The sequence below is a fragment of the Hoplias malabaricus genome, chromosome 9, assembly GCF_029633855.1.
Source record: "Hoplias malabaricus isolate fHopMal1 chromosome 9, fHopMal1.hap1, whole genome shotgun sequence".
Classification (NCBI taxonomy): domain Eukaryota; kingdom Metazoa; phylum Chordata; class Actinopteri; order Characiformes; family Erythrinidae; genus Hoplias; species Hoplias malabaricus.
In genome coordinates this window covers 42,813,833-43,075,266 of record NC_089808.1, presented here as the reverse complement: position 1 = coordinate 43,075,266, position 261,434 = coordinate 42,813,833, and the positions used below count along the sequence as shown (strand labels likewise).

The following is a 261,434-nucleotide window of genomic DNA, read 5'->3' as shown; positions in this document are numbered from 1 at the left end:
CCGTCCACTGTCCTCACTTTCTGTGAGGGGCTTTTAGAGGAGGACGTCTGCTTCCATTCATCTCTACTGTCCACTGTCCCCCACCGTCCACTGTCTTCACTTTCTGTGAGGGGCTTTTAGAGGAGGACGTCTGCTTCCATTCATCTCCACTGTCCACTGTCCCCCACCGTCCACTGTCCTCACTTTCTGTGAGGGGCTTTTAGAGGAGGACGTCTGCTTCCATTCATCTCCACTGTCCACTGTCCCCCACCGTCTACTGTCCTCACTTTCTGTGAGGGGCTTTTAGAGGAGGACGTCTGGCTCCATTCATCTCCACTGTCCACTGTTGTGTATGAACTCTTAGTGACTCTCTTCACATCAGAATCCCTCCCTCTAGCAAAGAATTTGGAAAATTGGTGGAGCTGCCCTTAGTTTAACATCTGTTAATGCAAGATATTCCCAGAAATTCCGACGCTGACACAACGTAAAGGAGAAGCTGACATCACTGAGGGGTGTAGAGACAGAAAAACAAGAAAGACATGAAGTCAGGTTCTGCTTGAGCCCAGAGCGGAACCAGCCAGGAGGGAACGGGCCGTGGCCCTGGGTTTATTTTTACAGGCAAGTGCACGGGGCCCCGTCCCGATCCCAGCCATAAAACACTAGACTTCCTGTTGGTGTGTGTGGAAGTTAATTAGGGTTTGATTAGGCGCGGCCGGCCGCTTCTCTGACTCACTTCAGCACCACAGTTGCCAAGTCCACTTCAATCCCTCTCTCTCTCTCTCTCTCTCTCTCTCTCTCTCTCTCTCACCAAGCCCCAGATAACATTCACTCAACAACAGCTCAATCACACTCAACACACGCCTTTACTGCGCACTGAACTGGGCCAAAATCACAGCGCTCCCCAGCCCACTCCAGAGCCACGCAGCTCATTATGAGAGATAAGACAGAACACACATAATACCAGTGCTCCTCATATCGCTAACCAACTTCCTAATGCTTGTTTTCACCCCCCAATAAGCAGGAAATGAAGGGAGCCGCGAGCAAGCCTCCAAAACAATGGCCATTAAAACAATCTCAAGGAGCGCACAGTTACTCACTTCACAAAGCAAACTGACTCAGGGTCCAGAGACATCACTATCAACCTTTTACTACATCCACATCACCTTAAATACACACTCCAGGGGCAGTTACAGCTGCAACGTCCCAAAATACACCTCAAAGTTCTCCATGCTGTGACACATGGGGGCGGTAGTGATCTGTACTCTGTCAGTGACAAAAACATAATTAAAGTACAAGAATCTTTCTGTAGTGTCATGGTGTGTTGTTGGGTGTGGTGTGACGTTGTGTGTGAGGAGTAATAGTGTGTGGTGTCACTGTGTGTGAGTTGTGGTGTGACAGTGTGTGTGGTGTGACCGTGTGTATGGTGGTGTGTGTGGTGTGACTGTGTGTGTGGGGTTGTTGTGTGTGGTGTGACGGTGTGTGTGGTGTTGTGACCGTGTGTGTGGTGTTGTTGTGTGTGGTGTGACCGTGTGTATGGTGTTGTGTGTGTGTGGTGTTTTTGTGTGTGGTGTGACCGTGTGTGTGGTGTTGTTGTGTGTGGTGTGACGGTGTGTATGGTGTGACAGTGTTTGTGGTGTGACGGTGTGTGTGGTGTGATAGTGTGTATGGTGTTGTGTGTTTGGTGTTGTTGTGTGTTGTATGATCGTGTGTATGGTGTTGTGTGTGTGTAGTGTTTTTGTGTGTGGTGTTGTTGTGTGTGGTGTGATAGTGTGTATGGTGTTGTGTGTGTGTGTGGTGTTTTTGTGTGACTGGTGTGACCGTGTGACTGGTGTGACCGTGTGTATGGTGTTGTGTGTGGTGTGACTGTGTGTGGTGTGACCGTGTGTGTGGTGTTGTTGTGTCTGGTGTGATAGTGTGTGTGGTGTTGTGTTTTTGTGTGTGGTGTGACCGTGTGTGTGGTGTTGTTGTGTGTGGTATGATCGTGTGTGTGGTGTTGTTGTGTGTGGTGTTGTTGTGTCATGTGACATTGTGTATGGTGTGATGGTGTGTGTGGTGTGATAGTGTGTATGGTGTTGTGTGTTTGGTGTTGTTGTGTGCGGTGTAAGAGTGTGTATGGTGTTGTGTGTGTGTGGTGTGACCGTCTGTGGTGTGACCGTGTGTGTGGTGTTGTTGTTTGTGGTGTGATAGTGTGTATGGTGTTGTGTGTGTAGTGTTTTTGTGTGTGGTGTGACTGTCTGTGGTGTGATTGTGTGTGTGGTGTTTTTGTGTGTGGTGTGACTGTCTGTGGTGTGACCGTGTGTGTGGTGTTGTTGTGTGTGGTGTGACAGTGTGTGTCGTGTTGTTGTGTGTAGTGTGACAGTGTGTATGGTGTGACGGTGTTTGTGGTGTGACGGTGTGATAGTGTGTATGGTGTGATAGTGTGTGTGGTGTTGTTGTGTGGTGTGACAGTGTGTGTGGTGTTGTTGTGTGGTGTGACAGTGTGTGTGGTGTTGTTGTGTCGTGTGACAGTGTATGTGTGTGGTGTGACCGTGTGTGTGTATTGTTGTGTGTTGTGTGACCATTTGTATGGTGTTGTTGTGTGTGGTGTGATGGTGTGTGTGGTGTGATAGTGTGTATGGTGTGACCGTGTATGTGGTGTGACTGTGTTTGTGGTGTGACGGTGTGTGTGGTGTTGTTGTGTCGTGTGAATATGTGTATGGTGTTGTTGTGTCGTGTGAAAGTGTGTATGGTGTGACCGTGTGTGTGGTATTGTTGTGTGACCGTGTGTATGGTCTTGTTGTGTGTGGTTGGACCGTGTGTGTGGTGTTGTTGTGTGTTGTGTGACCGTGTGTATGGTGTTGTGTGATGATGTGTGTGTTGTGTCATTGTGTATGGTGTGATAGTGTGTATGGTGTGATTGTGTGTGTGGTGTTGTGTGGTGTAACCGTGTGTGTGGTGTGACTGTGTGTATGGTGTGACGGTGTGTGTGGTGTGACTGTGTGTATGGTGTTGTTGTGTGATTATGTGTTTGGTGTGACGGTGTGTATGGTGTGATAGTGTGTATGGTGTGATTGTGTGTGTGTGATGTTGTTGTGTGGTGTGACCATGTGTATGGTGTGACGTGTGTGTGGTGTGACCGTGTGTATGGTGTTGCTGTGTGTGGTGTGACCGTGTGTGTGGTGTGACTGTGTGTATGGTGTGATAGTGTGTATGGTGTGATTGTGTGTGTGTGGTGTTGTTGTGTGGTGTGACCATGTGTATGGTGTGACGTGTGTGTGGTGTGACTGTGTGTATGGTGTGATAGTGTGTATGGTGTGATTGTGTGTGTGTGATGTTGTTGTGTGGTGTGACCATGTGTATGGTGTGACGTGTGTGTGGTGTGACCGTGTGTATGGTGTTGCTGTGTATGGTGTGACGTGTGTGTGGTGTGACTGTGTGTATGGTGTGATTGTGTGTGTGTGGTGTTGTTGTGTGGTGTGACCGTGTGTATGGTGTTGCTGTGTGTGGTGTGATCGTATGTGTGGTGTTGTTGTGTGACCGTGTGTTTGGTGTTGTTGTGTGACGATGTGTGTGGTGTGACGGTGTGTATGGTGTGATAGTGTGTATGCTGTGATTGTGTGTGTGGTGTTGTTGTGTGGTATGACCATGTGTGTGGTGTGACTGTGTGTATGGTGTGACGGTGTGTGTGGCGTGACGGAGTGTGTGGTGTTGTTGTGTGTTGTGTGACCGTGTGTATGGTGTTGTTGTGTGTTGTGTGACCGTGTGTATGATGTTGTTGTGTGTGGTGTGGTGGTGTGTGTGGTGTGACGGTGTGTATGGTGTTGTTGTGTGTGGTGTGACGTTGTATATGGTGTTGTGTGTGTGGTGTGACCGTGTGTATGGTGTTGTGTGTGGTGTGCTTTAGTGTTGTTTGTTGTGGTGTAGTGTAGTGTTGTGTGTTGTTTTAGTGTAGTGTTGTGTAATGTTATGTGTTGTGGTGTAGTGTTGTGTAATGTTATGTGTTGTGGTGTAATGTTATGTGTTGTGGTGTAGTGTTATGTGTTGTTGTGTAGTGTTATGTGTTGTTTTAGTGTAGTGTTGTGTGTTGTTGTGGTGTAGTGTTGTGTGTTGTTTTAGTGTTGTGTTGTTGTGGTGTAGTGTTGTGTGCTGTTTTAGTGTAGTGTAATTGTATGTGTTGATGTGGTGTAGTGTTGTGTGTTGTAGTGTAGTGTTGTGTGTTGTTTTAATGTAGTGTTGTGTTATGTGTTGATGTGGTGTAGTGCTGTGTAGTGTTATGTGTTGTTGTGGTGTAGTGTTGTGTGTTGATGTGGTGTAGTGTTGTGTGTTGTTTTAGTGTAGTGTTGTGTAATGTTGTGTTGATGTGGTGTAGTGTTGTGTAATGTTGTGTTGTGGTGTAGTGGTATGTGTTGTTTTAGTGTAGTGTTGTGTAATGCTGTGTTGTGGTGTAGTGTTATGTGTTGTTGTGGTGTAGTGTTGTTTGTTGATGTGGTGTAGTGTTGTGTGTTGTTTTAGTGTAGTGTTATGTGTTGTGGTGTAATGTTATGTGTTGTTTTAGTGTAGTGTTGTGTGTTGTTGTGGTGTAGTATTGTGTGTTGTTTTAGTGTAGTGTTGTGTAATGTTATGTGTTGTGGTGTAGTGTTGTGTAATGTTGTGTTGTGGTGTAGTGTTATGTGTTGTTGTGGTGTAGTGTTGTTTGTTGATGTGGTGTAGTGTTGTGTGTTGTTTTAGTGTAGTGTTATGTGTTGTGGTGTAGTGTTATGTGTTGTTTTAGTGTAGTGTTGTGTGTTGTTGTGGTGTAGTATTGTGTGTTGTTTTAGTGTAGTGTTTTGTAATGTTATGTGTTGTGGTGTAGTGTTGTGTTTTGTTTTGATTTAGTGTTGTGTAATGTTTTGTGTTGTTGTGGTGTAGTATTGTGTGTTGTTTTAGTGTAGTGTTGTGTAGTGTTATGTGTTGATGTGGTGTAGTGTTGTGTATTGTTTTAGTGTAGTGTTGTGTGTTGTTTTATGTGTTGTTGTGATGTAGTGTTGAGTAGTGTTATGTGTTGATGTGGTGTAGTGTTGTGTTGTTTTAGTGTAGTGTTGTGTAGTGTTATGTGTTGTTGTGGTGTAGTATTGTGTGTTGTTTTAGTGTAGTGTTATGTGTTGATGTGGTGTAGTGTTGTGTAGTGTTATGTGCTGTTTTAGTGTAGTGTTATGTGTTGTTTTATGTGTTGTTTTAGTGTAGTGTTATGTGTTGTTGTGGTGTAGTGTTATGTTTTGTTTTAGTGTAGTGTTATGTGTTGTTGTGATGTAGTGTTGAGTAGTGTTATGTGTTGATGTGATGTAGTGTTGTGTTGTTTTAGTGTTGTGTAGTGTTATGTGTTGTTGTGGTGTAGTATTGTGTGTTGTTTTAGTGTAGTGTTATGTGTTGATGTGGTGTAGTGTTGTGTAGTGTTATGTGTTGTTTTAGTGTAGTGTTATGTGTTGTTTTAGTGTAGTGTTATGTGTTGTTGTGGTGTAGTGTTATGTGTTGTTGTGGTGTAGTGTTGAGTAGTGTTATGTGTTGATGTGGTGTAGTGTTGTGTTGTTTTAGTGTAGTGTTGTGTAGTGTTATGTGTTGTTGTGGTGTAGTATTGTGTGTTGTTTTAGTGTAGTGTTATGTGTTGATGTGGTGTAGTGTTATGTGTTGTTTAGTGTAGTGTTATGTGATGTAGTGTTGTGTAGTGTTATGTGTTGTTTTAGTGTAGTATTGTGTGTTGTTTTAGTGTAGTGTTATGTGTTGATGTGGTGTAGTGTTGTGTAGTGTTATGTGTTGTTTTAGTGTAGTGTTATGTGTTGATGTGGTGTAGTGTTATGTGTTGATGTGGTGTAGTGTTGTGTAGTGTTATGTGTTGTTTTAGTGTAGTGTTATGTGTTGATGTGGTGTAGTGTTGTGTGTTGTTTTAGTGTAGTGTTATGTGTTGTTTTAGTGTAGTGTTATGTGTTGTTGTGGTGTAGTGTTGTGTAGTGTTATGTGTTGATGTGGTGTAGTGTTGTGTGTTGTTTTAGTGTAGTGTTATGTGTTGTTTTAGTGTAGTGTTATGTGTTGTTGTGGTGTAGTGTTGTGTAGTGTTATGTGTTGATGTGGTGTAGTGTTATGTGTTGTTGTGGTGTAGTGTTGTGTGTTGTTTTAGTGTAGTGTTATGTGTTGTTTTAGTGTAGTGTTATGTGTTGTTGTGGTGTAGTGTTGTGTAGTGTTATGTGTTGTTGTGGTGTAGTATTGTGTGTTGTTTTAGTGTAGTGTTATGTGTTGATGTGGTGTAGTGTTGTGTAGTGTTATGTGTTGTTTTAGTGTAGTGTTATGTGTTGTGTAGTGTTATGTGTTGATGTGGTGTAGTGTTATGTGTTGATGTGGTGTAGTGTTGTGTAGTGTTATGTGTTGTTTTAGTGTAGTGTTATGTGTTGTTTTAGTGTAGTGTTATGTGTTGATGTGGTGTAGTGTTGTGTAGTGTTATGTGTTGTTTTAGTGTAGTGTTATGTGTTGATGTGGTGTAGTGTTATGTGTTGATGTGGTGTAGTGTTGTGTAGTGTTATGTGTTGTTTTAGTGTAGTGTTATGTGTTGTTTTAGTGTAGTGTTATGTGTTGTTGTGGTGTAGTGTTGTGTGTTGTTTTAGTGTAGTGTTATGTGTTGTTGTGGTGTAGTGTTGTGTAGTGTTATGTGTTGATGTGGTGTAGTGTTGTGTGTTGTTTTAGTGTAGTGTTATGTGTTGTTTTAGTGTAGTGTTATGTGTTGTTGTGGTGTAGTGTTGTGTAGTGTTATGTGTTGATGTGGTGTAGTGTTGTGTGTTGTTTTAGTGTAGTGTTATGTGTTGTTGTGGTGTAGTGTTATGTGTTGTTTTAGTGTAGTGTTATGTGTTGATGTGGTGTAGTGTTGTGTAGTGTTATGTGTTGTTTTAGTGTAGTGTTATGTGTTGTTGTGATGTAGTGTTGAGTAGTGTTATGTGTTGATGTGGTGTAGTGTTGTGTAGTGTTATGTGTTGTTTTAGTGTAGTGTTATGTGTTGTTGTGGTGTAGTGTTATGTGTTGTTTTAGTGTAGTGTTATGTGTTGTTGTGATGTAGTGTTGAGTAGTGTTATGTGTTGATGTGGTGTAGTGTTGTGTAGTGTTATGTGTTGATGTGGTGTAGTGTTGTGTAGTGTTATGTGTTGATGTGGTGTAGTGTTGTGTGTTGTTTTAGTGTAGTGTTATGTGTTGTTTTAGTGTAGTGTTATGTGTTGTTGTGGTGTAGTGTTGTGTAGTGTTATGTGTTGATGTGGTGTAGTGTTGTGTGTTGTTTTAGTGTAGTGTTATGTGTTGTTGTGGTGTAGTGTTATGTGTTGTTTTAGTGTAGTGTTATGTGTTGATGTGGTGTAGTGTTGTGTAGTGTTATGTGTTGTTTTAGTGTAGTGTTATGTGTTGTTGTGATGTAGTGTTGAGTAGTGTTATGTGTTGATGTGGTGTAGTGTTGTGTAGTGTTATGTGTTGTTTTAGTGTAGTGTTATGTGTTGTGTAGTGTCATGTGTTGTTTTAGTGTAGTGTTATGTGTTGATGTGGTGTAGTGTTATGTGTTGATGTGGTGTAGTGTTGTGTAGTGTTATGTGTTGTTTTAGTGTAGTGTTATGTGTTGTTTTAGTGTAGTGTTATGTGTTGATGTGGTGTAGTGTTGTGTAGTGTTATGTGTTGTTTTAGTGTAGTGTTATGTGTTGATGTGGTGTAGTGTTATGTGTTGATGTGGTGTAGTGTTGTGTAGTGTTATGTGTTGTTTTAGTGTAGTGTTATGTGTTGTTTTAGTGTAGTGTTATGTGTTGTTGTGGTGTAGTGTTGTGTGTTGTTTTAGTGTAGTGTTATGTGTTGTTGTGGTGTAGTGTTGTGTAGTGTTATGTGTTGATGTGGTGTAGTGTTGTGTGTTGTTTTAGTGTAGTGTTATGTGTTGTTTTAGTGTAGTGTTATGTGTTGTTGTGGTGTAGTGTTGTGTAGTGTTATGTGTTGATGTGGTGTAGTGTTGTGTGTTGTTTTAGTGTAGTGTTATGTGTTGTTGTGGTGTAGTGTTATGTGTTGTTTTAGTGTAGTGTTATGTGTTGATGTGGTGTAGTGTTGTGTAGTGTTATGTGTTGTTTTAGTGTAGTGTTATGTGTTGTTGTGATGTAGTGTTGAGTAGTGTTATGTGTTGATGTGGTGTAGTGTTGTGTAGTGTTATGTGTTGTTTTAGTGTAGTGTTATGTGTTGTTGTGGTGTAGTATTGTGTGTTGTTTTAGTGTAGTGTTATGTGTTGATGTGGTGTAGTGTTGTGTAGTGTTATGTGTTGTTTTAGTGTAGTGTTATGTGTTGTTGTGATGTAGTGTTGTGTAGTGTTATGTGTTGATGTGGTGTAGTGTTGTGTGTTGTTTTAGTGTAGTGTTATGTGTTGTTGTGGTGTAGTGTTATGTGTTGTTTTAGTGTAGTGTTATGTGTTGATGTGGTGTAGTGTTGTGTAGTGTTATGTGTTGTTTTAGTGTAGTGTTATGTGTTGTTGTGATGTAGTGTTGAGTAGTGTTATGTGTTGATGTGGTGTAGTGTTGTGTAGTGTTATGTGTTGTTTTAGTGTAGTGTTATGTGTTGTTGTGGTGTAGTATTGTGTGTTGTTTTAGTGTAGTGTTATGTGTTGATGTGGTGTAGTGTTGTGTAGTGTTATGTGTTGTTTTAGTGTAGTGTTATGTGTTGATGTGGTGTAGTGTTGTGTAGTGTTATGTGTTGTTGTGGTGTAGTGTTGTGTGTTGTTTTAGTGTAGTGTTATGTGTTGTTGTGGTGTAGTGTTGTGTAGTGTTATGTGTTGATGTGGTGTAGTGTTGTGTGTTGTTTTAGTGTAGTGTTATGTGTTGTTGTGGTGTAGTGTTATGTGTTGTTGTGGTGTAGTGTTGTGTAGTGTTATGTGTTGTTTTAGTGTAGTGTTATGTGTTGATGTGGTGTAGTGTTATGTGTTGATGTGGTGTAGTGTTGTGTAGTGTTATGTGTTGTTTTAGTGTAGTGTTATGTGTTGTTTTAGTGTAGTGTTATGTGTTGATGTGGTGTAGTGTTGTGTAGTGTTATGTGTTGTTGTGGTGTAGTGTTGTGTGTTGTTTTAGTGTAGTGTTATGTGTTGTTGTGGTGTAGTGTTGTGTAGTGTTATGTGTTGATGTGGTGTAGTGTTGTGTGTTGTTTTAGTGTAGTGTTATGTGTTGTTGTGGTGTAGTGTTATGTGTTGTTGTGGTGTAGTGTTGTGTGTTGTTGTGGTGTTTTGTGTTGATGTTTTACAGCTATTTGAAGGGTCAGCAGCCCTCAGGGGACCACTCCTCCAGCCGGCCCCCAACGACCCCTCACACCTCCCGATAACATCAGATCCCTCCAGATAAGATCTCCCCCTGTTCTCTGCCCGTGCTCCCCCCTGTCCCCCGTCCACAGCCTCATCTGTCCACATACAGACCCCTGTCCCACACCTTTTGCTGAAGTCACAGCTCGTAACCAGGCGCCACTGCCCACCCCCCACCCCTCGAACACCTGCAACTGAGAGGGTCCCAACACCTGAGGAAACACTGGGCAGTGGCCAGGACAGGAACAGCGCTCCAGCCTCCAACACCGCTTTAATAACACTGCTCAGAGAGGGTCCAGCATTACAGCATGCTCACACACACACACTTACAGAAACACACACACATATTTCAGAAACAACACACAACATACTACAGAGACCTCACACACACACACCACAAAACTCCAACTGCACAACAACACACAAAAACAGCGCTCCAGCGTCCGACACCGCTCTAATAACACTGCACAGAGAGGGTCCGACACTACAGTGTCCTCACACACACACACACACCTAAGAAACAACACACACGCCACACAACACTAATCCTTGCTCTGAGGGGGTCAGTCATTCCCATCCTTACAGCAGTGTTTGTCCTTGATTCTCTTAGCCACGCCCTGCACCTCTGATGTGTCAGAGTCATGTGACTGAGCGCGCAGGTGCACCCCATCATGTCTCACTCAGTCACCGTCTAAGAGGTGTGGGGCACAGTTTGTAGTCACTTCAGTTGTTGTGTTTACTGTTGTTGATTAAGTGTTTATCAAGTTCAAGGTTCTCTGGTCTTGTCCCTGTCTGTGTTTACGTCATTTCCTCACCTCAGCAAACCCTTCCACCACTCACTCACCCACACATGACACACAACCACACACCACTGAGAAACAACACACCAGCCAGAAGACAACACACCGGACAGAAGACAACAAATCGGCCAAAAGACCACACACTGGCCTGAAGACAATACACCAGGCAGAAGACAACACACCAGCCAGAAGACAACACACCGGACAGAAGACAACACACCAAACAGAAGACAACACGCCGGACAGAAGACAACACACCAAACAGAAGACAACACACCGGACAGAAGACAACACACCGGACAGAAGACAATACACCAGGCTGAAGACAACACACCAAACAGAAGACAACACACAAGACAGAAGACAACACACTGGCCAGAAGACAACACACCAAACAGAAGACAACACACTGGCCAGAAGACAACACACCAGGCTGAAGACAACACACCAAACAGAAGACAACACACCGGACAGAAGACAACACACCAGGCAGAAGACAACACACCAAACAGAAGACAACATACCTGACAGAAGACAACATACTGGCCACACAAAAATATGTCCATGATTAGCCAAAACTGGGCCACAATCAGACAAAACAAATCAATGTTTAGACATAACCAGACCATGACAGGTCAAACCAGGTCTATGTTTGTAAAGAAAAGTGTCCCCATTTGGACAACACCGGTTTGGAGACAGACAAAGCAGGTACATGTTTGGACACAACAGAATGGACAAACAAAGCCTGTCCGTAGTCAGACAACACAATCAGACAAAGCCTGTCCATAGACAACACTACAGACAGCACAATCAGACAAAACCTGTCCATAGACAACACTACAGACAGCACAATCAGACAAAACATGTCCATAGTCAGACAACACTACAGACAACACAATCAGACAAAGCCTCTCCATAGTCAGACAACACTACAGACAATATGATCAGACAAAGCCTGTCCATAGACAACACTACAGACAGCACAATCAGACAAAACATGTCCATAGTCAGACAACACTACAGACAACACAATCAGACAAAGCCTGTCCATAGACAACACTACAGACAGCACAATCAGACAAAACATGTCCATAGTCAGACAACACTACAGACAACACAATCAGACAAAGCCTGTCCATAGTCAGACAACACTACAGACAACACAATCAGACAAAACCTCTCCATAGACAACACTACAGACAACACAATCAGACAAAGCCTCTCCATAGTCAGACAACGCTACAGACAACACAATCAGACAAAACCTGTCCATAGACAACACTACAGACAACACAATCAGACAAAACCTGTCCATAGTCAGGCAACACTACAGACAACACAATCAGACAAAACATGTCCATAGTCAGGCAACACTACAGACAACACAATCAGACAAAACCTGTCCATAGACAACACAATCAGACAAAACCTGTCCATAGACAACACTACAGACAACACAATCAGACAAAACCTGTCCATAGACAACACTACAGACAGCACAATCAGACAAAACATGTCCATAGTCAGGCAACACTACAGACAACACAATCAGACAAAACCTGCCCATAATCAGACAACACTACAGACAACACAATCAGACAAAACCTGTCCATAGACAACACTACAGACAGCACAATCAGACAAAACATGTCCATAGTCAGGCAACACTACAGACAACACAATCAGACAAAGCCTCTCCATAGTCAGACAACACAATCAGACAAAACCTGTCCATAGACAACACTACAGACAACACAATCAGACAAAACCTGTCCATAGTCAGACAACACTACAGACAACACAATCAGACAAAACCTGCCCATAATCAGACAACACTACAGACAACACAATCAGACAAAACCTGCCCATAATCAGACAACACAATCAGACAAAACCTGTCCATAGACAACACTACAGACAACACAATCAGACAAAACCTGCCCATAATCAGACAACACAATCAGACAAAACCTGTCCATAGACAACACTACAGACAACACAATCAGACAAAGCCTCTCCATAGTCAGACAACACTACAGACAACACAATCAGACAAAACCTGTCCATAGACAACACTACAGACAGCACAATCAGACAAAACCTGTCCATAGTCAGACAACACTACAGACAACACAATCAGACAAAACCTGTCCATAGACAACACTACAGACAGCACAATCAGACAAAACATGTCCATAGTCAGGCAACACTACAGACAACACAATCAGACAAAGCCTCTCCATAGTCAGACAACACAATCAGACAAAACCTGTCCATAGACAACACTACAGACAACACAATCAGACAAAACCTGTCCATAGTCAGACAACACTACAGACAACACAATCAGACAAAACCTGCCCATAATCAGACAACACTACAGACAACACAATCAGACAAAACCTGCCCATAATCAGACAACACAATCAGACAAAACCTGTCCATAGACAACACTACAGACAACACAATCAGACAAAACCTGCCCATAATCAGACAACACAATCAGACAAAACCTGTCCATAGACAACACTACAGACAACACAATCAGACAAAGCCTCTCCATAGTCAGACAACACTACAGACAACACAATCAGACAAAACCTGTCCATAGACAACACTACAGACAGCACAATCAGACAAAACCTGTCCATAGTCAGACAACACTACAGACAACACAATCAGACAAAACCTGCCCATAATCAGACAACACAATCAGACAAAACCTGTCCATAGACAACACTACAGACAACACAATCAGACAAAGCCTCTCCATAGTCAGACAACACTACAGACAACACAATCAGACAAAACCTGTCCATAGACAACACTACAGACAACACAATCAGACAAAACCTGCCCATAATCAGACAACACAATCAGACAAAACCTGTCCATAGACAACACTACAGACAACACAATCAGACAAAACCTGTCCATAGACAACACTACAGACAACACAATCAGACAAAGCCTCTCCATAGTCAGACAACACTACAGACAACACAATCAGACAAAACCTGCCCATAATCAGACAACACAATCAGACAAAACCTGTCCATAGACAACACTACAGACAACACAATCAGACAAAACCTGCCCATAATCAGACAACACAATCAGACAAAACCTGTCCATAGACAACACTACAGACAACACAATCAGACAAAACCTGCCCATAATCAGACAACACAATCAGACAAAACCTGTCCATAGACAACACTACAGACAACACAATCAGACAAAGCCTCTCCATAGTCAGACAACACTACAGACAAAACAATCAGACAAAACCTGTCCATAGACAACACTACAGACAGCACAATCAGACAAAACCTGTCCATAGTCAGACAACACTACAGACAACACAATCAGACAAAACCTGCCCATAATCAGACAACACAATCAGACAAAACCTGTCCATAGACAACACTACAGACAACACAATCAGACAAAGCCTCTCCATAGTCAGACAACACTACAGACAACACAATCAGACAAAACCTGCCCATAATCAGACAACACAATCAGACAAAACCTGTCCATAGACAACACTACAGACAACACAATCAGACAAAACCTGTCCATAGACAGACAACACTACAGACAACACAATTGGACAAAACTAGCACAGGGTCAGACAAAAAAAACTAAAACTAAATTAAAACAAACAGTCAGAAATGTTACTGAAATTTTTCCACATTTTGTTGTCGTTGTCATGTGCAGCATGACGTTTACATTGTGCTTTGTTTGTGTGGTGTTGTCCAGTGTGAGGGTCCTGCTCAGATGTGTGCGGTGGACAGTTTGAACGAACACAGTGTTAAAGCTGAGTCTGAAGAAATCAAAAACATGACAAAGGAGGACGTACAGCGTCATAACAACAATGAAACAGCCGCGGTTCCTCAGAGAACACGCGCTAACGGTTCTGCAGACGGTCACAGAACCTGCCTGGTTCTTTGGGGAACCCCTTAAAGTGTGGATTTCACAAGGGTGTGTACCTTCAATCTGCCATTCATCCAGAACTGCACACACACACACACACACACACATTAACCAGCCGGTCCTACACTGTCACCACACGCCACAGAACCATTAATCTGTCGCTAGAACCTGTTCCGCAGAGTGTCTAGAGCCTGGAGCAGATGAGTAGTTCTCATGTGAAAGTTGCAGAGCTCAAACTCCAGCTGTGGGAGGGGGGTTCTGTTAAAACAGGGGGAAATGTGGACCATTCAGCTCCAGATGTGAATAAACCGCAGGACCCAGCCGCAGACCGAACGCGAGAGGAACACGGGAACAGAAACAGGGGAGCGGGGGAACGGCAGTCTGAGGACGCTCTCCGATCAAAGCGCTGTGTTCTTACAAAGTTGACTTAAACTCCCTTTCGGCTGAGTTCTAGATTGCGAACACATCTTACAAGCGCGTTCTAGACTAGGCTTCCTCTCGGTGGACCCAAAGAACCAGGAGAACACGCCCGTTCTAAATCAGAGGGTTCTAAAAACACAAGCAGCGCTGATCCAAGCAAAGCGACAGCGCCGCAAAACACACACACAGCGCAAAACACACACACTTCTACCGCGGAGTCCGTCCCCTACCGGACCTGAGTGAGAGCAAGGAGAGCACGTACCCGAAGTAAGCTGATGTGCGCGCGAGCAGACAGAAGAGGACGAGTAACAGAGTGACCGGTATCCATCTCACAGCTCTGTGTCCATCCAGCATCTTCAACAAGTCCAGACCAGATCATCTCTCCCCAATGGAGAACTGCAGAGAGTGAGGGAGAGAGGGAGAGAGACAGGGACTTATACAGGAGGAGGGGGGAGAGAGAGAGGGAGAGAGAGAGTTAAACGGGAGGAGGAGAATGTGTGTGCGAGAGAAAAGCTTTACATAAGGAGGAGAGAGAGAGAGAGAGAGAGAGAGAGGGAGAGAGAGAGTTACAGATGGAAGAGGGGAAACAACAGGCTTCATCAGGATAAAGTTATTACTGTCAGGCATTCAGGAGCGCCACCTTCAGTCGTTACTTTCAGTGGGTTAGACACTAATTTGACAGAAAAAAGTTCTAGTTTAAGCTGTTGCAGCGCAATTAAATACTGACATACAACTCTTTAATCCTGCATAGAGTTACAGCACTGAAGTACTGACACACACCAGCTACAGCCGTTTACTCCTACATACAGTTACAGCACCGAAGTACTGACACACACCAGCTACAGCCGTTTACTCCTACATACAGTTACAGCACCGAAATACTGACACACACCAGCTACAGCTGTTTACTCCTACATACAGTTACAGCACCGAAATACTGACACACACCAGCTACAGCCATTTACTCCTATGTAGAGTTACAGCACAGAAATACTGACACACACCAGCTACAGTCGTTTACTTCTACATACAGTTACAGCACCGAAATACTGACACACACCAGCTACAGCCGTTTACTCCTACATACAGTTACAGCACCGAAATACTGACACACCCGAGTTCAGCCATTTTCTCCAACATACAGTTACAGCACTGAAATACTGACACACACCAGCTACAGCTGTTTACTTCTACATACAGTTACAGCACCGAAATACTGACACACACCAGCTACAACCATTTACTCCTACTTACAGTTACAACACCGAAATACTGACACACACTAGCTACAGCCGTTTACTCCAACATACAGTTACAGCACCGAAATACTGACACACACCAGCTACAGCCATTTACTCCTACATACAGTTACAGCACCGAAATACTGACACACACCAGCTACAGCCGTTTACTCCTACATACAGTTACAGCACCGAAATACTGACACACACCAGCTACAGCCGTTTACTCCTACATATAGTTACAACACCGAAATACAGACACACACCAGCTACAGCTGTTTACTCCTACATACAGTTACAGCAGTGAAATACTGACACACACCAGCTACAGCTGTTTACTTCTACATACAGTTACAGCACCAAAATACTGACACACACGAGCTACAGCCGTTTACTCCTACATACAGTTACAGCACCGAAATACTGACACACACCAGCTACAACCATTTACTCCTACTTACAGTTACAACACCGAAATAATGACACACACTAGCTACAGCCGTTTACTCCAACATACAGTTACAGCACCGAAATACTGACACACACCAGCTACAGCCATTTACTCCTACATACAGTTACAGCACCGAAATACTGACACACACCAGCTACAGCCGTTTACTCCTACATACAGTTACAGCACCGAAATACTGACACACACCAGCTACAGCCGTTTACTCCTACATATAGTTACAACACCGAAATACAGACACACACCAGCTACAGCTGTTTACTCCTACATACAGTTACAGCAGTGAAATACTGACACACCAGCTACAGCCATTTACTCCAACATACAGTTACAGCACCGAAATATTGACACACACCAGCTACAGCCGTTTACTCCAACATACAGTTACAGCACCGAAATACTGACACACACCAGCTACAGCCGTTTACTCCTACATACAGTTACAGCACTGAAATACTGACACACACCAGCTACAGCCGTTTACTCCTACATACAGTTACAGCACAGAAATACTGACACACACCAGCTACAGCCGTTTACTCCTACATACAGTTACAGCACCGAAATACTGACACACACCAGCTACAGCCGTTTACTCCTACATACAGTTACAGCACTGAAATACTGACACACACCAGCTACAGCCGTTTACTCCTACATACAGTTAAAACACCGAAATACTGACACACACCAGCTACAGCCGTTTACTCCTACATACAGTTACAGCACCGAAATACTGACACACACCAGCTACAGCCATTTACTCCAACATACAGTTACAGCACCGAAATACTGACACACACCAGCTACAGCCATTTACTCCAACATACAGTTACAACACCGAAATACTGACACACACCAGCTACAGCCATTTATTTCTACTTAGAGTTACACACTGAAGTAATCATAAACCATAGATGACCACTACACCTTGAAGGTTAGCTGCTCCCCCTGGAGGATGGATTTGGTAGTGACTGAAAACTGTTCTTCAGTAAAGAATTTTGGATTCAGTTGAGTTATATGGATACAGAAAAATTATAAAAATGCAGTAAAGGGTGTTACTAAACTCAATGCCCTGTTGATCAGTTCTGATGATTTTACTCACCTAAACCCTTCACTTCGAGCCCTTCCACAAAATTTCTCCTGGATTAAGTTCATTTGATTGATTCAGGTTTGAATACATAAGGTCATTGTACTGCTGTAAAATCCACATTTACGTCACCCACAGACATTTTCCTTGATATTTCACTGGTAAAATCTAATACTAATTGTTCCGTTAATGATGGCTAGCGGTATGGACCCAGATGCAGCAAAACCAGGCACAAACCCTGACATCTTCACCACTGTTCACAGATGTGTTAAAGTCAATGTCTATGATTGTGGGAAAATGAAGTTCTCTCTTGATTTGTTTACGTTTAGAAGCTTTACGTCTTTTAATGTGGTACAGTATGAGGAGAAAAACAACTGTTGTTTTTATGAGGCTGATGTGTAACTTGTCTGTGAGTTTATAAGTTCTCATTGTCACTATATGTGTATTGTGGAACGTGTAGTATGGAGCATTAGAGTATATAATGTGATGTGTAAAAGTATGCAGTGTGTACTGTACGGCGTATTGTGGAGGGTGTTTTAGCAGGTTCTCAGTACGAATGGCATGGTCTCTCTGATCTCCAGGTTTGATGTTTGTGGCTCTGATGTGTTTCTCTGATAATTCCATGCTCAGGAAATGAATTTCGCTAATTATTAATTTCTGATGAAATGGGCCAACCTCGTTAATATTCTGAGATCCGTGTTCAGGGAAGTGTTGGTATAGTCCTCTGCATGAACTTCCGGAAGCACTTCACTCTTGCACGGTTCTGAGCAGTCGTGTGTTTTACAGACACCAGAGGCAGGAGTTTACCGCTGTGTGAACAAGTTCTGCTCTAATGTACACAGCTGGTTGCTATGGTTTCCCAGATGGCTGCTAGGGTGTTTCCAGGTGGTGGCTATGGTATCGCAGTTATTGCTGTGGTGTTTGCTATGATATTCCAGTAGGTGTTTCTGCTATCCCAGGTGGTTGCCTAGGTGTTTCCAAATGCCACAGGTTGCTGTGTATTCCAAGTGGATGCTTGGGTGTTACCAGTCAGTTGCTGTGGTGTTTCAGGTGGTTTCTAGGGTGTTACAAGGCAGTTGCTGTGGGGTTGCAGGTGATTTCTAGGGTGTTACCAGAGAGTGGCTGTGGTGTTCCAAGTGGTTGCAAGGGCATTACCAGGCAGTTGCTCTGGCGTTCCATGTGGTTTCTAGGGTGTTACCAGGCAGTTGCTTTGGTGTTCCAGGTGGTTGCTAGGGTGTTACCAGGAATTTGCTGTGGTGTTCCAGGTGATTGCTAGGGTGTTACCAGGAATTTGCTGTGCCGTTCCCGGTGGTTGTTGTTGTACATGGTGCAGCTGCTCTGCTGTTGATAGGTGATTTATATTTGGTACATTCCTGGCTGTTCCTTTGTTGAGTAGGTATTAGGTATTTTTTAAACTTTTCAGCATGTAAATGATTTAAATAATCTCACCCCCTCTCTGTCGCCTTTTCTCGGAGCCCCAGCATCCGTCCATGAAGCAGTGAGGTCAGACGTGTAAAAGGTAAACGCGCGACCCGAAAGGACCTCAGGTTTGGATGCGTGTCAGGACATTTATGGCGAGGTTTAACTCCGGGTTTGAGCTGCAGAACAAAGCTGTTAGGCTCATGTTCATGCAGCGTGTCCATATTTCCCATTACTCATATTCATCTTAGTTACACATTGTCCAGCAAAGTCCAAACACAGCCTCCTGACCGCTCTCAGACTGCCTGAACCTGCCCTCCCCCCTTTCCTTTTCTCTTTGTCTTTATTAGCATTAGTTATAATTCTCAGAAATGCACACACACACACACACACACACACACACTCACATGTTCAGTTTTTCTAGAGGGGAATGATTCAGCGAGAGATGAAACGTTTTAATCAGTGATCAGAAAAACTTATTGGAAGTCGTAAATCTCAGCCAGGAGTTTGCTTTGGCAAGGAACAAGCGCTGTGTCTGTTCATGTCCTGACGTTTCATTAACACACACACACACACACACACACAAAAGCCAATCCCTCCACCCTTTTTTATGACACTCAATTATACGCCACAGTTTAAAAGATAAGTTGCACTGCGCCAAAGAAGGAAATGACAACAGAACCATTTTTGCCTAAATGCTGTTCACTGAACGAACCAATCACAAAAGGCTTTACCACAGATTCAGACACACCCCCAGGACCACGCATCCCCATCACACCATGACACAGGGTGGGGGCACAAACGTCGGTGAGACCACTGTCCTTGTACACAGAACAACCCCACAAACACACCCAGAGGCTGACTGTGAGGAGCGTGTTGGTGTGTAGTGCTCTGACGAGAGTGTGTTTCTGCTTTCCATGAATCACAGGAGATGATTCTCGTGTTGAAGGCCTGGTCCGAACTCACAGCCCTTGATGTCCAGTGCCAGGTTTCTGTTTGCAGAGCGTCCAGTTCTGCCGGATTGTGGCTCAATTATCTCTAATGCAACTCTTTCTGCTTTACTAAGATCCTGTAATGGCTCCAGTAATCTTTCCAGCTTCTGCACCAGCTCAGGAGTCGAAAGAATCTGGGCTAATGGGCAGTTTCTATCCAAGAAGCGGGGGACAGGAGCGCTGACTCATTTACCGCTGTGTCTCCTGAGACGAGACGTAATCCCTTCTATTGCAGTGGCATCAATTTAAACGTTCCCAACATCTCAGGAAGATTTCACAACAGTTTCACACTGGACAGAACTTCTACCGGCAGAAAGCTCTTAGTATCTGCTCTAAAGCCTGCTATTAAATGTTTAGACACACACATGCGCGCACACACACACACACACACACACACACATCCCAAAAAAACAGTGGGATGACTATATAAATCTATTTTTAATTTATTTCACTATCTCTACGTTAATGTGTATAATATGTTCTTCATTATGTTCCTCAGACGGTTCCTGAACAGTTTTTATGGTGTGGCGCTGAGAGAGGACACTGCTGTTAGGGACCACCACTGCCGTGAAGGATGGGCTCAATCTGCAGGGTTTAGGGAGGGGGTCCGGATCAGAGGAACATCCACACGAACTCCAGAACCCAAGGTTCTCCAGGTGAACATCACCCAGAGTGCCACACTACCTCCACCACCTCATCTTCTTCTCACAGTGCACCTGGGTTTGTCTCTTTCCTGGACCCAGCCCCTTCGTCCACATGAGGGCCCGTCAGACCAGGCCCCTCCCGCCCCTGCTCCATGGTCCCATTATGAACCTCCCGTTCACACCTGGCTGAGATCTCCTGGCAGAGACAGGGCTGTTCCCGCAGAAGGACAAGAGACAGCTGCACCTGTACAACACGCTGTGATTTGGAGTTTGACTTTGTTCTGCTTGAGGGACAAGTGTTGTGGACATGCTCCGTCTCAAATGAAGAATAGAGAGGGAAGAGTGTGGTCAGTCCTATCAGGGAGCGTCCAGCAGGAACGTCAACACACCCGGATCTCTCTGGAATGTGGGATTCTTCTACATCACCTGGATCCAGTGGGAATCCACTCTGTGTCTCACTCAGGAGTCCACACAGAACTCCAACCAAAACTTAACCCCAGCTCGAACTCAGCTCCAACCAAAACTTAACCCCAACTCGAAATCAGCTCCAACCAGAACTCCATCCAAAACTTAAACCCAACTCCAATTCAGCTCCAACCAGAACTCCAACCAAAACTTAACCCCAGCTCGAACTCAGCTCCAACCAAACCTTAACCCCAACTCGAAATCAGCTCCAACCAAAACTTAACTCCAACTCAAAATCAGCTCCAACCAGAACTCCATCCAAAACTTAAACCCAACTCCAATTCAGCTCCAACCAGAACTCCAACCAAAACTTAACCCCAGCTCGAACTCAGCTCCAACCAAAACTTAACCCCAACTCGAAATCAGCTCCAACCAGAACTCCAACCAAAACTTAACCCCAACTCGAATTCAGCTCCAACCAAACCTTAACCCCAACTCAAACTCAGCTCCAATCAGAACTCCATCCAAAACGTAACTCCAACTCAAACTTAGCCCCAACCAGAACTCCAACCAAAACTTAACCCAGCTCGAACTCAGCTCCAACCAAACCTTAACCCCAACTCAAACTCAGCTCCAATCAGAACTCCATCCAAAACGTAACTCCAACTCAAACTTAGCCCCAACCAGAACTCCAACCAAAACTTAACCCAGCTCGAACTCAGCTCCCGCCAAAACTTAACCCCAACTCGAACTCAGCTCCAACCAAACCTTATCCCCAACTCAAACTCAGCTCCAATCAGAACTCCATCCAAAACGTAACTCCAACTCAAACTCAGCCCCAACCAGAACTCTATCCAAAACTTAACCCCAACTCGAATTCAGCTTCAACCAAAACTTAACCCCAACTCGAACTCAGCTCCAACCAAACCTTATCCCCAACTCAAACTCAGCTCCAATCAGAACTCCAACCAAAACTTAACCCCAACTCAAACTCAGCCCCAACCAGAACTCTATCCAAAACTTAACCCCAACTTGAATTCAGCTCCAACCTAAACTTAAACTCAACTCCAACCAGAACTCAACCCCAACCCAAACTTAAGTGTAACCGGAACTCAACCCCAACCCAAACTCAGTTCCAGCAAGAACTCCAACCTAAACCTAACCCCAAACAGAACCTAACTCCCACAAAAACTCAATTCCAACCAAAACTCAACACCACCCTAAACTCACCTCCAACTCGAACTCAACACCAACTATAACTCAACCCCAAACAGAACCTAACCGCAAACAAAACTCCATCTTAAACAGAATCCAGTTCATAGCTCAACCCCATATGTAACTCACCCCCAACCAAAACTCTGTTCTTAACACAATCAAATTCTGATCATAACCCAACCCCAAACACTACCCGACTCCACCCAAACCTGTTCACACCATCCCTCATCTCCTGCCACAGCCCAACTCCTAACCGTTTACACAACTCCATTATAAGACCAGCCTGACACTGATCCAGCCCTGAATCCAACCCCAAATTAACCATAATCCAACACCACTTTGAGCTCAGCCCAAAAACGTCTGCTCTCAAATCCAAGGTGACAAACCTAAAATCCCTGACCCAGATTTCACCGCACCCAGCTCTAATCCTACGCCTACTTCATCAGGAGGAAACTTTAATATCAGTCCCTCAACATCCCCAGAGTTCTTCAGCAGGAAGACTCTACTCTGCAGGGGCAGGAATCAGATTCCCTCACTCCCTGCCTCTTTCCACCACAGCCGTGATCAGAATAATCCAACTGCATTAGCCTAGCTAGCGACTGCGGCTACGCTCTTTTGCAAGTACAATAAGGCATCGCTGGGCTCAGAGCTGCTGGAGCGAGCTGGACACTGCTGACCGAGAACCTTTGGATTAAAATCAAAGTGTAGCCTTTCAGACGAAGAGCAGGGCTTTCACAGCTACAGCTGAAATCACCAGAAACAGGAGAGAGGCAGTGAGTCTGAAACTGGAAACTATCAAGTGTGCACCAGATACTATCACGTGGTAACCTGATACTCTAAGTGAGCACAAGTGTCTAAAACATCAGAGGCTATCAGGTGAGGACCAGATACCACTGAGTTAATGAGTGAGGACCATGTGGGCTCCTGCTGATATTGGGTCAGAAGAAGATACTTTTGCCCTGTGGTGTGCAGACGATTATAGGTTCTGCTTCCTCTGTGGCACCAGGGGAGCACATAGCAGTATGTAGTGTTCACCAGTTGCGATGACCTAATCCCGGTGCCCTGTTCCTCCTGATGCTGGGTGAGCAGGTTCTCATGCTCTCCTCGTGTGACGTGGGCCATGAGCAGAGCTCCAGGGGGAACGGCTACTGAGACAGAAGAATGTAAAATATTCATTTTAAGCCTCATTTACCCCACTGACAGATATGGCCCAGGAGACACACACACACACACACACTCGGTGGCCCCCAGGTCAGTGTACCTGTGGAATGTCCTCTCAGAAGGAAGGAGTTCAGCTTTAAAGGGATAGTTCACATTTCTCATTTACACACTCTTCCCGCACATTTACACTGGAGCTGCGAGGCTAATCTAGCTAACAAAGAACAGATGCTGACACCCCAGCTACAAACCCAGAAACCCAAGGCCGTAAATCAGCCCGCTCCGGGCTGTGGAGCGCTGGAACTGTGTTCTCTGGACTGATGGAGCTCCAGAACTCTGGGACAAATTGGAGTGTGTTTTATGAACAAAGCTAATGATCCAACACTATCACCTGACTTCACTGATGTTTATGTGAAGGCTGAATGCCATCAGATCTTCACAGCAGTGTTCCAACATCCAGTGTAAAGTCTTCCCTGAAATTTAGAGACCTTGAGCTGTGGACACCGTGCTGGACAGTGGACCCAGGGGTGTCCTGTCCTCACTTTCTCACTTTCTGTGAGGGGCTTTTAGAGGAGGACGTCTGCTTCCATTCACCTCCACTGTCCCCCACCGTCTACTGTCCTCACTTTCTGTGAGGGGCTTTTAGAGGAGGACGTCTGCTTCCATTCACCTCCACTGTCCACTGTCTCTGACTCCCACTGAGGCAATGTCCATCTCTGTGTCGGAGGGAGGTGGATGAACTGTGGAGTAAACTCAGAGATGGAACACAATATATTCAATAAAGTTAGGATTACTGATAGTTTTAAGGTGTGTGTGTGTGTGTGTGTGTGTTTGGCCGGAGGAGGTGCTATGCTGAGTGGAGCTAAATTCTTTGACTAATACTCTGCAGCGTGTAGGAACGTGTCGGAACCCCCGGGCCTGGGGGCTTTGTTTTTCCGTAGTCACTCTGTCCTGATAATGCCACTCGGGAATTTTCACAGCTGAAGGGTTACGGGGCAAAAAGGTGAGATTCCAACACGTCCAGGACCTGAAGGAACTTCACAAGCCAATAGTTTAATCTGTGACTTGTGATATGAGAGGTTCTAGACTTTAATTTGAGTGGAATCCTCAAAAGGAACCATCTTCAGAACAGAACTGTACCATCCTCCAGTAAGAGTCCAGTTACTGAGAGTGAAACACTGACTGAGTGACCTGTGGTCAGTGGGATGTCCTCAGAACATCCAGCGTTTCTCAGGAAGATTTCAACTGGAACATTGATGTGAGGATTGGATGGCATCCAGCCCACACAAAAACCACTGTGAGGTCAGATGCTGGTGTTGATGATTAGATGTTTTTTTCAAAACCGCTCGCTGTTCACCCCGACCCCCACAGCAGTGTTCTCCCCCTGTGTAAACAGCCCCTGTTCAGAACGCCCGCTTTCAGCACCTGTTCCTTTAAATGATAATGAGCCGCTCGCTGTTCACCCCGACCCCGAGCGCACAGCAGTGAGGAGCGAGGAGCAGAAGCTCTGGTTTTTAGCCGTTTTCACTCTGTTCTCTTTCTTCTCCGTTTTTACTCAGTGCTCAGTGCTCTGTTTTGCTGAGTTTAACCTCGTCTTTGTGCTCTCACATAAACACGGGTCCAGCGCTGTGATTGGACAGACTCAGACGAGGGGGCGGGGCCATTCTAAAGTCTCTGCACTTGACGTCAGAAGCAGAGCAGAATCAGAACGTCTCGTTTTATCCCGTGTTTCAGACTCAGGCAGCGCACAGTAAACTGACTGGGGTCTTGTTTCACAGTGTGTGTGTTGGTGGACTCCAGATCCACACTTTAATGTGAACATGCAGCGTTAGTTAGCATTTAAAACTTAAAATATTTGTTTTATTACTGAACTTAAATGAAGTGCAGAATGAAGTCCTTGGACCTGAGAAACCGATTCCCACTGATGTATGATTCCAGAACAAAATCATATCTTGTTTCCTCATATGTTCCAGCAGACAGCGACATTCCTCTCTGTTCCAGGCAACTTCAGCCTCTCCTGAGAGGACCTCCTCCACAGCTGAACAGAGGCAGCGTCTCAGCCCTGGCACAGTCGAGCACAATGTCTCTCTTCACGTTGACCCCATCATCGGGAGATCATCGGCAGGTTCAAATCCAGGTGATGCCTCAGCCGTCCAAGGCCAGGAGCCCTAGAGAGTCAAACAGGACTCCTTCTCTGGAGGTAGGACCCTCCCCATTCCCCACCATCCCCCAGACTCCCCCCAAGCATCTCAGGGTAAATGTGTGTTGATTATATAAACCATAACCCACACTGGGATTTAACAGGTGACGTATTACAGGCCGACACACACCGATGGGATTATAATATTAATCCTCTGTAAGCGTTTAATCCTGATCAGGGTCACAGTGGGTCCCACCTGGAATCACTGAGCACAACACAGGAACCCACCCGTTAGGGGTCGGCGATGTGGCCCGAAAATAATATCGCAATATTTCAGGGTGTTTTTGCGACAGCGATATTCTCCGCGATTTGACAAACAGTGTTTATTCATTTAAAGAAGATAATTTTGCATCTAAATAAACGCTTGAATTATACTTAAGTAAAAATGTAATCCATGGAAACATCCAAATAAAGTCTTTAAACGTCTGTTTGTTTTGTAAACAGTGGTAAGTTATAAGTAAGATTCTGATTTTGTGTAAAATATTGGAATCAATAAATCGACCACAGAACTAAAGCACAGAGAATGTAGTGCGTGCAGAAAACAGAAAAGAGAAACAATTAAGTGAAAATTACCCTGAAAACAGTAAATAAACAAATACATAACAGACGATAGTCTAGAGTCAGTGTGGTCTCTCTGCTTTGGGTTAGAGCCAACACTGAGTTCTCCTCGCTGCATTTTTGACTTTCCTCGTATTCACCTGGACGCTTCGGCCGGAGGCGGAGACTCAGATCAGTTTGGTTTTTACAGACTTCTTACATATGACTCTTTTTTGTACATCTTTTGTATCCAAACTCTCTCCTCTTCCTCTTTATTGGAACAAACTCTTCCACCACAGAGACACTTTCCACCAAACGGCTGCTGTGCCCAAATGACTCACTTGAACATGCGCCATATTCTGTGTAACTGCACAATGTCATCACACGCAAACATCCCAGTGTCTCTATCACTGCATTCTTTAATGATACGGCACAGCGCTGCCACCCAGGACAGAGCAGGTCTTCACACACTCACCAGAGGAACATCAGACCCAGGACAGAGCAGGTCTTCACACACTCACCAGAGGAACATCAGACCCAGGACAGAGCAGGTCTTCTCACACTCACCAGAGGAACATCAGACCCAGTACAGAGCAGGTCTTCACACACTCACCAGAGGAACATCAGACCCAGGACAGAGCAGGTCTTCACACACTCACCAGAGGAACATCAGACCCAGGACAGAGCAGGTCTTCACACACTCACCAGAGGAACATCAGACCCAGGACAGAGCAGGTCTTCACACACTCACCAGAGGAACATCAGACCCAGGACAGAGCAGGTCTTCACACACTCACCAGAGGAACATCAGACCCAGGACAGAGCAGGTCTTCACACACTCACCAGAGGAACAGCAGACCCAGGACAGAACAGGTCTTCACACACTCACCAGAGGAACATCAGACCCAGGACGAGGTCTTCTCACACTCACCAGAGGAACATCAGACCCAGGACAGAGCAGGTCTTCACACACTCACCAGAGGAACATCAGACCCAGGACAGAGCAGGTCTTCACACACTCACCAGAGGAACAGCAGACCCAGGACAGAACAGGTCTTCACACACTCACCAGAGGAACATCAGACCCAGGACGAGGTCTTCTCACACTCACCAGAGGAACATCAGACCCAGGACGAGGTCTTCTCACACTCACCAGAGGAACATCAGACCCAGGACGAGGTCTTCTCACACTCACCAGAGGAACATCAGACCCAGGACAAGGTCTTCTCACACTCACCAGAGGAACATCAGACCCAGGACGAGGTCTTCTCACACTCACCAGAGGAAAATCAGACCCAGGACAGAGCAGGTCTTCACACACTCACCAGAGGAACATCAGACCCAGGACAGAGCAGGTCTTCACACACTCACCCGAGGAACATCAGACCCAGGACGAGGTCTTCTCACACTCACCAGAGGAACATCAGACCCAGGACAGAGCAGGTCTTCACACACTCACCAGAGGAACATCAGACCCAGGACAGAGCAGGTCTTCACACACTCACCAGAGGAACATCAGACCCAGGACAGAGCAGGTCTTCACACACTCACCAGAGGAACATCAGACCCAGGACAAGGTCTTCACACACTCACCAGCGGAACATCAGACCCAGGACAAGGTCTTCACACACTCACCAGAGGAACATCAGACCCAGGACGAAGTCTTCACACACTCACCAGAGGAACATCAGACCCAGGACAGAGCAGGTCTTCACACACTCACCAGAGGAACATCAGACCCAGGACAGAGCAGGTCTTCACACACTCACCAGAGGAACATCAGACCCAGGACAAGGTCTTCACACACTCACCAGCGGAACATCAGACCCAGGACGAGGTCTTCACACACTCACCAGAGGAACATCAGACCCAGGACGAAGTCTTCACACACTCACCAGAGGAACATCAGACCCAGGACGAGGTCTTCACTGCCTTCGTCTATTGAGTTAGTTTGATAGTGACACAGGGATTCAGCCACTAGGGGTCACTGTGGAGGGGGTCTCCAACGCTCAGACAAACGCTCCACTCCTGCCCTCAGCTGTGTTACAGAGTTCTCACGTGAGTTTGACATCAGTGAGAGGACCACGTCCTGATCTGCTCGCTCCAAACCCGTGTTGAACGCTCTGGAAGAGTTTTAGTGACGTTTTACAGAGATGTGCTTGTTAACACACCCACCTTCTCCCTCGACCCTTTAAAAACACCCTAAAACTCTCTCACACCGCCCCCTAGTGGGCGACGGATGAAATACACCTAACATAAAAGTGACGTACAAGGCCAGAACCCTGTGTGGGTTTGTACATGGACGTCAAGTTGGACAGAAATGGGCTGCCGGTGTTTGATAAACAAAGGGTCTGGTGGGTTTAATGTTCTGTCCCAAACCACACCGACAGCACTTTACCTTCGACACTACTGAGTGCCCTTCTGATGATGATGCAGTGGTTGTTACTCCCTGTGTAGAGTGCGGTTTGGGACAGAGCCCAAGTAACACACTGGGATTTTATTTTTTTATTCTTGTTTAATAAAATAACACAACACAGAACCCAGGACGGTGTGTGTGTGTGTGTGTTAGAGAGATAGGAGAGGGGGCTTGTATATTTCATTCTCTCGTGAACAACTCTGAACCTTAAATCACACAGAACTGAGATTTATTTGCGCTCCATGCGCCGAAGGTCTTGGAGCCCTGTTGTTTTTGTTGTTTTTCCTTCTTCTTTTTCTCTGATGAAACGCAGTGTACATCCCAAACCGTCAGCCCTACAGACTTCATACTTGATCAACAGGCAGTAAACGCTCCTGCTGCAGCAGCCTGATGGTGGCGCTATAGCGAAGTGAAACACACTGAGGTCTGTATCTCTGATCTCGTGTGACGTAGAGACGAATTTCTTTTTTCTCCCGATTCCTCGGGTCAGAGCCTACAAATCACCCTCATCAGCCCATAAGCTCCGCCTACTTCGATTTTGAGCTCATTTGCATAATATTTATTGAGCGTGAACTAGTCCCTAGTTTTTATTTCTTTCCATCCCCCACCTGGGTCCAGTCTCTTTGGGTCAGAACCGCAGTCTGAAGACCCAGATCAAACACAGTGTGTGGAAACATCCTCAGACTCAGATTCAGACTCGGCCTTGACTCAGACTGTGTTTTGGACTCAGTCTGGCTCTGATTGGACAGCTGCCTGAAGCTCTGGAGAGTTGTAAACTCTTTAATTCTTTACTAAATCTCTTAATTCAGTATTAATACGTTTTATTTATATTATTATTCACTAGAAATCTGTTTACAGAGCAGTGTGTGACGCTCTGATTCTTCACTGTGAATCATCTCACTGTTTTTCCCATGAAACCAACTGATCGCTTTACCATTCACACACACACACACACACACACACACGCGAGCGTGAGTCAGACTCTGTGGTCAGATCCGTCTGCTGCCTCTTCCTCGCCCCGCCGCAGTTTATGAGGAAAATCCCCTGAGAAGGCCGCAGCCGAGCGGTAAATAATCTACTGTAAACACGGACAATAAAAAAAAAACCACTCGGAAGCAGAGCCGGAATTATTCAGATGTTCCGCAGAGTAAGTGGAACACACAAACAAACACGGATCTGCAGCTTCCTCTCACACAGCCACAGCAAACCACCGTCCAGCCACACGCTGACCTCTCGGCACCGAGGCGCGTTCGGCCTGGTCGCTGCTGCTGCACACCGCTCCGTGTTCACAACACCGATAAACACCGGGGTCTCGGGTCTGTGGGGAGTTCCCGGTGTGCAGTGGTCAGGACTGACCCAAAGTGGACAGAGGAAGGACGAGCGGTGAGTGCAGACGGGGTCTTGGAGCAGTGCAAGAAGGCGTCTGGAGTTCTGTGGATGATGTTTGGACCTGGACCCCCTTCCCAAAACCTGCGGACCGAGCCCACCGTCCCTTACTGCAGTGTCCACTCTCAGCGCCACACCGCAAGCTCTGTCCAGGAACCGTGAGGAACAGAACCGAGTTCCAGGTGTCGACTCGGCTCCAGATCCCTCAGATCTTAGTCCGGTCTGGAGTCTGTGGGATGAGCTGGAGGAGCATGCCTGATCCACAGAGGCTTGTAATCCACACCTTAGGAGTTACTGCTAATGTCCACAGGACACCTTCAGGAGTCTACGCCTCCACGGGTCAGTGCTGTTCCAGAGACACGAGGGAGACCTACGTAAGACCAGGCAGGTGGTTGTAATGTTGTGGCTGATAGGTGTGTAATGGCCTTATATATTCAGTATTTATATTAAAGTGGATTTCTTTATCTCTGTTTCTTTCCATTTATCTTTCTCCCTCCATCACTCACTCGCTCCTGAATTTGTCTGTTTCCTCACTCTCTTTATCTCTGCTGCCCTTGTCCTTGTTCCTCTCGCCTCACTGTCTCACATTTCTGTCTCACTCTCTCACCATCTTTCTCTTTTACCTTCTCTGTATTCATCTCACCTCATCTTGTCTTTTTTCTGTTTCTCTTCTCTTTATCTTTCACTGTCTCTGTATTTCTGCTCATTTACCTCTCTCTCTTTCTATCTCTCTCTGTCTCCCTCTTCCTGTCTCTCTTTCTCTCATTCTCTCTTGCGTCTCATGCTCACTCTCTCTCTCTCTCTCTCCCTCTTCCTGTCTCTCTCTCTCTCTCATTCTCTCTTGCTGCCTCATGCTCTCTCTCTCTCTCAGGAACAGATGGTGAGTAGATGTTGACCCACTCTGAAGAATAAAGAGATCCTGGAAAAAACTGACGTCTGTTTGAGTTTATTTTACAGTCGACCTGCGAACAAACAACATCAGAACAATAAACACAGCGTCACAAGTTTACAGCATCTGGCAACGTTCACATACAGAGCAGAGCACACACGACTGTCACATGGCACTTTTCCACTGCAGTGTCCCTTCTCTACTTTACTCCTCTGTTTCTCCTCCTCCACCAGGTGAATCAGGTCCTGGTTCTGGAAGCGGGTTCTTGTTTAGTGGCTGTTCTCTCGTGGTTCAGAGCAAGTCGAGTAGGGACTAAACCGTGGCGTGTAAACCTTGCAGAGCGCTGATCGTCCAGAGAGAGTCGTCACTCTACGCCACGCAACGCAGACGACCAGCACCAACTCTCCATCTGTAAAATCTCCAGCTGCAGCAGAGATCACGTTTGTTTTTATCCGACTCACGACGGCAGCTCGTAAAATGACGCCATGGTCTTTTGAAGAGGTTCGAACGCTCCTTGGATCGGTGGCCGACGAAAGAATCCAGCGAGAGCTGGACGCTGCAACAAGGAAGGAACAAACTCTACTGATCTGTCTGAACTGATGACGGAGCTGTGTTCAGTCCCAAACAACAACAACACGCCGATACACCATGAGTAAACACCGCGCAACGTTACCGCCGGCGTTGTTGTGGTTTCCAAAGACCACTGTTCCCCTTAGAGACGGGGTTAGAGACGACACCTGATACATTTCAGGGGGGGAGCTGTGGGAAACCAGCAGGGACCAGTCAGAGAATAGAGTCCAGTAATAATTAATATAATAATATTATGCGACTTTTTAGTACTAGGTGGAGTAGTGTAGGCACCATGCAGTGGAAAAGGGCCAACACACAAGGAGCGGGGCTGGGTCTGAAGAGCGCCAGAGTGTTTTATCAAGATGCACTTAATTTACAACAGCAATAAATCTCCCTTTTTTTCTGTGGAATATACATTTCGCTCAGTAGGGGGCGCTGTGGGAGCCATGCATGTTCTTGAGCAGGAAGAGTAGTGTCCGAGCTGGAGTGTGAGGAGAAGAGATGGAGACTCTACATGAACCTGCAGCGAAAATAAAATAAATTAAATGAAATAAATAGAATAAAAACACCAGCTTGTTAGATCTCAACATTTTAATGACAAAATTACACTTATTTTTGTGTTCATTAAACACACACACACACACACACACACACACACACTCAGTTTAAAGCTGTAACTATCACAAACAGTGACTAGTGCTCCTCTAGTGGGATGCAAAGGAATTACAGGGGACACAGGTAAATATTGGCAATATATATAAATGACTTTTCTTTATTTTCCATTAAATCAGTGACAGTGTTTTATTTTATAATAAAGAGTCATCATCAGCTGAGAAATGTAGCACCATGGAGTTTAGGGGCTGACGGACCCCAGAGTGAGGAGAGGAAACACCCCCAGAGCAGGAGTGTGTGTTGGTTCAGTACTTTTGCCGTAGCAGTGGAACAGTGTGTGTATTACATTAACGCGTTGCTATGACGTCAAGACTGTTTATCTTACCGTTGCTATGGTAGCAGGCTGGTGTGTGTTACAGCAGTTTCCTCATCCTGCGAGTGTGTTTGTCGATGCTCATTGTGGCGCGTTCGCTGGACGAAGCCAGAACATCCAGAGCTTCGTCCTGTCTCTCCAACTCCGTCTCAGCCTCCAGAGCCAGAGACTTCAACTGTAGCAGCATCTACACACACACACAGACGGTCAACAAGAGCAGTACACACTGATATACACACAAGCACAAGTGTGTAAACAGATGGGACTAAAATCACCAGAGGAGAGCTGAGTTTGGTGACAAACACAGAGGTGTGTGTCAGGACGGGACTAAAATCACCAGAGTAGAGCTGAGTTTGGTGATAAACACAGAGGCGTGTTTCAGGACGAGACTAAAATCACCAGAGTAGAGCTGAGTTTGGTGACAAACACAGAGGCGTGTTTCAGGACGAGACTAAAATCACCAGAGGAGAGCTGAGTTTGGTGACAAACACAGAGGTGTGTGTCAGGACGGGACTAAAATCACCAGAGTAGAGCTGAGTTGGGTGATAAACACAGAGGCGTGTGTCAGGACGAGACTAAAATCACCAGAGTAGAGCTGAGTTTGGTGATAAACACAGAGGCATGTGTCAGGACGAGACTAAAATCACCAGAGTAGAGCTGAGTTTGGTGATAAACACAGAGGTGTGTGTCAGGACGAGACTAAAATCACCAGAGTAGAGCTGAGTTTGGTGATAAACACAGAGGCATGTGTCAGGACGAGACTAAAATCACCAGAGTAGAGCTGAGTTTGGTGATAAACACAAAGGCATGTGTCAGGACGAGACTAAAATCACCAGAGGAGAGCTGAGTTTGGTGATAAACACAGAGGCATGTGTCAGGACGAGACTAAAATCACCAGAGTAGAGCTGAGTTTGGTGATAAACACAGAGGTGTGTGTCAGGACGGGACTAAAATCACCAGAGGAGAGCTGAGTTTGGTGATAAACACAGAGGTGTGTGTGTCAGGACGGGACTAAAATCACCAGAGGAGAGCTGAGTTTGGTGATAAACACAGAGGTGTGTGTCAGGACGGGACTAAAATCACCAGAGTAGAGTTGAGTTTGGTGATAAACACAGAGGTGTGTGTCAGGACGGGACTAAAATCACCAGAGTAGAGCTGAGTTTGGTGATAAACACAGAGGTGTGTGTCAGGACGGGACTAAAATCACCAGAGGAGAGCTGAGTTTGGTGATAAACACAGAGGTGTGTGTCAGGATGAGACTAAAATCACCAGAAACATGGAGATCATTCATGTAAGTGTCTCAGCAGAAGAAGGAAAGACAATCAGTAACTCCTGTAAAAGTGTAAGGTATTTCTTTCTAAATACAGGTTTAGAGCTGTAAATATTTTCTAAATTTATATGGACATTATTCAGGGATTCTGACCATGTCTCAGCCTGTGGGACGTCAGGACGGGTGCTGTCTGTTTTTATAAAAATCCGAGCCGATCCGGACCTGCTGTGGCGTGTGAGGCGTGATTAGAAACACCGTGCGCTGATGTGCCAGAGAGCCGAGAGTTTCCAGAACTGATAGGAGCAAAAAGGACGATATGAAACACAAAAGCCCTCATTAATCAGCCCGGAGAGACCGAAAGGAGACGCTTTGAACTTCCCCGCGTCCTGCGGCGCTAGGTGAGGCGCTGATAAGGAACAATAAGGATTTACTTTAGCTAATGGCTTGTTGATAATAAATTTCCCACAGCAGAGACAAAGAGAAACGGATCTGCGCCCTGCGGAATCTGCTGGAGAGCCGCAGAAGAATGAGCCACTCAACACCACTTCACCAGCCCAGAGCCTCGGGGAAACAGGAGATTCATCAGTGAAACACAGCGCTGGCCCTTTAAATACCACCGGCACACCGGGGTCATCACTCTGCACGCTGGAGACCCCAGAGGAAACCGACCACTCGTCTTCTGGACATTCATACACTCACCGTCCGTTTCATCAACTCCTGGAGCACCTCTGGTGACTGCAGTCCATCTGTTGCTCTGCATAATTCTAAAGCCCCTTCACCCTCCCTGTACTTCAATGGTCAGGACACCCCCCCCCCCCCCATAGAAAACCGACTCTGACCTGTTTGAGCTCCTGGGCCTCGGCGTCCGTCACCGTGGGCTGGAGAACATGGAGCTGAACCTGAGTCAGTTCTCCAACAGGAACCGCCACAGGAACCTCCGTGTCTGCTCCATGAGCTCCTTCACACACACACACACACAAAATTAATGAATACAATTTTTGTGCAAAGTCCCAAGAGAATTGGTACCACTTCAAAATAAGACTCTTATTAAGATTAATACAGTGTTATAAATCTGTTTATTAAATAGTTAATAATTATGCTGTTAATACTTTAAAAGTCATTAAAGCTCAGATCTCACCGGATACTGACATCAGCCGACATTAACCCTGTCAGCTCCAGCACATATTTGTTATAAACAAGTTAACAACCACGTTTAATTTATTAACCACCGGCAGAGTGTTTATAGACATTAATAACAACGTGGCGTGGACTTTAACGTGTGAAACCACTAAACTCACGTTCTCCACTCGGAGCTTATTCTTTACCTCCACATTTTCAGTGAGTTCTGACGCTTTCAGTTTCAGACAAAATAAAGGCCACTGTTTTCCTTCACATCTCTGTTACAAATGATTATTAATGAACTTTAAATTCACTCTTATTTTTAAGCGGTACTGAAGAATTAAACTGCTTTTTGGTCTCTGAGAGAAGCAGATAATGCTCCACAGAGTGGGTCCCCACACCGGGACCTCCATGTTTAAAGACCTCGTCTACTTCCATTCACCTCCACTGTCCACTGTCCTCACTTTCTGTGAGGGGCTTTTAGAGGAGGACGTCTGGTTCCATTCACCTCCACTGTCCACTGTCCCCCACCATCTACTGTCCTCACTTTCTGTGAGGGGCTTTTAGAGGAGGACGTCTGGTTCCATTCACCTCCACTGTCCACTGTCCCCCACCATCTACTGTCCTCACTTTCTGTGAGGGGCTTTTAGAGGAGGACGTCTGGTTCCATTCACCTCCACTGTCCACTGTCCCCCACCATCTACTGTCCTCACTTTCTGTGAGGGGCTTTTAGAGGAGGACGTCTGGTTCCATTCACCTCCACTGTCCACTGTCCCCCACCATCTACTGTCCTCACTTTCTGTGAGGGGCTTTTAGAGGAGGACGTCTGGTTCCATTCACCTCCACTGTCCACTGTCTCCCACCGTCTACTGTCCTCACTTTCTGTGAGGGGCTTTTAGAGGAGGACGTCTGGTTCCATTCACCTCCACTGTCCACTGTCCCCACCGTCCACTGTCCTCACTTTCTGTGAGGGGCTTTTAGAGGAGGACGTCTGGTTCCATTCACCTCCACTGTCCACTGTCCCCCACCGTCTACTGTCCTCACTTTCTGTGAGGGGCTTTTAGAGGAGGACGTCTGGTTCCATTCACCTCCACTGTCCACTGTCCCCCACCGTCCACTGTCCTCACTTTCTGTGAGGGGCTTTTAGAGGAGGACGTCTGGTTCCATTCACCTCCACTGTCCACTGTCCCCACCGTCCACTGTCCTCACTTTCTGCGAGGGGCTTTTAGAGGAGGACGTCTGGTTCCATTCAGCTCCACTGTCCCCCACCGTCCACTGTCCTCACATTCTGTGAGGCGTTTTTAGAGGAGGACGTCTGGTTCCATTCACCACCACTGTCCACTGTCCCCCACCGTCTACTGTCCTCACTTTCTGTGAGGGGCTTTTAGAGGAGGATGTCTGGTTCCATTCACCTCCACTGTCCACTGTCCCCCACCGTCTACTGTCCTCACTTTCTGCGAGGGGCTTTTAGAGGAGGACGTCTGGTTCCATTCAGCTCCACTGTCCCCCACCGTCCACTGTCCTCACTTTCTGTGAGGGGCTTTTAGAGGAGGACGTCTGGTTCCATTCACCTCCACTGTCCCCCACCGTCTACTGTCCTCACTTTCTGTGAGGGGCTTTTAAAGGAGGACGTCTGGTTCCATTCACCTTCACTGCTCTGTCAGAACCAGACCATGCCCTGTCATGTTTACAGCTCCACATTTTTATTTGTGGAGAGACTTTTAGATGAAAAATAAAACTGTAAACCTGGTCAGAGATGTTTCTTTTCAGCTCGGGCCGGAGCCAGAGTGCCGGAGGAAAGTGAGTCTAAAGCCTCGAGGGCGGAGGACTGTAATCTCAGAGCGCAGAGTGAGTGATGAGCTGGTAAATTAACTCTGAAAAACAAAACACAGACCCGCGGAGGCTGAAATGACCCGTGCTCCGCCATCATTTTCATACACTTTCTCTCAGATAGAGCTCTGTCGCCACCCTGTGGACAAACTGCACCTTTCAGTCTCACATTAATGAGGACACTGAAAACAGTCTGCTTCAGCAGACACACCCTTCTCAAATCCAGTCAACATGTAAACCCGGTTCTGTCAGCACTGTGTTCTGTTAGCAGTGTGTGTTCTGACCCGGTTCTGTCAGCAGTGTGTTCTGACTTGGTTCAGTAGCGTCCAGTAGATTCCAGTAGCATTCATTAGAGTCAAGCAGAGACCAGTAGTGCTCAGTAGAATCCAGTAGAAACAGTAAAGTCCAATAGTGTCCAGTGGAGACCAGCAGTGTCTTGTAGTGTCCAGTAAAGTCCAGTAGAGTTCGACAGTGTCCAGTAAAGTCCAGTAGAGTTCAGTAGTGTCCAGTAAAGTCCAGTAGTGTTCAATAGTATCCATTAAAGTCCAGTAGAGTCCAGCAGTGTCCAACAGGGTCCAGTAGTGTTCAGTAGGGATCAGTGGAGTCCACTAGAGTCCAGTAGTGTCCAGGAGTGTCCAGTAGGGACCAGTAGAGTCCACTAGAATGCAGTAGTGTCCAGTAGTGTTCAGGAGTGTCCAGTAGGGACCAGTAGAGTCCACTAGAGTGCAGTAGTGTTCAGTAGAGTCCAGTAGTGTCCATTAGGATCCAGTAGGGACCAGTAGAGTCCACTAGAGTCCAGTAGTGTCCAGTAGAGTCCAGCAGTGTCCATTAGGATCCAGTAGTGTTCAGTAGGGACCAGTAGTGTCCAGTAGAGTCCAGCAGTGACCATTAGGATCCAGTAGTGTTCAGTAGGGACCAGTAGAGTCCACTAGTGTCCAGTAGTGTTCAGTAGAGTCCAGTAGTGTCCACTAGAGTCCACTAGAGTCCAGTAGTGTTCAGTAGGGACCAGTAGGGACCACTAGAGTCCACTAGAGTCCAGTAGTGTTCAGGAGTGTTCAGTAGGGTCCAGTAGTGTTCAGTAGAGTCCAGTAGTGTTCAGGAGTGTCCAGTAGTGTCCAGTAGAGTCCACTAGAGTCCAGTAGTGTCCAGTAGAGTCCAGTAGAGTCCAGTAGTGTCCAGTAGAGTCCAGTAGGGTCCAGTAGTGTTCAGTAGAGTCCAGTAGTGTTCAGGAGTGTCCAGTAGAGTCCAGTAGTGTTCAGTAGAGTCCAGTAGTGTTCAGGAGAGTCCAGTAGAGTCCAGTAGAGTCCAGTAGAGTCTAGTAGTGTTCAGTAGGGTCCAGTAGTGTTCAGTAGAGCCCATGTAGGGGAATACCCCATTGGTCTCAGCTCTGGCTCCTGTGTCAGGTGCTTTTAGTTTAGGGTTAGTACAGAACATGTTAACACCACGCCTCTACCCCGCTGTCTGTGGTCTGGTTCCTATACATTACAGTTCATTTAAAGTTATGGTATTGTTACTCCTACCTGTGCTCCATATGTCTGCGCTGCACTCCGCTGTGCTGGGCGAGATGCGGTGCGCCCCCTGGTGGAAGGAGATGTAATCACTGGTGAACTCCACCTTCTTCCTGTACTGCAGCTGGAGGATGGAGAGGGCTTGGCTCATGCGAGCGGACAGCAGGCGGAAGCAGATGTCGGGTTTCCCGATGAAGCGCTGCCGCACGCTGAGCTCGTAGGGGCTGTGGACCCTCACCTCGTCCACCTCGTCCCTCTCGAAGCGGTGGATCATCCTCTCGCTGGCGTCCCTCAGCTCCAGGGCCGAGGCCAAGAGGGTGAGAGATCCTGGCCTTCGCTCGCCCGCCGGCTCCCCGCCTCGCCACACCACTGCGGGAATGCTGCAAATCGCCTTCTCCACTTTCCCCCCGCCTCGAGGGGGTGGGGCCTTAGCCCCTGACTCCGCCTTCTCCTCCTGCTGACTCCGCCAGGGCAGTTTACCAAATGGCCACCAGGGGGGAGACTCCAGCTCGGACAGCAACCTGACCACACACACACACACACACACACACACACACACACAAATTCATAGCAGATACGGAATAATACATAGAGATTAATGAATAATTAATAACGAACATGGAATAATTCATAGTGGACATTGAATGTCTCGAATAGAATCTCAGTAATTCATAGTAGATACATCATAATTAATAGTGAATACTGAATAATACATAATAGATACTGAATTATTCATAGTGGCTACTAAATAACTTGGAACAGAAACTCAGTAATTAATAACTGAATACAGAATATTCACACTAGATACTGTATAATTCTTATTAGACCCTGAATAATACACTGTAAGTACTGAATAACTCATAGTGAAAACTGAAAAATTCACACTAGATACTGAATAATTCATAGTAGATACTGAACAATTCACTGTAGGTACTGAATAATTCATAATGGATACTGAATAATTCACTGAAGTACTGAATAATTCATAGTAGATACTGAACAATTCAATGTAGGTACTGAATAATTCATAATGGATACTGAATAATGCATAGTGGACACTGAATATTTCACTGTAGGTACTGAATAATGCATAGTGGATACTGAATATTTCACTGTAGGTACTGAATAATTCATAGTGGACACTGAATATTTCACTGTAGGTACTGAATAATTCATAGTGGACACTGAATATTTCACTGTAGGTACTGAATAATTCATAGTGGACACTGAATATTTCACTGTAGGTACTGAATAATTCATAGTGGATACTGAATATTTCACTGTAGGTACTGAATAATTCATAGTGGATACTGAATAATTCACTGAAGTACTGAATAATTCATAGTAGACACTGAATATATAGTGCAGACCTATTGCAGTCACATCAGAACATAAACAGGAGGTTGTTTACTTGTCAGCCACGCTGAGCTCAGACTCCATCTTGTCCAGGCCCTGCATCATGTTGTCGAACTGCTCCCCCTGGTGGTTCAGCACTTTCCCTGTGTCTGCGAGTCTGCGCTGAGCTCCCGACACCAGGCTGATGAGCTCCTGGCCTTTACTGAGAGGGGCCTGAGTCTGGAAGATAACACAGACACTGACTCTCTCCAATTTAACATTTCCACAATCTGCAGTGCCCCATACACGGAGCGTCCTGGACTCGAACGATACCTCTAAAATAGGATAACTTTTAAAAATACATGATTCAAACTAGGCTCGTTTTTATTGTATTTACCGGAACAAAAAACTAGTAGCAGAGGACAGAGAGAAAGAGAGAGAGAGAGAGAGAGAGAGAGAGAGAGAGAGAGAGACACTCTCTCTTCATAAAACTCAACATATTCTCACCTCGGAGCTGGGCGAGAGCAGCGTTTCTCTCCAGAAGTGCTCCAGGACGTGAAAGACGGCGGCTCTGCAGGGCCGGAGAGAACCGAACCAGTGCTTGACGCCTCCCTGCTCCAGCAATGTGAGGGCGCTGAAGATGAAGCTGGACGACTCCATCTTGATCTGGGAGATGTGGGAAAGAGGGAAGCTGGCGAGGGTCTCCTGGGTTTGAGATGTGAAGCGGAGGGTGGTCCGGCTCAGAGACAGCTCTCCGTTCACCCAGCGTTTCTCGCTGTTTACGTAGTAGGAGCCGGGCCAGCTGTGGATGGAGCTTTCTCTGCTCATTCTGACGGAGATAAGAGCTCCTGAGACTGGACACGTCCTCACCTGAGGGACACACACAGGCATGAACACACTCTTATTAGGACACCGAGTGGGTGACACGTTGATTTGCAGTGTTCTCAATTCTCCACCAGGGGGCAGTGTAAGGCCTTTTGACACAGGTTCCTCTGGAGTTTCTTCAGAACTCACAGCTGTTAAAGTTACACTTGGTAAGGTTTGGTAATTTGATACTGAGCTCCCCCTATAGGCACTAAGTATAATTCTTTTTTACCGCACTGTCCTGAAATCATGGGAGGGAGAAGTGAGGGTGGTTTACTACCCTCCTCCAGAAGATACATAGTGCAGTTTCTGGCATGGTAAATCTGGTGTATCATCGACACATGCTCTGTTTTCCATGTTACAGCTTAGTGGAGCATAGCAATAATTTTGAAGCTGTAATTTTAATGTAAAAATACAACCTATTGCTGCTTTAAACCGGAAGTGTGTTCCTCTTTGCTGCAGCAACTGCTTCTATTCTTTTGGAAATGCTTCACAATTCATACTGGAATATTTCTGTGAGGATTTGATTGCGGTCAGCAATAAGACAGACAGTGAGATCAGGTAGTTCTGGCACTCCAGATCGTCCCAGCTGTACAGAGTGGAGAATAACACTAAAGGGGAACACAGTTCTACTGTTCCACGGACCAGTGCTGGAGAGTGATACACCCCTCTGACTGACTCCTGGCATTGAGCATGGTCCCCTAAATAATATATGATTCAGAATCATTCTAACAGCTCAGCAGAGACGCTGATGTATGAGGCTTAATTATTCACCAGTTTCTTATCAGAGCTCTCCATTCCACCTTAAATCCTGCAGCAGCTACAGTCACTGATACGGCATTTAAGGTGCAACCAAAGTTTGATTAAAAAAGCACATTTGTAGTATTAAATATATATTAAAAATAAGGGTATTTTAAAACATCCTCCTAAAGTTACAGATACAGTTTTTCTGAAGCTCCTCCCACCTTCAAGACGTCATCAGAAGGCACTTGCATTTTTAAAGTGGAAAATCTCACTGTAGAGACACAGTAGGAGGTTATACACGTGTAGGGGGTGTTTACAGCACATGTAGCAATGATTACATGATTTTTCGTTTTCACATTATATGCCCCTTTAACTTTAAACCGTGCAGTTGTCACAGAGACTGTCCAAACTCTACAACAATGAGAGTCAGAGTATGTTCAATTACAGAACCCAGAATCATATTCACACCCCAGCAGAGACGCCGATATTCGTTAGAATTCTCTGTTCCACCTTAAATGGTGCGGCGGATTCAGGCAGTGATTCGGGCATTTAAGGTGGACCGGAGAGTTGTCAATATTAAACGCAGTGTTTACCTTTTAGAGCCCAAAACAGACCTCCATTTGCCCTCGGAGAGAAAGCTACCCCTTCCTGCCCTCTCACACCCGCGCAGGGCTCAGAAACACCGCTCCCCGCACAAACCGGAGAGAAATTAATATCTATTTCTTAATATTTATACCACCTCACCGTAGCTGTGGGCCGCAATGTTTACAGTCCGATGTGGACACAGCAAGGGAGCGGCCCACAGACAAACGTTCCGCTTACATTAAATATATATAACTCACTACGAAAAATAGATTTTCTGATTATTACTTTCCCTTCGCTTTTACCGTCGCTTTCTGTGAGTTTAAAGAAAGAAGATTCGGTAAATAAGGCTCTCCCTGTGAAGAAGTGTTGTTATCAGTGTAGCAGTGAAGTCCGCCCCCCGTGGACACCTGAGCAGAGCAGCCATGATTCTAATAATAACGACACACGCTGTGATTTTCGCTCTAAAGCTTTAAAATCGACATAAATCAGGAGGGTTTGGCTGTGACAGTCATTTATATTTACTAAGGGTGTCATAACCACGCGAACATTGTAAACAGCCCACGCTTAAAGCAAGAAATCTGATAGAAACACTGTAAAAGGCTGCAGTGAATGAGTGAGTGGAGGGGAACTACTGGGTGGTCCACACTTCAGCTTCTGTGCTGAGAGGTGCTGGATCTTCTGAAAAGTTCACACTGACCACAGCTCACTGTCTCAAGGCTGTAGAAGCTTTCTGAGCCTGATTCTTTTGTACTTTGTACCAGTAAGTTGTGTTTTGGGAAGGTATTGCTACTTGGTCTGGACTCATTGCTGTTAAACATGTACCGGTACTAGTGGTGTGTACTTAAGGATAGATCTAGGACAATCTTATTATGGATAAAGAAACATTTAGTAACAGTTGTTATTATGGATATAGAGAAGTTTAATACCTGTTGTTATTATGGATAAAGAGATGTTCCACATCTGCTGTAATTATGGATAGAGAGATGTTTAATAACTGCTGTAGCCTGGTGAAGATGCCCAGACAGTGCTGGCTGCATTATCAGCCCTCACACTTTGTGGATTACATGGAGAGAGCTACAACCTACGGCAAATTCTTTAAAAACTACCTGCTCCCAAACCTGCCCTGCATTTTCTCCAAGAAATTCACAGAGGACTGGAGCTGCCGGAGGCACTGGGTGACAGAGGATGGCAAACCCAACTTCCAGAAGCTCCTGCAGGAGTTTGGTGAGTAGGGACATATACGTATTTAGAGAAGAAATAAACTAAGAAATATATTCCAGCTTATACAGCCATGTGGGACCCAGCAAGTTTTACGCATGGTTTAAATATTAGCCCCACCTATGGAGGCCCTCCAGGGTCCTAGACTGTTCTAATTTATTCCAGGTGGTTGCAGGAAATGAAAGGGACCATCCAGAATTTGGTGTGGGTTGGTGGAGGTGTGCATCAGTGATCCCATGACCTGCCGATGTGTATAGGTACAACATGGAGGTGTATTTTGGATTTTAGAGAGACACTTGCTGCCTTCAGTGTGACGTCTTTTTCGGGAAGTCCGTGGTTGTTTCGGCAGGACGGTGCCAGGCCTCGTTCTGCGTGTTTTCGTAGACACAGAGTACGTGAGCGTGAGTGGCCTGTGTCCAAATTTGTCTCCTGTGATCGTCATGAAGACGAGAATCAGACGGTGGTGACCACGGACTGTGGAACAGCTGGAGTCTCGTATCGAGAGAGAACTCCACTCACAAACACAGAGTCAGTAAAGGAAAGGTGGTGGAGCTCAGCAGGAAACAGACAGCACTGTTGTTTCTTGCTGTTGTTCAAAAACATTGTGTCTTTTCTTTCAGATTTTTGTCATTAAATAAACCTCCAAGAGAAAAGTCTCAGTGTTTGTGATATATATTTTATTGTCACATCACTGCAGTTCACCAACACAGTCAGAGTGATCACTGTTCTTTATTCAGATGTTCTTACAGATATCATGAATGGAACTGAGTGTAGTGTTACACCCTGGTTACAGAGGGGTGTGTTTTGATGTTGATGTGTTTTGTAGAGGATGCTCCGGTTCCTGTGGCCAACTGCAACGCTAAAGAATACAACGCTAACCCCAAACAGATAATGGCCTTCAGAGAGTTCATCCAGTACTGGAGAGAGTACATCCAGAACGGACACTCCTCTCCGAAAGGCTGCCTGTATCTCAAAGACTGGCACATGCAGAGGTAGCAACACACACACATACACACACACACACACACACACATACAAATACACACATTTACTACATACGCACACTCATTCCTCTCCGAAAGGCTGCCTGTATCTCAAAGACTGGAGCAAGCAGTGCTAACAACACACACACACACAAAGGGTTAACTGTATTGTGTATTTCAGGATGTTTCCGGAGCATAACGCCTACAAGACTCCAGTGTACTTCTCCTCGGACTGGCTGAACGAATACTGGGACACCATGGAAGTGGACGACTATCGCTTTGTTTACATGGGGCCCAAAGGTTCCTGGTAGGAACACAGTCGTTATTATTCATTTACTATCTTTTTATTTCACTGCAGTTCCTGCCCTTGAACGGTCTGATTAACCATTTATTTATATTTGGGGCAAAAATGAGTGGGGTCTCTCACTTTAAATAGTGCCAGAATAAATCAACTCAAATACAAATAAAAAAAAATAACTCAAACACATCAGAGTAAAATACTGAAGCCCAAACTACAAATGAATCCAAACTCACCACAGACACAAACTAACACTGTGATGGTCATTAATAAAACAGGAAGTGTAGTTTGATACAGCTTTATCATGAACATCACTCAGAAACACTGTATTTGAACAAGAGGAATAAAGTCGTGGATATTCTCTGAACGTCTGTAACAATGATACTTAAATTATAATTAAATATTGTTATTTTTGAGCTCCTCAGTGGCGCCATCTACAGGAGTTCACCAGCCATGCCACAGCTATAATCAGGGTCCAAAGCGCTATTAAGAAAGTTCAAGTTCAAAGTTCAAAGAGTTTATTGTCATTTGCACAGTAAGGAACAGGTTCCGTGTTCAATGAAATTCTTTCTTTTGCTCCTCACCAAGAAAATATCAACTAATAATTAGATAACTAATAGTGTAAAGTTCACTGAGATATAAACATAGGTGAATGGTAAAGTGAGCAGTCAAGGTTTATCTTTTACCTGTGGACACGTGGTGAAGTAATTATTCCCGGAGTATCTCAGTGGTTTAAATCAGGTCTGAATTGTTAATTTCAATAATTTCCAGAGTGTGCTCCTGTTTCAGAAAACAGTCTTTTACCCATTGAAAAAGGAGCAGTAAGAATAACCCCTGTGGTAAAATCACGCAACGCTAGTCAATGTGGGGTATCTGGCATAAATAAATGACAGTGAACAGAGGTTAGTGTTCTCCTCCGAGCGTGTTGAGTCTGATGAACAGAGGTTAGTGTTCTCCTCCGAGCGTGTTGAGTCTGATGAACAGAGGTTAGTGTTCTCCTCTGAGCGTGTTGAGTCTGATGAACAGAGGTTAGTGTTCTCCTCCGAGCGTGTTGAGTCTGATGAACAGAGGTTAGTGTTCTCCTCCGAGCGTGTTGAGTCTGATGAACAGAGGTTAGTGTTCTCCTCTGAGCATGTTGAGTCTGATGAACAGAGGTTAGTGTTCTCCTCCGAGCGTGTTGGGAAGCTGTGGTGAAAGGTTGCAGTGGAGTTTTCTGTGTCTGAGAGGAAGCTTTTCCTAGTCTGTAGATGAGAATTCAATGGCCAGCTCTATCTTCACACCCTTTCTGTTGGGTCTTATCTCCAGGACTCCCTTCCATGCAGATGTATTCCGCTCCTACAGCTGGTCCGCCAACATCTGCGGACGCAAGAAATGGCTGCTGTATCCACCGGGTCAGGAGGAGTTTTTGAGGGATTGCCATGGCAACCTGGCGTATGATGTCACAGCAGCAGTGTTGAAGGACAAAGGCCAGTATCCACACTTCGAGGACGCCTGCGAGCCACTGGAGATCATCCAGGAGGCAGGGGAGATCATCTTCATCCCCAGCGGCTGGCACCACCAGGTCTACAATCTGGTGAGGATAAGCAAAAAGGCTAAAGGCTAAACACCAAACACTGAAGTATGAACACTGAACTTCAATGGCTAAAGTCTAAACACTAAATATTAAACACTACATGCTAATGGCTAACTTTAATAAGTGAAGATTGCATGCTAATGGTTAACAATATTGACAAAAAAACTTATGGTAATGGCTAATACTAAAGATTAAAGACTGCATGCTTATGGCTAACATTAAAGGGCAATGACTGCATGCTAATTGCTAATACTAATGTGTAAAGACCACATGCTACTGGCAACCACTAATGTGTAAAGACTGCACGCTAATGGCTAATACTAATGTGTAAAGACCGCATGCTATTGGCTAATACTAATGTGTAAAGACAGCATGCTAATGGATAACAATAATGAGTAAACAATGAATGCAGATTGCTAAAGGCTAAGGCTAAATGCTAAAGTGCAGTGTGCAGGGGCGTGTGGGATGAATGTTGGGCCAGTTATTCCTAGCTGTGGTGATAATCTTCTTGCGTTCAGAAGATTTAAAAGTGTTTAGATATAATTCCTCGGTATTCCCCCGGGGGGGACGAGCAGAGTCCTGGACACAGTGTGGTAGTGTCTGGCGGGTTCTCTTTATCTCTGTAATTTCGGGAAGACACAGAGTAAGACTCGGGGGTAGGGGGACAGCAGTGAAAATGTCCCTGTGTCTCTCAGGAGGACACTATCTCCATAAACCACAACTGGCTGAACGGCTGCAACATAGACGTGATGTGGCAGTTCCTACAGGAGGAGCTGCGCTCCGTTCAGAAGGAGATCGAAGAGTGGAGGGACACCATGGACACCTGGCACCAGCACTGTCAGGTAAACACACACCTCCGTCCACACACACACACTAACACTGTCCATACACACACTGTAAACCCCTCTCAGGCTGGTGTTAGGCTAAGCTTAGGGTGGGTTTAGTCTGAATTTCGTTGGGTTTAAGGTTAGACTTGGTTTAGTGAATGGGGTTAGGCTTGGTTTAAACTTGTTTAAGGCTGGGTTTAGATTTTGTTTAGGCTGGGTTTAGTCTACATGTAGTCTGGGTTTAGGTTTAGTTTACTCTTGTTTAGGCTTGGTTTAGTTTGGATTTGAATGTGTTTAGTTATGGTTTAGGGTGGGTTTAAACCTGTTGTATGTTGGGTTAGCACTAGGTTGAGACTGTGTTGAGGTTTGGCTTATGCTGTGTGTTTGTGTGTGTGTGTGTGTGTTTGTGTTTGTGTGTTCCTCAGGTGATAATGAAGTCCTGTACAGGGATCGATTACGTGGAGTTCATCTCCTTCCTCAGGACCGTGGCCAGTAACCGGATCTCCTTCCTGAGCTCCTGTCCAGGGGGAGGCGGAGGGTCCGGGTCCTGTGTGAGTGTCCTCTCCGAGACCCTTGGTGTCCTGGGACCCCACCACGCCGCCTTCGACCTGCAGAGGGTGCTGCACACGCTGGAGGACATCCTCAACAACGAGGACTTCAAACTCCTTCAGACCCCTGCGCTGGACTTCAACCCTGAGGACCTTCTGCAGGAGATTAGAGAGACAGTCCACTCCGTCCACTAGAGCCCCCCGCAACATCTGGATTATCTCCAATACTGCCCCCCTACAACATCTGGATTATCTCCACTAGAGCCCCCCCACAACATCTGGATTATCTCCAATACTGCCCCCCTACAACATCTGGATTATCTCCAGTAGAGCCCCCCCACAACATCTGTATTATCTCCACTAGAGACCCCCACAACATCTGTATTATCTCCACTAGAGCTCCCCTCAACATCTGGATTATTTCGAATAGAGCCCCATGCAACATCTGGGTTATCTTCCCTAAATCCTCCACAGCCTTTTACATTTCCTAAACATCTGAACAATCATTGCCTCTAAAGCCTCCAGTCCTTTACAACTTCTCAACATCTGGAATAGTGTCTTTATCAAGAACCTCCAAAGCCTTTCAAACACCCACAGCTCCTCAACATCTGGATTAACTTCTCTATTAGAGCCTCCAGTGCCTTTCACGTTTCCACAGCTCCTCAACATCTGATTTAGACCCCGCTGGCGAACCCTTGGCATTGGGCGTGGTGAATTTAAGACTCATGTGCCGCTGCTCCAGCGTGTCCCACCTCATTTCATGCTTTGGTTTGGAGATTACACCCAACCGAGTGCCCTTTATCTCTCATCGATGGTCAGTTTTCGACCTCAAGGTCTCTATCGTTCCAGTGTTCTCGTGGTGCTTGACCGTTCTCAAGTGTTTTTAATAAAGTGGCATGTGAAGAATCACAGAACAGGGGGTGTTTCAGATAAAGTGGCCAGTGAATGGACGTGTGAATATACACCTGGGCCTTGGAGCTGTGTGATAGGTGTTTCTAATAAAATGGCCAGGTGGATGAGCTGGTGTCCTAAGACGGGACTAAGCCTAGACTTGGACTAAACTGGAAGTCTGCCACTGTCCCCTTTAAAGACTGGGCTTCGGCTGTGTGTAGGTTTGGGAAAACAATAATTTATCAGGAACAGGAGAACCCCACAGATCTGAGGTTCTAGATTTGTGTTTTTGCTGCTTGTATGTTTACAGCATTTCAGTGCAAATAAATATCTATAAACAAAGAACTGACCTCCTCTGTTTCCCCCTCCTCAGGTTAAAGTTATCTAGAACTGTCCTGTGAGATGTTCTACATAGTGTGTTCCACTAAAGTTGTGCCATGTCAATTAAACACACTTAGCTCTCTAAATAACACACACACAGTCATTTATTATTAGTCTGTATCTGTGGCTCTGCATACTTTGTTACCCCCCTTTCCCCATCATGACCCCCACAGAGCAGGTGTGATGTGGTGGTGGATCATTCTCAGCGCTGCAGTGACACTGACGTGGTGGTGGTGTGTTAGTGTGTGTTGTGCTGGTGTAGAGTGGATCAGACACAGCAGTGCTGCTGGAGTTAAGGTGGGACACAGTGTTTATTCACTCCTCCAACCCCAATAGTGTTAGCTTCTGACTCCACCCATCAGTGACACTCCCCCATCCCTGTCAGCAGTGGGACTTTAAACACACACCCAGCGCCTCATTTTGAGAACACACACCGAGGCAGTGACAGTGTATTAAAATGTGCAGGAAGGTGTTCTCTGTGATGAACCTCTATAAACCAAGATAATAAACACAAGATAATAAACACGTATAAAATAAAATCCCACTCTGTAAGGAGCAGAGAATCCTCTTTATTTATTATTCACTGAATTTTTAATGTTTTAATACTTTCAAACAATATTTTATGGCTGTAATATTTATTACAATTTATTAGATATCCGAACAATATCGGGTCAGGATTCAAAGTTCATTTACATATAAGTGTATGTATTTAAACCTAAATATTATTAAAATATTATATATAAACAATAAAATTTTAAAGATTGTCCAACTCTGAAAACATTTCACTAATGAAGGTAACGCTTGTTTCAGCAGTGACTCGACCCTGAGGAGCAGCAACCAGCGCTTCAGCTTCTGTTCAGTAACATGTCCTTTGGTTTAGGAGCTTTCCTTCACGTCATTCATCAGTCATTTTACTGACACCTAGTGGCCAGAAAGCGTCAGGGATTCTGTAATAAGTCTGTCTGTTGCAGAACTGGGACGGCACGGTGGAGCAGCAGGTAGTGTCTCTGTCACAGCTCCAGGGTCCAGGAGGTTGTGGGTTCGAGTCCCACTCCGGGTGACTGTCTGTGAGGAGTGTGGTGTGTTCTCTCTGTGTCTGCGTGGGTTTCCTCCAGGTGACTGTCTGTGAGGACTGTGGTGTGTTCTCCATGTGTCTGTGTGGGTTTCCTCCGGGTGACTGTCTGTGAGGAGTGTGGTGTGTTCTCCCTGTGTCTGTGTGGGTTTCCTCCGGGTGACTCTGTGAGGAGTGTGGTGTGTTCTCCCTGTGTCTGCGTGGGTTTCCTCCGGGTGCTCTGGTTTCCTCCCACGCTCCAAAAACACAAGTTGGTAGGTGGATTGGAGACTCAAAAGTGTCCTTAAGTGTGAATGTGAGTGGGTGATATGGGGAGGGTGACAGATGTTGTGTGTTTATTGTTTAGTGTTGAGGCACCAGTCCAGCTTGTGCATTGGCCAATGATGTTTGTTTGTTTGTTTATTGTTTACTGTCCTGGGGCCACCAGTCTGGCACTGAGGCCTGTGCAGTAACAGTTTCTGTGTTTGTTTGAGTGTTTGTTTTGATGGTGAGTGTTTCTTTAACATGGGCGAGTCTGACCAGTCCAAGACCGAGTCCTCCGAGTCCCGTCCTGTATTTCCCTGCAGGTTTTCCTGACGCTGACTCCAGAGCACCCCCTGGCGAAAGGTCTTGTGCACTGCAAGACAGAGCCAGGGGCATCAGCCTCTTGCGGACGACGCCGGTGTGGTGGGTCCGAGCCGTGAGCTCCTGACCAATGTAGCAGCCTTTACTAAAGCTGATACCATTCAAAAACACCAGGTTGGACTCCAGAGGAAGAGCCTCCCCTGGAGGAAGATCTGCCACACCCTCAGAAACACCTGGACAACAATAACAAAGCATTACTTACACTGCTTCCAAACTGGCAGCTGGAAATATATAAAATCACAGTACCTTTTGATACTTTTTCCAAGGCATAGTACATGCTCTTTAGGACACTACTGGTCTCTACTGAACTCTACTCTGTTTGGTCCCTGGTTAATTTTCCAATCCCACAGTTCCCCTCAGAAATGTATAGGGTGTCGTCTCTAAAACCCCGTCTCTAACGGGAACAATGGGTTTTGGAAACCACAACAACGCGGTGGTAACCTTAAGCAATGTTTACACATCGTGTATTGGGTCACGGTTTAGTATCTACTCTTCGTGCTCAAAACCACGAGAGAGCAGGGGTAAAAGAGAACCTGGTTCCAGGACCAGGACCAAATTTAACTGAGAGAAAAGAAAAGTCGAGTAGAGCCGAGTCTTAGAGGGTAGGGACCCTACAGTCAAAAATACCTAGTTTGTAGGGGAGTGGTGCCAAAATTTTGATATGGGTCAGACCTTACCAATGCTGTACCGGTGTGTGTGGTACTGATCTGTATCTCCGAGTTCATAGCCCTTGAACAGTTCTGCAGGGTTCTGCAGTTCTCTGGTGATGACCCTCCAGCCCATCAGTTCAGTGCGGGGGTCTCTGACCAGCAGCAGGGCAGCATGCGCCGGGCCCAGGGGCTCAGGTCCAGCTTGGTTCTGACCACACGGCAGTAAAGCCCAGAGAGAAAGATCAACCCGTGGACTCAGCGAAATCTTGCGTCGGATCTTATATGCCTTCAGGTGACGGGTCATGGAGTCCAGAACCGAGCTGTCACACTCCAGGAGAACACCACTTTGATCTTCAGAGGTGTCCTTAAGACTGAGGAACCAACAAACACAAACAGAATCAAGTCAAACACAGTGTTACAGCTAGTAATCTTGTTTTAATATTGTTTAAGCAATGGACCAGTCAGGCACCCCCTCCAGGGTGTGTTCCCGCCTTGTGCCCAGTGATTCCCGGTAGGCTCTGGACCCACAGCAACCCTGAACTAGATAAGGGTTACAGCCAATGAATGAATGAAAAGCACAAAGAAAAAATATGCAGTAGTTTCACTTAAAAAACTAAATTTGATTTTGTAAATACACATTTATAGTCTGACGCCTGCAACATGCCCAAAGGGTTGGAACAGATTTTACTAGAATATTCCAGTTAGAGTTTGGGTCTTCGTAGGGCAAGGCCGAACACCAGGGCTTAATGTGCGAGACCTTCCAGCCCTCAGACAGCACTGCAGGAGATGCAGCCACATGGGTTTGGGAATACTTTGGAAAACTGTTGTCAATGAATACGTTAACTCTGCGGTGCCAGGACAAAGTCATATATCAACTCTTCACAGGAAATATTGTTCGCTATTCTATGGAAGTAAAAATAACTAATGGCACTGTTATTGTTTTCTTAAGTGCAGTGGCTCAGTCTTAGTCAGATTTACCGCAGTGAAAGCCAGGTTTAATTTAGTCACAGATGGGTTTGGTTCAGTCTTAGCTTTAGCTCTTGTGTTAAGGCAGAATTATTATTCTTCTGTGTTGACTCAATGCAGAGTCTATGTTGTAGTCTGTGCAAGTGCCCTACGCCATTGTGAGTGTTTATACTTGTGTGTTGGTGTCTGCGTCAATCTGCAATGACACCAACACACCACTAGGGCTAAACCCCAAATATTGCCCTCCACTCTATGTAATGCACAATGTAGTTGTATAGTAGTATTAGTTTTATAAACATGTAAAGTGCACTATGTAGGGAGTAGGCTATTAAGTCTAAAAGAGTTGACATATGGTGCCAGGAAAGAAACAAATACAAAGCCGGCAAGTTTCCCCATGTTCCCACTCCTCATAGTTTTTTCCGTATTTTTCCTTGTTTTAGCTTTTTATTAAAAAACAAAAGTGGCGTCCAAACCAAGGTGTGAGGAAATCACTTGCTGTGAATTTGCTGCTGTTTGCCTCTCTAGTGTTAGAGGAGTTCATATTTCTTCGGTTCATGAGTAGTTACATTTCTGGAGAGGTGTGTAGAAGTATAAATTGGGCTATAGCCTGGCTGAGCTCGGATACAGCCCAGTACTGCTTGGTCTTAGCTGGGTTGAGCTCAGAGATAACTGGGTTTAGTTCAGTCGTAGTTTTACTGAATCAATGACCTTTATCTGAGACTTTAGACTGTCTGAGGAGTTTCACGCAAACTCTTACACTCACGACACCATCTACAATCAGCAGCAGCAGGAGAAAGAGAAGCTCCTGCAGAGGAGAGATAACAGCTTCATCCCTCCACCCGAGTAAAGTCCACCCTTATTATATATGGGTTTGGCCAAAAATGTGGTGAAGAACCCTTAGAGTGTTGTGAGGCAAAACCAGTCCCCGTATTTCCTAACGTAAACCTACAAAAAGCATATAAGAAGATTCTGGAGGATAATGAAATTGTAGGACAGTACGTCATTAAAGGAGCAATCGGTCAACTTTAACACCAAACAGTTCACTAGCAATATTTATAAAAGTGAGAATTCATCATGTTTACATTTCTACTGTGAAGTACACGTCACGAGACGACAACAAACTGCTTAGAAATCTCTGAAATCCCGGTGTGTCATCGAACTTTAATAATGCATCTCCACCTTTTAGTTTTATGATGTCTGCGGTGCGAACGGCGGTGATAGAGGAGATCACCTATAGACCGTTAAAGGCCTCACCTGAAGCCCTGCTCACCTGTAGATGATGATGTCATACAGGGTCCGGCCCTGCACGTTGAGCAGGTGAGAGTACAGAGCGAGGTGTTCCTCCTGGAGGAGGTTAATGTCGTTGGTGATGATTCCCTGGAGGAAGGAGTGAGTGTCTGGGCCCTGGATGTGGAGCAGAGCTCTGCTGGAGAGTCTGAAACCCCGCAGCCCAGAGGAGGAGCTCGTGCTCATCCACCGCCTCTGATCTCCAGAGATCTGCAACCAGAATACAAGCACATGGAATTAAAGGGGTAATAATCCATGTTATCCAGAACACAGTAGCACGTAATATTTTAAATAGTAATAGTGTGTTGTCGCTGTGTGTATTTTCACACTGTGTTGTGTTGCTGATAAGTTAGGACTATACACACCTGTGATACACGAGAGCTGCTTGACCAGGAGCTGGAGCTGATCCACGACAGCGGGGCTCCAGAGAGCTGTAGCCCGTCTGAGGTGCTCTTCAATCGGATTGTATTCTCCAGTCCTACGTTGACGATCCTGGAGCTGGTGGAACACATCCACCGCAGCGGTGATCCAGGGGTCTGTAGCCGTGTTAAATTCTGCGTCCTGCCGCAGAACGTGTTGGAGCTGATCCACCTCCGCGGAGCTTCAGTGATCTGTAGCGGGGGACATGAGCACTCTAACCGGGTTGAGTTTACCGGGTCTCTGCTGGAACGGATTCCCCTCAGAGTCGCTACTTTTCGGCTCAGACCGCCCAGAGAACCCGCTCTCATCACCACAGCGCCTCTCATAATGATAAAATATAAAGAAATATAACTGTAGTAATGTTATAAATTGTTATAAAGTCTTCTGTTTTGGTTTGACATTGCATCTCTCTCTCTCTCTCTCTCTCTCTCTCTCTCTCGCTCAGTTCCCCACAGCGCCCCCAACAGACCGCTACAGCCTATTGTTCAATTATTTGAAACCCATTTCAGATTTTTATCGTTCAAGTCGTTTCACTTTCATTCACTCATTCATTCTCTCATTTACCCACTCGCCACCTGTGGAAAAATTCACACTCTCACCCAGACACTCACTGGTCAGTTTCACACTCACACATTTGCTCACAACTGTGAACAGTTTAACACACTCACACCTGTCAATACTCACCCAGTCACTCACACATGTCACCACTACACACACTCACCCAGTCACTCACACATGTCAACACTACACACACTCACCCTGTCACTCACACATGTCAACACTACACACACTCACCCAGTCACTCACACATGTCAAAACTACAAACACTCACCCAGTCACTCACACATGTCAACACTACACACACTCACCCTGTCACTCACACATGTAGACAGATTCACACACTCACCCAGTCACTCACACATGTCAACATTACACACACTCACCCAGTCACTCACACATGTCAACACTACATACACTCACCCAGTCACTCACACATGTCAACACTACACACACTCACCCAGTCACTCACACATGTCAAAACTACACACACTCACCCAGTCACTCACACATGTCAACACTACACACACTCACCCTGTCACTCACACATGTAGACAGATTCACACACTCACCCAGTCACTCACACATGTCAACACTACATACACTCACCCAGTCACCCATACGTCAACATTGCACACACTCACCCTGTCACTCACACATGTCAACACTACACACACTCACCCAGTCACCCATACGTCAACATTGCACACACTCACCCTGTCACTCACACATGTCAACACTACATACACTCACCCAGTCACCCATACGTCAACATTGCACACCTGTAGATAGTTTCACACTCACACATGTCAACACTCACCCAGTCATTCACACATATCAACACTACACACCTGTAGACCTTTTCACACGCTCACTCAGTCACTCACACCAATAATCAATCATTTTGATGCATTAGTTTATTACAGTTAAAAATGTTTTCATAGTTTATTGTATTATTTATAATTATTATCTAATAATTATCGTTAATTATTTATTAAAATTAATTCTATTTGTAATACCTAATATATTTGTTTTGTAATAAACTGTTTTAACATGACTTTATCCTGGGGAAGTATATCATCCTCCTCGTGTTTATGCGACGGGATCTGGCGTCGCACAATAATGAGCAAACCGTTCACTGCCCTCCGAGTTTAGTTCCCTAGAATAGAGCAGTAAATAGTGAGTAAATGTAGAGAATTGTGAGTAGAAGGCTAGTTCACACACAGCCGTGCAGTCTAACCTGCTGCCGCCTGCTGCCCTTTAGAAACGCTCCTATAGTAACGAAGACCGCCTCTGTAATGGCCAATCAGAGAGCTGCTCTTATGAGGTTCCAGCCAATCGCGGCTGAGGGGCGGGTGTTGTGGAGCGGGCTGTGTGTGAGAGAGGAGCAGAAGGAGAGCTGTGAGCTGGAGATAAACCAGGAGGTGTTTTACTGAAGGTAAAGATCTGTGTAAGACTTTTCCACGCCGTTTACACTGTGTCTGTGACTCTCTCTCTCACAGAAACGAGGGCGGACAGCTTCTCTCTCTGAAGAAGAAGGTGGAGAATGAGGGAGCTGTGTCCACACTGAGCTCAGGAGGCTAATGTTAGCTTTAGCTGTGACTCTGGAAGCTAATAATGTTGGGAGCTGGGTGGAGAACGTTTAACAAGTGCCTTCTTATTAATTTCCAGTTATGAAATTAAATCTCTGTTATAGGAAGAGTGGTGTATTAGTCATTTCTTATTTTTTCCTGTAGTTTATTAGTGAGGAATCTACTTTCTCCTCAGTTCAGTTCTAGTCTTTAACATTCAGATCCCTTTTATTTCTGCTGTGATTCAGCTGCTGTTCTGCTTTACTTTCATTCAGAAAATCCACTAAACATGTTGTGGGTTTGGAATCTGGTCTTCACTTCAATCAGAGACTCTTCAGGTTGTCGGCTTCCAGAAAAGGATCACACACCATTGTAGCTCTTCTTCTGCTACTAATGTCTGAGACCATTTCACTGACAAAAATCCATCAGGAAATACCCCCAGGAGGAACATATCACCATGCTAAAGCCGGAAGACATTAAATGTGAGGATGCAGAGTGTGAAGGCTGCAGTTCTCAGGGAACACCCTCGTCTATTCTCCACAGTGTCACTGGCACTCAAACACAGAAACTCACAGACAAAGGGAAAACCTACGATTGCTCTGACTGTGGAAAGCATTTTTATCAAAACAGTAATCTCAAGCAACACCAGCTTGTTCACACAGGAGAGAAACCGCACTCCTGTCCAGTGTGTGGACAGAGTTTCACCAGACAGAGTCATCTCCAAACTCACCAGCGCATCCACACAGGAGAGAAACTGTATCTGTGTTCAGAGTGCGGGAAGACTTTTACCGAACAGGGCTCTCTAAAAAAACACCAGCGCATTCACACGGGAGAGAAGCCGTATTCCTGTCCAGAGTGTGGAATGAGTTTTAATCAGCAGTGTTCTCTCAAAAGACACCAGCGCATTCACACGGGAGAGAAGATGTATTCCTGCTCAGAGTGTGGGAAAAGTTTTAATCATCACACGTCTCTCAAAAGACACCAGCGCATCCACACAGGGCAGAAACCGTATTCCTGCTCACACTGTGGGAAGAGTTTTAATCAACAGAGTTCTCTCAAACAACACCACCGCACTCACACAGCAGAGAAACCGTATCAGTGCTCCGAGTGTGGGAGGAGTTTTACTTTACGGAGTAGTCTGCTGACACACCTGCGCATTCACACAGGAGAGAAACCCTATTCCTGTTCAGAGTGTGGGCAGTGCTTTACTAGACTGGGTGATCTGAAACTACACCAGCACGTTCACACAGGAGAGAAACCGTATTACTGTTCACAGTGCGGGATGAATTTTACTAAACTGAGCTACTTCCAAAGACACCAAAGCATTCACACAAGAGCGAATACAGATCAGTGCTGAGAGTTTGACTCGTCAGAAGACTCTCCAGAGACACCCGTGTATTCACCCAGAACAGAAGCAGTAACATTTGGGAGGACTTAAGTAGAGATAATTGTGTTTCATCAGTGTAAAAGTAAAACATCATGGCTGCACGTTTACAAACCCAAAACATTGGTACAGTTGGTAAACTGCAATAAAACAGTACTTTGTGCTGTGGTAATTGTCCAGAAGCTTTATATAATGACAGTCTTTCACAGGTGTGCCGAACAACTTGGTCGCAATTTGTGAATGCAAACACATTTAGAATCTGACACCTGCAGAGTCAGTGATCCAAAACACTTAAGACTTTATGGAATATTCAAATTTCCTGTAAGTCTTTTGTCTTGTAAAGGACCATGCACATTTCATCAGCAAATCATGCTGCATCAACCAGCATCAATCACGGTGGCCATCAGTGCCCTGTAAGTGTCTGAAGGTGCCATAGATGTGTAGGCATTTGATGGGAAATCAGACATATGCAACTATCAAGGCGATGTATTTTGTCAGGAAGTCCATGGTTATTACAGCAGGACAATGCCAGGTCATTCCGCATGTGATGTGGTCTTTCTTGCCGTGTTCTGAGGGAGTTAATAAAGATCAGTGAAAGTAGGTGAAGAATGAACTGCTCTTGTTAAAGAAATTGAGACGCTCTGGCATTTGTGTACCTTACTTATCTAACTTGTTTTATTTTTAGTTAAAACAATGTTTTCTGATTTTATGATTTACAGTGTTATAATGATTCATTTGAATTATTCATATTCTGTAACCAGTTTGGTGTGCTCTCTCTGTGTTGGTGTGGGTTTCCTCCCACAGTCCAAAAACATGTTGGTAGGTGGATTGGAGACTCAAAAAAGTGTCCGTAGGTGTGAGTGTGTGTGTCACCCTGTGGGACTTGCGCCCCCTCCAGGGTGTGTTCCTGCCTTGCACCCAGTGATTCCAGGTAAGCTCTGGACCCACCGTGACCCTGAACTAGACAAAGTTTACGGACAGTGAAAAAACAAAATTCTGTAACCACTTCAACTTGTTTGGAGTCACGGTGGCTCTACATTTGTTGGATACAAAGCAGGAACACACCCTGTACAGTCCATTACAGGGCACCACCCAGGCACTCATTCACACATTCACTATGGACACTTTCTAATAGACCATCCATCCATCCATCCATTATCCATCGCTTGGATAATGCGGGGGAAGCAGTCGGAGCAAAGAAACCCAGACCTCCCTCTCCCCAGCCACCGCCTCCAGCTCCTCCGGGGGTATACCGAGGCGTTCCCAGGCCAGTCAAGACATTTAGTCTCTCCAGCGTGTTCTTGGTCTGTCCCAGGGCCGCCTCCCCATTGGACATGCCCAGAACACCTCACCAGGAAGGCGTCCAGGAGGCATCCAGAACAGATGCCCGAACCACCTCAACTTTCTAATGGACCAACATATGTTTTTGGACTGTGATAGGAGACCGGAGTACCCGGAGGAAACCAGCACAGATACAGAGAACACATCACACTCCTAACAGAACCCTGGAGCTCTGTTACACTGATATTACCTGTTGCGCTGCCATCTTGCCCTTTAATCTGTTTAATAAATGGATTATATCCCTAAAGCGCTGTTCATTCATTGGGTGTGAAATGTGCTATAAATAACTAAACTTGAACATTCAAGGATACTGAACACAAGAACTCTAAAAATAATTATGTTGCTGTACAAACTGCATACGTTCCTGATCTGAGATATAATTAGTATACGTTTTTTTCTTTTTCCTTTATAAATATCTTTCCATTTCAGTGTGTATGGTAAGAAACAAAAATATGTAGTAAAATTATACATTTATAAACCTACACACAAGTGTCAGTTTGTTTGACATTTATTTTCTATTATTTACCAAACCCACTGTGTCATCTGTTTTATCCTGTTTACATTGATATTTTATGAAAAATAAGTTACGTGTAAAAGTTTCAGGTAGTGTCCAAGGCATAAATTGAATCGATTCATTGAATCAGTAAAATAATCGGTTCATCTTACTGCACCACTATAATATGAGCAAGCGGAAGTGATGTCGTGTCCTGAGAGATGACCAATCAGGGAAAGCGTTGCTCTAAGTTGTGAAATGTGTTTCTTCGTTTGTTAAAGTTCACAGCGAAGTTTTTATTTCTCCGAAACCTCTGAACCGAACCCGACCCGAGTCATGGTAAGTGGGTTTATATTCTCGTGAACGCGCTTCAGAGCGCAGGGAGCGCGCCTGTGTTGAAGAACTCTGAGTGAGATTAGAGCAGTGTTTATGAACAACCCGTGTCAGGCCCTAGATCCCAAAGCAGAGAATACGAGCTGCGGGAGACGGTGTTAGTGTGGACTCAACCCGAGCTGGAGATTAATTTAGTCTCGGAAGGTTATTGCTGAGCGGGGATTAAACCGGCTTGTTGCTGGGGGGGACTGAGCGCTATAGAGCGCTGCTGAGATCTGATTGGCTGAGCCACATTCTAAATCCGTTAAACGACTCCATATTCTCGCGCCGCTGATCGCATCACAGCCACTTAATTTCGTATTAATGCGCCAATTTAGAATCAAATTAATAAACAGATCCAATTTAAACTCTTCCGTTTTCATTCCAGGGTCCAGTCATATTTCGTAAAACTACTCACTGCTGTTCATTTTGTTTATTTTATTATGATATTGGGCTTTTGTACTGACTCACTTGTACTGTGATTGTTGAATGGTGGGGGTGTTTACGCGCTCCACTTCGCAGAATTTACATTAATGATTCTATGGGTTTATTACCTCAGTTAACTTTGAATTGTGGGGTTTAATTGTATATTGTTTTGAATGCCATGTGTTGTTTTGTGTGTGTGTGTTTCAGGATGAGGATGGCCCCTTGTCTCTGTGTGAATTGTGTCTAAAAAGTGTGTGTGAGAATCTCTCGGTTCTCTGCACTGAGGGTTCTGACGGTTCTCTGGAGTTTAGAACATGTCCAGTGTTTCCTCAGGAGCTGTCTGACCTCCTCCTCTACTCAATGCTCCAGGACGGTGAGGGACAGGGTCTTTAAACATTTTCAGTAAAAGTTTCAGCTCAGTAAACCTCCTCAAGTCCAGAGTGAGTGTGATGTGGATGCAGAAGAATAACTTTTAAGATACAAATTCAACAATATTTTACTTAAATACCAGTAACAAAGTAACAACCCGGGTCCCTGCTCATATTTGACTAGAAATCATATCCATCTACATTTCCTATGATAGAAGACAATGGTATATACTTATTAAAGCAGGGTTTTTATATGATAAACAAGCACAGATCTCAGTAACGGTGACCCTCTCTCTCTCTCACTCTCTCTCTCTCTCTCTCAGGTGTTCTGAATGATAGATCTATCGGTGTGTTTCGCAGGACTGACTGTTTGCGTCTGAAGCGAGTGTGTATACGCTCCTGCCGAATCTCCCCAGACACTTTCCAAAAGGCTCTCTGCTGCCATCGTCTGAAGGAGCTGGACGCCTCCCGTCTCCATGGCAACATTACCGTCTCCGACATCATGCAGGTACCAGAGTATATCCTGAGTACCATCAGTACTTTTTAGGGCTGTGAGTGGGGTGTGAATTCCACAAATTTGATTTTGATTCTGACACTAAATATACTTTTGATTTGCTCAATACCGTGTTGTCACGACCTGCCTAAATATCTCGATACGGACACTGAAACCATACCAGTGCAAAAACCTAAAACATCAAGACAAGTGATGTACTTTCACTACAAACTGAGGGCGTTCTGCAACATCACTGGTGTCTGTTTGTTAAGTGAGACGCCACACGTGAGGTTTCACCATTTCTGGGTCCAATCGCACCTTCGGTCCCGTGTCAGACGTTCATAAGACGTGTTTACTGTTTGAATAAAGCTGAATGCCTCAATCAGTCATGGGCTCTCAGTTCAGAAAAATGAATAAATTCAACATTAAAGAAAGCAAGCGTGTCTTTGGCAGCACTGTTGCTCACTCTGATCTGTGTGAGATGCCATGTGGACCCACTGTGCTGCTCCAGCTCTGGAGCAGACGAGCCGTGTCGAGGGAGCTGTGTCTCTCAGTCACGATCAGTCTCGGCGTTCTAACGAGACGTGCTACAGTTCTCTTCTATAAAAAGTAGCTAAGGTTTTTAAAGAAAGTCGCTGGTGTTAGTCTCTTTTTTTTTTTTTTTTTTTTTAGTGACTCACTAGAAGACTCTGAAAAGTGGCTAAAACTAGTGGCAAAATCATTAAGGGAAGTAGAGGAGGCAAAGTGCTGTGGGTGCACACTACCCCCCCCTATATTGACGGAGCCAAGAGGGGCCTCCCCTGGAGGTCCCATGGCCGAGAAAAGTGCTCCGAGCCCGGGGCAATAGAGAACCGTACATTACATGAATTACTCTTCATTTAATGTCAGTTGGTTTTCATAAAGAAAACTGTAAAAATAGTAAATAATAATTTTCAATAAACTTTGTTTGCTAATTTTATTATTGTAAAAACAAAAGACTGATTGCTACTTTAAAGCCACTTCAACTGGTAAAGCTGGTGCATGTGATGTCAGGTCTGCTGTAGAACCAGTTAGGGTTAAATTACATTTATACCCCTCCCGTTGATAAAGCCACTTCCTTTAGCGCAGTCCGAAATATGGATAAATAAATCTCATACACAGCTCCTCTCCCTGCACTGGAGAGAGTCTCACAGCATTCACACACACAGAAGCCCACCGTTTCTCTGCATCAGGGGGGTAAAGGATCCCACAGTGGAGCCTAATGAGGAGAAATGCGCCATTATCCTCTGTTAGCCACATTAGCATTTTCACCATCTAATGAAGATCTAATGAAGAACTGTTCATTAGAACAGTTCATCGTCAGACTCTAATGCGTCTCTCTGTTCTTCTGTCTGAATCTGAGTGAGTTATTCACACACAAGCTTCAGTCGTGGTCTTATTTCACTGCTGTGATGTTGTAGTGTGTAAGAGACGACAGACACCAGCCCCGTACTCCTCCGTCTCAGTGTTTTCCCACTGTTTACAGGTAAATAATCTGACCCCGCTGTCCCTGTGCTCAGAGAGTGGAGCAGATTCTTTGTCAGCCTGATCTATTCCTCTGATTTAATAAAGTAGTTCCCCTTGTTTGAAAGGGTGAGTGATCAGTGAGGGGCTTCCATGCCGCAGTGAAGTCGAAGCAGAATCCCAAATGTCTCCCTAAACCCTCCGTAGGGCACAGTGTCGGTTTCTACACTCACGTAATGAGCAAAAATAACTGTAAAAGCTGTAAGTTTCACAATCCCCTGTTGAATTAGTGTCTAATTACTGTCTGGGTGCATTATTATTAGTTCCATTATCTGTGGTGTACACTATGTATAGACTATGGCACGACTTTGGGTTCCTCTACTGACTGATGAACAGAGATCTGTTTACGTGGTTTATATAGGAGTGTGGAGTATGTCTGAGCTTCTGTCGTCCTCCTCTTTCTCTGGATGTCACGTGATGTTGTGATATGTATCTGATTTCCTGTCCTGCTCTGTGTCCAGGGCCTGTTGTCCAGTGCTGAGTGCAGACGCAGCGTCCAGAGGCTAGTGCTGACTGGTCTGGATCTCTACAACTCAGTCTCCAGCTGTGGTTCTGAACTGAGGTTCAGCTCTCTGAGAGCCCTGAGGAGTCTGGACGTCTCCGGGACACAGCTGGACGACACAGCTCTGGTGGACATTTGCTCGCTGCCCCTGCTGGACTGTCTGGATATTTCCGGCACAGCTGTGACAGATCTGGCTCCTCTCCTGAGCCTGAAATCTCAGCTCTGGTTCCTCTCTGCCCATGGCCTTCAGCAGCTGGACACATCAGTCCTTCCACAGCTGACACTCCTCAGGCATCTGGACATCTCCATCCAGCCTCTGGACACAGACAGCAGTCCTGTAAGAGAACGCTAGGTGTCTTGTCTTCTGAGATATTTACAGCTGTTGTTTATGTAATGTAGGATGTTGCGGTTGCAAAAACATCATAGTGATTTGAAACCATTGCTGTTTAATTTTTTCATATTTCTATTGAAAATGGACCAGTAGAAAGCTGAAATAGCCCAGGTTTAATCTGAACATGACCAGGCTGAACCAGATCGGATGTGTCTGTGCAGCAGGTGGACTTTGTGCAGTTATTGGAAAACCCAGACGTTCTCCCGGTTCTCCAGTCTCTGGACGTGTCTGGCTGCTCTGGGCTCAGCGATGCGATGCTGCAGGGGATTGTGGTGAAGCGGAGAGAGCTGAGGTTTCTGGGTCTGCTCGCCACTGCAGCCGGAGCCTCCGATTTCCTCTCTGGAGAAGGTCACCTGAAGGTCAGAAATAAAACTACACAGAAAAGAGATCATTTCAGGATTAAAGGGACAGTTAATCATTTTTAGCATTAACAAAATTAGCAAGCAACGTTTATCACAGGTGTTGTACATTTACTGTATTTATTTTATTTTATTGTTTTGTAAAAACCACAGTTCACAGCTCACATGAAGAGACACATTAGTGGCTTTTCCATTCAAGAAGTGTCTGCTCATTTATTGTGACATTCACTAAAACACCCAGATATAAACACATTTTTTCTAGGAAGTGAATCTTGCAAAAGCTAAAATGCGAAGAAGAGTGATTAAAAATGTTTATCAAAAAAACATTGTTTATTTGACATTTCAAGGCAAAGTGAGTGAGAGAGAGAGAGAGAGAGAGAGAGAGAGAGAGAAAGACCAGAGAGAGAGAGAGAGGCTGTATGTGGCAGTAAAAGCGATTCTGCTGAGAGAAACACTCAGATATATTCATTGCGCTGGTTTTGATGCCGCCACTAATCACAGCCATGATTTTAATTGTAGAATCTGACATATCCAGGCCTCTAGGTGTCAGTATAACAGCTGTGTCATGACCTGAAGAAGAAGAGTCAGTGGAGAACACGAGTGATTGCACGTTTTAAAGCCTCTGTCTCTGAGAGACCTCAACAGGTTTTTCTTCTGAGAAACAATTTTGAATGTTTTTCCACAGTTCTTCTGTTGGATGATTAGTGGGCGGGGCTAAATGTGGCAATAATGCTGTCAATCATTCTGCTATTTGACCCGCCCTCTCAGCTCCAGCAGTACCAGCAGTACCGAGGGAGGCTGGTTAAACTGTGTAAACACTGGAGTAATCACTGACTCTGCTGTGTGAACAGTAGCTTTAAATCCAAATGAGAATTACAGAGAAATGTAACCAGACACTTTCATAACATCCTCCTGTTGTAATGTGCAGGTGGCTGCAGAGCATAACCTGACTCAGCTCTGTGAGGCTCTGAGGAGATACAGAGAGAGAGAAACGCTCCTCCAGAGGGCGCTGTTCCATCTCCGCAATCTCAGCAACCAGCAGGACTTTGGCTGCCAGCCCGCGGTCCTGGAGGTACGATGTGGGTGGTGGATCATTCTCAGTGCTGCAGTGGCACTGACGTGGTGGTGGTGGTGGTGGTGTGTTAGTGTTGCAAGTGGATCAGACACAGCAGTGCCTATTCGAACAATGAGGAACAGCATGAAAAGTATGCAGAGCAACAAGTGAACTACAGAGTCACCTGTGTGGACTGAGGCGCTGATCACATGAGCAATGAGTGACGAACCAAGTTGTAATGTTATGGCTGATCAGTGTTTATTCAATACACATACACTGATCTGCAACAAAATTAAAACCACTGCATGAAGCACGTAACACTGATCTGGTTACAGCGCCCCCTGTGAAAGGCAGGGGATAAGGGCCACATTGTGACAAGTTCATGGGGAGGGATAGAAGGGGTCAGCATGTGCTCCTCACCGGTTGCTTTAGGGTCGTATCCATGACGTACGTTTGTGTGTGTGTGTTTGTGTGTGTGTGTGTGTAGTTGGTGCTTATTGGGATGCAGACACACTCTGCCTCTGCTGGTGTGCAGCTCATATCCACGGCCTGTGTTTTTAACCTCACCATCCTGGAGTTGGCTTTTGGGATGCCCCAGAGACTTCTGAGAAATGTAGTCCAGCAGGTCATCATAACCATGAAGAATTTTCCCAAACACGACCAGGTACACACACACACACACACACACACACACACACACACAGTCTGTTTATAATAATGTGTATGTGGTGATTAAATCTAGATTATAGTAACTATAATAAACCCTGTACATGTTTAGATCCAGAAAAACTGTTTGCTGGCTCTGTGCAGTGATCACATTCTGCAGAAAGTTCCCTTCAACAGGTCAGTGCTTCTTATTAACAGCAATATTCACATCCAGAGACTGCAGGCTGCAGACGGGGCAGTTACACACACATCCAGAGACTGCAGACGGGGCAGTTACACACACATCCAGAGACTGCAGACGGGGCAGTTACACACACACATCCAGAGACTGCAGACGGGGCAGTTACACACACACGTCCAGAGACTGCAGACGGGGCCGTTACACGCACGTCCAGAGACTGCAGACGGGGCCGTTACACGCACGTCCAGAGACTGCAGACTCAGTCTCTGATGATCTCACACAGTCAACTCCTGTGAGGAGCTGATCATAAACACTGGCTCAGATGAGAACATATGTTTACGTTGTGTGTGTGTGTGTATGTGTGTATGTGTGTGTGTGTGTGTGTGTTTTACAGGTATGATGCTGCTAAGCAGGTAATGATGTGTTTGAGTTTGTATGAAGATCAAAATCTACAGAGAATGGCTGTGACTATCGTCTCATTACTGGTCTCCAAGGTAAAAATTCAACATTAACACACACACACACACCAGCAAGGTCCCTTCAGGACCTCAAGCAGCAGCTACAGTGAGCTCTGCAGTAGCTCACACAGTAGGCACAACAACACTTATCTCCTCTGCGTTAGCTTGCGAGGTTTAATTGCCCCACAGCAGCTCAAGGAGCAGGTACATGAAGGTTGATTGACCCCAGGGTAGTTTGAGGACCGGATTCCGAGAGATGAATGTGTCTTGAGGGAATTTGTAAAGTTTAATCACCCCAAAGTATCAGTGGGAACAGCAAGGTTTAATCGCTCTGTAGTAGTTCACTGAGTGGTACATTGAGACTTATTGCTTTTCCCACAGCATTGTCCCTGCTCTACACACTTATAATATATGGTTCTTTAGTAAACATAAGGATTCTATATAGGACCCTGAGAACTTAAAAAACCTTTTGCATGATTAAAGTGGGGCGGCACGGTGGTGCAGCAGGTAGTGGGAGGAAATCGGAGCACCCGGAGGAAACCCACGCGAACACAGGGAGAATACACCACACTCCTCACAGACAGTCACCCGGAGGAAACCCCCGCAGACACAGAGAGAACACACCACACTCCTCACAGACAGTCACCCGGAGGAAACCCCCGCAGACACAGGAAGAACACACCACACTCCTCACAGACAGTCACCCGGAGGAAACCCACGCAGACACAGAGAGAACACACCACACTCCTCACAGACAGTCACCCGGAGGAAACCCCCGCAGACACAGGGAGAACACACCACACTCCTCCCTCCTCCCCTGGAGCTGTGTGACTGTGACACTACCTGCCGCGACGCTGCAACAGCTATTTATTATTTAGAATTCATTTCTTATTTACAGACCAATGTCTCTCACACATGCACAGATTTAATTTGATATGTAGACACATTTGACCCAAGAACTAAGGTAAAAATATAAATAACAGAAGAAAAGTGAAGGAATGAGAATGTCCCTCTCTCTCTCTGTAGCTGAGTGTGGAGGAGATTGGACTGCTGGGGGCAGAAGAGTTCATCATAAAGGTCAGTACCCCACATCCTGGTCTCATTTTCACCTCCATATACAAGGACCAGTAGGTCATACATTTATGAAAATTGTGTTATTTATTCTTCCATTTATGTGGAAGAAGGCAAGTGTGTTACTCTCTGAGGTATGGTTTATCTGTGGGATTTCCCCCAAGCCGAGAAATCTGTGGTCACTCAATCAATCAAATTTTATTTTTAGTTTTATAGCTGATGTTGCTAAGCAGTTTTACAGAATTGCAACCAGAACAAGACATCAGCAACCAGCAAATCAAAAATCCCTAGGTGAACAGCCAAAGACCACATCCCTAATGTCACCTGAAATTACCAGCCAAAGATAAACTGGTCGAGCTTCAGTGGAAAGACAAGCCTGAGTATGGATACATTATCCGTCAAATTAAAAACTACACATGGTAAAAGTGTGTTTGCGTGTGTGTGTGTTGAGCAGCAGTTGCTGAATCTGGTGGAGCGAAGGGCATCAGTGGGAACGGTCGACTCAACCCTAAGATTCGCTCTCAGCGCCTTGTGGAACCTCACGGACCAAACGCCACACACCTGCTCACTATTCCTCCACAACCATGGACTGGAGCTGTACACAGAAATACTGGAGGTACACACACACACACACACTAGTATTGGTGGTTTACAAAGATGTTTCCAAAAACCAGTACGGGACAGTCTTTAAAAAAACATGTTTCATTTCACACTACAGAGGAGTTAAATCTCTCAAAAATAATATAAGTTTTAAGATACATTCAAATTCAAAGTTTCTGTATACAAACCGAATTCCAAAAAAGTTGGGACACTAAACAAATTGTGAATAAAAACTGAATGCAATGATGTGGAGACGGCAAATGTCAATATTTTATTCGTAATAGAACATAGATGAGAGATCAAAAGTTTAATCTGAGTAAATGTAACATTTTAAAGGAAAAATATGTTGATTCAAAATTCCACAGCGTCAACAATTCCCAAAAAAGTTGGGACAAGTAGCAATACGTGGCTGGAAAAAAGGAATTGAGCATGTAACGAACAGCTGGAAGACCAATTAACACTAATTAGGTCAATTGACAACATGATTGGGTATAAAAAGAGCTTCTCAGAGTGTCAGTGTCTCTCTGAAGCCAAGATGGTAAGAGTTTCACCAATTCCACCATTGTTGTGCAGAAAGATAGTGCAGCGATACCAGAATGGTGTTACCCAGCGTAAAATAGCAAAGACTTTTAAGTTATCATCATCAACCGTGCATAACATCATCAAAAGATTCAGAGAATCTGGAACAATTGCTGTGCGTAAGGGTCAAGGCCGTAAAACTCTACTGGATGCTCGTGATCTCTGGGCCCTTAAACGTCACTGCACCTCAAACAGGAACGCCACTGTCAAGGAAATGACAGAATGGGCTCAGGAATACTTCCAGAAAGCATTGTCAGTGAACACAATCCACCGTGCCATCCGCCATCGCCAGCTGAAACTCTACAGTGCAAAGAGGACGCCATTTCTAAGCAAGCTCCACAAGCTCAGACGTTTGCACTGGGCCAGGGTTCTTTTAAAATGGAGTGTGGCAAAATGGAAGACGGTTCTGTGGTCAGATGAGTCACGATTTGAAGTTCTTTATGGAACACTGGGACGCCATGTCATCCGGACCAGAGAGGACAAGGATAACCCGAGTTGTTATCAATGCTCCGTTCAGAAGCCTGCATCACTGATGGTATGGGGCTGCATGAGTGCTTGTGGCATGGGCAGCTTGCATGTCTGGAAAGGCACCATTAATGCAGAGAACTATGTTCAGGTTCTAGAACAACATATGCTCCCATCTAGACGTCATTTCTTTCAGGGAAGACCCTGCATTTTTCAACAAGATAATGCCAGACCACATTCTGCAGCAATCACAACATCATGGCTACGTAGGAGAAGGTTCCGGGGACTGAAATGGCAGCCTGCAGTCCAGATCTTTCACCTGTAGAGAACATTTGGCGCATCATAAAGAGGAAGGTGCGACAAAGAAGGCCCAAGACGATTGAACAGTTAGAGGCCTGTATTAGACATGAATGGGAGAGCATTCCTATTTCTAAACTTGAGAAACTGGTCTCCTCTGTCCCCAGACGTCTGTGGAGTGTTGTAAGAAGAAGGGGGGATGCCATACAGTGGTAAAAAAATGGCCTTGTCCCAACTTTTTTGGGATTTGTTGACGCCATGAAATTTTGAAACTACATATTTTTCCCTTAAATTGTTACATTTACTCAGATTAAACTTTTGATCTGTCATCTATGTTTTATTACGAATAAAATACTGATATTTGCCATCTCCACATCATTGCATTTAGTTTTTATTCACAATATGTTTAGTGTCCCAACTTTTTTTTGGAATCCGGTTTGTACATTCAAATACAGAACAAAACCAAAAGGATTTCCTAACCAAAAGTACAGAAGGTAAAGCAAAAGGGGAGAAAGGTATGAGATACAGAAACCTCACACTTGATTTTTTCTTTTTTTTAAACACACCACCAGAGAAGAGACTCGAAGAGAAAAAGATGAGGGGGCAGTACAGGGACTTGGCCCTCAAATGTGCTCAAGTTGAGACAGAGACCCAACACTGAGTTCCATGGTTTTTGGGCTTATAAAGAGTGTTGTCTCCCTCTGGTGGTCAGAGATGGCCCAGAGCCAACCATGATGGCTTCTTGGTGGATCCGGAACGCTGGGGCAATACTGCCCCTACACCCACGTCAGAGGCATCAACCTCGACCACAAATGGGAGCTCAGGGTTCAGAGGCTGAAGAATGGGAGCCATGGTCAGTCTGCGCTTGATTTTGTCAAATGCTTTCTGGGCTTCTGCGATCCACTGAAACTGCTCTGTTATCTTTTTTGTGAGTGTGGTCAGGGGCACAGACAGAGCTAAAATTCTTAACAAATCATCTACAGAAATTAGCAAAGCCCAGTAAACTCTGAACCAAGCAAACCAATGTGGGATGAGGCCAGTCAGCCATGGCCTGGACCTTGGCTTGGTCCATGCTCAATTGATTATGGAACACTAACAAAACCCAGAAAAGACACTGAATAAGCACTGAACTGGGACTTTTCCAGTTTCACATGCAAGTTATTGTCTAATAATAACTGAAGGACCCGTTCATCTATGATCTTACTATAGAGTAAGATATCATTCAAATAGACAAACACACAGTGATTGCGAGCCTCCCTCAGGACCTCATTAATGTACCGCTGGAGCATTCATCAGCCCAAAAGACATAACTATTCATAATGCCCAGACCGGGTGATAAAAGCTGTCTTCCACTCATCACCTTCCCTAATGCGAATAAGGTTGTAGGAATTGTGTGAGCCTAATTTAGTGAAGACTGTTGCAGTGCCTCGAAAGCAGAAGTCATGAGGGGAAATGGGTAGTGATCCTTGATGGTGATCCTATTCAATTCCTGGTAATCGATACAGGGGCGGAAGCCTCCATCGTTATTTCCCACAAAGGAGCCTCAAGCAAAGCAATAATTTCCACAAGCAAAGCAATAATTTATTTTATTTGTAAATACGCTTCAATATGCAAATATTTGTGCCGCTTCCAAAATCATGTTCTGTCTTTGCAATCTTGGTACTATTCTGAACATCATTAGTGGAATGATGAATTTCACTGAAGTCATTTTAGAGATATAATCCTGAAGTCTCTAAAGGAAATGTCCAAGTTTTGATTTCCAACAGATTCAATTTCAAATTCAGGGTCTGAACTTTCAGATGAGAATGCTGAATCTGGAATATACTCCTCCCCTGTGTGCTTCGGGTTTGAGTGAACGCATGTCTGTCTGCCACTGTTCTCCAATATTTTGTTTGTTTATTTGTGGGGAAAAAATGGAGGGTTTGACTTTATCTTTCCACGATCAGGTGGACCACAGTCTGGACAAACTTTATGTATTGGACTATTACTTGGAATTTCCCATGATTTTTTTTCAACTCGCCTGCATGGGTCTTTAGTCACCGGCCTAACATGAGCCCTCACAGCCCTGCTCCCTTCTGCATTGCGTGATACTTCGGGTTTTCACAACTAAGCGTTCACCTTAAGTTGCTTCATGCTGTAGGAAATGTCCTATGCTGTAGGAAATGTCCTATGTCCATATGCAGGAAATGCTACATTTCCTGCATATAGGTTTTGAGATGGTTTAGTGGTTTGCTAGCTAACGTGATTTTGTTGATTTGGCTGAGTGTACTCATGGGGAATCCGTTATGTGGATATGCATCTGGTGATTGGTGTCCTGCTTGGTTTGTTTTACGGATTATTTAAACCCGCTATCCTGTACTGTGAAATGCAGCGCTATACGACTTTGGCAATTTTGCGTGTAATTACCAAGGCTCATCTGCATCCTCAGACCTATGCACGTTGTGTCTCTATGGGAATAGCCTGACACCCTCGTTAAGTTCATCTTACCGCGCTCTCTGCATCTCTGAAAGCACTACTACTGAAGAGCTCATTCCATCTGTATATTAAGTGTCACGCCACCAACAAATTAGACTATGGGGTCAGAGAAATACTGTCAGTTTTGGTAACCACCACCATCTGGAGTATTCACACTCAAACCTGAACAATGTCATACAATCTGTCTCAGAGACACTAGTGCTCTTTTACCAGCACTAGTAAAAATAGCGTTGATTAATACAAGATCGCTGGTAAATAAGACTTTTTTTTTTTTTACTAAAAACTTCTTCATCTTTCGTTGCCTGGATTTTCTTTTTGTGGTTGAATGTTGGTTAACTATAGATAATACAAGCCCCCTTCTTGAGCTTTCTCTCAATAACTGTACATTTTTAATACCCCCAGATCTACTGGTCGGTGGGTGCTTTCCGCACACAGCTTCTAAGAATGTGCTGTCTTCAGTTGGTCCAAGTATATTATCCATAATAAACAGCAGACTCACTAATGGTGTCGTGCCTCCTTTTTTTAAACATGCAGTTGTTCAGCCTCTTTTAAAAAAGTCTGGCTTAGATCCATCAGTCCTTAATAACGTTAGACCAATCTCTAAGCTACCTTTCTTGTCAAAAGTCTTGGAGAAGGTTGTCTTTTATCAACTTTCTTCTTTTTTAGACAAACATAATATCTTAGACACATTTTAGTCAGGTTTTTGAGCACACCACTGTACTGCTTCTGCTCTTCTTAAAGTATTAAAAGACCGTTGATTCAGGAAAGTGTTTTGTATTAATTCTTCTGGATCTAAGTGCAGCTTTTGACACAGTTTACACCATACTGTTGGATTGTCTGTTGTGTAGTGTTGGCATCCAGGATTTTGTATTGAAGTGGTTTGCCTACTACTTGGAAAATCTAACTTTTTCTGTTAAGATGGGACAGTCTTCCTCTCCTGTATTTAGTATTTGTGGTGTAACTCAGAGTTCTATCTTGGGACCCAACCTCTTTTCTTTGTACATGCTTCCGCTTGGGTCAATTTTTTCAAAAATATAATATTTCATGCCTGTGGGAGAGGTAGTAGTCCGGGTCAGGTGCATTGTGGATCGGGTGGCAGCCGGGGTCGGGGGTCCTGATCCTTGGTTACTGGAGTTGCCCAGGGTGACAGGCATAAGGCAGGAGTGGGCTAAGCCCCCGGCTTAGCGCCTGTACGTTGGGGTTTACCCCATTTGACAAGAGGGTAATTTCCCTGCAACTTTGGTTTGGGGAAAGGGCTCTGACGGTTGTTTATGCTTATGCACCAAACAGCAGTTCATAGTACCATGAAGGGGGTACTGGGGAGCACTCATTCTGGGGACTCCATTGTTCTGCTGGGGGACTTGGGTGGTGTTCAGTTATTGGATTTCTGTGCCTGTCACAGTTTGTCCATTATGAACACCATGTTCGAGCATAAGGGTGTCCACAAGTACACCTGGCATCAGGATACCCTAGGCCGCATTTCGATGATCGACTTTATAGTCGTATCATCGGACCTGCGGCCATATGTTCGGGACACTCGGTGAAGAGGGGTACTGAGCTGTCAACTGATCACCACTTGGTGGTGAGTTGGATCAGATGGTGAGGGAGGATGCCGGACAGACCTGGCAGGCCTAAACATGTGCTGAGGGTTTGCTGGGAACTTTTGGCAGAGGAACCTGTTAGAAAGATCTTTAACTCCTACATCCAGCAGAGCTTTGACTGCATCCCGGGGGAGGCCGGTGACAATGAGTCTAAACGGGCCATGTCCCATACTTACATTGTTGAGGTGGCTGAACGGAGCTGTGGCTGCAAGGTTGTCGCTGCCTCTCAGGGTGGCAATCCCTGAACTTGGTGGTGGACACCCCGGGTGAGGGAGGCTGTCAAGCTGAAGAAAGAGTCCTATCGAGCCCAGTTGGCTCGGGGGACTCCGGAGGCAGCTGACAGGTACCGAGGAGCCAAGCGGCTCGCGGCTTTGGCTGTCACTGAGGCAAAAACTCAGGTGTGGGAGGAGTTCGGTGAGAACGTGGAAAAAAACTTTAAGTCGGCTCAGAGAAGTTTCTGGCAAACCATCAGGCGACTCTGGGGGGGAAAGCGTATTTCCACCAACACTGTATATGGTGGGGGTGGGGAACTGTTGACCTCGACTGGGGATGTCATTAGGCAGTGGAAGGAATACTTCGAGGATTTGACTACTAGTGAAATACAGAGTTGATTATAAAGTGTTACTGTTTGTGTTTAAAGTTCTCCATGGCCTGAGGTGGCCTTGGTGGTAGGGCCCCAGGGATGGATGAAGTTCGCCCCAGGTTTCTCAAGGCTCTGGATGTTGTGGGGCTGTCCTGGCTGACACGTCTTTGCAACATCGCGTGGACATCGAGGGCAGTGCCTCTGGACTGGCAGAATGGGGTGGTGGTTCCCCTTTTTTAAAAAATTGGATCGAAGGGTGTGTTCCAACTATAGGGGAATCACACTCCTCAGCCTCCCCGGTAAGGTCTATGCGAGGGTACTGGAGAAGAGTCTCAGACTGATAGCTGAAACTCAGATCCAGGATGCGATTCCACTTCTGTCGTAGAACACAGGACCAGCTCTTTACCCTCGCTAGGATCCTGGAGGGTGCGTGGGAGTTTCCTCAACCAGTCTACATGTGTTTTGTGGATCTGGAGACGGCATTCGACCATGTCCTGGATATTGTTTGGGGGGGGCTCTGGGAGTATGGGGTACTGGGCTCTTTGCTACGAGCCATCCAGTCCCTGTATAAACAGAGTAGGAGTCTGGTTCGTATGGCTGGCAGTAAGTCAGACTGGTTTCCAGTCGGAGTTGGATTTCGTCAGGGCTCCCCGTTGTCACCGGTTCTATTCATAATTTTTATGGACAGAATTTCTCGGCGTAGCCAAGTAGCGGAAAGTGTCCAGTTTGGTGGTCTCAGGATTCCATGTCTGCTTTTTGCTGGACCAGTTTGCAGCCGAGTGTGAAGTGGTAGGGATGAGGATCAGCACCTCCAAGTCTGAGTCCATGGTACTCAGTCGGAAAAGGGTGGAGTGCTCTCTCCAGGTTGGAAGTGCGATCCTGCCTCAAGTGGAGGAGTTTAAATATCTCGGGGTCTTGTTCACGAGTGAGGGATAGATGGAGCGGGAGATTGACAGGCGGATCGGTACAGCTTCAGCGGTAATGCGGGCTCTGTACCGGTCTGTCGTGGTGTAGAGAGAGCTGAGCAGAAAAGCAAAGTTCTTGATTTACCTTTCGATTTACGTCCCAACCCTCACCTATGGTCACAAGCTTTGGGTAGAACGAGATCACGGGTACAAGCGGCTGAAATGAGTTTTCTCCACAGGGTGTCTGGACTCTCCATTAGAGACAGGGTTAGGAGCTCGGACATCCAGGAGAGACTCGGAGTGGACCTGTGACTACCAGTGAAATACAGAGTTGAATATAAAGTGTTACTGTTTGTATTTAAAGTTCTCCATGGCCTGGCTCCGAAATATATTTTTTATCTTCTTTTTTTTCTATCTACCCCACATGCCCTACGGTCCTCTAACCAATTGCTTTTAGACACTCCTTGTTCTTGGTTGTGGTCCAAAGGAGATCGGGCCTTTGCTGTAGCCGCCCCAAGACTTTGGGACAGTCCACTCTTCATGCAGCAATCCCCTACAACAGTGACTTTTAAGTCCGATTTGAAAACCTGTTTATTTTCTCTGGCATTTGAGTCTTTTTAAATTATTTCAGTCATTTGTTCTGCTTTGGTTTATGTGGTCTTGTTGTGGTATCTCTTCCACAACATTTTATTGTTAGATTTTTTTTGGTTTTATTTCTTTTATATATATGTTTTATAATTGTATCTGGTTTTGTTTGTTACTTGATTTTATTGTGCAACAGTTTGGCTGACATTCACTGTTTGTAAATGTGCTATAAATATGACTTGACTTTACTTGACTGATAAATTGGTGTCTAATTCTTGACTGAACTTTCCTCCAGATGAGCTGCAGTCCTATAAATCACACATAAAATATTTTAAAATGTTAGTGTTTATATATGTGAGAGGTGGAGTGGTGTGTAAATGTATTTGCCACTTCCTATTTAATTATATTTTTTGCATGATTACTTTCAAATCAAACTATTTTTATTAGACAAAAATAACCTACAATTTAGGTCAAATTTATGCAATTGAGAAAATTCTAAAGGGTTCACACACTTTCAGGCACAATGCTCAACCAGTTAACCAAACCATTGACAATTGGGTTTAACTTCACTAGAGACAAACTGGCATGGATACTGCCAGATCTGCTGAATCTAAACAACATTTAAATCTTAAAACATATCTGACAGTGTGAAGCAGGCTAGCATTAGATGCCACATACTAAAGAGATTCAAATACTAATGTAAATTGGCCAAGGGATGTACACCCAGTTTTCAGATTTTGGGGGACAGTTATTTGTCACATGGGTGAAACAGGTCTGTAATGCCCTGTAATATCTCAAAAGCACCTTGTGAAAAGTGCTGTATAAATCCATTTTACTTACAGGGGTTGGACAATGAAACTGAAACACTTGTCATTTTAGTGTGGGAGGTTTCATGGCTAAATTGGACCAGCCTGGTGGACAATCTTCATTAATTGCACATTGCTAATTGAACCTTCACACTCTGCCCTTACTGGTGCAGAGGGTAAGAGCACAGTTTTGCTCAAAATATTGCAATGCACACAACATGGGTGACAGACCAGAGTTCAAAAGAGGACAAATTGTTGGTGCACGTCTTGCTGGCGCATCTGTGACCAAGACAGCAAGTCTTTGTGATGTATCAAGAGCCACAGTATCCAGGGTAATGTCAGCATACCACCAAGAAGGACCAAACACATCCAACAGGATTAACTGTGGAGGTAAGAGGAAGCTGTCTGAAAGGGATATTCGGGTGCTAACCCGGATTGTATCCAAAAAACAAAACCATGGCTGCCCAAATCACGGCAGAATTAAATGTGCACCTCAACTCTCCTGTTTCCACCAGAACTGTCCGTCGTGAGCTCCACAGGGTCAATATACATGGCCGGGCTGCTGTAGCCAAACCTTTGGTCACTCATGCCAATGCCAATGCCAAATGTCGATTTCAATGGTGCAAGGAGCGCAAATCTTGGGCTGTGGACAATGTGTCTTGTTCTCTGATGAGTCCACCTTTACTGCTTTCCCCACATCCGGGAGAATTACAGTGTGGAGAAGCCCCAAAGAAGCGTACCACCCAGACTGTTGCATGCCCAGAGTGAAGCATGGGGGTGGATCAGTGATGGTTTGGGCTGCCATATCATGGCATTCCCTTGGCCCAATACTTGTGCTAGATGGGCGCGTCACTGCCAAGGACTACCGAAACATTCTGGAGGACTATGTGCATCCAATGGTTCAAGCATTGTATCCTGAAGGCGGTGCCATGTATCAGGACGACAATGCACCAATACACACAGCAAGACTGGTGAAAGATTGAATTGATGAACATGAAAGTGAAGTTGAACATCTCCCATGGCCTGCACAGTCACCAGATCTAAATATTATTGAGCCACTTTGGGGTGTTTTGGAGGAGCGAGTCAGGAAACGTTTTCCTCCACCAGCATCACGTAGAGACCTGGCCACTATCCTGCAAGAAGAATGGCTTCAAATCCCTCTGACCCCTGTGCAGGACTTGTATATGTCATTTCCAAGATGAACTGACGCTGTATTGGCCTTAAAAGGAGGCCCTACACAGTACTAATAAATTATTGTGATTCCAACACGCATTGAAAATTGCAGATGAGTTTGAAGAATATGAATACTATTTTATTCTTTTATTTTCCTTTATTCTAATTCTTAGCTTTCTACTCCACAGACATACTTCTTCGATTCCAGTGTCCAACTGAAAGTGTTGGGTCTTCTGGTGAGTTTACCAGTCAACACACACACACACATGCAGTGAACAATGAGCTGTTGATACAGTTTATAACGAGTGATTTGAAAATCTCTGATGTGTATAACGTCTATAGAAGAACGTAAAATGAAATATAACACACATGAGCAGCTGGACATGAATCTAATATCATCATGCCTAATACCATGAGTGGAACTGTGTCCTCTACAGCGATGGAGTTCCTCAGGGATTAGTTGGGTCAGGATTTTGGATTCAAAACTAATCCTCCAAAATCAGCACTAGACCTCACTCATGTTTACATGACTGAACACCATCAGATCCTCACAGCAATGTTTCATTATTAAAAAAGATTTCTTCTCAGGAGATTAGGGACTTCAGTGAAGAGAAACAAACCTCATAATGGAGTTAATATGTTTTTGTGTAGAATAATGTGGCGGAGGTGGAAGATCTGCGTGAGCAGCTGATGGAAGAGGATCTTCTGGATTATGTTCTGAATCTGTTGTGTAACCCGGAGGTGGAGGTGGGGGTCAGCTACTTTGCTGGAGGAATTCTGGCCAATCTGACGTCTAATGGAGGGCCCGTGTGGGAACTGGACATTGAGCGCCATTCCATCCTCCACAAACTGGTATGGTTTCTTTAGTTCAGACATATATATATAAACATCTGCTTCCACAAACTCCTTTCTGTATCAGCTCCTTTGTAACATGTGGCAGGTATTCATTTCAGACGAGCATGTGTCTGTTATGTTTTATGTTTGATCACAGGTATTACATCCGTATTATCTTAAGTTGATGAGGTAAAACAGTAAATATTTTGTAAATATATCGTAGATTCTAACTTTTAAAGTGTGTTTGATCATCATCAGTGCAGTTTGCTTATTTAACTGTGTGTGATTTTTTTCAATGCAGCACTCCTCTGTGATGTCCTGGACTCCACCTGATCAGCAGATGGTGTCCTACCGGTGAGTGTGTGTGTGTCATGTTCATGTCAGGGATCCAAGCAGTGTGTCTTAAATGTCTTGATTTTCTCTTCTATTTTGTGTCTTATAAATCCCACTTAAAAGACAGGATTGTGTTTTTGTTAAAACACCATTCCAACATCTCCCTGACCACTCTGTGTGTGTGTTTATTTCTTTATTTGTTATTTCTCCTCTTTACCTGTGCCTTCAATCTTTTCCTATTTTTATTTCACTCCTGATCTCTTTTCTGATTCTTGCTCTTGATTTCTATTTTCCCTCATGCCTTTTTAACTCTTTTAAATTTTTCTTTATTACTCTCTCTTTCTCTATCTCTCTCTCACTCCCTCAGGTCATTCGAGCCCTTCTATGCTCTGCTGGATCACTCTCAGCCATCTGGAGTTCAGCTCTGGGCTCTGTGGGGCATTCAATTTGTCACTAGACAAAAGGGTAAGAGAGAGTGTGGAAGAGAACAAAGAAAGAATAATGAATAAAAGGAAATTAAAGAAACAAAGATATGATTTAAAGAAGGAAATTGGTGTCAGATTTAGGAAAACAGAAATATAATATATTTATAAAGACTAGGTGCTTGTGTGTGTGTGTGTGTGTGTGTAGTGAGTGATTACAGCTCTATGTTGGAAGAAGAAGGAGGTTTAGAGAAACTGAGAGATTTAGCCTCTGACCCTGATGTCCACACAGATGTTCACAAACTCACTTTTGATATACTCCACCTAGTGGAGACACACAAAAAATCCAGGTAAAATGACATCATTCATTCACTCATTCATGCACTTATAACCTTTATGATATATTCACCTTTTAAAAATAGAGACACACGAGTGCTGCAGGTCCTATCATCCTATTCATTCAGTTATAACTCATTCACTCTTGATGCAATCCACATAATTTAAAAAGAAACTCTTCACCTAACCACTGCTCATGGCTGGAAAATCATCATTTTAATCATATTAAATTTAATCCAACCTGGATCTATCACTCATAACTCTTACCAAGTAATGCTGGTGAGAATTATACATTCTCATATCTAGGCCACTGTCCTTGTTTTCCTTGAGAGGCAGCTGTCTCATAACATTTGCCCTCTATCTGCACTCGAATAACATTTCTAATCAATCACCTTCTCTCTATTTATATGGCCGTATTAAGTGCTTTCCATAGATACCAGGTCCTGCCCACCCCTTGTGCATCTGCCCTACCACATCTCTGTGCTGCAGTCCTCTCTTAGAACTTGTCCTGCTCTTGTGAATTTGTTTTATTTCTACATTTTGCCCACGTTTGTGACTGTACAGCCACTTGTATGAACCCATCATTTGACCCTATTATCATATATTCACCACCTGCCTAACTATAAAACAATAACTCTTTATAGCAGATGTACATGATTATATTATTATATAATTATTTTATTTATACATTATCATATAATTATTGCTGAATTACACAGATGGATATTTAATTTATTCAATCATTCATTCATTTATCCACTCTTACGTTTTGTTTTTTTGCGCGTGTTTTCAGCTGAGAACTGCAGAATTGTAGATGATGTTTACAGCAGGTGAAGACAGGACAATGGGTGCAGTTTTACCTTTATTTGTAGAAGTGATTGCACATGTTTTGAGTTGCATGATTAAGGAATCAACTTGATGTCTGTCAAAGCATGAGGTTAAAAACTCTCCTTTCATTATGGATTGTATCTTTAAATCCAGTCTCCTCTAAACAAAAACTTATCACAAAATAAAGGAATTCTAAATTATGAACAATATATAATGACCATATTTGTATTGGCACAGTGGCTTTGAAGTAAATGGCCATTTAACAAGACTGTGAAATATACAGTGGTATGGAAAAGTTTGGGCACCCCTGATAATTATCATGATTTTTCAGGTTGTTCGGATCAGCAGTTTCAGTTAAATATATCATATAGCAGACAAACAGAGTGATATTTGACAAGTGAAATTAAGTTCATAGGATTAACAGAAAGTGTGCAATAATTGTTTAAACAAAATTAGGCAGGTGCATACATTTGCATAAATTTGATCTGAACAACCAATGATTTATAAAGGAAAATCCTGAAAATTATCAGTGCAAGGCTGCATTCTGTCTCCACGCCTGTTCAGCCTGTACCCTGAACACCCGAGGGGAGCACTACTGGAAGAAGATAATCAAGTATTCAAGATTGGTAGAGGAAACATCATTAATAGGTGCATGAGACAACACTTATTTCAGAAAATCAGGAAGATCTGGAGGTACTTCTAAGTAACATTAAAGCAGAGTGAAAAAATAGTGTTCCATTCAGAAAACTGTCAGTACTACTAACTGCATGTTGCAGTTTCAACATTCTGGATGCTCAGTGAAACTTTTGTATGTCTGTCTGACACCAGAAAATGAAGTGAAGTAATGGCACGCTGCAGCAAATGAATATGAACTCTCAATGACAATACTTTTTTATTTTAATGTACTTTGGAATTGAATTTTTGTTTACTGATCGGGAGTAATTTAATCTATGCTAATTTGTGTTTCCTTTATATTATGTCTACTAATAAATTATAAATTTGTGAGAATAGTAGGTCCTAAAACACTGCAGGAAATAACAGTGCCACTTAGCAGTAGGTTGTTCTCCTGCTGGCGACATTTCTGGATCAGGCTGCTTTTGTATTTGGATCAAGTGAAATGTGAAAGTCTCAAAATCCAAAAACCCACGAGTGGAAATGAACAAATACACGTCACGGAAAACCCACTGGTATTTTTATCCACAAACTCAGATTCAACAATTTACAAATACATTTAAATTTGAGACTTTGACTTTACAAACATATACAATGTAAATTTAAACAAATGTATTTATTTTCGCATAAAAGTGTGATATTTCTATGAAAACCAAAAACATGTATTTATGAATGTAACTGTATTTGTACAAATTGCAGACTGTGAGAAACAGATTGGGGTGCATTCATTTGTGAATAGTAAAATATATTTGTGAATTGTGTTTAATTTGTGGATTAACATTTATGCATTTGTAAATTATTTTGAGCCTAATCTCTCTCCATCTTCTGACAGTTGACTAAAGTTAAAATTATAGTTTTCATCTGTGGTATACTGTAGAGAGTTCTGACCTGAACACCTTGCACTTTTGTAATATAATGTCAGGGTTACAAATGTTCGCCATACACTTAAAATCACGTTTGCAACTTACCACCGCCCCCAATGTTAAATATATTTCAGTAGGTTTCTCCCTACCCAGTAGACCATACACATTCACATAGCTACACTGTAGCAACCACTTAGCATTTATTTATTATTTTCTATCTATCAGCCTGCCTGCCTGTCTATAGGTAAAGGCGGAAGCAGAGAAGTAAGGAGCAAGTGGAAATATTCATAACCTGGGGGTGGTGGGGGCGGTAATAATATTCTCGATTCATTATTATGTTTTTTCTTGTTATTGGAAAAAAAATATGAACGACACACGTTTCCTTTTTATTTCTGAAGTGTATAAACATTACTACCTATGGATTATTTTCTTGTATAAATATTTACACAAAGGATGTTTGTCCCCTGCCATCAAAAGAAATGATGCTGTAGATGTACTTTACCATATTAAATAACCAAGTATATAAATTCCTTTATTTCTGAAGTACAGACAATGCAAAATAATGTGTAAAATGTTTGCATTTTTTTTTAATGTATTCCTCTTGTATTACATGAAAATAAAAGGAAGAGTGGTGATATTGTAATAGTTTTGTCATAATTTAGATAACTTTTTTTTTTAAATCAAATTAAACAAAAAGCTCAGCCTTTAGACACTAGAAGCGCTGAGAGCTGGTCATGTGATTGCTGTGACTGGTGGCTTTGGTGTGGGGTGTGAGGTGATGTGATCTTTGGTGTGACAAATTAGTTGTTTGTTGATATATGACATTGTTTAAATATATCGCCGTTAAACTCCAACTACGGTAAAACTAAAAAGCTTAGAGGCTAGCAACAAAAATGTTGGGAGGCTGTGACCATTTTAATCAATATTTTAAACACTGTAATTAGTACAAAGAAAACAGATCACACTTTGAAACAATATATTGAATGCTTTTTTTCAAAAAAAAAAAAATAATAATAATATATATATATATATTCAGAATTATCGGTGAGTCATGGTTCCTCCCAAGGTTTCTTCTTCCAGTTTTGAGGGAAAGTTTTATTGCCACTGTTGTCTTTGGCTTGCTCACCTGGGGTTATTCATTTTTTATTTATGTTTTAATTATAATAAATATAACCATTGTTTTAATTAAAAACAGGTTGTAAAAAGTGCTATGCAAATAAATTGAACTTGAAAGAGTGTGTAGAGGCAGAATCAACATTACACTGATAAACCTATGATGACAAAAGATTATTCACTTCTATACTTGGAAAACATGCCTCGTCTGAATTCATTTCAGATCAATTTTCCAACATGCTCTCAATCATTAGATCCATCTGCAATCACCACATTCACAAGATTCATCCACTTATGGAAGGATCAGAAGAATAGATCATGGTACAAAATGTTGTTTAACACATTGAGTACAATTACACATTTTCACCAAAGGGGTCTTCAAATTCCCAAAAGCTTAAACAATGCAGCTTTACCTTTGAATTATATACCACAGTAATTAACAATTATAATAAAATGTTATGATTACTACAACACTTGCTTTATGCTTGGCCCACACTACAGGATTTAAAAAAGCCTAACCGATATTGAAAGAATTAGACACCACGTGTCAAGTACGTCGGTTTGAACTTGACGTACATCATATTGAGAAACAACCAACCTCTCCATTCCACGTCCAAAGTGCAGATGAATTATGCATGCCCAAAGTTGCCGATGATCCCACCCTGGCTTACAGAGCAGGATGTAAATGTATCTTTAGTGGGACACTATATCACTGCATTTGTCTCAACCAGATGACCTACTCCTTCACAACACATGTACCTTAGGTCTGAAACGGGACCAAATTTAAACAAACAAACACAAAAAGTAACTCTGCTGGTCCCAAGCCCAGACAAAGGAGGGTTGTACGTAAGTTTAGCAAGTCCACCCCACATAAATCTTTTGATTAAATTTGATATTCTAACATTTAACAACAGGACAAAACTGATTTATGCAATGTGGGTCTAGACAAAGCATTAAATTCATCAAGTTATTTTGAGAATGATGGCCTATTACAATGACAAAAAATAAATAAAAAAATCAAACATAAACGGATGACATTTAATTTGTTGTTCTTAACATATTTAGGGAGTTTTTATACTCGCTTTTTGTCTCTCCCACGACAGTATTTGTCTCTTCTAGTGTCAATTACTAATGAACAATTATGCTAATTAGGCAATGGAGTCGACTTCTAGCGACTTTACGACAGCCAATAGCTACTATCCTTACTGAGGTGTTGGCAACACTTCAATATTCAATATTTCAGCACATTGCCAATTGGAAAATTGGAAAGATATTACTGGAACAAAAACATTTTCTTACCACAAAAAAGTAATATCTATGTCTTGTGTCATGAAAACATTCTTAGGGCATTACCACCTCAAGCGTTTAAAGAAGCAAAAAGAGTAAAAAGATAGATGAAGAAGAATTTTAAAATAATATATTCATAAATAAAATAAACACTCCTAAGTGCTGAACTGTAAACATATTGCACTTAACCCTTTAGAAGCCTTAGAACAGTGCTTGTAATGGTGGTTTCGCACGTACATTCATTCATTGTATATAACCGCTTATCCAGCCTGATCTATGGCGTCGGATCCTCATTAAATTTGAGAGAAAATAATTTTGTGTGAGGAACAACCGTGTCAGGCAAAGAATAGTGCTCTTGCAAATGGGAAAACATTTCCCAAACGAAAATACACTTTGTGCGAGGACAGTCAAGGTTCTCCCTGTGCACGAGGGAAAGTTTCTGTGCTTGTGACCGGGGGTCACTATACCAGACAAATTAGAACCCAAAATAGAGTAGACAGGAGACTATAACATACATACACACACACACACACACACACAGACACAAGCACTTGAGCTACACCTATATTCTTGTTTACATTCTCAATTTAATGCGGTCTCCTACGTTCATTTACCGTACGCAATAGCAGGAGTATACGCACCTGATAGCATGCAGCTGGCAGCGCTTTTGAGTTTATTGAGCTCTATTACCCAAAGCCTATCATCGTTATCGAGCAAAAATGTATCAAAAAACAAATCAATATCATTTTATCGCCCAGCACTACTTTAAATACAGACACATCTCTTCACCTTTTTCCCGCAGAACACCCTAATTAACAGCGCTCCGCTCGTTTCAGACACAGCCGTGATGTAAACAAACAAGGTGGATTGTGGTGTAATAATCAGAGCTCTACTCTCGTTGGTTTATCAACTTTCAGGTGTTACATTAACGTGGCGTTTCACACCAGAGAGTTGGTGTCCACCCCACACTACAGGATGCAGTCGTAAATACTGAACGTTTCATATTTATGATCCACAATCGGGACGGCCGCACTTCACTGGGAGAAGATTGGAGGAGCAAAGGTTGGATTATAGATTCCCCACACTACTCGATAATCTGGGAAGATGATCATTTACGATCACACTAAAGTCGGGAGACCTCTTGGTATTGTCGGGAGGAGCAAATAGGTTTAAAAATCAACCCCATTAGTAGTGTGGGCCAGGCTTATGTTAAATTAATTAAACCTGTCATTTTCTTAATGCACTTATGAATATTAAGATCCAAAGTCTGAAGGTCCCCCACACTGTTCAGTGTTACTCCGTCTGTTCTGTGTGAATGCGTTGGTGTATTTGGAGATTCCTGTGTCTATTAAAACTCTTCCCACACTCTGGGCACTGAAATGGTTTCTCTCCTGTGTGAATGCGCTGATGATCTTGGAGATGCTGTCGGCTCGTAAAACTCTTCCCACACTCTGAGCAGGAATATGGTTTCTCTCCTGTGTGAACATACTGATGTTGCTGGAGAGAAAGCTGATGAGTGAAGTTTTTCCCACACACTGAGCAGTGATACGGTTTCTCTCCGGTGTGAATGCGTTGGTGTATTTGGAGATGACTCAGTCTATGAAAACTTTTTCCACACTCTAAACAGAAATACGGCTTTTCTCCTGTGTGAACCGCCTGGTGCTGTTGGAGAGAACGCTGGTGAGTAAAGCTCTTCCCACACTCCGAGCACTGATATGGTCGCTCTCCAGTGTGAATGTGCTGATGTGTTTGGAGATGACCCAGTTGTTTAAAACTCTTCCCACACTCTGAGCAGATATAAGGTTTCTCTCCTGTGTGAATGCGCTGGTGTCTTTGGAGATGACTCTGCTGAGTAAAACTTAGCCCACACTCTGAGCACTGATACGGTTTCTCTCCAGTGTGAATGCGCTGATGTTTTTGGAGATTACTTTGATAATTAAAACGCTTCCCACACTCAGAGCACTGATACGGTTTCTCCCCGGTGTGAATTTGCTGGTGTTGTTTCAAAGAACTCTGCTGATTAAAACTCTTCCCACACTCTGAACAGGAATACGGTTTCTCTCCTGTGTGAATTCGCTGATGTCTACTGAGAGAACTGTAATCGATAAAACTCTCCCCACACTCCGTACAAGAATACGGTTTCTCTCCCGTGTGGATGCGCTGGTGTCTCTGGAGAGAACTGTGATGATAAAAACTCTTTTCGCAATCGGAGCATGCAAAGGATTTCCCAATGTCTCTTTTTTTCCGTCTCTGTCTGCCAGGTGTGTTGATGCGAAGAGACGCAGAGGATGTTTCCTGAGAACTGGAGCTACCGCCCTCTGCATCCTCACATTTAATCTCTTCTGATTTCAACATTAGGGAATAATCCTCCTGGACTGGTGCAGTTCTCAGTCAATTTGTGGAAATAAAGTAGAGTGGTCTCTGAGACTATGAGCAGGAAGAGAGTTCCAAAGGGACCTTGCGTTTTCTGAAACAGTGAGAAAGGGACACGTCATTAAAAAATCAAATGTCATATTCAACCAAAGCTGGAATGCGGCACAAGGAATAAATCAATTAGCAATGAGCAAATTAGCACATGTCCAACTCACAATTAGTGTTCTGCCAGGTTAAGATCACCAAAGACTTTTGAAAATTAATTTATCCTAGACAATATCTAAAACAGAACGATGGTCTTGTCCCAAACCAGTTAATAAAAAAATACACACAATACGCATTCACATAAATACACACAAACCTTTTATTAAAATTAAATACAGGACATGGTTTTTGGGCCTACAGTGTGTCTGAGTTGTTGAAATTTCTTGTTGCTAGACAAAATAATTACATTTAAACCCAATCAGTGGTTAGTCTTTTATTTGCAAGCATGTTCTTTCGAGAGCTCCACACTGGTTCTGTGGCAGACGAGGTCATGTCAGGGTAAGTTGTACTAAATGTTAAAAAATGTAAAAAAAATAATATGCAACAGTATGCAAGTCATTAGGTTCTATATTTAACTGAAAATGACTGTTTTGTGTTTAGATAAATATTTCCCAGATGCCAGCAACACGTTCCAAAAATGTAAAGACTGTGTCATGTTTACCACTGTGTTGCATCACCTATTCTTTAAAACACACTCTGCAAGTACTTGGCAACTATCAAGGATGCTGGCTTTGAGCTGTCTGTTTATAACAAGCTGGATGGAGCCTCTCCTCATTAGCCCAGAGGACGCTGAAAGAATTAAAAATTTTGATTCCTTGGACGATAGGACACTTTTCCACATTGCCTCATTCCATCTTAAATACGTTCAGGACCAGAGAAAGAATTATGCAAAGTGGGAGCAGGCAAAAAGGCATGGTTTGTAAAAATGCTGAAGCTAAGAGAAAAGCCCTGTTTAAGTGTGGCGATGTATATGTATATAAACACAGTCCAGTTCATATTAACAGTGTTATTTTAACTTTATTAAACATACATCCCTTTATATTTGATCAAAAAGAAGTAATATTAACTTCATAAAGAAATAGGACATAGCCAGTAACCAGACATTTATGCACTAATACTAATATAATACTAACAAGAGACAAGGAACCAAGAATATAAACCCTAATCTATCACAAATCACCTGTGAGTAATTAGGACATGTGACAGGGCAGGGGCTCAGTAACTCAAGGCAAGCATGTGCAGAAGGAGAAAGAACCATGCGACACCTAGAGACGAGACTCACAGAAAACAAGACCGTACACGAAGAGGGAGGGATCAACCCTGACATGGTAGATTTTTTTTTTTTTTTTTTGCACTATTTGTCTTACACAGAGTTGTGATCCCTCTCCAACTTTACGTCTGAAAGATTCGGAGACGCTTTTTTTAAACCCAATCATGTCACTCACTTTTTGCCAATTAAACAAATATATATATTTTTTTTATACCATTACAGTTTTGTGTATCAACCTTTTGTTCCCCTCCCCCACATTTTTGAACCTGCTTATTTCCAAGAATGGGGTTCGTAAATTGCCACGTGAAATTTTGTGTTTTGGAGCTTACAGATGTTTTTTTTTCCTTTTCTGATGAAACACTGTCACAAAGTTGAGAGCATTTATGTCCAAAATCAAAAGACAGGTTAAATGTAATTGTATGTCTTACTTTGGGATGAAGTAAAATAAAAACTGCGACATCAAAGGTCAGACTTTGTTGACAAATACCCTTTTTAGGTTCCACTACGAAAGTTGGCAAGTGTGGACAGGGAGAATAAGTTGCTTTAGTGATGTGGTAAAAACTGCTCTTTTCTCATAACAAAAGAGGTCGAAATATAATGGTCACATCAGCTACATCATTCACCGCAAGCAAACAAACAAACATCATGTACAGCTGGTTAGCATGTGTCCCGATATGTTGGTGATTGGACAGAAAACGACAGAGGTGAGCATTTGAAGTTGTCTGAGAATAGATAAACTTTTCAAACAACAGAGGCAAAAAACTGTAAGCAAGCTAACTGGCTAATTTGAATTCATTATTAGATATTAAATAAACTGTAAATACATTTTGAGTAAAGGTTAATAGTCCTATGAGAAGTCCAGACACCTTCCTCCATGCTTTGTTTGGTTTTAATACCTGTCTGTAATTCTACAGGGACCTGTAAAAGACAGGGAAGGCTGAAATATCAGTTATCAGTTTCTCCGTCATTTTCTCAAGCTGTGTTTAACTTGGGGATTGCGTCATGACACGGCCTTTCCATGTGGCGCTGATTGGCTACCAACTAGAGAAACTCGCTTCTCATTTGCATAAATCTGGATAAATCTCAACTTTTAGCCACTCTCAACCTTGTTCACGCCGCTGTCGCTCCCAGTGTCCTCTGTGGCGAGCTGCCGCCGGTCTCCATAGAAAACAACAGGACGCTTTACCACACGGTGAACGCATTGTAACAAGATCCACACATATTATTGCTAGTAATAAAAAATAATTAACTTACCTGTACAGCCAGATAAATGTCAACTCTGTTACATCAGTTATGAATTTAAAATCACTAAGCTCCCACCACCTTTCAAAAGCCAAGCCAATGTTAATCCTGGTTTTAGGAAAAAGCTGAGAGATTTTCTAAGGGAAGTCCTAATTCTGTGGTTTTTAGTTTGACAGCAGGTGAATGAGCAGATGAAGACTTTTTTGGGTGTTTTTGTCAGATTTGATATTTTGGTTGTTTTTTAGAATTAACATGTTAGATTTGAGGGCGGCATGGTGGTGCAGCAGGTAGGTGTCGCAGTCACACAGCTCCAGGGGCCTGGAGGTTGTGGGTTCGATTCCCGCTCCGGGTGACTGTCTGTGAGGAGTTGGTGTGTTCTCCCCGTGTCCGTGTGGGTTTCCTCCTGCCTTGCGTCCAATGATTCCAGGTAGGCTCTGGACCCACCGCGCCCCTGAATTGGATAAGGGTTACAGACAATGAATGAATGAATGTTAGATTTGCTGGGAAAGTTGCACTAATCACACTGATGACATTTAATATAAAATATGTCCCCTCCACACTATGAAATAATAGTGTGTTGTGTACAAACCGGAGTCCCAAAAAGTTGGGACACTAAACAAATTGTGAATAAAAACTGAATGCAATGATGTGGAGACGGTAAATGTCAATATTTTATTCGTAATAGAACATAGACGACAGATCAAAAGTTTAATCTGAGTAAATGTAACATTTTAAAGGAAAAATATGTGGATTTCACAGTGTCAACAAATCCCAAAAAAGTTGGGACATATAGCAATAAGTGGCTGGAAAAGTGTAATTGAGCATATAACGAACAGCTAGAAGACCAATTAACACTAATTAGGTCAATTGACAACATGATTGGGATAAAAAGAGCTTCTCAGAGTGTCAGTGTCTCTCTGAAGCCAAGATGGTAAGAGGATCACCAATTCCACCATTGTTGGGCAGAAAGATAGTGCAGCGATACCAGAATGGTGTTACCCAGCGTAAAATAGCAAAGACTTTTAAGTTATCATCATCAACCGTGCATAACATCATCAAAAGATTCAGAGAATCTGGAACAATTGCTGTGTGTAAGGGTCAAGGCCGTAAAACTCTACTGGATGCTCGTGATCTCCGGGCCCTTAAACGTCACTGCGCCTCAAACAGGAATGCCACTGTCAAGGAAATAACAGAATGGGCTCAGGAATACTTCCAGAAAGCATTGTCAGTGAACACAATCCACCAGGGACTGAAATGGCCAGCCTGCAGTCCAGATCTTTCACCTGTAGAGAACATTTGGAGCATCATAAAGAGGAAGGTGCGACAAAGAAGGTCCAAGACGATTGAACAGTTAGAGGCCTGTATTAGACATGAATGGGAGAGCATTCCTATTTCTGAACTTGAGAAACTGGTCTCCTCTGTCCCCAGACGTCCGAGTGTTGTAAGAAGAAGGGGGGATGCCACACAGTGGTAAAATGTCTTTGTCCCAACACTTCTGGGATTTGTTGACGCTGTGGAATTTTGAAACAACATATTTTTCCTTTAAAATGTTACATTTACTCAGATTAAACTTTTGATCTGTCATCTATGTTCTATTACGAATAAAATATTGACATTTGCCGTCTCCACATCATTGTATTCAGTTTTTATTCACAATTAGTTTAGTGTCCCAACTGTTTTGGAATTCGGTTTGTGTGTATACACTCACAGAGAGAGAGCACAGATTAATACATTAGACTATTTGCTTAAAACCTGTGAAATCTCACTGCAGAGGAGCACACTGCATGGCAGCAGAACTGTTATATTGTCAATGATATTCATAATATAGTATTTTGGTAAACATTAAGGTATTACATGGTTGTTGCGATTTTATAAAAACAATAACTCCCGAAGGGCAGTGCTGTACTGTGATTTTATCGCGGTTAGAGGGATTTTAAGCGCTCTTCCTCCCTAAAATCACGGTAATACGCGGTCTCTCTGGGTTAAGACCTTCAGTAAACAGTGTGAAAACTTCCACCCAGCTCCCAACATTATTACCTCCCACAATCACAGCTAAAGCTAACATTAGCCTCCTGAGCTCAGTGTGGACACACTTCCCTCATTCTCCACCTTCTTCTTCAGAGAGAGAAGCTGTCCGCCCTCGTTTCTGTGAGAGAGAGAGTCACAGACACAGTGTAAACGGCGTGGAAAAGTCTTACACAGATCTTTACCTTCAGTAAAACACCTCCTGGTTTATCTCCAGCTCACAGCTCTCCTTCTGCTCCTCTCTCACACACAGCCCGCTCCACAACACCCGCCCCTCAGCCGCGATTGGCTGGAACCTCATAGGAGCAGCTCTCTGATTGGACAGTTCCCATAGAGACAGAGAAGTCGCAGTTCTAACTGTCACTGGGTTCGCTGAAGAAGTTTCTCAAGTTTCCCAAATACAATTTTATATAAAAGCTATAAACAAACACTAATTATTGTTTGTGAGTGTGTAATTAATTAATCCTGCCCCTTTCCAGCACAGCTTAATAATAATAAAACAAGTATAACGTACAAATAAATTAATAAAATAGATACAATTAAAATCCAAATTCCTCAATAAGATTCCTAAAGAGTCATAAGAAATAAGACCAATTCAGCAGTCCTCCTCTCTCTGTGAGACAACACCTGTAAATGAGTCCCGAGGTGTCCGGCCGAGCTTGTGAACTAACCAACGCCGAGCCTCTGGATAACGCCCTTGGGTAGGGTGATCATATTTTGGTTTCCAAAAAAGGGGACACTTGGGGCAGACAAACACATGCCTTTATGAACGGATATTATTCCTTTCAATTCAATGTAAACAATAATAACAAATAATAACACACTATAAAAACAGTTTATCTTGTCAATTGCTGTATGTATGATCACGAGTTCATATGGAGTCAGTCTAAACTTATTGCTTGTGCATATTTAAATGTTTAGTTGCTCATAAAGCATGTTGAAAATGTATAACATTCTATGATTAACTTCTAACACTGTTTTCTTTTGTTTGTCTAATTGTAGTTGCATCAGGAAATGGGTCGCCTTCATAAAGCAATGAATGTGTGCCGCCGCTTTCAAATTGGCTTTAACCGGCTCAAGGGAAATCACCCTTGGAAAACAGCACAAAGGAGCAATAGAAGATGCACTCATTGAAGATCTTATAGGTAAGTGATCTTTAAAGGTAGTCTTTATCTCAGTTTTTTTTAGATATCTAATCAATTTACATTTAATTGTTATTTTTTTAATTGAAAAAATAATTTTTAGGGATTTAAAGTTATTTTTACGGATTAATTTCCGAGCTGCCCTTCTGATGTTGCCGGCCTTATTTAGGGAGAAACTTTAGAGTTACGTCATGCTTGGAGAGGTGAGGTGGTTTATTTTCTTTTCTGACATTGTATATGATGTTATGCTTTGCGAATTCAAGTACTGCTTTTACACTTTTTTACTTTCAATATAAAGACTTATGGTTGGTGGTTGATGTGAATATCAAACGGCTAGACTTTTCACACTCTCTGTGTCAAGGATTTCCATCTACCTCCAGTTACTTGTCTGATGTACCATTCAAAATCCGTAAAGCGTGCAATCACTCTTCTTCAAGAAATGCAAGTCAAATACGCAGTTAAACAGCTGCAGGGTCCTGGAGGTTGTGGGTTCGAGTCCTGCTCCGGGTGACTGTCTGTGAGGAGTGTGGTGTGTTCTCTCTGTGTCTGCGTGGGTTTCCTCCGGGTGACTGTCTGTGAGGAGTGTGGTGTGTTCTCCCTGTGTCTGCGTGGATTTCCTCCGGGTGACTGTCTGTGAGGAGTGTGGTGTGTTCTCCCTGTGTCTGCGTGGGTTTCCTCCGGGTGACTGTCTGTGAGGAGTGTGGTGTGTTCTCCCTGTGTCTGCGTGGGTTTCCTCCGGATGATTCTCTGTGAGGAGTGTGGTGTTCTCCCTGTGTCTGCGTGGGTTTCCTCCGGGTGACTGTCTGTGAGGAGTGTGGTGTGTTCTCCCTGTGTCTGCGTGGGTTTTCTCCGGGTGACTCTCTGCGAGGAGTGTGGTGTGTTCTCCCTGTGTCTGCGTGGGTTTCCTCCGGGTGACTCTCTGTGAGGAGTTTGGTGTGTTCTCCCTGTGTCCGCGTGGGTTTCCTCCAGGTGTCTGTGTGCTCTGGTTTCCTCCCACGCTCCAAAAACACATGCTGGTAGGTGGATTGGTGACTCAAAACTGAGTGTGTTGCCCAGTGAAGGACTGGTGCCCACTCCAGGGTCTATTCCCGCCTTGCACCCAGTGATTCTGGGTAGTGCCCCTCTTTGTATTGAATGTGGGGAATATGTCCATATTGTTAGCTTACCATCAAACATTATAGAATCTTGCAGGAACCAAAGTTGAGTAATACTACGACTGCCATCTCTTGTTCCAGTTCCAGTATGTAATGTGATTTATCTATCCTGTTTTGATTTAGAATAAAGAAAGTTGAGAGCCCTTTTACCGAAGTACTGGTCAGTTGAATCTGCACATGAAGGTGACTTGGGTGTGCAGATATGATGAAGTTGGTGTAAAATGTCCTCTTAAACATGATGTTAAGAGAACCGGATGAACCTCTTGTTCTCGTTCAGACAAGAAGTCTCTTTATGCCCACTTGCCGAATCCAATATAGAGAACCACTTGAAGCATACAATATAGAGAGCCATAGAGAAGCATCCAGGGATCTATTCTAGGCCAAAGGAAATGAGACAACAATGTCAGTAGCCTGGGATGTATCAGTAGCATCAAGGAATGGTGCAAGCATTGTTAGAAAAAGCAAAGTTGGAACATCTAAATGATATATTAGTTATAAACAAGATATTTATCTAAGTGAAGCTCACTCAAGTGGACAAGAAAAACAAATATAAGGTAATCCTTTAATAGTCTCATAGCGAGAGAATGTACAAATGGCAGCCTACTACAGATTTTATGTTTCTTACAATATACAGTATATTTGAACTGTACTGGACCTGTAAAACATAGTGGGGCCCGCAGTCTTGACAGTCAAGGTATCTTGGAATGGTGCAACAGGTCAATAACTGTGTCTGCAGGGTCATTAAATGCTGAAATCTATTTCAGATGAATACATAATTATTTCAAGCAAAAACACAAACCTACATGAAATCAGATGACTCCAGCCAACCTAAGCTTACCTCTGATCTTTGCAGGTTTGTGATAAGAGAACGCCCATTTCAAAAAGGGTTACACTTAAATCAGTAAGCAAAAATTATTCAAGATCTTGCATTAGTTATCATTCCTTACACTTGAACCTTTCGGCAAAAGTGGCCAAATAATTATTAAAAAAAAAGATTTCAGATACTGTTCCAGATAAACATGTAAAGCACACACTTACGGTGAGTTTCGGCAGCATTTTATTGGCTCGACTCAACTCAACTTTATGCGCATTTCCCTGGTTACTTTTGTCCCACTACCACAGCATGTGATTTCTGGAGTTGTGAAGTACTATGCTGCAGGGCTGTGAGTAGAGGGGAGAATGCTGAACTATTCTTAACACTGGGAAACTGAATTTATCTTTAACCTGTTTGCTGTCCGTTATATCTCTGTTCATGAAGAGGTATTCTGAAAAACTGTGTCAAGTGTTAGAGGTTTCATTTCCTCCAAGTAACGAAACTCATCTGGCAAGACGTACAAAACTCATACACGATGAATTTACAAGGTTCTACACTGAGTGTACATGACCACTGTGAAGTTAAGCACTTCTTATGGCATTATGATTATGACCTGAAAGCACTGGTGATCCTGGAGGTGCTGCTGGCTCACAAAACTCTTCCCACACACGGAGCATGGATACCATTTCTGTTCAGTGTGAAACTGCTGGTGTATTTGGAGACGAATCTGTCGATTAAAACCTTTCCCACACACTGAACATTCATACGGTTTCCCTCCTGTGTGAACGTACTGATGATGCTTGAGAGACCTCTGTCTATTAAATCTCTTCTCACATTTTGAACACTGATATGGTTTCTCTCCTGTGTGAACGGACTGATGTTGTTTGAGAGAACTCTGATGAGTAAAATTCTTCCCACACTCTGAACACTGATAAGGTTTCTCTCCTGTGTGAATGCGTTGATGCACTTGGAGACTACCCAGATCACTGAAACCCATCGAACACTCTGAGCAGATATAAGGCTTCTCTCCTGTGTGAATGCGCTGGTGCCTTTGGAGATGACACCGTTTTATATAACTTAATCCACACACGGAGCACGGATACGGTTTCTCTCCTGTGTGAAGGTACTGGTGTTGTTTAAGTGAACTCTGTCTAATAAAACTCTTCCCACACACTGAGCACTGATACGGTTTCTCTCCTGTGTGAACGTGTTGGTGTTGTTTCAGAGAACCCGGATGAGTGAAACTGTTTCCACATAATGAGCACTGATATGGTTTCTCTCCAGTGTGAATTTGCTGGTGGCTTTTCAGAGAACTCTGTGTATTGAAGCTCTTCCCACACTCTGAACAGGAAAATGGTTTTTCTCCTGTGTGAATGCGCTGGTGCTGTTTGAGAGAGCTCTGCTCAGTAAAACTATTTCCACAGTCTGAGCACTGATATGGTTTCTCTCCTGTGTGAACACGCTGGTGTTTATTGAGAGAATTCTGTCTATTAAAACTCTTTCCACACTCTGAGCACTGGTACGGTTTTTCTCCTGTGTGAATGCGAAAGTGTTGTCTGAGTGAACTCTGGTCACTGAAACACTTCCCACACTCTGAACAGGAATATGGTTTCTCTCCAGTGTGAACACGCTGGTGACTCTGGAGATTACTTTGACAAGTAAAACACTTTCCACACACTGAACACTCATATGGTTTCTCCCCTGTGTGAATTTGCTGGTGTTTTTTCAGGGAATTCTTTTGACTAAAACTTTTCCCACACTCTGAACAGGAAAACGGTTTCTCTCCTGTGTGGATGCGCTGGTGTCGACTGAGAGAACTGCAATCAACAAAATTCTTCCCACACTCAGTACAGGAATACAGTTTCTCTCCTGAGTGAATGCGCTGGTGTCTTTGGAGAGAACTGCGATTATAAAAACTCCTTTCACAGTCAGAACATACAAAACTTTTCCTTTTGCCTCTACTTCTCCTCGTCTGTCTGCTAGATATGTTAGTGTGGAGAGACTGCGAGGATGTTTCCCGAAAACCGGAGGTTTCACACTCTGTATCCTCACACGTAATCTCTTCTGACTTCAGTATTGTGATACAGTCCTCCTGTACTGGTGAGGTATAAGTGTGGAGAGACTGCGAGGGTGTTTCCTGAGAACTGGAGCTTCCGCACTCTGTACCCTCACATTTAATCTCTTCCGACTTCAACATCGCGATATATTCCTCCTTTATTGGTGAGGTTTCATAACGGATTTGTGAAAGCAGAAAGGTCTTGCACACTTAATCCAGGGAAGAATTGCAAAGGGAGGTTTTCTTTACTGAAAAAAGAACGAAACAGAAGGAAGTGTATAACGTCAGTATCATATTCAACAAAAGTTAGAATGTTGCAAAAGGATAAGATTCGTTTGTAACTATGAGTTTGACACTACATTCAGCACAGATCCAAAATACTCTGCATCTCCCCCATACACACACACAAGTTAACAAGACTACAATCCACCGCTCCTTTCAAAGCCAATCCATCTCCATGTGAGTGAAGATGATGACATGATCACTGCAATTAAATTAAATCTTACTTGCAGTCTCATTTCAAAATCAAGTACCACTCTGCAAACAAAAACAGCCATGTGGATGACAGTGTGACAGCAACATTTTCCAAAAGCTATTTTCCCCCACATAAACACACCCCCAATAACAACTGAGTTTTCAAAAATCCCCATCTTGTAGAGCGTTTTGGATGACCTGTTTTCAGAAACCTACAGCACAGTTTTAGTGTGAACAGTAATCAACACACAGACAACAACCATGTTGACTGTGCCTCAAGTTGCCATGGGTTCATGGTAAGATGCCGAATAGAAATGGGGATCAGTGATGTATCTCATTTCATGTCGTTAGGGCTGATACATGGTCCAGTCCAAGCTGCAGACTGGAATATAGATCAGTCCTCTCCATCCAAAATCTTGAAAAATATATATTTATACACATATACATACACTACACTGTGCCCAATGTATACTGGAGGGAAACATTAGAGATTCTGCCGCAGTTTTGTTGCAATATGGAAATATTAATCACTGATACTTTCACATTATCAGAAAAGAACAGCTTTTCAACTTTAAGCCAAATCAGAAAAATAATTTTGGCCTCAAAGACTTAAATAATATGATTATTGAAGTTTACATAAAGTCTGTGTGTGAATAATTAACAGATTCAATCAGCAGAGCAGAGAAATATACTAGAGATGAATATGCTAACGGCTTTCCATTAGATCCAATGATGAAAATGCTAATATGGTTAAAAGACACATTATAAAATATGGATCCTCAAGCTTTGTTTTTAAATCTGAGACCTTTCCCAGCGGAGGAAGAGGAGCTGTGTATGAACTAAATGAATAAACATCTCACATCTATTTACATTAGTGCTGTGAACACAGCTAAAAAAATGTGACTGCAACAGAAGGGAACAAAGAACATCCTCCATGAGGCAGTGTTTTACTGCGCTCTTAAATCACAGTGATGTCTCTCAGAGCTTAGACCTTCAGTAAACTGTCAAAACTCCCACCCAGCTCTTAGCGTTATTACCTCAGAAAATAGCTAAAAGCTAACACTAGCCTCCTGAGCTCAGTGTGGACACACTTCCCTCATTCTCCACCTTCTTCTTCAGAGAGAGAAGCTGTCCGCCCTCGTTTCTGTGAGAGAGAGAGTCACAGACACAGTGTAAACGGCGTGGAAAAGTCTTACACAGATCTTTACCTTCAGTAAAACACCTCCTGGTTTAGCTCCCTCACACAGACCGCTCCACAACACCCGCCCCTCAGCCGGGATTGGCTGGAACCGCTCACACCCTGCGCTCTGATTGGACCATTCCCATAGAGACAGTGGCAGGTTCCACGGTTTGCTGAAAGTTTCTCATGTTTCACAAACTCTTCATTTTCACTGGATTGATGCGATAATATTTAACAAATGCTAATTTAACTGCAGAGGATCCCAGACTAAAATTCACTCTTCTAACACCCTCAGCTGTTTAATAATCCCAATGCCACCAAAACTCCAGCTCACAGTTCATATATGTATATACACAGGAGTATATATATAACTATATATATATATATATATACAGTCATGTGAAACAATTACTACACCCTATGAAAGCATATTTAGACATGTGGATATTTACATTTTAACAATACTGTGGGATCCAGGTAATATGACTAAACAACTAAAAATTAAGAAAGGCCTTTTTACAATTTTATGTAAAATTTAATATTAAAATAATTAAATTTCTGGTGAGGCATAAATTAAGACACCCCTACATATTGTCCCACATCAGGTTTCACATGATCAGAACATTGTTACCCAGCATTCTGAATGAGGCTTGCTCTATTTAAACCTCAGAAAATTAGTTTGGTGTGTCCCTGACTGTTGAAGTGAGAACTATGGTGAGCTCCAAAGAGCGGTCTGAGGCAATCAGAAAGAAGATTGTTGCTACTTATGAGTCTGGTAAAGGATTTAAAAAAAGATCTCAAAAGAATTTGACATCAGCCATTCCACCATCTGGAAAATTGTTTACAAATGGAGGTCATTCAAAACAACTGCGACCATGCCCAGGTCTGGCCATCCAACCAAGTTCACCCCCAGAGCAGAGCATAAGATGCTAAAAGAAGACATGAAAAATCCTAAAATTTCATCACAGGACCTACAGCAGGCTCGTGGGACTGTCGATGTGAAAGTGCATGACTCAACTATCAGAAAGAGATTACACAAGTTTAATTTTCATGGGAGGAGGAAATTTTGCTTTCTAAGAAAAACACTAAGGCCAGACGGAAGTTTGCCAGAGAGAACGCAGACAAAGGTCATGAATTCTGGAATAATGTTCTTTGGACAGACGAGTCTAAAACTGAATTATTTGGACACCAGAACAGAAGCATGGACGGGGAAGTGTCATGGTTTGGGGATGCTTTGCTGCAGGACCTGGCAAGCTCACCATCATAGAATCCACCATGAATTCTGCTGTGTATCAGAGGGTGCCTGAGGAACATGTGAAACCATTATTTTCCTCCATTATAATACACATTTTTGTTTATATAAAACAATGTTAAAATGAAGTAAAGCAATGTTCATTTTTGTTGTTTTAATTGCAATTAAATCACTTTCTTTTCCAGAAATAAACATGATTGGACATTGATATGTAAACATTTCTTAAAGAGCTGACTATTAAATGGGGTGTCCAAATTTTTATACATATATACACGAGGTCCTCGGGTTACGTCAGTCCCGGGTTACGATGTTTCATGGTTACGACACATCTCCCATTTACTGTATGAAGCCTTGTTTCGACTTAAGTTGTTTTGCATCGCAAACGTTGTAACGCGAACTTCGTGTTTGGTGTGCGCGGGGGAAGAATACACGGTCACATGGCACAGGACTGAGATGGACGGCGTCACCTCAGTCGCATTGTATGCCATTTTAGCTTGCTGCTATGTCGTTCTCTCTCTCTTTCTCACAGTATGTTATTTACGTACAGTATGCACTTATGTTTCGACTTACATCGAAAATCGGTTTACAACGCGACGTAGGAACGGATCAACGTCGTAAGTCGAGGACTCCCTGCGTGTATGTGTGTATAAATATATATATATATATATATATATAAATATATAACATTTGGACACTTTTTTTTTAAAAGTTTGTTACTTATTTATAAGAAACCTATTCAATAGCTTGTGTTAAATTGCATTCTTTGCCCATTTCTGCTGAAATACCCAAAGAGGTCTGGAAGAAAAGAACTTAATTCAGATACAAGTTAAACTTTCACTTCAGTCCCAGATAAACACAAATAAGTCTCTCATTAAGATCCTGATGTTCTTGTTTGAATTTCTTTCATTGTAATAAGGGAGGGGGTAGCTGTCCATTCTTTAACTGCTAAGAACCAGGGTTCCAAGAATCTGGAAGGGAACCGGTTCAAGGACCAGAGGTCTTTTGGTGGGAAAGTGCTACCAATCAAAAGTGTATGAGGTTTCATTCCCTTCTGTTACCAAAAAATAATAATAATCTGATAAGCAAATAAAATACACTATGATTTAAAAGGTTCGACACTGAGTGTACATGACCTGAGGAGTTAAATGAGTATGTGGATGCACTGGTGATCTTAAAGTTACTGCCTGCTGATAAAAATATCCCCACACACTGAACACTGGGTTTCTGTTCGGTGTGAACTCATGTATTTGGCGACAAATTAGTCGATCAAAATCTTTCCCACACCAGTCAAAATAGTAATGGTTTCTCCCCAGGGTGTAATTGTTAGTGTTATGTCAGAACATTCTGTTGCATAAAAACCCAATCCACACTCTGAACAAGAATCCTGTTTCCTCCCTGTGTGAACACACTGTTGTATTCAGACACAACTCTGATGAAAACCACAACCACAGACTGAACACGGATATGGTTTCTCTCCTGTGTGAACAGACTGATAATACTGAAGAGAAGACTGTTGAGTAAAACACTCCTCTGACTCTGAGCAGATGTGGTTTCTCCTCTGGGTAAACGCGCTGGTGAGTTTGAAGATGACACAATTTTGTCAAATTTAGTTCACACACGGATATTGTTTCTCTCCTGTGTGAATGTACTGGTGATGTTTAAAAGAACGCTGTTGCGTAAAACTCCTCCCACAGTCTAAACACCGATACGGTTTCTCTCCTGTGTGAATGTGCTGATGTACTTTGAGATCACGCAGTTCTTTAAAACCCTTCGAACACACAGTGCAAATATAAGGCTTCTCTCCTGTGTGAACGCGCTGGTGCTGTCTGAGAGAAGACTGCTGAGTAAAACGGTTCCCACACTCTGAGCACTGATACGGTTTCTCTCCTGTGTGAATGCGCTGGTGATTTTTAAGAGAACTCCGTTCATTAAAACGCTTCCCACACTCTGAACACTGATACGGTTTCTCTCCTGTGTGAATGTGCTGATGTTCGTGGAGAATACGCAGTTCTTTAAAACCCTTTGAACACACTGAGCAGATATAAGGCTTCTCTCCTGTGTGAATGCGCTGGTGACTTTGGAGATGACATGGTTTTGTAAAACTAAGTCCACACTCCGAGCACGGATATGGTTTTTCTCCCGTGTGAATGTACTGGTGCTGTTTGAGAGAACTCTGTTGCGTAAAACACTTCCCACACTCTGAACACTGATATGGTTTTTCGCCAGTGTGGATGCGCTGATGTACTTGGAGATTACCCAGTGTCTTAAAACTCTTCTCACACTCCGAGCAGACATACGGTTTCTCTCCTGTGTGAATGCGACCGTGAGTTTGGAGATGACACTGTTTGGTAAAACTTAGTCCACACTCTGAGCACTGATACGGTTTCTCTCCAGTGTGAACGCGCTGGTGACCTTGGAGATTACTTTGATAAGTAAAACACTTCCCACACTCTGAACACTCATACGGTTTCTCCCCGGTGTGAATTTGCTGGTGTTTGTTCAGAGAACTGAGCTGATTAAAACTCTTCCCACACTCTGAACAGGAAAACGGTTTCTCTCCTGTATGGATGCGCTGGTGTTGACTGAGAGAACTGCAATCAACAAAATTCTTCCCACACTCAGTACAGGAATACAGTTTCTCTCCTGAGTGGATGCGCTGGTGTCTTTGGAGAGAACTGTGAATATAAAAACTCTTTTTACAATCAGAGCATTCAAAAGTTTTCCTCTTTTCTTTACTTTTCTGTGTTTCTCTGCTATATGTGTTGGTGTGGAGAGGCTGCGAGGATGTTTCTTGAGAACTGGAGCTGCCACCCTCTGTATCCTCACATTCAGTCTCTTCTGACTTCAACATTATATTCCTCCTGTACAGATGAGGTCTCTCAGAATTGTCTAAAACATTAAATCAGTGGATAAGTTGGAACAAGTTTTTTCATTTCTAAAAGAGAAAAGGAAGGAAGGGTATGGTGTTAATATCATACTCAACATAACATGTCATTTTCTTCTAATTTAAGATCACAAAGTCATCCATTTTGAAAACTAAACTATCCCAGACAGAATCTGAAGCAGAAGTACGGTCCTGCCCCAGCCCCAGCCCCATTTGATGTGATGTGTTTTAGATCCTAGCTGAACCATTGTTATCAGTGTGTGAATGTAAACAAATCATCTACAGTAATCCCTCACCTCTTCACGGTTCATCTTCTGCAGATTCACTACTTCACAGGGTTTTTTCAAGGGGGCTTATGACCGCTATATCACGGATACTGAGGAAAAATCCAGGAAAACCATGAAAGATGAATAGCCAAAAGTATTTTTAAATTATTATTTACATGTATTAGACTGGGGCTGTAGGTGACAAAACATATCATTTACAAGTGTTTCTTACGTACAGTACGTGTGTTGGTTCATGTCCACATCTGAGTGAAATTTACTGACGCTAAATCACAGCTTAGGGATGACTCTATTAAAGAAACTGGTAGGATATCACATGTAGTTCCAGCTGAAAAACATTATAGAACGACTGTTTAATGTAAAGGGTGGATTGTTAACAGCAACAGGGAGGGGTTTAAAAGTCCAAATACTCGTTAAATACATAACAAAAATATCTTTCCTCTACTTCGCTGAAATTCGTTTTTCACGTGTGGTCTTGGAACGCATCCTCCGCGAAAAACGAGGGATCACTGTATTTATAAAAGTAAACATGGTGTACCACAAAGTTTGGTGTTAGGGCCAATACTACTCTTATAAATATTATACAGAGGAGATATTTGGGTTTAAGTTTAATCTCTCAGTCTCTCCAGGATCGAAAAATCTCACATCGTTGGATTTGTGACAAAACTCAGACAGAATTTGGGATGCTTATATTTTTGTGTTTCTGTCAAAGATATTTGTTCTCATTTAGATGTTAAAGAGATATAAGTGAGGAACACTGACCCATTTATCTGCCTCATAATTGCAAACATAACCTGAGCTCAAGGGTAATTAGAACTTTTAAGATGGAATACCTGTTTATTATCCAAACTGCACTCTCTATATGCTGGAGAGAGACATTACAAGAAATGTTAAGCCAAATCAGAGGAATAATTTAGGCAGGTAGTTTAAACTTTATTCTACGGGAATCAGAGCACTATCAGCAGTGTCAGTGGGATACCATTGTTTACCTTGTACACTGCTTGGGCTTGTTGTCTTTTACACACCGAAAAGTGTGTAAACAGGAGTGAAATAACATGTATACTGACTGTGCGTAAATAACCCGCATATTTTGTTACAACAGCAAAGAAATGAAACGGATGCTAGCGTGCTAACATACAGGTCTCAGCCCGTTAGCACACACTTCCCTCATTCTCCACCTTCTTCTTCAGAGAGAGAAGCTGTCCGCCCTCGTTTCTGTGAGAGAGAGAGTCACAGACACAGTGTAAACGGCGTGGAAAAGTCTTACACAGATCTTTACCTTCAGTAAAACACCTCCTGGTTTATCTCCAGCTCACAGCTCTCCTTCTGCTCCTCTCTCACACACAGCCCGCTCCACAACACCCGCCCCTCAGCCGCGATTGGCTGGAACCGCTTACACGCTGTGCTCTGATTGGCCCGTTCCCATAGAAACAGAAAGTCGCAGGTTTGTCAGTCATTGTACGACGGACTCCACGGTATTATAAATTATATATATATTATTTTGAAAATAAATCAGACTTCTGAGAATAAACTCATAATAATTCAAAGAATTATTATATTCAGAGAACGCCTGACAAAAAAAAAAGAATAATTCTGACAAAGTCGTATTAATTCTGAGGCAGATACAACCTTTTACAGTGTAACTGAGGAATGAAGTGTATTGAAATAACACAGGATCAGAATGTTAATAGTATGTCAGCGCTGAATCGATTCTGCTACAGTTTATTCAGAAGAGGGCGTGTAGTTTCACAGGACACAGAAGGATGATGTAAATGATAGATCCAGAGGGAGAGCAGCTCCACAAGGCTCCATGGGGTTACGGCCTATGGTCTCGTACAGTAAACTAAAGCCGTATGCATTGCTGTCAGAGGCTCCACTGATGGGGGTTAGTCGTCATGTCGTATGGATGGAAGTGTTTAATAAATAATAATGTTCACTTCACTTGATTGCTTCTTTCACAGCTCACTCTATGGTGCACAGACTGGCAGTCTATCTGAATACTATAGGAGATCATAATCCAAACATTCATTCATTATCTGTATCCCTTATCCAGTTCAGGGTCGCGGTGGGTCCAGAGCCTACCTGGAATCATTGGGCGCAAGGCGGGAGCACACCCTGGAGGGGGCGCCAGTCCTTCACAGGGCAACACAGACACACATTCACTCACACCTACGAACACTTTTGAGTCGCCAATACACCTGTGGGAGGAAACCGGAGTACCTGGAGGAAACCCACCACACTCCTCACAGACAGTCACCCGGAGGAAACCCACACAGACACAGGGAGAACACACCACACTCCTCACAGACAGTCACCCGGAGGAAACCCACACAGACACAGGGAGAACACACCACACTCCTCACAGACAGTCACCCGGAGGAAACCCACACAGACACAGGGAGAACACACCACACTCCTCACAGACAGTCACCCGGAGGAAACCCACACAGACACAGGGAGAACACACCACACTCCTCACAGACAGTCACCCGGAGGAAACCCACACAGACACAGGGAGAACACACCACACTCCTCACAGACAGTCACCTGGAGGAAAACCACACAGAGAGAACACACCACACTCCTCACAGACAGTCACCCGGAGGAAACCCACGCAGACACAGGGAGAACACACCACACTCCTCACAGACAGTCACCTGGAGGAAAACCACACAGACACAGAGAGAACACACCACACTCCTCACAGACAGTCACCCGGAGGAAACCCACGCAGACACAGAGAGAACACACCACACTCCTCACAGACAGTCACCCGGAGGAAACCCACGCAGACACAGGGAGAACACACCACACTCCTCACAGACAGTCACCTGGAGTGGGACTTGAACCCACAACCTACAGGCCCCTGGAGCTGTGACAGAGACGCTACCTGCTGCTCTACTGTGACACCTCCTTGAATAAAACAGCGTATATAATCAAAATTGTTATTTGTAGGCACCAATAGACTATTAGTAGTAGATCTGTTGCTGCTCAATTTGCGTTGGTCATCCTATAGTCCCACATTCGTGGAAAGAGCAACAGATGACCTTTAATTGTAGAACTACAAAGCTCTCCTGTATGAACAGTAATGCTAAGAGAATGAACAGAGTTAAGAAAATAGAGGTGGTTGTAATGTTCTGATATGACTGCGTATATACAAGTTTTACTTCTGAGTAATGTCTCTCTAGCTGAAGCTGGAACTGTTGAAAAATACGTATATGATGATGATGATGATGTTTATATTGTAGATATTTAGCTCACTGGTCAAAAAAGAACATATACTGTAGATCTGTTTTGATTGTATTAACGAGTTTGTTCTTTAAATACATGTTTGAATGGTATTAAGGACGTACACATATCAGGACAAGTCTTCACGTTATCCTGAAAGCGGTGGAGGCTGGAGAAATACATTCTAGGTGGCGCTGTTTTTGCCACACTGTTAATTTCAACAACAATCCCAACACAATTTCACACACAACCCAGGACAACAATGCTCTGTGAAAATCAGCTATTTTTAATTCATTTTTTAAATCAATCAGCAGAATAATAGTTATAATCATAAATTGCAGTTCTAATGTGTTCAGATATAAGCTACATTAAAGTCTGATTTATTAGCAAACACTAATAATATTAGGAATTTCTAGATTGCTGTATCTTACTGTATCTATATTGAAAAAAAACAACAAACAAACAAAAGAAAGCCCCCCCCCTCTCTCTCTCTGTATATGGATCTAAAATGAGCTCATTAACCTGTAGTTTCTCCTCCACAGTTCTCCTCTCAAGACAGGTTTTGTAGAACAGAGAGATCATGTTTAATCTGGACACTGCTGGAATCCTTTGATCAAAATAATCATACACTGCAAAAAAAACTAAATATCTAAGCAAGTAAAATTGACTTAAATCTAGTCTAAATATCTAGTATTCAACTTATTTCTAACTTTTTTATCATTTAAATCATTTATTTATTTATTAATAATTTTATCTACAGAAAGTGCCTTATTCCAGTGGCAAATCATTTTTGCTTCTTTTAAGCATCAAGTTATTTCTTGAATTAAGAAAAATATCTGCCAATGGAATAAAACACTTGCTGTAGATAAAATTACTTAAAACAGGTAAAAAGTTAGAAATAAGTTGAATAATCTTAATACATTCTTACAACAATTTCCAAATGAATAAAATCTAGTCTAAATGTCTAGTATAAGTCAAGTTTACTGGCTGAGATTCCGTTTATTTGCAGTGTAAGGTCTAAACCAATGACTGCCTTTGCTTGGGAGGACAGGCAAAGCGCCTGACAGGCAAAGAGGAATTTCAAGGAACCTCATTGGCTAAATATATGTTGCTGTATGCTTTTTTTTTCTCTCAGCAACGGTTTTTGTTTGGCTCTACTCCTGTCGTCCACCCTCTTCAGCAGAGCAGAGATGGAAACACTGCCCAGAAGCAAGGTCTAATAAAAAAGGAAGTTTCCTTTCCTCAATATATTTTATATTATACAAAATAAACGAGTGGTACATCAGCTAAATAAAATAACTGCAGGGTGAATTATTTTGAAACAGCTAGAAATGATCAAGTTACAGCTTAACCTTTCCAAACCTCTCACATCCTTTAGATTATTGAAGTGTGAAGATGGTCACAAGCCAGGGTGCTAACCCTAACCACAAGCTGAGTAGGAGGAATACATACAGAAACCCGTGATTAATCGACCATAAAGCTATTGGAAATCATCTGCAGGGGACCTGGAATAAAAATAAAATATTTGCAAACGAGACAGCGGTCTTGAACAAATGCAGTCATACCACTACTTCACAATACATCCCTGTAGAATATTTTCAGGATAAATATAAGAAATTACATGTCTTTAGCAAACCTATGGTTACCCCTCATCTCTGCAGCAAGACACAGTCCTTGTGCATGTTTAAAAAAAAAAAAGTAAATAAGCAAACATTCAAAACCTTGTGTTAATTTGAATTATTTACATTTGGGTCCCTCAGCAGAAATGAGTGAGTGATGTCAAGACGAAAACAAATTAAATCAGGTATAAATCCAATTTCCACTTGTCTTCAGATGAACGATTAAAACACTCACTAAGATCCTGATGGTCTTTTTTTAATTTCAGTTCAGTTTCTTCTCTCTGTGTTGAGGCAGAGATGGGTTTGAGTGTAACGTCAGATTTCTCTTAGCACTGCTTTAAATATTTCATTGGCGAGTTACTGTGAATTCTAATTTTGGGAGGAATTTTCAAATCCGTCTTTAATCTGAACTTGTATTTGTGTACGTCTCCGACTGCTGTCAATTATCTCTCGGTTCATGCAGTGTTCATCCAGGAAAACACTGTGTCAAGGGTCTCATGTCATTCTATTAACAACAATTCTTATAATATAAAGAAATAAAAGCACATGCCAACTTCTCAAGGCTCTACACTGAGTGAACATGACCACTGTGAGGTTTAGCACTCGTTACGATGTGGCTTCATTAGGGCACTGGTGACCATCGAGATGCTCCTGGCTGATGTAACGTTTCCCACACAACGAGCATTGATATATTTTCACTTCGGTGTGAACGTGCTGGTGTATTTGGAGACTGTTGAGGTCATCAAAACCCTTTGCACACTCTAAACAGTAATACGGTTTCTCTCCTGAGTGAATTCGCTGATGTACTTTGAGATTACGCAGTTCTTTAAAACCCTTCCCACACTCGGAGCAGACGTATGGTCTCTCCCCCGTGTGGACGCGCTGGTGCCTCTGAAGGTGACTCCGTTTTATATAACTTAATCCGCACACGGAGCACGGATACGGCCTCTCTTCTGTGTGAAGGTACTGGTGTTGTTTCAGTGAACTCTGTCTAATAAAGCTCTTCCCACACTCCAAGCACTGATGCGGTTTCTCTCCAGTGTGAATTTGTTGGTGGTTTTTCAGAGAACTCTGTTGAACAAAGCTCTTCCCGCACTCTGAACAGGAAAACGGTTTCTCTCCAGTGTGAATGCGCTGGTGCTGTGTGAGCGAGCTCTGGTGAGTAAAGCTCCTCCCACAGTCTGAGCACTGATACGGTTTCTCTCCTGTGTGAATGCGCAGGTGTTTATTGAGAGAGTTCTGCTGAGTAAAACAGTTCCCACACACAGAACACTGATAGGCTTTCTCCCCAGTGTGAATCTGCTGGTGGCTTATCAGAGACCGTTGCTGAAAAAAGCTCTTCCCACACTCTGAACAGGAAAACGGTTTCTCTCCCGTGTGAATGTGCTGGTGCTGTTTGAGAGAGCTCTGCTCACTGAAACTCTTCCCACACTCTAAGCACTGATACGGTTTCTCTCCTGTGTGAACGCGCTGGTGTTTAATAAGAGAGTTCGGTCTACTGAAGCTCTTCCCACACTCTGAGCACTGGTAAGGCTTCTCTTCTTTGTGAACAATGTAGTGTTGTCTGAGCGAACTCTGGTCACTGAAACACTTCCCACATTCTGAACAGGAATATGGTTTTTCTCCTGTGTGAACGCGCTGGTGTTTTTTCAGAGAATTTTTCAGATTAAAACTCTTCCCACACACTGTACAGGAAAACGGTTTCTCTCCCGTGTGGATGCGCCGATGTCTACTCAGATAACTGCCATCCAAAAAAGTCTTCCCACACTCCAAACACGAATGTAGTTTCTCTCCTGAGTGAGTGCGCTGGTGTTTTTGAAGGGACGAGTAACTGAAAAATGTCCTTCCGCAGTCAGAGCATATAACCATTTCCCGGTTGTCTCCGCTTGTCCCCATTTCTTCATCAGTGTTTGTCTGGAGAGACACAGAGGGTTCTTCTTGGCTGCTTGAGGTTTCGTACTCGATCTCATTTGACTTCTGCATTGTGATAAATTCCTCTTGAACTGGTGAGGTTTCTTGATGAATGTGTCGATTTAGAACGGTCTGGAACAAGACGGGAATGAAGTAAAAGGAGTTTTTTGTTTTCTAAAAGAGAAAATGAAGGAAGGATAAAATGTTAATGTCATATTAAAAACAAACTGGAATGTGGCAAAGGAATTGGATTAGTTTGCAACTTTGTGTTTTACACTACATTCAGCACAGTTTCAGACACGTGTTCCTCCAGGTTAAGATCACAGAACAAGTTCTGAAAACTACATTATCCCAGACATTATCTGAAGCGTAAGTATTGTCTCATTCCAGTTCGACATGCTGTGCTTTAGATCCTGTCTGAGCCATTGTCATCAGTTAGCGACTGATCTATTTAGAAAAGCAAAACTGGGTGGACCTGTTTGATAATTGGTCATCACGTGTGTTCGGCTGCTTGCAGACTGCCCCCATCACCGGCCATCTCTCGTTTTCAGACAATAATTGTGTTCTTCGACTTTTAGCCAAATCAGAGTAATGATTTAGGCCGATTTCTTGGGCTAAATTTGAACCAAATCAGACCGAACATACAAGGCCCAAATTTTAAACCTCTGTATTTTGTCAGCGCTCTAGCGGCCGGACTCCTGTTGGAGAAGCGCAGTAAACTAGACCCTTCACTGTTTACGGCAGAGTCATGTAGGTGAACTGATTTTAAAAGAAAAGCCAGCCTGTCGCTGACAGAAAATAAATGTGATTTTTACACTCATAAAATAAATTTTATAAAGAAAAAAGATAACTTCACATAAACAGTGCTGCTTTAACTCCTCGAAGAGGTTCAGATTTTGGTTTTACCATGATTCACTTATTTTATCACCACCCGCTTTTATATATGAAACGTTATGTTTATGTTCATGAGTTCCATTTACTTGTTTTGAGGGAAATGTGTGAGTTGCCAGCAGACGACATGAAACATGAGCATGTGCAAAAGTAAATAAACCACAGCTGCTTTGGTGAAGTCAACTAACAGACTTTAAAGGAGCGTTGTAAACGTATAAACAAACATTTTTTAAATGAATAAACATACCTTACTGAAAACTGTATTAAGTAATGAGGCACTGCAAACAACAGATTTGATATTCAGTAGATATGAATATGTCAAGAATTTCTGGTGTGTCATTTCAAAGTAAAAGCCCTTTAAGTAAACACCTTCCTAACATTTGTATTCTAAATTTTGATTGTTATTAAACAGATTTAGTTCGCACAGACGAATTTCACTGCAGACTGAGAGTACACCGACTGAATTTGTCAATCATTTAATGCATTTCAAAATAACAGTCCTTTAAATTACTTTTCACTTACATTCACTGTATTTTATTATTAAATGGAATCTGACATTTTCCACAACCCAGTTTTACTTCAGAATATTGCACTACCTAAAGGTGTCACTCAGGTAAAATGAAGATGTGTCATTATAAAATAACACTCTATTAGATGGTTATTTTCAGTTATATTCACTATATTTAGACTGTAATTTAAAACCATTTCCCTCTAGTTTGCTCATCTCATTGTGCCATTCGATTAATAAAGACATTCTGGTGTGTAATTTTAAAAATGCTCTTTAATTGATCCCAATTCTATTGTTTTTGCTCTAAGTTTAGATTTTTATTAAAAGAAATCCACCAGTTTCCACAGAGCTGTTTCGATTCATAAGGATAACGCATCTCTCAATGTCTCAGTTAATTCCAGTAAAAATTCTGATGCGTTTTAAAACCTAGGACCTTTTAATGACCGTATTTTTATACATTTCCATTTAATAACAGTCTAAGCACACAGCGAATATAACTGGAATATGATCATTTAAAAGGCTTTAATTCTGCCTGTACAAAGCAAATTGACTAGATATTGAGTTACACAATCAGGTGGTATAACATGGAGTGAAACGTGTGTACAGTCTGGAGGATTACTGTTAATAACAGAATTTCTAATGGAAATAATACAAAAGTGTTATTTAAAGGGCATTCATCTTGAAATGAGACACCACTATGTCCTGATATTAAAAGATTCACAAATAACGATAAAGTAATATCATACAGAAATAAAACCATTCCTGTACAAACTGATGCATTCCTTAATAAATATCTATTAATAAATTTCTTTAATAAATATTTCACATTGGGATTGAAATACAGAAATATGTTAACCATATTTCCAAGGGCCTTTATTTTGAAATCGGAAGAATGCTTTGATATTAAACAACTGACACATTCAGGTGGTGTACTATCATGCGTGAAATCATGTGTGAATTACACAATGACATCATCCTTTTCAATAACAATAAATTGTGATTGTGTATTAGATTATTTTCACAAATTCTCAGTGGATACCTGTTAATTTTCTCTCTGATGTGTTTTTCCTCTAATATTTATTTTGAAATGACACACTATAATGTCTTGATATATTCATCTGTCCACTGAATAACAAATCCTCTGTTTACAAAGCCTTGTTTTTTCTACATTCAACTTTCACAAATGTTTATTAATTTGTTAAAAAAAAACACCGATATTTTGTTAAGACATTGTGTATTAAATGATCCGGAGTTTTTTAAATAAAATGTATTTGATGAATATGAAACCGCGTTCATTTCCTGTCAGCTACTTTTATTTTGAAATCAGTTCGCTTACATGGCTTTACCGTAATGTTTCGTGTACGCAGTTCTTCAAAACCAGCGAGGGGCTCGTTTGGCCGAGCTTTTTCCAGTGGAGACTTGTTTGACCGCAGTTATTATTTGCGCTAAATAAAGTCCACTTCGGACCGACCGGATTTAGTCCAGAACAGTAAATATTCGTGCGACGGTCTAAGAGTGTACTCCGCTGACTTCAGTGGTGGGGTTCTGCGTTTTTAATACTCTTTCGCATCTGATTACATTAGTGCTAGCACCACAGCACAATGGCATGACTGAAACAAAACAATAGATCACAAATTGGAGGAACCGGACTTTACTACGATTTTAGCGCCCTGTCTCTCTAAAATCACGGTAATACGTGGTCTCTCTGTGTTTAGAGCCTCAGTAAACTATGAAAACCCCCACTCAGCTCTCAACATTATTAGCTTCCAGAGTCACAGCTAAAGCTAACATTAGCCTCCTGAGCTCAGTGTGGACACAGCTCCCTCATTCTCCACCTTCTTCTTCAGAGAGAGAAGCTGTCCGCCCTCGTTTCTGTGAGAGAGAGAGTCACAGACACAGTGTAAACGGCGTGGAAAAGTCTTACATAGATATTTACCGTCAGCAAAAACACCTCCTGGTTTATCTCCAGCTCACAGCTCTCCTTCTGCTCCTCTCTCACACACAGCCCGCTCCACAACACCCGCCCCTCAGCCGCGATTGGCTGGACCCGCTTACACGCTGCGCTCTGATTGGACAGTTCCCATAGAGACTAACGCTTAACGTCTCGAATATGCGGAATAACCCCAGTGCCACCAAAAACATTTATGCGTTTTCATAGAGTTAATATTATTAATGTTAATATTAAATATTAAGCTTGATATTATTCTTCAATATTAAGTAAACATTTATTTATAAAGCATTTCCCACTGAGGGCAGAGTGGGAGGTCCACTAGTGTTTTACACTGCCTTTTCTGAGCGGACCGCTGCTGATTAAACAGAGTTTTACACAAAATGACACATTTTAGCACTTTTCCATTCACAGAACAATTTATATATTTCTCCTTCATTAGGTTCTTTTTGTTATTCTTTATAAATAAGATCAGTAAATAATTTAAATCAGCACAGTGTCAACAGTTTTATCATTTAATCATTTTATATCAGTCTTACACTCAGTATTATATCTCTCAGAGCTGCTGGTAATATTTGTATTAGTGTGTTTTCCAGAATAAAAGTCTCTGTGAATGTTAAATCTGTTTGTGTTCTTCCAGGTTCAGATCAACAAAGACATGTTTTGAACACTATATAATAATTGACAATATCTGAAGTAGAAGTATGGTCTTGCCCCAGACCTGTTCAATGAAATGTGGTTTATATCCAACCTGAACAACAGTTACACATTTATTAATGTAAATGATGAATGATTTATTTACAATAAATAAATTAATTAATAAATAAAATCATACAAATACCTGACAAATACAGGTCATATTCTCAGAAAGATAATTTTATATTTATGTTTTTTCTTACACTGTTAGTAAGTGCCTTATATGAATTATGACGGAAATCAACTTTCATATGTCTCACTTAAAGACATTAATCTGCATTTACCAGCTTTCTATTTAGGTGTAAAGGGTGTAGCGCTGACATCCTGGTGTCAGCAAAACTTTCCTCACCTCCTTAAATGGTGCTACAGTTATATTCAGGTGCCCACAGTGCATTCACCTCCTCTTAGATGGAAGTGAAATGACCACACGATGACCAGGAAGTCTTTATCTCTTTGTTCATGCGTTTGTGTATTTTCAAATCCAAGTGTCTGAAGGTGTTTCACACTGGTGCGTGTTACTGGTTCTGTTGTGGGTGAAAGCGCTGATGTATTTGGAGATGTCTGTCTCATAAAATTCGTTCCACCATCTAAACACTGATCAGAATTCCCTCCTGTGTGGATGAGCAGGTGAGTCTGGAGGTTATTATTATGCCCACACACTGAGCGGTGGTATGGCTTTTCTGCTGTGTGTCTACGCCTGTGTGTTTGGAGATTACTACGTCGACTAAAACGCTTCCCACATTCAGAACACTGGGGCAGTTTCTCTGCGGAGTGAATGTGCTGGTTAAATTATTCACTCTAGTTTAACGCTGCCCACACTCTGAGCAGGAATGTGGCTTCTCTCCTGGTGAATATTCTGGTGTCTTTTGAGAGAACTATGGTCATTAAAATTCATCCCAAACTCTGTGCAGGAATGTGGTTTCTGTCCTGTGTGAATGTGTTGGTGACTATTAGGAGAACTGTTATCATTAAAACTCTTGCTACACTCAGAACACGAACAGTTTCTCTCCAGTGTGAATGCTCTGGTATGTTTGGAGATCACTTTGCCTAGAAAAACTCTTCCCACACTTGAGCAGTGACATGGTTTTTCTCCAGTGTGTCTTTGCTGGTGTTGCTTGAGATGACATTGTTTATTTAAATCCTGTCCACATTTGGAATGCGGTTTCTCCCCAGTGTGAATGCTCCACAGAGTGAAACTCTTTCCACACACTGGGCAGCACGGTGGCTTAGTGGTGAGCACGTTCGTCTCTCAGCGCTGGGATCTAAGGGTTCAAGTCCCATCTGGGTGGATTTTCCATGTTCTCCCTGTGTCTGTGTGGGTTTCCTCCCACAGTCCAAACACATGAATATCTAATAACTGTCCTGGTGAATGAATGTCTGTGTGTGTGTGTGCGTGCCCAGATATGGATTGATGCAGTCCTCCAGGTGGACGGTTGTTCCTGGTCGAGAGTACACTGTGCGTGTTTGGCTGTTTGACTTTGTGTCACCACACTCCTCAAAGACAGTCACCCGGAGGAAACCCATGCAGACACACGGAGAACACACCACACTCCTCACAGACAGTGACTCGGAGGAAACCCACGCAGACACAGGGAGAACACACCACACTCCTCACAGACAGTGACTCGGAGGAAACCCACGCAGACACAGGGAGAACACACCACACTCCTCACAGACAGTCACCCGGAGGAAACCCACGCAGACACAGGGAGAACACACCACACTCTTCACAGACAGTCACCCGGAGGAAACCCACGCAGACACAGAGAGAACACACCACACTCCTCACAGACAGTCACCCGGAGGAAACCCACGCAGACACAGGGAGAACACACCACACTCCTCACAGACAGTCACCCGGAGGAAACCCACGCAGACACAGAGAGAACACACCACACTCCTCACAGACAGTCACCTGGAGGAAACCCACACCACACTCCTCACAGACAGTAACCCAGAGGAAACCCACACAGACACAGGGAGAACACACCACACTCCTCACAGACAGTCACCCGGAGGAAACCCACACAGACACAGGGAGAACACACCACACTCCTCACAGACAGTCACCCAGAGGAAACCCACACAGACACAGGGAGAACACACCACACTCCTCACAGACAGTCACCCGGAGGAAACCCACACAGCCACAGAGAGAACACATCACACTCCTCACAGACAGTAACCCAGAGGAAACCCACACAGACACAGAGAGAACACACCACACTCCTCACAGACAGTAACCCAGAGGAAACCCACACAGCCACAGAGAGAACACATCACACTCCTCACAGACAGTCACCCGGAGGAAACCCACACAGACACGGGGAGAACACACCACACTCCTCACAGACAGTCACCCGGAGGAAACCCACACAGACACAGGGAGAACACACCACACTCCTCACAGACAGTCACCCGGAGCGGGACTCGAAGCCACAACCTCCAGGACCCTGGAGCTGTGACAGAGACACTACCTGCTGTTCCACCACGCTGCTCTTGGGAAATACAAATTTGCACAAATACAGCTTTAAGTAAAATATAGTAATTTTATGTTCCATAATATAGTAATTTACAGAGCTATATTAACATTCACTAATCAGTAGTATAATTTTGTTTAAAAATAAAAAACCCGACCCTCATAAAAAAAATGCCTAGTGAGTCTCTACCCACACCTTAAAACAAATGTCTTAAGGTGCTCCCAGACTCTGTTCAATGTCAATGCATCTGTTCTGTGTAAATATGTTGTTGCTTTGGAGATTCTTCTGACAATTCAAACTCTTCCCACCCTCTGAGCACCGATAGGGTTTCTCTCCTTTGTGAATGAGCTGATGCTTTTGAAGATTCCTCTGACTAGATAAACTCTTCCCACACTCTGAACATGGATGCAGTTTCTCTCCAGTGTGAATGAGCTGGTGTTTTTTGAGAGCATCGACCCTACTAAAGCTCTTCCCACATTTTGAACAGTGAAAGGGTTTCTCTCCCGTGTGAAGGCGCTGGTGCTCTTGAAAATATTTCAGTCTCGTAAAACTCATCCCACACTCTGAACAGTGAAACGGTTTCTCTCCGGAGTGAATGGCCTGATGCTGTTGGAGAGTAATCTGTTGAGTAAAACTCTTCCCACACTCGGGGCACTGATACGGTTTGTCTCCAGTGTGAATGCGCTGGTGAGTTTGGAGATTACCCAGTTGATTGAAACCCTTGCCACACTCAGAGCAGACGTAGGGTTTCTCTCCTGTGTGAATGCGCTGGTGTTTGTTGAGAGAACTCTGTTGATTAAAACTCTTCCCACACTCTGAGCAGAGATACGGTTTCTCTCCGGTGTGGATGTACTGGTGCGCTTGGAGAGAACTCAGCTGAGTGAAACTCTTCCCACACTCTGAGCACTGATACGGTTTCTCTCCAGTGTGAATGCGACGGTGTGTTTGGAGATGACTCTGTTTAGTAAAACTCTGTCCACACTCCACACAGGAATAACGTTTCTCTCCGGTGTGAATGCGCTGGTGGTCTTTGAGAGAGCACTGATGAGTAAAACTCTTTCCACACTCCGGACAGTGATATGATTTCCTTCCAGTGTGAAAACGCTGGTGTCTTTTGAGAGTGCTCTGACGTGTAAAACGTTTTCTACACTGTGAACAGGAATACGTTTTCCTTCCTGTGTGAATGTGCAGGTGTGTTTGTAAATGACCTAACTGAGTAAAACGTTTTCCACACTTAGAGCAGTGATACGGCTTCTCTCCGCTGTGAATGCGCTGGTGTTGCTTAAAATTACTCTTTTGATTAAAACTCTTTCCACACTCTGAGCAGTCATAATTTTTCCCCTTGTCTGTAATATTCTGTGTTTTTGTGCCGGGTGGAGTATTTGAGGGAAAAGTAAAGGATGAATCCTGAGACTTGGAGGTTCCATACTCTGTATCTTCACATTTAATCTCTTCTAGTTTCAACATTACGGTATATTCCTCCTGGTGAAGTTACTTGATGAACTGGCAGAAGTACAGTCGAAAACCACTAGGAGCAGGAGAAGTATTCTGATGGGATGTTATTCTTTTCTAGAAAATAAAAAGGGTAAAAGAGGGAAAAAATGTCAATATCTGCTGCAAAAAAAATGTGAAGTGGCAATGGATTTGATTAGATTGCATATATAGTATTAAAAGTACTCTGCATAGTCCAAGCCCACAAACTTCCAGGTTATGGTCAACTCAGATATAATTTTGAACTGTTAATTAGGGCGCTTTGGTTTTTTTCCTGTAGACAGTGAAAAAAAGAGAGAATCCTACCAAGGATCCAGAGAACCTAGGGTCTCTAGCTAGAGCTGTGTAGAAGTGACACACTGTGGTGAATAATAATAATGATATCAGTATTAACTCCTATTTCCGACCGTCCCCTAATTCTGGCCACTGCTGTATATGGTGCAATTCCGCTCTCTCTCTTCGCCAATCGCATTGGGTAAAACAATAAAACATAAGATCAAGTCTTAGTAGGGCATTTAAACATCAGTCTTGCAAGAAATCACACATCTAAACAATATTTAAGTGTCTCTAACAGTGCTGTAATTCTTTGTGTGCAAAACTGCATGTGGAACACAACACATTTCCATTTCGTGACAGATATTTACCTCAGTGTGAAAGTTAGCTTAGCGGCTAGCTTCCTTTTCTCTGAGGGGAAAATCTACCGCAATTTTAATCCTTACATGTAGAGTACGGATACCAACACAGGACAAACCTCTCAAAACCACTGAATGTGGTAGTAACGGTCTCGTTTGACTGTCAGAAGCAGGGGAGGTGGCCGAAGTTAGGGGGCGCTAGTAATCTTAGCAGTATTGGCACCTACTTAAACAAAAGCGTTTTTATCTAAAAACACATTTTCTTTCAAAGTCAAGCAAGTCTTGGACCTTAATCTACACACATTTGACTCCTGAAAAATGTTGATTTGAGTGAGTAAAGTACTTCTATTTATTTAGAGTTAGCTAAGATTTCCAATATTGTGATTAAAGTGGCCGGAAATTGGGGTAATTACGCTAATAAGAAAGGAGAAATAAAGTTTTACTAATTCTGCTCACTATAGTGACCAGTCTTTACTCACCTGTATTTTACACACGCAGCCCTGTCTTCTACAGGTTTTACAGTACACAGGCCTATATCATTTTCACCACTAGTGGCCTGTAGTGAGCCCCTGAAGTCTCGAGAAATGAACCGTTCCTCAGTGAGGTTGGCTGCAAGGCTTCAATGTTTCAGGAAGCTCGTCCTGTCCGTCACTAACGGTAATGTGCAGCCTCTCGGGGCTCGTGGCTTTAGAGAAGAATGTGAAAAAGACTTACACTTGTCTTTCTTTACCTTCAGTAAAACTGTTTTTCTCCAGCGCTTAGCTCTCCTCCCGCTTCTCCCTCACACACAGTGCTGCTCCGTAAACACCCGCCCCTGCGCTGTGATTGGCTGATAGGTCTTAGACGCTGCTCTCTGATTGGCCCGTTGCCGTAGAGACCGGGTCTTTGTTGCCATGGGGCTGTTTTCACTGGAGAACAGGCAGCAGCACGTTTGACCACCACCACGGGTCTCTGAAACATAGCGTTTTTCAAACCAAAGTTACCACAGTCTTCGCCCTAATGGGGTGCGGACAGAGACCAGAGACTCAGCTGAATGAATAGGAGTAAAGAGATAAAGCGCCCAATTAAACCAAATGTCAGGTTTATAAAGTGCCTATGTCTAATGGTGCTTTTCCACTTAATGGAATCTATTGATTGGACCCAGCTTGGCTTTTTTGATTTTCCAGTAGCCAAATCTGGTCCTGGTCCTGGTCCCTGGAACCGGGTTCTTTTTAAGTACCTGCTAGTGCCTGGTAAGAAGCGAGTTGAGTAGGTACTAAATTTGACTTGTAAACTTTCCAGATCGCTGATTGGACTGTAGGGAGGCATGGTGGTGCAGCAGGTGGTGTCGCAGTCACACAGCTCCAGGGACCTGGAGGTTTTGGGTTCAAGTCTCACTCTGGGGAAACTGTCTGTAAAGAGTTGATGTGTTGTCTCTGTGGGTTTCTTTTGGGTGCTCCAGTTGTCTCCCACGGTCCAAAAACACACACTGGTAAGTGATTTGGTGACTAAATAGTGTCCATATGTGTGAGTGTGTGTTGCCCTGTGAAGGACTAGCGCCCCCTCCTTGGTGTGTTCCTGCCTTGTGCCCAGTGATTCCGAGCTGTGCTGTGTCGTTGCCAATAATATCAATGTTATTTTTAAAACGATTAAAATAAAAATCTATATTGTGATATTAGTGATATTCAGACTAGTTTACGTAACAATGTCATGCAGTCACCTATAATACGGCATCCGTTCTTTACATGAGTCATGTAGCTACAGTGAAATACGGTGCAAAGTGGCTCTGAGGAGGAGGCATTTGCTCCAAAAAAGTGGAGTGGCTTGTGGAGGTGGTTACATTTAGTATTTTTAGGTATTTTTCAGTGTTTTGTCACCATCGCCAAGGATATCGTTATCGCCAAAATGCACTAAAATATTGTGATATTATTTTAGAGCCATATCGCCCACCCATACCCCCGGACCCACCACAACCCTGAACTGGTTAAGTGGTTAGACAGTGAATAAATGAATGAATTAATGATTGGCCAGCGAGACTTGTCAATCACCATGAAATGGGGACAGGGGTTGGACAATGAAAGTGAAACACCTGGTTTTAGACCACAGTAATGTATTAGTGTGGTGTAGGGCCTCCTTTTGCGGCCAATACAGCGTCAGTTTGTCTTGGGAATGACATACACAAGTCCTGCACAGTGGTCAGAGGGATTTGAAGCCATTCTTCTTGCAGGATAGTGGCCAGGTCTCTACGTGATGCTGGTGGAGGAAAACGTTTCCTGACTCGCTCCTCCAAAACACCCCAAAGTGTCTCAATAATATTTAGATCTGGTGACTGTGCAGGCCATGGGAGATGTTCAACTTCACTTTCATGTTCATCAAACCAGTCTTTCACCAGTCTCGCTGTGTGTATTGGTGCATTGTCGTCCTGATACACGGCACCGCCTTCAGGACACAGTGTTTGAACCATTGGATGCACGTGGTCTTACTGGTGCAGTGTGGAGTTAATGAAGATTGGCCTCCAGACTGCTCCAATTTAGCCATGAAACCTCCCACACTACAATGACAGGGGTTTCACTTTCACTGTCTAACCCCTGTAGACCTACAGCAAGCACTAGTTGCAGTGGTCACTTTTGTTTGTTTTCGAATCACATAGGCAGCTCGAAAAATTACATCATGGTGTTTTTAAGAGGTTCAAAGGCTCCTTGGATCAGTGGCAGATGAAAAACTCCAGCGAGAGGGAGAAAAAACTGCTGTGAGAACTGGGGTATCTATAAGTGGATTTCCTTCCAAAATCTCTGTTTGCATATGTTTAGTGCTGTAAAGAAATATCGGCAGAAAAACAAATGCAGAATGAGTCATGTTTCCATCCACTGCACACAAACAGATGACACAGGACCCTGTGATCAGGGACGGAATCGAAATGAGGGAGAGGGTCGAGTGATCTGAGTGGGTCGTTTACATAAAAAACACACTGTATATCAAAAAGCTTGACTTAATATTGAGTCGTTAATATTCTATTTTGTTGAGCATCTGTGTCATTTCCGTATGCGGAGCTTGTTCTTAATGTTTCGAGAAGAAAGTAAAATGCTGTATGAGTCTACAATATTCCACACAAGCTCTAAAATATGAAGCTCGAGCGCTGGTGTGAGAACAGATTGGTGAAGTGTGAAGGGGAGAAGAGTCGGGGTGAGTCCATTAAAAGCCTGTGGTTGTGGGATCAGTTTGTGTATAAACCAGCTGAAACGTCAGTTTATTCGAAAAACCCTTGTCCACCTTTGCATTTTAGCAAAATTCTAACTTTTCCACCGTTCACGTTTTTTCATGTGTATTTTCATAATTTGCAAAAGCTTGGTGGAGGGAAACCCGTTGTGGGAGAACTCTGGCACGGAACTGTGTTCAGTCAAAAATGTAAAAAAAACACAATGTATGTGTAAACAGAGCCTGACATTACCTGCGCTGCTGTTTTTCCACGGTTACAGTTACAGGGTTCAGAGAAGTCACTGGTTACATTTTACGTGGAAACGCATGGAGCCAAGGAGGATTCAAAAGCTTGTGTTAATTTGTATTTTATACCCTTGGGTCCTTCAGAAGAAAAACAAAAGCAAAATTCAAATATATGAATTTATTTCAGTTACAGGTTCAGTTCCCACTTCGGTCCCTGAATAACGTGTAAAAAAATAGTCTTTTTGGGATTTCTGCAGTCATGAGTTTCTCCTCTGCAGAGCTGGAGGTGCCACTGAATTTTCTTAACATTGATTCTTACCTGTGATCTCCTATTTGGGGAAATTCCACTGTGCTCTACGTACAGTGGAAATAATCAAATCAAATCAAATAATGATGTCATGTCCAAAAGTACAGACTGTGGTTGGGCATGGGGCAGGTCCTTAATCCACAAAAATATACTATATACACACTCCAAGTTCAGTGGTGCTGAAAAGCTTAGATGAGTGATTTTATATTTCACTGCAGATAAAGTTTATCTATTCAAATTCAGAACTGACACTCCATACGCCATGTCCCTATTCAAGAGATACATTCATCAGAATCCTTAGAAAAAGTAATACACAACTTGAGAGAACGAACAAATGTTGCTCAATATGTTCTAAGTCAGTATTAATGTACTTTAAAGAGCGAACCACCACTGAAACAGCAATATAACGTTCAGAGGTGTTGGTTTGGAATGTGGCTGGAAACTTTCAGACCTCTTTATTCATTAATATCACATACAAAAAATCAGACATAAGCCATGGCTCCATGTACTGGGTATGTGAGAATTTCAGAAAATGCAAAATAAACATTTTAGATTACTCATGATTATAAATGCTTTAGTCTTGGAAGACATGTCCTTCACTAACTTCACAATTATCGGAATTGTCTGTTTGATCAAGGATCCAAAGAACCGCCCGTATTAGTGTTCTTCCTCATGGTGAGTTCCGGGGTGGCATAGGGATGCTGTAAGCAGTTGACTGACTGCGTGAAACCTATCCACAGATGTGTGAGTGACTAAGTGGTGTACTGCCATGCTTGGCAATTATGCAATTAAGCATGTCTACCAGAGAGGTCTCCAAATCCTTGGATGTTAATCAATGCAGGTTTAAAAAAGATTTTGTACACTGATGGAACAAAGTATTAATTAACATTCATTGATTCAGTGTCTGTAACCGTTTGTCCAGTTAAGGGTCACAGTGGGTTCGGAGCCTATACGGAAAACCCTGGGCACAAGGCGGGAACAAACCCTGGAGGGGGCACCAGTCCTTCACAGGGTGACACTCACACATTCACACCTACGAACATCATTGAGTCGCCAATCCACCTACCAACGTGTGTTTTTGGACTGTGTTTGTACCCGGAGGAAACCCACACAGACACAGGGAGAACACACTAAACTCTTCACAGACAGTCTCCTGGAGCAGGGCTCAAACACACAACCCCAAGACCCTGAAGCTGTGTGACTGCGACACTGCCTATTAATTAAGTGTATTATTAATTTTTATGATTCACTAAAATACTGTTACTTAGGTATATTAAAAAATACATGAAACTTTACATTTCCCAGCCAGAAGACTGCAGAGCTATTTCTGTATGCAACTGCATTTTCAAATGGAGTGTGAAGGTACTTACACACTGCAACGTTAACGCATCTATTCTGGTTGAACGGACTGTTGTTTTTGCAGATTCTTCTGACCGGTCAAACCCTTCCTACTCTGTAAACACCGATACCGTTTCTTTCTTTTGTGAGTGACCTGGTGTTTTTGGAGACTACTCAGACTGGATAACTTTTTCCCACACTCTGGGCACGAAACCCGTTTCTCTCCAGTGTGAATGAGCTGGTGTTGTTTGAGAGTATTAATCCTACTAAAGCTCTTCCCACACTCTGAGCACTGAAAAGGTTTCTCTCCTGTGTGAAGGCGCTGGTGTTCTTGAAAATACTTCAGTATCATAAAACTCATCCCACACTCGGAACAGTAATACGGTTTCTCTCCAGTGTGAATGTACTGATGCTGCCGGAGGGAGCTCTGTTGAGCAAAACTCTTCTCACACTCCGGGCACTGATACGGTTTGTCTCCAGTGTGAATGCGCTGGTGAGTTTGGAGATTTCCCAGTTGATTAAAACCTTTCCCACACTCTGAGCAGACGTAGGGTTTCTCTCCTGTGTGAATGCGTAAGTGTTTGTAGAGCGTACCATCTTTATTAAAATTCTTCCCACACTCTAAACACTGATACGGTTTCTCTCCGGTGTGGATGTACTGATGCTGTTGGAGAGAAATCAGTTTGACAAATCCTCTCCCACACTCTGAGCACTGATAGGGTTTCTCTCCTTTGTGAGTGCGCTGGTGCGCTTGGAAGGTACTCTCCTGATTAAAATTCTTCCCACACTCTGAGCACTGATACGGTTTCCCTCCTGTGTGAATATGACGGTGTGCGTGTAGACGACTCAGTTTCGTAAAACTCTGGTCACACTCCGAACAGGAATAACTTATCTGTCCTGTGTGGATGCGGTGGTGTCCTTTGAGGGAGCACTGGTCAGTAAAACCCTCCCCGCACTCTGAACAGTGATATGATTTGTTTTCTGTGTGAATGTGTTCGTGTCTTTTGAGGTTACTCTGACGTGTAAAACTTTTCCCGCACTCTGAACAGGAATATGGCTTCTCTCCGCTGTGAATGCGCTGGTGTTGCTTGAAATTACTCTTTTGATTAAAACACTTCCCACACTCTGAGCAGTCATACGTTTTCTCTTTGTCTGTAACGTTCGGTAGGTTACTGTGCAGATTAGATGAGGATGTTTCCTGAGAACTGGATGATCCATACTCTGTATCCTCACATTTAATCTCTTCTAGTTTCAACATTGTGATATACTCCTCCTGGTGAAGTTTGTAGGAGGACTTGTGGAAGTAGAGTAGAATGACCTCGGACACTAGACGCAGAAGAGCTGCACAGGGGTGTTATTCTTTTCTGGAAGAGGAAAATGAAATGGAGGGTAAAATATCAATCTCATATGTAAAAGAATATGGAATGTGGAATGTAGATTGGCGGTATCACATTAGATTTAAGCTGTGAGTGTGAAAGCATACTCTGCATAGTTCAAGCTCACAAACTGACTCTTCAGAGTTATCGTCAACTCAGATACAACATTTGAAAAGTAAATGAGCCCAGATTACAGCTGCGTGCTGTGATGGTTACAAGCAGGACTGCAGATTTGCCAGAATTTTAAAATGTTGATGCTATATGAAAATGATCATGAGACAAATGGTTGGTCTATGGTTATTCAGTAAACTGTAGTGAAAGGCATTTGCAGACAACAACCCACCAGAAAGGCGTGTCCCTTTCTTTTTAAATGGTGTAATGCATCCAAAACCACAACCTCCTTTATTGCCCGTACTTCACATAATGGTGCGCCATGTGCTCAGAAGTCAAGCATAAATAAGGAAAATATCTACTTAATCTCACATTGCAAGTTGCCTCGGCGCCACTTTGTTGATGGCAACAATGTAATTTCAGTCCATTTTGGGAGTTCCCACAGGGTCTTTACTGCAGACAGAATACATGCAGTTAAAGCATCCCTTACAGGGAAGTGGGAAACTCAGGACAAACAGCTGTGTGTGTTTCTGACACCTATAGCTCAAACATGCTACCTTTATATCCCCGAGTGAATCACGTCAAAAGGCATCTCTGGGCATTACACTGTCACTCAGTAACTCACACGATCACACCAATGGACCAGGGGCACTGTAACCACGGAAATCATTGTTTTGATGCATTTAAAATGAAATTATATCCTGGATTGCTGAACAGAACTACAGGAAATGCCCTGCAAATTCACTACGCACTACATCTCCCACAATGCTCCAGAGTCTTTCTACAATTTGAGCAGATAATGCTTTCAGTCAGAGCCAGTTTACATTGCTTTTTCACACAAAGTAATGGACATTTGTAACTATCAGATTTAAGTCATCCGCACAACACACAAGGTAATGATAGCATGTATATGTCAGAGGAACAAATGTGGATTAATGTTGGCAAATGGTAGTGCCAAACATTTACACCTTTTCTCTCTCTCTCACACACACACACACCTGTGGACAGTTTCAGGCACCCACCGTCACTCACACACACCTGGGGAGAGTTTTACAGACTCAGCCTCTCTCTCGCTCTCTCACATCTCACACGTGTGGACAGATGAACACAAACACACACCTGAGTAGATTCACACAGACACTCCACCTACCAGCATGTGTGTACGGACTGAGGGAGAAATCCGGAGCACCTGGAGGAAACCCACGCAGACATGAGGAGAACACGCCGCACTCCTCAGTGTCCCAAGGAGAGAATCGCACCCAGAGACCCGGGAGCTGTGACACCACCTGCAGAGCCTCTGAGGCATTAATAATAATAATGATAATAAGAAAGGAGAAAGGAAGTTTCACTAATTCTGCTCACTATTATGACCAGTCTTTACTCACCTGTATTTTACACACGCAGCCCTGTCTTCTACAAGTTTTACAGTACACAGGCCTATATCATTTTCACCACTAGTGGCCTGTAGTGAGCCCCTGAAGTCTCGAGAAATGAACCGTTCCTCAGTGAGGTTGGCTGCAAGGCTTCAATGTTTCAGGAAGCTCGTCCTGTCCGTCACTAACGGTAATGTGCAGCCTCTCGGGGCTCGTGGCTTTAGAGAAGAATGTGAAAAAGACTTACACTTGTCTTTCTTTACCTTCAGTAAAACTGTTTTTCTCCAGCGCTTAGCTCTCCTCCCGCTTCTCCCTCACACACAGTGCTGCTCCGTAAACACCCGCCCCTGCGCTGTGATTGGCTGAGAGGTCTTAGACGCTGCTCCCTGATTGGCCAGTTGCCGTAGAGACCGGGTCTTTGTTGCCATGGGGCCGTTTCCACTGGAGAGCAGGCGGCAGCACGTTTGACCACCACCACGGGTCTCTGAAACATAGCCTGTGGGCTGCGCGGGTGTTTCTCAGAGCCAGACCATGCTGAAAAACAAACAAAACATTACAAACCATTAGGGATTAATTGTGCTTCTTTGTGTTTTAATTGTGTTTTACCTCGTGGTTCCTGTTGTGTAAACTATTTTGACTCTAAAGAGTTGTATATGGTAGTTGTTTGACTGTGTGGCCGCCACATTGGGGACCTACTTATTACTGCAATCACAACTCAAATTAAAACTTAAACGTTTAAATTGTTTTATAGTTTCTCATCGCTGATAGCAAGAACACAGCAGACCACGGTTGGTCCACCGAGGGCAAAGTTGGAGGTGGGAGCGTTTTCTGGAGGGAACACCAGTCTTTAAACAGACATTTGACAAAATGTGACATTTAGGCCTTTTCCTATTGAGTCCATTTTACATACTTTTTCCTTCATTGCTTTATTTGTAAATTAGATTAGTAAACAGTTTTAATCAAGAACAGTGTAAACATTTTCAGTGTAATCTTTTTATATCAGGTCTTCTCATCATTGTATGACTCCAAGTTTTTGGTAATCATTTGTATTAGTTTTTTTTTCCTGAATAAAAGCCTCAGTGAATTTAAAACCAGTTTTTATTTGGAGATTAAAAACTAGTTAGACTTGTTCACAGGACAGTAATCTGAGTGGTCTGATGATGGAGCAGCAGTTGCATATAGTCAGCGATGTACTGAAATTTTTAAGCCAGAGCAATATGTACTCTTAAGGATGTACCCATTGAAATGAAAAGAATTGAAGTATGGATCCCCGACCCAGTTGTATGTGTCATGTTTTTAACCATTAACAGAGTTCTTCTAGTCCGTGTTAAATCAGAGGAATATTATCCTCCAAGAATCTGTTCCACTCTCAGTGCGCAGGGTCATATTATTTACCTGTGAACCCTGGGGGGGGGGGGGGGTCTCTTACATACTAAAGCAGGGGTGGGCAATCCTATCTGCAAAGGACCGCTGTGGCTGTTGGATTTTAGTCTATTCGGGCCAAAGCACACCTGATTTCACACCTTTAATTAGTGGGTCTCAGTAAAACAACTGATAAAGTGACCTGGTTGGTTGGAACACAAACCAGCAGCCACACTGGCCCTTTGCAGATAAGAGTGCCCACCCCTGTATTAAAGCAACACAGGATTTAAATGAGACGAGCTCTGAAGCTTGTACATGATCTGTGTATAAATTGCTCAGATTCTGTCACAAAAGCATAGGCTGGAGTCTAATGTGCTAACAGTTTTCCATTTAATCCTGAGATGAAAATGCTAATACAGCTAACAGACTTCTGGGTGTTTTGAGACTTTCCAGCTGAGAGAGACGAGCTGTGTATGAGATAAATGTATTCATCTTTCACATCCTTTTACATGAGTGCTGTGATCTGAAACCAGACAATTTTCTGGTTACCCAACATGGCGCACATGCCACAAAAATCATGTGACTGTGACCCATAGATGGCTTTCTGATGGTATTGTACAGTAATCTGATGGAATCGCCTATGTGATGTATTTAATAATAACCATTATTTTTTAAAAGTTTGTAATGGTTCATAAAGGTCTTAAAAACAACTTAAAGGTGACATTCACAATTTTAATCAAAATACATTTTCATAAAATTCTGAAGAAGTTTCCTCAGTAATTGCTCCTCTCCAGTCCGTCTGAGTGCTCCAAACCTGTCTAATGTGTTCACAAAGCCCCAGTGTCAGTAAACGAGTAAGAAAAACACACTTTCGGCCCAGTGTATTAGGCTCTCTGCTCATGACAGAGTAAAGGACTCCAGACATCGAAAAGAACAAACCGTGATGAAGATATTGCTCTATTCCTGCTCCATAGGTGGGTAACATTGACTTATTTTTGCGGTTACAGATTACTTAAGGTGGAATGTTTCCAAATATGGGACGCTAACTGCATTACCAGCGCATTAACGGTGATAAACATAAAGGGTTCATTTATTTTCTAAATTTGGACTGTTCCCTTGTAATCAAATCTGGTACAGCATGCTAGTTTTTATAAGATAGCTCCTCAGAATTTTTTCCCACTTTCCTGAAGCCTAGAGGGGTTGGTCAAAACTAGCATAGCCTAGTAGCACAGTCTAGTTCACCTCAGTAGTATTTAAACAATATATATAGATTTTCTTGGCAAAAATGATGCAACTGATGCTAGCAATTTTTTAATGTGTTGGGCGTCTATATCGTGCAGGAAAAAATAAATAAGGAATACAGTTTCAACTTTTTATTACATCATGCCTTTCTGTGTTTCTGTATGTTACAGATAATGTGGTCATACCCAAAAGTATAGATTTAATGGTTGGGCATGCAGCAGATCCTCGAGTCCAAAGAACTATATTTTTAACTCGTACTACAGCGATACTGAGAAGCTTAGAAGAGTTCGGCCCCACTCTTGGATTGGGATGTGGCTGGAGATTATCAGACTGTATAATGCTTACATAACAACACAAGCACAACTCAGGAAAAGAAAGCTTTAGATCAATAGACTGTATGTGAGGATTAGAGAAAATGCACAAATCCCTTTAATAGACTACTCATGTAAATATGATAATTGTTCACTTTAATCCTTCAACTATATGTCCTTCATCTATTTTGCAACTATCCGATTCACCAGAAGTGTCCAAAGAATAACCCACATTACAAACTGTTCTTCCACATGTGGAGGCCCGTGGGCGCTGTAGGTAGCGTCGCTGCCACACAGCTGCAGGGTCTCGGGGTCCTGGATGGGATCCTTTCCTCATGTCGCTGTCTGTGAGGAGTGTGGTGCTGTCCTTATATCTTTGTGTCCTTCCTCAGTCCAAACACACGTTTGTAGGTGGACTGGCTGCATGAAAAACGTGTCCACAGATGTGTGTGTGACTGAATGGGTGTGTGGGATTCCCTGTGATGGATTGCTGCCTTGTTCTGCTTTTCAATGATGCAATTAATGTCCACCAGAGAGATTTCCAAATTATGTAATGTGCCGTAATAAAGTCATTAAAAAAGTTATCAAATAACCCGACGTTAAAGAACATTTCCCGGGCAGCAGTCTCTCTTTCTGAATTTATAAATGTGTCTTCAAATGTCTGAAGGTACCTACAGAACACAGACGATTTCACTGCAGCTCTTCTGGGTAAACAGGCTGTTCATTTGGAGACTCTTCTGACCACTCAAACGAATCACTCTCTAAACACTGATACGGATTCTTTTCTGTGTGAATGAGCTGATGTTTTTGAAGATTCCTCTCATTGGCTAAAGTTTTCCCACACTCTGGGCACGGAACCCGTTTCTCTCCCGTGTGAATGAGCTGGTGCTTGTTGTGAGTATCAATCCTACTAAAGCTCTTCCCACACTCGGAGCACAGAAAAGGTTTCTCTCCTGTGTGAGTGCGCCGGTGATCCTGAAGAGACTTCAGTTTCCTAAAACTCAACCCACACACGGAACAGAAATACGGTTTCTCTCCGGAGTGAATGGACTGATGCTGCTGGAGAGAGCTCTGTTGAGTAAAACACTTCCCACACTCCGAGCACTGATACGGTTTGTCTCCAGTGTGAATGCGCTGGTGAGCCCGGAGATTACCCAGTTGATTGAAACCCTTGCCGCACTCAGAGCAGACGTAGGGTTTCTCTCCTGTGTGAATGCGCAAGTGGTTTTTGAGAGTAGTCTGCTGAGTAAAACTCTTCCCACACGCTGAACACAGATACGGTTTCTCTCCGGTGTGGATGTACTTGTGCGCTTGGAGATTCGTATTTGTGGTAAAACATTTCTCACACTCTGAGCACTGATATGATTTCTCTCCTGTCTGAATGCGGTGGTGTTTTTTGAGAGAACACTGAGGGGTGAAAATATTCTCACACTCTAAGCAGTAGTATAATTTCTTTCCTGTATGAACACGCTGGTGTTTTTTGAGAGTACTCTGAAGCGCAAAACTTTTCCCACATAGTGAACAGGTATATGGTTTCTCTCCAGTGTGAATGCGCTGGTGAGTTTTAAGATGACTACTCTTAGTAAAGCTCTGTCCACACTCTAGACAGGTGTACGGTTTCCCTCCTATGGGAATGCGGTGGTGTTTTTTGAGAGAACACTGAGGAGTGTAAATATCCCCACACTCTAAGCAGTAATATGATTTCTTTTCTGTTTGAGCACACTTGTGTCTTTTGATAGTACTCTGATGCGCATAGCTTTTCCCACATTGCGGACAGGTGTACGGTTTCTCTCCTGTGTGAATGCGCTGGTGGGTTTTGAGATGACTCCGTCTAGCAAAACTCTGTCCACACTCTAGGCACGAATACGGTTTCTCTCCTGTGTGAACACGCTGATGCTGCTTGAGGTTGTTGTTTTTATAAAAACTCTTTCCACACTTTAAGCAGTTAAATGTTTTCTCGTCTGTGAGTTTCTGTGTTTGTGTGCCAGGTAGATTATTGTGGGTAAGAGCCGAGGGTATTTCCTGTGAACTGGAGCCTCCACACTCTGTATCCTCACATTTAATCTCTTCTGGTTTCAACATGGTGCTATATTCCTCCTGGAGATGTTTGTTGATGGATTTGTGGAAATACATTTAGAACCGTCTTGGACACTAGTCGCAGAAGAATACTTGATAAGGTCTTAGTCTTTTCTGAAAGAGAAAAATGTAAGAAAGATTTCAGATTCAACATAATTTGACATGTGGCAAAGTTTCAATTTGTGCTACCAACATCGTTGCATAAACCCAAGTTAATATGTATATGAATTAAATTTTTATAATGCTAAATTTAACATTTTATAAACATTGGCCACAACTTCATTATTATATTTTTCCCACTCGTTAACAGAGCCTAGAGTGGTTTAATTTAGTCCTTACTGTTGAGTTCAGAAGGAAGATTATATTTTATTAATGCTGAAATATGTATTAAATATCATAAACCCCTTTCACACATGAACCTGGTCATGGAGAATCTGGTCCGGAGATGTCCCGGAGTTGTCCTTTCACAGCGCACAGTGTCAGGTGCTTTCTCACAGCAGAAAATGAAACAGGCGATGTTCACGATTGTAATTTTTAAAAAATTCTGAACGTTTAAGGCCCCAGTGCCTGTAAATGAAAAAAAACTGTCTGGTGTGCTAGGCTTTCTCTCTCTCTCTCTGCTCATGGCATCTGGAGGTTTTTTAGACAACACAGAGAACTCCAAATACTGAGGATTTTCCTCTATTCCTGCCTCATAAGTGGTGAACTTATTGACTTATTGTTGCTGTTTTGGATCACTTAAGGTGGACATGTCTCCAAACTCAGGAGATGGCCAACTGCATTACAGACTGTTACAAAATCGTACACGTTCGTACAAAAGTGTTAAAAAAGTGATAAGACTTAGTTAGATTGTAATGAACGCCACATCTGCCCATAGAGCCACATTCATGGTAAGAATGGTAGTAAGGTGTAACTGATTTACTAATACAGTTTTATTTCAGGTTGAGACTGCCATCTATTTAAGTTCATGAGTGTTGAGTCTCTGACAGTAATTGTGGTCAGATAAGAGTGAGATACAATACACCTGTGGATCTGATGCAGAGATCTGTCTGTTAGGTCCTGCTGAGCTTCTGAACAGCAAACTAATGTAACCAACGCACCTTGTTCCACGCTGACCACCGTCCTAGAAGAAGAAGAAGGGGGGAAAAAAAGCAAATTCCTTTTTCTTTTTATTTCTAATTCCCAAAATGGAAAATCTGGTTCTTTGATCTGATTCACGGCGCACCGTCAATTGTAAGTGACCTGTCTAGCTCCACTGCTTAATTACACTTTATTTAAAGCTGAGATTGTTCTGGAGCTTTTTTTTATCGGCACATCCAAGGACACCTTCACGGTTCCTGCTGAAGAACCGAATATTATTTGGTTTCAGCAGGGAACATATGTCTCTGGTTCTAGTACCAACCTGTTGGTGGAAACGCACAAAATCATTCCAAATAACGGTCACAAACGAAAACTGAAGAGTCCAAGTTGGTGGAAAATTCTCTCATCTCTCTCATACACAGACAGAGCTCCTGCTCAGAATCCCTTTGTTAAAAATTATTGAAGATAGAACATGGAAGTGTTTAATGTTTGAGCCAAGATCTGCACTGTAGCATTCATTTTCACTTTTAAAGCTTCTGTGTTAAATGCTAAATGATTGTCTGTAAGCGCTGATCCAGTTCAGGTTCAAGGTGGATCCGACGTCTACCCAGAATCACTGGGCACTAGGAGGGAAAAGCCTTCGCACGACAAAACACACTCACACATTCAGTCTTTCTCTCTCTCTCTCTCTCACACACACACACACACACATTCACTCACACCTATGGAAACCATTGAGTCGCCAGTACACTTACCAATGTGTTTTTGGACCGTGGGAGAAAACCAGAGCATCCAGAGTAAACCCACACTTACTGCTAAATCTCTCCCTCAAACCTTTAGCAAATTAAGAGATTCTCATTCAGAAATCATCAAATCTATAATAGGACACTGAGAAAAGAGATAGTGCTTGGAAAGAGCTGAAAGAAATTAAGTAAGTGGTGTGTGTGTCTCTTTCCCTCATTCATTTATTCATTTGTAAAGTTCTAAATCCTAAAAGAATGAGGAGCGAGAGAGAGAGAGAGAGAGAGAGAAGCCTGAGGAGAGAGGGAATAGAGGGAAAGGTAAGTGTGACAGAAGTGAGAGGTAAGGGTGAAGATCGAAGCTGGCCCCGGGACATAAATTACGTGATAATAAATGGTTAATAAATAAACGGTTTCATAATAAATGTCTTCTCTCTAAATTAGCAAAACCTTTTTAATAAATATTTGTGTTTTTAATTAAAGTTTAATCAATGTATCTTTAATCAATGTGTCTTCTGTTTAAAGTAAAATTAAATAGTGTTTTTTAATATTTATAAATAATTTATATATTCTTTTTAATGATGGAATGAATGATTATATCCAGATGAATTTATCTGTGTATATTCCTAACTGCCTGTTGTATTATAATTATGTGTATTAATGGTCAGTGATGTATTATATATGTATAATTAAACTGGTGTGACTTGGGTTAGAGGTGTTTGGTCAGAGGGCAGATCAAGTGCCTCCAGGGTGATGTGCGTACTACATGCTCGTATACTAGAAGTGTGTATCAGTTTAGCTGTTAAGTAGTGTGTACTCACTCTATTCTGGTGTGTAGTTTTCAAGTGTGCCATTCCAGAGCCATCCCCAGCATCTGTAACACTTTTATTTTGTATTGGTCTAGTATTAGTCTCCTCTCTCTGCTCACAGAAAAGAGGATTTTATACCACAGAGAGACTCCAAATGTTGAGCAGCTGGAGCCGAGATGAGGATGTTGCTCTACTGCTGCTCCACAGGGGGGTAACTCTGACTGTGTGTTTATTGGTTGTGAGTCTGTGGTAATTCAAATGGTGAACACAAACGTACAGAGAAGTTAAACCCACAGTTTCACCTTAAAAAGACATGGCGCTTCTGAACGTGAGCACAGACACTGCCTTTGGTTTTGTGTGAAAAAGTCTTACACAGACCTTCACTTTAATAAAACACAGTGTGAACAGCGGAGGAATGTGACATTCCTTCAATAAATCACAGTGTAAATGGTGTAAAAAATGTGTGGAAAATCTCACACGCATTTTCACACTGAGTAAAAAGTGCTGAAAAGTATTACATGTGTCTTTACCTTCTTTAAAATCAGAGCGATGTGGAAAATCTCACACACACTTACAGTGAAACACCGTGTAAACAGACGTCTCACACGGATCTTTACCTTCAGTAAAACACAGGGCAAACGGCGTGGAAAAGCCGTACACAGATCTTTACCTTCAGTAAAACGCGCCTCATGCAGACCTTTACCTTCAGTAAACAGTCTAGACGGTGTGGAAAAGTCTTAAACAGATCTTTACCTTCAGTAAAATACCTCCTGATGTTTCTCCAGCTCACAGCGCTCCTCCTCCCTCACACAACAGCCCCGCTCCACAACACCCGCCCCTCAGCCGCCATTGGAGGGAACGTCATAGACGCTCATCTCTGATTGGATAGTTGCAGTTGCGATTCGGTCCTCTTTGCGACTCAGAAGCGTTTCCATTGGAAAGCGAGTGACAACAAGTTAGAGTGCGCTGCTCAACAGGCGCCTTTTAAACCCTTAAACGGACAGGAGTTGAAAAGAAGTTATATTTCGGTGTTTTTGAGTTGTATCTCCGTGAATATTGCCCTATTGTGGTTTACAACAAAGTAGAAATAGTAAAAATATTAATGTACACATATTATTTGAAGAAGAGAAGTGATTTATAATTTCTAGCTAACTATAGTAATACCAGTGTTCAGTCTCACACATCCAGTAACACCAAGTGTATTAACCACATCAAAATAAAGAAGTACATTTCAATTCCAGTTTTATTTCATTTAAAAAGGGCAAGGTACATACTATTCATTTTTTTGTGGAATTTTTGAAGCAGTTGCATCAGCTTTTTCTGTTGACAATTCACAGAAAATGACATTCTGATCGAAAAAGGTTTTCTGTCCACCTGTGCAGAACATAAAACACACACACACACACACACACACACACACACACACACATAGAAGTGGGCAAACATCTCAGCACAGGGGAACAGTTGGTTTAAAAACATTACCATTTTGCATTACTTCAAAATCAATAATGAGTGATCTTAATTAATTAATTAACCGTATAACTGTGGTTCTATTGTTTTGGAGAAAGTACATTTACAGTCATTGTTTTATCCAAGTAACTGTTAGCTGAGGATGGTGTCTGCCTCTTTGACTCACTGGGAGATACTTCAATTACGGGAACTCTTACATCCCCCAGGGTATAACACAAAATGTTAGAAATACAGCATTATAAAATAAATAGCTCCGGTAATAACAGTATAATACATCACTACAACAAGAAAAACACCCACATCTGTATGATTTAAAATGTTGTCTTCACTTTAGAAATCAATGTTTTTGAATTTTGGCCTTGTCCCCAACCCAGACTTTAAAATGACTCTTCTCAAAATGATAAAAGGACACCAATCAATTTAAAAATCACAATATGGGTTCTTAACCAAAAAGGTCAAGGAGTAGGAACATAGATTTTATTCAGTCTCATTACATCATTACTGCAGTATTTTACCAACATTTAATTATATGTTCACATTACTACTTATCCAGTAAACATTTAGCCGTTGATTCAACGTTGAAATAACGTAATGACTGCCGTCTAATCAACGTTCTCTTAAGGTTGAAAATGAAAGTTGAAAAGACGTCCAAACACAGACATTGAAAAGACGATTATTAGACGTATTTTGGACGTCCATTGACGTTATTAATTGGTCCCGAAATAAATTACGTGTATAAAACGCATTTTGGGCGTCCCAAAATACTAGCTTTTCTAACACTAGCTGTTAGAAAAGAGCTCAAAAGAATCGCCCAAATAAAACAACCGTTTGTAGTCTTTAAAACAAAAGTGTAGCTCAAAGACTACACTTCCCATGAGGCCGGTGCGGTGTCCCGGATGTGAGTGCGCGCACCGCGGGAGAAGAAGGCTCCATCTTGTGTGGTGTTTGTGTTGGGTGTAAGTGTTCGGGGCTGTATTCTCTCCGCGTTACCGGAGATTAAACCCCGCCGCTGCGGCGCCACAATGCCCGGACACCTGCAGGACGGCTTCGGCTGCGTCGTCACCAACCGCTTCGACCAGCTGCTTGACGACGAGAGCGACCCCTTTGACATTTTGAAGGCGGCCGAGAGCAAGAGGAAGGAGGCGGCGGCGGCAGCGGCGTCGGGAGGCGCTGGGAAACGGAGCGAGGCGCAGGCCCACAAACCGCCGCGCAGAGAGCCGGGGAAGGACCGCAAAAACCCGCTGCTCGACAAGAAGGAGGATGCCCAGCCACCGCCGCCTAGCAAGAAAGATGGTGCGTGACGCTCGAAGAGGCTAAATCCTCACTCGAATTTCTCCGGTCCACCTTAAATGCTGCAGCCGTTGACGTTATTTATTCACGCTGTTCATGTGCACGGCCACTGACAGCACACTCTTGTACAAACATGTATTATATTCACCAGAACATCGTATTTAGGCTGAATTAATTTAGTTTCCCCTCGTGTTCTGATTCCTGTCGTCCACCTTAAAAGCTGCAGTCTTCACTCGTTTATTTACGTTGTGATGCTGTGAGCATTTGGCGTGAAAATGTCAACCCCACAGCACTTATTCAACATTGTGTTTTTAAACAGTCGTCTTTGCCTCGTATTTGATGATTCTTATTTCCCCGTACCACCTTAACTAAGCGCAGCGTTTACACTCGGAAGGCCGTTTAAGGTGGAACGGAGAGTTGGAGTAAGAAGTAGATTAGAGGACACTCGTTACTGATGTGTTTACTCCGCACTGCGCGCGCTGCCTCAGAAGAAGCCACTGGATTTATTTATTTATTTGTTTATTTATTTTTAAATATTTTTAATTACATTTTTTAGATTTTTTAAAAAGTTTGTATTTAACTTTTTATTTCATAACTGTATTTTCTTTTGCACTTCTATTATATTTATTTTTCTCATTGTTTTAGACTTATTTTAGTTATTTATTTTAATGTGTATTTTTAAATCATTCTTTTGTTTATTTAAATTTTCTGTAAGAACTTCATCCTGATCAGTTTTTTATTTATTTACATGCGTAATTTTATTTATTTTATTAACCATTGACTGGTTTGGTTCACATTTGAAGAGAGTTTCAGACACGTTTAAAGGTTCACTAATAAATGTCACTGTTCTGTTGTTGTTTTTGTAGTTCATCTACCTGTCCACCATGTCACACCTCCCAGATCCCATCAGAGCGACCTCTAGTGGTCGAGAAGATGAACCACAAAAACACAACACAGCCACTGCCCCAGAATGCTGTTCCAAACCGGTTTCCAGAGTCCCTTTAAAAATACAGTATTTGTGAACTCAGTGGAACATAAACTGAAGTCACCCACTGCACTTTTAAGGTGGAAGGGTTAATTAAATAGAGAACACACTGCTGAGTTGTTTAGGGTCAGATCGCAGGAACTTAATGTAGACGTTTCTTTCACTTTCTGCAGAGAACAGTCTCTGGGATAAAATTTCTCAGTGGTGAACATTAATTTAAAATATTAGTAACGCTCAGTACACACACACACACACACACAGCAGGTCAAACCACAAAAAAAGATACTCTCACCCACCACAGTGCAGGAGCCCTTCTATAAAACACATGAAAATAGATTTAGAGTCGTTCAGCATCTGAGTTTATTACTGAATCACGATGATAAAAGGTTACAAACACCTGCTCAAACACTCCCTCCCTCCATCCCTTGCTCAGAGCTGCTTTATCCAGCGCTCTCACTCGCTCTCCAAAACAAACCCAGTGCTGCACTAATTAGCACCCCTCTATAAACCGTTCGTGCAGAAACCAGCACTAAATATTTGATTAAAATAATAAAACCAAAAATTCAAAATCGATGCGTCCCTAACACAAACCATGATTATTCTGAATAAAACGGTGGTGGTGGAGTAGAGTCTTGACTGTTCACTGCACTCTTTAAATTTAACAGTAGAAGGTAGAAGAAGCCTGACTTTAGTTCTCTATGCCATGTGAAGAGCAACAGTCTTTTTATATGGTACACTTTGCCTTTTAATGTGAAACAATATTGAATACGCTGCCTTTTAGAAAACAATAGCCTTTATTTGGACCTATTACAGATTTGATGGTGGCATAATCATGGCACCATTTAAAGAGAAACTGAAAACAACAGGATTAAACTCCGAAGATGTGAGTGTATTCACATTTATACAGAGTGCAGTAACTCTGGAAAACACCTCCACTTTTTCACATTCAATAGCTGTATCTAATCCTGTGAAGTCATTTCTGCTGAAACATTTCAGCTTTAAGAGACGACTGAGTCCCTCGTGTCCTGGAGATAAACACTTAAAGTGGTTCCTAAAGTGTTTCCCTGCGGTGCCGGCCTGTTGTCTCTCGTATGTAGGTGTACGTATGCGTTTTAAAGTGTCCTACGGTAACTAGTGTAGTGTTAAATATGATGATCATATCTTAAAATGAAGTGTTAATGATTAATGATTAACGCTATGCTCATGGCCACTAACACCGACATCCTCATCTGTACATCGTCTGAACCCAAACTCTTACTTTTGGACTCAGTATTGTCCCCGAGAACAGAACAAACCCCTCACAGTCTTCTGCAGCTCTTTTTCCTGACGGAGCTCAGATCGAACCAGTCCTCTCTTCACTACTGAGGGCAGTAGGTTTGTGGTGAAAAGCCACATTTGTCTTTTGTTGTCCGAGATGAGCAGTCCGATCATGACCAGGGTCCTGTGTGTTTCAGGGATGAGGAGAGTGGGCCGTAAGCAGGACCCTCAGGGTCAGTCCGGACCTCCTCACCACCAGGGGGCGCAGGGAGAGCGTCCCAACGACCGGAGAGCGGAGAGACGACCCCCGCGTGAAAGACGTTTCGAAAAGCCCTCTGAGGACAAAGCGGAGGGAGGAGAACTCCCTGTCGACAAGTGAGTCACTGCTGAGGACTGCAGGGCATTCACCTAAGGCTTGGCTCCTCTGAAGGGTTCCTGCTCGTGTTGGAGGGGGGTCTTCAGGGACGCTCACTAAAGAGAGCTTTGTTTCTGTGTTTTTCTTCAGGCCAATGAGTGATCGTCCTCCTCGGGGTCGAGGCGGAGGTCGTGGCGGTCGCGGAGGGCGAGGCCGAGGCAGAGGAGACGGCTTCGACACGCGAGGGAAACGCGAGTTTGACAGACACAGTGGCAACGACAAATCGTGAGTGTCCTTCGTTCTTCTAGCTGTCGCTGTTATAACTGCTTTAACTCTAGTACTGCCCTGTCCTCTTCCAAAGATCCCTCACTTCTAACCACAGCTAGCAAGGCTGTTATTACTTTAAACCGTCAGGGGATGCAATATTTATTCCGATTTCTATCAAGAACATGTGACTTTGGGAAATTTAACCCCATAATAATAATAATAGAGCAGTCAGAAGCCAAACAACATCCTTGTGCTACACCTTTTAGAACCAAAGGAACTCCAGGACTATCGCAGAACAACCACAGACGCCTCAAACTGCTTGTACACTGTTAAGATGTTTGTTTTATGGATAATTAAAGGCTCCTGACTGAAACAGAAATATATCTGAGATATGACAATGATGTTTTACTGTCGCTGCACAGCAGTAAAGCAGAATTGTGCAGTGAATAAACCCACAAACACACACTCTCTCACACTCATTCACTGGGGCAGTGCGGGCAGCCATCCTTCCCAGCGCCTGGGGAGCAGTGGGGTTGATTTTCTGATCGATATCTCGGGACGTATGGCAGGTTGTACACTTTCTCACTCCTTCACTTTTCATGAAGGTGACGTGTTCTGATATTTAATCTTTCCAGGGGACAGAAATCGGACGACAAGCGAGGAGGGGCCGGATCTCACAACTGGGGCAGCAACAAGGAAGAAGCCAGGTAAGTCATGAGCTGTTTACCCACGGAAAAACAGGCCTAACTCACTGTGCACCCTCGCAGAGACACGCTGTTTATGACTTCGTTAATCATTGCCTTCTTTATGAATAATTCTGGTCTGTAAGAGCCAGAGTCAGTGATGCGACCCAGTTACAAAGCAGCACCACCACACCACACACACCGAGGAGAGAATTAGAAACTGGACACGAGGAGAGAGTAGACCCCTTTCTTCATAAATTTACTGAGAGAAAGGAAAAGTATTAATGGTTGTAGTCAGAAAACTATATTCCATCAGTGATTTACTACACCTCTGAATCCTGCAAGATGGCGCTGAGTTGTCAACATTTTAAGTGTGTGTGTGTGTGTGTAGCACTGAGGTGGAGCAGTCAGCCGCCCCCGAGGCACCTGCGGAAGGGGAGGAGCCTACACCAGCGGACTCTGAAAACAAGTGAGTGACATTTACTCTGCGTCTCTGTGGTTCTTTAGATCATCCTCGGCTGTTTAAGCGGTACTCGTTGCTGCAGACAGTGTGCATATTCTTTATTAAACGACGTGAGTTGAAATTGAAAACGCTCTGGAGCAGCTGCACATGATTCTGAGCTCACTATGTTCCATAATCAAGAGATGTGTAAACCTCTACAGTGGTGGAGCTCCAATGAGTCGGAATATTTCCTCAGAGCAGAGTTCCTAAGAGTAGTGTAAAGTTTTCACAAAAAGTAGAGTCTGTTACTGCAGCAAAGGGGAACACACACCAGATTAATGCCCTTCAGAAGAAAGGTTGGATGGTCTTTTGGCTGTGTGTGTGTGTGTGTGTGTGTTCTCTCAGCTCACACCTTAAGAGAGAAAAAACGGTTCTCTATAATTCTGTGAAGATGGCATAGTTAATGTTTCTAAATAAACCTCAATCTGTTCCTTTTTCAGGGAGAATGAGGTGGAGGAGGTGAAGGAGGAAGGCCCGAAGGAGATGACCCTGGACGAGTGGAAGGCAATGCAGAATAAGGAACGAGCCAAAGTGGAATTCAACATCCGCAAACCCAACGAGGGAGAGGACGGACAGTGGAAGAAGGGCTACGTCCTGCACAAATCAAAGAGCAAAGACGCTGCAGTGAGTACAGCTCTTCATCCACAACGTTACTCTGACCTCCTCGTTCCTACTCTCAGCTCCACTGACCATACAGGAGTAGTTTGTAGTTTTACAGCAACAGACTGTAGTCCAAGTGTTGCTCTGCATACTTTGTTATCCCCCTTTCCCCCTGCTCCTCAGTGCTCAGGACCCCCACAGAGCAGGTGTGATGTGGTGGTGGATCATTCTCAGTGCTGCAGTGACACTGACGTGGTGGTGGTGTGTTAGTGTGTGTTGTGCTGGTGTAGAGTGGATCAGACACAGCAGTGCTGCTGGAGTTTTTAAACCCCTCAGTGTCACTGCTGCACTGAGAACAGACCACCAACATAAATAACAGCATCCACTGGGAATCCCAAGATAAAACGTATCTTCCTGGTCCTAGAATAGATCTGTAATAGACGACAGCTCTAGCTAATAGACTCCCTAGCTGTAGTCTCAAATATAAGACATGTCACATACTGCTCTGTCTCCGTCTAAATGTGTCACAACTTATAGGACTGAAGAGTACAGCGCAAACAACAAATGACACAAAGCTGGACTTAAACCTGTGTCAAACCACAGTGCTACAGCGAATTGTAATCTCACTTAACGCAGAGTACATACAGAAACCAACTGCATCACACCCTCCCTAATAGAACATAACCAGTCTCTTGATTTTGAATTAAACCTAGGCTTAAGTTGGACCAGTTAATCTGATCAGCAACAACAGGGTGGCCTTCATTCTGAATAACGTCGTCAGGCACAGCTTCTGCTTAAGCACACGGCACTAGCCACACCGTTTGTTCCTGTGACTGTGATGTAGTTACAGCTGTTGACTCCTGATTAATCTAAAGGGGTGTCTTTGGTCGGTGTGTTTCAGAGGCCGGCTGGAGGACTAATTGAAGCTAGAGATGCTGATCCTGACTCCCTCAATAAGGTATAGCTGCTCCTTGTATGTGTACAGTTCTGTGTTTAAGATGATTAAAGAGGTGAGGTTGTGTCTCTGAGACTGTGCTCTGTAGTTTCACACTTGTACCATCAGGCCCTGGGTACGACCCACTGGACTCAGGTCCTGCTTTTTTTACACAGACCAACAGACTTGTGAATCACTCACACAACAGCACACACACACACACAGAAACACACACAGACACTGCTGCTGAAATCTGGACTTCGTTCAATGCATACAAAATTTTGTTATTTATTATGAGTTTGTGCACAAAATCATTTAAACATCTAAGGGCTCCTCTGTCGTGCAGCAGTTTGTGGGTCCTTCCAGAAACTTTCACTACTGCTCCTGTCCTCACACTGCCCCTCCCCTGCCCTGGAAGAGCTGGAGGAATGCAGGTTAGGAAAGGAGGAGGAATTGGGGAAGATTGGAGCTGACCGCTTTCAAACACGGTGTTGATACCGAGGAGCAGAGCCCATCACAGCGCTCCCTCTCAGTGCAGCCCTGAAGCTCCCGAGCCAATCACAGCTGCTGCACATACTGTGTTGTGAATGTGTACTGATTAGACCCGCTGCACGTCTGTGATTATGAGTTAAGACCTCCTCAAATGCTGTGTGTTTTTTTCAGGGCGCCACTGACGAAGCTGCAGGCGACCACCATTTCCGTAAACCGGCCAATGACATCACCTCCCAGCTCGAGATCAACTTTGGAGACCTCGGTCGCCCGGGGCGCGGTAGGGGGGGCAGCCGTGGGGGCAGAGGTGGGCGAGGTGGCAGCCGAGCCCCCCGCGGGGGCAGCAGAGCCGAGAAGGTACAAGTGTTCACGCGTTAATGATGTGTGGGGGTTTGAAGGTGGCCTCAGGATTTCTCAGTTTAGACAGATGTCTTGAGCTCAGTCTTAAGCCTGTTGAGGCTTCAGTTTATATCATGCAGTTAGCAGGGTACTTTAAGCCAAACAAGATGAAACTGTAGCGTTTTTAAAGGAAGAGGTTACAGAACAGACGTCATACAGACACCTAACGGCTTGGATGCATCTTAGATTGTGTATTAAATTAAAACAGGGCCGTTCCCGTATGAGGGACACAGTACAAAATCACCAAGATCTGTTCCGGCTGTTCCTCACGTCGGGCTGATGTTTTCCATCTGAACTGAGAAACCCTGCTTCGTGAAGCGACCTACCGATGTGTGATGTTTGTCGTTTTTATTTTTCAGGGCGGTGGTGTGTCCGTCCCCAATGTGGACGACCCAGAGGCGTTCCCTGCCTTGGCCTAAGCCCCGGCCTCTGACTCCTGACCCCTCCTCTGCGAGGCCTGCATGCTTATGGATTATTCGACTATAGAAAGAAGAAAAGGAAAAAAAAAATTAAATATGAACGAGAGACTGTCATTCATAACCATAACTCTGAGGACTGGATTCTGCCTTTATCCTAAAGGAAAAAATAATACTCCCAAACACACAGAAATATCGGACTTCTCTTGTGACACTGAAGCAAATTCTTGGTAGAGGTTTTGTATTTAGAGACATGATAGCAGGGATGTTCATACAGCTCTCTTCTTTTGGTTCTGTTTTGTTTGTTTTTTTGTTTTTTTGAGTTTATGCATTCTCTCCATTATTATTATTATTTTTTTTAAATTGCTTTTATTGAATGTATGTTTTTTGGACTAGGAGTGAAGTGTGTGTTGTGTTGGCTTAAGTTTGTAGTTCTCTCCTCTCCTCTGTGAGTGTGTGTGTGTGTGTGTGAGAGAGAAAGAATAATCTGAATAGACCTCTAATGCTAATTTTAATGTTTATAAACACATGTTGTGTTATTTACAATTTTACATGTTTTTAAAGGGGAATTCCACCCGTATTTCTCCATAATCCTCTGAGTGAGGTGTAAACGCCGATGGAGACGGCTGTGGTTAGAGACAGACGGGAGGAGTCTGGACAGTGAAAGTCAATGGAACCAGACATCCTCTTTTAAAAGTTCCTCAAAGAAAGTCAGTATAGAAAGACTATGTCCAGTCATAGTTTGGAGGCCAAACGAGAAGAAAACGTCCCTCTGTTTTCCATCAACATTCCACCGACACTTTGTAGTATTTATGTTAAAATATGAATTTGAGTAGGAGTTATGTTAATATTTTCTTGGAGCAGTTTAACCAAGTAACCCACAACTACTGTGTTCAAATCTCATGCCTGAAATAAAGAATGTACTCCTACAGTTTCTCTTATAGAAGACGTATGTAGACGTGGAAACGTCTGGTTCCATTCGCCACCGCTGTAAAACGTCTCTCTAAAACCAACTGATAAATGACTTTGTTTAGTTTCTCAATTCTGGAGATTTTGGAAAATGGGTAGAATTCCATTTTTAAGAAAGCTCTGAGGTCTCGACTGTTTCTTTATTCGAGGAGAGGTGTGTCTAGCTCTCGGCCTGTAGCAAAAAGTGAATGCCTGTTTCTTTATTATTCCCTATTTATTTCTTGCCTCTCTCTCTCTCTCTCTCTCTCTCTTCTCTGTAGCTCTGGTGTTTTGTTGTCCTGTGGTGGACCAGTTTATCCTTTCGATGTTCCTGCTCATCTTTATTCTCCAGATTTGTTTCAGGCTGGTCCTCGTGTGTTGTGGGTTTAGTCACCTTGGGATCACTTTTTGAAGTATGAGTGAGTGTGTGCGTGTTTGTTATTTTGTGTGAAGTACTCATCTGCCGTGAGCTTACTCTTCTAAACTTCTAGACTGTGCGCTGGAGCAGGCCGCGTTCTGAAGTGTTCTTTTTATTTGGAGTTTTTAGTGAGTTTTAGCTCAGATTGTTGACATATCTTGCACTTAGATTAATGAGGATCTATAATATCTAGCTAACAAGCACATGCTCTGTCCCTGTGTTAGCGTTGTCTATTTTCGTTGCTTTTGTGAACTTTGCAGTGTTTATTTTTGTTTGTTTTGATTTGATCATTATGACAGCACTGCTGCGTGTGTGTTTGGAGAAGGTGCTCGCCTCGTGGTGGATCAGCGGCGCTGCGTTATCTTAAACCTGAGGCTGAAGTCGTGTGTACTGGACTCAAGGCCTGTAAAAGGAGTTGTGTGTGTGGCTGGTTGTCTCTGACATTAATAAATGGTGCTTGAAAATATCTGCCATTGTGGGGTGGGGGGGGGGGGGCATGCCTCTGAACAAGAAGAGAAACCGATCTGAACACTACAACTATCAGCTCATTAAGCAGTTCTGTATCAGTAATGCTAACGCTGCTCTGTGTGCGTTAAAGTAATGTCACACAAAGACAGTCTACTGTTAAATTCCGTCACTGTTACAAACCAACAGCAGCTCCTCGACTTGGAACTAAGACGCACAACACCTCTGAACTCCACAGTGGACAGAGCCTGCTGGTGTGTGTTGGTTTTGCGGCGGTTTCTAGCACGTCGCCGAGATTGTACGTTGACTTCTTAACATTGTTTTTCAGAGGAAAGTTGTCAGTGTGAAAAAAAACCAAAAAAACAGATTTGGTTTGGAAGCATTTCGTTTCCCACGGGATATTTGATTTTCAAACACATTTATTTCTGTCTGAAAAATACCCAGCCACACCCACAACTCTAGCTCGGAAAACCATTCCTTATATGGGCATGACGTCCCGTTCAGAACGACCACGACTTCAGCATTTCTACAAGGGAGAAGATGCGAGTCTGTTGGACTGAAATCTACCTGTTTTTTTTTTACTCCACTGACTCGAAGGGGCAGGACAACTCCACGACTCGACTCTTTCTGTGACTCGATTGTTTATTTGCCGGACGTTTCTGCATTCAGATAATATCCCTGTTCAATAAATCACCTAGAGGTGTTATGTGAATTCTGTCTACGGTGGTCGGAGTGCATCATTTTAAATAAACTTATGACCAACATAATCATCGTGAAATACACCTTGACCAGAGAACGATGACTGACTGGGATTCTATCCTGTATCTGCACTCTCTCAGCTCCACCGACCACACGGGAGAACTTTGTACTTCTGCAGTTACAGACTGTAGTCCACCTGTTTCTCTGCATAGTTTTTTACCTCCCATTCACCCTCTTCTCTAAGGGTCAGGGCTGGGAGATGTCGTTTCTTTACATGTGTGTATTTGGTAGACGCTCTCCTCCGTTTACAGTTGGAGGTTTAACAGTAAGTTTGATATCACTGCCTTTACCCACTCTTACACAGATGAGTGTTTATCTGAGACGGTGGGAGGGGGTTTAAAACTCTCTTTAAATCGAGCATTTCCCAGAAATTGAAACTGAAAATGTTTCTGGACCATGTTATCCCAAATCAGGGACAAGTGGTCAGGAACAAAAACAGGAAACTCTCATTTATATGGAAAGTGTTTCCTGTGCTATGTTTAAACGGATATATATGAAGATGTGATAGCACTGAGTTATTTCGACAGTCTGAAGCTCAAGGCTGGACATATGTAAGTAGCTGCTGTGGTGATTCCTGTCCTGGATGTGAGTCCTGAAACGACGAGATGATTTAGACCTGCAGCTGGGTGAGTACTGAGTCTGTTTAAATGATTAGTGAGATAATGTACTTGAGCAATGTAAATACTTACTGTGCAAAACTCATAGGCACCGAAGATTATTAAAATAATGTATTTTATCAATAAGTGTGGTGCTTATATTGAATTATAAATGAATACAAAAACACAGTAAAAGGCTTTTTTTTTTTGAGGAATAGTATCTGTGTTGAGAGCGAGTGAAGAACAGTGTGTTTCCAGATGTTTCTCCTGATCGTATGGATTTGTTAAATCTACAGCACACTTCATTTAACACAGTGAAGTATTTATTATCCTCTGACACTAGGCACAGGACGATCACCTCCAATAACACTGTCACCAGGAGAGAAGTGGAAAGGGTTAAACCAACACAGGAATTTTATTTTTATTTTAATGTTCTTTAATCTTTGTAGAGCACTGTGTATCTTTCATTGTGTACTGTGCTGAAATCCTTTCCTCGTTGGACATTTTGTAAACTGCAGTAAAAACAGGAATAAGGTGTGTTAAAGTCGTGGGGGATGTGTTCTAAGACCCACCTGCGAAAAACGAATTTCTGTGAAGTAGAGGAAATATATTTAACGAGTATTTGGACTTTTAAACCCCTCCCTGTTGCTGTTAACAACCCACCCTTTGCATTAAACAGTCGTTCTATAATGTTTTTCAGCTGGAACTACATGTGATATTCTACCAGTTTCTTTAATAGAGTCATTCCTCAGCTGTGATTTAGCGTCAGTAAATTTCACTCGGATGTGGACGTGAACCACACATGTACTGTACGTAAGAAACACTTGTAAATGATATACTGTCACCTACAGCCCCAGTCTAATACATGTAAATAATAATTTTAAAAAATACTTTTAATTTACACACCATAAGAAAATGATATTTTTAGGCGATAGAGCGGCCATAAGCTCTCCTTGATATATGTATCAGTGGCGGATGCTGGTCTTTCAAGGAGGGGAAGCTCAATTTTGGCCTACATCATAAAATGTGTCGGTTTATTTTTACGTAAATTCTACCCTCCGTTCCTTTTTAAGAAAATGGTCTGTGACCCTGTCGTACCAACAAGGCGTCTTTTCCAGGGACTTGACTAGTGTCCTCTCAATGGCCAGCAGAGCTAGGCTGCTTAAACGGCCTTGGCCCATGTGAAGTGTGTCCGCCTGTGCTCCCACGGATCTTTAAATCAAAGGATCACTGATTCGCTGTCAATCAAAAAGGGATTCAGCCTCAGACAGATCATCCAATCATCATGCAGAAGCTGAGCGTCTGGGCCGGCCGAGGCTGAGCCGTTTCGCTGCTTCGCTATTGAACTCTGTGGACGTCAGCGTCCTCACTGTTTAAAGCACTGTGAAGCTGTGGGAATGATTGAGAGGAAAACCGCGTCTTTACCAGTGATAAGAAGCTGATTCTGAACAAAAGTTGAGCGTGTTGAAGTGCATATTTATTCACTGACATGTACACAACAGTATATATTTGATCACTTATTTTTTTTTTACATTTTAGGGGAAGCTGAGCTTCAATTGCAGTCTTAGAGCAATCGCCACTGGTGTGTGTGTGTATGTATATATATATATAATGTTATATCATTTTATTTATTTATTTCCCAAAAGGTTTCCAGGTTTTTTTCTGAACAACTTGAATGTAATTTGTAAAACAGATTTGGAATCTGACGTCTGTAACACATTCAAACATTTGGCAAGACAAAGGTAAAATAAGAGCTAATGGTTTACAGCAGTGGTTCTCAAACTGTGGTGCGCATACCACTGCTGGTACGTGAAGCAGGAAGAGGTGGTACGACCTAAAACATCTATTAGTAACTTACCTATTTCACAGTTACCTGCGTTTCACAGTTTTCATAGTTACGCAACAAGAGCTGTGAGTAAACTAGTGGTCACCAACCAGTCGATTGCCTTGGTCAGGTAGATCTCCTTCAGTTATTGCGTTTAAGTTGCTATAGCTGTGTCATTCTGTTTCCACAGTGGTACGCTGTCTTGTTAAACGGGGACTTATAAAGGGATGTGTTCGCAAATCACGACTTGAGTCCCTTGACCAGTAGTGCTTCTGCTCTGTCTCTGCCCCGTCTGAGCCAACACCAAGAGAGCGTCAAACCAGAGATGTTCTAATGCGGATTACAAATTTTAACACAGAGACTCACACTGTTCCCTAGTGTCTGCCTAGCCGCCTTGTCGAAACGTGCGACCACGGTGTACTTTTATTAGTACAGCTGTCTAAATAAAACAGTAGGTAGGATATCTGAATAGGCTAAAAGAGGCAGATCTGTAATGCATATTTCCTGCTTCCTGTACTTAAATTGTGAGCACAGACTAAACCTCTGTATAAGGGGAAAGATAAGGTAATTACAGTGATCATAAATTGTTTACATATTTACCTTTTTTTGTACATTTCATTCAACATGTATAACTTCATAACACTGGAGCCATTGGCATAAACTGTCTCGAAGGGAAGGGGTGGGGGAGCGATCCCCTTTTTTAATTCTTTTTTTCCCCCAGGGAAATCCCTCAGTACAAAGCCTACAGCTTCAGCTGCTTACTGGACATAAGCAAAGGCTAGAGATGGAGGTCAGCATTTTGGGCTTTATTACAAAAATGTGCAAAGCAGAAACAAGAAAAACAAGCCGAAACCAAGCCCTAGAAATACTCTGAATGCTATACCTAGAATGACTAAATCCAGAGGCAACAATAGAGAGAAACAAACTGAGGATTCTGTAAAGTGAAGACAAAATAGGAGCAAACATTTGGATGAACAAAAAAAAAACGTTTTTTACACTGTAACTTGAGTGCCATGCCTCCTTCACCTACTGTTACAAGAGCAGAGAGCCGCAGTCTTTTCGTCTGAAGCTTATTAAAACTCATATTAAATAATATTAATATATTAAATAATATATTATTTATAATTATAATAATATTAAAGTGACCTCAATTCTCGTATTTATTTATTTCAAAACTCTTACCATCAATTTTTACATTCTCATTAATACTTAATTGTGTTCGGTTTAAGCCCATTACTCATATATATGGAGCTTCTCCATTTCAGGGTCGCGGTTACTTATTTATATTACTATAATTTGTAATAATAATTTTATTTTAATATACTTTTGGGCATAACAGTGGAGCACCAGGTAGTGTCTCTGTCACAGCTCCAGGGTCCTGGAGGTTGTGGGTTCGAGTCCCGCTCCGGGTGACTGTCTGTGAGGAGTGTGGTGTGTTCTCCCTGTGTCTGCGTGGGTATCCTCCGGGTGACTGTCTGTGAGGAGTGTGTTGTGTTCTCTCTGTGTCTGCGTGGGTTTCCTCCGGGTGACTGTCCGTGAGGAGTGTGTTGTGTTCTCTCTGTGTCTGCGTGGGTTTCCTCCGGGTGACTGTCCATGAGGAGTGTGGTGTGTTCTCCCTGTGTCTGCGTGGGTATCCTCCGGGTGACTGTCTGTGAGGAGTGTGTTGTGTTCTCTCTGTGTCTGCGTGGGTTTCCTCCGGGTGACTGTCTGTGAGGAGTGTGTTGTGTTCTCCCTGTGTCTGTGAGGGTGAGTGTGTGAAACTGACCAGAGCTGAGAGCAGGGTGTAGGAGTGAGTTTGATACGGTGGGGGGTAAGGGACATATTTACTGAGTCAAAGCCCACCCCAAACCCTGAGTATTAGCTATAAGGTGAGTCCTGTGTAGATACGGCAGTAAAATACTGTGTTTATAACGATGTGGAGCAGCATTTGATTAACATTAACGTTAGAGAGTGAGGCTATGTCCCAAACCACACACTGGACCTTTACACACTACAATACAGAGACACTGCTGAGGGTGGTGTATATATGTATTTTCATAGTATTCAGAGCTATTCTGTTTCCTTAACAGTTAAATACAAGCCTCTTTTATAACTGTAAGTAACCGTCTGTTCCCTGTTGTGCTCTCGTCACTGACCTCAGACCAGAGCTGGTCAACACTAACTTTATAAACCAGACTCTGACGGTGAAGCTGATGATTGGAGCAGATTTATATTTGAACAGGGGCCTTAATGATGGCTGAAAGTGGACCCTGTGTCTGACTCACTGCCAAAACCCAGTAATCTCAGTGGTGCATTTTCAAAATAAAAGTTTGTGAATAAAAGCATATTTTGGTTCCAGGAAAGCTACATTTTTCTGGTCTCTATCTAATGCTGTTTTATTATGGTAAAGGGCTATTAATGAATCCCTTGTGAGTGGGTGCTTTTTAATGAGTAAGATTTAAGGCAAAACAGAAAGGCATTAATAAAGACAGGATCATTAATAAAGAAATACTCATTTATTCAGATTCTTTGCATCCCACCTACAATACCTAGACATCCCACACTTTGGGAAACGCTGATTTATGGAGTTATATTAGTGTCAGCTAGAATTGAATTTATATTTGAAGTTTAGAATTTGTATTCTGTATTCTGTAATATATACAGTTCTAGTAGATATTGTATTTTCTGTAGTGATATGCTCCTTGTTCCTGTGTTGTATATCGCTGCTGTCTAATTAAAAATATGTATCTCCATTTTTGTGTATTATTAGTTCACTACATTATCTGAACACTGCAGCTTTCCTTCACACAGTGAACATTTTTTAATGAATGAACCAATAGAAATGCTCCAAAATTACTTGGAATACACTGTTTACATTCACTTCCATTGAAAATTAAGAAGGTTCTCCCTTCTCCTTTAAAGTTGCTACTTTGGGAGATACATATTTTTATTATATAAATGAATACATACCTCTGCCTGTTTATGTGCAATGATGCTAGTTCCAGTGCTGTACAAAATTCATTAAATTCTTGAGCATACAAATAGGGATGGGTAGCTTTTCTATGTTGGAGGTCTTAAGGGCATGGCCTTCTCAAATGCTGGAAAGTGGTCAGTGTCTGTTTTCTTCTCTCTCTCTATTTTTTGTCTCATCATCTCAGTCAAGTCTCTGCATCACTAATGTTCTCTTTTTTTATTTATTTATTTGTTTATAGGAAATTCAAAGCCTGGAAAAGTACAATGGAAGCTCTCATTCCCATATTGCTCATCCTGTCTCAAGCTTCTGTACTTGGAGCTCAAGATGCAGGAATTTGGAAAACTGACTCTGTACAGAACAGGATACATGGAAATGAAGATACATCTGTTTACCTTGTGGTTCTACATTCTCAAGAGATTCCAGATTTTATTCCCGGTATACATAATTATATCTGGAACAAGAGGAATAAAAATAAAAACAGAAAAATTTTTCTGTTTGAATTGGAGAGTGATACACTGAAGTTCACACAAGAGGTCAATGAGAATTTGTTGGGCAGAGAGGCAAAGCTAACCATTATTGCACATGGTGGCAGGAACATACTTAAAACAGACCCATCATTACGGCTGGAGTTCAGTATTCAGAATTTTCCTTCAACAGTCTTTGCAAACATTATAAAACAATTTGCTGATAAGGTGAATTTCAGACCCAACTTTAAGATGCGCTTAATTGCTTGTAATGCTGGATCCACAACTGCAACTGCCTATATCTCAAGTTTAATGCTAAACTTAAAACACATGGAAATGGATATCAGCACAATTATGGCATATCGCACTATTGTTGCACTAGGGACCCAAATGAGTACAATGGGAGTATATACAGTACATACAGAACTGTCAAACTACTTTGAGAATTTATTGTGGACTTTTGAAAGGGAAGGTATGCACATAACCGATAAGGTTCCTGGACATAATGAGCTTACGTGGCTCCAATTGCTTGAAAAATTAAATGGAGTAAGACTATCTGTAGACCCACAGGACAAAAATAAAATGAGGATAGAGTTCACATTTTCCATGGATGGAGAAATAAATCGTTACAATTATGTTAGAAAAAATGACAACTCTCGCCTTCTTCTGGAAGCTGACATGAATATAGAAAATGATCGAGAATTTTTTGACAAGAACCAACTGGACGTAATAAAATATAAAGTGAACACAATATACAACAACTATTGTAATAACCCTGGAAACCTAAACAGAGGAAAAAGACAAATGCCATCCATATGCCGTCTGACAGAGGATGAGGCAGAGAAAGACTATGTGATAAAGGAAAATACTCTAACCATAGAGGACAATCAGGTTAAAGTACAACTAGTCAACAGGTACAATCCAGAGGACACACATGAAGTGTCTTATCCTCTTGAAGAACCCTTTTACACAAAGCAGATCAAGGAGACGGCAAAACACACTACGTCAATGTTTAAAGCAAGTGGATTCCAGGTCTTGGAGAACGTTAATGATGTCATGGTTAAATTTGGCATTTTTGCTGGATTCATTGGGGCAGGAAAATTTTTTGCGGAAAATGACACTGTTCGAGGTGCTGTCACTTTAACCCAGTCTCTGCATGGACTTGGAGACATAACAGGTGTGAACCAACAAATCTCCAGGATGTCCCAGGATGTATTCCAGAAGAGCCTGCAAAAAGCAGCCAGTAAACTGGGGATGGAAGAGACATTCACAAAGTTCAGCAGCTCAGTGGAGAGGTTTGGTGAAAGTGCTGCAGGACGGGTTCTGAAGAATGTTCCTATCGTTGGCCTGGCCTTTCAAGGCTATTTTATAGAGGAGGATACCAAAGCCATTCAAAACCTCAACAGATCTGATCCAAATCAGAATAAGTACTTTGGCCTTGAGGTAACAAATCTGGTTCTGGATGTGTCAATAACTGCTCTAATGGTTGCAGACGTTGCTGCAGCAGTTGTTTTCCCTCCAGCAGCACTTGCCCTTCAGTCCATAATCATTGGACTGACCATAGTCAGAATGACCATTGGTGACTTCTACTGTGATGTTGTGAGCGAGTTAGACAAGCTGCCCCAGGGGGCTGGTGATGGTTATAAGACAGTTGCAGTCATAGTTGGAATAGTAGAAGGTGCTGTGGATTTTGCTACAGGGGGGATGCTGAGAGAATTGGAACAACTTGATGAAGAAGTACGGCAAAACCAAGAACTGCTGCACAACCTTTCAACACCTGAGTCCTATTACAAAATAATTGCTGATAATGGAAACACAAGCACTCTGGATCTAATGGAAGGGGTTCTCTCCCAGCGTGGAGGATTTGTGACTGTTCAGCTCCTAGACAATGGACATGTGACAATCCAGGTAGGGGGAGTAGATGATGGAAATGGACAGATAAAGACCATAGAGAAAACTTTCTATGACCCCAGTATTCAGAACATTGTTCTGGGAGTTGGTGAATCTTCTGAATTCCTTTACAGTCAAAAGGCAGCCCATCTATGGTGGATCATCCCTGTGAAATATGCTAAAGTAATCAGTGGAGAAATCAAACTCAGCTCTTCTTTGTTTGGCAGATACTACGGCAATGACAGGATCAATAGGTTTTGGGCCATACAGCCACCTTCAAAGAATCCAGATGCAGAGTTTATCATTAGGAATTATCACTACAGCATTTATGGCCACGGGGGAGATGACAGTTTCTTTCTTGGGCCACAGAACTCTGTGCTGTCTGGAGGAGAAGGAAGGGACTTTTATGTTTTTCCTACAACTGGAACACATACAAACATTGATAATTTTTCATTTGACATGTTGGAGGATTATATGTTGATTAAAGCCCCTTTCAGTCACATTGATTGTTTGCGGGACCACACAGATCTACTCCTCCTTTATGGACCACAGAATTACAGAATTAAAATTAAGGATTGGTTTGCTCATAGCGACACTGCTAATTACCAACACATGACTTTTAAATCAGCAGATGGAGTCACATTTAAAGTTGTGGACAAAGGCCTTATTAATAACAGGTTCCATGTTGTGTGTGTGCCTGAATTACTGGACAAAACAAACTCTGGCTGCTCAGTAATCCTTAGGCTAGAGGACAAATTTGAAAGTGTTATCACAGTATTGGGCAGTAACTTCTCTGACACCATTACAGGAAACAAGAAAAACAATGTCCTCAATGGGCGCCATGGGGCAGACCTGCTGGAAGGAGGAGAAGGAGCTGATACATATGAAATCTTCCAGGGGGAAGGTTGTGACACAATCAACAACTATGCCACAGATGAGAAAATGGACCTGATAGTGTTTCAAGTGCCTTTCATTAGAATTCAGGCCGATCTGCAGGGTGAAGACCTCCTGGTGGTTGATGAGGAGAACATCAGTTCAACGTGTGTTCGGCTTAAGCACTGGACCACAAGCACACTTTATCAACACGTGGCCTTTCTGTCCTCTGACCATGTCATGTTCCATATCTCTGGCAATGACAGCAAACTAGCAATGACAGCACTCATGGTTGATCTAAGCCGAGACACCTATGGTAGCACTGTCAATCTGTCAGACACCTATCAACATCTGCCTTATGTCATAACCATCTTTGACTCCGCCCACAATGATGTCCTAATGGGCAATGCTCTTGGGAACTTTCTTAGCTGCAGTGGAGGAACAGATCACTTGGAGGGAGCAGGTGGCAGTGACAAGTACGTAATTAAATCTGGATGTAAAAAAGCATATATTTCTAACTTTGCTGAAGACCATGTCAGTGATGTCTTGTTCCTGGAACATCCGTTTTTGAAGATCACTTTAATGTATCAGTGGCCTGATGTTGTTTTGAAAGTCGATGACACCAATGTTGAGGTCCACCTACAGAACTGGCTCAAAGGTAAAGAGTTTCAGCACCTGCTCCTGCAAACTATCGATGGGGTCATTTCCATGTTGCCCTCAAATTCTTCTGAGCCTGAGGTGATCACTCCAATTGAGATTAACCTTAGTCAAGAAAACTGCACTGAAAATAAAAAAACATTTGATTTGAGTGAAGATCCATTCGGAAAAGTAGGACGATTCCAAGCGAAATCCAGCAGTTGTTCATACAGTGTGATTGGAAACTCACTGAATAACTACATTGACCCAGGCATTGGCAATGCCATGAAGTATCAGTATTTGATGGGAGGAAATGGGTCAGATACTTATGTCTTGGGACATGGATATGGCTATGAGAACGAAATTGATAATGAAGCTATAGACATGAAGACAGATTACCTCTTTCTTGATGTCCTCTACAAAGATATCACTGTACAGCTGGACAAACCCAACATCATGCTGTTCTCCACATCCAGAAATGATTCTGTCCGTGTCCGACTACTCAGATACCTGCAGGGTCCAGAACACCAACATCTTGTGATAAAATCCTCAGATGGATATTTGTTTAAAGTAAATCCGCTGTTTGATCCATACAAGTCAGTAATTTCCATTGACACTTCAACTTCCACTAAGAGCTGTAACATCAGTTGTGCCATGGGGGAAGAGTTCCTCCAAGTTTCCCACATTTATGGAGCCTCTCATTTCAGCAACTACATAACTGGGAGTAAGAGCAGCTCTGTCATTAAAGGGGGGAATAAAAATGACCACCTCGAAGGTAATGAGGGCAATGACAGAATTGAAGGAGGTGCAGGAGATGACATCATCATTGGAAATGGTGGAGAAGATGTCCTATTGGGTGGAGAGGGGGATGATGAACTCAAATGCGGGGCAGGAAATGACTTGATTTACGGTGGCCGGGGGTCAGACAAGGTAGATGGAGGCCCAGGATATGACACACTGTTTTTCAGCGGAGATGTGAGGACATCCACAGGAGTCAAAGTAGATCTGATCTCTGGTAGAGGTGAGTGGGCAGATGCTGAGGGTGACACCTACACAGATGTGGAATCAGTAAGTGGAACGAACTATAATGATGTACTCATAGGAGATGACGAGGACAATGAGCTAGAAGGGAAGTTTGGAAATGACACCCTGATACCAGGACAAGGTTCAGATCTTCTGTTCGGAGGACCCGGGAATGACCTGTACATTCTGGATGACTGCAGTGGTGTAAAAAACATCAACAACTTTGCTTCTGATGAGGCTCAGGACTATATTCTCATTCGAAACTTTAGCTACAGCGATGCCTGCTACTTCTTACTGGAGGGCAACCTGGTCATCTCTTTCTCTTACAACGATAGTCTTCTGAGTCTTATCCAACAAAACAACCTCGTAATATTTCTGGAGAACTGGAACAAAAATGACTCTTCCTACCAACATGTGGATTTTGTCTTTGCTAATGACACTCTGGTCAGTGGCTTCGTCTTCACCTCAGCACCAGAGATCAGACCTACTTTATCTAAATTAAACTCAACCAGCCCCGTCCTCAGTGTGAGAGAAGCTAGTGAAACAACTGTGGAAATAGAAATCACAACATCCAGTGGGTTCAACTACAAAGAATACAGTGAGGACACTGAGCTCAAATTCTATTTGGAAGTGTCTGATGACTTGTTCTTTACTGACAGTGTCCACTGGGAACATCAAACATCTGTCCATGTTTCTGGCCTCCTATCAGGGGTTCTGTACACATTTCAGTTATACGTGACACAATGTGAGTTCCCTCTTCTTGTGATTGCTGAAACAACACGAAGAACAACTCCAAACCCCCCAACATCTGTTAACGTGACCCATATCTCCCACAGTAATGCAGTCATCACATGGACTGCACCATCATCAAACACTGACCCAAACAGCAGAAAGTACACTTATGTGATAGATGTGAAAGACGGAGATATCACTGTAACACAGATTACAACCAATCTCACCAGTGCAGAGGTTACAGGACTCAAACCTAAAACAGTATACACATTCTCTGTGCTTTCAGACATTGAAGGAATGAAAAGCCAAGAGGTAACTGTCCACAGTACGACTCCTAATTTGTGTCCCACATTTTCTGCTCCTGAAGGGACCAGAGTTCTTGATGAGGAAATGACAGATAATGGTCCAGTTGCAGTGCTTGAATGTAAAGAAGGTTTCCAGCAGATTTCTAATCTGGAGATCCTCTGCTTAGAGAAGATTTCTTCCAGCCCCTGTGCCCCTAAGTCATGCACTTATGAGGGTAGTGTTTTCCCTCATAGGTCTACTACTCGAAATTACTGTTTCAACAATGAAATATACAGCCAGTGCATTTTAGGAAAATTTGATCCTCCAATTCCAAAATGCTGTCCAAATCCAAGTGGTGTCAGGACTATACCATGTAGACATCCATTTCGACAGTTCTATCCACATATGAGACATTCATATGAACCTTTTATAATACCTCCCATAAGAACTCCATACAGACATTCCAGCTTGTGTGTTACCTTTGTCTGTCCAAGTGGATATAGACTTTCTGGACCATCTGAACTTGACTGTGATCTGAGAACAGGACAGTGGTCAGAGGATCACCTACCATCCTGTTACCAGGTCCTCTGCCCTAACCCCCCCCAGGATCCCCATGGGACATTTCCAGCACTGTCAGGACATTCAGGTCCTTTTACAGAAGGAGATACCTTGGAACTGGAGTGCAGTGATATGTACCATCCCTCTCCTAAGGACAGGATTGTCTGCAGAGATGGTGACTGGGAATCCTCTAGCTGTGAACCAAATGCTCGCCTCACTGAAACCTACAGCCAGGATTATAAACTGTATGGGAAACTTGAGCAATGGACATCAGGTACATGGACTAGGTACATCACTTTAAATGCTGAAGCTCTTGCTAGGTTTTGCTGTGAACAGAGAATGTTTGTGTTTGTGGGAATAAGTGGGGGACTGGTGTCATGCTCTAAACTAAAACTGGATACTCGTGGAAAAGATTATGAAGGAATACCCGCAGCAAATGAAGGGAATGGCTGGTCGAATGTCTGCATTCAAGACAAATCTGCAGCAAGGTCTTTCTGTGGAAAATTATTTCCAAACCAGGGTGAGAAGCTTTAAAGCAAACTAATTCTGCCAAATTATACATTTATAAATCATTAAAGTTTTATTTATTTTAAATAAGTACATAGAAACATCATGTTAAGTTATGACAGAAATTTTTGATTATTTCTAAATACAGGATTTTATAGAGAGAGTTTCACTCCAGAGTGTGACTTTAACTTGTATCAGCATGTTGGGCTTTTTTTCCACAGAGGGCACTGTGACTCTGAAAACTAGTAAATTTACAGCTGGATACACCTACGCATGTGAACAGTATGGAGACTGCAGGCTACAGAGGAAACCGCAACAGTGCACCAGCCTTCTTCATTGCAGAACAATATGTGATCCCCTTACAGTCCCTAATGGGCAGGACTGTGGCCGCTCCTTAGAAGGAGAGTCCTGTTCAGTTACCTGTAGCCAACCATACAGACTCAAAGGATCTTCTGAGATTCAGTGCACGAGTAACGGCTGGTCAGAAAACCCCTACTGTGTTGGTAAAGTATAGCTTCATAATTTTCTATAACAGCAAAGTCAATAGTGACCTATATTAGTGAGTAGTGACTACATACTCTGCTCTGCAAAAACCAGCTGCATGTTCAAAAGTACACACACACGCAAAATCTCACCAGTCATCACTGTAAAGCAATTGTGATGTGCTCTGTAAGTAAATCTCTCCTGAAGAAAGAGAAACGTAGGGTGGCACAGTGGCTTAGTGGTGAGCACGTTTGCCTCTCAGCGCTGGGATCTTGGGTTCAAGTCGCATCTGGGTGGAGTTTCCATGTTCTCACTGTGTCTGCCTGGGTTACCTCTGGAGTCTCTGGGTTCCTCCCACAGTCCAAAAGCATGGAGGTTAGGTGTACTGGCTTCTCTAACAACCTGGTGTGTGAATGTGTGTGAGCCCAGGTATGGATTGGCGCTCTGTCCTGGGTGAAACCCTAGTGCCTGATGCAGTCCTCCAGGTGGATGGTCGTTCCTGGTTGAGAGTACGCTGTGTGTGTTTGGCTGCCTCTTCTCGCCTGTGTGTGTGTGGATTGAATTATGAGTGTTGATTGTAAAGAGTCCTTGGGTTTCTAGAAAGACACTATATAAGCACAACATTAAATTAAAATATAGGAAAAGAAAACATACACCTTTAACTGACATATTCACACCAGATCCCTCCTCCAGAGGCACAGAGCTCAGCTGATAGAGTCTGCTGATTTCAGGCAGTCATCTGAAAGCATCATGGCTTTATTGCTCCAAAGCAGTCTGTGTTGTTGCTAAATAAATAAATACCACCATTTACAAATGATTGAGTTTTTTTCACTAATGGAGTGGGAGCTAATGGGCCTTTATCTTTGATGGTGAGGAGGGGATATCTCACCCTTGTTTCACACCTATCTCATGAATAGTCAATGTGTGAGCCACAGGTTTAGAAAAATAGTGTCACATCAGATTCATAGCAAAACAGACAAAAAAAAACTGATCAAAATCTCAAAGCTGTAAATACCAGTGTGTAGCCAACACCCACGTTTACACAGTTCAGAGCTCTAAAGAAAACTTCATAAATGTTCACAACGTGTATTTCCATTAGCCTGTGTAGCTTTTTGTGAACAAACATTTTAAGCAGGTGAAATTTGTTAAAATGTTGAGGCATGTCAGATCCCCTCAGACGTGGCTGAAAGTCCTCAGACTCCAGTGGGTTAAATGGTCAAACATTAGAGGAATGTTGTTGCTGCAGGTAGGAAGAGAGTGGGCTGGGCTCTGATGTGAAACTCTGATGAATTGGCATAGAATATTTTACATCTTATTCTGTGTATGATTATTATTTGCTCCAACATCTGTAAATCTGATCAGTTTCACTCATGTATTCGTCAGACACTGACTGATTTATTTTGTGTCTTGCTTTTTCATTGTCCAATATTTAGATCCTGCACTTTATCCTTACATGTTCTACACTTTCTAAAGCAGTTTACATGACTAACATATTACAGCACTAAGTGAAGAAATGCATATGGGCAGCATGGTGGAGCAGCAGGTAGTGTCGTAATCACACAGTTCCAGGGTCCTGGAGGTTTTGGGTTCGAGGTCATGTGGATCACGGTTGCTCTTTTGTGGATAGCCTGGATGGGAGAAGCCAAAAGAAGAAGTGAAGAAAATGTAACATAAGTAAAACTTACACAGCAGAACCAGAGTATCAGTATTCAGTATTCTCAGAATGTATTCTAACTTTATTCTCAGATTTATTCTCTGATTTATTCTATTTAGAATCCTCTCACTTACATGAAAACCTACAGACATTCATTGTCTGTAACCCTTATCCAGTTCAGGGCCGCAGTGGGTCCAGAGCCTATAAAGAATCATGGGTGCAAGGCAGGAACACACTTTGTAGGGGGTGCCAGTCCTTCACAGGGTGACACACACTCACACCTACGGACACTTGAGTCTACAGTCCACCTACCAACGTGTGTTTATGGAGCGTGGGAAGAAACCGGAGCTCCCGTAGGAAACCCACGCAGAAACAGAGAGAACACACCACACTCCTAACAGACAGTCACCCGGAGAAAACCCACGCAGACACAGAGAGAACACACCACACAGACAGTCACCCAGAGGAAACCCACGCAGACACAGAGAGAACACACTACACTCCTCACAGACAGTCACCCGGAGGAAACCCACGCAGACACAGAGAGAACACACCACACTCCTCACAGACAGTCACCCGGAGGAAACCCACGCAGACACAGAGAGAACACACCACACTCCTCACAGACAGTCACCCGGAGGAAACCCACACAGACACAGAGAGAACACACCACGCTCCTCACAGACAGTCACCCGGAGGAAACCCACGCAGACACAGAGAGAACACACCACGCTCCTCACAGACAGTCACCCGGAGGAAACCCACACAGACACAGAGAACACACCTCCAGGGTGTGTTCTTGTATTGTACCCAGTGATTCCGGATAGGCTCCGGATAAAGGTTACAGACAATGAATGAATTAATGAATTGATCTTTACCACCAAGAGCACACCTGGTTGTATAAAGAAAGTGGATGAGAAAGAGCACCCAGCTTCATATCTGCCCGTGTTTAGTGTTAGCCTCACATACGTTACAGACATAAGCTGTGTGTGCCAGCTCTTCTCACTTTAACACAGGAAAAGAACATCCAAAAAGAACGCTATAAAGTATTATATTTTACTTCATTTATAACATTAAACTGTTTAATTTTTTGAACAATTCAAATTCTCACCAATTCCTCCAGCCTTGCCCTGAACAACCTGAAGAGTATTATCAGATATATGACATGGCAACAGCATCCCCAGGGGATACAAATTCAACTAAAAACTAATAAAAATCAAGGCATTTTCATATATGCTGACATTTTTATTTTTCTTTAACTTAAAATAAAGAAAATCTGAAGATTTTAAGTGAAATGTAATAAGAACAAATAAAACCAGCTACGTGTACATGTTCATTTACTCTTTTTTCTTCACCCATTTATAGTAACTGAAGACTGTGGCTATGACGATGAAAGAGGACCACATTCAATCGGCTGTTTGACCAAGTTATGGACTGAAGTGGGCTGCAGTGTGGAGGCTCCTCTCTCTCCAACCAAAGATCTATATCACTGGGATTTTTTACAAAGTTGGACAGTAGCTGAGGTGAGGAGACACATGGCGAAGTTTCCTCGTGATGGTGTGTTTAATTATAACCCTTACTGCCAGGTAGAAGATGAGTGTTTTCCTGGCCGGGCCACAGTGCTCACGAGTGAGGGGAACAGGAAGTCCATGTCAGAGCTGAGGGTGGGAGACAAGGTGCTTGCGCTGAATGCAGATGGAGAGCTGGTGTTCAGCGAGGTAATCCTATGGTTGGACCGTCGTCCGTCTGCAGTGGAGCGCTACGTCCTCCTCACGACAGAAGACTTCTCAGAGCCACTCTCGATGTCAGCTGACCACGTAACCTTCATCGCCAGGTCCAACGGAACTGCTGCTTCAGTTCACACCATGATCCCAGTGTTCGCCAAAGACCTCCAGCCTGGTCACCTGATCCACCGCTATGACCCAGCGACTGGTTTGTTGGTGTCCCGGCGCGTCACCAATGTCCAGGAATCTATGGACCTAGGTGCATACGCTCCTCTGACTGTGGAGGGGAACTTGATCGTGGATGGTCATCTGGTGTCCTGCTATGCCCTGCAATGCCTACAGTATTTTGCCCACCTCCCTTTCGCCCCCTACAGGCTTCTTCACACAATGCGTTCTTTTAGTCCCCTCTTTGAAAACCTCTTCCCTGTTCAGCGAGAGGAGGAGGACGAGGGAATGCACTGGTATGCTATTGCCTGGTACCAGGTGGGGCAGTGGTTCGGTTACCCATTTGGGAAAACTTGCTATCCCAGAGAACTACAGCTGTACCACTATCCCTGATCACACTGCATCACCCAGAATGATGGAAAGGTGGAAAGGCAAGGCTTTTTCAGCATAAAGAAGTGAAACATTATTGTTTAAGTCTTGTTACATCAGTTAATCAGCTCAGTAACTCTGTAGTATTAGTTTATAATCTTTATCCACCTAGTGTAGGAATGTATGTAGGCTATATGAGGGGTTCTAAGAGACATACCAGCCCAAGAAATGTGATGATAAAAGAATCCACTAAGTGTTAGACCCAGATTCAGAAATAAAGCACACACCAGACTGAAAAATAATGGCAGAAAGTTAAGTGTAAATTCAGCCTGAATGATGAGATCCTGTTACTGGTGACAGATTAGCACCAAAGGATGGATCAAAAAATAAAGGTTTTGATCCATGAAATTTCAGCATCTTCCCAGGACAGAGGATTGAGTTTTGTTGCTTGTATTTCAGATTATTGTGTTTTTCACTGTTTTTCGGTAAAATCCAGTGGTGATTTTCTAACGCCCTGGATGTCCATATTAATTTTAAGAGAAATTTAAATATATTTGTCAAATTAAATACATTTGGAGGCCATTTATGCACCAACACAGGCTTTAAATCTTCATAATGTCTGATCATACTTCACTAGTGTGTGTTTGGTATCCTTTGGAAAACCTTTAAGAGACGTGTGTTAAAACTAGGTTCCTATAAACATTCTACAAACGTTTGATCTATTCTCACAGAATCTATTTTACTCATTTAACTAAGTGTGTGGATAGCAGGCATGTGTTAATTCATATGTTTAAGTGTATGGCTAGTTAAAAAAAACAATCAAATTACTGTTCATTTAGACATTCAACACCTTTTGTATTTCGCCTGAAATGTTCGTTATTCCTAATGAAAAGCACATTTATAATAAAAATATTATGTTGAAATGCACCATGTGTTTGGTTTTCTTCATTCTTTTGTTCACAATGTCCATATATTTCCCTTTAATTCACAGTCTAGATTATTTCAGTAATGTTTTCCAGTAACTGTACAGTAAGGGCACATGGGATGTGGTAATACACTGATGAATGGGACACAGTGCCCCTCCACACTGTAATCACTGTCCAAGGACAGTTTGAGGAACTGTCTCAATCTGAAGTAAAACCACATCTGATCCATGAAAGCCCCATCTTCACCTCACACTTAAAGGATCTGCTGATAATGTGTTGGTGCCAGATTCCACAGGACACCATTAGAGACCTTACTGAGTCTGTTGTTAGTTGTTTTAGCAGCACAAGGGGGACCTACACAATATCAGGCAGGAGGTTTTAATGTTGTGGCTGATCAATATCTTGTGGAGGTCCATTATATGCCGCCAAAACAGCGCTGACCCTTTAAGGCCTTGGACTCCAAAAGACCTCTAAATGTTGGAAAATAACAGGCAGCTACGTATGAAAAAGCTGACGGATGATCGCTAACAAGAAAAGAGTTGAAAAAGAAGCTAATGCTGTAAACAATTACTAAAAAGTTAAGAACAAAAAGGTCTGTTAATGTCTGAAGCAAATATGTTTAAGCAGTGTTTTACAGATCAGTGATTTTTAAAGGAGTACTGATTAGTCCCACATTTACAGTGTTACACGCTACAGCAGAGGTATTCACACTTTTTCCTCCTGAGCCCACCTTGGCACTTTTCTGAGAACTTGGGGGGGGCGGGGCCTCAACTAAAACATGTGTCAATATTCAGACTACTACAGTGCATATATAAAAATAACAAGTCATCCCATTTCTCCAGAACTTTTATATATAACAATAGACCAATGTTGAATGGATGTCGTGATGACGTCACTGGCCGCTGCGTGCGCACTGTGGTGGCAGTAAAACAGTATAAACAAGTGGAGTGAAAAGATGCACAAAATAGGGACAAAACATGTCGTGTTGTGCTGTTGGATGCCAGAATCGGAATGGAAAGCAATTATCTTCATTTTTATAAAATACCATCGTGGAAGACGCGCTTTGTGGCAAAACGCAGACGTTACAAGCACTTAACGGATAGACTGGAGCAATAAAAACACACAAACCCTCTCCTCTGCGGTGCACATTTCATATCAGACAAGGTTTATCTCCACTGTTTACCACACAGCAACATCAGTGAGGTACTTAATAACGGCAAATTAGTGAAAGCAGCGAGCACAAAGCTGGCATTCTCCTCTGTTTCATGACGGTAAACATCAAAGGCAATACGTCAGTCTGTAAAACACAAAAAAGTTAGTGTTCAGTGTCCTGGAAATTGTAGGCATCAAGGGATGTTATGCCTTGAGTGTTTTTGTTGTGTCCACGCTGGGATTTTACACGAACGATATGAAGATGCCCGGCCACTGTAACTTTGATTAACTCAGATACAACCTGGATAATTGCAGTAAGGAGATTACCTGTTAGACTAGTTAAATGGAGTTGTTTTATTAAAGCCACAAAATGTCCAATGCCTTTGTGTCAAGAAGAAGAATCTCTGGAACTGTCTAATAAACTAATTGTTTATTAGAGTGTTACAGGTCTAAAGAAGTGTGGGAAAAGGTAAAGAGGCAGTGGTTCGGTTACCCGTTTGGGAAAACCTATCATCCCAGAGAACTGCAGCTGTACCACTATCCCTGATCATACGGCATCACTCAGAATGATGCAATTGCAAAGATATGTTCAGCATAAAATAACTGAAACATTAGTGTTTAAGACTTGTTACATCAGTTAATCAGCTCAGTTACTCTGTGGTATTAGTTTATACGTCTTGATCCAGCTAGTGTAGGAATGTTTGTAGGCTGTAGAAGAGTGGAAGAACGTTAAGTGAAAATCTGGCCTTAAATCAGCAGAAAGATCAGGGGCGTGGAGAGTAAATGTATTTGAGATAAACATAGTGGTGTCTTTTGAAAGAGTATGTTTTCATTGTTCAAACTGATAGTTTTATTGATAAATGCCATGATGAGATAAAGGGGGACTGGTCCACACTGGAGTTTCCAGGAGCATATATAAAAAAGTTTGATCTTTAAATTTCAGAGGCTTATATTTGTTGTTTGTTCAGAAAATCCTGTTATTTTTCTGCAACTCTGAATGTCCATACTTGTTTTATTCATTGACACTGGCTTTAAAGGCTCTAAATTTCTGCTTACACTTTACTAGCATGTGTTTGGTGAAAAGACTTGTGCTGAAACAAAATTTCTTTACTATGTACCTTCTAAAATATGGATGTATTCTTGAAATATTTATTTCACTCTGTTGAAAAAAAAATACTAAATGCATTGTGTTTCTTAATTGTGTTTTCATTTTATTGTCTGTTAGCACTTATCCAGTTCAGGGTCACGGTGGGTCAGGAGCCTACCTGGTATCACTGGGCACAAGGCGGGAACACACCCCGGAGGGGGCAGCAGTCCTTCGCAGGGCAACACACACCCACACTATTATTTTATTATGATTAAATGAAATTATTATTATGATTATATGAAATAAATAACCAAGGACTGGTTTTATCAATACAGCTGGTTTGTTAAATGTAATATGAAATATTGATTATACATTCAAATAATGAAATGGACTACAGCTATACATGAGGAAGGAGGGACATGAGGTCAAAAGAACCATGTGACCTTACTTTATCCCTGGGGGAGCACTGGGAGGGTGAGTAGAGGTGTTCTCAGACTCGCAGAGCTTTCTGGAGCCATGTTTGTTACTGCCATCATCAGCCCTGGCTCTTCTTCCTACAGTTTTGGTCAGAGACACAGCCATGTTTGGGTTGACCATTCTGCAGGATCCTGTGTCCTTCTCCATCACTGGATCTGTGTCCTTTGGTAAACCACTGGCACACCTGTCTTGGGCTGCAGGCTGGGACCTTAAACTCTTGTTCCACAACTCAGAGCTCCAAGGTTTCATGCCCAGCGTGTGGCGTCGGGGGTCGCAGGACTAAATTACAGCTTCCTAATTTGCCAATATAAACATAGGAATAAAACTTCGGCTGTAATTTCTATTGCCTTGATAATCCCAATTCTCCTCTCTCAGTTCTGCAGTTCTCAACTTCAAACGTAGAAGTCCAAGTGTGTGTCTCCCTTTTGACTTCTAACTAGGTGGGTCTCTCCATGTTCATTCTGTTCTCCTCTACAGACCGTGTGTCTGAGTACCTGAGTGTAACTCCCCCAATGTTTGAGTACCAGTGGTTTAAACTGAACATGATGACCAACACTTTGAGGTCTGATTGGCCCTGTGGGGCAGAAGGAGGAGAATCAATCCCTGGTCCTTTAATCTGATTGGAGGTTTCTAGTGGGTTGTAGACTGGAACCTCCCTGAAGTGATGGCATCACATATAATTTACAACAATTGACAAGACAAAAAGTCTTCCTCAGGAGTGAATGGCCAATTATTGTTACATTTGTAAATCTCTGTAAATTATGACCAACATTATTAATTATAAAATCCTCCCACACAGGAGTTACTCACATGACCATAGTTATTTCTAGATATGCTCTAGGGCATGTTGATTACATTTGAGAGAGATTAAGTAGAAAGCAATATAAACATTTATATGTTAAAACAAAGTAATATCAGACTAAACAATCTTCTACACAATCCTTTACCAAATGGCACACACACATTATCTAGAATATAAAACATGTGCTCTGTGAAGATGCTGGTGATTCATGATTAAAATGTAATTTTAAATGCAATAAGATCATTTTTGATTGTCCAACTGGAATTCATTTTATACCATCTAATAAACTTGGAGATCAAATCAATTAATAGATTTTGCTGTTTTTACAGTTTGATCATTAACTGTGCCTCTCTACATTCTGTTGAAGGAGCAGAACTTGTGGTAAATTAACCAAAAGTCATTTTAACGTTGCCTTATCCAGACCTTTAGACGCCAAAGAAGAGTTATCTCTGGTTCCAATTTGGGGGGAGTGAATGTCCCTGAGAGTGACCAAGTTAAATTTCAATAGATTAATGTCCCAAAAGTCAAAATCCTTGAGAAATTAAACCACATTAATTGTACTACATGGTGGTCTTCTCTTTGACTCTGCACTGCAACTGCTTCATCATTTATGGTCAGAGTCTGAACCTTTAATGTGGAATACAGCTTTCATTGTGTGTTATTGTACTCCAGCTTCCTCCGCCGTGTGCTGAAAATGGTGCTGAACCCACCTTCCCATTCACAATCCTAAGATGTTTTTTTTTTTTTTCATGTGGATTCTGCACAAGTAACAGCAGCAGTTGTTGTCCTTCCATGTGTGGATCTGTGTCTCCTAGGGAACGAGAGTCAGTGATTGTGGTGGGTTTGAGCAGAAGGTTGGAGCTGTGTATTGTATCATCCCCCAGTTGTTTAGTGTGTGATTAGCCCAGTCTCCTTCTAATCATGTGTGAGACCCAGTCTGTTTTACATGTGTGTTACATTGTCTTACTCATTAACTTCACCTGCATCCATTGGTTGATGTTCCTAAATGCATTTGATTCATACAAGTTCCAGAAATAGGAGCAAAATAGGTCCAGGCATACTCAATGGGTCCGACTGCAGAACAATCCTCAGTTGCATGATCAACTGCTTCACTAGCTTTTTCAAATCAATCCCTATTGGTCTCAACATTTATGTGCAGACAACAGCTCATTTGTTCCAGAAATATCTACATGTGCACATGCATAGAAGGCTGCATATGTATTTGCAGTACATGTGGCTTGGTCCTCTGCCTTGAAACTCATCTCTATAAAACATGTCCACTATGTCACCTATTGGCTGAGCAGGCCATAAGATTAAATCCCTCACAAATGCTCTGGCTCTTTTTTGTATCATGGTCACAGGATTGGATGATTTCTCGTTGCTTCTTGATGATCGTTATCATCTCTGGCTATCTCATCTTCACTGCACGGAAAGGAATTTAAGATGTCTTTTTTTGTTCTCCCAGTATTTCAGGGGTCCCTCACAGGGGCTGCATGAATCTTTTAGCATTTCTGTGTGTAACAAGTTCCTCAACAAAATGCCGATTTTTTTAGCAATTAGGTCTTTATCTTGCAGCCATCCTTTGTGAATACTTTGCCATTCAGTAAAGGAATAGACATGCTGGACACTGCTAGGTGCATCTCTGTGATAAACTGATCAAAGAAGATGTTGGTTGTTTCCATGACAAACCGCTTATCAGCACTGAACAGCCTGCCATTAAAGTATCTGCTTGAGAACTCTTTTTGGGTCGATCTGGATCATCAAGTGTGCTTTTGTCTGTGTTGAACTGTACTGGAAATGCCATAGCTTCTAATTTAGGGGTCCTGGAAAAGCTTGCTGGTTGATTTCCATCAGCAGGAGTGATTGAATAAATATTTGATATAAAGATACGTATAAATATATAAATAAATATATGGTCCATCCATATTGCTGACCACTGAAGAATCCTGTACTGGCTCACTGATGCATTGGACAGTGTGATTATCAGTTTCCCTGTGTTCCATTTCATTACAGGCAATGATTTTTAAAGCTTCACATTCTGCTTCTGATCCAAGACATCTCTGTATTCTGAATGAATCTGTTTCAGTTTCAATAAAATCATGTCCAAGCTTTGAAATTGATAATGCCCTGTATAATGCAGGTATCATTTCAACTTCACCTGTAACAGATGCAATTCAGATGAGGGTCTGGGCAAAACTGAACAGCAGATTCAGCCTCAGAAGGAACACATACTACAGCTCCATGTATTGCTCGTTGATGTCCTTTTGGAAGAAAAATAATCCTGGCAAAGAGTATAAATTTTGCAATGACATGCTTCTCAAGCACCTTCCGTCCTTTTAGTTCATCAGATATCTGACTAAGGTACAATCTGTCTGCCAATGCAATAGTTGGCATGTGTCCATACTTTAGGTTTTCATGAAAAGAATGACAAATCTACTCTGTCTTTAATTCTTTGTGCCTTATGCTTGTCCTGAGCAGCTTTATGAATATATCTTCCAGTAATGCAATTGGAGGCAAGATCAGTATCCTTTGGGCAATTTGAGACCTTACATATCCTCACTTAATCAGGGAAAGGGCATCTATGACACACAGTACAAGTATAGGTCAGAACATATTGAATGGTCAATTTAAAGAGAGCTTGTGCTTCTTTCCATTAGGGGACCTGATTCTGGCACATCTTTCCTCTCCCTGACAGATGTGGAATGTTCTTCTGTATTTAATTTTAATGTGACTAGCACACTTGACTAGGTGCTGTGCTTTTAAATCTCAAATGCACAGCGAAAAATCGTTTTACTGCTATATAACTGCTATAATACAATATGAAATCTTATATTTATGGAATATTTCTTTTTAAAGAAGTTCATTGTATAGCTCTTTATGGTTTTGCTGGAAAACTATGTCATGCCTGTAACGTTTTCGGATCTATGACTTGCACTTCTGAAAGTCAGTGTCATCTCTATACCTTCATTTCAGGCAACTTCTTAGATGACTGCAGTCTGTATCTCTGTCTTTCAACTTCTCATCTTTTAATTTTCTTTGATTTTTATTATTTTCTTCCCATTACCTGTAATCTTTTCAAATTTTCTATCAGTTTTCTGTCTCATAATTTTATTTCATTTTTTTATAACATCTGTAGTAAAATATGCCCTGTGCCACACATGAGTAACTTTTTTCTTGTGCATTCTTCCATCTTCATTTGTTTCAGTTGCACTGTCATAAGGCATAATTTTGTCAAAACTCAGGATTGGCAAAAGATCATACTGTTGATCTGGAGAAACTTGAAATGCCCTATGGAATTTCCTGAGAAGTTTGTTGGCTAGAACAATTACATGTAGCTGAGGTAGTACCGGTACATGGTTCGCGGACAAAACCCCATTCAAATAAATTGCCGGCGGTCGCATAATTGCCACGTGGGATCGTATTACAATATGGGATCCCACCGGCCACTTAGGTAAATGGCCGGCTGGACGTTGGGTACCAACCATATTTGCCTTACTTACTACGGGCAATAGCTTGTCCGTGGGACTCACTAGGGGCTTCGTTGCTCCATCCGTGAACTCGCGGCGTCGAGGTACACTCATCCGCAGCGCTCAATTTGTCCCAAGTGCTCTTGAAAACGGATGGAGGCGTCACCATCCCAGTGTAAATTTAGACAACAGTCTCATATACATTGCTCGTGGGATGGTCCCATCTAGTGACCCTCTGAGTGCCCTTCTGAGACCTCTGGTTTGTCCAGGTGGCCAAAAGAACATGTCTGTGTAGTGACATTTGTTTACATGAGGTCATGGAATGACCACAAAGCTGGGCAATTGCCAAAACTGCATTTAACATCCCACTTCCAATCTATTTGGATTGAAGCATATACATAGGAGATGGACAAGGGTCACCAAGTTGCTGACCATTTTTTGTATCTCACGTCCAATGTATTTAAATTGAAGCATATACATTGGAAATGGACAAGGGGCACCTAGTTGCTGACCTTTTTTTGTATCCCACTTCCAATCTATTTGAATTGAAGGCAATACATTGGAAGTGGGACGTCGGCCATGGAACTGACCTATCCCACTTCCAATTTATTTCAATTGAGGTCAATACATTGGAAGTGGGACGTCGGCCACGGAACTGACCGATCCCACTTCCAATCTATTTGAATTGAAGGTGATACATTGGAAGTGGGACGTCGGCCATGGAACTGACCTATCCCACTTCCAATCGATTTCAATTGAGATCGATACATTGGAAGTGGGACGTCGGCCACGCAATTTCACATGCTGTCTTGTGGGGTGTGCATGATGAACATATTTAAATCAGGGGTCATTCAGACCTTTCTAAGGGGTGTCCAAAACCCATGTATGAAATTTGAATGGGAATAAAATTGGAAGCGGGACGTCCAGAATCTGCGCTTGGGGGGGGCCGCAGACTTCGGCGCTTCGACTAGTTAATCATATGGGACCCTCAAACAACATATTGAAGGGCCGGGTCACTGCGACCTTTCCAAGTATAGGAAAAAAAAAAAAATAGTTCCAGAAAATTGCCTTTGAACTGGTCAGTTAGGCCTCTGTCTCCATTCAAATGTATGCACAGAAAGATTGAACGTTTTTATGGATTTTTCATAGAAAACAACACCCTAGGCTTACGAAATTTTACACACTGTCTCGTGGAGTGTATATGATAAACATATTTAAATTAGGGGTCATTCGGACCTTTCTAAGGGGTGTCCAAAACCCATGTATGACCTTTGAATGGGAATAAATTGGGAGTGGGACGTCCAGAATCTGGGCTTGGGGGGGGCTGCCGACCTAGCCGCGTCGAATACTTAATCATCTGGGACCCTCAAACAACATATCGAAGGGCCGGGTCACTGCGACCTTGTTTAGTATGTAAAAAAAAAATCAGCAAATTTATTTAAAAAAAAATTCCCTCCAACTGTCAGTTAGGCCTGTTTTTTTTCGAATCTTTTCAAAGATTTTTCATAGAAAACAACACCCTAGGCTTACGCAATTATACACGCTGTCTCGTGGAGTGTACATGATAAACATATTTTAATTAGGGGTCGTTCGGACCTTTCTAAGGGGTGTCCAAAACCCATGTATAACCTTTGAATGGGAATAAATTGGGAGCGGGACGTCCAGAATCTAGGCTTGGGGGGGGCTGCGGACTTCGGCGCTTCGACTAGTTAATCATCTGGGACCCTCAAACAACATATCGAAGGGCCGGGTCACTGCGACCTTGTTTAGTATGGAAAAAAAAATCAGCAAATTTATTCGAAAGAAATTCCCTCCAACTGTCAGTTAGGCCTCTGTTATTCAAATCTTTTCAGGGATTTTACTTTTTTTTTAAATGGGATCCCATCCCATTTCTAATGTATTTCAGCTATGTCATATAAATGGCTTGTGGGATCCCACGAAACATGTATTTGACTAATAAATTGGAAGTGGGATCCCTTGTTGCAAATGTCAAATGTGGCACTTTAATGTCAAGACATTTAGAAATATTAGAAACGTTGAGTAACAGTCTGATTATACTAAAACTGGAAAAAACCCAACTAAAATTTGTCTTAAAACATTCTAACATGTGCAATGCGTTCTGGGTAATTGCATAAAAAACACGTGCTTATATGCTTGTTTAGGCTCGATCTCTCATGATCTCTCTCTCTCTCTCTCTCACACACACACTGACAAAAACACGGACACATGCTTGTTTACAATCACGATCTCTCTCTCTCACACACACACTGACAAAAACACGGACACATGCTTGTTTACAATCGCGATCTCTCTCTCTCTCTTTCTGACACTGACAGATGCTTGTTTACAATCGCGATCTCTCTCTCTCACACACACACTGACACAAATGCTTGTTTACAATCGATCTCTCTCCCGATCTCTCAGACACAGAAACACGTGCTCACGTCTGTTTACAATCTCTCTCGTGCCAACACGTTGCATTCTGGGAAATTGCATGAATTAAGTTCCCGAAATAAACTCATTTAAAAGGTCAATATCTTAAAAACAGAGGGCCCTAGGAACATGCCGTTTTCTGTGTTGGGAAGTACTCAGACTTCTGCATATCATGAATGTTTTGCCTCAAAAAATTGAAAACTATTAACCTTGAATCAAAGGTGTTGTGACAGAATTGACTCAGGTTAATTGAGCCGGCATTAAATCAGAAAGGGGGGAGTGCTTACGGTAGTTTGTCTTCCTGATCTTAAAGGTAAGGAAATAACTTACGTATGCAACCCCTTGAGTGCCAAAGCAGTAGAAGCCTGGTAACTTTCTGAAAATTTCTTTGGAATCGTAGGAAAGGTATCCGCTACCTTGGACCTCAGCCCAAGGCCACCAGGAGGTGAAGTATTGTATACTTGCACACTCTCTGGCCCTTGGTGTGAACTACCTGGCAATGGGTGGTTGAGACGGAGGTTGTAGAGGTTCATTTTGGGCTTCTATGACCTAGGTCCAGCTTAGCTGGAGTAGGTCCCCTATCTAAAGCTGCTGGAAACCTTGCGGTGTTAACAGAAAGCATGCTTAAAAGTGACTGGGTTTGGGTACTCTGGGAGGCAGCGATCTGTTCGCGGCTGGCCCTGGGTACTTGGACTCTGGTATCACTTCTAGTGCTATTTGTGATTTTTAGCTTTGTGTAGACACTTGCTAATTATGTTGTTTTTTTCTTTCCTTTCTAGTTCAACATTCAAACATGGCTTTGGAGCAATGCCCGATTTGCCAAAAATTCATCACCTGTATGTCACAACATCTTAGGGTGAGCCACGGAGTGGTGAACAAAAAGAAGAGAAAACTGCTCTTGCAACTGGTGTCGGGGAAAGTTGACGTGCGGACCGGCATCTGCCCTGTTGCAGGGTGCAACACCAAAACATCGCGCATGGTTCGACCCCTGAGAACACATAATGAGCTAAGTAAGCCAATGCAGACGGAGGTCTTGAATTCTTTAAAGAGGAAGATGGTGCTGAGGGGTCTATCAGAGCTGAGGGAGTCACAACCAGATGTCCCCATGGCTTCAGTTCTGGATATTGAGGAACAGCAAAGGCAGGAGGAGCTCTTGGACATTTCCGTTGGAGCAGCTGCTGAGGATGTTCCATGTCCTCATGAGGAGGAGGAGGAGGAGGGAGAGAAAGTTTTGTGTGAAAATCCTCTGTGCGTCAAGAGGGACTCTCTTCTTCAGATGCTACAAAAACAAATTAGCGACCTCACAGATACAAACGTGAGCCTAACCAAAGAAGTTCACCTTTTACGGCGACAGAATAGGCTCCTCCATAGAAGAGTCATGAAGAAGCCTCTCATAAGGACGCATGTCTCACATGCCGCACAAGCTCCTCCTCCTCCTTGTGAAGGCAGTGATGTTGGTCCTGATGTGAGTTTGCATGGCAATTTAATTTGTTCACATTAACTATTAATTGATGTGTTATTACTGTTGTTATTACTGTTAACTAATATGTAATGCTGTGTTTTTTTGTTTTTTTTAGAAATCAGATTCCATGCCAGAGGAACCTTCCATGGCACAGGCACCTTCCCTGGAAAAGGCACCAGAGTCGAAGTCAAAGCTGCAGTTCCCCTTTCCTGATCACATACCAGAACTCAGTAAGTGTGTGTGTGTGGGTGTGTGTGTGTGTTTATTATGGCAGTATTTTCTATATTAATTCTGTGTTTCCATTCTGTAGATGAACTCATTGCTAACTTTCAGCACCACCAAGAGGGGCCTGACCCGTCTACCAAGCTCAAATATAATGTGCAGTGCAAGGTGTTTCGTATACAGAACTTTATAAGTTTCATGGCTCATCAAAAAACGAATTTGGCATCCTTGACATTTTTGGACAACGTGTCCAAAATAAGAGAGTGAGTGACTTGTTCTTCTCTCTGAAATGCTGGTACATGTTTAAGGGTTACAAGGGTTGTTTGTAATTATGTTCTGTTTTTCTCACTGCAGGTGGTCTCTTCTGCTGTCTGCCGGAAAAATATTGCCTAGTACCCTTTCACAGTACTTGAAAGACGTTGCATTGTTTATAAAATATGTTAAGGAGACACCACCCCCATCCTGCCGATTGAGCAAGAGGTCTCTTGTAAACGTCCAAAGAGAGTTCAAGGGAATTATTAAAAAACAAAGAAGATCTTTGGTCGTCCACCAACTTCGTTTAAAAACTGGAAAGAGCAGCAGCGCCATCTCAAAAGAAACACTTCTAAACTGCAGAGCACTTGCAAAAGTGCAGATCCCCAGGATTATTGGTAAATACTTAAGACATTTGATATGGAATATTTGTTGTTATTAATTTATATTTGTTTTTGTCTTGCAGAGCAACTTCAACTAAACCGATCCATCAAACTCCAGAGAGAGTTCTATGGATATGTCACAGCGTACTTCTCATGCATTTATGGACATAGGACGGGCGTCTATCAGAACATGAAATTGGAGGAGGTACAGAATGGATCCTACGACGAACAAAGGGATGTTTATTTAATTGGTGTAAGTATTTTAATGTACCTTTGTAAGGCATCAATTCACTTAAACCTTCAGTATATATTCATGACTGTTCTTTATTGTCTGAGCAGGTGGAGTGCCACAAGACAAATGAGGCCTTTGGAGTTGCCCAGCTCCTCCTCACTTCAGAGGAGTATGGGTGGTTGAAGTCCTTCATTCCAATCCGGCAACGTTTAATGGGTACCAACACATCTCCATATTATTTCTCGACATCAACGCCAAATTCGTGCAAGAATCTAAATGAGTACATGTAGAAAGCCTGGTCACAAATGAAGCTTCCTGGGAGGCCAAAGTTTACAGATTTTAGGAGCTCCATTGCCACCCACGTAAGTGATGCTACACTTCACATTTGATCTTTTTGTACCCCCAAACAAAGGCCTTATGCAATTTTGTTTGTTTCTTTGTTCTCATTCACAGGCTAGGAATGAACTGGCTCCAGGGGACAGGTTGAAGGTGACACGTTTCATGTGCCATGATGTCGGCACAGCTGATAAATTCTACGCTATGAATTTGAAGGCAAAAGAAGCAGCGGATCACCGGGCGTTGTTTGAGAGCCTGGTGCATGCTTCGGAGGAGCAGCAGGGACCAGCCAGTGCAACATCCACAACCACACCTGAACCGCCGTCTAAACGACGCAAGAGAAAAGCTACACTGATGGAGGCAGACTCATCTCAACGACCCAGGACCAAACCAAAGCAGAAGGCAGAGTCTTCAGAGACGAGCGAAGAGGATATTGCCGTTCCTTATCTGGAAAGTGGCTCTTCCTTGGAAGAGGTATGTTATTATTCCCTCTTGTATTCACGTACTACTCCCAAGCACAATGTTCTCATTGTAAAATGTTTTTTTTTAATTTCTTTTTTTCCTCCTAGTCTCTTGGATCAATGGAGGAGGAGGAGCAGGAGGAGGAGCATGAAGAGGCTAAAGCTTTACCATCACCTAGGAGGCGGCTGTATGTGCTTCTTCACAAATCAAAACTGTTATCTCCTCTCAAGTTGAGGTCTGCGTCACCTCGCCGGCATGGTGTGGTTGAAATGGCGCAGCAAAAGGGCAAAAATGAAAAAATCAGGCGTGCAGTAAAAAGGGCACTGAACCTGTAAAACGTATATATATATATATATATATATATATATATATATATATATATATATATAGTTAATAATTTTCTTGTTAATTCTTAATATTTATACTTGTTAAAATTTATTCTTGCTAAATTTCAGAATTGTAAATTTGTGTGTTATTGTTAAAATTTATAGTGTTATTAATATTTTTCTTGTTAATTCTTAATATTTATACTTGTTAAAATTTATTCTTAATATTTATCTTGTACACAATTGTAATTTTGGATGTTTTTTCTTTAAATAAAATAACATTTATTTAAATTCTTGTGGTAATTTTTGCTTAATTTTATGGGTTGTGGATGGGATCCCATTTTCAATTTACTTGACATGGTTCAAATAGACTGGAAGTGGGATCCCACAAAACATTTATTTCACATTGCTGAAATAGATGTTTTGTGGGATCCCACTTCCAGTTTATTTGAAACAAGTCAAACAAATTGGAAGTGGGATCCCACTACCAGCTTATTTAAGCTATGTCATATAAATTGGGAGTGGGATCCCACTTCCAATCTATTTCAGTCAAGTCAAATAAATTGGAAGTGGGATCCCACCAGCAGTTTATTTAAGCTATGTCATATAAATTGCTTGTGGGATCCCACTTCCAATCTATTTCAGCCAAGTCAAATACATCTTTCGTGGGATCCCCCTACCAGTTTATTTAAGCTATGTCATATACATTGCTGGTGGGATGTCCTCATAAAAGCCTAAGTTATTTTGGGGAAAAGCATTATTTTATGCCACAGTAAATATTTTTCTACACAAATCAACTCATTCTGAGTGCATGCCTATATTAACAATTGTAAAATTCCTCTGTCCAAATCCCATGTATAAACTTGACTTGAATAAATTTGAAGTGGGACAGTCAGATCTCAGCTTTGATAAGAAATATGACAAAACAAATAACACCATTGTCTACATATCAGCCTCCTTAATTCAGGGTGTGAGTTTGAAGAAGATTGCATGAAGTCAAAAATTTGCCCTAAAAATCTCAAAGGGGTACCCCTTTGACTTTTTTTGGGTCAAATTTTTGACATATTCCAATCTTCTCCAAAATCACACCATGATGTCAGCAGACCCAGACTTAAAGAGGAGTGGCATTAATATCATACTATGATGTCCGAGAGCTGAGATCTCACTGTCCCACTTCCAATCTATATCAGCCAAGTCAAATAGATTGGAAGTGGGATCCCACTACCAGCTTATTTAAGCTATGTCAAATAAATTGGGAGTGGGATCCCACTACGACAGTGGGATTAGAACTGAGCACCACATGTCACGCAGCCATGGTTCAATATGTATAGTGTTAGAAGTATAATATATAGTTTGGCTGGTTGAAATCAAGTTACTTCACTACTTATGTTACACTACAAATGGAATACACTTCATACTTTATCCATCACCTGAAATTTTATATAAAAGCAACAGGAAACACAAGGATGTGTGTTATTGTAAAATAACTTCACCTTTGGCTTGTGCTTGCACCGCATCACAGCTGTGCTATTTCTCATTAACACACCTAATAAATCACAATAGAAAACTAGAAATAGATCTGAATTTGATTAGTAATTCAGAGAGGACTAGTTTTCTGCAGGGAGCTGGAGTAGTGTTATTTTTGCAGAGCATGTCAGTAAAGTTTCCTCCGGGTGCTCCGGTTTCCTCCCACGGTCCAAAAACACATGTTGGTAGGTGGATTGGCGACTCAAAAGTGTCCGTGAGTGAATGTGTGTGTCTGTGTTGCCCTGTGAAGGACTGGCGACCCCTCCAGGGTGTATTCCCGCCTTTCGCCCAATGATTCCAGGTAGGCTCTGGATCCACTGCGACCCTGAATTGGATAAGGGTTACAGATAATGAATGAATGTTTAGTGATAGTAACTTAAAGGAACAATCTTTAACACTGACAGCAAGCATTTAAAGAGTTTTACACTTCACATTAAAAACAGTGTAGAGAGTTTAAAAAAAGGGAGAACTTAATACAAAAATACATAAGTAAGCTTCTTTTGTTGTTAAGGAGGTAAGCATAAATGTCAGTGAGAATTTTATTTTATTTCCCTTGTATTGTGTTTATGAATTTTGTAGGAACTCAAGTGTTCCTCAACAGGGGTGAGTACAGAGGGTGGTGAAGCAACAGCAGCATCATGGAAATGGTTTGCTGCCATGGATGAAGCAATAGGTGGTAGGCCATCGATTACCCCACCTACCCTTAGTGCCTCATCCAGCCAGGGCACTTCTGAAGCTTCACCACCCTCTATCTAGCATGGTCAGATAGCATGGACGCCCCAGCCAGAAAAGAGAGATGGATTTGGTGGGATATTTGTAAGAGAGGGAGGAAAAGTAAAGTAAAGGAGAGAAAGAGGAGAGAGGCTGAGAAGGGAAAGAGCAAGAGACCAGAGAGAGGAGAGATAAGAGCAGCGTCTCCCCCCCGGTAGCACTAACCGCCAGAAAGAACTCTAAAGCAAACAGGGACACTCTGCAGTCAGTGGGATTCAAACCCAGGCCACAGGTGTGTTCTCCCCGTGGATGAGACTGAAAGGGATGTGTACACAACTGTACTATAGTGAAAGTAGTACAGTTTTTGACTAAAGGGACACTTCCCCCAAAGAAATATATATAAAGACTGGAAAAGGAACAGAGTAGAAAGAGAAATGAAGCCAATTAAATTATTTACTTTTTTATTTTTTTAAGGAAAACAGTAAAAGAAGTAGTTAAGTCAGTGGGACAAAATTCACAAAAGAGAAACACCCTCCAGGATCATGGAGAGGAGAAAGGAAAGTTTGTGGTGAATTTCACCCAGAGCTGAGATCACCAAAGAAGGCCAGAATACTTAATTTTGAGGAGAATACCAAATTACCAGCAGGGTCTGGTTCAACATAAACTCAAGACACCGCACTGGGAAAGCAGAGGCAGAGCTCTTATAAAGGGTCAGCACCAGCTGGTCTCACTTGGGCTGATTACTAGGTGGATTGGAGCGTAGTCTCCCTCTGGAGGTGTGATGACCACAGTACAGGCGGTCCCTTACACAGGGAGCAGGAGAAAAGGAAGGAAAAGAGAGATGGGGACTGAGGCCTGAGAGAGGGACGAAAGAATTCCGAAACTTTTGGAGATTCTTATAAATAAAATAAATGCTTGAAATGAACTAAGTTCCATTGCCATTTTTCAATTTTGAGAAAGGTGATATTTGTGAGTTAGTGCATATAATCTTTATGAAACTTCTGATATGTGCTCACCCCAAACTAAAGGAAGCGAGGGTGGAGTGTTCATTCTTATCTGCAAAGGGCAGGTGTGACTGTAGGTTTTTATTTCGACCAATCACGAACAAATCAGATTTTCACTGGTTTAATCAGTTGGTTTCAGTCTTCAAAAATGACTTGTGTCCTCTAGGGCTGCAACTAATGATTATTTTGATAGTCGATTAATCTGTCGATTATTTTTTCGATTAATCGAATATTAATCGGATAAAAAGGAAGACAAGCCAAATTTGGTTTCCTGTCTGTTACTCGCATATTCAGGATACCATCAGTGAGAACAGCTGCTTGCTGTGGTGTGTAGATCTTCTTCAAAACATAGTCAGCGATGCTGGGCTGTTTTTATCTGAGGTGAGAGAGAAAGTGTGAACATGCACCTTTTTTAAGTTAATAACTACTGATCTACAATGCAGGCAAATTGAAATGACATAAATGGATATTGGGTGATGCTGCCATGTGCTGAGAATAAAAGGGAAACACATATGATCAGATATGGTTAAGATATTTAAGATTTTAGAGAACTAATGTTGTAATTATATAAGGAACACACAACCTACCATTATTAAAAATGAGTGTTTACATGAAGAATTAACCCAACCGTTACATTAATTTATTTATCAATATTTAACACAGTGTATGTAATGTAATATACACTTATAATGTAATATACACTTGGCTGTGATACTCAAACACTAACACGCAATGACAGTCAGAAAAGACCTTGAAAAAGGCTTTAAATATATTATTTAAAAAAAATGTTTGGATTTTTTTTAAAACTCTGAATGTAACTGCCGCCACATTTAAAGTGGAACGGAAAACTTGCTAAATACAAGAGTGATATAAATTTACTAAAAATGAGACATCTTGTTTAACTGCTCTAGCAGGCTCTAGTGACATTTAGTGAGAGAAAAACTAACGTCGCTAACGTTAGCTTGACTAAAACTACGGCCTGTTTTGGAACTGCTGGTCGAGCTGACACATTTAAGGTGGAAGAGAAAACTCGGGGGGATGCTAAGGCTTGTTTGCTAAATGCGAGTGTAATATCAATGTACCAGAGGCGATTGTTCTACGACTGCAAGGGAAGCTCAGCTTCCCCTAAAATGTCAAAAAATAAGTGATCAAATATATACTGTTGTGTACATGTCATTGAATAAATATGCACTACAACGCACTCAACTTTTGTTCAGAATCAGCTTCTTATCACTGGTAAAGATGTGGCTTTCCTCTCAATTATTCCCACAGCTTCACAGTGCTTTAAACAGTGAGGATGCTGAGCGTCCACAGAGTTCAATAGCTAAGTGTAGCGAAGTGAGACGAGACATTGGATAAATGCTGGGCTTTGTCCCGCCCATCAGACGCTCAGCGTCTCTGGGGGTCTATGGGGCAGTGGGCTGTCCTCGGCTGGCCCGGACGCTCAGCTTCTGCATGATGATTGGATGATCTGTCTGAGGCTGAATCCCTTTTTGATTGACAGCGAAATGAGCGAATCAGCGATCCTTTGGTGTAAAGATCCATGGGAACATTACATTTTCTGTACTGAGTTGAACCGGACACTTTCTTAAACCTCCTAGCGGCATTTTCTTTGTTAAAAACGACTAGCGATAAATCGAACTTCTATTTCTGGTGGGTTTTTTTTGTAGCTGCTTGTGTTTGGAGACTGACTTCTATCACTCTTTCTGACTTCTATCGCAGTTTCTGTCCAGCGGGTGCTGCTGAGCCCCTCCACCGTCACAAAGCACTCACAGGCGGACACACTTCACATGGGCCAAGGCCGTTTAAGCCTAGCTCTGCTGGCCATTGAGAGCACACTAGTTAAGTCCCTGGAAAAGACGCCTTGTTACGACAAGGTCACAGATCTTTTTCTTGAAAAGGAACAGAGGGTAGAATTTACGTATAAATTAACCGACACATTTTATGATGTAGGCCGAAATTGAGCTTCCCCTCCTTGAAAGACCAGCATCCGCCACTGCAATGTACTAAGAAAACCAAATGCTGTTTAACTACTCTGGCAGGCTCTAGTAACATTGAGTGAGAGAAAAAGTAGAATTAACTTACTATACTTAATCTCTTTCACACATAGCTCCAACAGGCTTCTTTTTCAGGTGCCTCATGCAGTGATGTTGTGCTGCTGTGCCATGCGAGATTAGCTGTGCACATTTTGCACCTAACGCTGTTCTTTGAAGGCGTTAATGTAAAGTGTTCCCATACTTTTGATGACTTGAGTCGTACATTTTTCTCTCTGCTTCTGCTAACATTATCCTCTGCTGTGACCGCCTCTGCCATTTTTCAAACCCTCCTTCCAGAGTTCATCACGTGTAGCAACTGAACCTATGTGTATAATAACTTAGACCCAACTAATCGATTATTAAATTAGTTGCCAACTATTTTAACACTCAATTTTAATTTATTTAATCGATTAATTGTTGCAGCCCTTGTGTCCTCCAGGCAGGTTTTAATGAAAATCAGCAGCTACACCAGCCCTTGGGGGATGAGACTGGACACTCCTGGTCCAAGTACACTGTGTCAGCATTGTGACTAAACTTGTTTTCTACAAAAACAAATCAAACCTTGCTCTGAGTGCATTGACAAGTTCAGTTCTGCTGAAACAGTTTGACCTTTTGTGATTTTACTGGCTGAAAAAATACAGATGGGTGAGATCTGAGAAATCAAGGCTATGTGCTCTGTTTCAGTTTGGAAACAAGGAGGGAACTGTTTGTTTATTGTATCTTTAACTTGCTTTGGCAGTGCACACCATTTGTAGTGCCTGTGTTCAGTGTTAAAGCAAATACCTTTTATTGTAAACAATGTTATTAAATGAATGGTTTTAATGGGATTATATTTTATTGTTATGTATTTAAGTAAAAAATGTCTTCTTAATCAGACTTTAGAATACACACTTGGTGGGTGGTTCTACAAAAAGATTATTGTTGGTGTGAAGACTACAAAACTACAGAAAAGTGCTTGGCCAATATATTATTAATATATATTTGAATTCTGTTGTTGTTTAGTGTTTTTATTGTCCTGTATAAAACAAGTAGAACATTGATATTTTCGAGGTTCCTGCTAATCTCTAATCTGCAGATTTGTTCCAGACTTTTCCTTGTGTGCTGTTTCTCAGAGAACATAATGACACAGACTTTCAAACATTAATTTCTTTCTTGGAGAAATAGTCAGAACCTAAATTTGATAAACAACGATAATAAACACACACATACACACTTCCTCTGGAAAGATTGCTGCAGAGACGTGGAGGTGAACCTGGCTCTGCTTCGAATGGAGGGAGAATACAGAGGGAGAGGGAGGAGACGGTGAGACAAAACACCAAAGAGTCGCTGCCGTTTTCACCGCTTGAGGAGCTGCAAAAGTTAGATTCTTTGACCCACTGAGACAGGAACACGGAGAGCCGCTGATTGTGAATGACCACTCCAAACCCAACATGGTACTCAGAGTCATGTCAGTCACAGAGCTCAGTAAACACCTGGCTCTCAGTGCTTCTACACTCTCAGAAATTTTGTCATTGTGGTGGTACCCTCAAGAGTACATATCTATACCTTTAATTAGGGAACATACAGGGGTTGGACAATGAAAGTGAAACACCTGGTTTTAGACCACAGTAATTTATTAGTGCGGTGTAGGGCCTCCTTTTGCGGCCGATACAGCGTCAGTTGGTCTTGGGAATGACATACACAAGTCCTGCACAGTGGTCAGAGGGATTTGAAGCCATTCTTCTTGCAGGATAGTGGCCAGGTCTCTACGTGATGCTGGTGGAGGAAAACGTTTCCTGACTCGCTCCTCCAAAACACCCCAGTGGGGTCAATAATATTTAGATCTGGTGACTGTGCAGGCCATGGGAGATGTTCAACTTCACTTTCATGTTCATCAAACCAGTCTTTCACCAGTCTTGCTGTGTGTATTGGTGCATTGTCGTATGCTGCATAGGGCCCTGCAAATTACCGAGGGGCCCCTCTTGTCAAGTTAGAGAGAGTTAGTGTATCATCAGAAGATGAAGCAAACCTATCCTTCAGGAAATGAAAAGAGGAAAAAAGAAACCCGTGAGACGGAGCTGCAGGAACAGTAGATATGTAAACCTGTGACTGTTCTTCTCCAGGTCGGACTGTTAATAAATATTCTATGAACATAGCTGCTCTCCACAACCTTAAAATCCTTGCAGTGCCACGGTACCATGAACCAAACTGAAGCAGAAAAATGAATATGTACTGATGTTTTTATACTGTCTGGACCAGCTCTGCTTTTTGCTGGTACTAACAAGGGAACATAATGAATCACATCCACATGTTCATAAAAGTTACATCTAGTACCTTATATCCCTGACGTCTGCTAACCCCTACTGTGACGCTTGCGTGTCGTTCTGTAAATGTGTGCATTTGTGTTTTAATGAATTAAGGATGTAGCCTAAGTTTTTGTGTAGTTTCACTGACTGTGCCCCATTTTCTATGTGAGAGACACCACTGGTTCTGTCTAAAAGCAGAGCTGTAGTTTCCAGTGTTTCAGCACTGACCTGCTGCGGTACTCCAGGGGCTCTGATCACAAATGATGACCACAATCCTAGCCGCTCACACCTGGCATTTAACATGTCTCCTGTGACTGCTTCTTTTTCCTCACACCACATCTGCAGGAGGAAGGGTACGGAGTCACACTCCCAGATTAAACAGAAATCTAAACAAAAAAAACATTTAAATAACTCCTCAAGGTTATGTTCTACTAATAAAATAAATGCACCCAGAAACCCCACATGGTCTACTCCTCAGTTATGTGCAGGAGGAAAGAAAAATATATATTTAGATCACTCTGAGAGAAAGTATCAAGAGACATGTTTCTCTCTCTCTCTTTCACCCATTCACTCACTCACACACACACACACACACGCGCACACACACACACACAATACTTACGGCTTGAAACTTAAATTATTGGTCAGTGACGTTGTTGATGTGGGCGGTGCTTATTGCTGTCAGAGACTCATCATGTTCACGCTACAGGAATATCGTGGTCGTCTCTGACAGCCTCCGAATGTGGTGTGACAGGATTAGAGTGTGTCACTGAGACGCACTGTACCCCGTTCACACCTGTCCTTTGTGCTGGCCACTGACGATCCAATCACCCAGGACACAGGTTAATGCGGGTGTGTACAGGGTCTCAGAGACTGAAAAGACGAGATGATTTAGACCTGCATCTACATGAGTATTGTTCGTCTTTTTAATGGGATTATTATATAAAAACATTTCCTAGAAAGTTGCATGTTTCGTAAACTGCAGTAAAAGCAGTCATCTGTGATGTGTTAATTTCTTTAAGCTTTCTTTATAAAGAAATGCACAAAAGATTTCCAGTGTTGACTGCTGTGGTTTTCAGTGAACTTAGTTTTTAGTTGTACTTAGTGTTAGTTGTACACTGTTAATACCACTACCATTTTATTGTTGTCTTCATATTAATAACTCCTTCTCTCCTGATTATAGCGACCGCGGAGGAACGATCTCTCTCCAGGCTCAGCACGGAGATCAAGCAGTTGGGCCGCCGAATTCAGCGTCTCCTGGTGAAGCAGACGGAGCTCCAGAGGGAGAAGACGAGGCTCGAGGCCGCCCGCAATGCCTCCTACATGGCCGTTGGCACTCCAGCTCCTTCATCGTGGCGGCTCTCCGGCCATCTTTACTCCAGCTCCGAGCTGGGAGCGTCAGCGTGGGCGTGGGAAGCCGAGGCCGTCTCCCCCTCTACCGCAGCCAGTCTTCACCTCTACCAACTGGTTTGAGGTGCTCAGCTCCTGGCCCTCACCTGCACCGGCACCGAGAGCTAAACAGGGCGGTGTTCTTATTATCGGCGACCCTATAGTCAGACATTTAAGAGTCTCAGGCAGTAAAAGTATCGCTAGTGTGTCCTGTCTTCCAGGTGCTCATGTCCTGGATGTTGCCAGGCGACTTCCCTTGGTGCTGCGGCAGCGTGAGGAATTCTCCACGTGGGGACGAACGACACTTCCGCCCGCCGCAGCGAGGTCCTGAAGGAGCACTACTGTTCGCTTCTGGATACTGCTCGGAAGAAGAGGGACGCCAGGAAGCTACGACAGAAAAAACTCACTCCCTGGTATAATGAAGAAACACTCACCTTAAAACAAACCGTAAGGAAATTAGAGCGGAAATGGCGGTCGACTAAACTGGAAGTATTTCACTGTGCCTGGAAAGACAGCCTTATCGAATATAGAAGGGTGCTCGTCAATGCACGTTCAGCACATCTGTCCTCACTGATTGAAAATAATAAACACAATCCTAGAGCACTCTTTAATGTAATCTCTAAACTTACAAACAATCGGGCAGCTACTGATCCACAGATCCCAGCAATTCACACCAGCAATGCTTTTATGGACTTTTTTAACAATAAGATTGAAAATATTAGACAAACAATAAAAAGTCTGTCATCTGGTGTGGATGATATAGAACAAAACATAGAAGAAAGACTAGAGGACTTTGACCCACTACCACAGCTAGAACTGGAGAAAATCATCTACTCGTCAAATTGTACGACCTGCACCATGATGCAATACCAACAAAACTATTTTAAGAAGTATTACCAGTCATAATCAATCCCATAAATTCGTCCCTTAGACTGGGTCACATACCCAAAGCATTTAAACTAGCAGTTATTAAACCCCTGATCAAGAAACCGAATCTTGATCCTAGTGTACTATCCAATTACAGACCCATCTCTAACCTTCCCTTCATATCTAAGATCTTAGAAAAAGTTGTGGCCCAACAACTTAGGTCATACTTGCATAAGAATAACATATATGAAAAATTTCAATCTGGTTTTAGGCCACACCATAGCACCGAAACAGCTTTAGTTAAGATAACAAACAACCTCCTTCTCGCCTCTGATTGAGGCTGCGTATCCATGCTAGTTCTACTAGACCTCAGTGCAGCTTTCGATACAATTGATCACACTATTCTGCTAGAAAGATTAAAAAACATGGTTGGAATAACAGGAACAGCCCTATCATGGTTTAAGTCTTACCTCACAGATCGCTATCAGTTTGTAAAAGTAAATAATGTTTCTTCTATTCATACAAAAATGAGATTTGGAGTTCCCCAAGGCTCCATTTTAGGACCTTTACTATTCATATTATACATGCTGCCACTGGGCAGAGTCATTAGCAGGCATGGCATTACCTTCCACAGTTACGCAGATGACACACAGTTATACATATCAGCCAAACCAGATGACAAACCTACACTAAAGAAAATGGAGGACTGTGTTAAAGAATTGAAGCATTGGATGTCATACAGTTTCCTTCTGCTAAACAGCGACAAAACCGAGGTTCTCCTTCTAGGTCCAAAACCTGCTATAAATAAGGTATCAGACTTAATACATAATTTTGACTTCCCTGTTCTCCCGAGCTCATCAGCTAAAAATCTGGGTGTTATAATTGATTCAGATCTATCATTTGATCAGCATATATGTAACATCACAAAAACAGCTTTCCTACATCTTCGGAACCTCGCTAAGTTAAGAAATTTCTTATCCCTCCCAGATGCGGAAAAATTAGTTCACGCTTTTATTACATCAAAATTAGATTATTGCAATGCACTTTTATCAGGATGCTCCAGCAGAAACTTGAGTAAACTCCAGTTAATTCAAAATGCTGCAGCCAGGGTCCTCACTAAAACTAGAAAATTTGATCATATCAGCCCAGTCTTATCGGCCCTTCACTGGTTTCCAGTTAAATTCCGTATTGATTACAAAATTCTTTTACTCACGTATAAATCCCTACACGGTCTCGCCCCTGAATACTTGCGAGACCTCATCACGCACTATGAACCACCAAGATTACTCAGATCTCAAGGCGCCGGCCTCTTACTAGTACCCAGAATTCATAAGACTTCAGCGGGGGGGAAAGCCTTTTCCTACAAAGCCCCTCAGCTCTGGAACAATCTTCCAGCTAATGTTCGGGACACAGACACAGTCACTATGTTTAAGTCTAGGCTCAAAACACACTTGTTCAGTTTAGCCTTTGGCAACTAACCTCTGTCTAGTTTAAGGTTGTGGTTTCAGGAACTCATGGACATGGAGAATCAGGGTAAACCCGGATGATGTGCTCACAATTTCTCTTGTTTGGAGCGGAAGGATGTCTTTGCCTGCGCTCCTTCTGGTTTCCCTCCTCCCAGTCTGTTACAGTCAGATCCCTCACTACACTAAAGAAAATATTCACATGCTCTTATTCTCTGCTTCGCTCAACCAAACTAACTGCTTCCCTTTACTGTTTTCTGAGAAAATGGTGGCCCACTGATGGAAGATTGTTTGCTGGATTCTCCTGCGGCCCAGACCAGACCAGACCAGCTGCTCACCTCCCTCTGGACTCAGATTAGCAACACTGATTGATTCTTCCAATCTGATGCACTATTATTATGCCCCAAGATTGATGTCACTATTATGATTATTATAATCATCATCATTATTATTATTATTATTATTATTATTATTATTATTAGTAAAAAATGGAACCTAACCCCCAAAGTGCTCCCCAGGTGCTAAGGATGGCTGCCCGCTGCTCTCTGTGTCTGTTCACTGTCCCTAATCACTATTGTGATATGGGTTAAATGCAGAGGTCAAATTTCGTTGTATGTTTGTACAATGATCATAAAGCACATCCCTCCCAAACAGTGGTGATATCTGACCATAGTTTTGAGGCCAAAGAAAACATCCCAGTTTTCCCATCATCATCATCATCATCATCATTATTCTGTAGAAAATTCAAAGACATTGCTCTGAAAATTTTATTGTATTTATGTCACAGGAGGAAATGGCTCTTTGTAAAACTGTGATATTTGTAATGGAAATTTGTATATGTCTCTGTTAAAGAACCTGTCTGCTTGTTTTGTCTGTATATTCATTTCTAATCGTCAACAGAACTCACAAACTAAGTGTATTCCAGGTCAGTTCGAGGTCAGTGCTTTATCAGAACAAAACATATTGTCCCTCATCTTGTTTATCAAACTAGGACATCTCTAAGGAAACTAAGCTTGCAGAAACTTAGAGTGATTATCTTATGCTTATAACGTATAAACTACCTTTATAAACACTCTTTGAAAACATATTCTTTGTCCACATTCACATAGTGCTCTGTGCTATTGTGTGTTGACCACCTTAATGTTAATGAACTACGTTCTGATTGCAAATTCTGTTAGATTTCAATTCTTAATATTTCTGTTAATTTTCTTCACCACAATTTGGCATTGTTGGTAGGATTTCACACTGTCTCAGGGCGGGGGGATCATTTCCAATGGAAAGGGACTGATCACCCCTTGAACCCCATCTCACCTGTTTGAGGAAAAGGACATGGACAGACCTCCCATCCCTGACGTGCTGAAATTTTTTCAAAATTCCTTGGTGAGTATCTTGCATTTCAGAAGGAGTTTATACATGTGACGTCTGTAGGATACTGTCTGTGTGAAGGTATTTAATTCTTGGTCACTCCAAGAATCTCAGAAATGGATGAAGGTAATTCAAAGGGAGGGAAAGGGAAACCTTTCCCAGCCCCAATAGTGCATTACAATGAACCTCCTTTTGGTGAATTAATAGAGGGCATGAAACAAAGGGAACCAGACAGCTGCGTTCAATTAGATGAGTGGGTAAAATACTGTCACTTTCCCCCCGAGGGGACATTAAATATAAATGAACTAGTCAAATTTAAACAGCAAATACAAGCTCAACAAGACAGGTCTGATAAAACTGAAGAATACTGTAATAGTAACAAAATAAAAAATTAACCAGAGAATTTCCCATGGAAAACCCAACACCAAAGTGGTAGAAGGGATGAAGACGAGAGAAATCTGTGAATGAACTGACAAAAGTATGTGCACACAAGATGAAACTGGAATGGACTAAAGTACAAGGTGATCTTCCTCTGTACAAGAATCGAAGCAGCGTTTCCAGTTAGACTGAATCTGGACAAACCGTCTCAGTGCAAGCAGAAAGAAGGACAGACTGTCATTGATTATCTACATGAAATGGAAAAAATCCACAAAGCTCACTCCGGACTTCAGAAACCCGCTAACTATCCCGGAAATGACATGAGCCCATGGGGAAAGCCACTTAAAAGAATGTTTCCTAAGTGGTTTGAAATCTGACATTCAGACAAAGGTGAGAGATGATTGTGTGGAAGTGGACACAGGAAGACTACAGACCATCCTGGCCTTTGCATGTCGAAAAACGAATGAGAAAGTGAAGAAACGACAACAGAAGAGAGAAAAGGAGCAGCACCAACTGCAGTGTGCTGTGCTGGAGGTGGCAAAAGTTGGTTTCAGAGGAGACAGAAGAAGAGGAAGAGGTAGAGGACGCGGAACTGGTAGAGAAGGTGGCAATGGCTTCAGAGACTTCTATCAATACAAGTGTTACAACTGTAACGAACAATGTGGGACACATTGCTGTTAATTGTCCTGAGAACCAGCCAGCGAGAGAGACACAGTTTGAGGGAGAGGAGGCATGAATCATACAGGGATCAGAACACACACCACACACACACCTGGATACTGGTAAAATTGTTTTAAATGATCAAATGTTTCTAACAAAACGCTCTGCCTTGCAGACAATTGAATTACAAATTGTGGGCCAAATTTTAATTTTTTTAGTTGACACTGGGGCTACAATTTCAGTTTTAAAAACAGGAGCCTTACACCCAAACCACGTTTATCAGGGAGGAAAACATCTATATTGAGGGCGGGTGGAGTTCCTTTAATGGAATCTTACACTAACAAGCTTTGGTGTCACCACGCAGGAAGTGACACAACCCTAAAACATGCTTTCCTTCTATCATCAAACTGCCCTGTGAATATTTTAGCTGGGGACCTAATGTGTAAATTAGCAATGAAATTGTCATACACGAAGGGGGGTGTTGAGATAATTTTATGTTAAATTTGCCACAAATTTGTTTAGAAAAATCAAACCTATGGTTACCCTTTTTAAATAATTTATGGGCAAAATTTAATTATGATAATGTCAAAACCTCAGGGGATTTACATTGCACTGCTAGTGTGGAAACCTGGCCTGTTGATATGGAACAAATGTGTGTGTTCCAAAGTAGAGACAATGAGACAGTCTCTGTAACCACCCTATTAGCTGGAGAGCAATGGATGGACTGCGCAGTAAATTTAACCTCAGATCAGAGTCAGTGGTTTCGAGGGGAGGGGAGGTCCTTAGTAAAGGAAAAAAAATAAACAATGGAAAGACATGTCAAATTTCATTTTAACTTGTTTAACAATCACTGATTGGCAGCCTAGTGAAACTGAAAATTGGGAATATTCAAAAACATCCAAAACATATAGAACAACAGTAAATTTGTCATTCTCAGCCCAAGCTGAAGTTTAATCTCAACAAATCAGCATCAGTTACGAAGCAGATTTTCTAGATGCCATTGAACCCTGGCTGTGGTCCAAAGGCAGATATGATGTTGGTCTTATGAAAGGAGCTCCAGAATTAATAATCACTCAAAAAAGTGATTACAGACTGTGTACAACTCAATATGCTCTGAAAAGGAGGCCATTGGTGGAATAACCCCTGTTTTCAACAGTTTGTTGGAAAGAGGGATTATTATAGAATGTCCGGACTCACCATGTAGATCTCTAATTTGGCCTGTAAAAAATCAACAACAAGGTTATTCATGCTTGAGCACCAGAAGTTCCAAACCCGCACACTATTCTGAGTCAGGTGCCAGAAAACTCACAGTGGTTCTCAGTGATAGATTTGGCAAATGCTTTTTTCAGTCTGAAAGTGCACCATGTTTCTCTTTTCAAGGGAAATCATACACATTCACATGTCCCACAAGGGTAGATGATCTTTTGATATGTTCTTCTGAACAGAACACCTGTATAACTGACACTGTCTCTCTGCTTAATTTCCTAGCACAGAATGGCCACAGAGTGGACAGGGACAAGATGCAGCTTGTGCAATCAACAGTCACATATCTGGGACATGGTCTGTCAGCAAAGGGAACGTCACTGTGTTCAAAAAGAGTCTCTGCAGTCACACACATACTAAAACCAACTACAAAATAGCAACTTCTCTCTTTTCTAGGCATGACTGGATACTGCAGAATGTGGATTCCAAATTATGCACAAACCTCTGCTCCACTACATGACACTTCACTACATGAGACTACAGCCTCATCCAAAGTAACCTGGACCCCCAAAGGGGAGGAGGCAGATGCAAATTTAAAAATAGCCTTTCAGAACACACCAGTGTTAGCTCTGCCTAATCCAGAAAAATCTTTTGGGCAATTTGTAGATGAAAAACAAGGGTACATGACTTCTGATCTCTTACAAGAACACGGTAACAAACTTAAACTAGTGGCCTATTTCAGTGGGCGGCTAGACACCATAGCTCAGGGTTATCCCTACTGCTTAAGCGCAGTATCAGCAGCAGAGAAGGCTATCATAGCTTCTAGAGAGATAGTGGGGTATGCAAACATCACCCTACACCTTCCACACGCAGTGTACATGATCTTTGCTGGAAAAACAGACATCACATCTTAGTGCAGCCAGGTGGCTTAAATATCACACGTTATTGACAGAAATGCCAAATGTTACAATAAAAAGGTGTACAGTGTTGAACCCAGCTACTCTTCTTCCCACAGAACAAGGGGGAGCCCCATGACTGTCTGCACACACTGGACCTTGTCTGCTCTCCATGACCTGAAAGATGTTTCACTCGATAATCCTGATTTAATCCTCTATGAAGATGGATCCAGCTACAAAGACTCTAAAGGCGTGACAAAAACGGGGTTTGCTGTTGTTACACTAACAGACACTTTGCTTACAGGTAGCCTACTGAACCAGTTGCACTGACTGAGGCTTGCAAACTAGCCAAAGAAAAGGCAGTCTTCTACACAGACTCCAGGTACAGTTACGGGGTTGTTCACAGCTTTGGGACCTTGTGGAAACAAAGAAATTTCCTAACATCATCAGATAAGGCAATTGCACATCACATACTAGTGTCAGCACTTCTGGATGCCATTCTTTTACAAAAACGGGCAGTAGTACATGTACACGCACATACAAGTGATAAAACCCCAGAAGCATTGGATAACGCGCATCTGCACCTGGGGTGTTTTTAATACAAGCCACCATTGGATATTAGACCTGAGGAAATTCAAAAAACCAGAACAGCTAAAGATGTGAGAACATGGTGAAACTCAGGGTGTACGTTTAATGGGAAAATCTGGTTGGGACCAAACAACAAACCATGTCTACCCTCCTACTACTTTCCTTACTTTGCGAAAATGGCCCATGGAGTGGACCATTGTTCGAGGGGAGGAATGGTAGACGCAGTAAAACAACAGTGATTTGTAAAAGGTTTCTCAAATTACTCAAATTACTCAAAAAAGTGTCTCACCGTCTGAAGTTAAACTCAACAGGAGCCGTTTCATATGAACATCCAGAACCTGACATGCCTTTTGATCACCTACAAATGGATTTTTTTTAATTAACACCATGTCTGAAAAAGAAATATGTGCTTGTGATCGTTGACATGTTTTCAAAATGTGTAGAAGCTTTCTCACTTCTCACCAAGATGCCAACAGTAGCAAAAATACTGTTGAGGGAAATTGTCCCTAGGTTTGGTGTTCCTAGGAAAATCTCATCTGACAATGGGCCATCCTTTGTTAGCAAAAGTTTAACACACATCAGCAAAGTAATTGACATGCCACTACACAAACACTGTGCCTATCACCCGAAGAGTTCAGGGGCGGTAGAAAAAGCAAATGGCACAATAAAACAAAAACTGATCAAAGTGTGTCAAGAAACAGGGCTAAATTGGGTGGAAGCCCTGCCGCTGGTGTTCATGAGTATGAGACAAAGGACGAAATTCTCCCCTTTCGAGGTAATGTTTGGCCATTCGCCAAACACAGGATGTGCTCCCAAAAGAGAAACACTGGCCTTGGAAGATGATCACATGCAAAAATATTCTGCAACATTGTGTTCTGTTTTGTCTGATGTGCACAGGCGAACTGGAAAGCGGAACGCTGGCTAGGACCGTTCCAGGTGCTCCTGAATACTCACACCTCAGTGAAGATTGCTGAGAGGGACATGTGGGTCCACATCTCACACTGCAAAAGAATAGACACAACAGATTCACCATGGCAGGAAAATTTTACATCGTGTTCAACCTCTGCAAGGTGACAGCATTCATCTTCGCCTGCATCGTCCTGACAGCGTCCATCTGCATGACAGTGAAAATATGCAGGGAAGCAAAACCTGAGACTACAGAAAGGTTCATAGACTACAGTAAAAATGTTTACTGGCAATATGCAAACTTCACAGTGAAGACAACTGGTAATGCACATGACACATGCACTGTATGTTCACTAATGCCACATTCCAGCACTGATCCTTTTGAGTCTTCAGTTTCTGAAAGTACATATGATGAAGTGAATAAAACTTGGATGAGTTTAGTCAAAACTAGTTATAATCTCACCAGCAAATTCATTCAGGAACATTTTAATCCACATTCTCCATTCTCAATCCATCTCCTTAACTTTACAAAAAGTTTCCTATATGAGACAGAATTATTTAAAACCACCTCCTATATTGAAATTGAACAAACAAATAACTCACTTTAAATGTGATCATTATTACAGTGTTTTACTACTATTTTTAATATGAGAATTTATGAAACTGTTGCAGAATGTCTAACATGTAATAGTGGATGTTCAATTCTTGTATTTTTTACATATTTTGTAAACGTCTATATATTATTTTTTCCTCTTTTAACCTCTGTGTAGTAATATAAGTTTCCTTTTCAGTATTCAGTTTCTAAAGTTTCTGTATGTTCTTAGTGTCCTTAGAGACAAGGGGAGGATTGTAATAGAAATGTTTATATGTCTCTGTTAAAGAACCTGTCTGCTTGTTTTGTCTGTATATTCATTTCTAATCGTCAACAGAACTCACAAACTAAGTGTAGTTCGAGGTCAGTGCTTTATCAGAACAAATAATTCTGTCCCTCACCTTGTTTATCAAACTGGGGCGTCTCTAAGGAAACTAAACTTGCAGAAACTTAGAGTGATCGTCTTATGTTTATGACGTATGAAATACCTTTATATACTCTCTGTGAAAACATAGAGAGAACATTCACCAGAACTGGATAGAACAAATGATCAAATACCCAACTCCACAACAATTATACAAATACTACATACATTTATTTTGTTTATTTGTTTAGAGACTGTCATTTCAAGGTACGTTAAAAATGAAAATACTGTATGTAAACAAGTGATTTACTGACACTGTAAAACCTACTTTAATATGTGCATCCTATAGATATCTACTGAATTCAGTAAATACAACAGAATGCTGTAAGATGCAAGGAGATGTAGGTTCTTTACATTTATATGGCAGACACTCTTATACATTTACAGATGTAGAGCCAGTTCGTTTACCTGTCTGTTACTGCCGGAGTAAACTTAATATCTGTGCCTTCACCCAGTCTCACAGATGACTGTGTTTATCTGAGGAAAGTGGGGCATAAAGCATTCCCTTAAACCCAGCATTTCTGAGAAATCAAAACTGAAAAGGTTTCTGTAAAGAGTGGTTGGCATCTCTTCTCTGGGCCAGAAAATTCTACCGTCAGAGCTCTGAGGCCCTGGTCTGTCTGGGAAAGGCACACCCTGTAAAGATCTGTGCACCAATCAGGAAAAAGGGGCCAGGCACCAAGGCAGAAACAAACTGAAAACAGCATTTATATGGAGAATGTGTTTTGTGAAAACTGAGCAATACCTACAGATGTGATTGTACTGAGATATCTGGACAGTGACCCTCAAGGCTGGACAAGGCTACAGCCCATTTGCTGTGGTGATACCTGTACTGCATAGTGGTCCATACTGAGACTGAACACACGAGATGTTTTAGACCTGCAGCTGAGTGAGTATTACTATATACTTGAGCCTGAGAGTCTTTTGAGACACTTTATTTGATCAATATTAAGAATTAAGTATATCTTTCACTGTACACACATACAAGGGTCAGAAAATACAATCCACACTCCAGTTGTATAAAAACTGTCTTTCTGTACGAGGCGCTGTCTCCCCAGTCGCTGCTGTATAGGTTTGTTACAAATGTCTATGAGTGGATAGAGGAGTTGAAGGAAGGTTGCACAAGTGTCAGCCATAAAGAAGGAGCCGGACGCTCGTCCATGTCAGCGTTTGAACTGATTCTGTTGGATAGATGAGTGACTGTGGATTTTGAAAGTGTGAAAAGGGGAAGACAGTGTTGCATTTGTGGCTTGTGGCTCAGCCTTAAACATCCTTAAATGGGGGAAAACAACAGCTTGTTCACAGATGGACCCTCATACAAACCCTTTCTGGAAAAGTTGAACATTTTGTAAACTGCAGTAAAAACAGGAATCAGTGTTAATATTTTTAACAACAAATGCACAAAAATGTTTTGCATTGATGACTGAGGTTCTCAAGAAACTTACAGAGTCAGAGCACTGGGTACTGTGGTAACAGGAGGTAATAGTGAAGTTGAAGGAGCCTCCTCTAAAAACTCAGATGATGGTGGACACATTGCTGATATCTGACTGTAGTTTTGAAAACGTCCCACTGTTTTTTATCATCAACATTCTTTACAAAATGCAGAAGACACTTCAAATTCAAAAGCATTTAGCTTTAACAGATTAACACATGATAATGTACTCCTTTTCTTCAGGAAAGAAAACAAGCTACAGTTTCTCTTATAGAAGACGTATGTAGACGTGGAAACGTCTGGTTCCAGTCGCCACCGCTGTAAAACGTCTCTCTAAAACCAACTGATAAATGACTTTGTTTATTTTCTCAATTCTGGAGATTTTGGAAAATGGGTAGAATTCCATTTTTAAGAAAGCTCTGAGGTCTCGACTGTTTCTTTATTCGAGGAGAGGTGTGTCTAGCTCTCGGCCTGTAGCAAAAAGTGAATGCCTGTTTCTTTATTATTCCCTATTTATTTCTTGCCTCTTTCTCTCTCTCTCTCTCTCTCTCTCCTGTAGCCTCGTGTGTGTGTGGGTTTGTGTGTTTAGTCATCTTGGGATCACTTTTTGAAGTGTGTATGCATTTGTGTGTGTATGTGTGTGTGTGTGTGTGTGTGTGTGTGTGCGTGTGTGTGAAAGAGAAAAAGAATTATTCTCTGAATTACTCATCTGCCATGAGCTTTACTCTTCTAAACATCTAGACTGTGATATTTCATTTAGAATTTCAAAAGGGTTTTTTGGCTCCCAGTGTTTTCTTTACTGTGTGAAACAGATCCAGATGGCTCTTTGAGTGGTAAAGGTTGCCGACCCCTGGCTTAGACTGTTGGCATATCTTGCACTTAGATTAATGAGGATGGTAGGGTGACCAGACATCCGCTTTTCGCCAGACATGTCCTCTTTTTGGGGCCTAAAATATGTGCCCTGGGATTTCTAAATCTCCAAAACTGTCTGGCCATCCACAGAAATGGAACACACTTTGTCACATGCACCTTCTTGTGCTTACATCACTTTCGGCCGAGCTCCACTCCACATCACAGTGTTTTACTGGAGCCTCGAACAGAAATGTGTTGAAAGTTGTAAAGGTAATTTATCATAGTTTTTTCTTCGTATTTAGAAGTGTTTCTGTGTCACACACGCCTTTCACTTTCTGCCCTATATTTTTCAAAAATGAATGTCATCTTTTCCGTCCCTATAACGACACAAATACACGGACACACCTGACCATTACTGACTTTCTGACAAGTTAATCCAGTTACATCTGTGCAGCTTTTCTGTTTAAAAATAACTTTAGAAGAAAACAGGCCAAATCTCCGGATCATTAAAGCTGGACCAGGGCAGAGAGTTATATATCTCACTTACAGCACATTTATCAGCCAGAATTTATGAAATATAAGGCTTTTTAAATAATGTCTGGATTCCAGCGATGCTCTGATCATTTATCAAGTCTACAGGTTGGGCCATTTATATGGATACTCCTTAATAAAATGGGAATGGTTGGTGATATTAACTTCCTGTTTGTGGCACATGAGTATATGGGAGGGGGAAACTTTTCAAGATGGGTGGTGATCATTTTGAAGTCAGCCATTTTGGATCCAACTTTTGGTTTTTTTTTTCCAATGAGAAGAGGGTCATGTGACACATCAAACATATTGGGAATTTCACAAGAAAAACAATGGTGTGCTAACGTGTTAACCTCTGCGACCTGTTAATGGCTGTAAACAGCCAGAAACTTGTAAATAACTCATGAAAGAATAAAGTTATGTTAAAACCAAGCACACCATTGTTTGTCTTACCCGGAGCGGGAATGGAACCCACAACCTCCAGGTCCCTGGAGCTGTGTGACTGCAACACTACCTGCTGTGCCACCGTGCCGCCCCATGCTAAAACACAGATACTATATTAATGAAAGAATATAACAAAACAAACAGAAACGAACTTGAGGGTAATCATGAAGCGAGGAACTGGAAACAAAACGACTAGGAAATGGAACAACACGAAACAACACGACTTGGAACATAGCAAAACAATACAAATGACCAATCACAGGAAGTGACAAAAGGGGACTTAAATACTAAACACAGACGAGACGCACCTGAGACAGATAATGAAAGGGCAGGGTAACAAATGAGACACAGACGAGGAGGCAGAACAAAGGCAGGACTAAGGCGGAGACATGAACAATAACAGACAGGACCATGTGCTGAGGGAGCACATGGCGGGGGAAACAAACAGGATTGGGCCAGGATGTGACAATATGAAAGGGGAGAAACACAAGCGCTATATCAACAGTCAGACAACAACTGTCCCCATTCTGATGTTTGTGGCACCGGTATCTACTGAAAATGGAAACACTAAGGTTACACCCGTTTTGGTGACTTCTGGACGCCCGTACAAGTAATGCCTTCAGTACATTCTCCCAAACTACTACACTGAAGGCTGAAATGCTGTGGGTTTTGGAAATGGTTAGCAGACATCACTCTTATGCGTCCAACGAAGATGTGAGCACCGTCTTCAGGGCAAAGTTCTCTGATTCAGAATGTGCAAAAACATTTAGTTTTGGCAGGGACAAAACCGCTCATCTTGCTCAATTTGGATTTGCTCCGTACATAAAAAGGGAGCTTCTGTCAAGTGTGAATCAAGACAGCTTCGTTGTCACGTTTGACTAAAGGATGAACAGGACCACCAAAAGCAAACAACTGGATCTGCACGTCAGGTATTGGGCAAATGACGAGAATAGTTCTCGAGTGCAGTCCCGGTATCTGGGATCACAGTTTATGGGTCACTCCACTGCTGAAGACTTACTGGAGAACTTTAAGGTAAGCAATTCAACAACCTAATTAAGACAAACACATGATTTAAAATGTCAGTGTTTAATGTGTTTAAATAATAATATTTATTTGCAAGCAAATTCGCAATAGTTGGTTTTGGTTTAGGACCTCTAGTAAATAAATGTCACCCCTAGTGACCAAGCTGCATAACCAAGCCAGCCAGCTTTACTACCATATTGTTGGAGGAGCTGGTGCAATTGGGTGTGTGTGTGTGTGGCATGAGGCTATTCTGTATATGTTTGTCTTTGCACACCTTATCTTTGGTAAACTAAACTTTACTATTTATATTATTTAAATATTTGACATACATATAACTTAATAAAGTGTTGAGTATCGTTGCTTTAGGAATAAGTTGGCTGTTTTTATAATGTTTGTATTTTTCATAATTTCAGGAAAGTACAAAGGAAGTAAATAACAGGAATATGCTCTCCTTGTTAATGGATGGATGCTCTGTTAATTGGAAATTTGTGGAACTCCTGAAAGAGCATGCTGAGCAATTTGCTGGGACACAAATTCAAATTGTCAGAAGCTGTGGACTACATACCCTTCATAATGCATTTAAAAGTGCCTTTCCCGTGGGCATAGGTGGTTGGAAAATTTGCCAGTCAGACCCTCAGTTGTGAAATACTGTATGTGGACCTTGTGAAGTCAAAGAAGCTGAAGAACCCAGGGTCATTTGACAGCATCTGTGAAGCCCAAATGGATCCCCTTCTGCTGGACAAATTTCATTTTTACATGGCCATATCACGAGCCTTTCAACCTCATTTCTGGGAGGACTTGGAAAATTTGATCCAGGAAATTATTCACAACAACAGTAACAACAATAAATGAGCTGTCAAACACTTAGAAATGAACTGAATTGAATATCCGTAAGAAGGCTCTGGATAACCTCTGTGAAGCTGGACCCTCATATGATGAGAAACAGAATAAAAATGATTCCTTTCGTTATTGCTGTGTTTGTGCCGCAAAAATCATTGTTGTGTTTTTGAAGAATCAAACATTATATCTTATTACCTCTTATGTAAGGCAGCCCCTCATTAGTGGCCAAATTGGTCTCATTTGTTTGTGCTGGTTTGTGCCGTTAAAATAAGCGCTCATGCCATTTTAATTCTTGAGTTATTCAGCCATAAAGTTCCAATGAGTGACGTCACTCAGCCCCTCATCAACGTGCAAATCACTCCAAAGTGGTCTCATTCGTTAGTGCTGCATTTGTGCTGGTTTGTGCCATTAAAAACAATAATTGTACTCATTTACTTCTTGAGTTATGAGCTAAGAAACATTTATTTGAGCCGGTGATGTCACTCAGCCCCAAATCAAAGTCCAATTCGCAACAAAGTGTTCTCATTCGTTAGTGCCTCGTTTGTGCTGGTTTATGCTGTTAAAATAAATATTTTGCTCTTTTAATTATTTAATTATATGAGGAATATTCCTACACATGACGTCACCGCACCCCCAGGCCAAATTGCACTAAGGTGGTTTCATTTGTTAAAGCTGGTGCTGGTTTGTGCTGTTAAAACTAATATTTGTGTTCTTTTACTTCATGAGTTACATGCTACGCAAAATTATTTGAGCCAGAAACCACACAGCACTTCTAGATCACACTGAAGTGGTCTCATTATTGCTCCATTTGTGCTGATAAAAACAATATTTGTGTTTTGTGTGATGAAGTGATTATTAAGCAATTCTCATTATCAAGCTAAGACTAAGAAATATTTATTTGAGCCAGTGACATCAAGCAGCCCTTCATCAATGTCCAAACTGCACCAAATTATTGTTTGTGCTGGTTTTTTGCTGTTAAAATTTTCTCTTTTAACTGTTGGGTTATATGTGTATTATAAAAGTATTTTTTTTTACATCACACGGCTTCCCCCATCAGCATCCAACATATTTATGTACATTATTTTATGTCCAATGCTTATCTTATTTATGCTCTTTTAACTTTTGTCCGTAACTGCATATGGATTTTTTGTGATTTATTACGCGACTGATTCATTTGCCATGTGATCGCCTCGTGCTGATGGTGTGGATTAGAGAGATAATGAGCCTTCGTTTATATGGTGTTATGATGGTGAGTTACCTTGCTTTTAAGTCTGTCGGGTCATAATGTTTTGAGGACAGAACAAGGATTTATTGAGGAACATATAAATAGGGATAAATGAGACAAAAATCACCATTCACTTTTCCGTTGGAATTGCTACAGTTATTTGTAATCAAAACAGGTTAATTAAGGTGGGCTCATGGTTTTAATAAAAAAGGTTTTTTATATCAGCTCTTTTGTTAGTTAGCATGCTAAAAAGTCCTCAGGTGTTTGTATACATCCCTTACTCTAACTTCTAAACCCTCACAGACAGGGGCTGCCTTACATAACAGGTAATAGGATGTCTAATTCTTCAAAAATGATACCAGCACAAACGATGATTTGTGCTGCACAAACAAGCACAAACACAGCACTAACGAAAGGAATCGTTTCTCATCATATGAGGAGCCAGCTTCACGGAGGTCTCTGGATAAGTGCCCTCTGACGTATCCCATTGTGCACAAAATGATGTGTTTGGACCCAAAGAAAATGCACTCAAACCCAGATGACTCTGTCTGACGTGTCCCATGGGCAAACTGAAGTTAAACATAGGTTTTCAACAAATAAAGAGGTGGAGAATTGCAACATAACCGAGGAAACAATCATTACACAGAGGCTTATATGTGACCATGTCAGAGTGTGTGGAGGAGTGACCAAAGAGATGGTCAGTTACTGTGCCACAGCACGCACTAGGTACAGAGCATACCTGGATGAAGAGAGAAGTAAAAAGGAAAAAGATGACCAAAATAAGAAAGAAAGAATGTGGTGGAGGAACTTGAAGAACTTAAGAGGAAGAGGAGATTATTGGAACGTGTATGTGAGAGTCTCCAAAAGGATGCCTACCGCATGGCTGGCACCAACATGACAACACTAATAACAAAGTCAAACAACTTCAAATGATGAGCCAAGGAAAAGAGAGAGCAGGTGATGGTTCTAAATGCTGACATTGAAAAGAAGGCCACTGAACTGAGATACTTAAAAGATCAACAGTAAAAATTGAGCAAAACAAGAATATTGTGGTTCTTTGCTGTTGTTTTTTGGACTCGTGTTTCCTTATTTTTACCTGTGTTTTACTTGTCATTTCCAGTTTCATTTATTATGTACTGTTTGTACGTTATTTACCACAGTATTGTTTTGTGGTATTGAGAAGGCAGTTATCTGATATGCACTTTGTTGGTAAATATACACTGACTGGTTCCACTGTTGCTCAAATACAAACATGCTTTGTTAAACTGAACATCCTAAGAGTGTAGTTGATTTCATATTTTTGCCATGGTAATGGTCTTAATTTTTATTCTTAGAGGTCTTAAAGAATGTCTTAAAAGTCATTAAATTTGTTGATCAAAAATTTGCAGACACCCTGTGTTAAAGAGTGTCTGTTTATGTATTAAATTTCAGCAGCATAGTTGCATGTTTATGGAAGCATTTGTGCTGCCAACCTGCCCCAAATATGACCTCAAATATGGTCATCCTATATTATTATACTGCTGTGAGTACAGATAGAGACGGGCAATGGGTGCAGATTGAAGCTAGACCCAAGTGCCATGCTTTGTATAGCTCTGTAGTCTTGTCTTCTACTCCTGGTACCACAGCTAGTCCAGGAAATTCAGCTGCTAAACCTCACACTGCTGCTGAGAGAGCACAGCACAGAACCAGACCAGAATATCAGTCTTACTCACTTCAGCTGAAAAACAGATTTGAACCACTGCATGCACTTTTTTGAGAATCACAAATGCAGTGAACACAACGCAGAAAGTGCCAGAATTTTCAGCCGGTCACAACACCCTAACAAACCTACAGCAGACACCCTAATCTTTGGAGATGACACTGTTAATGGGGTAACAAACCCAAAACTCATAGTGAGATGTGAGCCAGACATCACATCCCTGAACTTAATGCAAAGCTTCCAGCTGTACTGGCTGAGTACACGAATGTGAAGAGGATTATTTACACGTTGGAAAGAATGACACAGTCAAGCAGGAGTCTGAAGTTTTAAAAAGAGACTTTAATGACCTCCTTAACACACTCAGTAAGTTCAACATACAATTTTTCATCAGTGGACCTCTACCTGCAGAGGTTACTGGGATTAAACACCGGGCTACAGAACAACTGCAGGTCAAATGGATTGAACTTCATTGACAACTTTAACTTGTTTTTTGGGACAAACAGAGAACTTTTTAGGAGAGATGGACTGCACACAAACAAGAGGGGTGTTAAACTTCTGACAGACAATCTCATTTTCTCAGTGTGTAATCTATCCACTTCTCTTGGTGGTGGCACATCAGCACCAACATCCAGGAAGTCTGCTGTACAAGCTGATGATACCATGTCACAGCCAGAACATCCTCTCTCCACTGAGGACGACCTGAGGGAGCAGCAGACACTGGACAAACTCTATCAGCTGCCAGAGACACCAAAACCCCAAGAGGAATCCTCCATGTCCTCTACCCCCCCCCCCCTCCACATCACCCCACCTGAACCTCCCAGCAGGAGAAGCTGGTATTGGCTGGGACAAAGCTGTCACTTTCCTTGTCAGCCAGCCCTCAGGTGCAAAGAAGAACCACCCCAGCTTCTACACCACCGTCATCTACTGCCACTTCCCCACTGCAGTCCCCCAGACTGTCCCTTAAGAAAAATCACGCTCAACGGAAGAGACTCCTCGACCACCGGAAAGGCAGCTTTGCTCATGGCCCCATCGCCAGCAGGAGCGCCACACAGCTTCGTCAGCTGATAAGGGCGAGGAAAAGTGATGTTTCTCGGGTCCTGGCTGCTGCAGTGATGATGTCAGCAGTACATGTTTTCAAAACAAGCTTGGACCTTTAGTGCCTGTAATCTCTCCCATTCCAGTACTTATCAGAGAGAGAAAGAACAAGGAGTTCAGGTCAGATTCTGTCAGTCAGATACTGTGAAGCCAATCTACAGCATATAAAAGGTGAGACAGAGATTCTGTGGCAAAGTGCACGAGTTACTAATTTAGCTCTAAATATCAGATTTCTGACAAACAAATCACACTGAATTTATGATTTTATTACAGCACATGGACGTGATTTTATACTTTTAACTGAGACTTGGTAAATGAATGTAGTGCTGCAACTGTTTTATTGGCGTTGGCTCCTCCAGATTTTCATATTTTAAATGTATCTGGTGCCAGTAGAAAAGGTGGAGGTCTAGCTGCTCTGTTCCATGGTTCTTTTCAATGCAAGCAGTTATCATTTGGGGACTTCACAACATTTGTGTAGTTCTGAAAGGGACACCACAGATATCACTAGAAACTGTCTACAGGCCTCTGAAGTACAGTGCTAATTTTATTGATGAATTTACAGAGATGTTGTCTTTTATTTCTACTGACTTTGACCATTTTGTTATTGCTGGTGACTTTAACATATCGACAATCCCAAGGACTGTTTTGACAAGGAACTACATGCCATATTGGACTCTTTGGCCTTTCACAGCATGTTACAGGGAGTACACGTTGTCATGGTCACACGCTGGACATTGTTATCTCAAAGAGTCCATTTGAAAAAAAGAAAAGGATTATAAAGGACTGCACAGCTACACTTTTCATGAGTAAAATGTGCACTACACCATGTGAATGATCCAACTCTGTTGATGATCTGCTGAATAGTTTTAATTCAAAAATTGTCAGTGTTATGGATGAGATTGCGCCAGTTAAAGTGAAGGCTATGTCTTACAAACAGAAAGCACCTTGGAGAAATGCTTCTGTTGTTCAAATCCAAAAGAGGGAGTGTCGCAAGGCAGAATGCAGATGGCGTAAAACAAGTTTTCATATTCACAAAGAAATCTACAAAGATAGTCTCTGTGAATACAATGCAACAATATGCAAAACACGACAATCCTATTTCTCTAGCATCATCAACAATAACATTAATAACAGCAACATCCTCTTGGCAGTGGTCCACAGACTCACAAACTCACCCACACCAATGACCCCTGAATTAGTATCAACTGAGAGATGTAATGAGTTTGCCTTATGGACTACTCTGGACTAAAATCCAGAATATCAGACAAGCGATTAGTACATCTACATCCAACACTGAGTCTGTACCCTCTCCATCACCTCGTAAAGACTCCTTAGTTAAAATGTCAGTGAGTTCAATGAGTTCAGTACTGTTGATAATAAAATTTTAATCGACACAGTTAATCATCTCAAATCATCCACTTGCAGTCTTGACACACTACCAACCAAATTTTTAAAGAGTGTGTTTCATACTACAGCACCAGACATACTCCACATTGTAAATACCTCACTCATGTCGGGGGTCTTTCCGAGCTCCGCACAAAAAATTTCAGTTTAAAGCCTCTTCTAAAAAAGAAAAATTTAGAATCATCTCAGATAAGTAACTACAGACTAATTTCTAATTTCCCATTCATTGGCAAAATCACTGAGAAAATAGTTTCAGGCAAATCATAAACAGTAGCATAGACAAATTCCAGTCCTGGTTCCAATCTAAACACAGCACTGAGACTGCTCTAATCAAGGTAATTAATGACATTCGCTTAAATACGGAGGCTGGAAAGGTATCTCTTCTCTTGACCTTAGTGCTGCCTTTGATACCATTGACCATAAGATTCTTATAGATAGACTCGCAAACTGGGTTGGACTCTCAGGGACAGTCCTGAAGTAATTGTAATTGTAAAGTGTCCTTGAGTGTTAGAAAGGCGCTATGAAATAAAATGTATTATTATTATTATTATAATAATAATTACCATCTTAAGAACATCAGTAAGATTAGAGATTTTCTGACTAAACCAGAGCTGGATAAACTTATCCATGCCTTTATTTCTAGCAGGATTGATTACTGTAATGGTCTCTTAGCTGGACTTCCAAGAAAGACCATTAAACAGCAGCTGATTCAAAATGCAGCTGCCAGAGTTCTCACTAGGAGCAAAAGAAGAGATCACATCACCCCCCTCATCCTCAAATCATTACACTGGATACCAGTCTGTTACAGAATAGACTTTAAGGTGTTATTACTGGTTATAAAGGTCTAAATGGTGTAGGACCAGTGTATTTATCAGATCTGCTACAGAGGTATGAGCCAAGCAGAGCTCTTTGTCACGCCATCGTCCTGTCGGGTCTGTTGCTTGTTGTAAATAAAAGTCTTTGTGTTGTAGCGTGTGCTTCCGCCTCCATCAGTCCAACTCAGTGTTCTTGACAGAATGACCAATCCTACAAAGGACGCAGCTAACACGGACTGTTTGTTCAGGGAGACTTTCAGAAAGGTACAGGAATCACTAGCTGTAAAGGTGGGTGATCAACCTGCTACTTTGCAGTCCTTTATGGGAGTTCAAACTGTGAAGGTTTTCTACTTCAATGTAGACTGTACTTTAACTACCTGACTGTTCCTGCTCCACATGAATTTGTTAAAGTCATGTTTATGAAATCCCTTCTCAAAGGGGAGGCATTGCAGTGGGCAGAGCCCTGCATCTTACTGTGGAGACCTTTAGTGAACTGTTGAGAGCAAGATTCTCTCAGTCTAGTCCCGAGGACGTCTCCGCAGGACCCTCTGCTCCCGAGGACTACCCCCTCAGGTCCGGGGAAATTTTTTGGGGGGGGGTTGAGGGCTGGTGCTGTTAGCCTCAAACGTCTAGAGAAAGGAGCTGAGGCTAACAGGGGCACCTTCAAGAAGTCCCACAAAAGTGCGCCCACCAGACCTCCTAAGCCTTCAACAGCTCCAGCACGTGTCTTTCGAGTAGCCCAATCCCACGTCTCCAAGGGCGATTCCGCAGGACTTCCCACTCCGGATCCAGCGAGGGCGGCAATCCAGGCCGCTCCAGATCCAGTGATGGCGGCGTCCCCCACCGCTTCGGTTCCCGCGAAGGCGGCTTCCACAGCCACTCCTGTCCCTGTGAAGGCAGCGAACCCAGCCAATCCTGTCCCCTTGAAGGCGGCGCCCTCGGCCGCTCCCACGGCTGTCCTGTCACCAAGAAGGCGGCTTCCACGGCCGCTCCTGTCCCCGAGAAGGCGGCTTCCACGGCCACTCCTGTCCCTGTGAAGGCAGCCACCCAGGCCTCTCCTGTCCCTGAGAAGGCGGCTTCATCAGCTGCACCTGCTCCCTAGAAGGCGGCTTCCTCAGCCACACCTGCTCCCGAGAAGGTGGCTTCCCCAGCCACTCCTGTCCCAGAGAAGGCGGCTTCCTCAGCCGCTCCTGTCCCAGCGAAGCTGGCTTCCTCAGCCGCTCCTGCCCTTGTGACTGTGGCTTCGGCCGCTTCTGCCCCTGTGACTGTGGCTTCGGCCGCTTCTGCCCCTGTGACTGTGGCTTCGGCCACTTCTGCCCCTATGACTGTGGCTACGGCCGCTTCTGCCCCTGTGACTGTGGCCCCTGCCACTTCAGTTTGTGCCCTGAAATCAGCCCAATGGACTTCCAGGCCGATTCCCAGAACTGTGCCCAGGCTGGTCCTGGGAGTTGCGCGTTCAGGAGGGGGCATCTGTCACGCCCTCATCCTGTCAGGTCTGTTTTCCTCGCAATGTGCTCTCTCAGCATATGGCTCTGTTTGTTATTGTCCATGTCTCCGCCCATGTCCCACTTTTGTTCCACCTCCTTGTCCGTCCTCCTCGTTATCTGTTCCAGGTGTGTCTTGTCTGTGTTATATATTTAAGTCCCCTTGTCTCACTTCCTTGTATCGGTCATTTGTTTCATTCCCCCAAGTCTTGTTGTTTCGCTTCCATTGTTTCCGTGTTTTGTTGCTTAGTCCGGTCTGTCTGTCTCTGTCGTTTCCTCATTCCAATTCCTAGTATTGTATTGTTTCTTTACCTATGTCTTGTTATTTTCTAGCCTCTGTCTCCGCTGTCCCTCCGTCATTGTTTCCTTAGTCAGTCTTTGTTTGACATGCTTGTTGTAAATAAAAGTCTTTGTGTTGTAGCGTGTGCGACTCAGGTCAAAACTGAACATGGAGAGGCAGCGTTTAGCTACTATGCCGCTCATAAATGGAACCAGCTGACTGAGAATATTAGAAGAGCCCAGACTTTAGACACTTTTAAATCAAGGCTTAAAACATTCCTGTTTGAGCAGGCTTACAGCTCAGTTTAAAATATTCTGCATATTTTTATACATGTTCCTTGATTGTATAATTTTAAATTCTTTATAATTTAATCATTTTACTCTTATGTAATTATTTTATTGGACATTTATGATTTTATTCTGCCTTTCAATTTAACTGTTTTTCTTCTGTGAAGCACTTTGAATTGCTCTGTATGAAAGGTGCTCTATAAAGAAACTTGCCTTGCCTTTCCTAGTAAATAATAAATAGAAGTGAATCTGTACAAACCACTCAGTGTTAAGGATGGAGAGATGCAGCCCATATAGGTGATGAAGACAGGATGGAGGAAAGCTAAATTGCAGTGTGAAAACAAAACTCATCATACCAAGTGTGTACAATGTAACAAAACACAAACCTTGATTCTGACATTGATCTGGATTTTCACGTGTGAAAACACCCTTAAAGAATAGTAATTCTTTAAAAAAAAATCTTAAGAGAAAACTCTTTTACATACACCCAAACAGAAAAAACAAATTCCGTCTCCCTACCTTTTCCCTACAGGGTATAAATTGTTTTTGGACTTCCCTGCTACTGTTACATATTAATACTGCTTGAAACAAAGCCTATTTAGGGTTGCCTAATGTGCCATGTGCACGTGTTCTTCAGCAAATTGCGAATGGTGTCTGAATTGTTCCCAAACAAGTCTTTGTGGCTCTTGTTCTTATTGAAGTTGGTTTGGGTTGTCCCTTCATAGATTGCTGAGCTTATAGAGATCTACTGTTGGTCCATGGTGTTCTCTGAATTCAGATCTGTGTTCTCTTCCCTTAGTTTTTAATTATCCAGAGTGTGACAGAACGCATTTCATGACTAAAAAACTTTTGTAACCCATGCTCTATCTGATGCAAAGAGTTGTGTGCCTTTTCCAGTGCTGTGCAATACTCAAGATCTTGAGCATACAAACAGTGAGGGTCATCTTTTTATGCTGGAGGAGTATGACCTTCTGAAAAGCTTGAAAGAATGCCTTGAATCTCTTTTTCTATCTCTGTAACTCTTTCTATAACAAAACATTTTAAAAAGAGTTAATTCCTTTTTTTTCTTTTTTTAGGGATTGCAAAGCCTGGTAGACCACAATGGAAGCACTCATTCCCATATTGTTCTTCTTGTCTCAAACTTCTGTACTTGGAATGGAACGTGCAGGTGTCAGGAAATCTGACTCAGTACAGCACTTGATACCTAGAGATGATACTTCTGTCTACCTTGTGGTTCTACATGATCAAGACGATCAAGATCTTATTACCAGGATAGATGAATATTGCAAGACCAAGGCGATAAATCAAAAAAGGAACATTTATTGGTTCAAAGTGGACAGTAACAAACCTTTTTCAGAGCAAAATTTCAATGAAAATTTGTCGGGCAGAGAGGCAAAGCTGACCATTTTTACACATGGTAGCAGGAGAATACTTCAAACACACCCGTTAAGTGTGGAATTAGGTATTAGGAATTACCAATCAAGAAACTTTGCAAATCTTATAAAATATTTTGTTGATCAGGTGAATTTCACACCCAAAATAGAGATGCATTTAGTAGCTTGTAATGCTGGATCATTTGCTGCAATTGATTATATGAAAGATTTCATGATAAACTTAAACACAGGAACTGATATCAGCAGTGCTGTGGCATATCGCACTATAGTTAGCCTGAATAAAAGGGGTAAATTAAGTGTACTCACAACACCACTGTCAAAATATTTAGAAAATTTACTTCGGACTTTTGAAAGGGAAGAAATACAAAATTCAGAATTGTGTGAATACATTCATTTTCTCATGAAACACAAACAAATAACAGCTTCACAAAACCCATGGGACAAAAATAACATGAAGATTAAGTTCACACTTTCCAAAGGAGGAGAAATGTCTGGTAACATTTATGTAAATAACAACAACAATAACAATAATTTTCAACTGGAATCTGAAATATATATAGGAAATGATGTAGAAATTCTTAACAACCTACAACTAGACACAATAAAAAATAAACTGAATGACCTAATATCTACCTCCAATTGTAACTTTGGAAACCTTACAAGAAAAAAAACACATATGGCGTCAATATGTCGTCTTACAGAGAATGAGGTGGAAAATGATTATGTGATAAAGGAAAATACTCTAATCATAGAAGACAACCATGTTAAAGTACAGCTAGTCAACAGATACAATCCAGAAGACATACATGTAGTATCTTATCCTCTTGAAGAACCATTTTACACAAAGAAGATCAAGGAGACGGCAAAACACACTGCATCAATGTTGAAAGCAAGTGGATTCCAGGTCTTGGAGAAATTAAAAGATGCCATGGTTAAATTTGGCATTTTTGCGGCAGGAACGTTTTTTGCAGAAAATGTTCGAGGTGCTGTCACATTAACCCAGTCACTGCATGGACTTGGTTCACACCTGTTATGTCTCCAACAACTCTCCAGGATGTCCCAGGATGTAATCCAGAAGAGCCTGCAAAAAGCAGCCAGTAAACCGGGGATGGAAGACACACTCACAAAGGTCAGCAGCTCAGTGGAGAGGTTTGGTGAAAGTGCTGCAGGACGGGTTCTGAAGAATGTTCCTATCGTTGGCCTGGACTTTCAAGGCTATTTTATAGAGGAGGATACCAAAGCCATTCAAAGGCTCAACAGATCTGATCCAAATCAAAATAAGTACTTTGGCCTTGAGGTAACAAATCTGGTTTTGGATGTGTCCACAACTGCTCTAATGGTTGCAGAGGTTGCTTCAGCAGTCGTTTTCCCTCAAGCAGTAGCTGCCCTTCAGTCCATAATCACTAGATTGAGCATAGTCAGAATGTCCATTGGTGACTTCTACTGTGATGTTGTGAGCGAGTTAGATAAGCTGCCCCAGGGGGCTGGTGATTCTTATAAGACAGCTGCAGTCACAGTTGGACTAGAAAAAGGTGCTGTGGAATTTTTTACATTGGGGATCCTGACAGAACTGAACCAACTTGATGAAGAAGTACAGCACAACCTTTCAACACCTGAGTCCTATTACAAAATAACTGCAGATAATGGAAACACAAGCACTCTGGATCTAATGGGAGGGATTCTCTCCCAGCGTGGAGGATTTGTGACTGTTCAGATCCTAGACAATGGACATGTGACAATCCAGGTAGGGGGAGTGGATGATGGAAATGGACAGATAAAGACCATAGAGAAAACGTTCTATGACCCCAGTATTCAGAACATTGTTCTGGGAGTTGGTGAATCTTCTGAATTCCTTTACAGTCAAAAGGCAGCCCATCTATGGTGGATCATCCCTGTGAAACCTGCTAAAGTAATCAGTGGAAAAAACAAACTCAACTCTTCTTTGTTCAGCAGATACTACGGCAATGACAATAGGTTTTGGGCCATACAGCAACCTTCAAAGAATCCAGATGTAGAATTTAGCATTAGAAATTATCACTACAGCATTTACGGTCATGGGGAAGATGACAGTTTCTTTCTTGGGCCACAGAACTCTGTCTTGTCTGGAGGTGAAGGAAAAGACTTTTATATTTTTCCTAAAACTGGAACACATGCAGAGATTGATAATTTTTCATTTGACATGCTGAAGGATTCTATGTTGATTAAAGCCCCTTTCGGTAATATTGATTGTTTGCGGGACGACACAGATCTACTCCTTCTTTATGGACCGCAGAAATACAAAATTAAAATTAGGGATTGGTTTGCTCATAGTGACACAGATAATTGCAAACACATGAGCTTTATGTCAGCAGATGGAGTCACATTTAAAGTTGTGGACAAAGGCCTTATTAATAACAAGTTCCATGTTGTGTGTGTGCCTGAATTACTGGACAAAACAAAATCTGGCAGCTCAGTAATCCTTAGGCTAGAGGGCGAATTTGAAAGTGTTATCACAGTATTGGGCAGTAACTTCTCTGACACCATTACAGGAAACAAGAATAACAATGTCCTCAATGGGCACCATGGGGCAGACTTGCTGGAAGGAGGAGAAGGAGCTGATACATATGAAATCTTCCAGGGGGAAGGTTGTGACACAATCAACAACTATGCCACAGATGAGAAAATGGACCTGATAGTGTTTCAAGTGCCTTTCATTAGAATTCAGGCCGATCTGCAGGGTGAAGACCTCCTGGTGGTTGATGAGGAGAGCATCAGTTCAACGTGTGTTCAGCTTAAGCACTGGACCACAAGCACACTTTATCAACACGTGGCCTTTCTGTCCTCTGACCATGTCATGTTCCATATCTCTGGCAATGAAAGCAAACTAGCAATGACAGCGCTCATGGTTGATCTAAGCCGAGACACCTATGGTAGCACTGTCAATCTGTCAGACACCTATCAACATCTGCCTTATGTCATAACCGTCTTTGACTCCGCCCACAATGATGTCTTGATGGGCAATGCTCTTGGGAATTTTCTTAGCTGCAGTGGAGGAACAGATCACTTGGAGGGAGCAGGTGGCAGTGACAAGTACGTAATTAAATCTGGATGTAAAAAAGCATATATTTCTAACTTTGCTGAAGACCATGTCAGTGACGTCTTGTTCCTGGAGCATCCGTTTTTGAAGATCACTGTAACGTATCAGTGGCCTAATGTTGTTTTGAAAGTCGATGACACCAATGTTGAGGTCCACATACAGAACTGGCTCAAAGGTAAAGAGTTTCAGCACCTGCTCCTGCAAACTATTGATGGGGTCATTTCCATGTTGCCCTCAAATTCTTCTGAGCCTGAGGTGATCACTCCAATTGAGATTAACCTTAGTCAAGAAAACTGCACTGAAAATAAAAAAACATTTGATTTGAGTGAAGATCCATTCGGAAAAGTAGAACGATTCCAAGCAAAATCCAGCAGTTGTTCATACAGTGTGATTGGAAACTCACTGGATAACTACATTGACCCGGGCATTGGCAATGCCATGAAATATCAGTATTTGATGGGAGGGAATGGGTCAGATACTTATGTCTTGGGACATGGATATGGCTATGAGAACGAAATTGATAATGGAGCTATAGACATGAAGACAGATTACCTCTTTCTTGATGTTCTCTACAAAGATATCACTGTTCAACTGAACAAGCCTAACATCACGCTGTTGTCCACATCCAGAAATGATTCTGTCCGTGTCCGACTACTCAGATACCTGCAGGGTCCAGAACACCAACATCTTGTGATAAAATCCTCAGATGGATATTTGTTTAAAGTAAATCCGCTGTTTGATCCATACAAGTCAGTAATTTCCATTGACACTTCAACTTCCACTAAGAGCTGTAACATCAGTTGTGCTATGGGGGAAGAGTTCCTCCAAGTTACCCACATTTATGGAGCCTCTCAATTCAGCAACTACATAACTGGGAGTAAGAGCAGCTCTGTCATTAAAGGGGGGAATAAAAATGACCACCTCGAAGGTAATGAGGGCAATGACAGAATTGAAGGAGGTGCAGGAGATGACATCATCATTGGAAACGGTGGGGAAGATGTCCTATTGGGTGGAGAGGGGGATGATGAACTTAAAGGCGGGGCAGGAAATGACTTGATTTACGGTGGCCGGGGGTCAGACAAGGTAGATGGAGGCCCAGGATATGACACTTTGTTTTTCAGCGGAGATGTGAGGACATCCACAGGAGTCAAAGTAGATCTGATCTCTGGTAGAGGCGAGTGGGCAGATGCTGAGGGTGACACCTACACAGATGTGGAATCAGTAAGTGGAACGAACTATAATGATGTACTCATAGGAGATGACGAAGACAATGAGCTAGAAGGGAAGTTTGGAAATGACACCCTGATACCAGGACAAGGTTCAGATCTTCTGTTCGGAGGACCCGGGAATGACCTGTACATTCTGGATGACTGCAGTGGTGTAAAACACATCAACAACTTTGCTTCTGATGAGGCTCAGGACTACATTCTCATTCGAAACTTTAGCTTCAGCGATGCCTGCTACTTCTTGCTGGAGGGCAACCTGGTCATCTCTTTCTCTTACAACGATAGCCTTCTGAGTCTTATCCAACAAAACAACCTCGTAATATTTCTGGAGAACTGGAACAAAAATGACTCTTCCTACCAACATGTGGATTTTGTCTTTGCTAATGACACTCTGGTCAGTGGCTTCGTCTTCACATCAGCACCAGAGATCAGACCTACTTTATCTAAATTAAACTCAACCAACCCCATCCTCAGCGTGAGAGAAGCTAGTGAAACATCTGTAGAAATAGAAATCACAACATCCAGTTGGTTAAACTACAAGGAATACACTGAGGACACTGAGCTCAAATTCTATTTGGAAGTGTCTGATGACTTGTTCTTTACTGACAGTGTCCACTGGGAACATCAAACATCTATTCATATTTCGGGCCTCCTCTCAGGGGTTCTATACACCTTTCAGTTATACGTGACACAATGTGAGTTCCCTCTTCTTGTGATTGCTGAGACAACACAAAGAACAATTCCAACAGCCCCAACATCTGTTAACGTGACCCATATCTCCCACAGTAATGCATTCATCACATGGACTGCACCATCGTCAAACACTGACCCAAACAGCAGAAAGTATACTTATGTGGTAGACGTGAAAGATGGAGATATCACTGTAACACAGATTACAACCAATCTCACCAGTGCAGAGGTTACAGGTCTCAAACCTAAAACAGTATACACATTCTCTGTGCTTTCAGACATTGAAGGAATGAAAAGCCAAGAAGTAACTATCCACAAGGAGACTCCTAATTTGTGTCCCACATTTTCTGTTCCTGAGGGGACAAGACTTCTTGATGAGGAAATGACAGATAATGGTCCAGTTGCAGTGCTTGAATGTGAAAAAGGTTTCCAGCAGATTTCTAATCTGGAGATCCTCTGCTTAGAGGAGATTTCTTCCAGCCCCTGTGCCCCCAAGTCATGCACTTATGAGGGTAGTGTTTTCCCTCATGAGTTTTCTGTTCAAAATGAGTGCTTCTTGTACAAAATTTCCAGTAAGTGTCTTTTTGGAAACTTCCAACCTCCAATTCCAAAATGCTGTCCAAATCCGAGTGGTGTTGTCATGATTAAACCATATGGTATACATATATATGTACATACAATAAGACTTCCATCTAGATATCAACATAGTGTTACCTTTTTCTGTCCAAGTGGATATAAGCTTTCTGGACCATCTGAACTTGACTGTGATCTGAGAACAGGACAGTGGTCCGAGGATCATCTACCATCCTGTTACCAGGTCCACTGCCCTGACCCTCCCCAGGATCCACATGGGACATTTCCAGCACTGTCAAGACATTCAGGTCCTTTTACAGAAGGAAATACCTTGGAACTGGAGTGCAGTGATATGTACCATCCCTCTCCTAAGGACAGGATTACCTGCAGAGATGGTGACTGGGAATCCTCTAGCTGTGAACCAAATGCTCACCTCACTGAAACCTACAGCCAGGATTATAAACTGTATGGGAAACTTGAGCAATGGATGTCAGGTACATGGACTAGGTACATCACTTCAAATGCTGAGTTTCTTGCTAGGTTTTGCTGTGAAAATAGAGGGTTAGACTTTGTGGGAATAAGTGGAGGACTGGTGGAGTGCTCTGAGCTAAAACTGGAAACTCATGGATCAAAGTATGAGGGAAAAGCGGTGGCCAGCCAAGGGAATGGCTGGGAGAATGTCTGCATTGAAGACATCACTGCAGCAAGGTCTTTCTGTGGGATAATATTTCCAAACCAGGGTGAGTATTTTAAGAACAAATTATTTCTGACAAAATTGATACTCAGAAACACGTCATTTTATTTATAATTTAACTATTTCATTAACATTAATAAACTATATATTTGCATTATATTAATATGGACTACTTTGTAATTTCATTGTGAAACCTTTTCCTAAATAAAAGACCTCTCTTTTTTTAACTTCTAAAAACTATTATTTTCAGAGAAACTCTTAATTTCTGGACAGCTGAAATAAAAATACATTTGTACAGAAAGTGCTTCTTTATTAAGTGTCTGTACAGTGCACTTTCTCTGTATACAGCAGTCTGTATATTGTTGAGGAAAATGTTACTCATCCTAAGTTTTTTCTCTCTTGGGGTTAATGCTAGCACTGTTATGCATTGCATTAGAGGTTTTATTTTTTCTCACATACTTGGTATACTTATGCTACATAAGGTGGCACAAGTATAACTATATGGAGCTATATTAGGGTCAAAAGTTTTGTTCATTAGAAAAAAACCCGAAACTGAAAGTTCAAATCTTGATATTGAACTTTGAAAAATACAACAATATATTCAAAAATAAAATAAGTGTAGGATAAAAATATATTTTTTTTCAGTTTTAATAGAATTTTGATTCAATTATTTTATTTTTTTAATAAATAATTTATTTTCATTTTCCTATATAAGTCCTATATATTTTGATATTTGAAGACATATTTGATGTTTTCAGATTCAGATCTTATTTTTTTTGCTCACAGATGATATCTTCACTTTCAGAACCTTTTTTTTCCAGTTTCAGATCCTTGTTTATCAGTTTAAGACTTCTGACCCTTTTCTTGCATGGGAGGCAGGACATCAGTGGAGAGGGGCGTGGTCTAATAACTGACAGCATAGCAAAGAAGGCGGAGGACCTTCCTCACTGCTGACTATGAGAACTATCACTGAACACTCACATTATACACAATATTCATGGTAAAATATTGACTGTAGTGACAAAGTCTTTTATAGGGGGCTCTTTTAGACAACATTCTACACCATTTGCAGTAAAATAACCATAAACTTTGTCAGAGTGCGTAGATCCACAGCTACATTTTAGTTCCCCAGCACTTTGCTGGTGATGGTGTCCGCTCCGTCAGGACAAAGCTGCAGTGAGCCGGTAACGAATCCAGATAAGCTCCTTATTCCCCAGGTTCTTAGTCTGATGTTCCGTTCCACCTTAAATTTTAAACTTTACACTGTGCTTTAAATAAAACTGGTTCTGTTGTTTTGCCGGCAGCTTGTCCTGATGGAACGAACAACATCACCAGCAAAGTGCTGGGAATTTAAAGTGTGGCTGTAGAACTATACAATCTGACAGAGTTTATAGCTCTTTACTGCGAGGCACTTTGCTCCATCAGGACAAGCTTTTGGTGCCATCGTGCAGATAACAATGGTGAAATGAACTTCTTTCACCCCTAGCTCCTTAATTACATTTCCCATTCCACTTTAAATGTTACTGCAGCTGTTTTCAACACTGAGAAAAGTGCATGTAAATAAAACAAATGTGTAAATGTACAGAATATAAAGGAAAACGCAAAGCAACAGAACCAGTTTAATTTAAAGCACAGTTTAGGGTGGAATGGAACTTCAGACTAAGAAACTGGGGAATAAGGAGCTTATTCGGATTCGTTACCGGCTCACTGCAGCTTTGTTCTGATGGAGTGGACGCTATAGCCAGCAAAGTGCTGGGGAACTCAAGTGTGGCTGTGGAACTACACACTCTGACAGTGATAGGTGCCGAATGTTGTCTAAAAGAGCTCACTATAAAGGACTTTGTCACTAAAGTCAATGTTTTACACTGAATATTGCGTATAACGTGAGTGTTCTGTGATATTTCTCATAGTCAACACTGAGGAAGGTCCTCCGCCTTCATTGCTATGCTGTCAGTCAGTACACCATGCCCCATTCTGCTGATGTCCCACCTCCCAACCGAGAAAAGGGTCAGAAGTCTGAAACTGAAAAAAGGTTACAAAAGTGAAAAAAAGTAGCTGAAAGTGAAAATAAGATCTGTGACCAAAAAAAAAAAAAAAAAAAAAAAGATATGAAACAAAAAAATTAAGATCTGTACTGAATAATACAAGATTTCAAATATCCAAATATATAGGAAGCTGAAAAATAAAAAAATGTATTTAAAAATGTAATAATTGAATCAAAAGTCTAAAATCATCCTACACTTATTTTAATTTTGAATTTCAAGATTTGAAATTTCAGTTTCAGATTTTTTTTTCAAATGAACAAAACTTTTGACCTTAATATAGCTCCATATAACTGTGCATTGGTTACCGTGTTTAACTGACACTCATTGAGAATAAATGAATACCAAAAAATACAAAGGCTTAAGAAATAAATAAAAATTGAAAGTCAAGGCAAAAATTGCCTGAATGTCAAAACACTCTCTGTCCAAAAGGAGTAAAGCCAGGTCATTTTTATTTTGGCTGTGCAGAAATTGCAAGATTCTCTGAAAATTATATAGTTTTATGTCTTGCAACAAAATAACATTAGTCCATATTAATATAACTTATATATAAAATATATTTTATAAGAGTTTATTTAAACATTCATATACATTATAAAGTGTTTGTGAGATGTCATGACTGTGTTGTGCAGACACCTTTCAATTTTTTGAGAGTTTCCAAATTTTTTCATAAAAAATCATAGAGAAATTCACCTCAGATTGTGACCCAGAGTCTTAACTTGTGGGGCTTTTTCCACAGATGGGAATGTCTCTCTGCCCACGACAATGTTTTTTTCTGTATACACCTACAAATGTAATTTCTCCGGATGCAGTCTACAGAGGAGAGAGCAGACATGCACCAAACGGGTCCGGTGCAGAGCCATATGTGATCCACTCACGATCCCTAATGGACAGAACTGTGACCGCTCTTTAGAAGGACAGAACTGTTCAATTTCCTGTAATCGACTACACAGACTTGAAGGGTCTTCATCGATTCAGTGCACGAGTAACGGCTGGTCAGAAAAACCCTACTGTGTTGGTAAGATTTATAGATTTATAGTTTTCTGTAACATCAATTTCAGTAGTGGCTTACTTGTTTTTACAAATCTATTATTAAATTATTTAGTGAGCAGTGATAACTTCTACAAAAGCTTTAAAAACTATTCATCTCACTTAAGAGTGACTGAGAGACACTGGTGATATTCCCTGTGATTAAATCCCTTTAGAATAGTGTTACAACCTCAATAGGCCTGGGGGGAAATAAGGCTGTACATTAAAAAATAAATAAATAATTAAAATAAAACTGGCCAACGGTATCCTAACCACCAGACCAAGACACCAAACCTTAGATTAGACAGCAAGATGTTATTTATTTTAACATTTTGGTATCACCATCAGTGAATAGTTTTACTGTAACACATGATAGACTTTGATGATGACAGTGAGATACAGCTATTCATCTGTGGCAGTGAAGGGATGTGGCCAAACAAAGTTCCAACACAACTATTATCTTACCTTAACTACATAAGGTACCAACACAACAACAAAAACACCCCCTACTTATAAAGGTAGTCTTTTACTTTTCTTATATGAGACACAAGTGAAAGCTAACACACAGAAACACTACAATGATGGCTGGTGTTGGGATGGTATAGTCAGAAATGCTGGACTATAGTACATAGAGTACACAAACCATGTACTTGAGTTAAAGTAGAAATAAAAAAATAAAAATATTTACCTTCAAATGTACTTAAGTATTGAAAGTAAAAGTACCTCTTACAATAAAATCTAACTCCTGCTCCACAGCTCTTGTTATCACTATGCTTTCCTCTGTGTTATGTGCATTTTTATTTTTTTTTACAGATACTTGGTTTTGTTGCAGTTGTGTGATACTTAGGTTTGTTAGCATTTTGCCAGACTTTTCTTTCATTGTTGTTTGGGAGGTTTTTACTGTGAGTTTTTTTTGCTTCTGGAATCTGCTTCTGCTTTGTATTTTTGCTTCTGACTTTTGGAACAATTTTCACATTTGGGAGGGTTTTAGAAGAAAGCTTTCATCTTTAATATCCATTGGTCATTGATTCTGGACTGACACAGAGCTCTGAAACCTCCTGTGGGACAGAGCCTCTCCCACCCCACTAGCTTTCGAGTGTTTTCAAACATAGCAGAATGAGATTTATCCACACGGATTACAGTTTTTCATAGCTTTGATGGATTTCAGTCACATCCATTGCCATCAAACATGGAGGAATAATCATTTTCCTACACACAATAGCAGGTAAACTGAATTCTAGCATTAACAGTTGATACAAACTTTAAAATGAATTAATTAGTGTGTCCTTGTATGGATCCGAAAACACAAATTGTGTAACCCTTTATTTAGATCAGGAGTAATTCATTAAAATTCATTAAGATCCAGTTAGAGAAATTTTCCCAAGCCAAATTCCAGAAAATTATTTATCTTCTGTCACCCGGAGGAAACCCACGCAGACACAGGGAGAACACACCACACTCCTCACAGACAGACACACTCCAGCAGCACTGCTGTGTCTGATCCACTCTACACCAGCACAACACACACTAACACACCACCACCACGTCAGTGTCACTGCAGCGCTGAGAATGATCCACCACCACATCACACCTGCTCTGTGGGGGTCCTGAACGCTGAAGAACAGGGGGAATCTGGGCAAAACATGTATGCTAAGCAACAAGTGTACTACATTCTGTAATTGCAGAACTACAGTGTGATTCAGTGTGGTCAGTGAAATAAGCATGGTTTCATAATATTGTTTTTGATCAGTGTGTGTGTGTTTATACGTATATATAGACATTTTATTCTTTTGTTCAATAAAAAAAAGGTTTTAAGTGAACTGTAATAAATCCAGTTACATTTACATTGTCATTTACTCTTTTTTTCACCCATTTATAGAAACTGAAGACTGTGGCTATGACTATGAAAGAGGACCACATTCATTAAGCTGCTTGACCAAGCTATGGACTGAAGTGGGCTGCAGTGTGGAGGCTCCTCTCTCTCCAACCAAAGATCCACATCACTGGGATTTTTTACAAAGTTGGACAGTAGCTGAGGTGAGGAGACGCATGGCAGAGTTTCGTCGTGATGGTGAGGCTACTTGTAACCCTGACTACCAGGAAGAAAAGTGCTTTCCTGGCCGGGCCACAGTGCTCACGAGTGAGGGGAACAGAAAGTCCATGGCAGAGCTGAGGGTGGGAGACAAGGTGCTTGCGCTGAATGCAGATGGAGAGCTGGTGTTCAGCGAGGTAATCCTATGGTTGGACCGTCGTCCGTCTGCAGTGGAGCGCTACGTCCTCCTCACGACAGAAGACTTCTCAGAGCCACTCTCGATGTCAGCTGACCACGTAACCTTCATCGCCAGGTCCAACGGAACTGCTGCCTCAGTTCACACCATGATCCCAGTGTTCGCCAAAGACCTCCAGCCTGGTCACCTGATCCACCGCTATGACCCAGCGACTGGTTTGTTGGTGTCCCGGCGCATCACCAATGTCCAGGAATCTATGGACCTAGGTGCATACGCTCCTCTGACTGTGGAGGGGAACTTGATCGTGGATGGTCACCTGGTGTCCTGCTATGCCCTGCAATGCCTACAGTATTTTGCCCACCTCCCTTTCGCCCCCTACAGGTTTCTTCACACAATGCGTTCTTTTAGTCCTCTCTTTGAAAACCTCTTCCCTGTTCAGCGAGAGGAGGAGGATGAGGGAATGCACTGGTATGCTATTGCCTGGTACCAGGTGGGGCAGTGGTTCGGTTACCCATTTGGGAAAACTTGCTATCCCAGAGAACTACAGCTGTACCACTATCCCTGATCACACGGCATCACCCAGAATGATGGAAAGCATAAAGAAGTGAAACGTTACTGTTTATGACTTTTCACATCAGTTACTCAGCTCAGTAACTCTGTATTATTAGTTTATATGTCTTTATCCACCTAACATAGAAATACTTGTAGGCTCTATAAGGGGTGCTAAGAGACATACCAGCCCAAGAAATGTGATGATAAAAGAATCCACTAAGTGTTAGACCCAGATTCAGAAATAAAGCACACACCAGACTGAAAAATAATGGCAGAAAGTTAAGTGTAAATTCAGCCTGAATGATGAGATCCTGTTACTGGTGACAGATTAGCACCAAAGGATGGATCAAAAAATAAAGGTTTTGATCCATGAAATTTCAGCATCTTCCCAGGACAGAGGCTTGAGTTTTGTTGCTTGTATTTCAGATTATTGTGTTTTTCACTGTTTTTCGGTAAAATCCAGTGGTGTTTTTCTAACGCTCTGGATGTCCATATTAATTTTACGTGAAGTTTAAATATGTTTGTTAAATTAAATACATTTGGAGGCCATTTATGCACCAACACAGGCTTTAAATCTTCATAATGTCTGATCATACTTCACTAGTGTGTGTTTGGTATCCTTTGGAAAACCTTTAAGAGACGTGTGTTAAAACTTGGTTCCTATAAACATTCTACAAACGTTTGATCTATTCTCGCAGAATCTATTTTACTCATTTAACTAAGTGTGTGGATAGAAGGCATGTGTTAATTCATATGTTTAAGTGTATGGCTAGTTAAAAAAAACAATCAAATTACTGTTCATTTAGACATTCAACACCTTTTGTATTTCGCCTGAAATGTTCGTTATTCCTAATGAAAAGCACATTTATAATAAAAATATTATGTTGAAATGCACCATGTGTTTGGTTTTGTTCATTCTTTTGTTCACAATGTCCATATATTTCCCTTTAATTCACAGTCTAGATTATTTCACTAATGTTTTCCAGTAACTGTACAGTAAGGGCACATGGGATGTGGTAATACACTGATGAATGGGACACAGTGCCCCTCCACACTGTAATCACTGTCCAAGGACAGTTTGAGGAACTGTCTCAATGTGAAGTCTGTAAAACCACATCTGATCCATGAAAGCCCCATCTTCACCTCACACTTAAAGGATCTGCTGATAATGTGTTGGTGCCAGATTCCACAGGACACCATTAGAGACCTTACTGAGTCTGTTGTTAGTTGTTTTAGCAGCACAAGGGGGACCTACACAATATCAGGCAGGAGGTTTTAATGTTGTGGCTGATCAATATCTTGTGGGGGTCCATTATATGCCGCCAAAACAGCGCTGACCCTTTAAGGCCTTGGACTCCAAAAGACCTCTAAATGTTGGAAAATAACAGGCAGCTACGTATGAAAAAGCTGACGGATGATCGTTAGCAAGAAAGGAGTTGAAGAAGAAGCTAATGCTGTAAACAATTACTAAAAAGTTAAGAATAAAAAGGTCTGTTAATGTCTGAAGCAAATATGTTTAAGCAGTGTTTTACAGATCAGTGATTTTTAAAGGAGTACTGATTAGTCCCATATTTACAGTGTTACACGCTACAGCAGAGGTATTCACACTTTTTCCTCCTGAGCCCACCTTGGCACTTTTCTGAGAACTTGGGGGGGGCGGGGCCTCAACTAAAACATGTGTCAATATTCAGACTACTACAGTGCATATATAAAAATAACAAGTCATCCCATTTCTCCAGAACTTTTATATATAACAATAGACCAATGTTGAATGGATGTCGTGATGACGTCACTGGCCGCTGCGTGCGCACTGTGGTGGCAGTAAAACAGTATAAACAAGTGGAGTGAAAAGATGCACAAAATAGGGACAAAACATGTCGTGTTGTGCTGTTGGATGCCAGAATCGAATTGGAAAACAATTCTTAATTTTTATAAAATACCATTGTGGAAGACGCCCTTTGTGGCAAAACGCAGACGTAACAAGCACTTAATTAACAGACAGATTGGACCAATAAAAACACACAAATCCTCTCCTCTGCGGTGCACATTTCATATCAGATGAGGTTTATCTCCACTGTTTATCACACAGCGACATCAGTGAGGTACTTAATAACAGCAAATTAGTGAAAGCAGCGAGCACAAAGCTGGCATTCTCCTCTGTTTCATCACAAACACCAAAGGCAGTACGTCAGTCTGTAAAACACAAGAGTTAGTGTTCAGTGTCCTGGAAATTGTAGACATGTAACTAATGACAAATATCAAATAACATTTTTATAACATGATGAACTTTGCAAGTAAGTGCCTTTCCTCCTATTCCTAATGTAACACATTGTGCAGCAGTGAATGTAAGTTATTGGAACCTCTACTTGCAAAGTTCATCACAAACTGAAGCAGCCGTATTACAACAGGATCATTAGAGTTGGGATTTTATGGAAACTATTCATCAAGAGAAAAATGTTATTTGAAATGTTAGATTTAAAAATAAATCTACAGTTTGGAAAACCCAAGGTTAGTGTGATGTATGAAAATGTACAAAATAATTTGCTTGAATCCTATAAATAATCAAAAACACTGGGAGTGAACAGTAATTTATAATAAATTTTAAAATAAAAACTCAGGGTAAAGATATAGAAATCAGTTAAAATGTCATATTAATTGAATTTTCTCCAAAATTAACTATTTCAGATAATCTGGATGAATTATACCACGTGTGCACACGGAGGTCTTATCCCTGTTGTACACAGTGGGTCAGTATTCCAGTTTGTTGTAATAGATCAACGTTTGTCATTCTCTGAATAACAGTCAATTACATGTTTCTTTTTCTCTCTTTTTCTTTTTACTCAGTGCAAATACAGTGTAATGTGTGGAATTTCTGGTTCCACCACAAATGTCTGGCAATGACACCAGAAAAATGGGAGACATTCTCTCAAACTGGACAGGACCTGCACTGTCCACACTGCACTGATGTGTAACATGTCCCTGTGTGTGTTGATGTAAATAGTTAAGTAACAGTTCCTGTAGTTCAGCAGGATAGTGCATCATTTTCTGTTCAAAAATATATATTTTAGAGCATCTACAACCAACCTAAATAAAATATGCAGTTCTAAGACTTAATTATAATCCCCATTATTCCTAGTTCTGAAACAGAAAATATAGGAAATCTGACATAGAATCTGTTTTCACAAATTTGTTACAAGGTTCACATACAACACATAGGAAGCAGATGTTCAATCAGCTTTCAAAAGTGTGTTACAGGGTTTACGTATTTAAACGCTGATATTTAAAGGCCTCATACCCAAGACTTTTATTTTGAAAAGTTGCGTCGCTAAAGCGCTTCTCCGCCAGAAAGAACTTATCTGTAAATCATAGTGATATTTTCACATCTTACAGCAGTAAAAACATTGAACGCCAGTGTGTGTGAATAAGTTCACAATGTTGTAGTAATTGCACTGAAATAGTCATTTGGCGAGTACATTGTTTTTTTAATAAGCAGGATATTCGTTGGTGAATGTCTGGCGAATATCGAACGCTGAGCCAAATTTACTGCGGTGCTATAACACCCAACATTTCAATTAATTAAGATTAATAACCTGGGGGCATTTGACTGCTCAGTATGTGTTTTTTTAAACACTTTTAAACATTGACTATTAAAAAAAGTCAGTATATCTTCCTCTTGTTTGTGTTCTATGTCAAACACACAGCTCGACCCTGGGATCCACGGATGAACACATAGAAGGAAGCAGTGTGGCAACACCTTGTAAAGTATCGTGCCTTAAAGAACGTTCCGGTTAAAGATGACAGCTTTCAATGCATCCAGGTAGTACATGCTTAAAAGAAAAGACATGGATTGATGTCAAACATTTTGTTTACAACAGCACTACGACAGAAGCCAATGAACTGAATACTTCACACGTCCAAATCTCTCTGAAACTGCAGTCAGACTCAAATATCACTAGTTACTGATATAAACTGCAGTCAGACTCAGGTACCACTGCAGCTGGTGATTTTAAAATGGATTCGTCCAGCTCTAGATCAATGGAGGTTAGTAGATTTCTTTTGTAAAAGAAGCCCTGGTAAAAATGATGGACACAACACACAGATGATGTTCCCCAGGTTTAATAATTCAATGAAAATAAATGACAGAACAAATGACAAAATTATTTTGTTTTAGATCGGAACATTCTGGCTTCCTGGTACACACTGATAAGCACATTTCTAGGTGGACTGGTTTTTCAAAATTGTCCATAGGTGTGTTAAAGGGCCTCTTGTAAGATGCCATGGATACCTCAGGATAGGACCTACTCACGCAGACAGCTAGGAATTTTCCTTTTATTGTGTTAATTCTGCTCATTACAGCTGTACCTGCATGACAGGAGGCACAGGAGAACACTCCATCAATTGATGCGTGTACAGGTGAGTGTACATTTATACTGTTGAAATACTTATTATACACTATTTTGCCAAAGGTTTTTGCTCGTCTGCCTCCACCAAACTTACAGTGCAGTCAGGTAAGTGCCGTTCTCCTGGCAACCACCAAAACCCGACTCTCTTATCTTTGTAGACAACCGACATTGCATTGGTGACCCAGGGGCACAGAGTTCTCATGTGACTGTAATTTCAGGAAAAACAGTAACAGTCTGAAATTTATTTAATGTGTATTATTATTAATATATTTAGTGTTTTCAAATTCACAGAATTTAAATAAATAAATAATAATAATAATAAAACACATTTGACAGGTCCAAAAATGTGGATCATGGGGGACAGTTATATCTGCCAGGGTGAAGAGAGAGCCAGGGCAACAACCTTGACCTCAATGCCTAGCTCTACTGATTATGTCGAGGAGGGATGCAGTGGCATGACTTTGCCCTTCGAGGAAGAGCGGTCCAGGATGTGTCCTGCTCTTCCACTGTGGTGGAAATGACCTGGGGACGTCAGAAGAGTGTGGAGCTGGTCACTACAGTGAAGCAGGACCTGCATGACCTCCACCAGCAGTTCCCTCAGCTGAAGTTTATCATGTCTACCATCACCTAGCGACACCACAGGAGAGCTGCCAATGCTAGTAAAATGAAGTGCAGAAAGTGGGTGAACAACATTATGGATAGCTTTGGCTTTAATTTTGAGGGACAATCCTGGCATATTTTTAAAAGATGGACTTCATTTCACTGCTATGGGAATGATCCACCATTTCTGTCTTTCTGAACATTAACAGGTTTGAATCATAATATATTTTCTTTAAAAGCAGAGTATATACTATACTTTAATAGTCATTGTGTGTGTTGTAGAGCTTTTGTAACGGAGCACGGTGATGTCAGGTCACTTTAAAAAAAAAAAAAAAAAGAAAGGGAGAACTTAAAAATATAACAGTAAGCTTCTTTTGTTGTTAAGGAGGTAAGCATGAATGTCAGTGAGAATTTTTTTTTTTTTTCCCTTGTATTGTGTTTATGAATTTTGTAGGAACTCAAGTGTTCCTCAGCAGGGGAGAGTACAGAGGGTGGTGAAGCAACAGCAGCATCATGGAAATGGTTTGCTGCCATGGATAGCTCCACCATAGCGCGTCTCCAAACTCAACACCCGACTGCCTTCATTGCCATATCAGGTGACTTTAACCATGTCACTATGGCCAGGACATTACCAAACTTCACTCAGTATGTGGACTGTCCTACCAGAGAGGAGAGAACATTGGACCTGCTGTATGCTAATGTTAAGGAGGCATACAGCTGCTCCCCCCTCTGGGTGGATCTGACCATAACTTGGTCAACCTTAGTTCAAAGTATGTGCCTCAGGTGAAGAGTCAGCCTGTGACCATGAGGACAGTGAGGAGATGGTCAGAGGAGACTTCTGAAGTGCTGCAGGACTGCTTTGAGACCACAGACTGGACAGCACTCTATGAGCCTCATGGAGAGGACATTGACGGGCTCACAGATTACATCAACTTCTGTGTAGAATCCACTGTCCCAACCAGGACTGTTAAATGTTACCCAAACAACAAGCCGTGGGTAACAAAAGACATTAAAGCACTCCAACAAGAAGAAGAGGGCTTTCAGAGCTGGAGACCGGGAGGAGGTGAGAACGATTCAGAGGGAACTGAAGAGAACCATCAGGGAGGTTAAGGAAAGATACTGGAGGAAGCTGGAGTGGAAACTCCAGCAGAACAACATGAGGGAGGTCTGGAGTGGTATGAGGACCATCTCTGGCTTCAGGTCCAGCAACAACAGGGGAATAGAGGGCAGTGTGGACAGGGCCAACGAGTTAAATTTGTTTTTTAACAGATTTGACACTGTGAGCCCTGATCTCCCCCTCCCTGACTCCTCTGCTGTCGGGCCTCAACAGCCCACTCCACTCCCCCTCCCTCCCCTTCCTGATAGCCCACGTCAAACCTCCTCTCCTCCCCCACCAGGGACCTCTACAGTGAATCTCACAGCTGACCAGGTGAGAAGACAGCTAGAGACTCCACACGAACAAGGCTGCAAGCCCTGATGGTGTTCCCCCCAGGGTGCTTAAAGCCTGTGCCACCCAACTTTGTGGAGTCCTGCAGCATGTCTTCAACATGAGCCTGAGTCTCCAGAGGGTCCCGATGATGTGGAAGACATCCTGCATTGTTCCTGTGCCAAAGACTCCGCGGCCCAGTGACATCAAGGACTACAGGCCGGTGGCACTGACGTCCCACATCATGAAGACCATGGAGAGACTTGTCCTGGATCACCTCCGACCACAGTATGTACGTCTGCAGCACTGTGTGTCAGACAGAGTGGTCAACAATACTGGAGCCCCGCAGGGAACTGTCCTCTCTCCCTTCCTCTTCACCCTCTACACCACTGATTTCAACTACTGCACAGAGACTTGCCACCTCCAGAAGTTTTCTGATGACTCTGCACTAGTTGGATGTATCAGCAGGGGTGATGAGGATGAGTACAGGGAGACGGTGAACGATTTTGTTGCGTGGTGTGAGCTGAACCATCTGCAGCTCAATGTGACAAAGACAAAGGAGCTGGTGGTGGACCTGAGGAGGGACAAAACGCCGGTGACCCCTGTGTCCATCAGGGGGGTCAGTGTGGACATTGTGGAGGACTATAAATATCTGGGCGTACACATTGACAATAAACTGGACTGGGCTAAGAACACTGACGCCCTTTACAAGAAGGGCCAAAGTCGTCTCTATTTTCTGAGGCGTCTGAGGTCCTTCAACATCTGCAGAACTATGCTGAGGATTTTTTATGAGTCAGTTGTGGCCAGTGCCATCCTATATGCTGTTGCATGTTGGGGCAGCAGGCTGAGGGTGGCAGATGCCAACAGACTTAATAAACTGATCCGTAGAGCCAGTGAGGTTGTGGGTGTAGAGCTGGACTCGCTGACGGCAGTGTCTGAGAGGAGGATGCTGTCTAAACTGCAGGCTATCATGGATTATGGCTCCCACCCTCTTTATCACATGGTAATGAGACACAGGAGCACGTTCAGTGCAAGACTCATTCAGCCAAAATGCACTACAGAGCGCCACAGGAGGTCATTCCTACCAGTGGCTACCAGACTTTATAACTCCACACTTAAAGCACGACACCTTTCACATGTACAGTAATAACAATAGAACAAGTTTTTTAATTATGAGTGTAACAACTCAAATGTGTAATACTCATACTGCTGTATACAGTATATCTGTATTTATTATTATAGATGTGTACATATTGTAAATTTCCTTTTGTGTTAAATTTTTTATTAGAGTGTTTATTCTTTTACAACTGGTTACTACTGTAATAATTGCAATTTCCCCCTGGGATCAATAAAGTATTTCTGATTCTGATGAAGCAATAGGTGGTAGGCCATCGATTACCCCCCCTACTCCTCATCCAGCCAGGGCACTTCTGAAGCGTCACCACTCTCTATAGCATGGACACCCCAGCCAGAAAAGAGATGGATTTGGTGGGATATTTGAAAGAGAGAGAGAGGAAAAGAAAATGAGAGAAAGAAGGGAAAGAAGAGCAAGAGACCAGAGAGAGGAGAGATAAGAACAGCTTCTTTTTCCCCCTGATAGCACTAACCACCAGGAAGAACTCTAAAGCAAACAGGGACACTCTGCAGTCAGTGGGATTCAAACCCAGGCCACGGGTGAAAGGGATGTGTACACAACTGTACTATAGTGAAAGTAGTACAGTTTTTGACTAAAGGGACACTTCCCCCAAAGTAATATATATAAAGATGGGAAAAGGAACAGAGTAGAAAGAGAAATGAAGCCAATTAAATTATTTACTTTTTTATTTTTTTAAGGAAAACAGTAAAAGAAGTAGTTAAGTCAGTGGGACAAAATTCACAAAAGAGAAACACCCTCCAGGATCATGGAGAGGAGAAAGGAAAGTTTGTGGTGAATTTCACCCAGAGCTGAGATCACCAAAGAAGGCCAGAATACTTAATTTTGAGGAGAATACCAAATTACCAGCAGGGTCTGGTTCCGCATAAACTCAAGACACCGCACTGGGAAAGCAGAGGCAGAGCTCTTATAAAGGGTCAGCACCAGCTGGTCTCACTTGGGCTGATTACTAGGTGGACTGGAGCGTAGTCTCCCTCTGGAGGTGTGATGACCACAGTACAGGCGGTCCCTTACACAGGGAGCAGGAGAAAAGGAAGGAAAAGAGAGATGGGGACTGAGGCCTGAGAGAGGGACGAAAGAATTCTGAAACTTTTGGAGATTCTTATAAATAAAATAAATGCTTGAAATGAACTAAGTTTCATTGCCATTTTTCAATTTTGAGAAAGGTGATATTTGTGAGTTAGTGCATATAATCTTCATGAATCTTCTGATATGTGCTCACCCCAAACTAAAGGAAGCGAGGGTGGAGTGTTCATTCTTATCTTCAAAGCGCAGGTGTGACTGTAGGTTTTTATTTCGACCAATCACGAACAAATCAGATTTTCACTGGTTTAATCAGTGGGTTTCAGTCTTCAAAAATGACCTGTGTCCTCCAGGCAGGTTTTAATGAAAATCAGTAGCTACAGCAGCCCTTGGGGGATGAGACTGGACACTCCTGGTCCAAGTACACTGTGTCCAGGTCTGAGAAATCAAGGCCATGTGCTCTGTTTCAGTTTAGAATCAAGGAGGGAACTGTTTGTTTATTGTATCTTTAACTTGCTTTGGCAGTGACACCATTTGTAGTGCCTGAGTTCAGTGTTAAAGCAAATACCTCGTATTGTTAAGAATGTTATTAAATGAATAGTTTAAAAGGTTTATATTTTATTCTTATATCTTTAAGTAATAAATGTCTTCTTAATCAGACTTTAGAATACACACTTGGTGGGTGGTGCTACGTAAAGATTAGTGTTGATGTGAAGACTACAAAACTACAGAAAAGTGCTTGGCCAAAGTATTAATATATATTTTAATTCTGTTGTTGTTTAGTGTTTTTATTGCCCTGTGGAAGAACATTGATATTTGTGATTTGATTTAATCTGCAGAATGTCCGTTGAGGCAGCAGATCGATACAATCACAGCGATAATAAACACACACATACACACTTCCTCTGGACTCTGAATTCAGTGAGTGTAAAAGTTGACAGATTGCTGCAGAGACGTGGAGGTGAACCTGGCTCTGCTTCGAATGGAGGGATAGGGAGGAGACGATGAGACAAAACGCCAACGAGCCTCTGCTGATTTTACCACGTGAGGAGCTGCCAAAATTAGATTATATAACAACTTCATATTTTTAATAATTTCTAAATATTTTAATTCCCACCTTAACTATAGAAGCATCACACTTCTGTGACCCACTGAGACAGGAACACAGAGAGCCGCTGGTTTGACGCTGTGACTGACCACTCCAAACCCAACATGGTACTCAGAGTCATGTCAGTCACAGAGCTCAGTAAACACCTGGCTCTCAGTGCTTCTGGACTCTCAGAAATTTTGTCACTGTGGTGGTACCCTCAAGAGTACATATCTGTACCTTTAATTAGGGAACATATCTGTACTTTATTTTATTAAAATTGTAGATTATAAAATTGTGTTGACTTCATTCACCCTGTTTAATCTCCAGGACTTTTATTATGTTTTTTTATATGACACAGTTCTATAATGAAAGATTACAAACATGTATCTCTCCTTCTGTAGAAGAGAACGTACTGTATCTTTAAGGAACAAAACTGGACTTTTAAACACTGTTGTACCTTTAAAGGTACATTTACACAGTTTGTACATTTAGTGACAAATAATGTACCTTTTTTCTGAGAGTGTAGGGTAATCTGTGTCACTAGTCGAGGCTGAAGTGTTCTTCTTTGACCTTTCACCTTAAATGTCATCTCAGGAGGAAGGCATACTCAATTTTCTAATTCACATGTTTATTTCCACCTTAAATAGGTCAGTTTAAGAGGCTAATAATGGCTTTATTTACCAGCCTCTTATTTGAACTTTCTGTTCTGCCTCTAGGTAACTGTGAGAGTTAGATTTGTTCCTAGTTTCTTTGGTTAAAACACAAACCACACACTTTACACATTTCATCCTGATGTTAGACACTGGCACCTTTCTGTCCTCAGACGGCACATGATGGCTCTGTCATGCGAAAGCATCCTAATGGTTACTATTATTGCTTCTCTTTTCTTTCACAGACTCTTAGACTAAACAGTAGTTTAGTGAATCCATGCACTCGCCCTTTCCCCGTCATTCTGTAGATTAAATAGTAGCTATAGGACACATATATACTCTGTGATTTCTACAGTAAAGTGGAACTCTCTTGATTCTCTTCCCCCGACTGGACCAGCTACAGAGGACAGAGGGCTGGGTGTAATCTAGAGGAGATCGAACCTGAGGGTCTGGGTCAATTTGGACCAAATTCTAATATTCAATTCTAACACTTAAAACACAAAAAACACAGACTGTATCTTTAATCCACACAGATGTGTCTGGATTTTACAGAAATTAAGCAGATCAAGAAAAAGAAAAGACCAAGCAGACTAAAGGACAGTCTTAACAGTGCACTTAACAATGCACAACTGAGTGAGGATGAGCAGTGCACTGATTTATAAGCGTTTGGTACATTTTTTATTATTATTTGTACCAGGAGGAAGGTGTGAGTTTGTTTGGACTGAAATCTCCCTGTTTTTTACTCAAATGACTGGAGGAGCTGACGACACTTTCTGTGACTCGATCTCTTTAATAAACATCATCATCTTGATTTACTTTGATGCACTTTTGATGTATTCTCAAGAATAGTTTATTAAAAATATTTCTTAGATATTAGATATCTACTGAATTCAGAAAATACAACAGAATGCTGTAAAAAGTGGGGCATGCTGGGAGATGCAGTGTCTTTATATTTATTTTTGGACAGATGTTCTTATCCATCTTTTGTAAGTTTGATATCTGTTCCTTCACCCAGTCTCACAGAGGACTGTGTTTGTCTGTGACAGTGGGAGGGGGCTTAAAGCATTCTTTTAAACCCAGTATTTCTCAGAAATCCAAACCAAAAGGTTTCTGAAACACAGGGCTGTCGCTAGAGATTAATGATTACGTGGACCAAGCTTTAACCAGGAGGGGGTCTGGGGTAATTGCCTCATAGAGGAAAATTGCTTTGACGAGGTACAGATTAAACAAAGCCACAAGAAGCTGCTGCCTTTTACAAAATAACAAAGTAACCATCTACAGATAGATAAACAAAACCCGTTGTGAACAAATTACTGATTATCTACAGGTGTCTGTAAAGTACACATTCGTAACGTCATGAAAGAGCATCAACATCAGCTCAGTCCGCTCTAAATACTGCAGTGTTTAACACAGGAACATTTTAACATTTCAGCAGCTTCCTTTACCTTCATCAATAATCAGGTTTCCTCTGCTACATAACGCTATTTCAGATAGTGCCTCAGCAGCTTTATAATGTGTTTAATTAAAGACTGTACCAGGCATTCAGTTAATTTATTAAGCCAACTGCCATCAGGACGGTCAGTGCCTGTCAGTAGCCTTTTTGAACAATGGCAGAGCAGAATCTGTCCATGTATTTAGCAAATACTGTATCACCGGTTTAAAATAACTGTATTATTTTACATTGTTGGGGCGGCACGGTGGTGCAGCAGGTAGGTTTGATTGTGGAGGTTGTGGGTTCGATTCCCGCTCCGGGTGACTGTCTGTGAGGAGTGTGGTGTGTTCTCCCTGTGTCTGCGTGGGTTTCCTCCGGGTGACTGTCTGTGAGGAGTGTGGTGTGTTCTCTCTGTGTCTGCGTGGGTTACCTCCGGGTGACTGTCTGTGAGGAGTTGGTTTGTTCTCTCTGTGTCTGCGTGGGTTTCCTCCAGGTGACTGTCTGTGAGGAGTGTGGTGTGTTCTCTCTGTGTCTGCGTGGGTTTCCTCCGGGTGACTGTCTGTGAGGAGTGTGGTGTGTTCTCCCTGTGTCTGCGTGGGTTTCCTCCGGGTGACTGTCTGTGAGGAGTGTGGTGTGTTCCCTCTGTGTCTGCGTGGGTTTCCTCCGGGTGACTGTCTGTGAGGAGTGTGGTGTGTTCTCCCTGTGTCTGCGTGGGTTTCCTCCGGGTGACTGTCTGTGAGGAGTGTGGTGTGTTCTCTCTGTGTCTGCGTGGGTTTCCTCCGGGTGACTGTCTGTGAGGAGTTGGTTTGTTCTCTCTGTGTCTGCGTGGGTTTCCTCCCACAGTCCAAAAACACACGTTGCAGGTGGATTGGCAACTCAAAAGTGTCCGTAGGTGTGAGTGTGTGAGTGAATGTGTGTGTGTGTCTGTGTTGCCCTTTGAAGGACTGGCGCCCCCTCCAGGGTGTGTTCCCGCCTTGCGCCCAATGATTCCAGGTAGGCTCTGGACCCACCGCGACCCTGAATTGGATAAGGGCTACAGATAATGAATGAATGAATGAATGAATTTTGCATTGTTCATTAATTACAATAAGATCTGAAGTGAAAGAATCTTATTGGTCAAAGTGTTTAAAAGACAGTCTCATTCACATTACGTTATCTCATTTAACATATGTCCAGTCAAAGTGTCATAGAATTAATGGTTTATTTAGGACTCATATTTTTCTTACACTCTAATAATAATTTGTTAATGTTATTGTTAATCTGTGTGAAATTATCTAATGTGATTTTTATGTATAAAGAATTACTTTGATTAAAAAATTAATCTGTGATGTGTTGAGGGAGAAAAAAATGTAGTTTCTCCAGGACACTGTGCTAACATTAGTTCTATCCAGGGACGTCTCTACATTAGGGGCCAGTGGGGTCTGGTCCCACCAGATTTCACTGTGAAGCTGTGTGCGACTTAATCAATAATTCAGTATATATATATATATTATTATATACACAGTATATATAATTGACACATCAAAATGGCGGTATTTTCAAAGACATTAAAGATATCTACTTGTACTTGTTGTGTAAACGCCAGTGCAGTCTTCATTTAATGAGCAAAGGGGCCGTCCTGTCCGTGTCAGTTTAACCAAATGTGCAGTTGAAAACACGGTGCGCATGTTCAACACACTTTCCATAGCTGAACATAGCTGCTCTCCACAACCTTAAAATCCTTGCAGCGCCACGGTACCATGAACCAAACTGAAGCAGAAAAATGAATATGTACTGATGTTTTTATACGGTCTGGACCAGCTCTGCTTTTTGCTGGTACTAACAAGGGAACATAATGAATCACGTCGACATGTTCATGAAAGTTACATTTAGTACCTTATATCCCTGACGTCTGCTAACCCCTACTGTGACGCTTGCGTGTCGTTCTGTAAATGTGTGCATTTGTGTTTTAATTAATTAAGGATGTAGACTTTTTTTTTTGAGTTTTTGTGTAGTTTCACTGACTGTGCCCCACCAGATTTTCTATGTGAGAGACACCACTGGTTCTGTCTAAAAGCAGAGCTGTAGTTTCCAGTGTTTCAGCACTGACCTGCTGCGGTACTCCAGGGGCTCTGATCACAAATGATGACCACAATCCTAGCCGCTCACACCTGGCATTTAACATGTCTCCTGTGACTGCTTCTTTTTCCTCACACCACATCTGCAGGAGGAAGGGTACGGAGTCACACTCCCAGATTAAACAGAAATCTAAACAAAAAAAAAACATTTAAATAACTCCTCAAGGTTATGTTCTACTAATAAATATGCACCCAGAAACCCCACATGGTCTACTCCTCAGTTATGTGCAGGAGGAAAGAAAAATATATATTTAGATCACTCTGAGAGAAAGTATCAAGAGACATGTTTCTCTCTCTCTCTTTCATCCATTCACTCACTCACACACACACACGCGCGCGCACACACACACACACACACAATACTTACGGCTTGAAACTTAAATTATTGGTCAGTGACGTTGTTGATGTGGGCGGTGCTTATTGCTGTCAGAGACTCATCATGTTCACACTACAGGAATATCGTGGTCGTCTCTGACAGCCTCTGAACGTGGTTTGAGTGACAGTATTAGCCTGTGTCACTGAGACGCACTGTACCCTGTTCACACCTGTACTTTGTGCGTGATTTAGACCTGCATCTCAGCGAGTATTGTTCGTCTTTTTAATGGGATTAGTATATTATATAAAAACATTTCCTAGAAAGTTGCATGTTTCGTAAACTGCAGTAAAAGCAGTAATCTGGGATGTGTTAATTTCTTTAAGCTTTAAAGTGAAGTGGAGTGGAGGTGATGTTGGTGGTTAATGGAATCAGATGTCCCTCTCTAAAATCTCAGACGGTAGTCTCCGCATTACACCTGTCCTTTTAAATCTTCACTGGCTCCCTGTTAAATACTGTATTCAGTATAAACTCCTCTTGCTCACGTACAAAGCCTAAATAAACATGCCCCTTCCTACCCATCAAGCCCTCTTCAGCCCTATAGACCCTCCTGCACCCTCAGATCCTTCACTGCTGGCTGATTATCCATCCCCTCTTCTAATGTCCACATCCTCAGACACCAGGTTTACTCAAAAGTCGCTCCCCGTCTCTGGAGCTCTCTTCCTCCACAGATTCAGCAGTAAACCCTGTCCCTTTCAAATCTCAGTTTAATACAAATCTTCTTTCCATTTCACTCATAGTTCCATAAATGTGTGTTTTCATGATTTGTTTTATAATGTCATCGGTCTGTTGTTGTCTAAATCATATTGTCTGTATTCACTGTAACTTTAATATATTACTAGTAGTAGTAGTAATGGCACTTAACACCCAAAGTGCTCCCTGGGTGCTGAGGATGGCTGCCCGCTGCTCTGGGTGTGTGTGTGTGTGTGTGTGTTCACTGTCCCTAAATACTAGTGATATAGGTTAAATGCAGAGGTCATTTTTTGTTGTATGTTTGTACAATGATCAAAGCACATCACTCCCAAATGGTGGTGGACACACTGCTGATATCTGACCATAGTTTTGAAAATGTCCCACAGTTTCCCCATCATCATCATCATCATCATTCCATAGAAAAGTCAAAGGCACTGCTCTGAAAATGTTATTGTATTTGTCACAGGAGGAAATGGTTCTTTGTGAAACTATGATATTGTTCAAAGAAGCCTTTGTAGCACCTGATATGGAAAAAAATCTGCATCAATCAAATCAACTTTTACAAGAACATCTCTCTACTGCACCTAAGGGTGCCAGCTTGCATTTTTTTTTAACTCATTCATGCCCACCAGACACAAACAACATCTCAGTAGAAGTGAAAAAATAAGACATTTCCTCTTAACTTTAAAGAGGTAACAATCACCTCTCCAGTTACCGTCACCAGAAACGGATAGACCAGAGTGATCAAATACCCAACTCCACAACAGTTATACAAACACTACATGAACATATTTTGTACTGAATGGGAGATGCAGGTTCTTTACATTTATTTCGCAGATCCTTTTCTTTATCCTTTTACAGATGTAGGGCACCAGCCAGTTCATTTACCTGTCTATTACTGCAGGAGTAAGTTTATTGTGTGTGCTTTTACCCAGTCTCACATGACTGCGTTTATCTGAGGAAAGTGGGGCTTAAAGCATTCTTTTAAACCCAGCATTTCCCAGAAATCAAAACTGAAAGGGTTTCTGGAACGTGTGTTCCAGCTTTACATTTCTCTAATCTGGGCCAGAAAGTTCTCCACTCAGAGCTCTGAGGCCTTGGTCTGTCTGGGAAAGGCACAGCCTGTTAAGATCTGTGCACCAATCAGGACAAAGGGGCCAGGCACCAAGGCAGAAACAAACTGAAAACTGCATTTATATGGAGAATGTGTTTTCTGAAAACTGAGCAATACCTACAGATGTGATTGTACTGAGATATCTGGACAGTGACCCTCAAGGCTGGACATCTACAAGCACTTGCTGTGGTGATACCTGTACTGGACAGGGATCCACTCTGAGACTGAACACACGAGATGTTTTAGACCTGCAGCTGAGTGAGTATTACTATATACTTGAGCCTGAGAGTCTTTTGAGACACTTTATTTAATAATATAAGGAATTAAGTATATCTTTCACTGTACACACATACAAGGGTCAGAAAATACAATCCACACTCCAGTTGTATTAAAACTCTTTCCATATGAGGCACTGTCTCCCCAGTCACTGCTGTGCTGGTTTGTTGCAAATGTGCATGAGTGGATAGAGGAGTTGAAGGAAGGTCACACAAGTGAAGAAGGAGCCGGACGCTCGTCCATGTTCACAACTGATGATACATTGAGCAGCATTTGAACTGATTCTGTTTGATAGAGTGACAGTGGATTTTGTGGTAAATCACTATACTATAGTGTATATATATATATATATATATATAAATAATTATGTTGTACACCAGTTGAGTTTTAACAGAGGCAAAATCTTCCTCAAGACTTGAGATATCTCATCAGCTCACTGTGCAACTGAAAACTTTGTGTACTGATTGACAGGTTGGGCTCTATTTCTGGTGACCTACAAACAGAAGAACACAAAGTATTTCTCAAAACACATAATAGTGCTACACTGCAGTCATTAACTGCCTTCACAGATTGGAGATCCTGAAGATCAGCTCTTCGTAAATCGGGAAAACATTCGTAACCGGATCAGAAATTTTGCTCACATCTCTACTCGTAACTCGATTTGTACGTATTCGGAACACTTCGTAACTCGAGGTTCCACTGTAGATATATTTGGGGCAAATCTGATGTCTTCCGAGAGTCTGTTCCAGGTGCAGGCAGCATAGTGACTGAAAGCTGCCTCCCCCCTGTGTGGTTCTGACACGGGGCACCACTAGCTGGCCAGTCCTGAGTGATCTGAGGGGCACTGGGTTTATACACTTCTAGCAGATCTGAAATATATTTTGGTCTGAGGCAGTTTATTGATTTATAAACAATTAATAACACTTTAAAATCAATTATGTGTTTAATTGGCAGCCAGTGCAGTGACCTGAAGACAGGAGTGATGTGCTCGGTTCTGTTGATTCTGGTAAGAGTTCTAGCTGCTGCATTTTGAATGAGCTGCAGCTGCCTGATTGTGGATTTGGGACGTCCAATAAGGAGACCATTGCAGTAGTCCAGCTGATGAATGCATGAATGAGTTTTTCTAAAGTCTGGTTGTGACACATACCCTTTGAATTTTGATATTTCTTAAGGTGATAAAAGGCAGATTTTGTTATTGCCTTTATTTGGCCTTTAAAGTTGAGATCTGAGTCCAGGATTAGGCCCAGATTTCTGACCTGGCCTCTAGGCTTTAGAGCTCTGCTGTTAAGCTTAGTAGTGACCACAAGTCTTTGCTCCTTGCTGCCAAACACAATCACCTCTGTCTTATCTTTGTTTAGTTGAAGGAAACTGTCCCTCATCCAGTTATTTACTGACTCTAGGCAGTTGCAGAGAGTGTCAATGGGATAATCAGTGTCTCCTGGTGACAGAGCTAAATAGATCTGAGTGTCATCTGCATAACTATGATAGGCGATTTTATTATTTTTAAGGATTTGTCCAAGTGTCCAACATTTAAAAGTCAAACAGTAGAGGCCCAATAACTGATTCTTGTGGAACACCGCAGGTCAATGATGTTCGTTTTGATTTATAATTACCAATAGCAATAAAGTAGTTCATGTCAGGAGTTTGTGGGTTCGAGTCCCGCTCTGGGTGACTGTCTGTGAGGAGTGTGGTGTGTTCTCCCCGTGTCCGTGTGGGTTTCCTCCAGGTGCTCCAGTTTCCTCCCACAGTCCACAAACACACCGTAGGTGTGAATGTGTGAGGTTGTGTTGCCCTATGAAGGATTGGCACCCCCTCCAAGGTGTATTCCCGCCTTGTGCCCAATGATTCCAGGTAGGCTCTGGACCCACCGCGACCCTGAACTGGATAAGGATTACAGATAATGAATGAATGAATGAATAAAGTAGTTTCTATCTGCTAGATATGATCTTAACCAGCTGAGAACTGTTCCTGAAAGCCCCACCCAATTCTCTAGTCGGTCTAAAATGATGCTGTGATCAACAGTATCAAATGCAGTACTAAGATCGAGAAGCACTAGCACAGATATTTTATCGCTGTCTGTGTTCAGACGGACGTCATTTAGGATCTTTATGAGGTCAGTTTCTGTGCTGTGATGTGGACAGAAGCCTGAATGGAAGTCATCATAGTAACAGTGTTCATGTAGAAATTTACTGAGTTGAATAAAAACTAATTCTCAGTAATTTCGCCTATGAATGGAAGACTAGAGATTGGTCTGTAGTTGTTCAGGAGAGTGCTGTCTAAACTGCTCTTTTTAAAGAGAGGTTTGATTACTGCAGTTTTTAATGCTTGAGGGAAGATCCCTGAAAGTAGAAACCCATTTACTATTTGCAGTATGTCCTCAGATAGACAGCAGAAGACTTCCTTCATAAAGTGTGCAGGCAGCAAGTCTAATGCATGTGGATGGTTTCAGATGCTGGACAGTTTCCTCTAGAGTTTTCAGATCAATAGCAGTGAATTCAGACAGTGTACATTTCAGATTTTGAGGCTGTATCAGAACAGCTCTGCTGTCAAGAGACGTATTGAAGATCGCTTGCCAGATGTTTAGAGATTTATTGCTAAAGAAAGCTGCAAATTCATTAAATTTTTCCACAGAGAGTAGTTCTGGGTTAAACCTGTGGTGGTGGGTTTCTCAGCTGATCAAATATTGAGAATAATGAGCGGGCGTTGTTAGAGCTTTTACAGATGATCTCAGACAAGTAGGTTTGTCTGGGCTTTCTAACTTCCAAATTGTAATCATAGAGTTTCTCTTTATAAATTTCCAAGTGAATGTGAAGTTAATGTGCCTCCATTTATGTTCAGCCTTTACCTGTAGCCTGGGGAAGTTGATTCTAAAAGGACAGCAGCATTGGTGCTGTTTTCTAGCCAGGTTTCTGTTAAAAGCAGGACGTCTAAATTGTGTGAGGTGATAAGTTCACTGACTATAAAAAAATTTTTTGTAAGAGACCTAATATTAATAAGAGCTAGGTTTAAAACAAAGGACTTTGGTTCCAGATCTGATTGATGTATAAGGACATACTTTAGGTTGGAAATATTTACACTCTCTGTTCTGTGTGTGTGCATATTGTTTCAGCTCTCACAAGCATATGTCCAGGCTCATGGGGCTGTGAGCCAATGAGAGGGGTTTAATGTGTGTGTATATATATATATATATATATATATATATATATATATAATTTTTTATTTTTATTTTTAGACTTTCCAAAGACTGGAAAACTACAATGGAAGCTCTCATTCCCATTTTGCTCATCCTGTCACAAGTGTCTGTACTTGGAGCTGAAGATGCAGGATCCTGGAACCCTGACACTGTACCAAAATGGATACATCGAGAAACTTCTATAGAAAACTGGAATTCTGGACATGATACATCTGTTTACCTTGTGGTTCTACCTCCTAAAGATGTAAAAGTATATATGCCCTCTATAGATGCATATCGCGAGAACAAGTTGTTCAATAATAATAATAGAAACATTTTTAAGTATGTATGGGACATTAACAGCTCTATTAACAAACAACAATTGATACCTGATAAAAGCTTGTCTGGCAAAGATGCAAAGCTGACCATTTTTGCACATGGTGGCAGAAAAATACTTGAACCAGGACCATCATTACATCTGAAGTTCAGTATTCAGGGTTATTCATCAGGGGAATTTGCCAACATTATAAAAAGTTTTGTTGATCGTGTGAAATTCAGACCCAAAATTAAGATGCGTTTAATTACTTGCAATGCTGGATCAATAACTGCGAGCAATTATGTGGCAGATTTAGGAACAAACTTAATCAACAAGGGAATTGATATAAGCAGCATTGTTGCATACCGCAGTGTAGTTACAACTCCCAGTCCTTCCAGTTACCCTTACAATGGTGGACTGGGAGTATATACAACACCAGAGTCAAACTACTTTGAAAATTTACTTTGGACTTTTGAAAGGGCGGGAATAAATGTAGCTGACTGGTTTGATAAGCCTACGAAGAAATGGTTTCAATGGTTGAAAGACAACCATGTAGTAAGACCTTCAGTAGACCCACAGGACAAAAATAAAATGAGAATGAAGTACACATTTGACGAACATGGAAATGTATATCGTGAAAATTATGTAAAAAACAGCAATGATTTTCAATTGGCATCAGAAATAAATAACCAAAACCAACAAGAAATTTTTGATAATAACCAACTGGATGCAATAAAAAAGAAAATCAACACATTATACACAAACTATTGTAATACCCACGGAAACCTAAACAGAGGAAAAAGACAAATGCCATCCATATGCCGTCTGACAGAGCATGACGCAGAGAAAGACTATGTGATAAAGGAAAATACTCTAACCATAGAGGACAATGAGGTTAAAGTACAACTAGTCAACAGGTACAATCCAGAGGACACACATATAGTGTCTTATCCTCTTGAAGAACCATTTTACACAAAGCAGATCAAGGAGACGGCAAAACACACTACGTCAATGTTGAAAGCAAGTGGATTCCAGGTCTTGGAGAACGTAAATGATGTCATGGTTAAATTTGGCATTTTTGCTGGATTCATTGGGGCAGGAAAATTTTTTGCGGAAAATGACACTGTTCGAGGTGCTGTCACTTTAACACAGTCTCTGCATGGACTTGGAGACATAACAGGTGTGAACCAACAACTCTCCAGGATGTCCCAGGATGTATTCCAGAAGAGCCTGCAAAACACAGCCAGTAAACTGGGGATGGAAGAGACACTCACAAAAGTCAGCAGCTCAGTGGAGAGGTTTGGTGAAAGTGCTGCAGGACGGGTTCTGAAGAATGTTCCTATCGTTGGCCTGGCCTTTCAAGGCTATTTTATAGCGGAGGATACCAAAGCCATTCAAAAGCTCAACAGATCTGATCCAAATCAGAATAAGTACTTTGGCCTTGAGGTAACAAATCTGGTTCTGGATGTGTCCACAACTGCTCTAATGTTTGCAGAGGTTGCTGCAGCAGTTGTTTTCCCTCCAGCAGCACTTGCCCTTCAGTCCATAATCATTGGACTGAGCATAGTCAGAATGACCATTGGTGACTTCTACTGTGATGTTGTGAGCGAGATAGACAAGCTGCCCCAGCGGGCTGGTGATTTTGATAAGACAGCTGCAGTCATGGTTGGACTAGAAAATGGTGCTGTGGATTTTTTTACATTGGGGTTCCTGAGAGAATTGGACCAACTTGATGAAGAAGTACGGCAAAATCAAGAACTGCTGCACAACCTTTCAACACCTGAGTCCTATTACAAAATAATTGCTGATAATGGAAACACAAGCACTCTGGATCTAATGGGAGGGATTCTCTCCCAGCGTGGAGGATTTGTGACTGTTCAGCTTCTAGACAATGGACATGTGACAATCCAGGTAGGGGGAGTGGATGATGGAAATGGACAAATAAAGACCATAGAGAAAACTTTCTATGACCCCAGTATTCAGAACATTGTTCTGGGAGTTGGTGAATCTTCTGAATTCCTTTACAGTCAAAAGGCAGCCCATCTATGGTGGAAAATTCCTATGATACAAGCTAAAGTAATCAGTGGAGAAATCAAACTCAGCTCTTCTTTGTTTGGCAGATACTACGGCAATGACAAGGACAATAAATTTTTGGCCATACAACCACCTTCAGAGAATCCAGATGTAGAGTTTATCATTAGAAATTATCACTACAGCATTTATGGCCACAGGGGAGATGACAGTTTCTTTCTTGGACCACAGAACTCTGTACTGTCTGGAGGAGAAGGAAAGGACTTTTATGTTTTTCCTACAACTGGAACACATGCAGAGATTGATAATTTTTCATTTGACATGTTGAAGGATTCTATGTTGATTAAAGCCCCTTTCAGTCACATTGATTGTTTGCGGGACCACACAGATCTACTCCTTCTTTATGGACCACAGAGGTACAGAATTAAAATTAAGGATTGGTTTGCTCATAGCGACACTGATAATTACCAACACATGACTTTTAAATCAGCAGATGGAGTCTCATTTAAAGTTGTGGACAAAGGCCTTATTAATAACAGGTTCCATGTTGTGTGTGTGCCTGAATTACTGGACAAAACAAACTCTGGCAGCTCAGTAATCCTTAGGCTAGAGGACGAATTTGAAAGTGTTATCACAGTATTGGGCAGTAACTTCTCTGACACCATTACAGGAAACAAGAATAACAATGTCCTCAATGGGCGCCATGGGGCAGACCTGCTGAAAGGAGGAGAAGGAGCTGATACATATGAAATCTTCCAGGGGGAGGGTTGTGACACAATCAACAACTATGCCACAGATGAGAAAATGGACCTGATAGTGTTTCAAGTGCCTTTCATTAGAATTCAGGCCGATCTGCAGGGTGAAGACCTCCTGGTGGTTGATGAGGAGAACATCAGTTCAACGTGTGTTCAGCTTAAGCACTGGACCACAAGCACACTTTATCAACACGTGGCCTTTCTGTCCTCTGACCATGTCATGTTCCATATCTCTGGCAATGAAAGCAAACTAGCAATGACAGCACACATGGTTGATCTAAGCCGAGACACCTATGGTAGCACTGTCAATCTGTCAGACACCTATCAACATCTGCCTTACGTCATAACCATCTTTGACTCCGCCCACAATGATGTCCTAATGGGCAATGCTCTTGGGAACTTTCTTAGCTGCAGTGGAGGAACAGATCACTTGGAGGGAGCAGGTGGCAGTGACAAGTACGTAATTAAATCTGGATGTAAAAAAGCATATATTTCTAACTTTGCTGAAGATCATGTCAGTGATGTCTTGTTCCTGGAACATCCGTTTTTGAAGATCACTTTAATGTATCAGTGGCCTGATGTTGTTTTGAAAGTCGATGACACCAATGTTGAGGTCCACCTACAGAACTGGCTCAAAGATAAAGAGTTTCAGCACCTTCTCCTTCAAACTATCGATGGGGTAATTTGCATGTTGCCCTCAAATTCTTCTGAGCCTGAGGTGATCACTCCAATTGAAATTAACCTTAGTCAAGAAAACTGCACTGAAAATAAAAAAACATTTGATTTGAGTGAAGATCCATTCGGGAAAGTAGAACGCTTCCAAGCGAAATCCAGCAGTTGTTCATACAGTGTGATTGGAAACTCACTGAATAACTACATTGACCCGGGCATTGGCAATGCCATGAAGTATCAGTATTTGATGGGAGGGAATGGGTCAGATACTTATATCTTGGGACATGGATATGGCTATGAGAACGAAATTGATAATGAAGCTAGAGACATGAAGACAGATTACCTCTTTCTTGATGTCCTCTACAAAGATATCACTGTCCAACTGGACAAACCCAACATCATTCTGTTCTCCACATCCAGAAACGATTCTGTCCGTGTCCGACTACTCAGACACCTGCAGGGTCCAGAACACCAACATCTTGTGATAAAATCCTCAGATGGATATTTGTTTAAAGTAAATCCGCTGTTTGATCCATACAAGTCAGTAATTTCCATTGACACTTCAACTTCCACTAAGAGCTGTAACATCAGTTGTGCCATGGGAGAAGAGTTCCTCCAAGTTTCCCACATTTATGGAGCCTCTCATTTCAGCAACTACATAACTGGGAGTAAGAGCAGCTCTGTCATTAAAGGGGGGAATAAAAATGATCACCTCGAAGGTAATGAGTGCAATGACAGAATTGAAGGAGGTGCAGGAGATGACATCATCATTGGAAACGGTGGGGAAGATGTCCTATTGGGTGGAGAGGGGGATGATGAACTCAAAGGCGGGGCAGGAAATGACTTGATTTACGGTGGCCGGGGGTCAGACAAAGTAGATGGAGGCCCAGGATGTGACACTTTGTTTTTCAGCGGAGATGTGAGGACATCCACAGGGGTCAAAGTAGATCTGATCTCTGGTAGAGGTGAGTGGGCAGATGCTGAAGGTGACACCTACACAGATGTGGAATCAGTAAGTGGAACGAACTATAATGATGTACTCATAGGAGATGACGAAGACAATGAGCTAGAAGGGAAGTTTGGAAATGACACCCTGATACCAGGACAAGGTTCAGATCTTCTGTTTGGAGGACCCGGGAATGACCTGTACATTCTGGATGACTGCAGTGGTGTAAAACACATCAACAACTTTGCTTCTGATGAGGCTCAGGACTACATTCTCGTTCGAAATTTTAGCTTCAGCGATGCCTGCTACTTCTTGCTAGAGGGCAACCTGGTCATCTCTTTCTCTTACAATGATAGTGTTTTGAGTCTTATCCAACAAAACAACCTCGTAATATTTCTGGAGAACTGGAACAAAAATGACTCTTCCTACCAACATGTGGATTTTGTCTTTGCTAATGACACTGTGGCCAGTGGCTTGGTCTTCACATCAGCACCAGAGATCAGACCTACTTTATCTAAATTAAACTCAACCAGCCCCGTCCTCAGCGTGAGAGAAGCTAGTGAAACAACTGTGGAAATAGAAATCACAACATCCAGTGGGTTAAACTACAAAGAATACAGTGAGGACACTGAGCTCAAATTCTATTTGGAAGTGTCTGACGACTTGTTCTTTACTGACAGTGTCCACTGGGAACATCAAACATCTGTCCATGTTTCTGGCCTTCTCTCAGGGGTTCTGTACACCTTTCAGTTATACGTGACACAATGTGAGTTCCCTCTTCTTGTGATTGCTGAGACAACACAAAGAACAACTCCAAACCCCCCAACATCTGTAAATGTGACCCATATCTCCCACAGTAATGCAGTCATCACATGGACTGCACCATCATCAAACTCTGACCCAAACAGCAGAAAGTACACTTATGTGATAGATGTGAAAGACGGAGATATCACTGTAACACAGATTACAACCAATCTCACCAGTGCAGAGGTTACAGGACTCAAACCTAAAACAGTATACACATTCTCTGTGCTTTCAAACATTGAAAGAATGAAAAGCCAAGAGGTAACTGTCCACAAGGAGACTCCTAATATGTGTCCTACATTTTCTGCTCCTGAGGGGACCAGAGTTCTTGATGAGGAAATGACAGATAATGGTCCAGTTGCAGTGCTTGAATGTGAAGAAGGTTTCCAGCAGATTTCTAATTTGGAGATCCTCTGCTTAGAGGAGATTTCTTCCAGCCCCTGTGCTCCTAAGTCATGCTCTTATGAGGGTAGTGTTTTCCCTCATGAGTTTTCTGCTCAAAATGAGTGTTTTTTGTACAAATTTTACAGTAAGTGTCTTTTTGGAAACTTTCAACCCCCAATTCCTAAATGCTGTCCAAATCCGAGTGGTGTTGTCATGACTAAACCATATGATATAAGTATATATAGACATACAATAAGACGTCCATCTAGATTTCGACATAGACATCCATATACACCTTTCAGATTGCGTGTTACCTTTTTCTGTCCAAATGGATATAGGCTTTCTGGACCATCTTCTCTTTATTGTGATTTAAGGACAGGACAGTGGTCCGAGGATCATCTACCATCCTGTTACCAGGTCCCCTGCCCTGACCCCCCTCAGGATCCCCATGGGACATTTACAGCACTGTCAGGACATTCAGGTTCTTTTACAGAAGGAGATACCTTGGAACTAGAATGCAATTCGATGTATCACCCTTCTCCTGGAAGCAGGATTATGTGCAGGGATGGAGACTGGGAATCCTCTAACTGTGAACCAAACGCTCGCCTTTCTGAAACCTACAGCCGGGATTATAAACTCTATGGAAAACTTGAGCAATGGAGGTCAGGCAGATGGACTAGTTTCATAACTTCATATAATGCTGAGGTTCTTGCTAGGTTTTGCTGTGAAAATAGAGGGTTAGACTTTGTGGGAATAAGTGGAGGACTGGTGGAGTGCTCTGAGCTAAAACTGGAAACTCATGGAAGAGAGTATGAGGGAATAGCGGAGGCCAGCCGAGGGAATGGCTGGGAGAAGGTCTGCATTGAAGACATCCCTGCAGCAAGGTCTTTCTGTGGGATAATCTTTCCAAACCAGGGTTAGTATTTTTAGAACAAATTATTTCTGACAAAATTGATACTCACAAACATGTCATTTTATTTATAATTTAATTTCATTAATGTTCATTAACATTAATAAACTATATATTTGCATTATATTAATATGGACTACTATGTAATTTCATTGTGAGACTTTTTCAAAATAAAATACCTCTTTTTTTTTTACTTTTAAAAACTATTATTTTCAGAGAAACTCTTAATTTCTGGACAGCTGAAATAAAATTAAATTTTCACAGAAAGTGCTTCTTTACTAAGTATCTGTACAGTGCACTTTGTTATTCTCGCTTCTTTCTATGTATACAGCAGTCTGTATATTGCTGAGGAAAATGTTATTCATCGTTTCTTCACAAACCGTGTACTTGAGTTTCTTCTCTCTTGGGGTGAATGCACTGTGATGCAATGTATTAGAGGTTTTATGTTTTATTGACATTCATTCTCATATAATTGGTATACTTATGGTATATAAGGTGGCACAAGTATAACTGTATGGAGCTATATTAGGATAAAAAAAATTTGTTCATTAGAAAAAAAAATTTGCACTTTCAAAAAAGCACTTTCTATCTAAAAAATGTAAAGCCAGGTCATTTTTATTTTGGCTGTGCAGAAATTGCAAGATTCTCTGAAAATTATATAGTTTTGTGTCTTGCAACAAAATAACATTAGTCCATATTAATATAACTTAAATCAAATATATTTTATAAGTTTATTTAAACATTCATATTCATTATAAAGTGTTTGTGAGATGTCATGACTGTGTTGTGCAGACACCCTTCAATCTTTTTTGAGAGTTTCCAAATGAGTTTTCATAGAGAAATTCACCTCAGATTGTGACCCAGAGTCTTAACTTGTGGGGCTTTTTCCACAGATGGGACTATCTCTCTGCCCACGACAAATTTTTTTGCTGTATACACCTACAAATGTAGTTTCTTCGGATGCAGTCTACAGAGGAGGCCGCAGACATGCACCAAACGGGTCCGGTGCAGAGCCATATGTGATCCACTCACGATCCCTAATGGACCAGACTGTGACCGTTCTTTAGAAGGACAGTCCTGTTCAGTTTCCTGTTATCATCCACACAGACTCAAAGGGTCTTCATCGATTCAGTGCACGAGTAACGGCTGGTCAGAAGAACCCTACTGTGTTGGTAAGATTTATAGATTTATAGGTTTTCTGTAACATCAAATTCAGTAGTGGCTTAAATGTTTTTACAAATCTTATTATTTAGTGAGCAGTGATAACTTACTAATTCCTACTAAACCCATACACATACAAAAGCTTTAAAAACTATACATCTCACTTAAGAGTCACTGAGAGACACTGGTGATATTCCCTGTGATTAAATCACTTTAGAATAGTGTTACAACCTCAATAGGCCTGGGGGGAAATAAGGCTGTACATTAAAAAATAAATACATAATTAAAATAAAACTGGCCAACGGTATCCTAACCACCAGACCAAGACACCAAACCTTAGATTAGACAGCAAGATGTTATTTATTTCTTTTAACATTTTAGTATCACCATTAGTGAACGGTTTTATTGTAAGGGGTTGGGATGGTATAGTCAGAAGTGCTAGACTATAGTACATATAAAGAACACAAACCATGTAATTGAGTTAAAGTACAGATAAAAAAACAAAAATATTTACCTTCAAATAGGGCGGCATGGTGGAGCAGCAGGTAGTGTCGCAGTCACACAGCTCCAGGGGCCTGGAGGTTGTGGGTTCGATTCCCGCTCTGGGTGACTGTCTGTGAGGAGTGTGGTGTGTTCTCTCTGTGTCTGTGTGGGTTTCCTCCGGGTGACTGTCTGTGAGGAGTGTGGTGTGTTCTCCCCGTGTCTGCGTGGGTTTCCTCCGGGTGACTGTCTGTGAGGAGTGTGGTGTGTTCTCCCCGTGTCTGCGTGGGTTTCCTCTGGGTGACTGTCTGTGAGGAGTGTGGTGTGTTCTCTCTGTGTCTGCGTGGGTTTCCTCCGGGTGACTGTCTGTGAGGAGTGTGGTGTGTTCTCCCCGTGTCTGCGTGGATTTCCTCCGGGTGACTGTCTGTGAGGAGTGTGGTGTGTTCTCCCCGTGTCTGTGTGGGTTTCCTCCGGGTGACTGTCTGTGAGGAGTGTGGTGTGTTCTCCCCGTGTCTGCGTGGATTTCCTCCGGGTGACTGTCTGTGAGGAGTGTGGTGTGTTCTCCCCGTGTCTGTGTGGGTTTCCTCCGGGTGCTCCGGTTTTCTCCCACAGTCCAAAAACACACGTTGGTAGGTGGATTGGCGACTCAAAAGTGTCTGTAGGTGTGAGTGAATGTGTGTGTGTGTGTCTGTGAAGGACTGGCGCCCCCTCCAGGGTGTATTCCCGCCTTATGCCCAATGATTCCAGGTAGGCTCTGGACCCACCGTGACCCTGAAATGGATACGGGTTACAGATAATGAATGAATGAATGAATGAATGAATGATTTACCTTCAAATGTACTTTGTAACAAGTATTGAAAGTAATATATACTTTGTTACTCTTTGTAGTTGTGTGATACTTAGTTTTGTTTGCATTTTGCCAGTCATTGCTTTCATTGTTTTTTTTTTTTGGGAGATTTTTATGAGTGCGAGTGGATCAGACACAGCAGTGCTGCTGGACTGAGAACAGTCCACTGATCGAAAACATCCAGCCGACAGCGTCCTGTGTCACTGATGAAGGACTAGAGGACGAGCGACACACACTGTGCAGCGACAGATGAGCTACTGTCTCTGACTTTACATCTACAAGGTGGACCAACGAGGGAGGAGTGTCTCACAGAGTGGACAGAGAGTGGACACAGGGTTTAAAAACTCCAGCAGCACTGCTGTGTCTGATCCACTCTACACCAGCACAACACACACTAACACACCACCACCACGTCAGTGTCACTGCAGCGCTGAGAATGATCCACCACCACATCACACCTGCTCTGTGGGGGTCCTGAGCGCTGAGGAACAGGGTGAATCTGGACAAACTACATATCTAGAGCAACAAGTGGATTACAGTCTGTAATTGTAGAACTGCAGAGTGCTCCTGTGGGGTCAGTGGAGCTGAGAGAGTGGACAGTGAAACAAGCAGGGTGTCAATATTATATTTGATCAGTGTGTGTGTGTGTTTACACGTATACAAAAACATATGTATAGACATTTTATTCATTGTTTCAATTAAAAAAGGTTTTAAGTGAACTGTAATAAATCTAGTTACATTTACACTGTCATTTACTCTTTTTCTTCACCCATTTATAGTAACTGAAGACTGTGGCTATGACGATGAAAGAGGACCACATTCATTAAGCTGTTTGACCAAGCTATGGACTGAAGTGGGCTGCAGTGTGAAGGCTCCTCTCTCTCCAACCAAAGATCCACATCACTGGGATTTTTTACAAAGTTGGACAGTAGCTGAGGTGAGGAGAGACATGGAGGAGTATCCTAGTGATGGTGTGATTACTTATAACCCTAACTGCCAGGTAGATATAGTGGATGAAATTTCAGATGAGTGTTTTCCTGGCCGGGCCACAGTGCTCACGAGTGAGGGGAACAGGAAGTCCATGTCAGAGCTGAGGGTGGGAGACAAGGTGCTTGCACTGAATGCAGATGGAGAGCTGGTGTTCAGCGAGGTAATCCTATGGTTGGACCGTCGTCCGTCTGCAGTGGAGCGCTACGTCCTCCTCACGACAGAAGGCTTCTCAGAGCCACTCTCGATGTCAGCTGACCACGTAACCTTCATCGCCAGGTCCAACGGAACTGCTGCCTCAGTTCACACCATGATCCCAGTGTTCGCCAAAGACCTCCAGCCTGGTCACCTGATCCACCGCTATGACCCAGCGACTGGTTTGTTGGTGTCCCGGCGCGTCACCAATGTCCAGGAATCTATGGACCTAGGTGCATACGCTCCTCTGACTGTGGAGGGGAACTTGATCGTGGATGGTCACCTGGTGTCCTGCTATGCCCTGCAATGCCTACAGTATTTTGCCCACCTCCCTTTCGTCCCCTACAGGTTTCTTCACACATTGCGTTCTTTTAGTCCCCTCTTTGAAAACCTCTTCCCTGTTCAGCGAGAGGAGGAGGACGAGGGAATGCACTGGTATGCTATTGCCTGGTACCAGGTGGGGCAGTGGTTCGGTTACCCATTTGGGAAAACTTGTTATCCCAGAGAACTACAGCTGTACCACTATCCCTGATCACACTGCATCACCCAGAATGATGGAAAGGTGGAAAGGCAAGGCTTTTTCAGCATAAAGAAGTGAAACATTATTGTTTAAGACTTTTCACATCAGTTACTCAGCTCAGTATTCTGTATTATTAGTTTATATGTCTTTATCCACCTAACATAGAAATACTTGTAGGCTCTATAAGGGGTGCGAAGAGAGATGTCAGCCCAAGAAATGTGATGATAAAAGCATCCACTAGGTGTTAGACCCAGATTCAGAAATAAAGCACACACCAGACTAAAAATAATGGAAGAAAGTTAAGTGTAAATTCAGCCTGAATGATGAGATCCTGTTACTGGTGACAGATTAGCACCAGCTCCAACCTCGAATTTCAAGCCGCATAAAAATCAAGGTTTTGATCCATGACATTTCAGCATCTTCCCAGGACAGAGGCTTGAGTTTTGTTGCTTGTATTTCAGGTTATTGTGTTTTTCACTGTTTTTCAGTAAAATCCAGTGGTGATTTTCTAACGCTCTGGATGTCCATATTAATTTTAAGTGAAGTTTAAATATGTTTGTTAAATTAAATACATTTGGAGGCCATTTATGCACCAACACAGGCTTTAAATCTTCATAATGTCTGATCATATTTCACTAGTGTGTGTTTGGTATCCTTTGGAAAAGCTTGTTTAAGTGTATGGCTAGTTAAAAAAAAAACAATCAAATTACTGTTCACCTTTTGTATTTAGCCTGAAATGTTAGTTATTCATAATGAAAAGCACATTTATAATAAAAATATTATGTTGAAATGCATCATGTTGTGTTTGGTTTCATTCATTCTTTTTTTTCACAATGTCCATATATTTCCCTTTAATTCACAGTCTAGATTATTTCAGTAATGTTTTCCAGTAACTGTACAGTAAGGGCACATGGGATGTGGTAATACACTGATGAATGGGACACAGTGCCCCTCCACACTGTAATCACTGTCCAAGGACAGTTTGAGGAACTGTCTCAATCTGAAGTCTGTAAAACCACATCTGATCCATGAAAGCCCCATCTTCACCTCACACTTAAAGGATCTGCTGATAATGTGTTGGTGCCAGATTCCACAGGACACCATTAGAGACCTTACTGAGTCTGTTGTTAGTTGTTTTAGCAGCACAAGGGGGACCTACACAATATCAGGCAGGAGGTTTTAATGTTGTGGCTGATCAATATCTTGTGGAGGTCCATTATATGCCGCCAAAACAGCGCTGACCCTTTAAGGCCTTGGACTCCAAAAGACCTCTAAATGTTGGAAAATAACAGGCGGCTACGTATGAAAAAGCTGACGGATGATCGCTAACAAGAAAGGAGTTGAAAAAGAAGCTAATGCTGTAAACAATTACTAAAAGGTTTAGAACAAAAAGGTCTGTTAATGTCTGAAGGAGATATGTTTAAGCAGTGTTTTACAGATCAGTGATTTTTAAAGGAGTACTGATTAGTCCCACATTTACAGTGTTACACGCTACAGCAGAGGTATTCACACTTTTTCCTCCTGAGCCCACCTTGGCACGTTTCTGAGAACTTGGGGGGGGCGGGGCCTCAACTAAAACATGTGTCAATATTCAGACTACTACAGTGCATGTATAAAAATAACAAGTCATCCCATTTCTCCAGAACTTTTATATATAACAATAGACCAATGTTGAATGGATGTCGTGATGACGTCACTGGCCGCTGCGTGCGCACTGTGGTGGCAGTAAAACAGTATAAACAAGTGGAGTGAAAAGATGCACAAAATAGGGACAAAACATGTCGTGTTGTGCTGTTGGATGCCAGAATCGGAATGGAAAGCAATTATCTTCATTTTTATAAAATACCATCGTGGAAGACGCGCTTTGTGGCAAAACGCAGACGTTACAAGCACTTAACGGATAGACTGGAGCAATAAAAACACACAAACCCTCTCCTCTGCGGTGCACATTTCATATCAGACAAGGTTTATCTCCACTGTTTACCACACAGCAACATCAGTGAGGTACTTAATAACGGCAAATTAGTGAAAGCAGCGAGCACAAAGCTGGCATTCTCCTCTGTTTCATGATGGTAAACATCAAAGGCAATACGTCAGTCTGTAAAACACAAAAAAGTTAGTGTTCAGTGTCCTGGAAATTGTAGGCATCAAGGGATGTTATGCCTTGAGTGTTTTTGTTGTGTCCACGCTGGGATTTTACACGAACGATATGAAGATGCCCGGCCACTGTAACTTTGATTAACTCAGATACAACCTGGATAATTGCAGTAAGGAGATTACCTGTTAGACTAGTTAAATGGAGTTGTTTTATTAAAGCCACAAAATGTCCAATGCCTTTGTGTCAAGAAGAAGAATCTCTGGAACTGTCTAATAAACTAATTGTTTATTAGAGTGTTACAGGTCTAAAGAAGTGTGGGAAAAGGTAAAGAGGCAGTGGTTCGGTTACCCGTTTGGGAAAACCTATCATCCCAGAGAACTGCAGCTGTACCACTATCCCTGATCATACGGCATCACTCAGAATGATGCAATTGCAAAGATATGTTCAGCATAAAATAACTGAAACATTAGTGTTTAAGACTTGTTACATCAGTTAATCAGCTCAGTTACTCTGTGGTATTAGTTTATACGTCTTGATCCAGCTAGTGTAGGAATGTTTGTAGGCTGTAGAAGAGTGGAAGAACGTTAAGTGAAAATCTGGCCTTAAATCAGCAGAAAGATCAGGGGCGTGGAGAGTAAATGTATTTGAGATAAACATAGTGGTGTCTTTTGAAAGAGTATGTTTTCATTGTTCAAACTGATAGTTTTATTGATAAATGCCATGATGAGATAAAGGGGGACTGGTCCACACTGGAGTTTCCAGGAGCATATATAAAAAAGTTTGATCTTTAAATTTCAGAGGCTTATATTTGTTGTTTGTTCAGAAAATCCTGTTATTTTTCTGCAACTCTGAATGTCCATACTTGTTTTATTCATTGACACTGGCTTTAAAGGCTCTAAATTTCTGCTTACACTTTACTAGCATGTGTTTGGTGAAAAGACTTGTGCTGAAACAAAATTTCTTTACTATGTACCTTCTAAAATATGGATGTATTCTTGAAATATTTATTTCACTCTGTTAAAAAAAAATACTAAATGCATTGTGTTTCTTAATTGTGTTTTCATTTTATTGTCTGTTAGCACTTATCCAGTTCAGGGTCACGGTGGGTCAGGAGCCTACCTGGTATCACTGGGCACAAGGCGGGAACACACCCCGGAGGGGGCAGCAGTCCTTCGCAGGGCAACACACACCCACACTATTATTTTATTATGATTAAATGAAATTATTATTATGATTATATGAAATAAATAACCAAGGACTGGTTTTATCAATACAGCTGGTTTGTTAAATGTAATATGAAATATTGATTATACATTCAAATAATGAAATGGACTACAGCTATACATGAGGAAGGAGGGACATGAGGTCAAAAGAACCATGTGACCTTACTTTATCCCTGGGGGAGCACTGGGAGGGTGAGTAGAGGTGTTCTCAGACTCGCAGAGCTTTCTGGAGCCATGTTTGTTACTGCCATCATCAGCCCTGGCTCTTCTTCCTACAGTTTTGGTCAGAGACACAGCCATGTTTGGGTTGACCATTCTGCAGGATCCTGTGTCCTTCTCCATCACTGGATCTGTGTCCTTTGGTAAACCACTGGCACACCTGTCTTGGGCTGCAGGCTGGGACCTTAAACTCTTGTTCCACAACTCAGAGCTCCAAGGTTTCATGCCCAGCGTGTGGCGTCGGGGGTCGCAGGACTAAATTACAGCTTCCTAATTTGCCAATATAAACATAGGAATAAAACTTCGGCTGTAATTTCTATTGCCTTGATAATCCCAATTCTCCTCTCTCAGTTCTGCAGTTCTCAACTTCAAACGTAGAAGTCCAAGTGTGTGTCTCCCTTTTGACTTCTAACTAGGTGGGTCTCTCCATGTTCATTCTGTTCTCCTCTACAGACCGTGTGTCTGAGTACCTGAGTGTAACTCCCCCAATGTTTGAGTACCAGTGGTTTAAACTGAACATGATGACCAACACTTTGAGGTCTGATTGGCCCTGTGGGGCAGAAGGAGGAGAATCAATCCCTGGTCCTTTAATCTGATTGGAGGTTTCTAGTGGGTTGTAGACTGGAACCTCCCTGAAGTGATGGCATCACATATAATTTACAACAATTGACAAGACAAAAAGTCTTCCTCAGGAGTGAATGGCCAATTATTGTTACATTTGTAAATCTCTGTAAATTATGACCAACATTATTAATTATAAAATCCTCCCACACAGGAGTTACTCACATGACCATAGTTATTTCTAGATATGCTCTAGGGCATGTTGATTACATTTGAGAGAGATTAAGTAGAAAGCAATATAAACATTTATATGTTAAAACAAAGTAATATCAGACTAAACAATCTTCTACACAATCCTTTACCAAATGGCACACACACATTATCTAGAATATAAAACATGTGCTCTGTGAAGATGCTGGTGATTCATGATTAAAATGTAATTTTAAATGCAATAAGATCATTTTTGATTGTCCAACTGGAATTCATTTTATACCATCTAATAAACTTGGAGATCAAATCAATTAATAGATTTTGCTGTTTTTACAGTTTGATCATTAACTGTGCCTCTCTACATTCTGTTGAAGGAGCAGAACTTGTGGTAAATTAACCAAAAGTCATTTTAACGTTGCCTTATCCAGACCTTTAGACGCCAAAGAAGAGTTATCTCTGGTTCCAATTTGGGGGGAGTGAATGTCCCTGAGAGTGACCAAGTTAAATTTCAATAGATTAATGTCCCAAAAGTCAAAATCCTTGAGAAATTAAACCACATTAATTGTACTACATGGTGGTCTTCTCTTTGACTCTGCACTGCAACTGCTTCATCATTTATGGTCAGAGTCTGAACCTTTAATGTGGAATACAGCTTTCATTGTGTGTTATTGTACTCCAGCTTCCTCCGCCGTGTGCTGAAAATGGTGCTGAACCCACCTTCCCATTCACAATCCTAAGATGTTTTTTTTTTTTTCATGTGGATTCTGCACAAGTAACAGCAGCAGTTGTTGTCCTTCCATGTGTGGATCTGTGTCTCCTAGGGAACGAGAGTCAGTGATTGTGGTGGGTTTGAGCAGAAGGTTGGAGCTGTGTATTGTATCATCCCCCAGTTGTTTAGTGTGTGATTAGCCCAGTCTCCTTCTAATCATGTGTGAGACCCAGTCTGTTTTACATGTGTGTTACATTGTCTTACTCATTAACTTCACCTGCATCCATTGGTTGATGTTCCTAAATGCATTTGATTCATACAAGTTCCAGAAATAGGAGCAAAATAGGTCCAGGCATACTCAATGGGTCCGACTGCAGAACAATCCTCAGTTGCATGATCAACTGCTTCACTAGCTTTTTCAAATCAATCCCTATTGGTCTCAACATTTATGTGCAGACAACAGCTCATTTGTTCCAGAAATATCTACATGTGCACATGCATAGAAGGCTGCATATGTATTTGCAGTACATGTGGCTTGGTCCTCTGCCTTGAAACTCATCTCTATAAAACATGTCCACTATGTCACCTATTGGCTGAGCAGGCCATAAGATTAAATCCCTCACAAATGCTCTGGCTCTTTTTTTTGTATCATGGTCACAGGATTGGATGATTTCTCATTGCTTCTTGATGATCGTTATCATCTCTGGCTATCTCATCTTCACTGCACGGAAAGGAATTCAAGATGTCTTTTTTTGTTCTCCCAGTATTTCAGGGGTCCCTCACAGGGGCTGCATGAATCTTTTAGCATTTCTGTGTGTAACAAGTTCCTCAACAAAATGCCGATTTTTTTAGCAATTAGGTCTTTATCTTGCAGCCATCCTTTGTGAATACTTTGCCATTCAGTAAAGGAATAGACATGCTGGACACTGCTAGGTGCATCTCTGTGATAAACTGATCAAAGAAGATGTTGGTTGTTTCCATGACAAACCGCTTATCAGCACTGAACAGCCTGCCATTAAAGTATCTGCTTGAGAACTCTTTCTGGGTCGATCTGGATCATCAAGTGTGCTTTTGTCTGTGTTGAACTGTACTGGAAATGCCATAGCTTCTAATTTAGGGGTCCTGGAAAAGCTTGCTGGTTGATTTCCATCAGCAGGAGTGATTGAATAAATATTTGGTATAAAGATACGTATAAATATATAAATAAATATACGGTCCATCCATATTGCTGACCACTGAAGAATCCTGTACTGGCTCACTGATGCATTGGACAGTGTGATTATCAGTTTCCCTGTGTTCCATTTCATTACAGGCAATGATTTTTAAAGCTTCACATTCTGCTTCTGATCCAAGACATCTTTGTATTCTGAATGAATCTGTTTCAGTCCAAGCTTTGAAATTGATAATGCCCTGTATAATGCAGGTATCATTTCAACTTCACCTGTAACAGATGCAATTCAGATGAGGGTCTGGGCAAAACTGAACAGCAGATTCAGCCTCAGAAGGAACACATACTACAGCTCCATGTATTGCTCGTTGTTGTCCTTTTGGAAGAAAAATAATCCTGGCAAAGAGTATACATTTTGCAATGACATGCCTCTCAAGCACCTTCCGTCCTTTTAGTTCATCAGATATCTGACTAAGGTACAATCTGTCTGCCATTGCAATAGTTGGCATGTGTCCATACTTTAGGTTTTCATGAAAAGAATGACAAATCTACTCTGTCTTTAATGCTTTGTGCCTTATGCTTGTCCTGAGCAGCTTTATGAATATATCTTCCAGTAATGCAATTGGAGGCAAGATCAGTATCCTTTGGGCAATTTGAGACCTTACATATCCTCACTTAATCAGAGAAAAGGCATCTATGACACACAGTACAAGTATAGGTCAGACCATATTGAATGGTCAATTTAAAGAGAGCTTGTGCTTCTTTCCATTAGGGGACCTGATTCTGGCACATCTTTCCTCTCCCTGACAGATGTGGAATGTTCTTCTGTATTTAATTTTAATGTGACTAGCACATCTGACTAGGTGCTGTGCTTTTAAATCTCAAATGCACAGCGAAAAATCGTTTAACTGCTATATAACTGCTATAATACAATATGAAATCTTATATTTATGGAATATTTCTTTTTAAAGAAGTTCATTGTATAGCTCTTTATGGTTTTGCTGGAAAACTATGTCATGCCTGTAATGTTTTCGGATCTATGACTTGCACTTCTGAAAGTCAGTGTCATCTCTATACCTTCATTTCAGGCAACTTCTTAGATGACTGCAGTCTGTATCTCTGTCTTTCAACTTTTCATCTTTTAATTTTCTTTGATTTTTATTATTTTCTTCCCATTACCTGTAATCTTTTCAAATTTGCTATCAGTTTTCTGTCTCATACTTTTATTTCATTTTTTTATAACATCTGTAGTAAAATATGCCCTGTGCCACACATTAGTAACTTTTTCCTTGTGCATTCTTCCATCTTCATTTGTTTCAGTTGCACTGTCATAAGGCATAATTTTGTCAAAACTCAGGATTGGCAAAAGATCATACTGTTGATCTGGAGAAACTTGAAATGCCCTATGGAATTTCCTGAGAAGTTTGTTGGCTAGAACAATTACATGTAGCTGAGGTAGTACCGGTACATGGTTCGCGGACAAAACCCCATTCAAATAAATTGCCGGCGGTCGCATAATTGCCACGTGGGATCGTATTACAATATGGGATCCCACCGGCCACTTAGGTAAATGGCCGGCGGGACGTTGGGTACCAACCACATTTGCCTTACTTACTACGGGCAATAGCTTGTTCGTGGGACTCACTAGGGGGATCGTTGCTCCATCCGTGAACTCGCGGTACACTCATCTGCAGCGCTCAATTTGTCCCAAGTGCTCTTGAAAACGGATGGAGGCGTCACCATCCCAGTGTACATTTAGACAACAGTCTCATATACATTGCTCGTGGGATGGTCCCATCTAGTGACCCTCTGAGTGCCCTTCTAAGACCTCTGGTTTGTCCAGGTGGCCAAAAGAACATGTCTGTGTAGTGACATTTGTTTACATGAGGTCATGGAATGACCACAAAGCTGGGCAATTGCCAAAACTGCATTTAACATCCCACTTCCAATCTATTTGGATTGAAGCATATACATAGGAGATGGACAAGGGTCACCAAGTTGCTGACCATTTTTTGTATCTCACGTCCAATGTATTTAAATTGAAGCATATACATTGGAAATGGACAAGGGTCACCTAGTTGCTGACCTTTTTTTGTATCCCACTTCCAATCTATTTGATATGAAGGCAAAAGATTGGAAGTGGGACGTAGGCCACAGAACTGACTTATCCCACTTCCAATTTATTTCAATTGAGGTCCATACATTGGAAGTGGGACGTCGGCCACGGAACGGACCGATCCCACTTCCAATCTATTTGAATTGAAGGTGATACATTGGAAGTGGGACGTCGGCCACGGAACTGACCTATCCCACTTCCAATTTATTTCAATTGAGGTCCATACATTGGAAGTGGGACGTCGGCCACGGAACTGACCTATCCCACTTCCAATCTATTTGAATTGAAGGTGATACATTGGAAGTGGGACGTCGGCCACGGAACTGACCTATCCCACTTCCAATTTATTTCAATTGAGGTCAATACATTGGAAGTGGGACGTCGGCCATGGAACTGACCGATCCCACTTCCAATCTATTTCAATTGAGGTCCATACATTGGAAGTGGGACGTCGGCCACGGAACTGACCTATCCCACTTCCAATTTATTTCAATTGAGGTCAATACATTGGAAGTGGGACGTCGGCCACGGAACTGACCGATCCCACTTCCAATCTATTTCAATTGAGATCGATACATTGGAAGTGGGACGTCGGCCACGCAATTTCACACGCTGTCTTGTGGGGTGTGCATGATGAACATATTTAAATCAGGGGTTATTCAGACCTTTCTAAGGGGTGTCCAAAACCCATGTATGAAATTTGAATGGGAATAAAATTGGAAGCGGGACGTCCAGAATCTGCGCTTGGGGGGGGCCGCAGACTTCGGTGCTTCGGCTAGTTAATCATATGGGACCCTCAAACAACATATCGAAGGGCCGGGTCACTGCGACCTTTCCAAGTATAGGAAAAAAATTGTATTAGTTCCAGAAAGGTGCCCTTCAACTCGTCAGTTAGGCCTCTGTCTCCATTCAAATGTATGCACAGAAATAAAGGAACATTTTTATGGATTTTTCATAGAAAACAACACCCTAGGCTTACGCAATTTTACACGCTGTCTCGTGGAGTATACATGATAAACATATTTAAATTAGGGGTCATTCGGACCTTTCTAAGGGGTGTCCAAAACCCATGTATGACCTTTGAATGGGAATAAATTGGGAGTGGGACGTCCAGAATCTTGGCTTGTGGGGGGCCGCAGACCTAGCCGCGTCGAATACTTAATCATCTGGGACCCTCAAACAACATATCGAAGGGCCGGGTCACTGCGACCTTGTTTAGTATGGAAAAAAAAATCAGCAAATTTATTCGAAAAAAAATTCCCTCCAACTGTCAGTTAGGCCTCTGTTTTTTTTCGAATCTTTTCAAAGATTTTTCATAGAAAACAACACCCTAGGCTTACGCAATTATACACGCTGTCTCGTGGAGTGTACATGATAAACATATTTTAATTAGAGGTCATTCGGACCTTTCTAAGGGGTGTCCAAAACCCATGTATGACCTTTGAATGGGAATAAATTGGGAGCGGGACGTCCAGAATCTAGGCTTGGGGGGGGCTGCGGACTTCGGCGCTTCGACTACTTAATCATCTGGGACCCTCAAACAACATATCGAAGGGCCGGGTCACTGCGACCTTTCCAAGTATAGGAAAAAAAATAAAGTAGTTCCAGAAAATTGCCTTTGAACTGGTCAGTTAGGCCTCTGTTTCCATTCAAGTGAATGCACAGAAAAACTGAACGTTTTTATGGATTTTTCATAGAAAACAACACCCTAGGCTTACGCAATTTTACACGCTGTCTCGTGGAGTGTACATGATAAACATATTTAAATTAGGGGTCATTCGAACCTTTCTAAGGGGTGTCCAAAACCCATGTATGACCTTTGAATGGGAATAAATTGGGAGTGGGATGTCCAGAATCTGGGCTTGGGGGGGGCCGCAGACTTCGACGCTTCGACTACTTAATCATCTGGGACCCTCAAACAACATATCGAAGGGCCGGGTCACTGCGACCTTTCCAAGTATAGGAAAAAAATTGTATTAGTTCCAGAAAGGTGCCCTTCAACTCGTCAGTTAGGCCTCTGTCTCCATTCAAATGTATGCACAGAAAAACTGAACGTTTTTATGGATTTTTCATAAAAAACAACACCCTAGGCTTACGCAATTTTACACGCTGTCTCGTGGAGTATACATGATAAACATATTTAAATTAGGGGTCATTCGGACCTTTCTAAGGGGTGTCCAAAACCCATGTATGACCTTTGAATGGGAATAAATTAGGAGTGG

The 261,434-nt window shown here is 42.3% G+C and overlaps 13 protein-coding genes and 1 pseudogene across 22 annotated transcripts in view; 6 read left to right on the top strand and 8 right to left on the bottom strand.

Annotated features, from left to right (window-relative positions):
• Positions 1-14,807, bottom strand: part of wnt9a (wingless-type MMTV integration site family, member 9A) — a 54,557-nt gene extending 39,750 nt beyond the window's left edge. Inside the window, exon 1 of one of the 2 annotated variants that reach the window (XM_066681019.1) lies at positions 14,702-14,807. In XM_066681019.1, coding sequence (XP_066537116.1) covers positions 14,702-14,793 — 92 coding nt within the window. In that variant the 5' untranslated portion in view covers positions 14,794-14,807. Of the gene's footprint in view, positions 1-14,187; positions 14,324-14,701 lie in introns of those variants that run through there. The other variant, XM_066681018.1, reaches the window with a different exon arrangement.
• Positions 14,808-30,551: 15,744 nt separating this feature from the next.
• snap47 (synaptosome associated protein 47) lies at positions 30,552-41,509 on the bottom strand. 2 transcript variants are annotated; one of them, XM_066681007.1, is made up of 7 exons: positions 41,470-41,509; positions 39,625-39,987; positions 39,194-39,357; positions 37,795-38,303; positions 34,165-34,283; positions 32,068-32,242; positions 30,552-31,590 (listed from the first exon to the last, which is right to left on the bottom strand). In XM_066681007.1, exons 2-6 carry the CDS (start codon positions 39,943-39,945, stop codon positions 32,096-32,098), a joined length of 1,260 nt encoding a protein of 419 aa, XP_066537104.1. In that variant the 5' UTR covers positions 39,946-39,987; positions 41,470-41,509; the 3' UTR covers positions 30,552-31,590; positions 32,068-32,095. The 2 variants fall into 2 exon arrangements, with proteins under 2 accessions (XP_066537104.1, XP_066537103.1); XM_066681006.1 differs by lacking the exon at positions 41,470-41,509 and adding an exon at positions 41,319-41,462.
• A 40-nt stretch (positions 41,510-41,549) lies between these two features.
• Positions 41,550-48,003, top strand: jmjd4 (jumonji domain containing 4). The gene is made up of 6 exons (XM_066681005.1): positions 41,550-42,534; positions 43,355-43,520; positions 43,693-43,818; positions 45,115-45,382; positions 46,078-46,224; positions 46,635-48,003. The coding sequence occupies exons 1-6, from the start codon at positions 42,282-42,284 to the stop codon at positions 46,950-46,952; spliced, it is 1,278 nt and encodes a 425-aa protein (XP_066537102.1). The 5' UTR covers positions 41,550-42,281; the 3' UTR covers positions 46,953-48,003.
• Positions 48,004-48,657: 654 nt separating this feature from the next.
• Positions 48,658-53,479, bottom strand: iba57 (iron-sulfur cluster assembly factor IBA57). The gene is made up of 4 exons (XM_066681002.1): positions 52,994-53,479; positions 52,612-52,838; positions 50,403-50,746; positions 48,658-49,898 (listed from the first exon to the last, which is right to left on the bottom strand). Exons 1-4 carry the CDS (start codon positions 53,372-53,374, stop codon positions 49,501-49,503), a joined length of 1,350 nt encoding a protein of 449 aa, XP_066537099.1. The 5' UTR covers positions 53,375-53,479; the 3' UTR covers positions 48,658-49,500.
• A 1,486-nt stretch (positions 53,480-54,965) lies between these two features.
• Positions 54,966-58,111, top strand: LOC136707121 (zinc finger protein 436-like). 2 transcript variants are annotated; one of them, XM_066681027.1, is made up of 2 exons: positions 54,966-55,044; positions 55,453-58,111. In XM_066681027.1, exon 2 carries the CDS (start codon positions 55,635-55,637, stop codon positions 56,532-56,534), a length of 900 nt encoding a protein of 299 aa, XP_066537124.1. In that variant the 5' UTR covers positions 54,966-55,044; positions 55,453-55,634; the 3' UTR covers positions 56,535-58,111. The 2 variants fall into 2 exon arrangements, with proteins under 2 accessions (XP_066537124.1, XP_066537126.1); XM_066681029.1 differs by lacking the exon at positions 54,966-55,044 and adding an exon at positions 55,052-55,145.
• A 405-nt stretch (positions 58,112-58,516) lies between these two features.
• On the top strand, positions 58,517-81,659 carry zyg11l (zyg-11 family member, cell cycle regulator, like). Its single transcript, XM_066681052.1, has 17 exons — positions 58,517-58,734; positions 59,401-59,566; positions 59,885-60,069; positions 62,058-62,435; positions 62,651-62,848; positions 63,777-63,920; positions 64,390-64,566; positions 64,681-64,745; positions 65,144-65,243; positions 66,234-66,284; positions 66,733-66,894; positions 76,536-76,583; positions 76,999-77,199; positions 77,483-77,535; positions 77,882-77,979; positions 78,145-78,286; positions 79,066-81,659. Exons 1-17 carry the CDS (start codon positions 58,732-58,734, stop codon positions 79,067-79,069), a joined length of 2,175 nt encoding a protein of 724 aa, XP_066537149.1. The 5' UTR covers positions 58,517-58,731; the 3' UTR covers positions 79,070-81,659.
• A 2,007-nt stretch (positions 81,660-83,666) lies between these two features.
• On the bottom strand, positions 83,667-96,952 carry LOC136707100 (zinc finger protein ZFP2-like). Of its 3 annotated transcripts, none has more exons than XM_066680996.1 (3): positions 96,668-96,735; positions 93,828-95,404; positions 83,667-85,216 (listed from the first exon to the last, which is right to left on the bottom strand). In XM_066680996.1, exons 2-3 carry the CDS (start codon positions 95,295-95,297, stop codon positions 84,329-84,331), a joined length of 2,358 nt encoding a protein of 785 aa, XP_066537093.1. In that variant the 5' UTR covers positions 95,298-95,404; positions 96,668-96,735; the 3' UTR covers positions 83,667-84,328. The 3 variants fall into 3 exon arrangements, with proteins under 3 accessions (XP_066537093.1, XP_066537092.1, XP_066537091.1); XM_066680995.1 differs by lacking the exons at positions 93,828-95,404; positions 96,668-96,735 and adding exons at positions 87,978-88,416; positions 90,176-90,274 and having other exon boundaries at positions 83,667-85,502; XM_066680994.1 differs by lacking the exons at positions 83,667-85,216; positions 96,668-96,735 and adding an exon at positions 96,839-96,952 and having other exon boundaries at positions 91,276-95,404.
• Positions 96,953-98,776: 1,824 nt separating this feature from the next.
• On the bottom strand, positions 98,777-111,422 carry LOC136707135 (zinc finger protein 850-like; annotated as a pseudogene).
• A 3,194-nt stretch (positions 111,423-114,616) lies between these two features.
• Positions 114,617-117,609, bottom strand: LOC136707110 (zinc finger protein 135-like). 3 transcript variants are annotated; one of them, XM_066681008.1, is made up of 2 exons: positions 117,114-117,609; positions 114,617-116,080 (listed from the first exon to the last, which is right to left on the bottom strand). In XM_066681008.1, the coding sequence occupies exon 2, from the start codon at positions 115,976-115,978 to the stop codon at positions 114,722-114,724; it is 1,257 nt and encodes a 418-aa protein (XP_066537105.1). In that variant the 5' UTR covers positions 115,979-116,080; positions 117,114-117,609; the 3' UTR covers positions 114,617-114,721. The 3 variants fall into 3 exon arrangements, with proteins under 3 accessions (XP_066537105.1, XP_066537107.1, XP_066537106.1); XM_066681010.1 differs by having other exon boundaries at positions 117,349-117,609; XM_066681009.1 differs by having other exon boundaries at positions 117,365-117,609.
• Positions 117,610-121,081: 3,472 nt separating this feature from the next.
• Positions 121,082-125,000, bottom strand: LOC136707114 (zinc finger protein 502-like). 2 transcript variants are annotated; one of them, XM_066681016.1, is made up of 3 exons: positions 124,572-125,000; positions 124,337-124,483; positions 121,082-123,063 (listed from the first exon to the last, which is right to left on the bottom strand). In XM_066681016.1, exon 3 carries the CDS (start codon positions 122,955-122,957, stop codon positions 121,752-121,754), a length of 1,206 nt encoding a protein of 401 aa, XP_066537113.1. In that variant the 5' UTR covers positions 122,958-123,063; positions 124,337-124,483; positions 124,572-125,000; the 3' UTR covers positions 121,082-121,751. The 2 variants fall into 2 exon arrangements, with proteins under 2 accessions (XP_066537113.1, XP_066537114.1); XM_066681017.1 differs by lacking the exons at positions 124,337-124,483; positions 124,572-125,000 and adding an exon at positions 123,549-123,630.
• Positions 125,001-127,285: 2,285 nt separating this feature from the next.
• LOC136707103 (zinc finger protein 658B-like) lies at positions 127,286-132,976 on the bottom strand. The gene is made up of 3 exons (XM_066680999.1): positions 132,933-132,976; positions 130,575-130,673; positions 127,286-129,664 (listed from the first exon to the last, which is right to left on the bottom strand). The coding sequence occupies exon 3, from the start codon at positions 129,605-129,607 to the stop codon at positions 128,165-128,167; it is 1,443 nt and encodes a 480-aa protein (XP_066537096.1). The 5' UTR covers positions 129,608-129,664; positions 130,575-130,673; positions 132,933-132,976; the 3' UTR covers positions 127,286-128,164.
• A 1,577-nt stretch (positions 132,977-134,553) lies between these two features.
• Positions 134,554-150,527, top strand: LOC136707112 (SERPINE1 mRNA-binding protein 1-like). Of its 2 annotated transcripts, XR_010804197.1 has the most exons (10): positions 134,554-134,942; positions 137,379-137,556; positions 137,687-137,821; positions 138,439-138,510; positions 138,878-138,955; positions 139,429-139,612; positions 140,490-140,546; positions 141,186-141,368; positions 141,770-145,042; positions 150,029-150,527. XR_010804197.1 is itself a non-coding variant. In XM_066681013.1 (9 exons), the coding sequence occupies exons 1-9, from the start codon at positions 134,672-134,674 to the stop codon at positions 141,827-141,829; spliced, it is 1,218 nt and encodes a 405-aa protein (XP_066537110.1). In that variant the 5' UTR covers positions 134,554-134,671; the 3' UTR covers positions 141,830-145,064. The 2 variants fall into 2 exon arrangements, 1 of the variants encoding a protein (XP_066537110.1); XM_066681013.1 differs by lacking the exon at positions 150,029-150,527 and having other exon boundaries at positions 141,770-145,064.
• Positions 150,528-150,564: 37 nt separating this feature from the next.
• LOC136707067 (uncharacterized) lies at positions 150,565-162,042 on the top strand. The gene is made up of 3 exons (XM_066680942.1): positions 150,565-156,771; positions 156,980-157,261; positions 160,261-162,042. Exons 1-3 carry the CDS (start codon positions 150,567-150,569, stop codon positions 161,175-161,177), a joined length of 7,404 nt encoding a protein of 2,467 aa, XP_066537039.1. The 5' UTR covers positions 150,565-150,566; the 3' UTR covers positions 161,178-162,042.
• Positions 162,043-210,918: 48,876 nt separating this feature from the next.
• LOC136707071 (uncharacterized) lies at positions 210,919-221,265 on the top strand. Its single transcript, XM_066680945.1, has 3 exons — positions 210,919-214,573; positions 217,309-217,587; positions 219,478-221,265. The coding sequence occupies exons 1-3, from the start codon at positions 210,931-210,933 to the stop codon at positions 220,389-220,391; spliced, it is 4,836 nt and encodes a 1,611-aa protein (XP_066537042.1). The 5' UTR covers positions 210,919-210,930; the 3' UTR covers positions 220,392-221,265.
• Positions 221,266-261,434: the final 40,169 nt, after the last annotated feature.

Excerpts from the sequence above, each read along its gene's own strand:
- iba57 (XM_066681002.1), bottom strand. The coding sequence starts at position 53,374 with ATGAGAGGCGCTGTGGTGATGAGAGCGGGTTCTCTGGGCGGTCTGAGC. Across the intron at positions 52,839-52,993 it reads GCAGCTCTCGTGTATCACAG|ATCTCTGGAGATCAGAGGCG; the intron begins GTGTGTATAGTC and ends TTCTGGTTGCAG. Across the intron at positions 50,747-52,611 it reads TATGACATCATCATCTACAG|TCTTAAGGACACCTCTGAAG; the intron begins GTGAGCAGGGCT and ends TTGGTTCCTCAG.
- zyg11l (XM_066681052.1), top strand. Across the intron at positions 63,921-64,389 it reads GCCAGCCCGCGGTCCTGGAG|TTGGTGCTTATTGGGATGCA; the intron begins GTACGATGTGGG and ends GTGTGTGTGTAG. Across the intron at positions 66,285-66,732 it reads CAGAAGAGTTCATCATAAAG|CAGTTGCTGAATCTGGTGGA; the intron begins GTCAGTACCCCA and ends TGTGTTGAGCAG.
- jmjd4 (XM_066681005.1), top strand. The coding sequence starts at position 42,282 with ATGGATAGAGAGATGTTTAATAACTGCTGTAGCCTGGTGAAGATGCCC. Across the intron at positions 43,819-45,114 it reads ATGGGGCCCAAAGGTTCCTG|GACTCCCTTCCATGCAGATG; the intron begins GTAGGAACACAG and ends TCTTATCTCCAG. Across the intron at positions 46,225-46,634 it reads CCTGGCACCAGCACTGTCAG|GTGATAATGAAGTCCTGTAC; the intron begins GTAAACACACAC and ends TGTGTTCCTCAG.
- LOC136707112 (XM_066681013.1), top strand. The coding sequence starts at position 134,672 with ATGCCCGGACACCTGCAGGACGGCTTCGGCTGCGTCGTCACCAACCGC. Across the intron at positions 134,943-137,378 it reads GCCGCCTAGCAAGAAAGATG|GGATGAGGAGAGTGGGCCGT; the intron begins GTGCGTGACGCT and ends TGTGTGTTTCAG. Across the intron at positions 138,956-139,428 it reads CCAGCGGACTCTGAAAACAA|GGAGAATGAGGTGGAGGAGG; the intron begins GTGAGTGACATT and ends TTCCTTTTTCAG.
- LOC136707067 (XM_066680942.1), top strand. The coding sequence starts at position 150,567 with ATGCTAAACTTAAAACACATGGAAATGGATATCAGCACAATTATGGCA. Across the intron at positions 156,772-156,979 it reads AAAATTATTTCCAAACCAGG|AGGGCACTGTGACTCTGAAA; the intron begins GTGAGAAGCTTT and ends TTTTTTCCACAG. Across the intron at positions 157,262-160,260 it reads AGAAAACCCCTACTGTGTTG|TAACTGAAGACTGTGGCTAT; the intron begins GTAAAGTATAGC and ends ACCCATTTATAG.
- LOC136707114 (XM_066681016.1), bottom strand. The coding sequence starts at position 122,957 with ATGTTGAAACTAGAAGAGATTAAATGTGAGGATACAGAGTATGGATCA.
- LOC136707100 (XM_066680996.1), bottom strand. The coding sequence starts at position 95,297 with ATGTTGAAGTCGGAAGAGATTAAATGTGAGGGTACAGAGTGCGGAAGC. Across the intron at positions 85,217-93,827 it reads GGAAAGGTTTTAATCGACAG|AGTTCTCTCCAGAGACACCA; the intron begins ATTCGTCTCCAA and ends TTTTATCATCAC.
- LOC136707121 (XM_066681027.1), top strand. The coding sequence starts at position 55,635 with ATGCTAAAGCCGGAAGACATTAAATGTGAGGATGCAGAGTGTGAAGGC.
- LOC136707071 (XM_066680945.1), top strand. The coding sequence starts at position 210,931 with ATGGACCTGATAGTGTTTCAAGTGCCTTTCATTAGAATTCAGGCCGAT. Across the intron at positions 214,574-217,308 it reads GATAATATTTCCAAACCAGG|ATGGGAATGTCTCTCTGCCC; the intron begins GTGAGTATTTTA and ends CTTTTTCCACAG. Across the intron at positions 217,588-219,477 it reads AGAAAAACCCTACTGTGTTG|AAACTGAAGACTGTGGCTAT; the intron begins GTAAGATTTATA and ends ACCCATTTATAG.
- snap47 (XM_066681007.1), bottom strand. The coding sequence starts at position 39,945 with ATGAGCAGAGAAAGCTCCATCCACAGCTGGCCCGGCTCCTACTACGTA. Across the intron at positions 34,284-37,794 it reads CGCAGACATATGGAGCACAG|GAGCTCATGGAGCAGACACG; the intron begins GTAGGAGTAACA and ends GTGTGTGTGAAG. Across the intron at positions 32,243-34,164 it reads AGGCCCAGGAGCTCAAACAG|ATGCTGCTACAGTTGAAGTC; the intron begins GTCAGAGTCGGT and ends GTGTGTGTGTAG.
- LOC136707103 (XM_066680999.1), bottom strand. The coding sequence starts at position 129,607 with ATGTATTTCCACAAATCCATCAACAAACATCTCCAGGAGGAATATAGC.
- LOC136707110 (XM_066681008.1), bottom strand. The coding sequence starts at position 115,978 with ATGTTGAAACTAGAAGAGATTAAATGTGAAGATACAGAGTATGGAACC.